General features: G+C 51.5%; 15 protein-coding genes across 21 annotated transcripts; 9 read left to right on the plus strand and 6 right to left on the minus strand.

Moving 5' to 3' along the window:
• The first annotated feature begins 6,211 nt into the window (after positions 1-6,211).
• CENPM (centromere protein M) lies at positions 6,212-13,480 on the plus strand. 2 transcript variants are annotated; one of them, XM_076336825.1, is made up of 6 exons: positions 6,212-6,291; positions 6,639-6,718; positions 9,312-9,410; positions 10,442-10,521; positions 11,593-11,684; positions 12,436-13,480. In XM_076336825.1, exons 1-6 carry the CDS (start codon positions 6,235-6,237, stop codon positions 12,559-12,561), a joined length of 534 nt encoding a protein of 177 aa, XP_076192940.1. In that variant the 5' UTR covers positions 6,212-6,234; the 3' UTR covers positions 12,562-13,480. The 2 variants fall into 2 exon arrangements, with proteins under 2 accessions (XP_076192940.1, XP_076192949.1); XM_076336834.1 differs by lacking the exon at positions 9,312-9,410.
• A 13,742-nt stretch (positions 13,481-27,222) lies between these two features.
• On the plus strand, positions 27,223-30,016 carry TNFRSF13C (TNF receptor superfamily member 13C). Its single transcript, XM_076328699.1, has 3 exons — positions 27,223-27,367; positions 27,829-28,065; positions 29,694-30,016. Exons 1-3 carry the CDS (start codon positions 27,223-27,225, stop codon positions 30,014-30,016), a joined length of 705 nt encoding a protein of 234 aa, XP_076184814.1.
• A 23,775-nt stretch (positions 30,017-53,791) lies between these two features.
• SHISA8 (shisa family member 8) lies at positions 53,792-63,344 on the plus strand. The gene is made up of 4 exons (XM_076328700.1): positions 53,792-54,383; positions 61,625-61,749; positions 61,859-61,999; positions 62,520-63,344. Exons 1-4 carry the CDS (start codon positions 53,836-53,838, stop codon positions 62,840-62,842), a joined length of 1,137 nt encoding a protein of 378 aa, XP_076184815.1. The 5' UTR covers positions 53,792-53,835; the 3' UTR covers positions 62,843-63,344.
• Positions 63,345-63,939: 595 nt separating this feature from the next.
• On the minus strand, positions 63,940-90,396 carry SREBF2 (sterol regulatory element binding transcription factor 2). Its single transcript, XM_076336843.1, has 19 exons — positions 90,225-90,396; positions 85,246-85,632; positions 84,081-84,262; positions 82,740-82,880; positions 80,730-80,951; positions 79,535-79,649; positions 79,145-79,326; positions 78,162-78,354; positions 76,985-77,166; positions 76,027-76,300; positions 74,872-75,041; positions 74,487-74,655; positions 73,764-73,884; positions 72,106-72,215; positions 70,644-70,776; positions 69,925-70,093; positions 68,498-68,683; positions 67,481-67,592; positions 63,940-66,808 (listed from the first exon to the last, which is right to left on the minus strand). Exons 1-19 carry the CDS (start codon positions 90,304-90,306, stop codon positions 66,588-66,590), a joined length of 3,351 nt encoding a protein of 1,116 aa, XP_076192958.1. The 5' UTR covers positions 90,307-90,396; the 3' UTR covers positions 63,940-66,587.
• Positions 90,397-90,982: 586 nt separating this feature from the next.
• On the minus strand, positions 90,983-99,333 carry CCDC134 (coiled-coil domain containing 134). Of its 4 annotated transcripts, XM_076336883.1 has the most exons (8): positions 99,273-99,333; positions 95,747-95,871; positions 94,847-94,964; positions 93,863-93,984; positions 93,553-93,637; positions 93,083-93,264; positions 92,765-92,836; positions 90,983-92,376 (listed from the first exon to the last, which is right to left on the minus strand). In XM_076336883.1, exons 3-8 carry the CDS (start codon positions 94,947-94,949, stop codon positions 92,251-92,253), a joined length of 690 nt encoding a protein of 229 aa, XP_076192998.1. In that variant the 5' UTR covers positions 94,950-94,964; positions 95,747-95,871; positions 99,273-99,333; the 3' UTR covers positions 90,983-92,250. The 4 variants fall into 4 exon arrangements, with proteins under 4 accessions (XP_076192998.1, XP_076192972.1, XP_076192989.1 ...); XM_076336857.1 differs by lacking the exon at positions 95,747-95,871 and having other exon boundaries at positions 99,273-99,324; XM_076336874.1 differs by lacking the exon at positions 95,747-95,871 and having other exon boundaries at positions 99,277-99,298.
• A 1,624-nt stretch (positions 99,334-100,957) lies between these two features.
• Positions 100,958-139,167, minus strand: MEI1 (meiotic double-stranded break formation protein 1). The gene is made up of 31 exons (XM_076336896.1): positions 139,051-139,167; positions 138,607-138,730; positions 136,071-136,121; positions 134,096-134,169; positions 133,315-133,420; positions 132,550-132,753; positions 131,161-131,291; positions 130,552-130,666; positions 129,642-129,758; positions 128,997-129,096; positions 126,360-126,494; positions 125,700-125,814; positions 124,003-124,121; positions 122,794-122,935; positions 121,276-121,387; positions 120,565-120,625; positions 119,225-119,322; positions 118,266-118,440; positions 118,008-118,155; positions 117,166-117,438; positions 113,874-114,039; positions 111,601-111,705; positions 109,797-109,907; positions 109,020-109,201; positions 106,493-106,574; positions 105,826-106,031; positions 105,017-105,098; positions 102,882-102,988; positions 101,922-102,053; positions 101,461-101,570; positions 100,958-101,079 (listed from the first exon to the last, which is right to left on the minus strand). Exons 1-31 carry the CDS (start codon positions 139,165-139,167, stop codon positions 100,998-101,000), a joined length of 3,882 nt encoding a protein of 1,293 aa, XP_076193011.1. The 3' UTR covers positions 100,958-100,997.
• Positions 139,168-139,814: 647 nt separating this feature from the next.
• SNU13 (small nuclear ribonucleoprotein 13) lies at positions 139,815-143,878 on the plus strand. Its single transcript, XM_076336922.1, has 3 exons — positions 139,815-139,911; positions 140,821-140,941; positions 141,965-143,878. Exons 1-3 carry the CDS (start codon positions 139,909-139,911, stop codon positions 142,225-142,227), a joined length of 387 nt encoding a protein of 128 aa, XP_076193037.1. The 5' UTR covers positions 139,815-139,908; the 3' UTR covers positions 142,228-143,878.
• A 237-nt stretch (positions 143,879-144,115) lies between these two features.
• On the minus strand, positions 144,116-158,038 carry XRCC6 (X-ray repair cross complementing 6). The gene is made up of 12 exons (XM_076336909.1): positions 157,905-158,038; positions 157,689-157,798; positions 157,019-157,157; positions 154,864-155,118; positions 153,816-153,999; positions 152,271-152,457; positions 150,851-151,019; positions 149,541-149,702; positions 148,495-148,624; positions 147,688-147,788; positions 146,624-146,737; positions 144,116-145,795 (listed from the first exon to the last, which is right to left on the minus strand). The coding sequence occupies exons 1-12, from the start codon at positions 157,987-157,989 to the stop codon at positions 145,599-145,601; spliced, it is 1,833 nt and encodes a 610-aa protein (XP_076193024.1). The 5' UTR covers positions 157,990-158,038; the 3' UTR covers positions 144,116-145,598.
• A 494-nt stretch (positions 158,039-158,532) lies between these two features.
• DESI1 (desumoylating isopeptidase 1) lies at positions 158,533-176,059 on the plus strand. 2 transcript variants are annotated; one of them, XM_076336943.1, is made up of 7 exons: positions 158,687-158,751; positions 162,616-162,672; positions 169,039-169,060; positions 169,976-170,045; positions 170,714-170,823; positions 171,625-171,747; positions 172,929-176,059. In XM_076336943.1, exons 2-7 carry the CDS (start codon positions 162,648-162,650, stop codon positions 173,020-173,022), a joined length of 444 nt encoding a protein of 147 aa, XP_076193058.1. In that variant the 5' UTR covers positions 158,687-158,751; positions 162,616-162,647; the 3' UTR covers positions 173,023-176,059. The 2 variants fall into 2 exon arrangements, with proteins under 2 accessions (XP_076193050.1, XP_076193058.1); XM_076336935.1 differs by lacking the exon at positions 162,616-162,672 and having other exon boundaries at positions 158,533-158,751.
• Positions 176,060-179,460: 3,401 nt separating this feature from the next.
• On the plus strand, positions 179,461-191,304 carry PMM1 (phosphomannomutase 1). 2 transcript variants are annotated; one of them, XM_076336967.1, is made up of 10 exons: positions 179,461-179,554; positions 179,681-179,798; positions 180,681-180,757; positions 180,965-181,056; positions 183,369-183,468; positions 184,256-184,331; positions 187,316-187,431; positions 188,245-188,496; positions 188,620-190,175; positions 190,266-191,304. In XM_076336967.1, the coding sequence occupies exons 1-8, from the start codon at positions 179,477-179,479 to the stop codon at positions 188,365-188,367; spliced, it is 780 nt and encodes a 259-aa protein (XP_076193082.1). In that variant the 5' UTR covers positions 179,461-179,476; the 3' UTR covers positions 188,368-188,496; positions 188,620-190,175; positions 190,266-191,304. The 2 variants fall into 2 exon arrangements, with proteins under 2 accessions (XP_076193082.1, XP_076193072.1); XM_076336957.1 differs by having other exon boundaries at positions 188,245-190,175.
• A 344-nt stretch (positions 191,305-191,648) lies between these two features.
• Positions 191,649-201,197, minus strand: CSDC2 (cold shock domain containing C2). The gene is made up of 4 exons (XM_076336979.1): positions 200,988-201,197; positions 194,233-194,498; positions 193,836-193,958; positions 191,649-193,572 (listed from the first exon to the last, which is right to left on the minus strand). Exons 2-4 carry the CDS (start codon positions 194,406-194,408, stop codon positions 193,410-193,412), a joined length of 462 nt encoding a protein of 153 aa, XP_076193094.1. The 5' UTR covers positions 194,409-194,498; positions 200,988-201,197; the 3' UTR covers positions 191,649-193,409.
• A 5,238-nt stretch (positions 201,198-206,435) lies between these two features.
• POLR3H (RNA polymerase III subunit H) lies at positions 206,436-213,526 on the plus strand. The gene is made up of 7 exons (XM_076328701.1): positions 206,436-206,484; positions 206,892-207,019; positions 208,249-208,345; positions 209,988-210,074; positions 211,047-211,110; positions 211,751-211,958; positions 212,637-213,526. The coding sequence occupies exons 2-7, from the start codon at positions 206,909-206,911 to the stop codon at positions 212,688-212,690; spliced, it is 621 nt and encodes a 206-aa protein (XP_076184816.1). The 5' UTR covers positions 206,436-206,484; positions 206,892-206,908; the 3' UTR covers positions 212,691-213,526.
• A 1,185-nt stretch (positions 213,527-214,711) lies between these two features.
• Positions 214,712-236,785, minus strand: ACO2 (aconitase 2). Its single transcript, XM_076336993.1, has 18 exons — positions 236,723-236,785; positions 230,765-230,907; positions 229,408-229,666; positions 227,044-227,136; positions 224,920-225,078; positions 224,362-224,512; positions 222,974-223,078; positions 222,621-222,712; positions 222,236-222,341; positions 220,977-221,134; positions 219,793-219,866; positions 218,970-219,081; positions 218,663-218,785; positions 218,310-218,465; positions 216,953-217,144; positions 216,080-216,212; positions 215,634-215,755; positions 214,712-215,210 (listed from the first exon to the last, which is right to left on the minus strand). Exons 1-18 carry the CDS (start codon positions 236,756-236,758, stop codon positions 215,073-215,075), a joined length of 2,352 nt encoding a protein of 783 aa, XP_076193108.1. The 5' UTR covers positions 236,759-236,785; the 3' UTR covers positions 214,712-215,072.
• Positions 236,786-237,086: 301 nt separating this feature from the next.
• On the plus strand, positions 237,087-244,038 carry PHF5A (PHD finger protein 5A). Its single transcript, XM_076337008.1, has 4 exons — positions 237,087-237,181; positions 238,584-238,607; positions 240,011-240,177; positions 243,336-244,038. The coding sequence occupies exons 1-4, from the start codon at positions 237,130-237,132 to the stop codon at positions 243,423-243,425; spliced, it is 333 nt and encodes a 110-aa protein (XP_076193123.1). The 5' UTR covers positions 237,087-237,129; the 3' UTR covers positions 243,426-244,038.
• Positions 244,039-250,023: 5,985 nt separating this feature from the next.
• TOB2 (transducer of ERBB2, 2) lies at positions 250,024-258,308 on the plus strand. Its single transcript, XM_076337022.1, has 2 exons — positions 250,024-250,275; positions 254,774-258,308. The coding sequence occupies exon 2, from the start codon at positions 254,860-254,862 to the stop codon at positions 255,880-255,882; it is 1,023 nt and encodes a 340-aa protein (XP_076193137.1). The 5' UTR covers positions 250,024-250,275; positions 254,774-254,859; the 3' UTR covers positions 255,883-258,308.
• Positions 258,309-276,146: the final 17,838 nt, after the last annotated feature.

The raw sequence follows: 276,146 nt of genomic DNA on the forward strand, positions 1-276,146 counted from the left end.
TGGGAGAGACGTGTGTGAGCTCAGGCTGATGGAGATTTACAGGATTTTAAGGCTCCACAGGTTTACCGGTGTGCCCACCCCAGGCTCTGGGGGCTGGTGGCTTGTCAGTAGCAGGATGGAGGCAGAGGGAGGGAGGGGTGGAAGGGGGAGGGAGGTTAGTACTTCCTTTAGGGGTTTTATGCAAAAATAAAATAATCAACACTTTGACCAAGAGTATCTTACAGCAGAAAACAGAAAAATATTGCTGCCTGAAATAATATTTTTGCTTTCAGTCAAATACCTTGTTTCCTGAATCCATACCTGGCTCTGTCATTGCTGCTGCTGACGGAAGAGGTTTTGTTAAAACATTTTCAGCTTTTCAGCAGCACAGAAATAGGAACAACCAAACTGGTTTGGTTTTTTGGTTGGTTTTTTTTTTTGTACACAGGGAAATTTTCACCGTGACCCAGAAGTCGTTTAACGCAAAAATGTTCTAACAAAATCAATCAAACAACTGGCTCCAGCCCCGAGAGCTGCCTGCTCTCCTGCCTGCGCTCTCCAGCCCTGCCTGCTTAGTCTCTGACACCCACAGCCCTGCAGGTGCGCCGCGGGGGGGTGGTTGTAAAGGCTTGCGGGGCTAATAATATGCACCAAACTGTCTGAGCCCCGAATTTGTGCCCACTACACACCTACGCCCCAGGAGCCACGAGGTGCGAGGTTTGGCTTCCCAGTAGATTGCGTTTCAGGCACAAATGGGTTCGTCCCCTCCCCAAGCCAACCTGTGGATGGTGACAGAGCCCACGTGCGCTTGCTGGCTCCAAAGGTCATGCACCCAAGGGGTCTGTTGCCTGGTCTGCACCGGGGTTTCAGCCATCAGTGCAGAGCCAGGGCTGTGCTGGGAGCCGTTGGAGCTGGCTGGCGTGCTCCGTGATTTCCTCCTCATTCTCCTTTTGTCCTCCCGAGCCCCACTTCTGGTTGATGTAACTTCGTAATAGCTTAGAAGCATTGAGTATAGGCTTGCGATCCCCCCTATACTAGCAGGATATCTGTATGGAGGATCAGATCCGTTAGGATTAGCTAGCTGCTTCTTGGTTTGCTCCAGCAAGGTGGGCACTCCAGATGATTGCCATGTGCCTCCAGAGAGGAGCCTGCAATCATGACTTAATTTTAACCTCACTGAAGTTCAGCCATGATACCCACCTCAACCCTCAGCGCAGTAACTGCTTCACTAATCCCACCGCAGAGGGAGGAAAACATAAGTCTCATGGTTTTGACTGTACTGGGAGAGAAACGTGTGGTTTGGACAAACCAAAAGCCAAAAAGATTTAAAAAAAATAACATTGAACAGATGTTGTTTATTGTGTTCCCAGAGCAAACCCTAAGGGCAGGTGAAGATGCAGTATATTTGAGAGGGCAGAAGGCAAACCACTTGCCAGGTATGCAAAGAAAATGAGAGTGAGATCAGTGGTGGCTGGCACAAGGCAGGAGGCTATTCATTTCTCCAGGAGACCAGTCAGTGCCGGAGCCACAGGCCACCCTGGGAGGGCCTGCCGGGTCAGGGCGTCCTCAAGGACATCAGGCCAAAACATGTAAGATCCCCCCCCATCCCCAGCCAACCGTCCCAGCTCTCTATTGTAGGTCACCCCGGGGGGACACCAGAGCCAGTGTGTGTCCATCGGGCCGCAACTTCGGGGAGAAGGGTTTAAGCTCAGGCTTAATGCTAGCATGCTGCTCATGCAGCCAAACCCCCAGAACAGCAATAGTTTTTTTCTCACAGGGTCATTTTTTCCCCTGGCTCACTTCCCTGCCATGCAAGCACTGGGAGGGCATGGCGAGGAGCAGGGATCACCTCTTTCCGCAGCCACTGCCACACTGGTGGGCTTGTGCAAGTCATGACATGGCAGTCTCGCTTGCTTCAAGCAGAAACCCCCCCAGCTGAGTTTGAAGCAGCCTTGGAGGCAGCAGGAAATGAGCACCGGGCTTCGTGCTGCCGGAGCTGGGACACACTTGCAGACCCTCTGCCTCCAATACCACGGCAGCTGCTTGCTGCCTGTGACAGGGCTCTCAGGTGCTGTCACATCCTTTGGTTTCCAACAAGAGCTGCAGCATCAAGACAGCTCCAGGCATCGATGTGCTGCGTACAGCTTGAACCGCATGGAAACACTTCAGCTGCAGTTCAGTTTTCACTATGAATAAGGCTGCTGTGTGCCACTCAGCATCTTCCAGGCATATGCGCATGCATATCATCCTGCCTGGTGCCTGGGGGGCTTCCAGTCCCTTCCACCTGGCTCAGAGGAAGCCTCTGAGTGGCTGTGCACACATGAGCCCCCCCGAAACCGTTCACCCCAGGATACCTGCCCACCACCAAGCCTCCAACTCCCTCCATATCTCTGGGCAGCCACAAATTCACCTGTGCAATGAAGGCAAGTGTGAGGTCAGGTTTGACGTGAGAGGGCCACCCAGCCAGAGCAGAAATCATGAAACCCTTCTCAGACAAAAGCCCTGGCTGGAGACAGAGGAGATAGTTGGGCAACCTCAGGCACACGCTTCCTGCTTGTAACGTGGCCATAAATCACAGCATGAACGACATACTGAGCTCGGCTTAATCCCAAGCCTGATTATTATTCCAGGTTTTCCTAACAAGTTTCCTTGCTGTTCTTTAGTGTCCTTTAGGCTTTTATCAGCATCTTCTGAGATGATCAGACACAAGTCTCTGCCTGTCTTTAAGGCGACACCAATCCCCCAAATACTACTCTCCCAAGGTAGGTAGAGGCATGGGAGAAGATGGACTTTATCAAAGTAGGCTCCCCCAAGGTCCGCAGTAGAGGACAAAACTTCAGCAAGTCACAGAAATACTTCCCTGCTCAGCTGCTGGAGGCAAGGGACTTGCTGCAGGATGCAGAAGGCACCCTGGATGCATGTCAGGACATCAGTCGGATACTCTGGTGGGAAAGCAGAGTAACCTGCCTTCTGGGTGATACTGCAGCTTCAAATAAGGAAACCCATTTGAGAAGCTTTGCTGAGTTGATTAAAAAGCTAAGAAAATGCATACGGTGAGTTAAATTAAAGAGCAGAATGGAAAAAGCTGACTTACTTTGGGTCTAACAATAGCTGGAGAGAGCCTTTCCCAAAGGAAGCTGAAGTTGCCAGCAACATATGTGGAAATGTCATTAGTTTCCCTAATAATTTGCACTTGCTGCAAATGATACAATATTTGTCTATTAGTGAGTGAACAAGTGCAATCAAATACACACAAGTTTGTATTCTGCGCGCTTCCCGGGCAGCACTGCAAGAGGTCAGCCCGGAGCCAGCAACGCATGGCCAGGCAACGTCTCACAAAACTCGTGCTGAACAGGGCTGGGATTAAGCCACCACTGCCAGGAGGTCTGGGAGCAGGTACTGAGACAACTGGGACCATGCTGGGGTCAGCGCTGCTCCCAAGACCACCTCCAAAGCCTGTCTCCATTGGTTCTCTGGCTGCTCGGGGAGAACCGAGGGAGAAATCAGAGAGAAAATATCCTGAGATTCAGTCTCCAACCCGCTGGATGAAGCACACAGCAAATTGGCCAAGGATATCCGAGGGCAATGTGTGTTGTACAATATTTTTTGTAGCAGCCGGTGCTGTCCTGCTGCAGAAGCGACCGCACCATTCCCAGGGAGCACTGGTGATGGCCAGGCCAAGTCTCACTGACGCTAATTGCCTTCATTGGCAGCACCAGAGCATCTTCACAGGGGCTACATTACACTTCTACTCATTTTTGGAATGGTTTATGCTACCAGAGCAATGTACAATGGCCCACAGAGTAAAATCAGGAGCTCTCCCTTTCCCTATCATGCCCTGCTCTTGCCCCTGCTGCCTGTGCTGGGGGCCAGTGCACTGACACCCCTGCTTCAGCTCTTCTGCACTGCTCGGAAGCGGAGATCGACTCATTATTCCCGCTTTGCAAACTGGAAACGGGGCAGAGAGAGGTGAAACAGCTTGACGTAGTCACGCAGTGATACGTAAAATACACCCCAGCCCGAACATCAACCGTGTCTCATCCCTCTCCCCTTCTCTCCTTGCCAAGCTACAGATCTAGACGAGAGCTGCAGGCACATTGCCAGCCTGAGTCTCCACCTCCTTATGCCATCCTCTACCATGAAAAGCAGTTTTTAAATGCTACCCTTTGACATTAGATCTGGTTTACACCCCTTAGCCCATGGGTAAATAGCCAACAAGGGTGCAGGATGATGACTCCTGTTCTCCCCCCTGGTTCTCCACAGACCTGAGCTTGCTCTGCAGGCTTTGCACCCCCCCACGGAGCATCCCTGCCTGCGTTTCAAAGAGGAAGGAAAGCAAAATGAATCTGCCTGGCACAGCTCGCCGTGCCAGCTGTCGGGCAATGGCTTTGCATCCCAGGAGGAAATTGGCTGTGCCAAAGCCTGGACTTTCAGGCAGGGACCATCAGCACTACCACTGTCCCCTTCCAAGTCACCCTCAGGTGGGCTGTGCACCCAAGGGTCCTTCATTAGTAAGTGGCAAAGGGGGAGGTGTTCCCCTGGTGAAATGGCGCAGTGAAGGTAGGGCACGCGGAGGAGGGAGCGGGGTGAATCTCTGTGTCCCCACACAGAGGGTGGGGGTCAGCCCTGCAGGGGGAAGTCTGCCAAGGGACGGCCAAGAAACCTGCTGGGGACAAGTAAAAATAACTGTGGGATTGGTGGTAGCTCATCTGGACATGCTGAACCTCAGCAGGCACCGGTGTCACCAGAACCCTGCAGCGACAGAGGGGACAGCGAGCATGTCCCCGACCGGACACTGAAGCCACCCAGGTCCTTCTGCAGGGCCGGAGAGCAGGCAAGGGGGAGTACCAGGGGGATGAAAGAGGAGAAACACCTTTTAGGTGGGTGCTGCAGCTTTTAGCGTATTTCTACACCCTCAGCAGCCCAAAAGCAGTGTTGTCCAAATTGCTCTCTATGCTCCCCCGGCCCGGGAGCTGGCTCTTGTTATTTATCCCATCTGCCTGCCTCCCATCTTTAGGACACGTCTGCACTGGATTCGTCCTCCCTTCCCCCCACCAAACTCAATAACAACCAGAAATATCCTGTAATCTCTTCTGCTTCACCTGTAATTTGTCTCATGCTGGCAACGAGCGGAACTGTCTGCCTTTGTCAAGATCAAAAAAGCCACGGCAGCCATGTGATGTCAGCTTACATTAAACCCCCCCCCTCTCCCCTCCGCCTCCTCTCTCCAGCTCGCCACATCCGAGACATGTCTTTGTCCTCCTGCGGCCTTCTTCCTCCCCCTGGCACATCTCTTGCCATTTGGAGGTGCCCTGGTTGAAGGGGCAGGGAGCCCCAGCCCCAGCAGGCAGCTGAGGGGGTCCTGGACCCTCTTCCACACCGAGCTGGAGCCGAACCCGGGGACGAGGCAAAGAACGAGAGATGCAGCAAGGTGGACCACAGGTCACCAAGGGACATTGGGCCTCCGAGGGCTTTACATCACTGCACGTCATCCTCCCGCTCTGACCTTGGCATGAGAAAAGCTCAGCCTACATCCGTAACTGCAGTGCTTCTGCATGGGCCCCTTCCTGCCGGTATCAGGGGCAGGGGAGCGCCAGGCTGGGCAGAGGCCAGCCAGCCAGGGGGGCGAGGGGGAAGCTGCCCAGGAAGGGGTAAGATGGAGGTCGGGGCTGCTGGAGCTGCTGCAAAACCCTGCACAGAACAATTTAGCGTGCAAAGGACCAGGGGGACAGCCCAGCCCTGCAAATAAGGACTTTGCTTCTTGGAAGCTTAGGGCTGCCCATGATACCCCTGGAGAGCCAAGGTGAGGCCAGCGTGAGACCCCTCTGACGCGGCTTTGAAACCCTCGAGCATCGTCTGGCGCCACCGATGAGTGCCTCGGGCACGATCGACCCGCGGGGCGCCTGGGTGCTGCAGGAACGCAGTTGCTTTGCAGAGTTCTACCGGGATTAGCAGTCGGTACCGCGGTTGTCAGTGATTACTCAGGCCGTGAGGCACCTGAACGCCCGGAGGGTACCAGAGCCCCGCGCAAACCCCACCCGAGGTGCCCCACTGCGGCCGGGACACCCCCCCGCGCCTGACTAGAAGCCCCGGAGCGCCCCCGCCCGCCCGCTCCCTGACGGGCCCAACGCGCACGCGCGCCGGCAGCCCCGCCCCCTCCCCTCAGGCCCCGCCCCCGACGCCCTACGTCGGCGCGACGCGTGGGTTGGAGGCGGTTTGAATCCCGGCGGGCGAGCGGCACTGCCTCCTGCGGGGATGGCGGTGGTGCGGCCCTTCGACAAGCTCCCGGCACTCAACTCCGCCGCCTTCCTGGTAGGTCCGGCGGCGCCTCGCCGCCCCTCGCCCCCGCCATCCCTTCCCGGGGCCCGGCCCTGTGGTCGGCGCCCGCCTGTCCCGCACCCTCCGCCGCCGCGGGCCGCGCTTCAGGGGTAACGGCCCTGCCTCAGCGGCGACGGCCGTGCCGGCCCCGCCCCCCCCGCGGGGATAGGCCGCCTGGCTGCGATATGCAAATGTAGCCATTGGGGCTGGCCCCGCCCCCCCGGCGCCGGTTCGCGCGGGGCCCCCGGCGCCGTGGCGGGGGGCGAGCCGCGGGGCCGCCCCCGGCTGGGCGCCGGCTCCGGGGCGGCCTCTGACCGTGCTTTTCCCTCCTGTCCGCGCAGCTGGTGGGTTCGGACGAAGGCCTCCAGCAGAAGCTGGCGGAGGCGATCCTCCGAGAGAAGAAGGACTTCAAGATCAGTATGTGAGTGGCGGGGAGGGGGATGCGCCGCCTGCGGCCCCGGCCGCAGGACCGTAGCGGGGTCTACAGGGGCCCTCCCCCACCCGGTCCAAGAGATGGAGCCAAAGCAGCGGCCGTGATGCGAATTCACGAAAAGTTTCTGCTTCAGAAACGCACGCACCGAAATTGCTTATAAATGCAGGTTCTACCCAAGTGGCGGTAGCCGGAACTGCAGGGCGTTCGTTTCGAAGAAAGAACTTGGTGTTGTGAACGCTAGAGTGCACTACTGCACAGATGTGGCTGGCATCTGCCGAAGGCAAACCGCTCTTGTCTTCAGGGCAAGCAGTTTGAGCATGTTTAGAAATGGGGGTGGAAATAATTCTCACATTCACCGTGTTCACTGTGCACATACCGCTGCCCTTTGCATGTTGCACAGGTGTTTGATTAATAAATTGCAAGGGTATGAGAGGAGCACAGATTTTTTTTTTTCTCCTGGGAGACAGACATATGCAGGAATTAAACAACCTGGGACAAATTGGGACAAGTACAATGCTTGCAGCTACTTGAAAGCAAACAAGTTTTCCTGAAAGATGTCCATAACTTTTGGTGCTCTTCAGAGCCGTTTTCTGGTTTGTATGCATGTACGTGCTTTTCCTCCTCAAGCTATTAAGACGCATTTGGAATTTTAACATGACAAGTCCTGTCTTAAAAGCCTGATTAACTAACTTTTTACGATATAATGTCCTTGACAGCTCTCTTGCCAAGACCAAATGAGTTTAGTCAGCTCTTCTGAAGGTGTTTGTGTTATTTCACTGCTGTAATCCAAGGCTATGCAGTAAAGGCAAACCCGAGCTAATGTTCTACTGGCCAGTTAGAGCAACTGTACTGCTCTGATCATGGCATCTTGGATGTTTGTGCTAGCTAATAGTAAATCAATTACCCAATTTTCTATGCAAATCCTGCAGCCTCTGCTGAGCTGTGGAGTGCCATAACTAGATGACTACTGGTACTACAGCTGGGTAACTACCCAAAGGCATGGAAACTTATGCTCTACAGAGCAAGATAAGTCCCTGTGCTAGTATCACTAGGGAAGCAGAATTCCATGAAGAAGCAGAAGTCTGTGACAGTTTTTTTCCCACTGTGTTGCTTTGGGATTATACACATTACAAAGCAATATGGTATCTTGTCTGGCAAGTCTACCTGCCAGATACAGCTGTTGGGAGAAGAATTGCAGGGCTGGGGTTTTTGTGTCTCTTGCCACTAGGAAAAAAAAAAGGCTCCTGTAGCGCATATCTGGAGGCTGCTGACATCATCTAGTGATGTTGGTTTAAATATAGTAGAATTCCAAATCATGGAGGTTTTTTGGGTTGTTGGTTTTGGTTTGTTCCCCCCCCCCCGACAATGAGATCTGATACTTTCCTTTCTCCGCAGCTTCTCCCTAAAATCCACCTTAAATTTATAAGCTTGTTTGTGTTGCAATGTGTCTTTCAAGCACACTTTGCTCATATCCTGTGTTAGTTTCAGGATGTTTTTGTTAAGTCATACCTTCCTTATTTATAGGAAACAAAACACCTTTATCTGGAGACTGGCAGACAAAACTACAAACTGCGTATGATTAATAGAAGGGAGTGTGTACCATGGTCTGTGGCTGCTGGGGAAAACTGTTAAGTCCTTAAGACTTAATTGGTAGAAGTAATATTCCCCAAGGAGACCAAAATCAGTGTTTCTCTCTTGGCTTCCAGAGAGGAAGTGGATTGTGAGAGAGACTGAGATTCTGGGATTTTTGTTTGTCCGATCTATCTTTTAGGTGACCTTCCAAAAACATGGTGCTGATAATATTCTTCCCTGTGGAAGGCCCAGATATGCACTATCGAAGCCTTTTTTTTTTTTTTTTTTTTTTGTAGTGGGAAGAGACACAAAAAATCCCCACCCTGTAATTCTTCTGCCAACAGCTGTATCAACAGTGGTGGTATTGTGTAGAAGGACACCTAAACTAACCTAGTAACTCCTGACAGTGAAAGGGATAAAAAGGGGGGTAGTGGTATAATAGAAGCTCTTTCTGAGTTATAACTTCATCTATAAAGCTATACTAGTGATAAATTTCTGGTTTAAGGTTTTGTGAGTACAACACACCTTTCTGTAACATGGACACCTGAGAAGGCAGCCTCTCCTGTGTGAGCATATGAGCAGTATCTCTGGAATGTGACAGGAAAGCACTGATGCATTTTAACTGAAACTTGGCAGCAAAATATACCAGCGAAGCATTGGGATTCACTTTGTTAGAAAGGACTCTTCTTAACAATTAAATAAAATGACTGCCATACAGATCTGTGCAGAGAAAATGTTTGTGAGTCTTGTTATGCTCTAATAAGCTTCCCATTATAAACAACCTTGTCTAGCGAGTATCATTGTGGCTGGCAGCAACTATGAGTAGGCCTAAGAGATGAGAATACCACTTAAAGAATCACAGCGTCTCTTCAGTGCCTATGTATTTAGTAATTAGTGGGCTTCCTGGTAACTTGCTACGTGGTGAACTGCAATGGTTATGTGGTTATGGTTAAGTGGATACTGCCTTGCCAAGCTATTTGGTTAAACTGGCAAATTTATTATCTTTCAGTCACCTTGCTACATCCCTCCCCTTACCTTCAGAGAGGGATCACCTTCGGCCCAGGATAGATCTGATTGCCTTTATGATTGACATCAAGAGCAAATACAGGTAAAAGAAGGGCAAAAATATGAGAGGAGAAACTGATGTTCTTTCTTGGATTGATGGCTCAATCTACATTTTTACTGCGTCAGAATCGCCGAATAGTGGATTTCAAACCCAAGACTTGCTGTGTTGGGAGAGCTCAGTAACACATACAGTGGTTTTCTGGCCTCCAGCAATGGATTAGGACTGAACCGCTCTGTCCAATAACACACCTGTTGTGCACTAAGTTACCATAGCAGAGAAGGCAGAATTTATTCCTGGATCCAGACACGGGATGATATGAACTGAGCTTTGGAAAGACACTGTCTGTAAAATTAGATGGAAATGATGGTGGTGCTGTTAAGTTCTGTAATATACAGATGGCTGATGTGTGCTGGGCAGTGCTACCTAATAACCAGCCAGTCGCTGCGTCTGTCTCCCCAGTTCACTGATACTGCTGATCAAGTGGGATTAGCACTACAGATGTCTCTAGGCAAAAGAGAAAGGTCTGCAGCGGTTGATCCCTTTTCTTTCATCTTGTGCTCATCTTTGTAGAAATGATATTTGTGCCCCCAGGCCATAAGTAAAGACTTGCTAAGGCACAAAAGTCAGCATTTTATTACTTACTTAACTTGTGACTGATGATCCTGGGCTCTCATTTACCAAAAATTACAGGCCCAGCTGCATACTTACAGCACAGATGGGGCTGCAGAAATGTGTGGGCTAGCTCTTCTGAAAGAGCCAAAGTAGTGCTGAAGTCTCGTTGGATGTTAATGAATTCAGATGCTTAGTGTCCACAAATCATGGAGGACACCATTCAAATGAAGTCTGAGTTTTGGGTGGAAAGGATATGTTATGGATTATTAAACAGCTGTGGGTATTACAGAGGTCTCTGCTGCCATGCTTTTAGCATAGAGCATAACTCTGCCAGCTCACAGATCAGCAGATGTTAACATCATTGAGTTTCTAATCGTGCTTCTGAAAGTTATTCCCTTTGTCCTTACGTTGCACTGGTTTTACCTCCCTGTCCAACTGGATTGTCTGTGCTTTTCTGACAGCTTGAAGAATGTCGAAGCTTCCCTAGCTCACGTGGATGCCAGCTTCTTCCTGGGGAAAGTGTGCTTTCTTGTCACTGGGGGTACGTATGGCATCTGCTCTCTTCCTCCTCTCCAAGCAGCACAGCTCACTGTTGCTTTCCTTAAAACAGGGCAGTGACTTAACTTGAAACAAAACAAAGAAAACCAGCGGCTTTGTCAAAAGTTTTGTTTAAATTGTATCTGAAATCATCTGGCTTTTTTTATTGTTTTCTTGGATAAAACACGGTTCTCTTCTCTCGTGCTTACTTGCTCTCTCCTTTTTGTTTTTGCCAGTCAGATCTCTGTTCTCTGTCCGTAATCCCTGAATAGGATTTGTGTTATTGATTTTTATTTTTTTCCTGTGGCACTGCAGAAGTCTGTTCTGTCTGCTCTTGCAGATACCTCTTAATGGTAATCTTAATGAGCAGTGAGGAGCAGATGATGCTGTGGTAATAAAATGAATCTAAATGGATGAGCTACGAAACTATTAAGTATAGTTTTAATACAAGACTGGTATCCCTGCTGTGTGCTGTCTGGCTCCATTGTGCCTTTAATCTCCCTCCCTGCTCCCCCCCCACCCCAAAAGCAGAGAGGGCATTTCCCCTCCCTACTTCAGCTCTGAAGAGCTGGAGGGGCCACACTATACTGCTCAGTGTTGGAACAGAGGTGCTCTGTCCCTGGAATTTGGAGGTCAAGAGGCCTAATTCTGGGGTGGAAAAGAGTCTTGGCATTGTCTTGTGCTATGGCTCTCCTGATGGAGTGAAGTCCATGGAGACATCACCCTGTGATACCACATGAACCACGAGGGCTTCTGATTAATGAGTAGAAGATTCTGCCCCTGCTGATAGTGTACTGATCCCTTATCCAAAATGTTAATGTTACAGTACTCAGCAATGTGGCGATACTATTCCTGCTGTCAGTATTATGAACGACTTAGATGCTAATTCCATTGCGCATCTTGTACCGTTCTGTTTGTACTCTTGTTGTACTGTACTGTTGTACACTATTGCCTTACCTTCTATGGTGCTCTCAAAATTAGCTCTGGATCGTTTTGTGGATGTGGAATTTCCTGGTACTTTTCTTCACTGAATGTTGATTACGGGGCTTGTAATGTGGGAAAACTTTTTCTGTAGTTGGCAGGGTGAATTATTGCAGCGTAGAGATGAACGCCATCTGGAAACTGGGAGAAGTCTACTGCAGTCCTGTGCTATTCTGTGAGCTGGAGGTAAGGTGCTTATTTGGTGTCTGAAGGGATTTGTGAATTCCACTGCTCTCTGATCCTTAGGAACATCATTACATCAGCAATAAATATATGTACATACACTACTGTGTTGTGTAAGTGTCAGAGACCAGACTCTTTCTACAGAACAGTAGAGGTACAGGAGTCTGACTGTCCTTGAAATGAGTCTTCTAGATTACCTGCTCCTTCCTGTGCTACTTAAAGCCTCAGGAAGCCAAGCCTAAATTAACAAAGACTTCTCTGATATGCAAAGCCTTGGTACACTTGTTCCTTGAGGCATTTTCTCTTCCTGGGAGCCCCTGAGCTGTTATTTGCCATGTGACTCTCTTGCCCACGTAATGCTTCCTGTTAGCCAGGCTTTGTTGCTTCACAGACTGTTTTGCCATCTGATATGCCACTCTTTCCAATTACCTGCTTGGTCTGAAGAGCTGGAGGGAGAGTTTGGCATTCAGCGGTAGCACACTTCACTTTTTCCGTGTACTCATCATTACACCCTCAGAGGCTGCTTCCCTACCAGCAGGTAATATCTGTGCCTTTGGCAAGCCCTTCAGGGTTTTCAGCTGACAGCACTGTACCTTCCTTAACATTAGAGGAGTAAATGGGCCTGTTTGGGGTTTTCTGTAGCTAGCCGCTCTGAACCATACTTAATGCCTGCTCCGATTCTTTCTTTTATCACAGCTTAGCACTGCTTTTCTTCATTTCTGTTGATTAAATAATTTCTCCATTTTGTTTCCAGTTGGAAGGGATACGAGTTGCCACTGCTCAGCGACTTCTCCGGATGTTACAGATCTGTGCTGGTCACATACCAGGAGTTTCTGCCTTGTCCTTTGGCTCACTGATGAGGAACTCTGCTGACGACTAGCCTCTCATTGTGAGAATTCAGGCACATTCATCAAGTTTTTTTCACTTCAGGCGTTCAAGCTGCTGCAGTTGGAATCACGTTGGGAAGCTTTTTTGCCTGACTTGTCACGACCACTCATCCAGAGCTGTTCCTAGTTGCTAATCTCTCACGAAAAGCTTGATTCCTGTTCAGTGGATAACATATAGGTGCTGGGGGGAGGGCAGTTTGAATTGGGGATTCCTATCCATTATTACATCTGAATCCCACTTCATGATCAAGTTTGAGTTTCACCCACTTTGCCAGTGGCCAGGAGCTACCTGTTTTACTGAGAGACTACTGGAAGAACAGGCCACTATCCCAAATGCCGCATGTCATGGTTGAGTATCTGTTTCAGTGTCCCCAAAGTACTAGAGAAGAGGCAGCAGGCTCCTGCTTCCTTTCAGTTGAAATATAGCACCTTGGACTAATGTGCAACGTCACTGCCAGGTTTTGTTTTCCCCCCAAGAGAATAATGGGGAAGGAAGGCTGTCCTGCAGCTTCTAGATAGTCTGCAATTGGCAGTTAATGATCCATCTGTGTGAGCGTCTGCCCAGTGAAGGGCTGAGTATTTCCGTGCCTGATACCTAACTGCGGAGGAAGGGTCTAAAGAAGATAATCTAGCACTTTAGCTTTCTTTTAGATCTTTAAAGAGCAAGGCTCTATCTATCAAGCCCAGGATAACCCTAGCAACCCAGACTCTGGGGCTGGCCAGAGATGAAATACAGCAGACGGGACTACAGCAACATACAGAAAACATGTTATCTCTTGCAAGTTGGGCATATGCTGTGTATAATCCCTTAACTAGCAGGTTCTTATCAGCAGTAATTCATGCCTTATTCTTACTGCAAGTCAGTAGTGTGTTTTGGAGTTCTAAGTTAATAAAATGTATAATATTTAATAATTAGTTGTATGCTTTTTGTTTGGGTATGTGGCACAGGCTCTAAAACCTACAAACACTTGTCCCAGTTTGCCCTGGCAGCGAGGCTGGTCCTTGCTGGTAGTTTGAACTTCCAGTTAGTTGGTGGGCTGCAGTCACGGTTTCAGCCACGTGGTGGTGGCAAAAGCTTTCCAAATACAATCGTTTCTGTATACTGCGTTGAGCCACCTTCCAGAATAGTGTTTCTTGAAACGCTGGGATGTTTCTTACCCAGAATTGCATGCCAGGTAGAAATGAAGCCTAGAGAGAATGTGTTAAGCTCCCCTCTGGTTTAATTTATTTAATCCCTAATAGTCTGCTTTAATGTTCCTAGGTACAGAGCTCTAGCTGCGTGTGCTGTTTCGCTTAGCTTGTTTCTGCATCTGTCTGCGAGCAGGAAAAAGCAAAAAGCAGCACTGCAGGCTTAATCAGCTGTGAGTGTTGGCAGTCCTTGCAAAGACAGCTCAGCAAGGCACAAAGCCTGTATCCTTGCTCAGAGGACACACAAATCCTAGCTCCAGTTGTATTGTTGCTGGCAGGGGAGGGCTAGGTTGTTTGTCAGATGGAACAAAAGGAGCTAAACCATTCAGCTGTGTTATCGTGCCCAAAAGGGCTGGACTCTGGCTAAAACCCAAAGGAGAAAGATAAGTGCAAACTCCCATGGCCGTGTAAGAAGGATTGGAAGCTTAATGGGCATGCCCTACTTTCAGCTAGCTTTGTGATCCTGAAGGTACTAGCCAGGACTCTGCCACCAGAAAGGGGCAATCATGCTGAGAAACAAGTTTCTCTGTTGGTTATGCTGTCTCAGCCTCGCTCTCGCTTTGGGTCCCTCAAAATAAATGAGACCATGGTTTAGAATAGACTGGTTTCGATTTGCTCTTCATGTGCAGGTGCAGTCTGGGGGAGGGAAGGAAGGGCTGCGGCATGAAATGAGCTACTCTTTCGTGTCCTCCGTAACTGCTGTAAGGTAAGGAGACTCTTCCGTCTCCTAGGTCGCTCTCCAGTTGCCTCTAATAACTGTTGGACTCGGGTAAAATCCCTTCAGCCTCAAGAGTAATTTCGCTGTGCTTTCTTAACTGGTGAAAACGAAACTTTCTTTGGTTCACCCAGAATGCTTTGTAGCAACCCACACGTGCTACTGTCCATTTCTGCACCTTCAAACATAGGGTTTTTTTCCACTGCTATGTTTCAGATGCAGTATTTCTTTCCTTCTACTACTTTCAAAGAAGAAAGGTGCTGTTTGTACTTTCTACAGGTGGCCAAATCCCAGCTGGTACAAAATAAAATCTAGTTCCTTAAGAGCAGCCTCTCACTTCACCTTGGGGCAAATATTTTTCTTACTCTTAGGAAAAAGTCTTTTCTAGAACTGGCAGGGGAAGTGGAGCGTATCTAAGAATATGACACTGTGTCTCAGGTCCATCATGTCTTACAACCAAAAATAGTTGGGACACATCTAAAGCTACAGCTTCAACTATGTAAATACCTCTAGGAGGACTGTCAGCTATTAGTTTAGACAGGCCATAACGCTGCCCCCACCAGAGAAGACAAGGCAGCTGAGGATATCTTTCATCTGCATGGAGTAGCCAGGGCTAATGTTTGATAAAGGTCTTGTGAAAGTAGTACTTGGATTGGGATCAGAGGCATGGAAGGCCTGAAGCTGAATTAAGGCTAGTGACTCAGGTTCTGTTGTGTTTAAACATCGCGAAAGAGCTTGCCAAACTGGCTGAAATCTAAACTAACAGACATATTTTGGAGTTACTTGTTTTTCCTTCCTCTCTCTGTTTCCTCAGTTCCCTATCCCTGTGGAGATTTACAAAAAGAAATCCCCCTCTCTGTGGCAAAAGTACCCATGAGCATTGCTGGTTTGACTGTTTCAGTTTGTGGACGTGTTTTTGTCAACTACGTCAGCAAAATTAGTGTAAAAGCAGTTTAATTAGTATAGAAGACCTTGGACCAGTTGCACTGGTGTAAGCCTCGGTCATGCAGTGCTTTTTTTGGGGTGGAACTGAATGAGGCTGTAATAGGGTCTCTTCTGCTACAGCAGGTTGACCCACAGGATTTTGCCTTCAGTCCAGTCACTTGAAGATTTTGTATCCTCAGCCTACTAGCTGAGCTGCTCACAGAGGTGCTCTGTGAGAGATTTCAGCACAAATCAGCTTGGTTGGCATTACCTCTTGGGATTATAGCTCTCTGCTAGCCCAGGTTTTCCAAGGGAAGGGGTTCTATTGCTGGCTTTGCCACACAAGCAGTTAAATCAGACCAACTTTTAAGCGTGGTAAGGCGTGATATGCTTAGTCTATACTAATGGGAGAGAAAGTCTGTGTACTAACACGGCACCTATAGTAAAAGATCTCTCTGTCCTGGAACAAAGATCAGAGATAAATCCAGCCCTGGGGATTTATCTGTCCCTCCAAACCTTGAAACTGGTGGTAGAGGTTTAGATTCAAGGCCACTAATATTTGCTTTGGGGACTGGTTAAAACTGGATATCTCTGCTTGCCAAGACCTGTAGTTCGAAGGGGCTGGCTGGGTTAGGTCAGCGGTGGCACTCAGCAGCTGTGGTCATGCTGTAAGAGCTGCTTGGTAGCTCTCATCATGACCAGTGTCTACAGCAGCAGTGGACAAGAAGGGACTCCTGCTCTGCTGCCTGGAGCTGACCTGGTGAGCTGTGGCAGAGGTACCTGCTCTGCTGGCAAAAGCAAGGGAGACGCTTTCTCCTGTGGGGTTTTAACGTGTCTTGATTTTGCAGGAGCACTGGGCTTTGCTCTGGCCAGGTTCTAGCTGCTCTGTCTTCATTCAGCTGGCCCAGATCCCTTGGCAGTCTCCTCTGCACACTGAGTGTTCTCCACTTCCCACCCTAAGCTGGTGTGCGGTGTTGCTGTGGGCTGCTGAACAACTGCCGCTTTCCAGTCAGCGACCAGCTGTCCTTCACTGGTGGGGAAAAGTGATTTAGATGCAAGAGAAAGCAATAGCTGGCACAGCCCAGAGCTGGGAGCGAGAAACACTGGGCTCGTTTCGCCTCTGTGGCCAATTCCTTGCATGACCCTGGGCACATGTGTTAAAATTCAGTGGCTCACTTGCTCTACCTCTACAGCAGGAGCTGCCTCCACTGGAGGGGTGTGATGAGGGCAAATTGACATTGCTTTGGGGTCGCAAATCTGGAATTGGGTGGAAACATTCAGAAGAAACCATTTTTTCCTAATTAGCAGAGTTTGATTTTTACCTAAGTTCTGGGGGAGGAGGGTTTGGTGGGACCTGCCCTCCAGGCACCTCCTGAAATCGGCTGCGTTTTGTACTGTTTACCTGCCTGACTCTGCTGCAGGCAGGGAGGCTGCCTGAAACTGGGCTGTGATCCTTCTCATAAGGCGTTGCGGCATGGTTGGGTTTTGCTGTGAACTGGAACAAAACCACCCTCTGAAATGCTGAAATTCCCCGTACAGTTCAATTATCCTTGAATTGGCCAGTGGGAGAAATCAGTCTCTGGATCTCTTCCTCACTGTTAAATATTAATACAGCACGGCGATGCTAAGCAGGATGGCATCCCCTCGGGTCGGCTCTGTGCAGGAGGAGCCGTCTTGGCTGTGAAGAACCTGTGCGCGAGAGAGGTTGGGCACAGAGGTCTCAGGAGTGAAGTGACTTGCTCAGACTTCTTGGCAGCTGAGTAGCGTGGGCTCCCAGCCTGTGCTGGGCCACGTTTCCCTTGCCATGGGCTCCTTCTGCAGGAGCTGACACATGCCACGATGCTGACATCCCTTGTCCCCCTCGAGCTTGCCGTGTGGTGGGGCATTTCACGAGAAGCCAGGAAAGGTGCTGTGCCCGTCCCCCAGCCCCGCCGCCTCCTTTGCTGAGGGAAGTCAGCGGTGTGTGAAAGAAAGCCCGTGTTTTACATACGCACAGGCTGCCTCCTCGCCGCCGGCCCAGGTGCAGCTGCGGGCTGGGCGCGAGAGCCCTGTGGGCTCTGCGCGTCACGGGAAGGAGCACTGAGGTGGGGCGAGGACAAAAACAAAGAAGCCATCTCCCCTTGGGAAACCTGGCCCCGGTGCACAGAGGCAGCTCTGTCCTTCGGATCCTGCCACCCTCTTCGCACTACAACAAGCTGTGCCAGGGCCAGCTGAAGCACCCGTGCTCTAGAGCAGTCCGCATGCAGGAGCGAGGCAGAGGCACACTGGTGAGCGCTTGGAAAGACCTAAAAAGCCTAGCTAGCATTAAACACACTAAGGAGGCTTCCCCCGTTTTCTGGCAGCATGAAGTATTTTCCTTTCCTGTCTTCCCATGGAAGCTCTCTGGTCCCACCATGCGCCCACCCTGCGGTGACGGGGTGATGGTGCTGTGCTGCAGCTGGGCCTGCCTTGCTCCTGCCCTGCTGGCTATGTTGTCACAGTGCTTGGGTTAGCAAAACACCTTGGGCATTTGCTGAGGGTCGGCAGTTCTTCAGGCACTATTGCTGTCTGCACTGGTCAGCTCAAAGCTCTCCTGAACCTTTGTGCTGGCTGCTCTCCTAGGTTTGACAGCAGCGTTGGCATCACCCCAGTGCGAACATTCTTTTTTTTCTCCCCACTGCTATGTTTCCTTTTCTTGCTCTTCCAGAGGGGACAGATGTGAAGCCAGGGCTGCTTTTGACTCAGCTCAGTATGTAACAACCTGTGGCTCGTGCTGCAGTGGAGCACCTCTCTTCAAAGCAATGTGCCAGCATCAACTAATTAATCCTCATTCCCCTGGGGGACTGAGGGGTGACTCAGTGCCTCGTGCTGTTATGCCAAGCAGCAGCGGATCAAAGGCTTTGGAGCTGGGGAAGCCCTGGGATAGCTCAGTGTCGCTCTGTGCTGGCACACCGGGCACCTGTAGTCTGGGTCTCATGCTTGTCTCCAGGGCTCTGCCCAGGCTCCTTTTAAGCCATGCAGAGAAGGGCTGAAAGCTCTGCTACCTTAGAGGCATGGCTGGAGCTGCCTTCACCTCACTTTGCAGGAAATGTTTTTACTACCTGGTGTTCCCTTTTGATCTTTTCTGTCCTGTTGCTCCTTCATAATAACCTGACTTGGCCATCCTGAGCAATTCTCCCTCCTGTTCTCACCTACGGGTCCTTCACGCCTCCCCGGCATCCCTGCTTGGATGTGCTGAGCGACAGTCATGGGCGTCCGGGTGAAAGGCAGGGGCAGGGAGGCTTAGGCACCATGGAGATAGAGCTGTGGCGGTGGTGCACATCCCCCTTGGGCTTCGTGACCCTCAGCGAGCTGCACGCCAGGCCATGCTGGCGTGGCATGGTGGCCCTGAAGAAGTGCAAACAAACCCCAACACCTGGCCTTGGGCTGCCCTGGCATCCATCGTGCCACCGTGTGTGAGCTGCTCCTGGGGAAGGGAAGGGGAGTTGCTTGCGTGCAGATGTTGCATAATACTGACCTAGTTCAAACACAAGTTTGTGGGCTGGGAAGTGGTTGCCCGGCCTACGAGGAAGAGAAAACCCCTCCGGGGCAAGGGCTGCTGTACTGTGTCCTCTGCTCTGTGTTATGAAGGAGGTGTAACGTGAAGCATGTGCTTTCTCCAGAACCTGGCTCTTCCCTCTTGCCCAGGTTGCCTGTGGAGTATCACCTGCGTGAGTCCCCTCTGCGTGTGCATGATCCATGGTTTGGCTGAGCTCAGCCACTGCATGGGACTAATACGTAGTGATGGTGTCCTATAAATTATATAGTCGGTATGTTCGCCATCTGCTGTGCGCGGAAAGCTGAGTGTGATTGAGACCTTCCCCCCTTCCCAAAGCTTGACTCTCTTGCCAAGCTTGAAATGTGTGCGGATCTCCCGTAAGTGGTTCTGATTGAATCAGGTAAAGAGGGAATTTTTTAAGCAGGCTGCAATGTTCCTTGCACCCGAAGTGAGAGCTGAAGCATAGGCCAGCATCCTATTACCAATGAGACTATGAGTAAAAAGCGAGTCTGATTTAATGCTAATTAGGTTCTAAAGGGAGTGAATCTTGATTGCAGTGGTCATATCAAAGAATCAAAACAGTAATGCAAAAAGCAAAGGAAACCCCAGAGTGATTCATATGAGAAGGGGAAATAAAGACAGTCATTGAGGAAGAAGGAGTTTGAGGGGGACTGAATTGCTCTGCTGCCCAAAAGCAGGGGGGATTTGAATCAGATTATCCTCATTAGATGTCTCTTTAATGCATCATCAAGCCAAATGAATGGTCCGGGGGAGAGCTTGCAGGCACGGTGTCTGTGATTATCACCAGGGATTTACAGTCCTAGTTATCTAGCTTAGAGACAAGATTATTAGGGGGTATAAAGCTGTATCTGCCCTCAGCCTCTAATGTGTGTTTTTCGGCTGGGTGATGGGAGATGCTATGTTGCCGCACGGTCCCTTGGAAGCCTGCCTGCATCCTCTGGTGGTCCAGCCCTCCACGGTGCTGTGGGTGCAGCATGGAGGGGGAAGGCAAGTGTGAGCCAGGGAGCTGTGCTGGCCAGATGTTCCCTGATGGGCAGCCTCCTGGGTGGACTGTGGTAGAGGGCAGGACCTCCCCTATGGGTGCTCTCACTGAGATGGGAAATGGGGAAAGGGATTTTGGAGGGGAGATTATGTCCGCCTGCCTCAGCAGTACTGCTCACCCCCCCCAGCATCTCCCTTCCTGTGGCAGCCTGTGCCGGTGCAACTCATCCTTCTTCCAGCCAGAGCCTTTGAGGCCCCAAAGGCTCAGAAGTCAGTGGGGCTGTTACAGGGGGAGCCCCTGCGAGCTGTGGGGAGGACCCTGCCTTTGAAAGGGAATTGATGGACTTTGCCCACAGGTCCCTTGGAGGCTGGGGGTGAGCATGGCACAGGGCTGCTGGCAGTCCCTCTCCACCTCCCCAGCTCTGCATCCGCAGCAGCCCATCACCCTTCCCTTCCTCTCCTTCCCCACCCAATGCATCGCTCCCCTGTTGCTTCTCTGGGCTTTGGCAGGATGGCTGAGGCATCGCGCCCAGATGCCAGCCAGGAGAGGAGGGGCACGGGCCAAATCCTCCTGACAGCTCTCTCCTACATCACATCCTTAACGCAGCCATTGAAATTCATAATGTTATTCTGCATTTAAGCCGGCCTTTTTACACCAGGCCAGTACCCAAAGGTCCATGAGAAGCCAGAGAACGGTGTGGAGGTACTGGCAAGTGCGGTGATGCTACTGCAGACTAATGAAACGCTGTCAGCACAGAGGTGCTTTGGCTGGGGAAGGAGGAGACGGGAGGCTGTCAGCGGGAGCCTTGCAGCCAACAGCGTGGCAGTGACGAGCTCGCTGCCGGAGGCAGCCGGCCGGCCGTGGAGCCCGCTTCGGCTCAGCAGAAACACACTTCCTCGCTTCTCATTCCGGACTGGGGCTGCACTCATGTCCAAACACGTGCCACTCATTCCTCCTGCAGCACTGCAGTCCCTCTCAATGCTCCGGGGCTGAAACCAGCTTGAGTTTGGCATCTGACCAGCCAAGCAGCCTACAGTCAAAATCCCTGTACTCCCGTGGCTCAGCCGCTCGCGGGGCATCATCCTGTGGTGACAAACAGAAAAGTCAGAGCTCCCCAGCGGTGGGGGTGAGGGAGGTTGGCCTTATACCTACCGCCACTACCCAGGCCCAGGGTGGTGGGAGGCTGCAGGACAGCCACAAAAGCCAGCTCAGGCACCCACAAAAGCCAGCTCAGGCACTCGTTTCTGGAGCAGTGGTTAGTACTGGAAACCACATAGGCTCTTGTACCCTTACTCCTGCTTAGACTGCTGCAATCTGCAGGTGCCACAGGAGTTTTGGGGTTTTTTTTGGTGCATTCTGTTCCCCATTTAAGCTGTGCTTTAAGTTATCCAGGCACGCTGATGGTTTTTAGCATCTCCATTAGGATGGCTCCTGTGGGCAGTACTGAGGAGCAAGACTGCAGAGCAAGACTGCAGAGCAGCCGTGCTGGGGCTGGGCTGCAGTCATGGGGGGCGGTGGGGTGTTATTTGTGTACGGGGAAGAAGGGTGATTGGATGGCAGGCAGCAGAGTAAATTGCAACAGATGAGCGCAATCAGGACAAACATAATTTCTTCTGTGTTGGAATCGCTTGCAAGCACCTTCCTATTTTCTCAAGTTGCCTTCTTGTTCAAATGTACTCACCAAACCATTCCCACGTGAGCCAGAGCTGCAGCTCTCATGTGAGCAGTTCATTTAACAAAGTGCTATGCAAAATGCAATCGGGGCTGCTTAGTTTAGTTTTGACTTCCAAGCTGACCCAACTGGTTTCCTGTCCCCTTGCTGCTGGAGCAAGCTGCAAAGGGTGGTGGCTCAAAAGGAGACAGCCCCTCGCCTTCAGCGGGCTTTGATTTTTGGCTCTGGAGTTGTCTGCTGGAGAACTCCGTGCCCTGAGAGTGCAGTGGTGGGGCTCCCTGCTGCAAGTGCTGGGGAGGTTTCTGCGCTCAGCCTGGTGTGCTAGGAAGGTTTCTGCCCCGGCATACGCATGCCTGAACCAGCTGAACACACCTGCTTGGAGGTTTGTAGCGCAGCAGTGCATTGCCCTCAGCCATTTGTTTCTGTTTCGCTGCTGGAGGTGCTGCCCAGCCCTGCTAGGGCATGTGAACGCTCCCTAACCAGCCGCAGGCGAAGCTTGGCCTCCACCCACCCACCAGGGGGTCAGCATGAGCTCCCACCCATCCTTAGGGTGGGGATGGGGGCAGCATCCCTGCTGCAGGCAGAGCGGGCAGGGGGATTTCCTTGCAGGGATGTCCAGGCAGAAGAGCCGGGCTCAGCTAATGGTGTGTCGTTCATGACATGAGGGGGCTTGTGAGAGCCCAGGCAGCGTCCGGAGACCCAAGCCTCGCTACGAGAGTCCCACCGCACTCTGCAGAGCAGCAAGAGCAGCCAGCACACTGGCTGGAAACACCCCTTGCTCTCCCCCACCACCTGCTCTTGACAGGGGAGGTCAAGGGCTCAGCTCCCCTAGGGCAGGATAGGGGAAGGGGGGGTCCCCCATGTCCTCAGTGCTGCTGTGTCCCTCTTGGGCTCTCTGGAGCAGGGAGGGGGAATGGGCAGACAGAGATTGAGCCCAGGCAGTGCTGACCCAACCGCCCACCCTTTGCAAACCTGGAGGGGTCTTCAAAGGGCAGCCCACCATAGAAGCCTAATTTGGGTGCTCAGCATCACCCCTGGAGGGGTCCCAGTCCCCTTGCAGAGGGACCCAAGGACACCTGCTCGTTTTTCCTCAACCTCATGGACAAGCACAGCTCGAGGGGCTTTTAAACAAGAAGGGGAGGAGACAAACGATGTTCAGCAGAGCCGGTGCCACCGGGGCACTGCCCCATGCCAAACTCCCCGTGCAGGTGGCTGAGCAGTGCCACAAAAATCCTTGGTAAGAAGCAGAGCGCCTGTGGAGGGGTCTGGGTTTAGGGTGTTGGTGAATCTCTTGAAGCCTTCATTTTCGCCCGTTGTTCCTAAAATCTTCCCAGATTTTGTCCCTAAGCCCAGCTGGCTTTGAGAAGGCAGAGCAAAGCGGGGGGCTGTGCTGTGCTGGGGCATGCCGGCAGATCCCAAGGAGGAGGTTTGTGCTGGAGCCTTGAGAAACTGGCTCCCGAGAGCCGTAGTGGGACCTTTCAGGAGGGGGTGCTTCCCACCACGGGCGCAGAGGTGCTGGGAAGGGGCGCAGGGATGAGGTGCCGAATGTGCTTTGGGGGCTGGCTCCAACCAAAGCCTTCCAGCGGCACCATCTGGATGCGGGGCAGACGTCAAGCTGTGCCGAGGCGTTCCCCCGGGGCGTTGGGTGCATTCTGTCAGAGGTTTGTCCCAAGGTAACTGGGTCTGCTTGATAAACACCTCATGGCTTCTCTGATCGACAAGCCTTTGGGTTTCCGGTGCACACGAGCACAAGGTGAACTTTCGGTGGATATTTTCTGCTACAGGCGGTTCTGCAAGCGCGTGCGTGAGTCACTTCACCCACCCCTGACACCAGAGGAACTGCTCACACGAGTCCGGTTGCTCATGTGTGCACAAGCACTCGCAGGACGCCACCGTCCCTCCCCACTCTCGGGATCACTGGCGCTGCCCTGTCCCTTGCTGGGCTCTCCATGGGGATCCCAGCAGCCGACCTCAGCCGAAACTGGCCCTCCCAGTGCACGGTTGGAGTAAACAGTACTGGAAAGTGAGCTCTCCGACTCCAGGATTAAGACATAATTTTTAAATAGCTCATTTGATCTCTTTGCTGGTTTATTTGTTTAATAAAAGCACTTAGTTAGCTGGAGTCCCAGGCTCCTGGGGCTTTCGTTTCTCTGCAGAGGAGATAAGAAAAGCGCATTTCCTTATCCAGTGAGTCATTTTTTCTGCTCTTTAATTATGCATTTGTGCTATTATCAAGCATATTCAGCTCTTAGATGCAAACAGTTCAAACTACTCACCCAGCTTTAACTTTTGCTGCTCCAAAAACAATCAACAGCCATTACGAAGGGCAGGGGAGGCAAAGATGGGGGAGATGAAGAGGCGGACGGCTGATGCTCGGAGCTGGCTGAGCAGCCTGGGCCATGCTGGTGAGCAGGCACACGTGTGAGCGCCACTGGGGAAGTCAGCGGTGATTTTCTCCATGAGTAAGTGTTATCATGTGTGAATTCAAACATCGTTTTCTTGGCCCAGGAGGAAGCAGACGGGCTGGGAAGGGAGCATGAAAGAGCTGTAGAGGGGAATAAAGAGGGCTTAGAAAATGGGAGGGAATAGGGTAAGATCAATCACGGCAATGAAGCTGCAACATGCTTCCACGTAACAGGACCTGAAAGCACTTTATTTGCGGGGGGACATCACGGCTGCCATCCCCAGGCTCCCCACTATGCATCCGCAGCTTCAGGTTTTCACTCCAGGTACAGAAATGGGAGCCATCAGCTCCTGAGCTCTATTGTAAACCTCACCCTCTGTGTCGAAAGCAACATGTAGGTACCTCGGTTTGGGCTTTCCCTGGTGCCTATATTTGACTAGAGGGGTCACAGAGTTAATCTGTAAGCATGGTACAGCAGATGCCAGGACGCATTTTGTTGCCCCTGCATTAAGCCAAGCAGGGAAGGGAGAGGGGAGGGAGAGGGGCAGCGGGACCCACGGGAATAGGGGCTGGGGGTTGCCGAGAGACAACCGATGTGGGTGGAAGCACAGCGGGGGGGTTTTCAGGGGGGCAGGGCAAGAAGGCCATGATGCAGGAGCATCCCCCTTTGGGAAAAGGAGACCAGCAGGTGGAAACACCCCAGGGCAAGAGGAACAGCAAAGTCTTCGGAGCAGGGAGCTGTTTCAGGGGCAGATGTTCTGATAGAGCACTGGCTGTTTTGTGGGTGTCCTCTGCCTCTGTGCCTGGCTCCAGCTCCACCAGCCCACAAGGCAAGAGGTTTTCTGTTCCCTAGTCCCTACCCTTACGCTTCTGCAAACTGCCTGCCAGGGACAGTGAGTGCTCCGGGTGCCCTCTCCTCCCCAGGGCTCTCCGCTGTGCAGCTCAGATGTGGCCTGGAGCGAGCCTGAGCTTTTCTTCTGACCCCTCAGCCCTCCCTGCTGTGGCTTTCTGACACCCCGGAGATGCTCCTGGTGCACCCTGCCACTGGACACATGCCCCTCCTGCTCCTGTGCTTGCACCACAGCCCTGCTCCTCGCCTGGGGCACACGAGAGACAGGGAGCCAGGTGAGGTGGGATACAGAGAGATGTCCTTCCCCAGCAGGTACCTGCGCAGGGGTGAGAACAGCCTGTTCAGCAGAAGGATCGAGGTGGAGGGTGCTGAGCTGGCTGTGCCGCTCGTGGCTTCGGAGCTCGGGGCCGCGCCGAGAGAGGGAAGTGCTTGGCATGCCCCCGATCGCTTGGGGAGTTTTACTTTGACTAAGATGGAGGGGGAATAACTGAGTCACAGGTACAGGAACGGCAGCCGGGCTTTTGCAGCTCCTCGGAGGAGCCCCGCAGGCCCCTGGGCTTGGCACGGCCATCCCCGCCGGGACAGAGCAGCCCGGCAGGGCGCTCCCCGGCAACCAGGCACGTGTGCACGTGTGCACGTGTGCAAGGGGCGAGGGAGCGAGCGGCTGGGCACGCCGGCTGGAAAGGGAAGTGAAATCGCGGCAGGCGTGGAACTGGCAGGCAGCGACCGGTTTTGGTCGGGACTTTCACTCACCCAGAGCCCCACGGCACCCAGCAGGGAGGGCTGAGACAGTGCTGGGGCCGCTTCGGCACTGTCCTGGTGCTAGCCACCCTCCGGGGATGCTGCCAGCAGGGAGGGAGATGCGGCTGGGGGGCTGGGAGGTCCCTGCCATAGGGCAGCTCCTGCCCTGTGGGGCACAGGGTGCTGGAGAGCCGTGCTTGGGCTGTGACCCAGTGCGGGGAGCTGGTGCTCCCACCCGGGGCTTCAGGGGGTGGGGTGCAGAGGCTGTGGGCTGAGTTTGCCCAAAAGCCATTGGAGAGTGGCAGGCACATCCAGGGACCAAGTCCTCTGGCCTGTCTCAGAGGAGCTCAGTTGCCCAGTGGGGATGCCTGATACTCTGTCACCTCGAGCCAGAGCGTCCTTTGGCTTTTCTCCTCCTCCCCTCCCAGCCTCAGTCCAGGACAGCGAGGGGCAGAGACCTCACTAGAAAGAGCCCAGAGGCCATAGCTGCTGCAAGGATGGGACTGCAGTAGTAAAAACCCATTAGGGCTTTCCTGGCCAGGGCAGGTCTCCTGTGCTGCTTCCTTCAGCTGAGAGCAAGCCAGCAACTGTAGCTGGTCCCTTTCTTTCCTATGGGGTGAAGAAAAAGGGGACGTAACTTTTTTTTAGTAAGGATGGAGAAGAGCCACCTACAGCACTGAAATCCATCACTTATCCACTTCAGAGCTCAAGCATCAGGCTTTGATGTGCGGGTGTCAGTGGCAAGACGTTTCTCCTGCTCCTGATCAGGAACACCTAAGACCATTAAGGGTTTATTTAGTCCCTTCCAAGGGTATGGGGACCAGACTTGCTTGGTGTGACCTGCTTTGCCCATGCCCTGGGCAGTTACTGAGCAGAGCCAGATCTGAATCCCGGAGAATGAGACACAGTGCCGAAAGGCTGGGAGGGTCCTTGCCACGGGTCTAGGTCTGGGATGGAGAGGATGGCAACAGCAAGGTGATGGAGAGCACCATCATTAGTAGGGATGGAGAACACACACCAGTTGGCTTGCCCACACAGCAATCACTAACAGGCCATGTCCTGGGGGCAGTGGGAGCTTTGAGAAGGGGAAACCTCAGTGCCCCTGCACTCTTTTCTCCTCTGGTCCTTTTCTGCATTTTCCATCCGAGCCAGATCCATAGCCCTGGGATGGGGTCTTGTAAAGATCTGGGCACAGGAAAGTCTCCTGGAGGCACTAGAGGATGCTGAGGGGGCTTTTCGCCAGCCAGCAAGGGAGGGTGCGGGCTGGGGGATATGCCTGGGCTTGAGGGCAACATACAGGTGGGCTGGGGAAGGGTGAGGGCCGAGGAGGTGACACCGTCGGGCTGAGGCACCATGCCGCTGGGCACGGGGCGCTGCATGGCTGGGGTATGCCAGGGGCTGCAGGATTTCAGAATCATATTTTGGAGAAGAGAGGTAGTTCGAGGGCGCATTGCATGGGCAGGCGGGGGTAGGGCTTGGGCGCTTGCTCTCCTCCTCCCCGGTGAAGATCCGCCCCAGGGCAAGCGCAGCGATCTCGAGCCCCAGGGGAGACGACGCAGCTTGACAGACTGTATCTCCCTCTGCCACGGGCCCCGGGGCGCTGCGATTTCACACTCAAGCAGCCCCTTCGCCGCCGTGCCATGCGGGAGCCAGGCTCTCACTCCCACTCCACCATGTCCTCATCAGGAAAAGCTGCTGCTGCCTTCTCCTGCCTCTCCTCACAGTGCTTCGACCTCCTAACCAGGTCCTGCGTCAAGTGCTCCGACTTGTTCAAGGACAACACAAGTAAGGGGACGAGGGCAGCCAGGGACCGAGCTCCCCAGGGCTGGGCGGTGGTGGGCCAAGGGGGCTGGTGGCACCCCGCGGGTGGGCAGGTGGAGGGGACCTTCTCCTGCGGATGGTGATGGAGGATGGAGCGTTGCCTTCACCTGGAGGAGGAGGAGGAGAGAGGAAGAGGGCAGCCAGTTCCAGTGAGGGGAATGCAGTGCGGGGAGAAGAGAGATGATCCAGCTCAGTGTGGGGGTCACAGCCTGCCCCAGGGGTGACCATGGGAAGAGCAGGACACCCTCATCTCCCACCAGCCAGAAACAGCAGCAGGTAGGACAAGGGTCCCGTCAGGCAGGGGGACGGTTCATTGTGGGTGGTGGGTGGGTAGCGGTGAAGAGCCACTCTCCTTCCCTGCCACCGCAGCCCTGAGGCTGGACAGATGGGTGGGTAACACTGCTGCCCTCCTTCCCTCGCCCCAGCTCTCCCCCTCCTGACACTGCCGGCATCTCGCCCCACAGCAGAGCCCGCCCGCTCAGCGCCCACCTCCGCCCTGGCACCCACCCTCCCCTCAGTGGACCTGCCCAGCACCCTCCTGATCTTCGGGGTCCCGGCGGTGGTGGGGCTCATCCTGGCTCTGGCCGCCCTCTGGGGCTTCCTGGCCTGCAAAGTGGGGAAGCGGAGGAGGAAGAGGAAGGCGGCAGATGAGGAGACTGAAGGTAGGGGACCTCTTGCTCTCCCTGTCACAGCACCCTGAGGACCCCAGGGCAGATGGGATCACCTGCCACCAGCTCCCCTGAGGTGCATCCCTGTCGAGGCTGGCTCCTCCACCTCGACACAGGCTCCAGGGGCACCCCAGGGCATTTCGAGGCAGCTGAGCTGCCCCCTGAGTGACGGTGTCCCGCGTCCCCTGGGAACACATGCCTACACCTGACTGCCAGTGCGACCCTGCTGAACCATCCCTCCCTTTGCCAGGTCTCCCTGTGCCTTCACTTGCTTAAAGCACCTGCTGGCACCATCCCCTCTCCATGGGGGACACATACAGGGCACTGGTGAGGAGCCTCTCCCTCTCCCCCAGTAGCCGGAGGGCCATGGACGGAATGGGGGCAGCAGCGGACATCTGGGGATGGCTGCAGAGGGAGTGTCTCCCCATGGCACTGCAAATGGGGGTCCCGTGTTGACGGCCCAGCTTGCCATTCTTGCTTGGGATGCCCGGTACACTCCAACGCGCACCCCAAAGACCCTGACCGTGTCAGGGCCAGCCCCATCAGCAGGACGCAAGAGCACCGCATGGGGTCATCCCCAAAGTCATCAAAAATAGGGCTGGGAGGTGAGGGACGGGGCTGAGCCTTTTCTGGCAGGGTAGTTCCAGTGGGGTGAGGCCATGGTACCCCATGATGGCCCATCTTGTTGGGGCATCAGCCAGGGGCTGGGCAGCCATTTTCTCCCCTGGGGACCCCCGCCCTGGCGCTGACTCAACCCTGGCCACTCTTCTCGGAAATGGTCTCGCCTGGCTTCACCCCTCCCCAACCCCGGGCAGGGGGTATGGCTCCCCGGGACCCCCATGAGGGGCCACCCCGGGGGATGCTGGCACCCACCACCGCCCCACTGCCCAGGTGGGCACCCTTGGGGAGTGGCAGGGCCAGGGGCAGCCAGTCCTCATGCCCCAGTTTGCCCACGTGCCGCCGGCAGTGCTGGATGGGTGACTCAGACTGGGGGGACATTACCTGGGGCCTTTCCGTTAAACCAAGTGTGGCTGCGACAGCCTGTGACGCACATGCCTGGGAAAAATACCAAGAATGAAAGAGGAGGGAGAAATCCAGTGGCAAGAGAGGTCCGGCCATGATGGAGAGCATTGGAGGCACCCCTCAGCTACTCCCCTGCCGCATGCCCTGGTCCCTGTCCCCCCCCTGTCCCCCCCCAGGCTGCACCCCGGCAAGCCCACTGCTGTGGCACTGGATGCGTGGAAAGTCGCAGGAGGCTTGGGGCCGGCGGCACGCGCCTGTGTTCGAAGCATGTAAACAAGTCTATTTTTAAGCGGGAGGCGGTCGGGGAGGGCGAACCGCCAAGGGCCGGGCTGCTCTGTCACTGGCAGGGTTTAGCGAGAGGGCTCGAAGTGCAAGTGCAAGTTTCTGCCTTTCCCTATTGTTTTTTAGGGGGGAGAAAACCCATCAGTTGTAAGCAGGAGGAGGTCTGCAGCAGGAGGGGTGCGGTGGGGACCTTGCAGACTCTTCCTGCTCCAGCTCCATCTTCCCCTCCATGTGTCCTCAGGGACAGGACCCTCTCCCTGGGACCTGCCTGGCCCCAGTTTGTGAGCCCCGTAACCCCTTTTCTTGCCCCCTCCCAGCAAACATGGATGCTGCCAGTCCCCTGCCCAGCCCGGGCTGCCAAGACCCTGCCGTGCCAAAGGGAGATGCCGCCGCGGCCCCAGCCCCATGCCCGCATCTTAATGGAGGCCTGAAGATGCTGGGGCCACCTGAGAAAGCTGGGGCAAAGCGGAGGCCGTGCTGCCGGGGTGATACCGACGGCGACATTGTCCTGCTCTCCACCGTGTACCCCCAGCACAAGGAGTGCAACCATGGCTTCCCGCTACCCGCCACCGAGCTGGGGGCTACAGCCCTGGTCACCACCAAAACCACCCAGAACTGTGCCGGCGACGATAGAGCCTGAGGGTGGAGGGAACGGGGCTGGAGCGCTCCACCTGCTCCCTGTGGATGCCCAGAGCCTGTCACCTGGGTGGGCAAAGCCTTGCATGGATGTGAGCTGTCTGAGGACCAGGTTTTGCCTTGAGCAAGATCAGCCTTCTAAGATGACTGCCCTTTCCCACTTTCCCGTTTGTGCTGAGTCCCAAGTTACACCTGTAAGCGCTTGGAGGAAGCCGAAGCGGATCACGCTGAGTTACGCCGACTTGCTGACAGCTGCTGCAGCCGTGCTGTCAGGAGCAGGCAGAGGAGACACGGCCAGCAAGGACAGACTGTGGCAGGGGCTGCTGTGCCGTTTGTGAGGCTGCCATTGCGCCAGGACAGGTTTGCTGCTGGATGGGCGATTCCTGGGGACACAGGGCTGGAATGGCAGAAAGGGCGGGGGGGGGAGGAAGATGGACAGGGAAGCAGGGAGTTAGATTAGGATCAAGTCCCACACCGCTGCCATTAGCTCATTTTTTGCTGCTGACCTCAATAAAAGGAGGCTTGGGGCCATATGGAGCAAGGCACATCCAGCATCTGCTCCATTCACAGTCTTGCCCCCGCCTCTTCTCATATCTTCTTATATCCATGTCTCTCCTGCCTCTGGGTGCTCTCACATGATGGCAGGTGCCCACTGGCAGTCGTGGGAACCCCCTCCACAGCCGGGTACCCAGGGGATGAGAAACAAGTCCGTCTTCCCAAGTAGGGAGCAAGGGAGGGTAGAGGGAGGGAATAAAAGCTGTCTTTGCTCTGACCTACAATCACTGAAGTCAGGGAGGACCAGGGGCAGGCAACGGAGACTGCTGGTCTAGAGATGCTCCATGAGCTTGTCATTGCAGCCCCAGACAACCGTCACTTCAGCTCACTGTGGCTGCAGAAATACCGTGTGTCACTTGGGATGACAGGGCTCCTGGTGATGGATGTTTCCACGCCACGCAAAACCAGGCAGGGAGTGATGTGAGCATAGGCGGGATGACTTAATTCATGTGAGTGTCTTCAAGGCTTTGCCTGTGTGCCAGAGCTGGCCAGTGTTGCTGGTCCAAGGCATTTCTCTGTAGATGGTCTTGTTCACCTGCCCGCAAGTGGCTTTACTGTGCAGGAAGGGCTCTGCTTCGGAAACAAACTTGTTAGTGTGGGATTGCTGTTCCCAAGTAATTACAGCAGCCGATCCCCTGGCTGAACAGAGCCGGCCAATGGCTTGGGTGAGAAATCCTGCTGGCCCCAGAGGGGGTGATCAGGCAATTAGAAGTGCCTTGGTAGGGGTTATTTGCATGAAGTGCCATCTCGGTGGCAGCCCAGGTGAGCTTTTCCTTTGGCGAAGTGGCTTTCTCACCTGGGAGGCTTCAGGGACCGAGCAGAGGTGGCCAAGAAAAGTGTGGGAGCACTGCTGCCAAGCGCCAATGGGACACTGAGGGCCACAGCTCACAGTAGGGTCACCCAGTGGCACTGTGCGGAGGGGATGTCCCTCTGATGAGAGGAAGGTGACCCTCCACCCAAGCCTGAGCTCTCTTCTGGGGCTGCAGGACCAGACGCTGCTGTTGAAGGGTGAACCTCCCTCTTCTCCCCTGCCATGGCACTGGAGCCGGACTCACGGCATCCGTCCCATAAGAGGAACCACAGGAGCTGCCACAGGTGCCAAGGCCCAAATTCCTCACCACGACTCCTCTCCCAGACCTAAACACGCTGGCAGAGGTGATCCTTCATCCAGCTGAGGCTCCACATGGCCCAGGATGGGATGGATCCCCATCTCAGCTTCGGAGCTGGGGATGGCAGAGGGGCTGGTCCATGTGCCCAGCAACTGTCCCTTGGGGCTCCAGGCACCTGTGGCTCGCCGGCAGGAGCTGTGGAGGCTCCAGAGCTGGGCTCCCAGTTATCCACAGCAGTTGTGCTGCCCATCGCAGGAGGGGCATCCCCGCAGCATGAATCAAGCGTCTCCTCATCCCCATGCTCCACATGCGGGCCTGTGAAGTGACTTCGAGCAACCTTTGTGCATCTGGAGTGGGGAAAAGAGCCAAAGCCAGGCCAGGGGACGTTTTGGTGCTGGAAGAAGGACTGTTCGTGGGAGGCAGAGCAACCTGCTTCACGGGAGATGGGGGCGAGAGGGAAACGGAGCAGGACTGTTGGGCTCCTCTCCCGATTCCCACCCGGTGACTGCCGTGGCTCAGCCCTGTGGATGCTCCACCCATCCTGAGAGACGTGGCAATTTGAAAAAGAAACTCCCGTACAAATCCTGTTGAAAAAGCCCCTCTTTCTTACCCTGAAAAAGCTCAGGTAAGGGCTTCTGCTCTCATTTCTGCTAGAGCTTCAACCAGGCGTCTCCTCTACGGGACGCCGCCAGCATCTGCAGCTCACAAAAGCGGCATTTTGATCCACATTGGATTCCTCAGCTGGTGAGTGCCCCTCGGATCCCCTCTTTGTTATGTCGTGCAGGGCATCTTCCCTGTGTCCTGCCTGCCTGACTGCCAGCGTGGTGGGGCAGTGCTCCCCCCCCGCCCAGCCTTCCTGCCTGGACCTGGGGGAGATTTGCAAATCCCTCTGTGTGCGCTTCTCTGTCCTTTGTACAGGGCAGGGGGCTGTCCGTCTTGTCTGCATGGAGAGCAGAGGGAACGGAGATGAAAAATATGGTTGTAAAAATTAAAGAATAAAGTAAACCTGTTGCCAATGCATGCTCAGAGGTCTGTATGGAGAGACATCTTCTTGATCCCCATTCCCCTGGCTTCAGGGGTCTCCAGCACGGTGGTCCCGGGGGTACAGCAGGGCCTTGAGCTGGAGAGGCTCCCTCTGCACTGGCTTCACTGGCACGTCCCCTGCACCCAGCCGTCTGCTTGGCTGGGGACCAGCTGAGCCCAGCCACCTCCATCCCTGCACGGCCTCCCTGGGAGCTGGCTGATGGGATGGGGAGTGGGGCAAGTGGTTTTCGGGGGGGGGGGTGGGGGGGGTGGGGGGTGTTGCCCGTCTTTGACTTTCCACAGCAGTTTCTCACTTCCCCCTGCGAGGCAGGAGCTGTGCTTCCTCCCTGGCCTGGCGCCCGCCCCACTGCCTGCACAACTGCCTAGAAAGGCTGGCGAGGCCGGGCTTCACCTGGCCACAGGGGCACAGGGTTTCGGAGAGAGCCAGGGGAAAGTCTGAGGAAACCCCGGGGAAAGAGGAAGGAGCCATGGCTAAAACCCTCCTCGCTGCAAAACCACCTCAGGCGTATCACTAGCCATTTCAAGCCCACCAACCCCCCTGTGACAGAGGTCACGTGGGTGTTCGAGCTCCTGCAAGTCCCACCAATGATGCTGGTGGTAAAGGACGGAAGCCTTGGTGTCCCTAGGGATGGGGGGGTGGTTTTCATCCCTGCTCCTAAAGGCAGGAGCCAGCTGGCCAACAGAGCGTGGTGGCACAGGGAAGGGAGGCACTGGGGGTACCCTGACCAAGGGTCTTCTTCTGCAGCCGCTGGTCATGTCTGCCAAACCCTCCTCAATCCCACAGGCTCCCCAGTCTCCAAAGTGCTCGGCTTTCCTCCACCAGCCTCCCTGCCTGGGTCCTTCATCCTCACTGTCTCCTTTCTCCTCCCATTGCTGGTTCACCCACCAGTTTAGTCTCCTGATAATTCACCCACAGGCCCAGCTACTCCAGCCCAAAGCACCCCCCCACAGACCCCCACAGACCCAGCTTGCCCCTCCACGGGCTTTCTGTGGGTGCTGGACCTTGACAGCAGGCAGGGCAGGCAGGGTAAGGTGGGCACCATTTTATCCCATGCACGAAGCAATACGCCGATGGCCAACGTGCAACAGGGACCGCCCGTCTCTGGGTACAGCCTCCGATTCCCCCACTTGCTGCAAGAAGACTGGGGCTGTGTGGCCACCCCATCACCCACTCGTGGGGCGTGGACCTTGTCCCGCCCCACAGGAGCCTTCCCCACCACTCGCTTCCCAGTGCCAGCCATGGCAGAGGGACATGTGGGTGCCCCTGCAATCCCTGGGGAACACCCATGGGAGGCTGTGGGTGACGATGAGAGGCCAGCAGGCCCGGGGCCCCTGCCACGAGGTGGCACTGACACTGCATGCTGTCCTGCATGGCTGCAGCACTGCTGGGGAGCTGCATGGGAGGGTGAATGCCCAAATGCAGCAAGGGGAGCCGGGGAGGGCCAGGCAGGCTGGTGGCCAGCCCCACTTCGGCCAGACAGAAGGGTGACAGGACCTGACTCCGTTCAGCCACGCAGCCCATCATCATGGCCTCTGGGCTGCCTGGGAAAAACTACTGCTGGTGGATCTGGCTGCGGGCCCATCACCATGGCCTCTGGACTGCCCAGGAGGAAAGGTCATTGGTGGCTGGACACCTGTGGGCAGAGAAGGCATGGAGTGGCAGGACAACCAGAGGCAGAGCGGGATGCACTGAGCTGCTGCTTCTTCCCCTGGCAGCACTGAGTACCTCTACCATCGCCCTGCTCCCCAGAGCAGCCCATTCCCAGCGATGTCAGGCCTCCCCGAGGATGCCCCGGGACTTGGACCTGCCAGCCAGCACCTCCCTTCTCCAGCCCCTCCCCATCAGCCTCTACCAAAAAAGAAACTACCGTGCTACCTGCCAAGCTCCCCAGCTGGAAAAGGCCCCGGGCTGGGGAGAAGACGCCGCCTGGCCCCCTGCATGAGGCTGTTGGGGGACCACGGCCTTCCTGATGCTGCTCATCAGCATCCCTCCCTAATCACTACCCACTGCCTAATGACAGTAATTAAGAAGAGTGAAGCTGCCTGGGGACTGGAAGCGCTGACAGAGTTGGGGGAGCCAGATGGTGTTCACACTTAAGGAAAGATTAAAAAAAAAAAAAGGGAAAAAAATACCACTTGGCTTTGATCAGCCTCCCTTTCCTTCGCTTAGTGTCGGGATGGCTTTGGTCCAGGGGGAGACGCTGAGACGTGGCACTGGCCACCTTCTCCCCCCACCCCACCATCTCCAGGTGTTTTAGGGTGCCGGGGGAGCGGTGGCAAGGGGCACGGTGCCCGCCCGGGTGCCCTGTGTGGAGGGGGTTTCCTCGCTGCCTTCGTGGGCTGATGCTCTCCCCCGGGGCCGCCCCCGCTGCTCCCCGCTTTGCTGGCTGTGCTCGGCGAGCAGTTTCCCAGGGGGATAAGTGGGGGGAACAGCCAAAAACTGCCCTGAGGGGTTGTGGTGAGTGGGCAGCAGCTCCCCTGGCAGAAAGGGCTGCCCTGTTTTTGGGAGGTGAAGGGACAACCCCATGCTTTCCCCGGCACCATGGAGCAAGGCCACCGCCCCAGAGTTTGCAGGGGAGCACCCAAAACCCGACCTCAGGGACCAAAGCGGTCGGGCAGGGACCACAATGCCCTCAGCTTCTCCTCCCTGGCGAAACCCCACCTGCAGCCAAACCCCTCCAAACCTTTCACCCTGTTCCTTCCCCGAGCCCCAGTGCAATGCCACCTGCCTCCAGAGCCACCTGCCAGGCTGCGGGTGCACCAGGGGCCAGGGTGGGGCATGGGGGGTGTGAGGGAAACCCCCCTACTGCCCCCGGCGGCTGCCCCGAATGCTCTCAGGGTGCCCAGGCCTTTGTCCCCTGTTGCACCCCAGGGATGCGGGGACAGGGACATGCCGGGTGGGAAGGATGCTCAGCCTCATGGATGAGGATGCTCAGCCCTGTGCCATGGCGTCAGCCTGGCCCCACTCAGGGGATGCTCCAAGAGGAGGCCCCAAGGCAGGCGTAGAGCAAACCTGCACATCCCCTGGGCTTCAGGAGGTGACTTCCCCACCTCCCACAGCAAGTGGGATCATTTTAAACCCGCTCTTTGTCCCAGTCCCAGCTAGCAAGCGGGGGGAGAGCCCTGCCGAGTGACACAAACCCCATCTGACACCTGAAGTGATCGGTGGCAACAAGCAGATTGCGCAGGGAGAGCCTCTGTGCTCCTGTCAAGGCGCTGCCATGACAGGGACCGACTCACCCACCACCGGGGACACCTCCGAGGGATGCAGGGCTCTCCTCCTGCCAGGAGGTTGGCTGCCCCATCGTGCCGTTCCCAAAGGGCTGTGGAAGTGGACATGGGATGTGGAAGACCCCCAAAAGTGAGGGTCCACTTTTGGACCCCCCCCAAAGGGATCAGCCAGGCAGTGAGGTGGCTGGTGCCAGAGCTGGAGCACATGGCGCAGCCCGCCCTGCTACAAGCCCGCGTTGCATCCTCCTCTCTTCCACCCGCTTTATGTTATTACCCCTTTTTTCCCCCTTTTTCCAAGCGTGGGGCTGTGCTGGGAGCCCAGGGTGCAGCCAGAGGGGTGCAGGGGGAGGGGGGTCACTGGCAGCGGGGTGCTGTGGGGGCGACGTCCCATGTCCTTCATCCAGTGGCTCCGGTGTCAGCCGGCCGCGGCTCGCCGGCTGCTGGCGGGAGCTATTCTGAGCCCGGATCGATGGGCAAGCGTGGGGGTTTGGGTGACAGCCACGGGAGGCATGTTGGGAGGAGAGCTGCGGGCAGGGAAGAGCACGTGGGATTTTTTTCAGGAGATTCCCCCATCCTTTCCCCCCCAGCCCATCTTGAAAGGTTTCAATGATGCAGATGTCTTTCTCGTTTCCTTCCCTTTGAGGGTTGCAGTCTGACTGGGTCCCGCTACCCAGATGCCGCTTCCTGATTTGAGAAGCACCGGCATTTTGCGGAGCGGTGAAACTCCAGGATGAAGGCACCTGCAGCCAAAAGCTGTGGCCGAGACCAAGCTCAGGATGGCAATTTAAATAGGCGTTTACGGTGGGGGTGACATGCAAAAGAGCATCTTCTTCTTCCTCCAGAAAAACCTGCAATTCTTACTCTTTGATAATAATAATATTTTTGGTAAGAATTTACAAGGCTGTTAATTCCTTCATGAAGTTAGGGTAGTTTTAAAGCAGGTGCTTTAAACGCAGCACTGGTAAATTTGGGTATCAGGTAAATTCAAGTGTTTGAATAATTTTTCTTTTTTTTTTAATGCTGTTTTCCTAGCTAAGAGGTTTGCCTTCTCCGTGAGCATCCCCAGGCGTGAGATGCAGTGAGCAACCCCAGGGGTGTCCGCCAAGGACCACAGCCCTCGTGGAGGGGGCCCAGTCCCCTTCCCTGGACCAGCGCAGGGGCAAAGGATGGACATAAGAGGGACAGCCATGGCCGGTCACCCTCACTGGCCCTTCGTGGCCATCATCGCCCCCCCCCGAGGGTGGCCCTGGCTTATTTGCAGTGGGAGATGCTGAAGGCATTCCAAATGAGAGGGAGCATCGTTTTGACACTGGGCAATCCTATTGCAGGGGGGCAGAAAGGGCTGGAGCAGTGGATTGGGATGAGGGGGAAGAAGAGACCGTCGCCCCCCCTCCCAAGCCCCCCACAGAGCCCCCCCACAGCCCCAGCCCCCCAGGCCTGCTCCTCTCAATCCCCTCCTGCCAAATTCCCTCGTCTCTGCTCCCCCCCCACCCCGCTAATATAAAAATGAAATCTCTAAATGCTGCTGGGGTGTCACGTTTCCCAACGTATTCCCGGTAACTGTCTCTCTGGGTTTCTGGTTTGCTATTCAGCTCCTCAATTATTTATCTCCACAAGGAAACGGGGAAACAAACTCGGCGAAGCAAACTTCATGCCCTGTAGTGACACCATGAGTTATTAAAAAAACAATAAAAATTCCCCAGTGAGTCATTTAAGATGTATTTAATCAGCTCTAACCACAGAGACAATAGTCATGACTAGCTGCTTACTGCCGGCATTGGCCGGCGAGGTCCAGTGGCAGGGCTGAATCTGGATCCCTCCTCAGCATTTCCCAACAGGGATATTTGTGGGGAGTCCTGCCGGTAAAGGGTAAACCCTGAATGTCCTCATTTACAGTTTAGGGTGGTTGGGGGTAATTGTAAGCTCCCCGTAACCCGCATACATGTCTGGGGTGGGGGAATGTGGGGATGCAGGGGATGCGGTGGATGTGGGAGGTTATAGAGACTGGTGGGATGTGGGGGATGGAAGGATGCAGGGGATTCGGGGGATGCAGGGGGATGCAGAGGGATGTAGGGGGATGCAGGGGGATGTGAGGGATGTGGTAGGAGGTGGGGGATGCAGGGCACGCAGGGGGATGCAGTGGATGCAGGGGTGCAGGAGATGGAGGGGATTGGGGGGATGCAGGGGGTGCAGGGGTGTGGGAGGATGCCCATGTGCATGGGCACATTGTGCCAGGGGGATGCTGAGAGCCCTTTCCAGGGACTTGGAGAGCAGCGGGGTGCATGCCAGGCCTCGGGAGCCCTGCTGAGCTGTCCCCAGCACTCCCCTGCCCACCTGAGCCCCATCCCAGCTCCAATGCTGAATGGCCGTGGGGGCAGCAGCGAAAGGGCCCCCTAAACACCACCTCCCTGTGACGGTGGGTGTCCACCACAACCAACTGGGCACTGACGCGATGCTCAGGAGATACCCCCTTGCCCCTGGGGGTCACTTTCTGTGGGACCCCTCTGCTCTCCGCCTCTCACACCACAGCCAGGCCTCTCTGCTCCCTCAGCCACAGGGACCCGCTGGGGCACGTCCCGTGTCCCTGCTCCCGGCCCGGAGAGTGGCAGTGGCAATGCAGGAGATGGCTAAAGGCTGTGCTGGGAGTGTGTACAGCCCAGTATGGGTGGGCTCCAGTAGAGAGAAACTGGGAGGGAAACCGCTGGCCTGGGAAGTGTTAAGAGCAGCTTATCTTTAGCTCACCCCTTGCTTTCAGCCCAAATCCAGAACCACACACAGCTAAAATGCTCGTGCCTAAATTGTGATGTACTTTGAACTCGGGTTTATGTGCGCTGCAGAAGGAAAGTGCTGAAGCCTGTCTTGCTTCAAGGGATGCTCTGATCCACGCTTCTCTCCCCACTGAGGGCATCCATGAAGTCCAGCACAGACCCCTGCTGTCACCCCACAGCTCTCCGACTTTGCACTTCCCAGCCCTCCCACCTCTCCAGTCCTCCACCCCAGGAGAGAATGCTCACTTGGGCAGTGCTTAACCTCTCACTCCGGCGCCCCCGGAGCTGGGCGCAGCCATCAAGCTGCTCTCCCCACATGCCGCCAGCACTCCGGGCTCCGCTTCAGCTTGAACGCCAGGAAAAGCAAAGGGCATAATTTTAGGAGAAGCGTGTGAAATGTGTTCTGGCAGATCAGCCAAAGAGCTCTCCAGCGAAAGGAAAGCATTAACATTTGCAAAAGGTCCTCGCAACAAAGCAAAACATTCCCAGCAGGCAAATCCAGATGTAGGGATGTACAAGCCCCGGGATGCAGATGGGGATGGGACAGGTCCACTGGTTTGGGGAACGGTCTGGGAGTGTCCTGGGAAGGAAACATCCCCGGGCAGGAGTGTTACACTGGCAGGCTGAAATGGTGGAGGCAGTCAGAGCGGGAGGGACCACTGGCTCCTGGCTGGGATTGACAGCGCGCAGAGGTGCAAGGGGATGGGTTTAGACTTGCTTGGGACAGGATCTCCCCCGGGTCTGAGCTCCTTTTCTGTGCCAGCCCCTCTCCCCCACGTGATGGATTCGCAGAGAAAGGAGGGGAAAAAAAACCCTGAAGCCTGCAGCCTGTGATTCATCCTTACTATATTTGCACTTATTATTAGAAAGATGAAAATATAGCCAGAGCTGGAATTACAGATTTAGTAAGCAGGACTGCCTATTTCAGCGTATACTGCTCTCCCAATAACTCTGACGCTCCAGGAGACCGACTTACACCCTCACTAGCATTAAGGCATTGCCCCACACAGTCTGGTGATACATCTCGGTGGATATATTAAGCGAGCAAGTCCTTCAGCGACAGCAATATTTGGGTTCCTGGTATTGCCCACTCAGCATGCTGTGCCACCAGCCAGCGCCCACAAACCTCTGCCTCAACATTCAGCCTCCTGCTAACGCTCACCCAGATTTTGGAGATATATCGGTCCATGAAAGCCATAGGCAGGAGAGACTTGTTTGTTCTCTGCTTTACAAACCTTCTCCATTCCTGGCAGGGAGCCTGTGCCAAGGGGGAAGGGGGGGAGACACTGAGCTTACCAGCTCCTTGCTGTAACTTGCCCCTTTGCCCCGAGTCCCCTGCGTTTTATGGACAAATTATTAACAAACACTGCAAGGGCTGAGTGCCGCCTTCTTGAACCCAGGGGTCTCGGCAACCATGCCCGGCCCCACGCCAGCCCTCGTCCCTGTGCCCAGCTGGTGGGCTCTGCACCTGCCAGGGAGGGAAAGTGGCTGATGTCTCCCCGTGACACCTCTCTGCGCTACCCCATGTGAGGAGACCTGCTGCCGTCCGTGAGCCTGGGCAGCCTGCCCAAAGGCCACAGCATCCTCCTGCAGGGTTTTTTCCTTCCCCCTGAACTGCTAGCTGCGGTCAAGCGACCGGAGTATCTCCTGCAGTCTGCTTGCTTGGTTTAAGACCTTTTGGTTTGCTAAGAAACCAGGTTCTTTCAATATTGTGGCTGCCTGTGAAAGATGTTTTCCAAGGTTTAATAAAGCAGCAGGCAGCTACATGACCTGAAGAAGAGCAAATAAGCTACCAGGTACCAGATGCGGTTGCTGGTTTCCACCATCTTGCTTGCAAAGCATTGGTGTGCTGCGCCTACTCCAAGTGCAAAAGCCAACACGGAGGGGCCAGGAAGGCAGCACCAGATCCCCACCGCCAACTCAGACCTTGCCCTGCCTCCAGCCTAGGGCTGCCCCTCCTTGCCAGGCACGGTGGGACAGGGAGGAAGGTAGCAGGCTCCCATCTGGGAACGGTGGGCACTGTGCCCTGCTCATAACCATGTTGTTTGGAAGGGTCTTATTTGTCCAGGCAGGTCTCCTCAGCAGCCTGGCATTGGGAAGACCCCCTTGATCCCCGGACCCAACCTGGTGGTCAGTTGAGGGCTGTGGAGCAATCCAGCAGCAAGCCTTGCAAAGTGTATCGAGCCGCCCCACTGTACAGCCAGCAACCACCTTTTCCACGGCAGCTCTTGGCCGAGGCGTGGGACCTGTGCTCATCACTCCGAGGCAAATCCCACCGCCATCACCTCCCACGCTGACAGCCAGCTTGCCCACCCACTCGCTGCTAGCAGTGGGTGCTGGGAGAATGGAGAGGACAAGTCCCAGGCCGCCGGGTCTCACCCTGCACCCGAGCACCTGGGCTGGCCCGGCTCGCCTCCCCGAGTGGACCAGGTCACCATGCAGAGCACAGGGTGTCTTGCTGAAAGGCACTGGTGGGCTGATTACAGCTCTGCCCAGAGGCGCAGGAAATTCGGGCATGTTTCCCCATGAGATGGCAATGCGGCCCCTGGAGAAGCTCAGGCCAGGGAGGCGAGCAGGGCCCCGGGATCTGTCCCTCTGGCCACCACAGCCCACACAGGGATGCAACCCCAACGGGGCAAGCAGTGTGGTGAGAGGCATTTTGGCAGCAGCATGGTGACCCACGTGGCCAGGGTCTGCAGGGAACACATCTTTGCAAGATGCTTTCCTCCTTTTGCTGTCCATAAGGGAGAGCCACCACTTTTGGGGGGCAGTTTACAATTGCTCTGGCCCCAGGGAGGGAAAGGGAGGGCACAAGGGAGACAGCTTTTGGGACCGCACGTGGCAGGAGGCTCTGAGCCCCCAGTGTGGTCGCGTTTGCTGTGAGAAGCACTGGGGGATTGCACGACCTTTGGAATTGCAAAATACTGGGTGACCCCAACCACCCTCCGGAGAGGTGATGGCACCCCTATTTCTGTCCCTGGCCTCCTAAGGAACATGTGGGAAGTATTTTTATCCTCCTGCCGGTTCCCTTAGTCACCAGCACTTGCTTTAAATGGGTCAAGAGGGAATAAAGATGCCGCAGCCCTTGCTACCTCGCTGCCTGTCTTGAAGTACATTTACTGGCAGCACCGACACTCCCTCCTCTTGTTCTCCATCCTGGCCAAGTGCTGCCGTGGACCCAGGGACCCAGGAGAGACCTTCCCCACTTGGGCAGTGTCGTCTGCAATTAATTCCTCATTAAAAGCCCGGTGGTGAGGCAGCCCCACTGCAGAGGTGCCACACATCAGGACAGCATGGGCTCTGTCCTGGGACAGTGGGGAGAAATGTGGCCACCCTGATGGTGGCAGCGGCAGCGTGCAGGGGCAGATGGATGTGCAGGGGAAAGGGGTAGCAGGAAAACTGCATCCGTCCAGAGTGCCCAGGCATGTGGCTGGCCCCGGGGTATTGGGGGCAAGTATGGACCCACTGAGTCATTTCAAGAAGGGGATGAAGTGCACTGGGAAAGCCCACAAGATTTGCATCTGTTGCCAGCAAGGCTATAACAGCATTTGACATCAATGACCCCAAAACGACAGTGATCTTCCTGGGACATGGTGCCACTCGCTGCTGCAAGTCCCAGTGCACTCTTCCACATGCTCTTGCATGCCTCGTGGTCATTGTGCCGGCACGGCTTGAGCGAGCCTGCCTGGGCACGACATTTCATGGGCTAGCATCTGGCTACACCTCCCACTTCCACCCGGGAACTGCAGGAAACCTCAGAGGGTTTGGAGCCAGGCTTCTGCCTGAGCATCTCCCCCTGCCCTGGCACAGCCTGGCTGGCTCTGTGAGCGGTGCATCCCTCTTTCAGCAGCAGTGCTAGCTGGTCACCAGGCCAGGGCATTTTAAAGGGTTTGCTCATGAAGGGTGACAACGGAGCTCCACATCTGCCCGCACCCAGCGTTTTGAGGGTGAGATTTCCACTGAGGTTGCCTTTGCAGCTGACACCTGGTTTGGAGGGGACAGAGCTAGCCTCCAAGGTGACCTCAAGAGATGATCAGGGGGCAAGCTGCAGCACCCAGGGGAGATTTGGGCCTAATCCTTGTGACATCTTATACCCAGAGAGAGAGAAAAACAGCAGGAGACAAGCCGGGTGCAGAGGGGGCGATGGCTGACAGAACCAGGCAGTCGCCTTCATCACGTTTAAGGGAGTTTGTTTTCCTCCTGTCTCTTCAGATCTGTCCTCCCGCTGCACTTGCATGGAGCCACGCAGCACGGTCGCCCTGGGGAAGAGGCAAGGGGAGAGGGACCGACTCGTTGGGAGATGTCCCGGAGAGGAGCTGCAGCTCCAGGCATGTTGTGCGGATGGGGATGCATCCCCCAGTGTGAGCCGGATGGAGAGTGGGGGGCCGCAGCCTGCCCGGGACCCCCACCATATGCAGGGGGAGTGGGATGGGTGCCAGCAGCCTGGCTCTCCCACTCCGGTGGGAAAGCATCTTTGCTGCAGGAGGAGACTGCAAAGTCCTCCCAGGCCACCAGCAGTTGTCCCAGGGGGCCCCGGCACAGTGCTACCCTCAGGCACCTCGAGGCGGGAGCCAGGCCTGCAGAAAGCAAAAGCTGGCATAAAGATGGCAAGATTAAAAGAAAAAAAAAAAGGAAAAATGTGAAGGCTCCTGACCCTCCAGGCTACACCCATTTTACCTTTGCAAGGCTTTTCTCTGTGAGCAGGAGGACTAGAAACCCACATCTTACTAATGAAGGCAGAGCCCCACGGGCACTTGCGTGGGTGGGGAACCTGGCAGGGCTTTTGGGGCTCCAGCCCCTTCAATTTCTAAAGCCACTGAGCCCCACATCACACGACTGGGGAGAGGTGAGAGGCACGAGAGCGGCAGCAAGGGCAGTGTGGCTTGCGGAGGCATCCGTCCCCCTGAGGTAAAGCTGGCGCGATGGGGAAATGTCTCTGGCGATGGTGTGGAAGACGGTAGAAGGGCCGCTCAGGTGTTGCTAATTTTTAAGACCGAGCTTCTTTCGTCTTTGCAATTTGGCTGCTTGGCAAGGCATGACATTTCCCCGCTGCCACCATCCCGGCCACCCCTTCTCCCACCGGTCCTGCCACCTACTGAGGGCAGGTTCATGGTTGTCGCCGTCACCATGCAGCCAGCAAACTCCTGTTCAGGGCTGAAGGACAACCTGGAAATGTGAGCTAAACACCTAAATGTGAGCTCGACGCTAAAACATCCCCTGCCCCTCCAAAGAGCCCTTTGGTATGAGGCATCTCTGATGCACATACCACTTTCACGCTGCAGGATGGCGCAAGTGTCTGGGGTTTTCCCCTTCACCTAAAGCGTTGGAAATACTTTAGGTAGAGCAGCCCCGAGCTGTCAGCCCTCCCCAAGAAATGGGGGCTCCAGCCTTCACTCAAGCAGAGCAAACTGGGGCGAAAGAGCTCCCATATTTTCAGAAGCTTAGCGCTCCGCGTCCTCCACGCCTCCCAAAATCAGGGGCCCAAGGTCTCGTCTCAGGCTCCTAAACGCCAAGGGAGCAGAAATCAGGAGATGCTTCTGGCCGTGCTGTGCTCAGCGACGTGCCTGGTATGATGCGGCAGCTCTGGGGCACGGCAGGGAGCTGTTTTCTGAGCCAGCTTTCCTCTGCGCAGGGTCCAGTTCCCCCTTCCCACCACCCAGGCAGGACCCCGGCAAAGGGACCCTCTGGCCAAGCTCCTCTCCCAGAGCCCGGCTCGGCACGTGGCAGTCTCCCCTTCCCCAGCAGTGCCGGGGCCAGCTGCTCCATCCGTGCTGGCTGCTCCACCCTTAAAAAGGATGGTGGCCTGGAGTTTTTACACCTATTTCGGACCTGGCCCAAGAATGCGAGGCTCTCCGTGCTGCTGGCGGTAGAGGGGAAACTCATTGCTGTTGGATGCCAAGTGCTTGTTTTTCTCCTCACATTTGCAATTACCTCCGTTGGTTGTGACAAATATTGGCAAGCTTTAAAAATCAGCAGGGCAGCCGCAACCCTGCATTTATGTCCCTTGCTCCGGCAGCCACAACCCTGCATTTAAGCATGAGCATCATCAACCTCTGCCCGTGAAAGGCCAACAGCACATCCTGAAACACAGCACGGGGGGCAGAAAGCAAAGGGTGAGACCAATGGCAGCACCAGCGGGCAACCGCACGGGGTGTCCATGGGCTCTCATCACAAGATGAATGTCCATCAGTGAGAGCCCCGTTTGGGGGGACATCAGGGACATCGGGGACATCAGGGGCATCTCTCTGCAGCAACTATTAGACTGTGAACTAGTCCTCCAAGAGGAGCGATGGGCGAGGATTAACACCTGTCCTGCAGAAGGCCTGGGAGGCTCAAACGCAGCTCTCCCGGCCGGGTCGCAGGCCTTCCCTGCCCGCAGTACGTGAGCCGGCACAGGCGAGGCTTCACCGTCCCCTCTGCCTGCACCCCCCCGGCAAGATCCCACGTGTGCGGGCGCGGGCCCCAGCTGCCTCGGCCGCCACGCTCGGGCAGTTGCAGAAGTGAGAGCAGACCTGTCACATCCTCCGCCCTGAGCCCGCTCTGCCGCTTTGGCACGTTTTTAACGATGCTTGGCTTGCTCCTGCCTGAGACGCTCCTATAGCCATATACGTCTCGCTGTCTGGATTTTCAGGTTGTGTCCTGTTCTTAATTTAGTCCTATTCCTCTCATTACACATTTTCCGTCTTACCCTGTCCTTCATGGAGCTGCAAGTGGTTACTGAGCCCCTCATCTGGTCTCAGCACTTTGTAAATCTCACATAGATCTTCAGAAATAATTTGTTGGGAGTCAGTATCTCGCCTTCTTTTCCTTCCCTTCTTTTCCCCAAGATTTTCCACTGATTCTCCTGCATCCCTGGTCACAGGATTTTCCACTGACACTCGTCCCCCAGTGCCTTGCCTCCTTGGGGTGGAGATGATGCCCTTTGGCTCAAAACTGCTCACTTAATTGCTCTCCTCTCACCTCTAGGCTGCACTGAGCAATGCCAGCCTTCCCCCTTCCTTGCTTTATATGGGATTTTTTATCCCCAGAAATATGTGCTCAAGCTGAATCTCACTCTGCGAGCTTGCAATTGCCATATGCTCTGGCAGCACGGGAGCAGGTGAGCTCCTGGCACACTGGGCGGGCGATGTGCTCACACGTGTCGAGGGATGGTCCCTTGCTGCCTGATGAGACGGGGGGGCAGAAGGGGTGCAGCATCTCCAAGGTGCGGGGCAACCCGGCCCCAATGCCAAGGCTCTTCTGCTGTTGTTAGAAATGGTGGCAAGCAGGCAGCAGGCAAATTGCATTTTAAAACGAGTTTCAGGAAGGTATAGTGAATATTTTGCATTTATCCAGTGCACAGCAAGAAGGAGTGGGATGGAGGGTGTGGCTGAGGCTCGGCAGCGGGGACTTTACACCCCTGGCTATTGCAGGTGATGAGCACTTACATGGGTTCAAGGGAAGCCCAGACAAGCTCAGGAAGGAGAAACCCTCTGAGGTGTACCAAACCCCAGAAACAACCCCTGGGTCAGGAGCCCTCCAGCCCCAGGCTGCTGGAGGCCAGGAGATGGCCTGGGAAAGTCTCATTAAATGCTTGCCCTCCTACTATCTCCTCAGCATCTCCCTTTGGTCACTGTCAGAGGCGATTCCTGGGGCTGGACAGCCCCGTGGTCTGACCCTGCCTGCTCTTACCCTTCCTTCCGAGGGGCTCAAAGCCACGATGGCTTCGTCTGGCGTCCCTGGGTGACAAACATAGGACTTGTTTTGCCCAGAGCCCTACAGCTGGTGGCATCTGTCCTGTCCCTGGGCTGGGATGTGGGAGGTGGAAGGAAAATGCCATATCCAATGGGAGCACCAAGGTGACTCCCAATTGCCACAGCGAGGCTCCTGCTGGCATGATGCAGGGATGGTTCCTATGGAGGGAAAGCGACACACTTGATTTTTAGTCTCCCGAAAGGCAGGGGCTTATTGCACAGCGAAATGTCATCGGGTTAATGACAGGAGACCTGAAGCAAATCCCTGATGCTAATAGGATTGGGCCATTTTCAGCAGGTCTCACTCGCAAAGGCGGATCAGGCCAAAACAAAGCTGGCTTGAGAGCCTGCAGGCTCCCAGTGGGCAAGGGAGCTCTGCCCGCAGCCAGCCCTCTGATAGCAAAGCCCTCTCTCTCCTCCCTAATCTGGGGAAAGGAGACATCAAAGGGCGAGCGCATCCACCCCGGGACCGCTCTCAGGAAGCCAAGGGCAAGCAGAGCCCGTGGTCTGCCACCGGAGAGGGGAAGAGGCAGCTTGTCACGCATCAGCGCCCAGGGAAGGGCGGCTGGAGGAAGGTGATGGTCCCAAAGGCAGCACGCCGCTCTGTGTGGAGGCGATGCATGGGACAGCACATCCACACCTCCGCATTTTCTTTACTTTCTTGCTCACGCTTGTCCTCTGCCATGTGAAAAGCAAACCTGATCTGCTGCCCCCCCTCCCCTTCCCTGGTATTAGTTAAGGACCTTTCCCGCCCAGTTCTGCTCATGATCCTTACCCGACGCCTGCCCGAAGCCTCTCTTTCTCTGGACACATCCCTGATTGCTTTTTCACCCTTTGCACCTCAAGCAAGGGCAGGAGTGGGAAGTCTGGGGCCAGCCTTTGCTGGAAAAGGGTTATTGTGAGAGGAGGGAGGTGCTGAGTCCCTCCACATCCCCACTAGAGAATCCTGTCCCCCTGCACAGGGCAGAGCAGGCGGAGGAGGAGGTGGATGTGCTCCTGCTGCCAATGTCCCGCTAGCCATCCTCTGTTTCCATGTTGAAATGTTGTCCTTGTAGAAGAAAAGGAGATTTCATCTGCTTGCTGGGAGGTTTGCAGGCACCAGCCAGCCCTGTTTGGATGCCAGCTGGCTGCCCTGGCCAGCCTGCCCGGCGCGCGGGCTCTAGCAGTAGGTTGGCTGCTCCGGCTGCTCCGGCTAGCTCACTCCCTGGGGCTCCTCAGGCACAGCATGTCCACCCAACCTCTCCCTGAGATGGCCGCCAACACAGGGCCGCACAGCACACGTCTGCACCCCTCCACCATGCATTGACACATGCACGCACCGCTCTGCCAGGTGCTTATATGTATGCACGTGCCCACGCACATGCAGCCCCCCACCATGCATTTACACGCATACACGTGCACATACGTGCACCCCCCATGTGCACCCCCATCTCCCACCACACACTCAGACACGCACATTCCCCCCCCCCCCCCATTTACATGGCTGCATCCCCTTCCACAGCCCGTATTCCCCATGCCCACCCCGGCTCGTCAGCACCTACACCCTGCTACAACCACACACATGGTTACACCTGCCTGGCCCAGACCCGTGCTGGGCAGGGGTGACGAGCCCCCACACGTCCCTTGCTGCCCGGGGATGAGGAGGGGCAGCTGGTTTGCACGGAGGTGTCCCGCCGTGCCGGCCATGCCGTGCCGCTCCGTGGGCTCCGAGCCTCCCGCAGCACCTGAGCGTACCTGGCAGCCAGCCGGCGCCTGTGCCGGAGCCCGCTCTTGGCACAGCCACCCTTCCCGAGGAGAGGCTCTGCCCGCTGCTGCCAGTCTGCCACCGGGACGGCACGCTGCACGCTGCTCCCGGCCATATGGCCTTCTCCCACCGACTCTGCCTCGGCCACCGGAACAGGCGCCCTAAATCCACCCCACCCCCAGCAAACGCCAGTAGCTCACTCTGCCACCACTGCCATCTCGGGTCCTGAAGTGCGGGCAGAAAGCGTTGGGTCCCTTTTGCTGCCACAGCCTGGTTTTTATTGCTCCGCAGTTGGCAAAAGCAGCCCAGGGCTGGCCCCGCTGCTTCCCGCCTACTCTGCCACGGACCCCCCCTTTACACACAGCAGTGTCCCCCCGCCCCAGGGACGCCCCACATGGGGACGGCTGCTCTCATCCCTTCTCCGTTTGCGTGTGTTTTGCCCTAAATGATTGAGGTTTGAATCAGCACCTTGCATAAGGGGTGGCCATGGCCGAGAGCGGCTGGGGGGGTGGAGGAGGTGGGGGGGAGCACAGTCAGGGATGCCGCAGCACCACCAGGTAAGCTGGGCTGTGCACCATCACCTCCAGGTGTGCTTATATTGCCTTTTACCACTTGAAAAAGCCAGTGGAAATTTGCTTTAAGCAGGAACGCAGAGGATGCTCGGGCTTCCCTCAGGATAGCGGCAGGGACCGGCCGCACAAGCCCAGCTTGGGAGGGAGGTTTGGGGTTGGGCTGTTCCAGCTCTGCTTGCAGGCACCAGTGAGGGGACGGTTTTGAGTCCAACATCCCGCCGGCTGCCCTGAAGCTCGGGTGAGTGTAAAGGTGGCTGCAAAGACCCCGCACCCATCCAGGCTGCTCTCCAGGCAGCGCCAGCAAAGCCCCTGGCGCCAGCAAGCTGCTGGGTACCTAGTGCCTGCGCGGGAGGAGCGTTTGCCACCGTGGCCCCTGCCACCAGCAAAGTCACCAGGATTAATCCTATACGCAGAGTCCATATGCAGCCAGCACCCCGGGCATCGCAGCCGATGCTCGGGGGTCTCCATGGCTGTATCTGGGGGCATGGCTGCCCTGTAACAGTGGCAGCTGGGGGAACTCAGGCTGCCAACCCGGATCCTGCTGGCTAATACCGCAGCGTAAATGAAAAATAAGCCCTTGTTTTGAGCAGATTTTCTCCTGATTCCTCTGGATGTCATTTGTGTTCGAATTCAGCCACCTATGGGAAACTGGGAGCTTGCAAATCTCGACTTTTGAATGTTTGCAATTATGATCATAATGGTAAAGGCACATATGCTTCTGTGTTTTCTATAAGCCATTATGAGGCACAGTTGCTCTTTTACAGCCATTTTACAGCCAGAGCCTCAAGCACAGGCAGGGGAATAAAACCCTTGTGCATGTTGGGCTGGAAATAGGGTGGCTGGGGCTATGCCACCACATCCCTGTGCCCTCAAAATTCATTTAACTTTCCCCTGCTTTAGCTCTCCATCACCAACACCAGAAGCCCAAGCTCTCCTTTGAGTTCCCTCATCTGTTGAGCCCATGAGGACGTGCAGAGGGGAGCAGCATCTTACTGTGTGTTAGTCCAGCACCCGACCCCGGGGATCCCTTATCCCGGTCCCAGACAGCAGGTCCGGGAAAACTCAGGCCTTCCCAGCGGGATGCTGATGTCCAAAGAAATTTCCCCCATAGTGAATGGGAAATGCAAGGAGATCCTCTTCCCCAGCTCTACCCCTGGCTGGAACGGCACCAGCTTCAGTAGCCAAAGTTTTGGAGGGGAACAGGTTTCTCTGCGGTGTCCTGGGGGATGGCAGGAGGTGCGGGGGACACCAGCGCCCCATGTACCTCCAGGGACGGTGGCAGGAGCTCTGCCTCTGCTCTGCCTCCAGGCAGGGGACAGCACTGCAGAGCATGCTGGAAGCTCTTCCTGACAGCCTTTCTTCGCCTTCAGCTCTTCCCAGCTGATGATGTCAGGCATTAGCTGCTGATTTGCAAGCGGCAAAACCCACACCAGCAGCACGGTACACGGGCAGAAGGTGCTGACTGGCAGGAGCCCTCCTGCCCCAGCACAGCCCTTCGGTGTGGGGCACCCACCCCACAGCGTCATCCTGTCCTCCGTTCACCCCTCGGCCCAGGGCCAGCTTGGTCCTGCATGGCAAAAATCACTTTTTTGGGCAAATGGCTCTGATTCCCCAGCTCTAGGAGGGGCTCCCTGGGTAGCTTTGGGGCTCCGACCACCCACACCAGCTTTTCCTGGGAGCTGATTGCGCCCCAAAGCCTCCCGTGCTCAGGGAGGCTCCTGTGGCTGTTCTTCCCGTTGGTGATGGCTCCCTCCTCCTCCTCTTCCTCAGGCAGGGGCCTGGCAGCTCTGCCTGGCTTGCACCCCCACGGCCGGCAGGGATCTGGGTCTGTCAGGCCCTCTGGCCGTGACAGAGAGGATCTCCTGCAGATTGCCATGCCCTGCCAGAAACAACGTTTATAGTGTCAGCGCTCAGCATATCCCTCCCCACTCGGTGTTGAACTGCCCATATCCTATTTCTGCAGGCACAGAGACACCCTTCTGTAGTGCAGGTGGCATTGCCACCACAGGGGATATTTCTGTGACACCCTCCAAGGCTCATGTCCAAAGCCTACCAGAGCTCCTCTCCCAAATCCTCATCCCCAGAAGTGCCCACGGATGTTGCAAGCACATCCTTTGCTTTTTCTCTGGAGGTACCTGCTGACCTGAGTTTTCCTACGGGTCCTGCCGCTGATTCCCAGCGATGTGAGAGGTGTGGATGCCGGGCTATATGATTTCCCTCCTGCAGCCCCCTCCCTTCTGGGATGCAGCTAGTGGCCGGGTTGCTTATTTGACGAAGACGAGCTGATGGCTCAGCGGGGCTGCGGGCTGCAACCCCCGGTACCAGCACCACTTGGAGCCAGCCCCTGCGGGGTCTTGCCCTGCATGCCAGGGACGTGCCGGGGGTGTGCTCCTCCATGCCGTGCCCTTGGGTTTGGTTTTCTCCTGGGTTGATGCATGCAGCTAACGCCTGTGAGCGGCTGTCCCTCCTTCCCTCCCTCTCACTCCCAGAGACCCTTTAAATCGGCTGCTTCACACTCAGTGAACATACTCTCCCCCTTAAAACCATTCCCTTTCTCCCAGGTCACACCAGGCAACCATTTTCCAGCAAACTCCCCGATTTTGGCCAGTTTTTCCCTTTGCCTGCTAAGAGTCTGCTAAAGCCTCTGGGCCCCTGGGGCGGCTCTGCTCACACACACGTTGGGAGCGATCGCCCAGCGCCTGGGAAATGATTGCTGGCATTACCTGGGCAGCCAGCAAACTTCGCTTGCGCAGCTTCTCTCAAGGCCAATGCTGCTTGCTGTCGGCTATTAGTGCTAACGACCCCCATGTCTGCAACTTCCAGCCGATGGGGCCTTTCATCAGAGAGCCTCCGAGATTTGGGGAAAGCATGGCTTTTGGAGACACGCAGTTTTCTTCTGCCTCACTGGCTTTTTATCTCTTTCAGGAAGCTCTGGAGGCTGCAAGCTACCTTACCTAATGGATCTCTATTAGGTTGCGGCACTGGGGGCCGATTGGATGTGTCCCGGGCTCCAGCTGCTCTCCTTATCCATGTTTTCAGCATCTTTGGATTTTGCCAGCCTCCAGATGGGAAGCGGACAGGGGCCTGCAGGGCCCAGGCTTGGTGACCGGGGAGCGGATATTTTATCCCCTAAATCACTCCCGCAGTGAAACACGGCAGCGTTTCACCCTCACTGAGGGGGAAGCTGTTTGTGCAAAGCTCTGGCCTGAAACATCATGTCGCCATGATGCACGGGGAGGATGATGACGGCACGTTTCATCCCCCTGTGTGGCATGTGGCGCGGCGTTCTCCCACCCGAGCAGCTCGCGACAGCCAGCTCCAGGCCCACATGCCCGCAAGAGGCTGCCCAAGCCCCCAGCTGGGGCAGTTGTCTCTGCAGGAGCTCCACATCAGCCTGCCTCCCGTGGTGGGGCAGGTAAGGGATGGGTCCTGGGGACAGGCTGGTCCACGGGGCTTCAGCATTGGCCCGAAAGAGGCACCCATTGGAGGGAGCTGAGCCTCCCCAACGCATTTAATCCCACCTCCATCACTACACATTGTCTATTTGTATCACCGCTTGCCTGGGGGCTGGGGTCTCCCACGCTGGCACTGTGCAGCCCAGAGGCAGCCCTATCCCCCAGGTTAGGGTACCGAAAGGGCAAGGCGGGATGAGGCAGTATCCAGCCTCTCTCTCCTGGAGCGTAGAGGGAATGATTTGCCCAAGGAGACGGTGGTGATGCTGGATTTGCTGCCTTTCCCTGGCAGGATGTAGGACTGTCCGAAGAGGACGAGGCTCCAGCTACAGCTCCCATGTGTCGCTGCCCCTCACCCCAGCCACCCTTGTCCCAGGCTGCACAATGTGCCAGTGCTGGGCGAGGGGCGCGATGGTGCCTCAGTTTCCCCCACCCTGCTCTTGCCGCAACAGACCAGGGAAACAGAGCAGGGAAAGCAAATCCTGCCCTTCTGGGGAGAGGGCCTGGCAGTGAGGATTAATACCATCTTTACGGGTGGCATTGGCCAGAGAGCAGAGCAGTGGGTGCACATCTCCCAGAGAGGTCCAGTCTTTGAAGCCTGAACAAGGGGCCAGCCAGTGGCTTCCTAAAAATCGTCGTGGCTCTGGGGAGGATGCGTTTCTGGGGGTGTCCCGGTAGCCCCCCACTTCACCCATCCTGCAGCCCCCCTGTGCACAGCTCCCTTTGGGGGATGCTCTGATGCTCATGAAGGACTGGGGCTGCTGCTCTCCCCCCTTCCCCACGTGGCCCCCAGTTGTGGGGCTGCGGGAGGACACCCCACCGCCCCGGGAGCTGTGACACCCCCAACACAAACCCGTCCTGCACCCCAAGGTGACCTCCTGCCGCCCCGCAGCTCCCGCCCAGGGGGCTGGGGGTCTCGCTGCCGGGGGGTGTGTGTGCTTAGGGGGCAGGCGGGCAGCGTGGGGCGGGTGCCACGCGTGCCCGGCCGCCCGCGGCGGCAACCCGACGGGGAGGGCGGGCGTCCTGCCGCCCGGTGGCGGCGAGGAGCTCGGCAGAGGACTCGGTGAAGGACCTTCTCCGGTTTCCTCGGAAGGCTGTCAGGCGGCGGGGGAGCAGAGCCCCCCGCGCCTCGCTGGCCGCGCCGGCTCCCTCCCCCCGCCCTCCTCCTCCTCCTCCTCCTCCTCCTCCTCCTCCTCCGGCTCCTCCCGCCCGGGTGCGAAGGGCTTTCGCTGCTTTTCCCTTTTCTTTCCTCCCCTCTCTCCTCCGCGGAGCGCGGTGCCGGGAGGCGCGGGCAGAGGCGCGGGGATGGGGCGGCCGCCGGCCCCCAGCCCGCCCGCCGTCTCCCGCCGCCCGCCGCCGCGTCCCCTCCCCGGCCGGCGGGAGGCGGCGGCTCTCCCCCGCCGCCCGCCTCCCCTCCTGCTCTGAATCTCTGCCCGTCGGCCGATCTGGGGAGAGGCGGGGAAGGGGGTACGTCCCCTCGCACTTCGCCCCCCCCTTTTTTTGCCTCCCCCATCACCCTCCCCCCCCCCCCAAGCCCGTTTCTCCGCCGTGGGGGCTCTTCGGCGGCCATGCAGCTGGTCCCGGGCGAGCGGCTCTAACTCGCCCTCTCGCCCGGATGGCCCCCCGGAGCCGCGGGCGGATGGAGCCGAGCTACGTCGTGGGTATCTGCTGCCTGGTGCTGCTGGAGCCGGGCCGGGTGTGGAGCGGCGAGCCCAGCACCGGGGGGCCCGGCGAGAGCGGGAACGGCAGCCAGGCACCGCCGGCGGAGTCCACGGCCCCCGCGCCCACCGGGGCGGCACCACCGCGGGGAGACCGCTGCCGCGGTTACTACGACGTGATGGGGCAGTGGGACCCGCCGTTCAACTGCAACGCCGGCATCTACCAGTACTGCTGCGGGACCTGCGGGTACCGCTTCTGCTGCCAGTTCAAGCCCGGGCGGCTGGACCAGAGCGGCTGCTCCAACTATGACACCCCCAATTGGGTCAACACGGGCCAGCCGCCCGCCCGGGTGGACGAGACCCCCGAGGACCCCACTCGCGACAAGACCAACATGATCGTCTATATCATCTGCGGCGTGGTGGCCATCATGGTGCTGGTGGGCATCTTCACGAAGCTGGGCCTGGAGAAGTCACAGGGTCCCCAGACGGAGATGACCGTCTCCAGGTAAAGGGGTCCGATCCCCCCACCAGCCCCGCTCGATCCCCCCATGGGTGGCACCCCACGTCCCCATGCCCTTGCATACGGTGAACCCCAGCTTCACCCTGGGGCTGCAAAGAGGGTGAGGTGATCCCCAAAAGCCCTGTCCCATCATGCTGAGACACCAGAGGGTGGGTTGGCTGCAGCCCCCCAACCTGTCCCGGCAGGGAGGGCTGCAGCCAGGACAGCCTCCACGAGAAGGGGTGATCGTACACCCGTCCCCTCTCAAAATGACCTGCTCCATCTCTTGAGGAGGCCTGTCCCTGGCTCAGGACAGCCATCCCCACCGGCCAGTGGGGTGGGTGGCATGTGAGCTATAGGATGTGGCTTCCCCCCCCCCCAAAACAAAGCCATGGTTCCCAATGTGTGGGGTAGGCAAGACCGGGTCCAATTGTGTGTCGGGTGACTCGGGACTGCAGTCCCCTTGGGCTTAGCCTCACTGGCAGTGCAGGGGGAGAGGAGACAGCAAAGACAGCTCCGCCGTGGCTGCTGCGCCTCCTCGGTGTGCGTGTGCACACGCGCGCGTGTGTGTGTGTGTGCATGGGTGTGCACAGGTGCCTGCCTCTGTGTACCCGGGTGGGACATTGCCCTTGCAGGGGGGGACCTGCCTGCACACCCCCTGGGGCTCAGCCTCCGGTGAAAAGTTGGGCAGCCTCCCCCCGGCCCCCGTGCCCTGCGACTCCAGCCCCTGGCTTTTCATCCCACTCCTGGAGCTGAGCACAGGGCTGGCGGGGGGAAGGTCAGGGTGTCAGGCACACTTTGGCATTGGGGACCCCCTGCGCCTCCCCCCGCTCCCACCCAGCTCCCATGGCCATCAGTGCGTCTTCCGCTCTCCCTCCTGCACCAGTCCTGGCTCCAGATACACGCTTCTCGCCCCGTTTCGTCTCACCCCCCCCACCCCTTGCAGCACGGCCTCCCCCCGGCTCCCAGCACTGAGGTGTCACGAGCAGCCCGGCCTCAGCCCCGCAGGGTGCACCACCAGCTTCCCTGGGGGCAGTGGGGTCGTGTGCCTGACACTAGGGCACGTGGGGACAGGCAGGAGGGGCAGGTGATCCCCCGGGCCTGGGGTGGGGAGGGGCAGGGCCAGGCAGGGTGGGGCAGGGCGTGGCAGGGCAAGGCAGGACGTGCAGGCAAGGCCAGGCAAGAGAAGGCAGGGCTGGTGGCCCCAGCCCCAGCCATGGCTCCACTGCCTTGCTTTCCTCTCCATGTCATGTGGTACAGTTCCTCCGCTTAGGTAGGTTTTTCTTCTCCCTCCTTTTTTTCTAATTTATTTCTTTTTTTTTTTTTTTTAACCGATCACATTCAATGAGTTTAACACTTCAGAGCAGCTGCCGGCAGCTCCAGCCTCCCCGGCGCAGCTCTGCCCCTGCGGCTCTGACTCAGAGCTGTCCCTTCTCAGCCTCCCCCTGGCACACACGCGATGCACACGTGTGCACACGTGTGCGCACGCGCACACACACACGCACACAGAGGAGCGGAGCCAGGGCAGGTTCACCGAGGTGGTCATTCTGTGGTCGTGCCATGGGTGCCCCGAATTGAAGCAGGAGGGATGGAGGGGGGACCCAGCAAGGGCTGCAGGGGCAGAGAGAGGGGTCAGGGGCTGAGCCAAATCCAGCACCTCGCCAAGCAGTGGGGTGCACACTCTATTTCACGTCTTCCCAGTGAGGACATTGAGCCTGGTGATAAACTCATTTTTATGCCATTTTGTTCAGGGATTTTAGCTTTAAAAAAAAAAAAAAAAAGCAGAGCTGGAGGCAGTTATTTCACCGGGATGATCATGGAGCCGTCCTGATTGCACCCCCAAAGCATGGACACTCTCTCTCCTTTCCCTGGGGCACCCACCTCCCCCTGCCCACCTGGGGCTTGGGCAGCCCAACTCTGGACCCACTGCACCCCATCCCCAGACCCACCCCACTCCTTGCACCCACCCGGGGGAGCAGAGGCTGATCCCCCTGCTTGGAAGGTCGTATCCGGGCATGGATGGGGGTCGCAGGGCCCTCCTGAGCCGCGCGAGGCAGTTTTGGGGGGATACATGCTGTGCCCCCCCCTTGGCGGGGAGCCTGGCTGGGTGCCGCTGCGAGCCTGCGCCTCCCCCCTCGCGTCGTCTGAGGAAGCGCTGGCACCTTGACAGGATCAATATGGCCTCCGCCAGCCTCTCTGCCTCCCGACTCCCCTTCCACTCGCCCGCTGTGTGATTTTTTGGTCCCCCCTCCCGCCTCCTGGGAAGGAGATACTGTGCTTGGGGAGGGGTCAGCCCCCGGGATGCCTGGACCTGGGTCCTCATCCCCTGCCAGCGGGTCTTGCCTTCTCCCATCACCAGCTGCTGGCGGGACTGCTGCCACTCACCGGGGGGTGTTTTCTGCGGGTAGCCTCAATTCTGTGCCGCCGGAGCCATGTGTTTCCCCATGTCCCGCCTCCCTCTCGGTCGTGCAAGTCCGAACTTTCCCGATGAGTTCGGAGAGATCAGTGCCTTTTCTCCCCAAAGCCACAGATCTTTTGGGCACTGGCGTATGGGCCGGGAGAAGGCGAGTTTCCCTCGCCCACCTTTGTGGAACAAAATCAGAAGGGCACCTCCATCACTGCAGAAGTCAGGAGAGGTCTTGCCATCTGCCGTGCCCTGTGTCCTCCTGCGTAAGCCACAAGCGGCTCCGGTTCCACGGGGACGGTGACCGGCAAGCCACGGCAGAGCAGGAGCAGTGCATCGGGTACAGAGCCCCAGGCACCAGGCAAGGCACCAGGCCGGCATGGCCTCCTGGGTGCTGGGCTGATGGAGACGGTGCCAGGGCCTGGGTACATGGCACGGGCGTCTGAAAAGGGACGTTGTTGCCTCCATCCTGCTGTGTGCCCAGTCGGCCTGGGCAATACGAAACGTATTGGGGCCTCCGAGAGAGTGGGGCTATTTCTAGCTGCCTCACCCCCATACCCACGCGGGGCCCAAGGCATGGGCAGTGCCACTTCGCCTCCCTCCTGGCGCCTCAGGTAGGAGCTTCTCATTTGCTCCTCGGGCACCGCATCGTGGCCTTGGGCCAGCTCCCTGTTGCACAGCCGGCTTTGTTTCCATGCCCATCCCTTCCTCCCGCCAGGGTTTTTCCGTTCCTGGGGAGCGCTGCCTGCTGCCCCGGGACAGCTCCCACTGCCGCAGCTTGCAGGCTTCCCACCTCGGGGGGGGGGAAGGTCAACCACTTCTGCACCTCCAGATGTCGTTCGTCATGGTCCTGGTCCTGGTCTGAGCCCAGGAAGAGCAACCAGGTGCAGAAACCCCACTAGGTCCTCCCAGATGGAGACACCTGAGCCCTCGTCCAGCTTGTCCTGAGACCCCCACGCCTCAGCCGCCTCCAACATGGCTTCTCCTCCCGGCTTTGGCTGCTGGTCCACCCAGGGGAGGGAGTGCCCGAGCAGCTGCAGCTACCTGGTGTGTCCTCCCTTCCCCATCCACCTTCCTCCCGCAGGGCCTTATGGCGGCTCCCGCAAACCCCTCTCCTTCCTGCTCGGCTCATGCTTGGCACCCGTCCCCGGCACTCACTCAGCCTGGCCAAACCCCGCGTTGAGTCAGGAACACCTGCCCGTGTTTTTCTTCAGGCCCCGGATCTCCGGGGACGTCGGGTCCTTGGGGGCCGCCGGGATCTGGCTGTGCCCATCGCATGAGAGCAGGCACGCGCCCTGGACCTCTCCCTGAAAGCTGAGGGGGGGTTTGCAGGTTATGGCTGGGGTGAACATCCCTATGGGAAGAGTTGGGTGAGGAGCAGCCTCCTGGGGAGCAGCGGGGATGCTGGAGAGGGGCAAAACAGCTGGTGGGAGCAGGTGCCCTGGCACCCGCAGTAGCCAAGCCCCTGATGCTGGCTTTTCACTCTCTGGGTCCTCCCGTGCTATTTGGTGTCCCAAAACCTGGCCCCACTGTGCATCTGACCATACCGGGTGTTTCTCTGGCAACGCTCCAGTCCGTGGCCATGCCTGCAGTCAATGCCCACGGTAGCAGGTGGCGGCAAAGACCTAGAAAAGGTGTTTGCAAACAGCATGGCGAGTCATCACGAGCCTCCCCGGCTCTCCAGGGGACGAGAGAGGGGACCCAGCTCCAGCAGGGAGGGAGACCCAGACCCCTGTCACCAGACTGGACATGATGTCCAGCCAGGCGGGCTCACTCCCACCGCCCAATGCTTTGCCCAAGCTCCGTTAGCCTGCACTGCAACTCCAGTTTTGCAAAGGTGCCTTGCTACCCCCAAGCCTTCCTGAGCATCCCTGAGTGTCCCAGCCCCGCCGGGCGGGTGTCCCACGGTGCCCATGCTGCTCGGTTGCACGGATGGGCACCCCCTGCCCTGAGCAGATGCACCATAAGCCATGGGAAATGTCCCCCCCCGGGAAGTGAAGGTGACCGTCTCGCTGGGCACAGAGGCCATGTGGCCGGCCGGGGTACCAGCCCACCCGCAGCCGTGGTGTGCCATGTTTCCTCCACCACCACACCTCTGCTCCAAACCTCACCACCCCACTCAGCCAGTGGCTGCCACCTTCTGCGTCCCCACCAAGGGTTCACTCCACCTTGAGGCAATGTCACTTCACCCATCACTCTGTCATCTCTCCTCTCCTCCGGCAGCTGCGCTCCTGTCTCCTCCCATCGCTCCCTGTCTCCTTGCCCAGGACTTGCAGCTGCTCTCCTGTTGGGCTTGCCGGGTGTGGGGCTTGGGCTTCCCAAAAGCGGGTCAGCCCCTGGGCTGGTGTGCCCTGCCACGCCCTGGGTCCAGCTCCCACACAGACACCTCCATTTCATGCGCCGGCTGCTCCCCCAGGGATGGCTCAGGAGCACTGAGCACTGCATGCCAGCTCCTGCCGTGGAGCTGTCTTTGCCGCTGTTGTCACTGCTCCTGGATCTGCCTCTTCACTTGGTCTCGGGGATCACGCCAGGCTGGTTTGGGGGACCTTGGTTGCACCCGTTGGCACAACCAGGCTTGCCGTGGAGGTGGCTGCACACCAGCGCAGGCAAGATTGTGCTCAGGCAAGCTGGGTGGCAAGCGACCTTCACACGTGGCCTCATGCGTTCAGTATCCGTGACCACGGTGGTGGATGGAGGCTTCAGTGGTGCCGCTCGTTAGTGTTTTGTTGCAGACGAGCAGTGCAGGTTTAAAGCCACATCTGCCTTGTGTTCCCCACCTCCATCTGCACCCTGGAGCCGTCTGGGTGCCACAGACCACTGGGTGACCTAGGGAGATGTGACCTGACCTTCCTCAAGCCCCCCAGCCACGGGACCAGGCTGGGGCTCATAAAACCCCCAAAACATGTATGGTGAGACAGCAGCTCCTCAGCATGGTGTCACCCTCCAGGTCCACCTCCCCTGCACCGCACCGCCTGGAGACGAGGATGGGGAGGGGGGTGCAGCCCCTGGGGGCCCTGCTGGCAGCCCTGGCCGGTGGCATAGCTCATGGTGCAAGGCAGGGGGTGAGTCTGGGTGTTGCCAGCGCTGAGGGCTCGTGCATGCTTCTCACCTTAGCAAAATAGCTCATTAAGAGCTGCTCATGCCATTATTGTTGTTATCATCCACACACTCCGGGCGGTCGGCGCGGAGGGCAGGCTTATGAGAAAGAGCACTGATGGATTTATCTGGAGAGGAAGTCACACATAAAGGATTGCTCAAGCTTCATAAATAGACCCGAGGAAAAAAAAAAAATTAAAAAAAAAATAGGTCAAATAGCATTGAACTTCCCGGTGAAACAAGCCTGTTTGAGCACTGGGCCCCGGGGACAGGCAAGAGTGGGCAGCGGCCAGTGGGGAGGGGGCCGGCGAGCAGTGCACCCCAGGGAAGGTGGGAGCTGACAGGGCATCAGCTCCCTGGGTTGACAGTCTGTGCCCACAGCCTCGAGGGACCTGCCTCCCCCCAGCCCTGCCTGGGCACAACCTGCCGCCTGCCCAGGCTTGTGCCTAGAGCTTCTCTGGTTGCAGCACCCATGGCCAAAGAGGCCTGGCTGAGCCCAGAGCTGGGGTCAGTCGGCTGCAGGAGGGCTTCTGGGGAGGTGTGGGGTTTGAATAGCTGCAGGATGGAGGTGCCACAGCCTCCCCAGGCAGCCTGGTCCAGCATTTGACCACCCTCACAGGAAAAAAATCCACACCCCCCCAGGCATAACGCATTGCTTTCCCTGTTGTTCTCGTTGCCTTCCCTGGCAATTCCCCGCACCAGGTTTGCTGGGCTTTTGAGCGCTCCGGGGCCATAAGCTGACACATCCACCAAGTCAGGATTATTCCCTCCTTCCTCTCCAATTTGTGTTTATGCACGTTGAGTTTAATCTGCTTTTTTAGCATCCAGCCACTTGCAAACCTTAAGCTCCTGCCGCAGCTCCCGGTGTGCATCTATGAGCCAGCCAGAGCCTTCAAGGCACGAGGCATGCTGACAGGGATTAGGGAGCCAAAAAAATCCCCAAGTGGACACCCCTGCACCCTTGCAGTCATGCAGGGCCGGTCTCTGCAGGGGGAATGGCGGTTCTCCTCATCGCGAAGCCCCGTGTCAGTAGGAGCATTCCGTCCTGCCCCAGGACTTGCTGCCGAAGGCTGCAATGCTGCGTGGGTATGCCCTGCTCCGGCACCGCCGGTGCGCCGTGGTGGGACTGCAGCATCTCCGTCCATGAATGTTAAAACGAAATAGGGCTTTATCTTATGTAATGGTGTTTAATGTTTAATGCTGTTACTTATAAGGAGGGTGTTACGCACAGACAGCGCGTGTGCTGGAGGCTGCCGCTAGTTCATCCTCCTCCCCGAAGAGGTGCAAGCGGCGTCTCTAATCCCTTCCTCGGGGTCTTCTCCGCTTTGAAGGGACTCGAGTGGAGGTGTTGCCTCCTCTCCCCGCCTCCACCAGGCTGTTGCTCTGGGGGAGCATCCCCAGGGTGTTGCTCCAGCGTCCTTCAGTTCAGGTTCCTCCAGCTCGGTTCATCATACCCTTGCAGCCCACGCCGAGCCATGCGTCTTCCTCGCCGCCCTCACCCACTGACGCTCCCGGCCTCGGGAGGGCTCAGCCCCAGCCAGACCCCAATTCACTGTTGGAGGGGGGCTCGCCAGCCCCCATGCAAAAGCTGGGTTGGGAGCCTAGGTGTGCTCCTTGCTCCCAGCAGCCATTTCCTAGCCCCAGGCTGCCCACCTCTGCCTCCAAAGAGGGTGGTTCAGGGCTGGGACGCATTGGTGGGGCCAGGGGAGTGGGGTATCACCCTAATGGCTCTTCGCCCCCTCCCCAGGACGCTGACAGACCTGCTGAAACAGCCAGGCCATGGTCCCTCCGAGCACATGGACAGCCTCATGGGGGGCGTGCAGGTCCCACTGGGCGAGGGGCTGGCCCGGGGGCCCCCCAGGAATGGCACAGGTAAGGCGCTCACACGGTGGGGAAAAATAAGTTCCCTTGGGTGAATAAAGGCAGCGGGAGGGCGCTGCCCGTGGCTGAGCCCCCTGCCTGCCTGACTCTGCCCCCCCAGACAAGCCGCTCTTGAACAACGCGGTGGCCATTGCCCCCCAGCTGGGGCGGCCCCACGGACATGGCAAGCGCCTGCCGCTGGCCAGCAGCCTGGCCTTGCCGGTCCCCACCTACGCTGCCTATGCCACCCTCAAGGCTGGAGGTGAGTGCCGTTGCCGTGTGGGCCGGGATGGTGGCCGGGGGGGGGGGGGATGTGCCCCGTGGACCCCACAGATGGGGGGGGGGAGGGGGGGACTCACAGAGGGGCATGGGCAGGACAAGCACCCCAGTCCCCCAGGGCTCCCGGAGCAGCTGCGCACAGCAGAAGCTCTGCAGCTCCCACACTGCCCCACTGACCTGCTGTGCTGCCCAGCCAATCAGTGCCCAGGATCCCACATGGACCCACTGCACTCCTCAGCCAATCAGAGCTCAGGATCCCCCATTGACACACTGCACTGCCCAGCCAATCGGTGCCCAGGATCTCCCAAAACCCTACAGCACTCTCCAGCCAATCTGTGGCCGAGATCACCCCACTCCCCAGTCAATCAGCACCCAGGATCCCTCCCACAGCCCCCTCCCCCCCCCCCCCCCGCAGCCTCGCCAGCCACTGCCCCTGCCGTTCCCCCTGTGCCGGCGGAGGGGGGTGTCCCTGTGGGGGTGACGCCACACCCCTGTCCCCACAGAGAGCGCCCCCGAGGACTTCTACAGGCGGTTCGGAGGGCCAGAGGTGCCCCCTGCCAGCACCCTGCCCTTCCCGCCCACCGAGGCCCCGGCGCTACCCGAGGGCTGCCCCCTGCCCACAGCCAAGGCCAAGGGCCCCAAGCTGCTGGGGGGCCCGGCCTTCCCGGGGGGCTGGGAAGGGGGCCCCCCCCGTGGCCCCCGCCGGCCCGGCCTGGCCGCCCTGTGCCCCGAGGGGCCGCCCGAGGCCTTTGGCCCCGCCACCCCGCTGTACGGCCAGGCCCCCCGGCACCTCGCCACCAACAGCAAGACCGAGGTCACCGTCTGACGGCTGGCACCATCGGGGTCCGGGGCTGGGGCTGCCCCCTCGCCTGAGCATCGCTGATGGCCTCCCCCGGGGGTGGCCCGCTGGAGCAAAGCATCGTAGGTCCTACGTAAACCATGACAGCTGGCCATGGCGGGAGACGCACTGTCCTTCCTCTCTCGGGGATGGGGGCTGCCAGCTGCACTTCACCATCGAGGAGGCACCGTGGGCCAGGCTGTCCCTCTCATCCGGGCAACAAGTTTCAGCCATTCTCAGCCCGCCCCGTGAAGAGGCTGAGCCGGGGGCACACTGGCAGAGCAGTGCGCTGCTCAGGGGACGGGGGCCAATGACAGACAGACCACAGTCCCCAGGGATGGGGGGAACACATCCTGCTGGGGCCAGGCACCCCCACCTAGCCCCCATGACCAGGCGGGGGAAGAGCAAGAGAGCCCAAGCAGCCTCTTTCCCTCCCCAGCCTCCCTTCCCCACTGCCCTGGCCTCCACCTTGCCAATAAATACTACATTAAACTGTATGGCCTCAGTATGGATTGGCTGGGGGACCCCGCGCTGCTCCCAAAACCCCAGCCCCTTCCCCATGGGCAGCAGAGCACAAAGCCCACTCCCACAGGGCCCGGGGAACTCCCCCAGTGGGGGACATGGTGGGAACACAGCTTCCAGGGCCAACTGCAAAACCCTTCGAGCAGCTACATGAAAACCAAACAGATCTCTGTCTGAAGTTTAATGGTTCTGACAGAGTTTTACCAGGGGGAAGCAGAGAAATGAAGAGGTGGAGTGAAAGGACATTGTTCCAAGCAAGGTCAGGTAAAAGCTTTCCTCCCATACAGATGCTCCTAAAATTGCAGGCTTCTGGCCCAGCTCTGCTCAAGACATCAGCTTCTTGGGTTGCTTCCAAACGAGCGCAGAGACACCACACTTGCTCCGCCAAGGGACCATCTTTCATTGCAAGCCGTACCGCTCCATGTTCCAGGTTATCTGGACAAAGGAGTGACAGCTTCCCGAGGCACTCGTGTGGTTGGATGTCTCTGAAGGACATTTCAGGCTCACCTATGCAGCTGCCGGGTGGGATGAAGAGGGCTGAGAGAAAGAGGGCAGGCGCAAGGTGGTGGTAATGTTCGCCTTTATTAGGTAACGTGCTCATGAGCCCTGGAACAGGGTTTTCGGACAGCAGATATGTTCCCTGGGGAACCTCCCCACCACCAGCTGCACCTCATTTCACAAAGCATCCCTACTCTGAACTCCGTGTGGATAAATAGACTTTCTTCACATAATCCATAAAACAATTTCTTCCCACCCACAAACAAAAAAAAGTTACAGTATATACACACACATATAAAAAAAGTTGTAGGGACAGATGGGCAGCAAATTTACGAACCGTGTAGAAAAAACAGGGCAAAGAGCCCTTGCCCTGGAGAGGAGAGAAGTACCAGCAGTGCTAGGACCCTCCGTGGATCATGCCATTAGCTACCAGGGTTTCAGCCCGGCAGCCTCCCACCCCCAGCCCAGCCGGTACTCCCTGCAGCCCATCCCCCAGGACTCGGTCCACTGTTAGTGACACAAAGTGAAGCCTCAGCATCCCCGTTTTCCAAAAGTCTTGCTTCCTCTTGTACTAAAGCACAAAACTTCCCACGTGTTGGATGCAGATCTGGGAAAATGCGAAATAACTCGGAGGTTGCCACAGGTAAGGAGTTTCTGTATTTTAGGGAAAACCCACAACGGGGAAGACAGCGCAAGAGCCACTTAAGAGGAGAAAAAGTAGGAGGATGTGATCCCCCCCCCGAAATAGGATCACTGGTAAGCTAGGAAACTTGGGATGGGCAATCAAAACCCACCCAAACCCAAGAGCTGTTCTGCACGCTGAGGATACCTGCTCAAAGCAGGAGTGTCTGCCACCAGAGCATCCCCTACACTAATCGAAGACATGCAAGAGCAAACTTTCCCCCTCAGAGAATGAGCTCCCCTCCAACTGCTGACCCTGGGAAGCAAGGGACGCCCCTGCCAGTAGGGTGAGAAGCACAGGCTGCCGGCCATTGTAGCTGGGTGTCCACCAGCTATTCCCCAAATAAGGTGGGGGAGGGAGGAAAGCGTCTTCTGGTCCCCACATTTTTGTTTGCAGCTATAGCCCAGGGTCACTGGGAACAGGCTTCGCTGGAAGACAGGTTTCTCCTGGCCCCGGTTTCCATCTTGTTGAAGCCAGGCAAGTCTAGGACTAGCATTACTTGCGGTCAATTCCTGCAGCCCATGAAATCCCCCTCCCAGATGCCAAAAGATCCCGTGCAAAGTGAGACAAGCCCCCATCTTTTTCCCCTCATTTTGGAAGGGGCTCAAGCTCTCATGCCCCTCTGCAAAAGCTGGATACACATAGAAGCTTCTTGCAAAACAGCCCGAGTTCTGATTTTGCAGGAGTCGTCAGGCTGTACGGGCCTCACAGGATCGGGCTGCTGCCTGCATCTAAGTGCTTCTAGCTGCCAACACGGAGCACACACCGGCTACGCACAGGGAGAAACAGCGATGTCCCCCTGCCAAAGGCCGGTTTCCACATTTGCACATGCGAAAGGGCAACCACTTTGCACTTCTTCGGAGAGATGCAACAGGAAAAGCAGAGAGAGAGAGGGCAAACCGTTCCCTCCCTGTCCCCAATCCGCCTCCCCCAGGCGGTTTATCACCTGCAAGTCAAACTGCTCTGAATAGCGATGGTAACAGAGCTGGGAGACTCGCACCCTGAACCAGCACCTCCCAATCCCTGCCAGAGCTCAGGAGCTGTTGAGCAGTTGGAGAAGGGAAGGAGAAACACCTGAAGACAAGTTCTGGGACTGGGAGTTGAGTAAAATAAAAAACACCCTGTTTCTAAAAATTTTTTCTGCATCAACAAAAAGGCACCAGAGAAGCATTCACCCTTCACGCCGCGTGCAGGGCGCTGCATGTCCACCTCTGCTGCCACCCAGCACCAGATGACTGGGGACACCCCGGCCTTCTACGAGGCTGTTTGTTGTAGGCTGGCACAAACTCAGCCCTCTGCCAAAAACCGGAGGCAGCTACACAGGAAGGAGATGCATGAAGTGGAGAGGAAGGGAAATCTGCTGCATCGTTCCCTACATTTTTGTAAAGCCACAAACACTCCTATAAAAAAACCTGTATAAAAACTGTAGAGAAATGCGCCAGGCAGTACTGGCCCCAAGCGATACTCCCAGAGCACCTCTGTAAGTTGGGTCTAGGGGGCTTCAGTTTCCTGACACACAGCTCAAGGAAAGCTGGTGCCTTCCCCCTCTCTCTCGGTAACAGCCCCAGACCCCAGCAGACCCGTGGGGCAAGGCTTGAGCAGATCCTCTGCCCTCCTCAAAGGTTTCTTTCTCACAGAGGTGTTTGGGAAGGGAACAAGATGTCCCTGAGGACAGACACAGGATGTGCCACTTCTCTATGCCTTGGGCTTGCGGGCTTCTCCCCCCAGCAGAGATGGGGGCTCTGAGTCGGGGCAGTGCTTCCCAACAGCCCCAGGCACAGCTGCAAAAACCACAACTAGACAGATTTCTGCTGCAGCGCCTGAGAATAAGCAAGGGGGCTAATAAAGCTAAACCTGGTGCAAGTTAAAAAAAACAAAACTAAAACCCTCCCTCCCTCTCCCACCCCATCGCGATCCCACCAGCACAGCCCTAACCTAGCAATTTTTTTTTTTTTTTCCCAAGCTCCAGAAGGGAAGTCCAGGCTGACAGTCGACCAGGCTGTCTTTGCACGAGGTGGCCCCACGCTGGCGTTAGGAGGCAGCAATGGCCGTGCCCCCACTCAGCTTGACGATCATCTGCTGGCAGTCATTGCAGGAGCGCTTGTCCCCCACCTTCTCCAGGGTGCGGGCGGCCTCAGCCAGCAGGACTGCTCGCTGGCCCGGGGAGGAGAGGAAGGAGAGGGGGAGATGGCGGCAGGCCAACAGGATGGCTGTGGCTCGCTCCCTCTGGCCTGGCAGGGTGTCCAATTCACCTAGGCGCAAAGAGGAGAGAGAAAGCTCACGATGAAGCTACCCCCTGCATGATGAAACCCCGCCATGCAGGCCCTCAACTGGCACCACTTAGCACAGGCATCCCTGGCTGGCGACCCCAGCTGTGCCAAGAGTGAGTGGCACCCTGCGGATCCCCAAGCAGCTGCTTTAGGTGGGCAGGGGAGAACAGTCTGAGCTGGAGTCAGGCAGGGACTGGCAATCCTGTCTTCTACAAATGCAGTCCCTTTCACTTCACTTCCTAGGGCTCATCCCAGCACCGGCACAGGCATCTGCCCATTTCCTTAAACCCCCGAGGGATTTTATAACCAGCACCACGTCTCTTGGCTCTCCCCTTTAGGACTCCTGGCTTCTGCCTTTGCATTGACCGCCCCGAACTCCAGCCTGCTGTTTGGTGCATGTGTGGCCGCACGAAGGCAAATATTTTCCAGCCTGTTCACGGACACCTCCAGCCCAGGGCTGGCAGCTCACGTTAGCCAGCTTGTAGAGAGTGTGGCAGAAGCATCACTGTGAGCCATAGGCTGACAGGAGCTCGTTATCCTGAGCCTCAGACACGGGGAAGATGCTGCAGGCTGCAGCTATGCCCCCCCCAACCCTGCCCGAGCGCTGCCCCTCCCAGCTCCACAGTGGGTCGCTGCCCCGGCCCTGGGGCTGACCTTGCTTGCTGCTCTGGGGTGTCCGTCGCCTCAAGCTGTGCTCCAGCAGCTGGTGGGTGCGGGTAGGGCTGGCACCCGCCATCAGGCGCACGGTGGCCTCGTGGAGGAAGACCTGGAAGGGAAGGCAGGACGGGGAGTGAGAAGTGGGCTGGCACGGGGGTGATGCTGCAGCTGAACTCGCGTCATCCCTCAGCCACTGCATTTCAAAAGCAGAACACCGATGCCTTGACAACAACAGAGACCCACTTCCACACTCCTCCCTCATCTTCCCACCTGTCTCTGGGGAATTTGCAGGTCAGGGCAACCGTGAGGAAGAAAAAAAGCTTTTGACACATTAACTATGAGTGGCCTGGAAAGGGGGAGGAACAAGAACAGGGAACATGGCAGAAAATGTGAGAGCAAACCCTGGCACTGTGGCCTCGGTGGGCATCTCACCCCAGGCTGCTAGTGCAGCGCTCCAGTAACAGCATCAAACTTCAAAAGCCAGAGTTTGAACAATACCAGGACAACTCTCGTCCAAGTATTAGACTACACTTCCTCTACAGAGGCTTAAAACTAGATAGACTAAACAGAACAGAAGGGGGGGGAAAACCCCCAGAGAAGCAACTGGTGCTCTACAGGTGCAGAAGGCATCAGACCCCCCAGCTACCCGCAGAGCCAACATGGCCGAGGAAGCCTCCTTCCACACTCCCTGGAGGGACTGACCCAGCCTGAAGCCACGTTAAAGGACAGGATGCCATGGTATTTGCTTGGCAATACAGACATGCTGATGGTTTTCTAGGTCGAAACTAAGGCAGACACCTCCCCACATGCACCGGACTCACATGGGAACCTCCATCATCACCCACCAAGAGAAAGTATGGAGGCTGCTGGTGGCAGACCATCTCACCCCAAGTGTCCGAACCGCTCAAGCCCACATACACCCTACGTTTCCAAGGGCCGCAGCTTCCCCATCACACCCCGGGAAGGGCTATAGCTAAGCTGGAGGCAGAGCGGGCAGGGGAGGCAAGCTGTCACCTTGCGATAGGCGGGCCTGAAGCCGTGGGCCAGCTTGCGCAGGCTGCCGAGGTCACGCTGGAAGCCCGTCAGCTCGGGGGCCGAGGCATGGTAGGTCTCACCCAGGGCCTGGCTGGCGTTTGCCTGCTTCTGCCACAGGCTGGTGCGGAGAGAGAGCAGCAAGTCACAGGCCAGCAGCTGGATCATCTGCAAGAGCCAGGGGGCCCGGGCACACATGCTTATTAACACAACCCATCAGGTGAGTAACAGGCCATTTGCTACACAGCTGCTGACACAGCCCACGGGAGGCAGCCACAGCACCTCCTGCCCACCCAGGGGGGCTCCCCAGCCCTCCCAGGCAAGTCGCCCCAACACAATGCACCAAAAGGAGCAGGACTTTGCCTTTTGTCCAAGTGGCATCTCTGGGGCCCGGCACCGAGAGGTCCAGCCTAAGGAACAAGTGCCAGGCTGTGCCTAAGGAGCAGCTGTCCCCTCCAGGAGAGCCAACATCTCCGCAAGGCTGACCTCGACCCCACTCCAGACAAGACATGCCAAGGCGGTATTGCACCAGCAATGCTCCAGCCTCCTGCAAAGGCTTTCCTGCCCCAAACGGAGATACTAATTAGTGGGAAACAGCAAAGACAGCCTTGCTACCTGCAGAGAAAAAAAAAAAAGGCAGTCTTGACACAGCCTACAGTGGCTGCCCAAACCCCTTTTCCCCATCTGCTGCTGCCCCCTAGCATCACTCGCTGTCCTAGTTGCTCTTGGGGACTCCACCCGCGCTGCCGAAGCCGAGAGTGCCTCTGTACTGCACTGCAGAAACATTGCACAGTTACTGCCACAACATGCAATGCAACTACAATGCACTACAGCTGCCACCCAGGAGCGACAGAAGGGACCAGAACTGTGTCCCATATGCCGTGCAGGGAAGCTCCAGCTTTAGGTAATCCTGGAAACAAGAGAAACAAGCCCCACACAAACTCAGGAATAGCACGGCACAGTCCCACTTTTGCAGTAGAGAGTTCAAACACTCGTAAGCGCTGCCTAAAACAGAGCAGACTTGACTTAATGAGGTCCTGCTTTACAGGTGTCAGCAACTTCATTTGGAGGACGGAAGGGGATGCTTCCCATGGACCAAGTTCAAAGTGGTCAAAGCACTAGAAAGGGGTGACAGTACTGGCAGGAGAGGAGTGGGAGCTCAGCTATTTGAGATCACGCCTGGGGAAATGGCGGTGTACTTGCAGCTCTGCTCCTCCATACAGCAGGGGCAGAAAGATGTCAATGCCCTTTGGAAGGAAAGGGAGGAAGTTTCCCTTCTACTCCCATCACACACAGGATGGATGGATGGAGGCTGTAGATACACACAATGGGAAAGTAATACACCTGCACCAAGACCAACCTCACAACTAAAACAGACCACATGTTATTCTGGGGCTTATAGCTCTTACGTTGTTGAGGACAGTGCTGGAGACACCACTGCTCATGTTGAGGCTGTTCCATAACTGACTGCTGGCCCTCTCGCAGTGACCCAGGGAGCTCTGCTGCCCATCTGCCTTCCCAGACAGCGAGGCCTGCATGGCTTTACACACGTAGAAGGTGGCTTTCACCAGGGCATTCCTGAAAGAGAAAGAGAGCGCTGCTTTCAAGCAGTACCATGTCATGCTGCCATAGGGCAGCCCCAGCAGCTGAGCTCAAGCAGCAACCAGCATCAGCTTTCACCCTCTCATCCTCAAGAGCAGAGATATCATTTCTTAGAGAGAAAAAAAGATGGAAATTGTTCCTCACCTACATAGACTACTCAGAAGACATGGAAGGAAACTGGCTAAGAAGCTTTAATGCAAAAGAACCAAAATGGTGACACTAGCCTTTCCATCAGTGCATGAGTTCTCTTTGATTTTGGAAGACGGGAGGGTGTGCAATTAGAACAAAGCCAAAAGACATCCCTAAAGAAGCAATTCTGACACTTCCAGTCCACAGTTCTAATATCAGCCTTCAAGCCTTGATCTACACATCAATTTCTGAGCACGGTGCATTATTGCATCCCAGAGCACAAGAGGTGTGCGACTCCAGAGCACAGGCAGGGGTAGCCCACAGCACAGGGGTTGGGGGAAGAGCTGCTCCTGTTTAGAAGGAGCAGGGGTTTGAAAGTCTTATGAGGCGTACGCACTCTGACATCTCCAGGGATTTCGGCATGCGCTCCACTTCTGCGAAATGTGACCTCACAGCTGCATCATCCCCTCTGAGCCAACCGATTGCCATAGCCACCGCTGCTGACCACCATCTGCACACCACATCGGGACCTGTGAAACAGAATCACAAGCTGCAACCCAGGAGAGGACACCCAGCTCCTTCCCGCTCAGAGAAGCGGGCAGGCATCACGTGCCCTTGCCAGTGCCTTCTGCCAAGATCGATGCTAATGAGCCCAAACTGATCCCATGGGAATGCAGCTGTATGGGTAAATGCTGAAACGTGCTGCAGGAACACAAAGGGACTTGCAAACACCCTACATCTGACCACAGAGTTTTGGGTGCCGAGTTTGTGTCTTGTCAACAAGAACTCACCCCATCGACTTGTCTAGAAATCTGTTGATTTTCTTCCTGACAAGTATCTCCACTCACCACCCCGAAGTAACAACTCTACTTGTATATACCGTGCCTTGGCACTAATCACCATCAAGCTAGTAAATAATACATAAGGTTCCCTGTAGCACTTCCTCCACTATTTAACATCCCCTCAAAAACTTCCCAATGCCTATCTGGGGCCAAAGGACATAGGCTCTGCTGCTCTGAGCTGCTTTTAAATTTCATGACAATATTGACCCAAATATAGACTTCCCTTTATACAAAAAAAAAAAAATCCCTTAAAAAAAGAAGTATCTAGTTTTCTTTCTATGTTTGCTCTACACATTTTAGGTACAGCACAGTAAATCTGTGTCTAAAGCTCCAGCAGCATCCCAGTGAGCTGCCAGGTGCTGTCTGTACCAACACCAAGCAAGATGAATACTCCAGCAGCCTGCTACCAGCCAAGCCCAGATGAGCGCATGGCTCAGAGGGAGTCTACAGCTCTCGTTGTCCCACTAAATATACACCAAAGGACCAAACCAAGCGCCTCCCAATAGATGCCCAGAGCTTGTCTACAGCAGGGGCTGCAGGTCTCTGGAGATTGAGGAATATACATGACGGCTGCTGTGAAAGTGAGGTCAACTTGTATTTGGTCCAATAGGCAATTAAATGGAAAAAAAAAAAAAAACCAAACTTTCCTGTACCTCAACTGCAACACTGCTATGCTGGTTTATATGCTACACCCTTCCTCTCGCTTTGCATTGCCAGGAGCAAGCTCTCAGGTGAGGGCACGGGGTTCAGCTTGGAACATGCCCAGCAATACAAATAACTGCAGTCCCACCTGGGCACCCAACATTACGAGACAGCCAAATTTACGAGCCTTCCCAACCACCCTCTTCCAGTCTGAGCTGCCGTACCACATTGTGGTGTGCTGCTGCTCAGCAATCAAGTCTCACTCTAAGGACTGTATTTGTCCTTGCCTGGAGTTTGAGAGGTGGTGGGGAGAGAGGGAACACGTACCAGCAGTAGTTCCTGCAGCTGGGAGAGCTTTGGTTCTGCCAGACTTACCCAGGGCAGACTTGAGTACAGAATTGCTGGCAAAGGGTGGGGCTCCACTTCCCATAGAGTCCAAGAAAGAGTTGAGCAATTTCAGGTACTCCATGGCACTGGAGAACTCGCTGAAACAAGAAGCAAGGCAGACCTTCACTATGCTGTCAAACAGGAGATACCAAAGCGTGAAGGCATTTCTCATCAGTCACAAGGCATTTTTAAACAATGTTGACCCATTAAGCCAGCGGAAAGTTCAAGCTCTACAAGTAACACGACACCGCCAGACTGAAGAGACTGCCCTGAGAGTGGAAGTGCACAGACAGATGCTCAGGGAGGAGTAGCCTCACATCTCCCCATGCAAGGAGACCAGCACAGAACTAGAGTCAACCCCGGGAGTCTCACCTCAACTACAGAGATGCTGGACATGACATATGTTACAAGTTGATTACGGGCTCCTTTTCAATCACTGCCTCCAAAAGAGGCTGAACTACACTTCTGTGAGTGACTATTTGCATATATGCAAATATATATGAATGCAAGTGACAACACGCTCATAGCATTGGTCGAAGTAGCACATGTGGCAATGATCTAATTTCCTGGGGCATGCTACAGAGGAAGATCTTGAGCTCCTACACCTGGCAGGGGCAAGGAGGCTTGCTGTATTACTAAAGCTAGTCCTTCCCATGAGACAGGACTCCCACAGGTATATTGACAATCCACCTCACTTATACAAATCCTGCTGCTGTTGATGATGAGAGAAGGCAGCATCTGATCACAACCATTTGTACTGTGCAAGCAATTAGACTGAACTGCTGCTCATTCTCTGCAATGATGCTAGAAAACAGATGTGAGATTGGGGGGAAAAAAAAGCTAAATGTGCAATATTTTCCCTACACAGGGAGGGAAAACGGGTGATCTTCCCATTTGATGCTTTTACCCACACTTTTTGGGGACAGGATCCTTACAGAGCTTCCCGTATATTTACATAGCGTTTGCCTAGCACCAGCAAATCTGGAGATCAGCTAGAAACAGTGCGGAATTGCTGGAAAAGGCTGGGGCTCCACTTCCCACCGAGTCCAGGAAAGAGCTGCTCTGATTCCCACCTATCAGCCCCTTTCATTCGGTCACAGAGCTTGCAGAGGCCAAGGACAATTTCAGCCAACATCTTCTCTCCCCCTCTTGCCATGCATCAGTTTGATTTTTCACTGCTGGTAAGCGTGGCACTTTGTTGAGTTAGGAGAACACCTTCATGCATAACGTAGTGAGCTGGTGGGGTCACTCTCTGACATGCCAGACCTTCATGCTCTTAGAGGCCTGGACATATGTTCTGGTCTACAGAAGTGGTAGGTGCACACTAATTTTAGTGTTCTGAACATTAAACTTTGTCAGCAGAGAAAGCGCCATCCATCCAGTTCAGGAATCAACCAGCACTATGCCAGCTGACACCAAAAACCCTTACCACACCCGGGTTCACCTTTGACTTCAGAGGTTTTAATATGAAGAGGTAGAGCTCACCCATCTAATAAGCTGTGGTGGTCAGACTTACATTGTCGTTTCAAGTCTTTAATAAGGACTAACCACTCAGTTTGCCCCAGAGCACTCGATCAATGGTTATGAGTTCTGCATCAGAGCCTGCAGCTGCGGCCAGCAGTCCCTAGCGCAGCACACAAACTTACCATGGCTCCTCCTCCTCTTGTCCCGCTATCTCTTTCCTAGTCTGAGGCTTCACGAGTGAATCCACCGCTCGCTCTAGCAGGTTCTCACAAAATGCCTGATGAACTTGTGCTATAGGATCCGCTAGAGAGGAATTAAAAAACCAAACCATTTCACTTGCATGCAATGATAGCCACCTCCCAACACAACCAAAAAGAAGAATCAAAATGTAGGAGCAAGAGGAAGACCAGTAGAGGGAAGTTCTTGAGGAATTAATGCAAAGATTTCTAAAGACTAAGTTTCAGGGCCTTTTTAACTACCATTCTTACTCATTAGCCATTACTCTTACTTATTAGCCATTAAAAGCTGCAGGCCTTGGCCAAACATCCCTGTGGCACTTCAGCCACTCAGCAAAATGGTCATGACACTGCTCTGCAGAGGATAAACCTTGGTCACCCCAGAGTCACCCCCCTGACATTCGGGGCCACATTCAGGTTGTGTTCCAGCATATAAAGACACAAGTGGGATGACACAGAACAGTATACAAAAGGGAAGAGAGCCATCTCCTGCAGGCTGAGGAGACACCTCTCAGCTCCACAGCCCCTCTCACCCATTAAGACCACAAGGAGGGCAGACATACAAGAGCATGCTCTCAAACAAGACACCCGCTTTTGTCCCAGAGGCAGAGAGACTGCCAGGCTTGCAGTGCTAGGAGGCCACACACTTGGGACACAAGCAGCTCTCACCAGGGTTCCTTTGGGTGCAGTACAGGCTCTCCTTTGCAGCAGCCTTCACCGTCCAGCTTCGCTCCACAAAAAACTTCTGTCCCAGGGGATGGCACAGCCAACGCAACGAGTCAGGAATGGCACTCCGCTCCGAGCTGCACAGGCTTTGAGCTTGGCTTAGAAAGTAGCTCTGGGGAAAGGAGAGGGTAAGATTGAGAACAGTACCCAGGGAGACAGACCACCAAGGACAAAGGTCATATCATAATTACAGCTCATATCATAATTGCAGGCCATATTGTAATTGTAGTGCTAGCAGATGCCCTGAGCTACGGCAATGCCAGCTTGCAGGCCTTCCTAGAGCTCTGCTTGGAGGCATGATGGGAGAGGAGAGGAGATGACAACTCACCGCTAGGAAGCCAAGCTTGCCTCCACAGCGGGTTTTCAAGCCAACCGCAGCCGTCAGGTGGATTTCTGCCATTGTGCTGGGTGGGATCTTTTCTTCCGCACACTCAGCCAGATTCACAGCACACAGGGCCATGTGCAAGCCCGAGTAAGCTGAGCTGGAGGGAAGTTTACCTGCACCAGGAGAGAAAGGAAAAGTGTTAGCTTTTAATGCAGTAGTACCAGCTACTAAATACTACTGTGATTTGCAGGGCTACTATCCTAAAGAGACAACAAGAACTTGCTGACATGAGAAGTTTACAACATCGTATGCCTACTTTGTATTCAGGCAACAGAACAACCGTAACTGAGTCTTCCCTCCACAGATACCAAGGTTGGCATCCACAGCTTCACTTCTGCGAGAAAGCCCTGTATAGCTAAGCCGGTTAGGATAAATCATCAGCAAATTCTGTCTCGCTATTATATTCATTGTTATCTTAAAACTGAACTCCTTTGCAGTCCACACCTGTACCTACACAGATAACATTAAGGACAAGTACTTCTCCCTGGTGGCATGGCTACAATTCACACAGCATGATTAGGCAGAAGGAAGTTTAGCTTGGATTTCTGATGTGCTCAGAGACTATTAACATTGCAAATCGATTTGCCAAGGAAACGGCAAAAACAACCGTTCACAAGGAACATTCAAGCACTTCCTTAGTACATGTGCACACACCCAGGTTTTCTAAGCGTATCAACACCAACTGGCAGTCTGCGCTCTACACAGCTTCGGAAATTTAAATTCTTCCAGCAATTAACCCCAGCCCCTGCTTCCACATCACATTCCCAAGTGATAGGGATGAAACAAGCCCTTAACAGCAGCAAAAAGTGACTGGACTCAATCAACTGCTGCTTGGGAAAGACTCTCAGCCACCTCTGCAGACTCAGGAACACGTAACTCAAGACACTGCTGTTGCTTCAGCTGTTCTTACACAGCTCTCTTATTGCATGAACCTGTCGTGTTTTAGTAAGCGTCTCCTGAAATTTGTCAGGCTAATTTCCAACAGCAGCCCTCCCAGAGGAGGGAGGCCGTAGTGCTCTCCCTGTATCGCCCAGGATCAGCTCTGAGCCTCCTCATTTGGCAAAACGAGGACAGCAGATCTGCTACCTCTGCTCCTACCTGTTATGTGGAGCTGATGGAGCTTGTGATATGCTAGAGCGGCATCCCGAGCGCTGGTCTTGGCCTCGTCCTCGAAGCCTGCAGTGGCCTCCCTTGCCCGCCACTGATGAGAAGTCCTCTTCAGCAGCCACCGCACCAGCGCCAGCTTCTGCAGGCTATAGCGGATCACGTTCCAGGACAGGCTGCAGGCCAAGTCCAGGCGGGAAGCTGGCAGCGCTCGGCCGAGTACTGACAGGCAAGTCTGCAGGTTTGACGCAGCTGCAGCAAAATCCCCCTGCCAATAACATGACAAAAGTTTCAACAACATAAAGCACCATCACAGAGAGACTTTGGGACCTCCGTGGCACTGGGAGCAAGACAAACTGATGTGCAAGCTAGGACAAGATCTTTAGCTGAGGGAAGTCAACATAGACCCGGTAAACATGAAGGCAGTTTACACCAGCTTCAAATCTGGCCCTACACATATCTTTCCACACATGGCTCTGATCCTGCACTGCCTGTGAGACACATCGGCACTAGGTGAAAGGAGCTTCCTGCCTTCTCAAACAACATGGACATTTCAGAGTCCCCATATCAAAAGCCAAATGTTGCCTCAATGATGGAGAAGACTTCCAAGAGACTGGAGGATAGCAGATAAACAGACACAGCAGAGGCCAGATTCTGGACAAAAACCAAGACCTTGCTACCAAAGATTGCTACCAGATGCAGCAGCAAGGAACAAGGACAGAAGTTGGGAGCCTCTTCCAATACCAACGTCCATGCCTCGCTAATTTAGGCTGAGGGAGGATGGCAATCCGCTCAAGACAACCTAGCACCAGCTTCTCTGAAATCAGACAGGAAAATCCACTCGAGGAATACCATGCTCTTGCAAGTGCCGAGCCACTGCCTCGCTAGGCCACATTTACCCACACCCCCTCCTAGAAGACGCGTTTGACGCAAAACAACAAGTCAACTTTACCCGTGCCAAATCCAGGTCTGCTTGCTTGCGATGCCTCCAGAACGTGACCGATGACCTTGAGTGCAGCCGGGTCACCGGCTCTCCATGCACAAGGAGCTTTATGAACACGCTCAGTACAATCACTCCATTCACGAGCCACAGGATCAGCGTGGGCATCATCCAGCCGAACCAGCCACCCGCATCTGCAATGGACATCCCAAAAGGAAAGTTAAAAATTAATCTGGACACTGAAAGCCTAGCAACAGGATGAGCACAGACCCAGAAGGATGTCTTGCTACGCTTGCCACATGTGGTATCAACTTTTGCAAAGACTGCATTTTAATCAGGAAACACCTGTATCAACAGCTCTTCATCCAAACTCCAAGCCACAACATTCCCAACTAAATAAAAGTAGTTATTTTTACAAGACTGATTTATAAAAAACTGAGTCAGCACTTAGTTTTCCTAGAGTACCTTGTACTCTGATTTTTCTATCAGATACCCATGGGCACTCAATACTTCGGCGTCATTTTCTGGTCTTAAATAAGTTTACAAAATGACGCCAAGGAAGCATATTTACCAGTCAGGGAAATGACAGCATGCCTACAGAATCCCCTGCCCTCTCCTAAGCTGCTGTACTCTAAACTATGAATATTGCATTATGGAATACGTGTATTGAACAAGCCAGTTGCAAGATAGCAACAATGTTTCTGAAGTAATTCTTCACCTATTACTTTATTATTAAGTTACAAAAATCAGTCCATTACCTTAAAAACAAATATAAAGTGAACATGCCTCAAAGACTGGTAGAACAGGAGGACGCCCCTTACCCTGAACTACTTTTTCAAGGGTCTATCCTGAGAGTCCAGACTGCCGGGCTACAAATGGGTGCCCCTTCTACCTCACCACGCTGAGCAATGGCTGGTTTTGTGCAAGAACAACGCTGGATGTGGATGTGAACTGGAACCGTGTCCAACCACTCTCGGCTGGCTCTCCTCCCACGCCCAGCCCTGCAGTTACGACCCCTCCCCAACCATTAAACAAAGGTCGTACAACTCCCTAAACAAACAAAACCATCCTGCTGAATCACACCGACAGTCCACCTCCTGACCTGCAGCCGTCACAGCTGGAGATGGTCTTTAGGGAGACCATGTAAGCCTGGCCACTTTCTGTGGTCCAAACTATTCTAGTTCATTACCTGACTCAATGGTCAGCACGTTCCTGCCAGAGCCATGGCGCACCAGGCTGTCAGACTCTGGGGTTCCTCGGGCGTCCAGGAGGGATGTCAGAGGATTGAAGGAAAGGCAAAGGAATGTGAGAGCACAGAGGAGTATTCGAGAGCGATCCACCATACCAAGAGCCACAGGAGGAGAGTCAGGCTCATCTTTAACCTTCAAAGGAATAGGATTGGAGAGAAAAGTAAGAGGAGAAAAAAACCTGCTTACCATTCTGTAGAACAAAAAATACTTATGCCAAGGGAGGGGTAGGGAAGAAGGAGAAGCAGAACACATTTTAAAATTTGATTTTAAGATCAAGATCAGCAAGAACTCCAGTGAAGCTTTCCCTAGCTTAGTAAGATAAGGCTGAAGTATTTGAGTGCCTTCACCTTCCTTCTGCTCCCACTCATTTCAGTTATCATTAACTGGATCCCTGGTTTAGGCTAGGATTAACCTTTGCTGCCCTTACTCTTTTGAGGATCTCCCAGAAGACCCACTTCTTCTGCGATATCCACAAAACAAACCTGTCAGCCGAAGACAGCTAACAGCTTTCTATTACTGTGTTACTTACGGTCTCATTAACCACAGCTGATGTCATCATCCATTTCCAAGTTCTGCCTTACTCACTGGACATATATATCCCTGGAAAGCCATGGGGTCTTTGGGCCATGAACATGCACTGTAAGTCACGGACACTCTACAGGGGCTGAAGGCTAAGTACAGTTCTTCTAGCAGCTAAGGTATGGCTCAGATAATACAGCTCAGGAAGTAGTCTCAATCATTTAAGAAAAGATAAAACACACCCATGCACCTTCCTCATCCTTACAAAGGATCTCTGACCCCTACAGATCTGCTTGCCGGATGTCTGCTGGTTCCACTCTTGAGAATTAGGAGAATTTAAATTCTGGCCCTTGTGTATCCCTGAAGTAGATGCCTTGACTTTGACAACTGAAATCACAAATACCTTTGCATCATCAAGGAGTGGGCTTCCTGGCTCTGAATCAATGGAATAGGGAGAGAAGCCAGCCTGGGATCCCGAGTCAGAGGCTGGAGGAGACATCAGCAGCACGTTCTGGTTGAAGTCATCTATCTTCAGATCCACATCGTTGTCAACCAGACTGCTTAGGTCAATGCCCTTCAACAGCTCTACAAAAATCAGAGTGCATTATGTACATGTTTCTCGATCCTGCATCCTGCCAGTGTTGCTCAGATTGTCTCTGTCATCTGGAGTAACACTGGCCACTATGGATGCAACATGCATGTTATCTACCTCTGTCAAGGATAACAAACTGCAAGAGGCATCCTACGTTCATGCCGACTGCCTCCCCCCTGCTGCACAGCCTCCACAACTTACTGTTTTTTTGGTTAGCCAGCTTCAGAACCATGTTCTCCTGCCTCAGCTTATGGTTGGCCTGCTGTAGGTATTTAATGTAATCAATGGCTTTTCTCAGGACTCCAGACTTGTGCATCTGCAAGGAATTAAGACGTACAGAAAGCAGTTTATATGAAGAGTGTCAAAGGGTCCCTCCCGCTTGTAGGGATACCATAACCCTTTGTATTGTGTGGTGATAGAAGGAAAAGGGTGTAAAGGACCACTCAGCAGCTGCAAAGAAACGAATAGCAGGGCACACTCTGTGGGCAAGGTATCAGACTTCGAAAGACACACAAGGACTGGGGTCTCTCAAAGATCTTATGAAAATAGTACAATGGAAACAGATTAATATCCGAATTACAATAGAGTTTGCATCTAGGTTTCAGCCAGAAATAGTCCTTTGAAAGTATCAGTTCTGAAATGAAGTGGCTCTCTCCTGGGATGGAACAAGCTGCTGTCTGTTAACCATCATTCACTGTTTAATTCTGAGATAAGCGGTTCTCTCCTTGCCTCACTCCCTTGGCCATCTCCATGAAAACAGTTGCTTCCAGCAGCAGTGGACAAGCTTAGCTTATAAACACAAGCCCAAAGTACTATGAAGCCACTGCACGTTACCAATGTTTTTAAAATGTAAGCTTCCAATTCCACCCAGCAATAGGAGGTGACTTCACTAGTGCACGTATTTGTATAGAGACCATGCAAGGTATCAAGAATACTACTCCCTGCTCTGCCAGCATGAGGTAAAGTGAATATGACAACCCTGAATACATGGTGTGAGAAAGTTCTGTAAACCCTCATCCCTACTGCAGTCACACAGAAAAGGAAACTTAATTTAAGCAAGCTCTGGTTTGGCAGAGTTATCAAAACATCCACTTGGATATTCTACCTAGAGAGCCTATTTAAGTTACACCTAACATAAGAACAAACATATAAGGTATAGCTTATTTTCAGGAAACAGTACCACTAGCATAGTAAAATAAACATTTTACAGGTAACCCTTCCTGAATACAACTCTCAAGCTTTCCATCGCACAAGTGTTTCTCACCAGTCTTATCCCACTACATGTGCGTGTACTACTAACAGTCACATGTACCCAACTGCTTCATTTGGTAGAGCAACGAGCACCTGAAGACAAAGTATTTATGACACTAGATTTGCTCTTATTCCACATCTTTACCTTGGCATCTGTCCCCATGACAAGGTCCTTCAGCTCAATGATCTTGTCATTTATGGATGACCGGTAACGCTTTTCAATGATGTTGTGAGTTGTTCTCCTCTCTCCTTCTTTAGGTGGTTCTGGTTGCTTGACACCCCCAGGAACTTGTTTGATAGGCACCTTTTCTTGTCCCACCATCACCGGCATTGTGGTCAAAATGGTCCCATTGCTCCCAACGAGGGTCTACAAAGACCACGTGTAACAAGCGTCACGAGCAATCAGCCAATTTAGATAAGGTTTATGATGGTAACAGAAAAAGGAGTAAACAAAAGAAGAATCAGGAAAAGCTTGTACAGCTCAGAAAAAGAGAGATATGCCAATTTCCTCCCATCTTCCTTAGCTGGCATGAGCATTGGCACAGCAGCACAGGAAAAATCTGCCACTCTGCCTCCCATACTGGTCACTGTGAAGTAAGAACATCTCTTGTTCTCCAAGAGCATCAACACTCTTCTGGCAATACCATGCTCTGTTCATCCACTAAATAGAGAAATGGACCAAGGCTCCTCCTTGCTCCTACCATCCTTACACCCCAAGTATCCAAATCCACCTTTTCTGTGGACAAACAGTCATCAAATCCACAACAGGCAACACTACTTCCAAAATGGTAATGGCAATTTAGAAAGGACCCGACTATGGAAAAACCAACCTTGGCTTGAGCAATGCAGTTGATTTGAATTCGATTAAATGAGAAAAAAAAAAAATCCATAAGCTATAAAAATGTCTTAAGATAAGGAACTAAGGCAATGAGTGATATACACTGGCGTGAAAAGCTCAAACTTGGACATCTAGATGTAGGATAGACCATCTACACCAAACTAAAGCAGTATGTACTCTGCGATAAAAGATGATGAATCCCACCAGAACAGTTGCACAGAGGGGCTTCTAGGACAGCTGGAGTAAAGAAAGTTTAGACTGCTTAACCCAGCAAAACAAGACTGAGAAGGGTACACGTGTTCTCTGAAGTACACCAAGGATCAAGGAAGTGATTATGGAGAGGAAGAGTTATTTCTGTCAAAAGACAGACTAACATAAATGAGAATAAACTAGCCATGAGCAACTTCAGGAACAATTTTGACTCTGAAATAGTCTTCTAATTGGGATATTAGAAATGAATTTAGTTTCATTTCAAGCTGGAACTTGACAAATAAGTGAATTTAAGTCCTACACCTTTCCTTAGCTAATTTCCACCAAATTTCAATGTGTTCAAAATGCTTTACAGATTGTGTCTCAGGCAGACACAATCGCATAAGCCTCACCTCTGTATGAAAATGTCACCTAAAAGCAAGGAGGTTAACTGAAGATTTTAGCCTGGCTGCTAACAAGTACATAAGAAGCCTACCATGCTATGCAAAAGAAGTCAAAACTTAAGTCCAGACTTGCAAGTTTATCTCCCCCTGTAAATATTTGGACAGAGATATCTGTTCAGAATGTACAAGATCGTAATAAATGCGTCTTTAGGGGCACAAGTTTCTCCGAGTTGATAAGAAGTGGAGGCCATGAAGCACAGCTGCCATCTCCAATGATTATACTGAATCCTCACTGCAAAAGCCCTTTGAAAAGAAGCTTAATTAGTTTTCACATTCAACATACTGCTATTAGATGCTACTGAGGGGGAAAAAGAAGTTCCACAGGTATTCTGAGTTAGCTTTCAGTTTCAAGTATCTTCCAGAGGTTAAAAACTGGATGGAATTTTTAGGTCATACTCCTCTCCTTGTAAAACCAGAAAAAGGTAAACAGAAACATGCCCTTGGCCTTTGCTTACTGGCCATGGGAGGCTGCCAAAAAAGTACAATCCGTGTGTTTAGCCTTGGCAGAAACAGGGTATTACTCACTCTGAACGTGTCTAGAGCAGCCCTCAAAACCCCTCCCATTTGCACCACTACAGAATGCTAAAGCCCACACCTCTTCCTTGCATTAAGAGGAAAGGACGTCAGTGAGGAGAGGGAAGGAAGAAGAACATCCGTACGGTACCTGCAGAGCTGTCGTCTGAATGGGAGCAGTGAGAGCTGTCAGTGCTGGGTTCTGTACCGCAGCCATAACAGGATTACCGTCCGCTTTCAGGGTTGTCAAGACAAGGGAGTCCGTTTTTATGATCTGAGGTTGGACCAGAACCTAGGTTGAAAAAAGTTACAGGTGAAGGGGACAGTAGGCACATATTTCTCTGCTGATCTCAGTAGCCAGAGGTAAGCGATGACAGACTTGTAACTTTACATCTCGGTGGATGGCAGAAGAGCAGGGTGAGTATTTCTTTCACCTTGCGTCTTGCATCACCTGGATGGTTTTTGTCAGCCCCTGATGCAAACTCTGACCATGAGACAGTCTAAACAGCACTGGTGGGAGAGGAGCAGAGAAGCCACCAGGACATAGGTTTTCAAATCAGTCACCAGAAGTAAACGAGTATGTAAAAACACAAAAGAGATGATGGAAAAGTTCCCTTCCCCTCTCCAATTACACCTATAATTACCTCTCTACAGTAACTGGTTGAGTACTCGGAATCTAACAGCCTGCTTTGGCTACAGCACTTTCCAGATACCTATAGTAGCTTTTCCCCCCCTCTGATTTCACTGAAAGGATCTGTACCATGAATGTCAAGCAGATCAAAACCAACAGTAAGTTATTTTGCCATAACACAGCTTGCTCTTACTTGTTCAAATACCTCATTGACTCTCAAATACAGAGAACACTACAGATGGCACAGTACAATTGAACCAGAGCAACTTTGTCATATTGAGAGTATCCCCTAGCCATGTTTTTATCCAATACAAAGACACACAAGACTTTTCACTTTCATGTGTATGTTTTAAAACAAAAATCACATGACACTGTAGCAGCAAAAAGATCTAAGAAACTGTGGCAGAAGAATTGGAAGAAAACATTCCCGTATCAGCCAGCCCTTATAAGACATGGTAGAGGTGGTGGACTTGTGAAGAAGGAGGAAAAAGCAAAGAAAGCTTGTTCAAGTAAAGTTTCCAATCCGGTTTGGCAGCACCAAGTTACAAAAATATTATAGACCAAGTTTAGTTATGCAGGTGTTTCAGTGGAAACAGTTTCTAGGCATTGCCCACTACTTGAAGTCACATCACGGCTCACAACAGGGACTCTCACACAACTTGCATGAAGTAAAATGCTTCTGGAACACAGGCTGGCTAGAAATCTCTCTCACACGTAAAAACATTTGTGCAAAAGCAATCCTAGCCAGGACCGCCAGCCCACAAGCTTCACCACCTTTTCCCTGGCAAGCCAGGAGACCAGACCCACAAAAGCAACTTCTTCGTCTGCTGGATCCCTGTGTCACTCCTCATTTTTACTTACTGGAACTTGCTGGACCTGTGGTGCAGCGACTGTCTGGACTGTGGCCGGTGTTAATGTCTGGATGGTGCCGTTGGCAGCCTGTGTTAGCACTCGCTGGGCCTGCACAGTCTGCACTTGCTGCTGGATGGTAACCGGCTGAACCTGGGAGGATGTCACCAGGCTCTGGACTTGAGGCTGGAGAACTGAAAAGCAGAAGAGCTGTCAGGAATAGTCCAGAGACATAGGTCTCCATTCTGGAACCCATAACTGCTCCTAGCTTTACTCCTCCTCTTCCCAGAGCTTCTTGGTAGGCAGCCTTCAGCTAACAGATCCCACACCTTGGGAAGCTTCCAGCTCCTCTGGTGCCTCCTGCAAGAGGACACTGCATCTAGAATAGCAGCTTTCCAGGAGGCACCGAGGATCAGCTAAGAGAAAATAAAGTCAAAAGCCATTGGTCTGATAGCACAGGACTCATTACTTCAGTGACATTACATAGTACATCCAACCAGCACTTGTCCACTCCTGCTGACCTTGGTGGACCCTAGGATCCTATTTATCACGTAAAGAATCAACACCTGCTGAAGAGGATCAAGACGACTGGCATTCACAAAGGAAGATCCGGTCATCATTAAACATCCTTACGAGTGTCTTTGTTCAATGCAAGTACTGTACTTGAGACTTTGGTAATTAAAATGTCCCTTCATTCCAGACTGCCACATGGGACAGACCAGAGCTTCAGGACTGGATCTGCCTACTGCACCCATCAGCTGGAGGACAGGGTTGCCGACAACCATTTTTTAGACATACTTTTCTCAGGCCTCCGAAGAGGCATAGGAGAGAAGACCAGAACAGAGGAGAGCAGCAAGATGACAACAATCGTGAGAGTCACATGAAGACTTCAGATCTCATTTATGACAGTTTCTCACGCTCCCCCAACTCCAAAGCCACGTAAGCAGGAGAAAGGACACCCCACAGACAGCACCGCAAAAGAAGGATTGTCAGGCTTGTGGTGGATGAGGATGCTTTTGGAGTTTGAACACCAACACCATCTATCGTGAGTGCGCCATGCACACCCATAGCCTGAGCACCCCAAAATCACAGGTGCACCATGCACACCCGTAGCCTGAGCACCCCAAAATCACAGGTGCACCATGCACACCCGTAGCCTGAGCACCCTGACCGCTACCTTGGAAACTCGTGGCCGCGTTCTGGTAGATCACCGGCTGCTGGATAATCCTGGTCTGGGGAGCAGAGCTGAACGTCGGCGTGATCATCACGGCCTGCTGCTGGAGCTGAGCCTGGAGCGGGGGCCGGGGCTGAAGGAGAGGGGCTGACCGCGGAGGGGCTGGAGGTGTTGCCTGCGCTGCTTTGACTGGCAGGCTCTGGAGCTGGGGGGAGGCAGCGGGCGGCGGGAAGGGCTGGAGCTGCACCTGGCTGTACGGCCGCTGCAGCTGCGGCTCCAGGGTCCCACCACTGCTGCCACCACTGCCGCTGCCCTGGAAGGTGCCACACAAGTGATCCGAAAACAGATCTGGAAAGTCCCCTGCCTGGTTACTGACAAACTGCAGCATCTCTGTAAAACAGAAGAAAAAACATTCAATGCCACTTCATTGCCCATCCACTTTGTCACCCGCCATTAGGTCAGGACTCGAACACTGGTGTGCATGCACAGAAGGGAGGTCTGGGTCCTTCAAAACCTCTGGAGAACATATCATGCCAATCTAACATCTCCAGAGAGAAACCAAGAGGTGGCCAGCAGCGGGGCACTGCTGCCACTGTTCAGGGGGAAAGGCAGGACTCTCCTACAACACTTTCCCAGACTACAGGCTCCAAGCAAAGACTAGAACTTAAAGCCATCTCCAATACATTTAAAACATTAAAGTCTCATTTCATCACTGCTCCAGTCTAATCCTTGCAGAAGGAAGAAACCAAGCACCTCCACGATTCCAGCACCAACCAGTCTCCCACCCAACTTTTAGGGTGGCTTCAAGTCCCCTATCCCTCCTGCCCCGCTGAGTACCTGGAAAATGAAGAAATGGCATAAGAATTCATCTTAACTTTGTTTTACTTTCAAATGTACTGGAAATTGGGGAAAAAACACTAAAGGAAACAACACTTTACAGAATTGTAGCAGGAGAAATCCATGCACATGTTTAAACCACCAGAATAACTTTTTTTGTTGTTTTTTTGCCTATTTATCCCCTGCCTGCAATCACTGCACAGCAGTTTCTCTCCATCCCACTTTCTCCAGGATTTTATCAGCCCACATCAAGAGGCTCCTACTGCAACACTATAGCTCCCCCGCCAAGAGGAAAAAATTTCACAACCAAGAGATCATTGTTAATAAGCAAAGCTTCCTCTTCCCTCCATCTAATCCAATTTAATCCAATTATGCACCTTAAGCCACCTGAACACTTCCCCTTATCTGTGTGTGAGCGGTGGCGTGAGGAGTCAGACATTCTTCCCCACACCAGGACTTGCTCATGCTACACTGGCTCTTCCACAGTTTTCTGAAAGTCCTTTTTTTTTTTTTCCTGGAAGCAGGAAAAAAAAAAAAGGGAGTGGACCCACAAACATAATGGAGGGTTTATAATTAAATAATAAATTTGGGGTTACAAAGTAGAAAATAGATTTCTGATTTATAAGAAAAAATATAGCAAAGGGCTCCTTACACCAAGAGCTTTCTCATCCACAAACCCGAAGGACATTGCTGCTGTGGTTTATGACGGGGGTTCAAAGAAGCAAACTTTTCACTAAATGTTTCCATGGAAATTGTCCCAGCAATAAAAGGGCTATTAATTTGCTTCTCCAAAATGCCACCCACACGTTATCCAATTAATTTGTCTGCCACTCCTGAGACAGAGCAAAGGGATCGTCCTCCAAGCTTCTTGCTCCCTCAACAAGTATTTCACTGTATTTCCATATTTCTATGATACTACTCTTCTCCCCTTCCGACAGCAATCTCTCCACACCCTTACACACATTTAAGCATTGACCGTGACCATTGCTCTTAAGAACTCGAGTCTGTTGGATGGAGGAGCTTGGGAGGAGACGTGTCCTCCTGACCTATTTATAACCTGACAGTAAGTGGGGACACGCGGTTCCCCCTGCACAGAGCGGCAGCCGCCCTTGGGGACCAGCCGTACCAAACCTTTGTCTCCACTTTTAACCAGATGAATGAAAGGTTCGGGTTTTTTGTTGGTTTTTTGTTGGTTTTTTTTTTTAATGCAATGCCTCAGTAAACTTTCACAAAACATTACCGGAGCAAGGAGGGCTGTTTAAAGATTAACACTTCTGCATAACATCTAGATGGGTATTAAGCAGCTTTTCACCCTCCAACTGACTGCAGCTAAGACCAAATAACCCCCAACATGATAAACTTGGTAATCCCAACTACGTACTTCTCAAGCTCTTCATTTGATGGCACTGCTATTTCACTATCAGACAGGACTACTGCAAGTGGGGAATAAACATAAATCAGACGAGATTCACTCTAGAAGAGCAAATTCCAGTGTAAGAGCCAAATTTCAAGCACTGTATTTTAAAGAACATTGTGTTCAACACAGCAGATTTAATATCTTACTAAATAAACTACTCTTGCTCTCACAAGTTAAATCACATCTTTATCATAGACTTAACTTTGACTAAATGCAAAAAGTCTAAAGATTAATTCTTAAAAATTAGGACTGCCAGGGGATCAAACCCACTTCTTTTAAAGCGCCCAAGAGCTTTCCTAGCAGCAACACAAGGAAAATAAGAAGCAGGAGGAACAGCAACATCCAAAATCCAAATCTCTTCCTTTTAAAACACCTTTGCCTACACAGAGAACAGAGCGAGTGTCTACATTAACTGTTAGAAAGCTTGGGTGCTTTTGGAGGACAGCTATCAGTGATAAACCCATCATCACCAGATCACCTGCGCCCTCGGTGCCAAAGAGTTCTCAGTCCCCAACACTGAGTGAGATGCTACTGCAGAAAACCAGCCCAGCCCAGCCCAAGGCTAAAAAACGTCAACAAGGTATTATGAAACCAAGCCCACTGAGGACTTCTGCTTCTATTAGCCCAGCACCCGAATACCTGGTAGAAAGGCAAGGGCTGGGCTTTAGCTGCCTCTCCCAGGTGGTAGCTCAGAGCCTGCACCTGGGCTGCTCTTCCTCACACTGCTGGAGACTCTGTGCTTTGAGAAACACAAAGCAGCGGAGATCCCAACCTGGACAGAAACAACCTCTCCGCCCCGAACGCAGACGTGCTTTGCACCCATGACCTACTCAGACCTTGCTCTCTGGTGTTACCCCTACGGTAAGACGGCACCCAGCAGTGCCCTTCCAGCAAGGAGGTGCCTGCAGCCACGCAGGACAGCCCACGGCCGGCGGAGGAGCTTGTGCCGGGGCAGGAGGCAGAGCGAGACACCTTCAGCGCAGTGCTGGGACCCCCCAACCAGCCTCACAGCCTGTCCTGGAGGGTGACCCCGGCGAGCACCGGCATCCCAGAGCAGTCGGCGCATCCGCTGGACCGGCGTCATTCCTCCTCCACCGCAGGAAATCAAAAGCCGTGCAGCAGGCGGTGAGGGTCCCTCAGCCTGAACGGGAGAGGAACGCTGAAACTCACCAACAAGAAGACTTAAAAAACAAATCAAAACCCTTGCAGAATTTCAAACTCTGAGATGAATCCATGTTGGAGCACAAAAAAAATCAGGATTGCCATATACCTCCCCCGCCCCAGGAAAATCCACCCCAGGAGCCGGGGAAGAAGGCGAAGCTCTTTCTCCTAAGTTAGTCATCGCTCTGAATCACACCTCCCCGGGCACACCACGGTTCAGAGCTGGCTCCGGGTTCATCGGAATTCATCTGTTTCCATACGGATCCCAAGAAGTCATTACATGGTGCTTAAACAAGAGCAACCACCACCTTCAATTTGCACCATCAACTTTATGAGTGATAACTAAGCCCCTCACATTCTCATAAGGTATATTCTTCTTTTATGTATGATGAAGAAAAAAAAAAGAGATATAAACTTTGCCCCTAGCTACACTGCAAATCAATCGCAACTAGAAACTTAAAAGCACTAGTTTAACTTATCTCCTAACTGCTAAACAAGGATGCTTCAGACATCACCTCCCCAAAGCCGAGCTCTGTTTGGGATTACAGCTGAGCAGAGCAGAGGAGCTGAGCCACGTCCCCGTCTCCAGCCTACAGCAGAGCTCATCGAGAAGTTACGTTTTTAACAGGTTTTCAGGAGCAGTTTGGGAAACACTAAATAAGGCGTCGCACACAGGCACTTTGTTTTGCTGCACTTTGGTGGAAAACGGGGATTTTCTCGTGGGTCTGAGCTCTGGCGTCGAAGCAGTGAAGTTTTAGGATGACACGGGGGGAGAAAAAGGGAAATTTAAGCAGTTATACCTGTTTCGGTGGAGGAGGAGGCGGAGGCACGGCCTCCTCCCACGGGCACTAGTGGCAGCACAGCCCCAGCGATCATTTAGCACCGACTTTAAGAGAGCCGCGAGGAAACACGAGGGGAACCCCGGGCAGCACCGTTTGCCCCACGGGTCTGAGGCAGGAGAGAGGCAAAGTAATTACTTTCTCCAACCCTCTCCCATGCCGGCAGAGGCCACGGGTGGGAGGAAGGGCTCGGCGGCAGCAGGGGCTCGGACCCCCGCACGGCTTCTTGCGGTTACTGCCTCGACGCCCCCCGGCGCGGGTCAGCCCCATGAAAGTCGCTCAAAAGCGCTCCCCAGGCGGAGCTGGCCATCGGCTGCCCGCGCCACGCGGGGAGACACGCGTGGCCGCTCGCCAGGCGAGCGCTGCCCGGCGGGACGCGCCCCGCACCCCCGCCTTTACCCACCCGGGACGGGGGATTCCCCGCTCACCCCCCCACGCGCGCTGGGAGCCCGTACCGCGTGGGACGCGCACCCCACGCAGCGGGGCCAAGCCGGTGCGACCACCCTGCGCTCCCACTCCCCATTCGGGGGGGAACACCCCACGCAGCGAGATGCAAGAATCACCCCACCCACGCACCCTACCCTCCGGGCGGCACCAGCAGCCCCGGACCCGCGCGGACACGAGGGGAGGCAGGAGAGCTCCCCCCACCCCGCGTGGGGGAGCCCACGCGCGCCGCCTACCCCAACCCCCACCACCCCCCCCCCGCCCTCCCTTTCCGCGGCGCCCACCGTCGATGTCGCCCAGGGTGAGCTCGTCGCCCAGCTCGGTCAGGGTCTCCATGTTCTCCGCGCCCAGCTCGCCGCCCTCCATCGCGCAGGGGCCCGCCGCGGCCGGGCGCACCGGCGCATGAACCCCCGCCGCCGCCCCGGGCGCTCAAGCGGAGGCTGCCGGCGAGCGCCGCCGACCCCGCGCCATCTTGGGCCGCCCCGGCCGGCCGGCGGCCCCGCCCCCACCTGCCCGCCGCCACGGCAGCGGCGCGCGCGCCCCCCGCGGTTTGTTGTCAATGAGACCAGGTCGCCGCCGGCCAATCGCCGGCCGCGGCGGCGCGTGGTGTGATGGCGCGTCAGCGATCAGCAGCTGCGATTAGCATAGGCCGCCCCGCCCCGCGCTCCCCCGCCCTCCTGATTAGAATATTCAGGAGGGGGCGGTGCCGGCGGGGAGCGCCGCGCTGCGCAGCGCCGAGCACGGCAGCCGGCGGACACGCGTGGGAGCGGGACGAGCGCTGCCGGCTCCCCCTCTGCCCACAGAAAACCCGGCAGGGGCAGAGCTGGCACCCCCGGGCCCCCAGCCCGGCTGAAGAGGGGAAAGGCCAGGTGGAAGGCGGTGGTGGAGGTTAGAGGAAGGGGTTTGTCCTCCCCCCCCCGTTCGCATCTCCATCTCTCCGCAGCTCCCCACGGACCCTCACCTCCTGAGGGGCCAGACCCGATGCCCGCTCCCACCAGGAACAGGAGCAAGAGCCTGGCTTCTTTTACTTAAAAAAAAAAAAAAAAAAAAAAGTCAATTTTATTCAAGAAAAACAGAACACGCACCCACTGCCACCCCCCCACCGGATGGACCCGGCTCCGCAGTTACAAATTCAGGACATTTCCCTTTTCCTGAAGGCCGCGGTGCCTCCAGCTCGGCACAGAGCACCCACCCGCTTCTCGGGGACAGTCCCTCCACAAGAGCCTCCTCTGGGGTGAGTTCATCAGCAACCATTGTGCTGGGTCCTGGGGCCAGCCCCTCGCCTCTGCTCCCGCTGCAGCCCAAACGCCCCACAGAGGGTCGCAGCCCATCGGCTGGCTCCCTCCCTGCTTCAGCCCTGCTGTCCCCACATGCCTGTAGCTGGCTGTGCCCCGGAGAAGGGGGGGTTGGGGGACTAAATTAGGATCAGCCCCACACCAGAGGGACGGGGGCAGGAGGGCGTGGGGTGCAGGACAGGCTCACAGGGGTTCAGGGCTGGTACCCCAGCACCTTCAGCATCAGCGGTGCTTGCACTACGGGCACACATCAGCTGCAAAGAGGGCCAAGAGCTGAAATCCCTCCTTCCCAAAAATTTACTGCACGTTTGCCTCCCTGTGGGGTTGTGCTGCGGTAGCCGCCCAGGAGAGTGGGATGCCATCAGGCCGGGAACCGGCGCCGTCGGCCTTTTCAACTACGGCTGACCGATGAAATGCATGCTGCTTGGTAAAACAGCTGCTGGGAAGAGGGGAGGGCTGATCCGGCAGAGGTAGCAGCTGGGTGGAGGGGTGCCAATGAGATCACTGGCTTAAAAAAACCCCCACAAAACAAAAAAACAACAAAAAACCCCCCAAAACTGAGAGAAGCAGCATTGCTCATGGGGCTGTTTGGCGTGATGCGCTCCCCAGCCCACCCATGACAGAGGAGGCACGTTCAGCGTGGGGCACCCAGTGCTGTGGAGGGGAGTGGTCCCTGGGCTCCCTGCGGGGCTCAGCCGCAGCGTGTCCCCCTTGCCCTACCCCACCACGGGTGGCAGCACCCCGACCAGCCCAGGGGATGGCCCCGCTGCCTTCCCGTCTGTGCTTTGGCTCTGGGGAAGGGGTACCCCACTTCAGCTCCCTCCAGCCCTGTTGGGGCAACCCACCGGCACCGCCATCCGGCCCCCACTGAACGAAAGGGAAAGGCAACAAAACAAAACCCACGGCACAAACGGAAAGGGGGCCGCCGGGCACCAGCCCAAGGCCGCCGAGAGGGAGCGAGCCGCTCCACGTCCCGGCGTCATCGCCCCCACTGCGAGGCGCGAGCCCCCGCGTGCTACAGCTCTGACTGCGAGCGAGAGATGCGCGGGCCCTTGCGTATCTCCTTCCGCTTCTCCTCCTTCTTCCTCCGCTTCTCCTCCTCCCGCAGCGCCTTCTGGAAGGTGTCGGCACTGGGGAAAAACTGCGGTGTGACAGCGGTGGGTCAGCATGGGTGAGCTCCCGCAGCCTCCCAGAGGCACCCCCCACCCCACCCCCCAAACCTACTGAAGCCATCGTGCAAGCCCCACGATGCCAGAGGGCTCGAGGCTGGACGTGGCACGAGGCGAATGGGGTCCCGATGCTCCCATGGGGCAGATGGCCACAAGAGGGGGGAGATGGCACCGGGCACCCAAAACCAACTGCATCCCGGCTGGGGAATTTGATGCACACATTTTGGGCAAGCTTCCTCCGTGCTGGGGATTTTTGGCCATTCCCCACCAAGCCACCCGTTCCCTTCCCTAGCCAGCTGCCTGGAGCCACAACGGGGATGGGGAAGCCCACGGAGCGAGCCGGCGGCATTGCCATCTTACCTCGGAGTGGTCCGTTTTAAAGGGATTGCGGTAATCAGGTGATTTCTCGCTGATTCCCAGCTCCTGAGCCATCTGCGGAGCAAAGCGGAGACCGCGTCGGGGAGCAGTGCCTCCCACACCACACCCCCTGTGACTAGGGTCCCCTCCTCCCCATCAGCCCCCTCTGTGCTCTTCCCCCATCCCTCAGCCCAAGAACATCCCTCAGATGTGGCGTACACTCCCCCTGCCCTCTGCCTGCCCTCCTTTTACCCCCAAAACCTCACCCCCCAGCCCCAGCAGCAGAGAGGGGACGCGGCGGGGGGAGACCAGGAGCCGTACCAGCCCCAGGACCTGGGAGTGGGGTCCCTGCTCGAACACGCCCGTCAGGTTGCAGAAGCCGATGCCCCAGCGGATGAGGCTGTTCCAGTTGGAGTTGCGGTCGAAGTAGTGGTGCACGATCTTGGGGAAGCGCAGGACGACGTCCCCGAAGAAGGCGGTGTTCTCCACCACGTGGGAGTATGCTGAGGGGACAGCCACCCACCCCATCGGCACACCGGTACGCACGCCCTGTCCCGCCAGCACCTACGGCCCCGCCAGGAGTTGGGGAGGCTGAGGGCAAACGGGTAGGCTCCCCAGTACGAACTGGTCAGACAGGAAGCAATAGGGTCCCCGACAGACGGGGACCAGCCCAGGTCTGGTCTGGGTACATGGGGGTTTCCTTCCTACCCCAGTGCCAGCCCCAGAAGGAATGTCGGCGATGCACCAGAGCACTGGAAAAGGGAGCAGGGTAAGGACCGGAGAGGACCTACCATCCTTTATCTTCTCGTCCTGAGGGAAAGGTCCGTCGGGAGGCACGTCGGCAGCGATGAGCACAGCCCGGGAGTCCTCCAGCACCTGCCAGAGCCCTCAGTTACTGCCCCATCCTGCCAGCCCTTCCCTGTACCCCGGGGGTGCTGCCCCAGCCGCCCTGCTTTGAAGACCCACAGTGTCCTCCCTTCAGGTCCTAAAGCCCACCCAGCTCTTCTCTTTGACCCCACAGAGGCCCCCTGGCCCTCCCCGCTTCTCCTGCCCACCCTCCCCAGCCCCACGGCATGCCGAGCCCAGAGGGCTGTAGCTCACTTTGAAGAGTCCCTTGAGCATGATGTCAATGATTTTGTACTGCTGGTTGACATCATTGAGCTCGATCAGGTTCTTCAACGCGTTCATCTGGTCCTTGCGCTTCACTTCAAACAGCTTCTTATCTGCACTGCTGTCAAGGGCGCTGTCGGCACGCTCCCACCATGTTCCCACCATGCTCCCACCCTCCCTCTCCGCCAGGCACCCGGCACCATCCCAGCCCCCCAGTTCTCCACGGGGTGCCTGAAGGCTGGGGGGCAGCACCTGAGCCAGGATGAAACACGGGTTTCCAGTGAGCCCCTTTGCCCGGACACCCCAGCGGGGGAGCTTAACAACGCTGGGCGCTCATGGGGAGCTTTGTACTTGCCAGCCCCCGCTCTGGCTGATGGGCTGGAGGAGAACATGAACTTCCACCTTCCCCATACATGTCTCCACGAGCACACGTATTAAATACCTTTTCATACTTTGCCTGTTCACCAGGGGATGCTGCTGTGTGCTAAGGAGGGCTTGCATTATCTCACCTCCTTGTGGGCAATAAATGCCCGTGGCACAGAGCAGACCGAGTGCCACAAGCCCAGGAGCCCGCTTCCATCATCCCAGCCAGTGACCCCAAAGCACTGAGACCCTCAGGCGTGCTCTGTCACCCAGCTGGCCACGCTACTCCCAAGAGCGGACTGGGAAACGTGCTCAGCACCCAGCATGCTGGAGCAGAAAGGAAAAGCGCTGCGCTCGGGAGAACACCAGGCACCACTGAAAAAGCCGTCTCTGCTCTTGCACCGACCCAGGCACTTGCTTAGCAAACCCAGGAGCTCGGCTAACGCCCTTCTACAGAAGAGCAGAGGCAACTGCCTAGCAGTTCTGGGTCCTCTCTCTTCCACCCCCCTGTGCCCCTTTCCGTGGTCTCTGACCTTTTCCCTGCGCACGAGCTCCCTCCTACTCAGTGAGCGCGTACGCGGGACACGAGGGGCAGGCTGCAGAGAAGGATACAGATTTCCAAGCCAGAGTCCATCCTCTGTTTTTCCAGGTCTGCGAAGCTGCCCTGGGACAGCAGCAGCGCCAGCAGAAAGGGGCAGATGAAGAGAAAATCCATGTCAGCCGCTGCAGCCTGGAACAAAATGGACCAACAAAACCAATGACCAGCGAGGAGACTTAACCAAAGGGAGAAGTCACACGAGCCTCTCAGGACCGATGGCACATCGCCCTCGGCACCAGGGTCCTTGCCCGCCTCTCCCTTGTCCCTGCAAAGGGTTTGAGGGAGACAGTGGCCAGAGCAGGGCCACGGGGTGATGCTGCAGCCGGCCTGCTCTCCCCTGCAAGGGAAGCCCTGGTCTCCCCCTCCTCTCTACCTGCCTCCACTGCCAGCTGCGCACTGGCTGGGCCCCCAGGGATCTGACCGAGCACCAGCCCAGCGGAAAAATTAAGTCCTACCCCTTCTCCCCAAAATAACAGCTAGCTTTTTGCTGGGTTTGCGAATTAGAGCAGCCGAGCAACCGAAGCAGCAGGGCTGAAGGGAGGAGGAGGATCGCCAAGGGGCTGAAGTCCACCTCTCCTTCAAGCACCAAGCTTGACCAGCTCAGCTGTCTCATTTCACCTCTTGGGGTGCTGGACCCTTCCCCTCGCTACAAGCCGGGTGCCAGCTGTGTGCCCCACACTGAAAAGCACTAGTTGGGTGACCTGGTGGTAACTCCCCCCTCGCCCCAAGCATGTCCCTCCCCAGGCAGCACCTGAGGCTCTGCAGGGATGCGGTCGGGCAGAGCTGCTCCTGGCCACGAGGGTCCCTCAGACAGAGCCAACGTGCAGAAGAGAGGCTAGAGGAGAATGTCCTTGAGAACAAGGACCCTGGTCCCTGGGACAGCCTAGACCTCGAAAAGGAGAGCAGTACCTCACCCTCCAGGCAGCGGGACTTGAGGCGGCCTGTCCGCAGGGATGAGGTTTCCGCAGAGCTGAGCAGCAGCCACCAGCAATTACAGAAGCAGCAGCAGCTCCTTCAGAGGCACCCCCTGAGCCGCCTCCTGCTCCCAAGGGAAAGGCAGGTGTGTAAGGCCACCAGAGCTGCCCTCACCCTGCCGTCCCGCTCCCCTCCTGAGCCCAAGCTCCCCTGCCCAGCTGAGCCTCCCTCTGCGATGCCCTAACGCTGGAACAGAAACAAATCCCTTCTTCACACCAAATCTAGGGGGTTTTTTTCTTGTTGTTTTTCTTTTTTAAACAAATATAATTTGTTCAACCTCAGGCCCATGAGTGAAGCAAAGCAGGCAGCACCGGCAGCTCTCCCAGCCCTGCAAGGAGCAGCAGCAGCTCCCGCTCCTGCCAGGCGCCTCCTGCCGAGGCTGAGCCAAGCGCCCTCGCACCCCTGGCACGGGCAAGGAAACGGCATCAGGCAAACACGAGAAACCCTCTGCATTATTTTACTGTTGTGCTTTGCAAAAGGCAGCACCCCTGGAAGGGAACAGATCAGAGTAACTACAACCAGCATTACAGAGGAAGACACAGCTGCCCCCGGTGTGGGCTCAGCATCATGCCCTGCATTTCGGACACAATGCAGAGCCGAGATGGCAGCACAAGCCTCCCATGCCAGGCCCTGCGTCTGTCCCCTCTGCCCACTGTGGCGTGAGGCTTAAGGCATATTCCAGCCACTCTGAAGGCCTCAAGGCGTGCCGACAAGCCAAGGCTGTAAGGAGAAATTCTCCAGCCCAAGCAAGCAGATGCTCTGCTGGACCCACCAGCCTGGTTGGTTTCCAAGAGACTGCTTCACCCTACCAAAAACCACGACCCAAGGGCCCAAGGCCTGGCTCAGCGAGGAGGTGCGGGTCCCCCTTCTGCAGAGCCCCCTACAGCTGCTCGCTCCCTCTCAGGGTCTCAGGGAGGAGGAAGAGCAGCAACTCAAAAACACAAACTGTGACTGCCCTGGGACCTGGCCCCCTGTTTGCCCCTCGGATGGGGCACACGGCCGTAAGGACCAGGCTGGCTATTTGCTGTGCTCGTGGAGAATCGAAGAGAGAACTTGGAGGCAGCCGGTGGCCTCCAGACCAGACTGAAAGGCAAACAGCAGAAATGCTGCCCACAACAGCTCTGCCACGCTGCCCACAGCAGTCCCAGCACGCCTGGTCAGGGCAGGGGCCCCTGCGTCCCCGCTTCCGACATGGGAGCCAGGTGGCCGGAGGATGCCCCGCGGCCGCTCCAAGGAGGAAGACGTTGAGTTGCAAAAAAACCCACTCAGGCAGCAGCAGAGCGAAACATGGCTCTCGGCCGAAGCGGTTGCCGGCCAGCTGGTTGCTGCAGCAGAAAGGCCACCAGCCTGTCTGGCTGCCCCCGAGTCTTGGAACGGAGACAGGATTTTCCAGAGACACAACAGCAGATGCTGCGGTATAGATGGTTTCATTTTTCAGTGAAAATGTTTTTAATGACTTTACAAATCCTCCTGAAGCAGCCCTACAGATTGTGCCATGGGACGAGGTCCGAAGAGGACCGGAGAACCACACCATATCGGAAGCCCATCACCTTTTTGTCTGACCCCTTCCCCTGCTGACACTCATTCTCACACCAAAGCTACTGACCACCGTCGTCCATCAGGGCTGAAACACCCCAGTGAAAATGAAGCAGGAGCCAGTTGTTGCCCTCACCTGTAGGGAAAGTGAGGCTGCTGGTGCCACGTGAGACCAGCCTGAGCTTATTTCCCTTCGCTGCCCTGCCTATTTCACCCTGTTTCAATAGCAGAGGACATTCCCTCCTCTCCAGGCCGGACTGTGTAAGCCCAAGGATGCCAAAGCTTCTTGCAGATATTCCTCCATGCTTTCCCCATGAACCCTCCCTCGTGTCTTCACACCCGCTGAGGGACGAGATGAGACAGAAACACCGCAGAGCTGCTCCTCTCTTCCCTCCCCGCTCCTCCCTGAACCGATCCCTGCCAAAGCCAGCTCTGCCCGGCACTCCCAGAGCAGTCCAGGGAGCCAGGGCCTGGCCTGATGCTACAGATGGGAAGGAGTTTCCACCAATATTCCCTTGCAGCCCCAGCCAGCTGGTTGCTTCAGCAGAAAGCCCACCAGTCTGTCTCGCTGTCTCCCATTCTCTTAATTTAGATGTGTTTTTCCAAAGACACGACAACAGATGCTGCGTTATAGATGGTTAGTACTTTCCATTAAAATGTTTTTAATGACTTTATAAATTCTCCTGCAGGAGCCCCATCTGAACCGAGCATCCCTGGGATTTATTCACTTAATGAGCTTGCAAGGCAGAACCATGCTGCCACACTTCGGTTCCCGGGAGGGACTTTCACAGGACCCCCCTTCCCCTCTGCAGGGCACTGAAATGCAGGGGGAAAAGCATCATCAGCCAGCTTGCCCCGGGAGCACATCATGACAAAACAAGGAATGAAAACTCCCCACCCCACGAATCCATCCCCGAGCCGCTCCTCCATCAACCAGATAAGGATTAATATCTTGTCACAGCCAAACCAAAAGCTTCGGAAGTGAAACGCAGACTGCTCAGACTTCTTCTGCTAGGGCATTTCTATACAGAGCTTACAGGATCAGGTGCTTCAGTGAAACAACGGCCGTTTACATCTGCTTACCTCAAAAGTCATTTAACCACCAAAATCAGATCTTGCATATCATAGGGACGGCTGCCAGCCGGGGTTAGGCAGCCCCGACCGAAGCCAGCGAGCTGCTGTGATTTCCACCAGGGACGGATCCGTCCTAGCCCACCTCCGTGCCTCCCATCCCGCTGGAGGGGGTCAGCAGCACCCCGCGGGGCTCGGGGGACTGCGGGCACAGGGAGATGGGGATCCTCTTTCAAGCACTGCTGAAACTAATGGCAATCGCACGGAGACGGAGGCATGGAAATCGGATTAGCCGAGACTACCCCGCTGGGAAACCCACCCAGCGCCGTGTCAAGTGGACGCGGCAGGCAGCGCACGAGGGGATGCCAACCCACGGGGCGCGACGGCTGCCTCCCCGGTGCCGCCGGCAGTCTGCTCCTCGCACCCGCTCCGACACGGGGCTCCGGCAGGAGCGAGGGGCGAGCAGGAGGGAGAGAAGGCGGTGATGGCAGAGCCCTTCGGGTAAGGGCAAAGCCGTTTAACCAAAGGTCCAGGCACCTCCGGGGCCGCCCCGCCCGCCCCGCTCATCGGCCAGCCGGGCTTCCCTCCCTCCCGGGTCTCCCTCCGGCAGCGGCCGGCGGTAGAGGGGGGCAGCGCCGCAGCGGCCACCCCCTACCCGCCGTCCTGCCCGCCCGTGCCTTCGGAGCGGCCCCCGGGCTGCCCCCGCCTCCGCCCTTCCCTCCTGCCTCGCCACGGCGGGGCAGCCGCCGCCGGCCCCGCTGAGACCCCCCGGGGAGAGGAGAGCGCCCGGCTCCCCCGGCCCTCTCCCGCGGGCTGCCTCGCCGGGCGGCGCGGCGCGGAGCAGCCGGCCCCCCTCACCTACGGGCCGGGTACCGGTACCGGGAACGGCGCTCACGCCCGCCGCGCTGCCATGCCGCCGCTGCCGCCGCCGCCGCTTCCCCGCCCCGCCCCGCCGTGTCACTTCCTGAGCTCCCGCCCCGCCCCGGGCCGGGCCGGGCCCGCCGGGCCTCCCGCCGGCGCTGCGGGGTCGGGGAACCGGCGGCCGGGGCTGGAGGGAGCCGGGCCCCGCGCCCCCCGGGGCTGCTCCCGTTGCGGGAGGGTTTCCCCCGGCTCTGCAAGGGAAGGAACCTCGTTAATTAAAGCCACAACGAGAAAGGGGCGCTTACAGGGCTTGGAGGCAACAGGCAACCGGGGGTCTGGGGCTGTAGCCTAGGGGATCATCCGTGAACTGGTTGAAGTCTCCTCTTCCCAGTGGGACAAGCAGCATATCTGCTTCCCCAGGGGTCCTGGCCGGAGCCCCCCAAACACCCCTGCCAGCCCAGAGGAAAGGGGCCATCCCGCAGCACCACCAGCTAAGGCAATGAGCAGAGCGCCTCTTCCATAGCACCTGCCACCCGTGTATGACATCGTTTGCACCAGGCAGTTCTGCATTTTGATAACTGAAGAGCATCACCCAAGCTTCATCCCACACAGAAAAGGAAACGAGGAGCCATTTCAGTAACTGGGCTTTATAAATTATTTTCAACACACCTTTTTCTGAAAATGAGCTACAAATGACTTCCTTCGTCCATCTTCTCTCCACTACTCACTGGGAATAAAAGGCAGGATGGGGTCTCCTGTTCCAGTCTTGCCTTGCTCCTCTGCTGCGTTGCACCGTATCGTCTCTTTTCAGTCTCCAATGTGTGAGAGGGACACTGCCACACTTCCCAGACATCTGTCATTGACGGCATGAGCGGAAACCGAAGGGAAGGCATGGCTGAAACTCCAGCGTGCTACAGGAATTCCCACAGTTGACACATTGCTGACAGGAGGTTTTCATTACTACACCAACCCTCCCCCAAGCCATGGAAACCCCCCCAACACGTGTGAGAAACATCAGTATGGGTGAACCTCAAGAAAGCCCTTTCTTGACAAAACCAATGTCAAAGCTTGTTTCTGACCAGAGGATTTTGCCTTCCATGTTCACGACTATCCTATTCAGGTAGCCACCACTGCTGCTCTTTGACCGTATCCAAAACCCCTCCTAACAACCAAGATTCGAAGGCTTCTTCATATGTGGAAAACCCAGAAATGAGGAGCCACTTTAGCAATGTAACAAGACCTCCTCTCTACCTTCCCTCACCCCCGTACAGACAAGCAAAGGCAGTGGAGAGGAACTTCATGGGGCTGGATGGTCTCCACCTGAACAACTTGCGCTCTGAGCATCCCACCACAGAGCAGCAGCATCACATTGGGGGTAAGCACGAGGACAAGCTACTCCTCGCAGATAACAAACACCTCACCCAGGACATACCCTGCACATGGTTGATGACAGTGTCCCACAATGGAGGAAGTCCCCACCCCAACAGGAAATCACTGCCGGGGCCACTTCCATCACTGCTACCTGTCTGAGGCAATGCAGCGTGATGAAAACAGGAAGGCAAAAGCAGACAGTTTGAGAAATAAACAAATACTGCATCAGGCTCCCTCTTTCTCCACAAGTAATCTGGGAGCAGGCCCTGCCTCCCATCCACGGAGAAGAGGAGGACTCAGTTCTCAGCAGAGGACTCTAAGGCCAAGCAGAACGCAATTCGGTAACTCCACTCAGCAGTTTCCAAATGCTCGCTGTACTTTGAAAGTGCTTAAGTCATCTTTGGGTTTCCACGACTTCACAGGCACACTGGCGCTGGTTAGCACACAGACAGAGGTTAAGTGATTGTTCATCCCCCGGGGAAATCAATACAGGGATCGTTACTGCTTTGAAGTCACAGGCTCCCTGGCCTGCTCCCCTTTCATCAGACCACCTCTGCCATAAAGATGAATGCAATCCCAGCAGAGACACCCATCTTTCATCCCAAATGTCTCCTCATTTCCCAAATGTCTTCTCAAATTTGGGGATGATGAAGTCTTTCATCCCAAAGTTAGCCAAGTGTAACAACCGCTTGGACTTTTTCCACTTCTGTTTGCCTTCAGCTGGAACAAGGGAAGGATTAAGTGTCCCTTCTACCTCTGTTACACCTACCACCCTCACATCACCTATCAAAGGCATCTGCCCAGCAAAGGATACACAATGTCCTGATGTTTCACACGGGTGCTCCTCTGTCCCAGGAGGCGCTCCAGCAAGGTCTGAATGGTCCCTGACTGCACTGGCTCCACCTGGCAATGACTGCTCTGAATCTGAGCAGTCAGAAGAACGAACGACTTCCAGACCAACAGGAAACTGTTGGGCTTGTTCCTTCATACCTCCCTCCCTCATCTCCACACAGAACAATTAGACCTTCAGACTTTGATCTGGGGGGAATCAAGGGGCCACCCAATATGATGACACAGTTTTGGCAGCTGCTGGCATCACTCTCTTTCCGATTTCCCTGTACATCCCTCAAGGCAGTAGGCCAAGCTAGCAGCTGCAGGAGTCGTCTTCATCTTACTATAACCTCCTCAAAGGAAGTTTATGGCTCCTCATCAAAGGCTAAAGCAATCCTCCAGGGATGCCCTTCTCATTTTCCAAGGCAGTCACCGCTCTCTTACCTGGCAAAGGAAGAGGTGAAGAGCACGAGACGTGGCCTCAGGCAGCTCTGCTAAGTTGGCTTCTGCTGCCTCCTGGAGAATCTGGCTGATTTCTTTTTGAGAAATAATATTGCTGCTCTGATATTTCAGAAACTTGAACAAAGGAAAAAATAGAGGCATTAAATAGTGAAAGACCCACAGACTCTAACAGTGACTCATCTTGGAATGGGATGCTGCAGCACCTTAACCACAGGCCTGATTTTTATATCACTTCTAATAGAACCAGTGCAAATATCCGTGTTGACGGTGATCTGATTTATAACCAGACTTATTTTGGTTTATGTCAGGAAGGAACTGAAATGAACCAGGTAACCTTTAAAAAGTGAAATAAGAATAACAAAGATTCACAGGCCCATCATGTATTTGGAGGGAGAAGGTTCACATTAATAACCCCTTCCTCTCATCCACTGCCATGAGGGCTTTATCTTCAGTATTTCTGCTGGGTAGGACCACATTCCCTCTCTTGCTTGCAGGCCTCAGGTACAGCAGGGTAGTAGGTTGTGGTTAACTCCCTGCCCTGAAAAGTCAGGTCTGTAAGGTCAAAGACGGAGAGGCGAGCTGTGATGCCAAGCAGAGCTCTGCCCTCCAGAGAGCCACAGCATGCTCCCTGACTGGCAACAGCAGTTGCATGTTCTCTGCAGGTTTCCCCTCTTCTCCCCAGGGGTCCTAAATGATATAAATAAATGCTACAAACACCAGAAGAACAAGACGGGCTCACTAACAGCAGTTGGTTTCTGCAGGGTGCGGAAGGGAAGTTCACTTGAAAGAATCATTATTACAGGGCACGAACATAGTGACAGACAAAGCCACAGCAGTATCTAAGATTGTGTGTGCCTAGGGGGCAAGTTCCAATAACCGACCCACATGCACTGCACCAACATACTGGAAAAATGGAGAACACCCTGCCCTTCCCCTGCTCACCAAAGTCATCAGCCTGAGAACTTCTGGCTGCAGAAAGGACTTCTGGCCCCCATTGAGTAGCGTGAAGAGCAGGAATCGGTGCCAGGGCTGTGAAGCAACATGCAGAGCTGGGAGAGAAGGAGAAGCCAATCAAAGACAGCTTTAAAATCGGCCAAGTGACAGGCTGGACTCGGATAAGGACAGTCTTCAATACTGATCCCAAGTTTTCTCTTCTAGACCCCACGCTGTGAAACACTAAAGGGATATTTTGCTCTGTTCTTACTTGCTTTTTAATCTGTCACTCTTTGGGCAAGAGTTTAGTCATGAGGACAAAAGCTTAATAGCTTTTTAAAGCAGAAAATACATTTTGTCCATCTTTTGTGCTGGTACAGGAAGAGAAACCTTCTCCTGGGGTGCACGTCATAAAATAGTAAGGGGATATCTTTAGCCCAGGGTTTCAAAAATAATACCCTCTGGTTTCAATATGAGGACAAGTTTCCTGACCACGGGTTTTATTTAGCTGCAGAATACCCTTTGGGGAATGAAGAAAGACCTATAACATTAGCTGCACAAACCGAACCTGGATCTGCATCAGAGAGCATACTACAGGGACCAGCCAGGCTGATGGCAGCAATGCAAACAATCAGCAGAGCAAGTGTTCTTAATAAGGAGCATATATGATAAACAGAGATAAGGCTCAAGGTCACTGTCTGTGACAGCGTGAAGTCTCTCACTGAACGCTGAAGTGTTACCACCTTGTATTTACTGCAGGTTAGGGTGGATTTCTTGCATGGGATGGACAATTACAACAGGTCACTGATATAACTTGTTACACCACGGCAACTCACGAGAGTTTCAGAAAGGTCCCTCTTCCACTGGCAGTCACGTAACCTCCCTATTTCCACTACAAGAATCTTTTCTATGGGAAAACAACACTAAAAAATAATGTAAAATGTTTGGGGGTATCTTTTAGCTGGTGGAAATGAGAAGGTGCCAGCACTGTGCACTGAGCCTGCTCTGCACATCCAGAAAAATCTCTGAACCAAGAGAAGGTTTTAGAAGGCCTCAAATGAGGCAACTCCTAGAGGCAGGGTCCAGGCCGCGCTCTTTGCAGCGTTCTCCATCTTTCAGTCAAACATAGCTATGACCTTCATTCTGCTTGGAATAAGGAGACTCCTGTTATCGCTGTTGTGAACTTCTGCACCACAGCAAGAATTTAGGCAGTCAAAGTGACAGGTTCATCTGCTGCTGAAGCAGCACTTCATTAGCTTAATCCCAAATCAGCGGAACCTCCCCATAACACGCCAACTTTTTCTTTCTTCACCCAGCCTTTTAATAGCCTCCCTTCAGCTACCGGCTGTCATTCATCTGCAGTATTACATTTTCATTCAACCACTTCCTCTCTCCCACCAATGTCCCTTTTTGTGTTCATTCACTCCATCCCCTTCTCTCTCAGTGTTTAAATGACTGAATTGAACAGGACAGGGTACAGAGAACTTGCTGTCCGTTTTAAGATCAGAGCCAGCACCTGGACTTTGTGGCAGGAGGCTGACAGTAAGCAGAAGGGTCTATTCTTTCCCCTGACTGTCATATTATCTGATGTTGCTAACATGGTATATGTTAGGTCTGACATGGACTCTGGAAACCAAGGTCTGCATTTGCCCCTGGAAATCTAGAATTTCCAGCTTCCATTCCCTAACGTTGTCTAGTACCCCGTTCTCCCTTCCCCTCCCTCAGGGCCAAACTGTGACCAACACTGTCCATGTGGAAGACACATCGTATTCAGATCCTCTCTCCCCTGTATTTACGGTCTAAAGATTTGCTATAATTGGCCTGGAAGTGAAAGATTGTTCCCATACTCCCTCCATTCCTAAACCTTTCACTCTTACCATATGGGGGGATAGGGGATGACTTTTTTCTTGCTGGAAAGCGTTTTGGTGTCCAGAGCCAAAGTGAGGGCTCATGCCTGCAGGGGAGCCAGGCACTGTGATTTCATCCCACAAAGCACATGATTAACTTTAGGCATATGAATAATTTTTCTTATTGGGCATAAACTCATTAAGCATCTGCTCCAGGGCGCTACTGGATGGAGATCAAAGAGCTCAAAATCACTGCAGGAGGGAATCCCAGGAGAAGAAAGAGCAGGAAGACTTTACCAACGTCCTGGTTCTTCATATATAGGTATTCCACTAAGGTTTCCAGGCAGGCAACTACGGCTTGAGAGAGCAGCAAGTCTTTCTGGAATACCAAGAGGGGGAAAAAAAGAAGAAAAATAACAGTCAACAGCTATTGCAAAAGGAAAATTCATAAAGTGGCAGGATCTGAAGAGCATGCAGCACAGGAAAATAACACCCTTCATCTCCTTCATGGGATGCAACACGCTGCAAATTATCTGTCACGTCAAGGAGCCAGACAAAGGCACAACTACTTATTCTGAGACTAAAAAAAAAATATTAAGTAACAGCATCCAAAGAATAAAGATGGGAGCCCAACATAGCTCAAGAGAGTTAAATGTAAGCTGATGTATCCCCTGGAGCCCAACATCACTTGAGCAAGTTAAATGTACACTGATGTACTACCCTCCAAAGCACCTTGCCAGGGGCGTGGCGGTGGGACTGGGATTTGTTACACTTTTCCCACCTCTGTCCCTATGGGTGTGGCATCCCTGCAGAGCAGGAGATGGGAAAACAGAGATCGTCATTAGTACAGAGAATTTCAGCTATCTGATTCAGCAGCAGGGAGTACCACACAGCTTGATTTACCTTCTTTCTCACTGCGCCATGCTGCAGCAAGAGCATTTTCCCTCCTCCTCATCACATGTCTGTAAGGGGTGGAAAATGCAGGCAGAAGAAAAAAAAAAGGCAGCCCCCTTACATTCTGCAACAGGGTGGTTTCTCCTCAGGTTATTGTACCTGCTTGAAGCCCAACAACATTGGTATTGTTCCAAAAGTCATATTTTATATACCTGCAACTGGACATGCACCAAAAGGTTCTGCAGACTGACAACAAGTGAGAAGACCTGCCGCATGGCAAGGGGGTGCAAGGCAGCATCCTGCAGTGATGACGGCTGTGGTTGTGTAGCACCTTGGGCTGTGTTTTGGCCAACGATCACCAGCAGAGGGGAGGAGAAGTTCTGTCGCAGCACAGCTCTCAGGAACTGGATGATGCTCACTAGACAGGGAGCCGCTTATTAGTGTGTGTCAGTGTTTTCCTCTCCCTTGCCCTGTGTGTTGGTGCCTGTGCAATAACATGGGAGAGGATGAGGAGAGAAAATTTAGGCTTAAGGGCCCACTGGAGTTGCCCAGCAGCTCCTGACAGCTGCAGGCAGGAATGGCAACATGAGTTCCCTTGTTTGTCTCCTCCCTGTGACGCTATCCCAGTTCATGCTCAGTTCCAGATGTCACTACCAACCTCCAAGGAAGATTTGTCCAAACACAGCAGAACTCCAGACATTTCCCTTTTGCCCTTTCTCACTACCAGTTACGTACTCCCAAAGCCAAATGGACCAAAGCTTCCAGATTCCCACCAGCACCTACACCATTCCATCCCATAGTCACCAGTTCTCCCTCGTTGCCTGTAGCATGGTACTAGCAGCTGCTTCCAGTCAAATCCCTGTAACAAATGCAAAATACCTAACAGCAGGATTGGCTTCTTCTTCCTGAAGATGACTGCATTCAGGACTTCTGCAAGGTCTAGAGAGAGTGTCTGGTGAACCTAGAGGAGAATGAAATATAAGAGAATAAATGGTGCTGGTTTGGACCAGGTAAAAAGCTCCCTTACATACTTTCAGTCCTTAGACACTACCCCACGATGACCATTGAAAAACAAGGGAACAGAACAGGGTTTCAGGAGTTTGATCCAGAAGGGAGAGTCACACCAACAGGCCCTCAAGTTTTGCTCGCCACCAGTTGCCAGTCCCGCACACCTTCCAAACCACAGTGCAACTCATTTGCCTGTCTCACACTTACTACTCCCTGCAGGCCCTCTGGCACACGGCTGTCAGACTGCCGAGCACATGGAGTAGCAGAACAGCCATCACCAAACACAGCTGTACCTAAGCCCCACACAGAGTCAGCAAGACTGAGAAGCCAGGCAGCCAAAAGCCAGCAGTGACGACAAGAATCTGGCCTTGTGTGCTGGAGCTGGGAAGCCTGCAGAGAGGCCAGGACCAGGAACTATGGCATGGGTGAAGGAGGCAGAGCAGATTAGGGACTTGGAAACTAGGGGAAACAGGAAAGGTGGGCTTGAGAGGGCAGTCTGCAACACACTGTCTCCCTCACAGAGCAGCCATTCAGCAGCGATGGCATAAAGCCTCACAGAGCCCCAGAAGGGTTCAAGCTCTTCAGTAAGGCAGAGAGTTGGCAAGGGGGGCAGGCATAAGTACCACAGGGCTGATTCCTTCAAACCACCATCTGAAGAGAGAAATGTTCAATAGGAGAGCTAGGAGTACCTCCTGCAACAGGGTGGCAGTGGTTACTTGTCTAAGAACGGACAAGCCAAAGCCTTTCATAGCCTACCATCCATGACCCATGTTTATCCACAGGCTTCTGCTAAAGCCAGTTGCAGTAACACAGTTAACATGCAAGCTTGCTATGGCCAGACAAGTCCTCACTATTAACACCAGCCTGAGATGAATGTGGCCTCTTCTCAGAGCCATTGTTCCCCTCTAAAAAACTGCAAGCTCAGGGAGACAGCCTGGCATCAGCTCACATTCACAGCCACAAAGACCAAAGGCTCTCTTACAAGGGCCCCCAGGATGCTTTGTGCAGCTTCAGCTATACTGAGCAGCAGAAAGCAGCAAGAGAAGTGACTCTTCCTTTCATCCCCTCTCCTTCCCCCTCAGCAGAAGATTAGAAACACTGAAGCTTAGAAATGCTGAAGATCAGAAATGCTGAAGCATCCTTGAACCACTTCCATTTGCCACCTGCATCTGTAGTTTCTTTCCCCATCTCTGGTGTAAGAAGGATTCTGGATTGCAGGTCATAACACATCAAGCCAGTAAGGTACTGATGAAGCCAAACAACAGGCTTATAAGCCATTAAATGATTGCACTTCGAGGATCAATACGAGTTGAGAGAGTCGCTCCCAGAAGATGAAGCTCAACACTAGCCACTAGAATTTAATCCCTTTTGGGACTGGCACAACACTGACCACCCAGACACAGCCCTGACTTGGAAACTGAGAAGGTAAATTGTGCTCAGCAGTTAATAGAGCAGGGACAGGCAGGACTTGCTATGCATTCACACAGCTGACAGTCCATACAAGTCCCAGGCTGTAAGACCTAAGCAGAGGCAGCACACCCGTGAAGCAACAGGTGCAGACTTGGTCTGGGTTGGCCTTTTGGAAAATGTCTTCCCTCAGCATTAGAAAACCAACCCTTGCCTCTCTGTGCAAATGCACGCATGTCCTTAATATGATTTTATCATCTGTGAATAGGTGCACTGACTCCCAAAGCACATATTCTGCTGGGCATAACTGCAAGAGCAGAGCTCACAACTCATGACATGCTGTTTAACTCTGTATCAAGAGAGGGAGAGAGGCCTGGGTAGATACTTCAAAAGGAAACATTATCCCCTTGTGTTGGCATTAGAAAGTGCTTCCCTCAAAGTTGTAATTCCAACATCAGCTGACAACTCCAGCTTAGCTCTCTTGTCGGACTACAGAGCATCAAATACAATGACAGCTGCCCACATTCATATGAGCTTGCTAATATTGAACACTTACTTGCCAATAATAGGTTTGGATTGTGACTGTTCCACTATTGATCATTTTAGTACCAAAAAAGCAGTTTACAACATGGGAGCTGTGTCTCCCACCCCCAGTCTTCCCTTGAGAAAGGCCTTAAAATGTATTTCGCTCTGTCCTGAAGAGGAAAATTATTTGGATCAGGAGGGCTGGGTATGCACTTTTTTCCCCAGGATTTCTGCCCCTCTCTAACTCTACAGTGATTTGGGTCTCAGCCTTCAGCAACATGCTAGTTACCAGTCCTGCTGGAGAAGTGCAGCAGGAAATAACTTGTGGGCAATAACAAGAGAGCAACCAAGGCAAGCAGATTCCAGGCAAAGCAAACCACTTTGCTCTGCTAATCAAGTTTGGGTTTTGGGGGTTTTTTTTAAGGTTTAGCCATTCCCTGGATCTGAACACTAGAGTGGTTCTAACCTCAGTATTGTAGCGATGCTGATAAAGTAAGAGGGACGCAGCCAACAGCCATCCAGAGCACAGCAAGGCATCCTCAGATGATAGGTAAGCAGGTTCAGAGGGAGGAGACCGCAGCCAGGTGCACTCCAAAACCTTCTGCAGGAGCTCTAGTAAGGACACATTGGAGAGCAGCACAGCCACTGCTGCATGGGAGAAACATAATCAGAGAGGCTGACGGGATGGCACAGGTTAAACCAGCTTGACAAGCAGAAGAGAAGTGCAGAGCACACCCCTGCTGCAGTGAGGCAGCCCCAGCTGCCACGGCTCATCAGAGTAAGGCTGTCCAGCTACGCTGGTATTCATCTTCCACAGCACAAGCGACTGCTTGGCCAGCTAATAAAATGACCAGCCTTCAGCAAACACAGCTGGAAGGTTGGTTAGAGCTATTCTCTAGTATTGTTTAATTTTTTGAACCATGGCAATAGCAGGATATTTCAAACAAGGCACCAAAGCCCCACTGCTGTGTTTTACAAACAAGAAAAATACAATGGTTCTGTCTCTCAGCAGCCAATTCCTGAATCATCAGAAGGCAGCAAAACGAAATGAAACCAAACCAAACCAAAACCCCCAACCTAAAAAACCTCATCCCAAATACAAAATGGTCTTTGTTAACTGTAATGCTGCGACTGGAAGGGGAAAAATCCACCTTACCTGCTGAGACAGTTAGAATACAGTCTCTGATGGCCAAGCTACAACCTCACCAAGATTAACTTAGCAATCAATACAATCTTGCCTCACCTCTCTGTTGACTACAAGGTGTTGTCTGATGAAGGCTCCAATACAGAAAATTCAAGGATGGCTGCAGGAGGTCAGCGTCCCTCGGCCTGCATTTCCCACAGAGATTACTGACTGGAAACAAAAGAATGTGCATAACACAGCCACCAACATAACAGAGCACGTCAGCACAAGAAAGAAGTCAGTCAGTGGGGAGAGAATTTGGACAAGAGTGACACAACCTGAAGTGAAAATAAACAGAGTGTGGTACAGACAAAGCAATAAGCATCTGCCCTAGAGTGTTTGCTTTAGACCGGACGGTGCAGTGGAGGATGACAACGGGGAGGGGGGAATAGAAAAGGGTATATTAAAGGGCATATATCACATTGGGCAGTAAAGAATCCAAGAGCAACAGACTGTAACTTATCTGTTTCCACAGAGTGAGTTTGATCCTAATACTATGTCAAACATAAACAGCCATGTGCCTGTCTTACATGGTGACCAAACTGGGGAACAGCACGGAGAGCTGTGCTCCTCCACTCTCACCAACTCTGCTCACATTAGGAATAAACACGCCATGTTTGTTGTAAGCACCCAACACTTAAGAACAATGTTTAGCAAGAGTTTGGGAGTGAAATCCAGGACTGCAGGGCTCAGCAAAACTGTCATAGGAGATCTTTTGAAGAGCTTAAAGTCTGAGTAAACAATTCTCAAAAAACACACATCAACACGCCTCCCCACACCCCCTTCCATCTACAAGCTGGTTTCACGTAAGCCTCATCAGAGGAGTCTGCCCTGCACACCCACCCCTGAAGAACATAGCCTGGGGAGCCAAGCAGGGAATGAAGGGGGTGGCTGGGGCAGGGAGAGAGTTGTGTTGAAAAATACAGAGCAGAAAGCAAGAGCAGAAGGAGCTTGTGACTCCTGGGAGCAGCTGAGCTGTGCTCTGAAATCACAGCAGCTAAAAAGGGCTGGTATAAAGAGGACATGCTTCTTCCACAGCCCCAGTTCCCTTGGCTAATGAATGTCTGAGAAACACTGCTTCTTTACAAGGGCAACACAGGCAGCCCTGAGACATGGAACATTTCAAATTGAAGGGGATAGTCCTTCAAAGTCTGCTGGAGAGATCAATTTGTCAGAGCAGAGAAGAGATGAGAGGATGGATCAGCTGAACTTCCCTCTAGTATTCTTTTTTCACAGCCTGCATGAACCTCCAATAGCCAAGTAAGAAGGGAGAAGTCACCGAGTAAGGATCACCAGACAAGAGAGCACATCACAGTATGGTGAGTAAACACAGCCTGCTCTTCCATGCCTCTGGGGTGGAGTGAGCAAGTCCTGAAGCTGGTTGGGACCCATATACTCTGGACTCACACTCCAGGGAAAGCCCAGGTTCACTAGGCTGCTGGTTCCTGATGGCTGGTTCACAGGACACCACTGTGGCCTGAACCCCACAGGAGTGTGTTAGCAAGTGTGGACGGGGAAGGATGTTTCAGGAAGCACATCAACAATACTGTCACTGCCAAGTCAACAACAGTCACAGACCCTGAAATCATGTCACAGCCAGGAGAATACTTTGGCCACCTTGTGAGGTTTCAGACAACAAATGTATTGTAAAAGCAAGAAGCAGAGAACCTGGGTTTTGTTGACTGAACTGGTAACCAGGGCTCTTTACAATGCTCTGGCTATGAAAGTATCTCAAAGCAACCATAACTGTAACACAAGGTACACCTTCTCTCAAAGGACAAAGAGCCAGCCCCTAATCATCTTATGGAACAATTAACAAACACAGACCAAAGCCCCCTGGGAGAAGATGGACACACAGACTTACCCTGGTGAAGCAGCTTGAAGTCTGTGCTATCCAGCTCCCTCACACCCTTGCTCCGCAGCTGCACCAGGAAAAGGAGGCTCAGCAAAACAGGCAGGTTCCTGTTAGCTAAGAAGGGCACAAGCTTAGCTTGTCAGTGAACTCTAAACTGTTGTACCTTAAAGTGTGCCAAGAATTGTTAATTTTGCAGCTCAGGAATGAGGATGGGTTAGGGGAGGAAGTATTCCCCCTTTACACATACACACGCACACGCTCCCAACTTAATTCTCATCTTGACAGTCCCCTCTGGATCAGGCCCCCTTTCTGCCACTGTGGGTTGGCCCGAGTTACACACTGGATCCCACCAACACCGTTCTAGAAACAACGTGAAAAGAGGGGGGAAAAGGAGGCTAGTGTCTTTTAGACCCTTAGTGAACCATGTAAGGGGCATGGTCACTGCACATTCAATTTGACCTCTAATAAGCTAGAAGTCACCAGCCCTTTGCAGACTGCCCTCTTCCCATCTACTTGACAATCACTGGCAGCCCATGCTTTGACAGCAGCCCAGCACCCAGAGCGCTCTGCTGCACAGCATTTGTTCTCCAGCATCTTGTGAGGCCAGAAAATACTGTCCATCATGCCCCGCAGGGCAGAGCAGAGACCAGAGCAGAGGCGAGAGCCCCAAACGGCAGGTCTGTACGCAAGTAGAGTGGAGCTGCTCAGACCACCAACTCCCCAGGGCAACACCCCCCCCCAGTATATTCACTCTTCTGCTGCACTGTAAACAGGTAAAGATTTTGCATTGTATATAGCCAGACCTACAGCAAGCAACTATCACCTCCAGAAAACATCTTCACATGTGTTCACGTGCCTTTACTCAGGAGTTTTCAGTTTTGAGGAGGAAACATTTACGGGTGTCTTTAATGTTAACATACTCTTGATAGAGTCCCACTGTTGGGCCTTCTTGTTGTCTAAGAGCAGGATACTGTTTGAACAGGGATGCAGATCCCCTGGACTTATCTGCCCCAGACCTCACAGAGAGCTGCCTGTGTGCTGGGAGACAAGCAAGTCGCGTCTCCAGAGTACATCTGGTGTTTGACTTTCTGGATGGGGCTGCCAGTAACTCAGCTAACGAGTTCAAAGATGCAGTATGAAGAGGAGCTGGGGATATTAGACACAGCAGAAGGGCTCTAATCTTGCAAAAGCCCCTCAAGCCCAGCCTCCTGTCTCCATCACCAGCGGTTTGGAGGAATAGGTCTGATACCCGCAACAGAAAATGGACACTCTCCCTCCCCACAGCCCCTGGCACCCCTAGATCAGTGACAGAGGGACACCACAACTCCAAATGTGCACAATTCCAAACAAGATCAGATCTGGCAGATGCCAACATTGCCTTCTTTATCCATAACCTTGTAGCCTCATGCTCTACCATGCTCCCGCTTTCAACCCCTCTCTTCTCCAGCCTACTGACTTTGCCGGAGGCAAGTCAAAAACACTTTCCCTCTTGTTGCTTCTATCCCAGCTGCCACACAGCAAAACACCCCAAACAGAGCAAGGCTGTTACAAGTGTCAGCGGCCCCCTCAGGAACAAGCAAAAGCTGTGCTGGGCCCCTATCCCAGGGGAGCCAAGGACATCCTAGCATTGCTCCCTTTTTCCAGTTCAAGCTCACAGACTGCTTTGCACAGTACTGTTCATGATGGGACAACAGTCCCAACAGTCCCAACTCCACAGCCAGGGCTAGTAGGAAAACAGAGGGATTTGACTCAGCCACAACCCTGCTAAATCTTTGAGAGATTTAATAGAATTATGAGATCTGGTAATACCACAGTTGCTGTTTGGAGATCAATATCATGAATGATTCAAACAATCTCTGCTCCTGGTCCCTGTGCCCTGGGAACCAAGTGTACTCAGGCACATCAAGCTGTTTTGCACACAGAAGAGGCAAAAAGGAGGATGTCTTTCAGTCACCAGTTGAGCCCCTGTTCAAGCTGGGAGATTTACCAGCACAGCTCTCCACTTGAACACTTACAACAGTATAAGAAAACCTTGCCTCGGTTTAACAATCACAGTTTGAAGCCAGAACAACCTAAATCAGAAAAAGACTCTCTCACTTCAAAACAAGAATCTCTGGAGAAGGAAACTAAACCAGCACAGTTCTGTCCATAAATTTCCTCAAGCAGATAAGTACTGAAGCTACATCAGCAGTTCAAAAACACTTTATCCCAGACTGCATCCCTTCAGCCATCAACCCTGCTAGTTGATCTTAAAGCAAGACCAAGTCACAGAGGGGAGTCACCTTGTAAGGAGGCTGAGCTGCTCTCTACCAGCAGCTGCTGCAGAATCTGTAGGAACTGACTCCGGAGGAGGTCACAGACAAGGACATCCTCATTTCTTTCCAGGAAGGTCCTTAGAGTCATCAACACCTTCCAAGCCACCTCCACGGAGCTTGAGCAGACCAGGTCCTGCAAGGGAAGAAGCACACACATTATCTTTCTGCCCTGATTAGGCAGAAGTCACCACTATTTAATACCATTATGCTAATCTGGTGCCTTGGGAAACAGCCTAATAAAGCACCGTTCAGGTTAAGTATGTCCTGATTAAATAGAGAACTGAATAAAGCAGACGGACTCTCATCTGATAGGCACCTCTGAGTAATATCCTGTTTAAAGAATGCATTTGGCTGCGTAACTCCCATCCAGCACACAAGTGTAGGGGTAACGTACATTTAAGGTCAAAGTTTTAGACAAGTGAGATCCTAAAGCCAGGGCCCCATTTCCAAGAGGACAGAGCCTCTGGCACTTCTGCTCTCCTTGTTGTTTTGAAAAATCAGGTTGCATATTGAAGATGCTTACCTAAAATCAAGTTTATGAGTCAGTCCATAGTTACTCATTTTCAAAAGGCTGGCGGCCTTGTATCTGCAGTAGCAACATAACAGCTAAACTGCATGAAATGTACATAAACCAGACAAGCAATCACTCAGTCATGGAAAATGGAAGAGTCGTGTACACAGCATTCAGCCCACAAGCCTGCTTCTTGACTACAGAGCTCTGTCTGGAGTCTCTGAGCTGAATCCCACAGCCAATAGCCTTAATTTGAGCATACTTCGAATGTTAAGGTGTTTAACTTTAAATTCACCTGCACGGCACGTACAGATGCAGTTCCATAAAGATCAGGCAGAAAACGCCTGGTAGTGCTGACATAATATGATCATCTCAACATGTATTATGTCAGCACTACCTTTCCTCTCCTCCCCCAGTAGTCCTGGCTACTGCATTGCAAATGGTACAGCTGCAAGAGGTAAACAGAAAACTGGTCTCAGCAACCAAGCCTACAACCTGCCAGGACAGGCTACTGCCTTTTCCAGCTGCCTTCCCCTATCACACAGCAGCCATGCATCCAGACTGGGGTGATGGAGAGGAAATGGCTGTGGGACCCCATACCCAAGGAAAGCAGTTAAGGTAAGAACAGGCTGCCTGTGCCATAAAAACCTCTCTAGTTCCGAGCCTGATTCCTGCCCATATCTGAGACCTTCAGGAATAAGGGGCAGGAATAAGAGGCAGGGAGCTGTCTGCACAATCGGCTCTGCTGACATAGATCTGCTCCATATGACGTTCAGGAATGTAATCTGTCAGTCAGCCTATCTCCATTCTCTGAGAGAGCAGCTCAGATCTGGAGCATGGAGAAGACAAGTGGGACAGTGCGTGATCACGACTATATTCACCCCCAGATGAACACACACAGCACAAAATGGCACTAACCAAGGGCCACAGCCTTCCTGGTCCTGGTAAATGCATCACTGTGTTAACATCTTCCTTCCTACTCAGGAGCTCAAGGTCTCAGATGAAGCCACTAACCATCTGTTCTATCTAATCCAGACAATTATTAAAAGCAGATAAGCAAATAAATTATCCTTGGAAGGACATTCATTTTTGTTTCACTGTACCATGCAGAGGCCTTTCCATTTTACTAGTGCATTCTCAGGCTGAGGTTATTCACCTCATAAGTTTTGTTTACATCTGACAGTATATTTATCCCAGAATATTGCACTGTTTTATTAGCCCATCTAAATTCGGATTGATTATGCCTTTCCCCAACTGAAAGGTGAATTGTCAAAGCCTGTGATTTATTACAACTGACTTTAAAGACCGGGACAGAGCTAAATTAATTTATTACTGCAAGAGCACATGGCAAGACAGAAAAGGAAAAGCAGGAATGCTGTACCATTCAGGGAAGGAGCCACTGTTTCTCTTTTGCTTATTGATAGACCTGTGATGTATACATCTGCTTTAGTTTATGAAGGTTGCAGAACTACTGCCAAAGGTAACAGCGTAGGCAAGCCTCATGGGACACTTCTCCTCCTTAATTTGTACTGGTATGTCAACTCACTGATCACTTTTACTAATCCTCTGCAATGGTGTCAAATGCCTGGATGTTGCTAGCTACTCTGCAATATCACCCTAACTGTGAAAGAACTGCCCTATGCGACAGCCCTCCTGTCAGTCATTTCAGTAACCTGGGATACTAAAATTTACTTCACAGCCTCTTAGATCAGAACAAATACATGCCAGTCTGTAATGCCCAATAGGTGTCCACTCAGAACCAAACCTTGCTTCTTCACTGCCTGATGACATGGGTTTCTATTCTCAGTGATACATAGCTTTAATTTCTCTAACAGGCTGGAGAAGAAACATCACAGCTCTTAGCTTTTGCCCTTACAGGCAAATCTCATGTTCTTGTGTGGAAATGTTAGCAAGTATTTACTATGTGACTGGCTAAACAGTCATGGGACAAGTGGCCACTGATGGGGAGGGGTGACAGGGCAGGTGGGAGACGTGGAAGTGAGAGAAGGTCTCTGAGCAGCCATCAGGACCTGGATTCTGTCATGATTACGTAGGTTAAGAGAGCTCATTACACCAGCTAAAGGCAAACACACTAGTCCTGCTACTTCAAGGTCCCTTTCTGCCCTGCACTGATTAATTTTCCCTGCTCCAAGATTTTTATTGTATCTTTTAAGAGCAATAAAACATGCTATTTGCAGTCTTGAAAACTCAAGAGTACTGCAAAAATCTCTGACAAGACTCTCCAGTTAAAAAACAAACAAAATTAAAACCCCAAGCAAACAGAAAGCCATGCCCTCAAGACCTGTTTTCTGCATGCTGCTTTTTCAAAGTTCTTTGCTCCTCATACCCTTCTCATCTATCAGTAGTAAACCATTGCTCCCAAATTAGCAAAACAGCTTCCTGAAAGGCTGCCACAGAAGAATCTGGAGTACCCAGTTGTATACCTGGATAGAGAAAGGAATGGGGTTTTTCATGGCATACATCAGCAGCACCCTTCAGATCCCTTCCTAGCCAACTCTCAAAAGATCCCTTTCTATCACAGTGGATGGATGACAGAGAAAGAGCTAACACACATACACAGTCCCATTTTCCATATCAGGCTTCCCTGGGAGGTAGAAGTCTGCGTATACACACATGGGCCCTTCTAGCAGAATCCTTGGCCTCATAACAGCACTAAGAGCTTTAAGAACCAAAAAGCCCCCTAAATCAGGGCCAGGATAGCAGCCTGTCCTTGTGAAAGTCACATACCAGTAAAATAAGTAAAATGCTGGAATTGCTCTTCAGAATGGGAAGTAATGGGTTAGCACTGTTCAGCTGATCAGACATGCCAAAACCAGCTTCTTCAGTCTCAGTTTGCTTGCAGTCTCCCCAGGAAAACCAGAGTTGGAGGACCTGATGTCCAAATCTCCCCATAAGTTCAGGGTAGCGCAGGAAGAATTTCAGCAGGAGAGGACAATGGACGTAGACCAAGCTCAGATCTGGAAGATTATCCAGGATCCTCCTTAGGGTACACAACGACCTCTGGTAAGTGTGTGGGAGGGAAAGGGGGAGGGGGAGAGAGAACAAAATAATCACTAGATACTGAATATCGAAAAGCTGAAGTGATGAGAGTTTACTGTGAGAAACAGTCACACTGTCTTTTAAGTAGACAATCAATTATATCAGTTAAACATCATTTTGTGAAGCCCATTTGCATCACAAAAGCTAAGAAACTTGTAGGCTTTATACAGTGCTCAAAGCTGTGCAGCAGCAAAGAGCCATATGGGAACACTAGAAAGCCTGCTGCAGAGGCTGTAGATGTGTTCAGGAGACTGAAGCTATGAAATTTATTATATTCCGTATGTGAATTCACAGCCTATCCAACGCATTTACACTTCCCACACATACACAAGTTTATTCAGTCAAATCTATATTCCCTAGTGGCTTTTCACAGTTAACTTTCCAGAGTGTAGATGCACTGCACTCTCTTCACTCATTCACCGCTCACCACCTGTGTCAAAATACTTTCTGCAAGAGGGTTGATGGGAGTGGGGAGAAACCTTAGTTTCAACAAAAATGGTCCAAGAGGTAGGAATGAAATCTTCTTTTACCAAGTCCAGGACTTCGCCTTTGTCCTGACAGACAGCAAGGAGGTAAAGTGCAGCTCTGAGTATGTATGGAGGGGGACAGACTCCATGGTCTTGTGCTGATAGGAGGAAATTTCTTATGGCTAAAAATAAGTCTGCTTCTGGGACAAACCTGCATTCAAGGAGATTGGAGTGGAAACAAGAACATTAGACATGCCTTACCCACCCATACATGGTATGTAATGGCCACAAAACCACTTGCCTTGTATACTCTTGGCTCACCTGTCCCCAAGGGTGTAGGCAAAGTGTAAGAGTAGTATGAAGCAATGCTGGTGGCTGCAAAGAGACTGATCCAAAGAGAAAGGCTCAGGGGTTTCAGCCAGGAGGAGAAGGCTTTCAGCAACGGTATAGTTTAATTGAGGCAGACCCTTCTGCAGGAGCTCAGACATCTCTTGCTCTAGAAATAAAACTAGTATGAGCAGGCAGGCAGTGATAAGGAATGTCTACAACAAAGCAGAGTGGAACAGGGAAATGGAAGCATCTGCCTGCCCTAACTCAAGCACGTTAAATTAGGGAAGCTCCTGATGTAAGAAATATCAAAGCCAACCTACTACCCCACAGCCTGCATACAGCAAGTGCACCTCTATGATTTGGAATGAATAGAGGTGTGAGACATGATTTAATGGAGTTGGCTTTGAGGATGAAAAGACACTTCTGTTTGAGGTTCCCAGCTCTTTGCTGATGCTGCCTGTACGGTGACTACTGCCAGTGGGAAAAGTGGCTTTTGTGATGTGGAAACTTTAATCTCATTTATTTGGGACTTACCTATTGTGGAAAGTTACAGTACAGACAGGAAAGCTTTATAGAGTATGCCAGAGGAAAAAATGACCTTAATCTGCAGATAAGGGTGACTATGTGGCAAGTAATAGTGTTTCAATTAAGCCATGCACAGTTGTGCTAATAAATGTCACCATGTAAACAAAACCATAGGTGGATGAAACATATCCTTTCAGGTAGGGTTCCAAACTCTTCAAAAGGCATTCTCTGAGTGTTATCTCCTTGCTGGAACATCTTAAAAAAAAGCTGGGGGAAAAAAAAAAAATCTTTAAATAGGGCTTATGTGTGTCCTCCTTTCCCTCCTCCTTTGTCTTTTTTTTTATTATTTTTGCACCTATTGCCTAAATAGAGGGTGGCAGGGCCTCAAACTAAATAAAGCAATTTGTCTCTTTCCCCAGACTTGCCCTCCTGAGAAGAAGTTCTCTCCTTCTCTGTGGCAGAGTAAAGGCTCAGGCACAAGCTGCAGAGGAAGCTGGAACAGGCCTGATTCAACGCAGGATTACTGTGAAGAAGAGCAGAAAGATACAGTGAAGAAGGCTAGAAACATCCTCTTCATACTTCTAATATCACACACTGTCTGCCAGAGCCTCAGTTTAATGATCACATATAAGCACCTGCCCCATCACAACAAGACTCCAGGAGCCAACCCGGGCTTCTAGGAAAATGAGAAGTTCCCAAAGGAACTTCACAAAGTCAGCTCACAGATGTGGCAGGTGTGCGCGGTGACGACAGTGAATGTGTTCACATACCTTGGGACAATATGAATACAGTGGGGTACTCTCACAATCATCATACCTGGTACACACGGGGAGTCCTGTAAGGGCAGGACCCCTAACACTGCAGAGAATGGGAGGTGTTTGAGGGTGGCTCGCGATACCTGATTCCACTGCAAACACCAGTAACGAGATTTTGTAGCAATGGTGTTTCCAGGGATAAACAAAGAAGAATGCCAAAATGTTAACTAAAAGGGTGAGAAGAGCTCTATTTCTCTCTCTCCAGTGATTTCCTTGCAGAATAGGACATAACCAAACATCTTTGCACTGTAACATGCCATCCTTGGTGCCCCACACTACTGTATTCAGAGGCCTAGATCCCCCCACACACACACCATTGACAGGCACAAACATCCTCACTCTAAGTTCCACAGTGGTAACCTGGACTAGGGGTGCTGTGTATTTTATTTACTCTTTTAATGAGATGCAGTCACAGGAAAGAGGAGGTAAAACATCTCTGCAGACCCACAGAAAGTCTCCCCAGGTGCTTCTCAACCTAGAAATCATAGCCTCTGCTACTGAAGACCCTTTGCAATGTCTGCTGTTGAAGTCTTCCTCCTCCCTCTCATTTCTTATACATTATCACACCATGAGCAACAAAGATAGTGGTAATACGGGCCTAGGAAGCCAGAGCTCAGATGGAACTGATGCTACTGCTACTTCTTTTCAAAACACCCACTGATTTGACTACTCCAAAGTCAAGCTGCTTTATCTCTATCTGCACAGCTCATGACAGAGCACAGAATTCTCACAACGCTGTATAAATCCACCCGCCCCCTACCCAACTGCTTCTCCCTTCTCCCACATCCAGCTCTTCCATTGTCAGTTACCATTTACATTTTGTAATAAGATACAACCACTCTTGAGTCTTTCAGCCTCCCATCTTGCCTAATCAGGTGCATTAGATAAGGCATGATCTGCTTTCCCATCTGGAAATTTTTGACTCGCTCACAATACACACATCACAATACCTTTGTACAGAGCAAAATCTGGCCTTCAGCTCCAGTGTCAGCCGGATGAAGGAGCAGGATGCTAAACAGAAAGCAAGACAAAAATGTCAAAGGAGCACAGAACGTGTACAATAAGGGAAAAGAGTAGGCAGGTCCCATAACCATCCCCACACATCTCCACGCAAACCTGGTGAACAGGGCAGGCCGTCTCAGTAAGAATACGTTTGTTAGGCTTTCTCTCCCAAAGCAAACTACTACGAGTTTGGTTTGGAGGGGAGTATCTGAGATTGATTTGTTTTCTCAGGAGGAGAAGGGAAGATTTGCCAGCTTCACGTGTTTAGAATAGAGGAATTCTCTACATCACCTCTCTGATGTGCAAAGAGTAAGGAATACATAGAGTAAATAGGATTCCTACATAGTAAAATCCCACCAACAATTCCAGCATAATCCTGTCTACAGGAACAGCCAATTCTGAATATTCCAGAGGAAAGGGTAAAGCTGACACAACTTACTTATCTAAAATAAAATCTGTCCCATCATCATTGCTAGACCAAATAACTTTTTCATCCTGCTGAACATGACTGCGCACTCTATTCTTACTCATATAAACATGTAATACAATCCTCCACATAAAGTCTCGTTAAGCTCATTGCCTCAGTAATATGCAGTAGCAGCAAGTTCCATCAGTTAAGTTAAGAGCACAGAGAACATGATCCCACACTACCCCCATACCCAGCTTTTTGGAGAACTTATTCCGCATGTTTGGCACCACTGTAAAGAGGGTATTAAGTGTTGAGATGAAAACCTCCATCACTGATGGGCTGACAGCCCTTTCCAGGTAGTTCTGTGGAAAGAAGAAAAGATCAGGTGCATGATATGCAATAAACACTGAAAGCAGCAGCTTTCTTCCGGCCTCCTGCCCACCCAGAAAGTTTGATTTCTAAATCCAAACATATGGAGTAACAGTTCTTCTACCAAAGTGCCTGGCAGCAAGTACACAGGCTTACAGAGCACTTTGAAAGCAACTAACACTCTGCTCTGCCAACGTTATGAGCGGTGCTGCTAACTCTGCAAGACGTTACATCAAACAAGAAACTTCTTCCTGATTCCAGCTGGCAACCAGTTAGGCCTTAATGCACAGCGACTGACATTGCTGCCCATATTGCCCTGGAAGTAACTGCTCTTACAGGTCAGATGGCTAATTCTCCAGCATGGCATACAAGATAGAACATATGCTTAAGTGCAGCTGACTTCAGTAACACTTAACACCTGTGCTTCAGCATTTTATTGAGTGGTGGCAAACACAGGCTCTCTACAGAGTCCAGCCCTAAACTGTTTAGAACAGAATGACTCAGTTCACTCTTGTAGAAGGTCACTGGACAATTCTCTCACAGTCCATTGATTTTTACCCAGGTTCAATGAGCAAGAAACAGCACACTGACTCCAGCTTTGCCAAACTGGACATGCACCACACCCTCCCTTCAGGGAGGAGAACAGCAATGCCACTGCAGCTGCCTACCAAGAGACTGGTTAAGAAAACACAAAACAAAACATCTCCAAGCTCCCAACAACTGCAAGAATCCATACACCTGAACCTGTGGCAAAGCACAAGCAAAATTTACTCAACATTTGGAACCACAACCAGAGTCCCACTGTTTTGACAATTCTGCTCGAAGTATCTTAGTGACAGGTCTGTATGGAGTACTAAAGCACAAGCGACTCTCCACAGCTCCTTTTTAACCCATGTCCCTGGCCTTACCGAGGCACAATGCTTAGTACTGCCCTTGCTGTGTAGACTGGGCAGCCTCATCAATACCTTCTGGAAAGAAGCATGAAAACAAAATTGCAGGCGCAAAATGCCACTGCTTTCTGGGACACAGGCAAGTTTTGAAAAAGTGGCAGAAGGGGAAACAACAGTTCAGGCACTCTTCATTTTCTGCAACATCCAGAGCTGCCATGGATTAGATAGCATGGCAGGTAGGCTATGGGGATTGCAGAGTCTGAAGAAAGACACTGCCATCTACATGGAAGCTTTATGAATTTCTCCACCCTCTGAGACCATACACGCCCATTTTGCATGAACTGTATAATGCCACATTTGGCTCTGGAGAGGTAGCAAATGCCACAGCTGTTCTTGGTTTACTCTACATGCTCTCTTCCCAAAAAAACCACTTGTGCAACCCACTCTTGGTGCTTGAAAGCACCTTTCCAGGTACCCAAGGAATAGACCAAGTTCAAAAGAAACCCTACCATGACCATGGGGATGCAGAGACTGTCACAAATCCTCAAGAGGAACTCAGAGAAGTTGCTCAGTGTGTCCTTGCTCTCAGAGTTGGGGGCAGTGAAAGCGTTCTCCTGGGCCATGGAGTCACTCTGGAATTCCACTGCTAACCTACAAACACACAGCAGATATAAGAGGAGAGAGGAATCCTCCTCACTCTGTAAAGGAAGTCAGGAGATACTACATTTCCATCACAACTTTCACCATTAAGGACCCCACAAACACTTGATGGGTTGGAAGCACAGGAATCTGGCAATCACGCAGAGTTACCTCTTGAGTGAAGCTATTAAAAGTCAGCAATGTTGCACAACAGTACAAGTTGGGAAAGGAAGACTTAGCTTCTGTGAAGAAAGTATCTGCTGTGGGAAGCCCTAGTGTGGCAAGACTAAAGGTTCTCAGCCAGGCCAGAGTGCCTGGAGCACAATACAGCAAACCTCATGAAAGTCAGCCAGGGGACCATTCAGCTGATCTAAAAACCATGACAGAACCCGAGTGCCCTCTAACACCACCCCAAGACACTGGGTCAGTGCAGACAGGGACACCTGCTTCTGACTGAATTATCTCAGCCAAGCCAAATGCAAGTGATGCAAGGCAAAATAACTAAGTTGGCCAGACTTTCCTAACAACAGATCCAGATTCATACACAAACTCATCTACCACCGTCTGCTGTGCAGCTAAGGGTGACAGATAGCTCTCATCCAGCAAAACAGGAAAAGTTGGTGCCTATAAACCCGCCTGCAGTAACAGGTCACAGACATGAGGAAATCCAAGGCCAGCATCTGGAGCAGATACACATTTGTTAAATGGTTAATCCCCTCCAGCAGTGAGACCACATACCCCAGGGCACAGGAATATGGTTTCACACATACCTTCCAACAGTTCTTACATTGTCAGTAGTTTTGGCTAATTTTCAAGCAGTTCCTCAAACACCAAAGACATAAAATAAACTGATAGGTCCCAGGCAAATTTCTTCGGAGACACATACAGGTGTCACAAAATTTTCACTATCACTATATATCCCTCCTTCTGTTGTTTCACTGACAAGTACCATGCGTTGAACTCACCCGTGATATTTCAGTGGTGGGGTTGGGTAGAGGAACTCAGTTACAAGGACAGAAGGATGGATGGACATGGACACACACACCACCCACCTGCCCACCCCCCTGACTTGTCCTCACCTGCAAGCATTTCTGAAACTTTCCAGGGTGTTGAGCAAGAACTGGCCCTGTCTCTGAGGAACTCTGCTGAGAGTTCTGTTTGCTGGCTGACTCTGAGACACTGAGAATAGGAGATCACCCTGTTAAAGGAGAGAAGTCTTTAAAAATCTTATGTTCACTGTTGGAAAAAATAGCTTTCTTCTCTGATACCAGCAGCAGGAGGAACAACAGATTTCACTTCACTGACTTCTTTCACATAACTGTTTTTTTACTGTTATGCTTTCCCCAGGGAGGACAGTGTTAGAGAGCTTTTGTGCTCTTCCTAGGGAGGACAGTTACAGAGCTACTAGTTCTGCACCGCCCTGCCTTTACGGTCTGTATTACCATGGTTTGGTCTAATCTGAGTTTTAAAGAGCTCAGCTAACGGAGCTTCAAACCATTCTGGGAAAACCTGGTATTTCTTTCAATTTTGTTTCTTCCAATTACTCTTCAGACAATGCTGAACAGTTCCTCTCCTTGCTCAGCACTGAAATCTTACAAGTTCTCTACTTTGGCTCAGATTTGTAAGCAGCTACCCATGTACTAGCTCTTGCTCCCACACAGCATCCTACTGAGTTCAGCCAGAAGCCAACTGCAGCATCAGAGTTAATCATTTGCCCAAACTGGGAACCACTTGGAACTCAAAATCTGCCTTTAAGCCTTAACCTGTTGTGGTGGTCTTCTCCGAATACTACCACAGGAGGGCACGGCGACACATTGGTGCCTGGCAGTTCAGAACTCCTTCTCCTTCTCCATTTAATGCTGAGATACCTTAGTACAGGTACAATCATTTCCCCTTTTCTCCCTTTAAAGACAGCCTGAATGTCCTTACTATCTGCCTAATTTCCTTCCTGCAAAGCTCCTTATTCTGAATGGGACACCAAGCAAACTTGTGTGCAAACAGATTGACCCACATCTGCCTGTGGGGCAGAAAGCAGTTCTGCCTTCTCCAGGCAGAGAAGACAGACATCTGGTACCACAGAACTTGGGCCTAAAGATAGTTCATCAGGCACTTGGAGCTCTGGTACTCCAGCAAGATGCTCTTGCCACTACAGACGTGTGATCTAAACCTACATGGCTCTAAGCCTACAGCAAGAAGGCTCAGCCCTTCACTGAGCCACTGTAATGGGGGGCTAGCCTTTCACTAGCCACCTGTAATGGGGGCTCTCCTCAGAAGTGCATAGGTCCCAGCAGCACATCACACTACCTACGTATTCCAGGAACAGGAAAGGATTTGCAGTTCAAAGAGTGGCTAACAGCTCCCTTGCTGAGGTATCACAGTGCATATATGATGACCCTCTCAGTCTGAAGGCACAGCAAGAGATGTTCATTGCCAAAACAATAGATTGACTGATGCAGTCTACAAGGTGGGGGCCTGAAGAAGGGGAAGTTGAAATTACTTTGGAGTACTGGACACATAAAGAGAGCAGCGTGCTCAAGCGGTGCCCCACAAATCTTCATTGATTTAGAAAGACAACATTCACCAGGATCCATCTTCAGCTACTTCAAAGACAAAGATTCGTACCATCTCAAGGCATGAGGATCAAAAGAAACACCAGAGAACCCAACAGCCGTAGGGTAAGGGGATGGAACATATATACAACATCACATAGTGTGCTAGGAGGATCATCCCTGTCCTGCTTGGTCCTACCAACAAGCAACAACAACTTTTGACTTACTGCATGCCTCTTGCTACTTTGTGGTGGGGAAAGGTCAGCACATCGCTTCAGCACTGCCTCCAGCAGCTTCTGCAGCTCTTCATATGGGACTGGAGGGGAGCTCAGATGGTCCTTCCTGAACAAGCGGAGACAAAGACAGCATGCACATTCCCTGCTGGGGACATTTCACCTGGGAAGGCAACACCAGCAGAAATAACTGCTCTTCTGACAGCAATATGCCATTGCCACTTCTCTCCAGCACAGCATACTAAGGTCACAATATCTGAACAGTGCCTTCATCCACACATGCACCCAAACACACCCTCACTGCTTTCACTGTCCACTCCCACTACATTTAGGAAGCATATGACTGTACAGAGTCTTATGCTTGCTCTCATCTATCCAGTTGGGGCAGAGAGTGACAAAGCCACAGCAGCCACAGTACAAGCCTGGCTGGGACGCTAGGTCCTTGCTGCAGCAGCTTGCTGCCTACCACAGCTTCATTGCCCTGGCAGCCTTTTGAGGCGGGTGGGAAGCTAGCTCTGCTGTACCCACGCCTGTCTCAGCCAGAAGTCCCACTGCAGAGCGCACTCACCCACACAGCCACAGGGGAGCCGCAGAGACCAGCATGGTATCAACAGATCTATATGAAGAAAAGCCTGCAAATACTTTCCTGCCTACCTCAGGAAAGCTGCCACAGCTCTCACAGCCTCCACTACCACCTCCAGCACTGGGCAGTTCACTGTCTCTATCAAAACATCAATGACTTCTATACACACACCTCGGTTTGTGAATAATTTGATTTCCACTGGTTGCCTGCGAAGAGGAAACAGAGTAAGCAAGGAGAATATTGTTAGAGTTAAGTAACTGTAGTGCCCTCTCCTCATTTCACCAAATGGACTGCTGAGCTGTGTGGTTCCAGCCATGCTTTTCAGTATTGAGAGCCAGCTGCTCTCAAGGAGGTAGTCTCAACCTTGAGCAGGTGGAGGGTTTGCTACAAAGAGTGAACTTCAGCAGGTCTGGAGCCCTGCTATGATGAAAAAAACCCACAGCCTGGATAACTGTGTGACCGCACCAGCGAACACTCACATGAAAAGCACAAGAAAAACAGGCTTTGCAAAATACAGTGATCTCTCTGCCTAGGACTTTATGCTGAGGCCATCTGCTCTGGCATTTGTGGGTTCATCTGGCAATTCATATTTCTGAGTAAACAAGCAAACACCACCATCCTAGAAAAAGGACGATGCCACAAGAATAGTTTCTTTCACAGTCCTATAGCACTTCTAATGCCAGATGCTGCCAGAAGGACAGGGACTTTCATGAACTTGTAAAGTAATCAGGAAAATAAACACAATCCAACTGTTTTGACAATTCTTCTTGATAGTGAGCATTTTGGTCATCTGATCACCTTGTGGCCCAACACCTTTGAGCAGTCAGCACAAGAGCACGGAGGGATGACAAGCCATTAATCCCATTATTGGACAGAGCTGTGTAAATGGCAGACTGTGCTCATTTGGCTCCTGGCACATCACGTACAGTCGGGAAGGTGGGGGGAAGACAGGCAGCTACATGCAGACAACAGGTACTAACAGCCTGCCAGCGGGCCTCTCTGAAGTAAAGCAAGAAAAGCAGCATGGCATGACAGGAGCCAGACTTGGGAGTCAAATGTATTCCCTGTTACTCAGTTTTCACAGACGTGCCTGACTAAAGCAAGCCAGGAGCACATGCTCCCATGCACAAATGGGAGAGGAAAGTGAACTTCAGTAGAAATTACACTGGTAGCCCAGCTACAGGGCAAAAAGAGAACAGAGGCAGAACCACTCTTTTTAGTCACTCAGTGGGATGAAACCCAGCTTGGCAGTCACCTCATGTTCTGCTGTGAGAAAAAGCTGTGAGGTGGGCAAGGCAAGGAAAAGGCCTTGTGGAACTCGGGCACCAGGAGCACCCTCTGGCCCAAGCCGTAAGTGTTGTGCTGAACTTCCAAATTGTTTCTACTTACACTGTAATTCTATTAGTCCTCTGTATTTCCCTTCTTTAATCGCTGACCTTCTGAAGTAAAACACATCAGGGAAAAAAAAAAGTCTTCACTGACTCATGCAGGGAGGAAGGGATGGAGGAGTATTGCTGACTCATTCAAGAGGCACAAACCCACTTGCAATATGGTGCACTATGATGCCTTTGGGGCCTGGGAGAAAAGCGTGACGGACAGCACTCTTGCAGCTTCCTGCAGCCTCTCATCTTTGGGCCCCAAACTGTGCCTGCCACTCTGTTTGTGCTGGGAGAGACAAGGGGCACTCCAGGGAGAGCCACCCACCATTCCTGACATACTGCCAAGGGGAGCAGTACGTTCTGCTTGGAGAACACCAGTGTGTGGGGCTCGCTTACACGAGAGAATCCAGCTGCAAGGAAAAACCAAGAGGATGAGACCCTTTTTCCCCACTATGAAACAGTTTCTAAGGCAAAGCTCAGAGAAACAGAATGGGTGTGCTAGAAAATGAGAGTAATTGCACAGAGCGTTCTCTTTATTTTACAAGCATAAACGCTGTAATTAGTGTTTCCCACATCCTGGTTTCTCTTTTTGACAGATCCCACACTGGCATCATCACACTGTTCTAGCACTGCTGCTTTTCCTTCTCCTTTTTACCCTGCCACTTGCTACAAAATTGAATATGACATTTCCAAAATTCAGCTCAAGGGCTCTCTTGGGGGAACTAAGTGGCAAAAACAAGACTCTGTCACTACCATGACAGGATGGGAACAAGATCATAGAGGCAAGAACAGGAAGCACAGAAGAAAAACAAGCCAGGGTATGTTATTCCTTAGCAGAAAACGAGGAAAAAAGTGACAGAAGACATTAATATTTCAGCCTAGAATTTGTTTTTGCTGTTTGAATTTAGCTCAGATGATGATACAAGACTAGAAGCCATGGAATTTGCATCCTCTGTCTTGTCACAGAGGCGCACTTAGCAGGAGCTGGCCTGCTGACATAAGCCTGGACCTTCCTAGCCTTCCCTCCTACTCTATCTACAGCTGAAAGGAGATTTCACCTCCCAGATTAGCAAGGAAGCAGGAAGAGGCAGATATACTGATGGATGCGTGCGCAAAGAGGACAAGCTGGGAGGTTCAGAAACAACCATCAGGCCCTTCTTCACAAGAATAAGGGAGATGCACTTGTTCAGCAACGTCTTTCAAACACAAAGGCTCTGGGGCTGTAGATACTTGGTCTCGGACAAAAACCTTAAAAAGCAAAAGCACCACAGCCTCCATTTTAGAGTACCAAACTCTGTCTGTGCAAGCCTGATGGGGGTACTCCCTTACCGTTTCAGTATTTCAGTGAAGAGCAGGAGCCCTTGTTTGTGCAACTCCACATTGTTCAGCTGCAAGACATCTTGGAGACTCCTCACCAGAGATTCAATGCCTGCACATGTTCAAGAGAAGTCACAGAGAGGGCTTTTAACACCCCAAATTCCAGGATGGAAGCAAAATTAATTTATAAAAGGAAGGATGATTTGAACAATTATTTTTCTCAGCCACTGACAGAAACAACTGCCCAAAACTGCTGAGTGTTCACTCAGCTCCCTGATAATAGGCCCCAACTGATAATAGGCCCCAACCTCCACTGCTGGAGGTAAGTCCAGAAGAACGTAAGGAATTTAGCCTTTCTTCCTAAATCCATTCTTGGCATGTCCACAGAAACACCTAATAGTAACTTAGGTAGTGTCAGTCCTGATAATTGGCTATTATAACGAATGCATGCTCATCAGGAACTCGTTAGAACAGTGACACTGTAAATTCAAGCTATGTTGGACATCACAAACATGTCTGATAGGTACTCATTTTCAGTCCTTTATCCCTCCTGACTGGAAATTGTTATTGTGTGTAAAGTGTTGAAATTCAGCTAGAGGCACAACAAATGCCCACACTATTACTGCAGTCACTCAGTCAGAAAGGTTCATGACTCACCATAGACTGTGTGACACTTTGAGAAGAAAAGGCGCTCTTCAGTTAGGAGGAGCAGGCAGCAATACACTGACCAGATGAGAATTTCACTGTTGCACAGGAGACACTCAAACAGGAATTCTGCAAACACACACACAAATAAGGTCACCCTGGTAAGAGGCAGTCTGCTCACAGCATGGCACAGCTGCTCCTAGAACAGAGCAGAGGAAGGAGGAGGAAACAAGGAAGCATAGCAACAGCCACAGGGAGAACGGTTATATTATGAAATGGCAGGAATGGAGAACGGAGTAGATGCTTGGGGGCATGCTAGTCTTCAAAACAAGGTGACTGGAGAGCAGAGTCCCACAGGCAGGCATCTTCCTAGCACAAACTCAGCAGGCAGGAGCTGAACTGCGGCTCTAGCCTTTGGCACAAATGAAAAGCCACAAAGCAAACTTTACCAGAGATGCAGCAATCTCTTTCTTCCTCAGAACTTTTCCATCTCCCAAAGAATTCATAAAATTAAAGCATTCCTGTCTTTTGGGATTACAGAGAAATAATAAACCATCTCCCACAACCGCATTCTAAAGCTAAATCCTAGACCAAATTCTGTGCAAACTTACAATATTTAGTGGGATAAGATGGAATCCCAGTCTGTTTAGGCTTGTATCTAAGGTCTTGCAAGAAGGACCTTGACCTCAAGGACTTGTCCAAATTCTTGCTGTGGAAACACCATTCTGCCTGTTGACAGCTGCTTTGATACTTTCAGTTGAAAACTTACTCTCCCCTTCTATTCCTAAAATCACATTAGCCATTTTTATTGGTATAAAATGGTCACCACACACATTATGCCATTGGTGGATTCCTAAAACAAACAGCCAGGGAGTGCTTTGATATTGGGAGATGAACAGTAAGATGCTATTCATTTCTTCACCTGGGACATCCGCATGGATAAAAGCAGGAGCATATCTGCTGGGAGAGTGAACCAGCACTGCAGCCACGCAGTGAGAACTTGCTGCCTGTAACATCTCATCTCTGGTCAACAAAAGCTGTTGGGAAACAAAAGTTGAAATGAGAAAGTCAACTATGCAGATATGAGTAGGAAATAGTTTCCTCTACATTTTTAAATTTAAAACATAAATGAAGATCTCTCTTTTGGCATATATTTCATGGATTAAACTTGCTAAGGCAAGCTAAAACACTGGACCAAATAAGCTCAAAAAAATGCAAAATGAGAACCACAACAGAGAAGATTATGAGTAAGAATAGCTCTGCCCCCATGCTTAGTCATGTTGGCACTACAAGTGCTGTATCAGACCTCAAGTGTGAGTGAGTAAAATCAGCTGAGGCCAGGACTAAAATTTCCTCCCTCCAGGATGCAGGAATGAACAATGACGTGATCTATGGGGGTGTCCCCATTTTCCACTGCAGCCTCTATTGCTGGTGTTGGCAACAGCATACTCGAGTGCCTCAGATAAAGATTCAACACAGGCCAGCAAACTCTTTATGTCTACTGACAATTCACTATTACTTCAGCAATCACCCTTTTGAGGACAAGTGGCAGTGGATTTTCCCCTTCTAAAAAGTCAGGATTCTCAGACTCCTCCGCTGTCTTTGAATTATTCATAAGAATGGATACAAAATGGTCAGATTTCAGCAGCTCCTTCAGCAAACCTGCAAAAGGAGGAGCAAGAGTGAGCACCATACTGGGCATAGCAAGGATTATATTAACACAGGAGTATTTACAGCCTAAGACTTGTTGCCAACTTCCTCCCCTTTCCTGCACTAACAAAGGCCCTCACGTCCCACTTAGGGAGCTGCTTCTCATTTGTGTCCCCAGATACTGCCATGAGCCCCATGTCTTGCAAGCCCTTGTTGCTGATGCTTTTTGCTGGGTCTGATCTGTTCCCTGTTCCTTCTCAGAGACGTGCAGGTGCAGTGGTACATGATCTCAGGAGCACTCTACTCGCACTGTCTTCTGTGCTCCAGTACCCACCCCTTAAACTCTTTCTTGGGAGAGCTCTTGACTTGCATTTTTCTCCAAGCTACAGTCAGTGACCCAAAAATAACTAGACATTTTCCCTGGAATGCTTCCTAGAGAACTGGCATTTATCCTCCCCTTCTACTTTCACAGGCTCTTACTGAAGCAGCAGTGTTTAGCTAAAGGATATCCATACACACAAAAAAGCCCTCAGTATAAAAGTATAGAGCACTGCTACAGGTATTGATGCAAATCATCAGTACTTGTCAGTACAAATTCACAAGGGGTATTGTCTGAGCTATAGAGTTCTACTTTCAAAGGAATCATCATCCATTTCTAGTAGCTGAGTAGATGATCTGAGGAGCAATCCAGTTTCTGCTTACCTCCTACAAGAAAAAGGAATTCCCTGGATGGTTTACAAACAAGCAATGTCAGAAAGGCTGAAATTGTGCTCCCCAGCAACAGTTGATACGTGCAGTTGGAAGCATAAATGCAAGAAAGTGCCACTTCCACATTAGCTTTCTAACCTAAATAACATGATGTCCCACATCTGAAGATGATGTTTGTTAGACTCCATCCCACTGCTCTACAAAACCCACCTGTCCGTGCATAGTGTTTGCATTCGGACACTTTGAGGGGTGGTCTGTTCTGAGGATGAAACATCAAATTGAGACAGGCCAGGCCACAGCGCAAGCTCTGAAGAGACTCTGAAGATTAGTCAGTGCTAGGCAAATGTGGGGCTTGAGGGACAATGGAGGGCTGGGGGAGCTCAGCAGCAGGTCTGGGCCATTTGATTGCTATGGAGTAACAGAAAGGATCGACTGCTTCAGACAAGCAGCAAAAAGCTCCTCTAGGGAACAACCCGCATTAGAGCGTCTAAACCAGCCCAGGATTTCTTCCTCATTCTAAGCCTTCCCTTGCACCTTGCAGTTTCTCTCAGCAATGCCTTACCCAAACAATTAACCTGCAGCTCCTTTGTCTGCGCACGCCCCAAGGTATTCAAGAAGAGACCACACAGCCTTTCTTCGAAGTGTGCTGAGAGCCGTTCTGTGCCAACAGGAGAGGAGTACAGCTTGCCATACAAGTAGCAGACAGCAGCCTTTATACCTTCATTTGGGTACGTCAAGCCCATCAGCAGATGATCCACTAAACTACCTAGCGTGAGGAACAGGAAAGGCAAACATTCACACCGATGAACTGACTTTTTAAAAGCACCAACCTATTTCCCTTGAAAACTTGCAAAAGCCCACTGGACAGACTGGTGTGTGCAGATTAATGAATGCCACAATTAGGTGATGTGCTCACCACCATCTGTCCCTCTGAGCAGAGGTACAGTAATAAATGGCTAGAGGAGCTCGCTGTTCACCATATGAAGATCCATCATCCCAGCTACTTCCACAAACAGCTAAGCTTGCTCACCAGATCCCCAGGGGCTGGACCAAGGAAAGAAAAACTAAATGTATGTTGCCTGTGAGGCAGACCCACAAACCCCAGTTCAGAGAGGCTGGTTCTGCCAGGCTGGCTAAGAGCACAATGACAAGCCTGCTATGAAGGTACTGACCTGCAACCCAGGAGGCCTGAATGCCACTCTGACTTCTGGACAGGCTTCTTGTGTGACCTTCATGAATTCACATGGGTGACAGGGGAGTGCATGCATGTGTATGTGTATTAGGGCTGTGAATACTACCCTTCAGCGGGGCATGACACATTACTCACTGTGCTCTATCACCAGTATATCAGCAAAGCCTGGGATGGCATCTGCCAGCTTGCCCAAGAGAGTGAATGTGGGCAGGCTGCCTCTCATGGTAGTTGCTTTGCACAGCTGTAGAGGAGACAGAGAAGAAAATGTTTCACTGGTGAGGACGTGGTCCAAAGGCAGAAATGCACCCAAACCAGCAAGCTCTCGGTGATGCATAATCCTCCAGAATAGGATCTTTTCCTAAGCTGGGCCCTCTTCACCACTCAGGATAAACCACAGGAAAGCCCTGAACACACCACTAAGTCTCCAAAATGTCTTTTAATTAATCCAAGAAATCTCTTGCTTGTTGCTCCTTTGCCTCTCTCTCCCCTCCAGCTCTTACATGAGCAGATGAACCCACTGAACTTCTCCCCACTTTCGCTACTTCCCAATTTTTTGTACCCCATGGGATCATCACAAACTTAGGAATGAAGAGAGCAAGAGCCCACGGCACAGGTTGGGAAAGCTCCTCATATCACTGAAACAGTAAGGTAGGAAAAGAAGAATCTGAGGAAGCCATACAGCTTCACAAGAGCATCATGAAGCCATATGGCTGCAAGGCATCATGGGAACAATAGGAAAACTCCAGGGTAGACATCAACACCGCCAAAATCACAGCAGGGGAGCTGGCCCTAGGACATCCCACTGCTGAGAGGTTGCATCCCAGCGCAGCAGCTGCAGTCTTGCAGGGCCACTCATTCCCATCTCTTCAACCTCTGAAGGATTGAAAGGAAGGGCAGGGAATTCATCTTCACTGACCTCATTTTGGCTTTCATCCAAAATGCAGCGTAAGTACTGTTCTGACTTCAGCTCCACTACAAGCCGCACCAGAACTAGGCAGAAGAAACAGGATCAGCAATTCACACCCAAGAGCACTCACAATCCATCTTCCACAGGGCTTTAGCAGACCAGTGAGTAAAGAGCTTAGAAACTAAATGAGCACGGAGGTGCTGAGAGAGCAGGGTAACATTGGCATTCCTGGCACTATTACTTCTGATAGCCCAGCCCGAGCTCTCTGCAGCAACATTACAGCAGTCCTGTTCTAGCTGTGCTACAAACCATGCATGGAAATGAATGGCAAGGGACAAACTGAGCATCAGGACACCAAGTAAACATAAGGAACCAGGAAGGGAAGGAAACAAAGCCCTGGCTTAAAAGCGTAAAAATTTCTGGTAATTGAATACAGCAGGCTTCCTACAGTACGAAAATCGGCCTTTAAAACATATCTTTCCAGAGAAGATAATCAGAACTGAAACTGCTGAGTATCCTTAGATGTAGACTGAGAGCTCCTCCTCCAGCTGCTACTGTCCCTGAGGTAACAGTGCAGTCTAGCAGCCATTCCTCCCCACTGCAGTTATCCCATATACCTTGCCAGAAAGCAAGGCCCCAGTCACCTTTGTGGTACTGTTCACCTCCTCAGCCCCAAGTAAGGGCAGTTACTCTTGGTTCACTGCAACTTTAAGAACTCTGTCAGCTCTGTCCTAATAAGAGGAATCAACAAGAAACTATGTTTACCAGGCACTGGCTGCACATCACCTTGGGTTTCCCTAACAAAATCACAAGGGAATTGCCTGACGCTGGCAGGCTGCCCCTGCCTCCACACATATACCAGTGGACCAGTTACAGGAAGCAAAGTTCCTCTTCTGGCATTTTTAGAACCTGGGCACCTGAATGTTCAGCAGATAAAGTTTTGACAATAGCCCCCTTACTGAGACACTGTGCAGAACAGTGTTCCATAGGATTTGGTAAGGCTGTCTTGGATGTATCTTGCTGTCATGGCATGACTCATTTGAAAAACAAACTCTTTTGATTTGTATTCTAGGAAAGCATCATAAAAAAAAAATACCAGAGACTTCTAGGTTCACCATCTCTTGGTATATCCAGGGCAATACTGGCGGTTTATCTAGGAGACCTACTTTAGCTAAAGAGCTACGCATCTCAGCGGAGGCATATCTTGAGACAGGTGATTTATAGATGGTTTAATGGCCCTTTCTTGCCCTGAACTCTCAGAATCTCTAAAAACTTTCAAGAGCTAGGTAACACTAAGTTAAAATTCCTCTGTTTGAGAGCATCCACCTCTCAACAGACTGGTAACATGACAGAAAGACTTCTCACCTTTTCAACACCATTTCAAGCAAGCGCCTGAAAACTGAAACCCCTCTGGAAGGAGCTGGTCACACCTCCTTTCATCTTTCATGGCTGGACAGGAGGAAATGATTGCATTGCTAATATCACTAGACTCAGCAGAGATGCCCAAGGTTAACTGGACTGCAGAGATTCCTTTGTCAGCCCTGCAGGCGTTTCAAATGAAGGACTGCTCACAAAGAGGAATCTGCAGCCTGTACAGCTAAATCCCAAATACTCTCTGTCCTGAGGAGAAAGCAGTAGATCCCAAAGCTCACTGAAGCCTACAGAAGATTTCCGTTTGCTTTGAGACTTCGGTCAGGTCCAAAGATGCTAAAGATGAGGCATTGTTTACCACTGTTGCCCATCTGACACTAAATTCATGGCACGCACAGAACCTGTGAAAGAAATGCTAAATATTTAAATCTGCACGCACTCCCCTGCCCCCAAATATTGGAACAGTCTGCTTGTCACTCTTGCATTGATAGAAAATAGATGCTCTTCCCAATTCAAGCTGTGTAAAAGCTGAGCATCTCACTATAGTTATCAGACAAGACAGAGCCTTCCTTCACAAACTGTCAGTAATTGAGACGTGGCACCTGCCTCTCACCTTCTACAAATAGGTCCAGGGCACTGCTGTCTTCCACAGTATGCAACATCCCTAAAAGATAAACCACAATCAGTCATGGAACTCATTCCTGCTTGTGATCATCAGCGCTGTAATGCCTTCTTGTAAAAAGAGCTGCAAATTTTTTTCAGAATTGTTTTGTTTTCCCCACTTCACATGACACCAGCCTGACTTTGTCAGAGGAAGGTGGATACTCTCAGGGAGTATCGCAAAAGGTCCCTCCATAAGCAGGACACAGGGACACGAAGGCATTCGGTTCTCTTGCAAATTTTTAATGTACTTTATAGTTGAAGTCAATGGCTCCACCTATGTAAGTAAATATGTAACTGCTACCATCGCCACATCTCGCTGCATGTATCCAACATTCTACATCTGAAACAACACTCAGAATGACAGAAGTTAGAGCCCAGCTGTGAGTTGTCCCTTCTGTCTTCCATTCATACCAATTACCACGAACAGTCTTCTCCCTCCGCAGTACTGAAAATCCCAAGACCAAATTTGAACACCAGGTTTAAAGCATACGGAAACTATTCAAACGTTAAATTGAACCTGAAGGCACCACTTCAGAAGTCATTTGTACAGCGAGAGCGTAAGATTGGATATATTAAAATAAGCCACTGCCTCACTCTACTGCACCACAACAGACGAGAAACTCTACCTCCCACCTCCTTCCAACTTCAGGTACCTACAGCATCAGGCATCTGGTTCAGACCCCCACTTCTGCCACACCAAACCGCTTGTTTCAACATATCCAATCAAATTACCTCCCCTCCGGAGACTCCATGACCTCTCAGAAATTTGACCAACTAAAGCAATGTTATGACATTGCAGGTGAACAAATTACTTATTTCCTGCCTCATCTGCCCAATCCTCAGTAACTTCCTCACACTTTGGAAAAGACTTGCATACAGCATTAGCGAACATTGCAATATTAGCTGCATGAAATTCAGGCTTACCTGAAATTCACCATCTCCTCATACGTAACACTCCACACTACACCTCTGTTCTCTTAACCCTCTGTCTTCTGCCTGTGCTTGTCCCAGTATTCTCTCTCCAAAAATGAACGTATTTTCCTGAATTTACTATTAATATTTCCTCCGCAGCATTGCTCAAACCTTTGGGGGTCCCTCTTACACTCTTGCACCAAATGATCCTTGGTTCATTCAAGCTCTATCCAAAATGTACACGTCATTGTTTGTAGCCCCAAGCTTGGACTGGGATTCCAACTGCTCTAGGAGTTACACTAAGTACAGTAAAATCCCAAAGCTGTCCCCAAACCATCCAATTGCAAAGCTTCTTAAAGAGAGAGAGAATAATTATTTAAAAACAGACAAAAGCATTGAAATGCAAGCACAGCTCCCCTGTCTTCTGGGGTATTTTGTGTCAGGGTCGTACAGCGTAGGACTGAATTGGCCATAAGCACCACTCCCTCCACATCTGTATAGGACTATGTGTGCAGACAGCACTCAACAAAAATTTGTGCAACGGAGAGAATTAAGCCTGCACAAAGTTCTATTTCTAACAAAGCTGCTCCCAAAACATGCACAACACAGTTTGTGCTGGAAAATCAACTGGGAAAACACTGCTTGAATTATTCAGTGCGTCAAAGCAGGGGAAAGGGCTTCTATGTCACTTTCCCCCAAAGAACAAGAATTATCTGTGATGTGCAAATGAGATCATGGAATTAAAGGAATCCAGTATACTTGCTCTTTGAAGGCACTTGCATTCATACCCTCCACCGTTCTCTTCCTGCCTTACTATTCCCTCATTTAGACCATTATTTCTTCTCTGTCAAGATTTCAGACATTTCAAAGACCTTTCCCACAGCACTGCTGTGCAAACGCAAACCAGTAAGAGATGTTCAAGATCATAGAGACTGTTACTGGAAGGGCACCTTCTGACATCCCACTGAACAGTGTATTCTGCTGTGAGGCTGACCCACCAGAAAGAAGGAGGTATTACAGTCCTAAGGCTACAAGGATTTCTAGAAGCGTAATGCGATGGTGTGAAAAAACCACCATGCAGATTCCTATTTTGCACATTTGTTATTAAATCCTGCAACACCTTTTTAAGCTCACATTTTCATTTCTGCATGAATCTTTATATAATGCCACAGTTCAGCAAGATGAGAAAGCACTAAGGCATGAGACCAGAACGGAGGGCATTCAGGGAAGAATCATACACCAGGCACTCCCTGTTCTCCAGAAAGACTTTAAAGGTACGTCAAGATACTTTGGAAAATCGCAAGAGCTTTATGGACATTACAATCCTCCTCCTTGGTGAATAAGGAAATTAATTAACCTATTCTAAATCAAACGACAGGCAGTTTTCCACAGGGAGTAATAACACACCTAACGCAGAACGGTGGAAGCATGGAATTAGGTACCTCAAGATTCCTTTGCCTTTTTTTTTTTTGTTGTTGTTTCAAATGTGGAGAAGCTTCACATTTATACCTCTATTCAAAAAAAGGTACCTGCCTTCTCCCTGCTGCTGTACTAGGCCACAGCAGAGCTCTTACCAAAGAGAGTTCCTATCAAATGAACGCAGACCCTCTCGTCTGGTGCCAGCAGCTGGACGACTGGCAGCGCCTGCCAGGCCAGGGCATCCTGGAGACGGGAGAGGACGTGCTTCTTGCGCACCAGCTACGGATCAGAGACAACAACCCGTTAGCTCTGAGGTCCGAGCCACCCCGCCGCTCCCATCACCCCGGGGGGGGGAAGACTGCCACCAGGGCCCGAGAGCCGAGTGCCAAGGTGATACACCTGGCCAGCCCCCAGCCCCTAATTCAGCGCAGGGGAGGGGGCAGGCAGGACGGCGGGGTGGGGACCGCTGAGGGGTGCCGCAGCGACAGCCGCGAGGGGCCAACGCTCCGCGGCCGGCGGCGGAGGCCAGCTCTGCCCGCCCCCGGCCCCGACCCGAGGCGGGGAAGGGAAGGGGCGGCGGCCGGGCAGGCGCTGCCCACCGAGGCGCTGCCGTCGCCCAGGGTCTCCACAGCGCAGGCGAGGCAGAGCGGCGGGCGGAGCGGCAGGGCCCAGCGCGCCCCGTGCCCGCCGCAGGGCCGCGCGCACGCCGCCGCCATCGCCCGCCCGGCCCCAGGCCCTGCGCATGCGCGAGGCCCCTACCCGTGGCGGGCGGGGGGAGGCGGCGGCTCCCGGCGGGTCCCCGCTCCTCCGTCCGTGCCCTCCCCGCGGCTCCGGGGGCGGGAGCCTGAGGAGGCTGCCCCCCGCCTATCCTCTCCCGCAGGGCTTTTACAGGGCCTTTTACAGGTCACCCCCCCCTGCACAGCCCGGTCCTGTCGGAACGATGCTCCCCGCGAGGTGCTGCTGCGCAGCGCGAGCTCCCTGGGGGGCGGTAAGCGGCCCTGAGGTGCCGAGCTCGGCTCGGCGGAGGGGAAATAAACACCGGGGCGGGGCTTCTCCGTGCCCCTCCGGTTACGTTCTGTGTCACAGCGTGCGCCGCTGCGGTGTCCGTGCTCATCTAACGCTTTACGCCTCCCCGCCGCGCCCTGGGGAAACGGGTCCCTGCTGCCACCCTCACCGCTGCTACAGGTGAAGAGCCGAGGCACAGGGAGGCCCTGACCGCCCGCCCCGCCTCGGGCTCAGCCGGGCGGCGGCGCCGCCGCCGGCCCCGCCATGCCGCCCCGCACCACGCGGGGGCGGAGCCTCCGCCCCTGGCCCCGCCCCCCCCCGGGCTCGCGGCAGCCTGACTTCTTCCGGCGGCGACGCAGCGCGCAGGAGCGCTCCCGCCTTCTCCCCCTCAACGCGCTCGGGCCGAGAGGAGCGACCGGGCCGCGCCGCCCAGCCCAGCCCAGGCCGCGGCCATGGTGAGTGGGGCCGGGCGCCGGCCTCCTCCTCCTCAGGGGACGCCGCGCCGGGGAGCGCTGGGGCGGAGGGACGCTGCCTCCCCGGCGGCTGCGGGGCAGGGAGCACGTGGCGGCCGGGCGCCGCGGGCGGGGCTGCGGGTCTCCTGCTCGGCGCGTTGCCCCGGAGGGAGGATACGCGGGGGGCTGGCGGTCCTGGGGGCGCCTAGCGACGGGGGACCCGCACTCCCGGCCCGGCACCGCGTCTCCGGTCCCGCTGTGCCCCCGCGGGGAGCGGGAGCGCGTGCTGGGCTGGCGGGAGAGCGGCCGGGGCAGGGCTGTAGCTGCGTGTGAGGGCAGGCGGCAGAGCATCAGGGCGTGGGGTCGCCCCCGCCAGGCGCTGGGAGCGCCTGCCTTGGCTGCAGCGACGGGGGCTGAAGAGGTTGCCGCTCCGCCAGTGCCGGTCGTTAATGCCGCTTGTGACGCCGTTGATGTCAGCATTTAGAACCTACTTGTAATTTGCAGAAATAAAATGGATACGTGCTCTTCTCGGGATTTCTTCAAAATTCATGCCTGAACTTGTTAATTTGCTGCTGGCAGGGGCTTGTTCCTTGTGCGCTGAAACACTTTTATTTTGTATAGTATGCGTGGTAGCAAATGCCTGAAGACTGCCCTGTGAGCTCACTGCTGCTGGTTGGTAGGATCTGAATTGGCTGTCTGTGTGAGCAGATACTGCCTACTTTGAATATGAGAAGAATCCCTCTTTGTAAATGAAATGCAGTGGGATTTTTAGTGTACGTGCAGAGCAACTGAGAATGGTGAGGTGACTCCAGTAGTCACTATATGCGGTGGACATGATGCCTATGTAGTGTTGTTCGGAACAAAGCCCCCTTTTCTCCTCTTGCAATACTCTTCACCTTTTCCTTTCTCTAGAGTGAGGCAGAAGTGAATCCCAAAGCTTACCCCCTGGCTGATGCACAGCTCACCAAAACGCTACTGGATCTTGTGCAGCAGTCCTGCAACTATAAGCAGCTACGCAAGGGAGCCAATGAAGGTGAGACCTGTGTGTTTTGAAGTGTGCTAGAAATCATAGCAAGGATTTTGTGAGAAGCTGTGGCTAGAGATTGTCTCTTCTCTCTAGCGGTGGGCCACTAACATCACATAGATCTGAGAGTGTCCCTCTCCTTCCTCCTCCTTCTAGCCTGCTTAAGCAATATTCAGGGACAGAACTAAGCTATAATCTCTTCAGTATTTATATACAGTTCTGGTAGATGCCTAAATTGTGTTCCTGGTTTAGTGGTGTGGCACTGAGATTACCAGATGCCTAGCCAGTTTAGAATCATAAAAAGATTTGGGTTTGAGGGGACCTCTGGAGGTCCCTAGCGCAACCTGCTCAGAGAGTGGCTCCCTTCACAGTTGGATCAGGTTGCTCAGGGCTTTGCCTAGTCAAACTTTAACAAAAAAAAACCAACCCAAAAACCCCGAAAAACCAAAACCAATCCCTAAGGATAGAAACTCCACAGTCTCTTAGGACCCATGTTCCATGGCTTAAACACCTCTCATCGGGGGGAAGGGATGTTAAATTCCGGCATGTCCCCAGAACCTCCCTGAGGCAACAGTCACAGTCTGCAACTCGTCCTTTTTCCTGTGCACTCAGGAGGACAGTCTGGCTCCATCTTCTCTGCAATCCCCTTGAAGTAGTAAAAGACAGCAGCCGCATCCCCCCCACTCCCACCTCAGCCTTCTCTTCCCCAGCCTAAACAAACCCAGCTCCCTCAGTCTCCCCTCATCCGTGGTGCGCCCCAGCCCCCTACCCGTCAGCAGCCCTGGGCTGGTCTTGCTCCTTTGTGAAGGGAGCTCTGCTGTGCCCGAGGGCAACGCTGGGCACAGTACCCCAGCTGCGACCCTGTGAATAACCCCCTCCCTGGCCCTATGGCTGCCACTTTCCTTCGGCCTGTCCTTGTGCTACCACTAGATCCCCCTCTTGCTCATGCCAATTTCAACATCTCCTAATGTTGTTTTTCATTAGATGTGCTTTCCAGAAGGACCTAGACTTACTCTTCAGCTTCTTTTACAGCCACCAAAACACTGAACCGAGGGATAGCGGAGTTCATTGTGATGGCGGCAGATGCGGAGCCCTTGGAGATCATCCTGCACCTCCCTCTTCTCTGCGAGGACAAGAATGTACCTTACGTGTTTGTGCGCTCCAAGCAAGCCCTGGGCCGGGCATGTGGTGTTTCCCGGCCTGTCATCGCCTGCTCCATCACCATCAAGGAGGGATCACAGCTAAAGCCTCAGATCCAGTCTGTCCAGCAAGCTATAGAAAGACTGTTGGTCTAAATGCCCATGAGTTTTAAGTGTGTGTGGAATCGGAAAGTTGAAGTCAGGGGGCATTAATGTTGAGCTTCAGTTGAGGTTATAGTTTTTATATCAGTGTTTCATTTCAAAACACCATATTTTTGTTTAATAATGGTTTAATTCTTAGTGTTTCTGCCTCTCCTCCCCCATCTTCTCTATTATTCCACTCCACATTTAATTCTCATTGTATTACTTCTTGAAAAGTGATTGTACAACTGCATTTCCTGTTTGATGTTTAAAAGAAAGGAGGAAAAAAAAAAAATCCCCCCCTTATCTCCATGTCTGCCTGCTCAGGGCTTTTTTAACCCACCCAGTAGCTTACTCTGCATTGCAGTATTTCTGCTAAGCTTCAGCCTCTAACAGGTGTGAGTAACTGTGTTTCTGAACGGCTTAGTCTACTGAGGATAAGGCAAGCTGGTTCCCCGCACAGCGTGTGCATGCAGACTGCGGGAGTTCTTGCTTGAAGTGATGGAGCAGCGTAGACCATGTGTAAGGCAGGCAGCGGCTACTGCGTAGCAGCGGACGGAGCCAAGATCAGTACACATAGCACAACCCTTTTTCTTCTTGAAACCAGACAAGAGACTTCTCTAAGAGGTGTATGGGGAGCAGAAATCTTATGGCAGTGCACAAGGGGAAATCTCTTATTTCGCTTGTTTTTAAATACTGACTTTTTAAGAAAAATAAAATTGCTGACAAAGCTAAATATAATTGTCATTCCCTTGGGGAAGCATTTGCAACTGAAGTGTTCCTACTTGTAAAGCTAAACTGCTCAGAGACTGCCTAAAGGCTATTGCAGTGTAGTCGTTCATACTCCTTCCGTTTTCTTTGCGTGGACTGTATCAATGAGCTTGGGCTTCCTAGGGTATTTAAGTACAAAACACGCAGTAGAGAGCAGCCTGCTGTGGCTGACGAGTACCCTACGTATCCCATGCTTTTAGGGAAGCTGCTGTACTGTAGTCACCTGACTAAAGATAAACCCTTTAAGTAATGGCCAACGCAACAGAGAGCAAGTAATTTTCCAGATAAAACAGTTTGTGTCTCAAGAAGAGAATCTCATGTTCTGGAAAAGCGTGAAGCACCACCAGCATTCTGGATTAATGGTGGTTTTATGGAGCTAGCTTTAGTTGCATTTGTTACACAATGCATATTGTGTAACAAATCCACTTACTGCTCCAAGCAGAAGAGTCTAAACCTTGATGGGTCATATCAAACCTGTCCTTTATTGCAGGATGCCAAAGCAAAGCTAGCGTGGAAAGACCAATAGGTGCAACAGCAGAAGGGAAAATTAAGTTCTCCTGTAATGTTTCCACAGAGGCACTAACTTCATTCCTTTCGTAAGTACATCCCAAGCAGATGAAAGCAGCTCACGAAAGACTGAAGACAAATCATACTATATTTTTGTAAATGGCTGGTAACTAATATCCTTGCTGAGGTGAACTTAATACAAAGATTTTAGAGTCCTTCCATTTGTATGAAGTTTAGAAATGTTGCTGTTCCCTTCTACTGATGCTGACTGTTGAGCTAGTTGTGTTTAAAACCACAGCCAAAGGACTTGGCCTATTGTACCATGCCAAGACAGCTGATGTAAGACCAAGCACATAAGGAGCAGAAATAAAGGATTCTTGAGCACACAGACCTGTCTTAATTTTCTGCTCCGAAGCCTTCCATCACCATCCCTGTTGAACTTCTGCTTAATGCAATAGCCTGCTTTAAAAAAAAAAAAAAAGCCAGGAGGAATATCTAATAACCTAGACAAAACATGCCATAATCATCCAAAGCCTGGAACATACTGTGCCTGGGGGTTAGCAAGCCAAGAGAGATGTTAACAAGGGCATTTGGGGAATGAAAATTCACAGAATTCAGGACAGGATAGTCTCACTATTTTATTGTGTTCAATTCAAGCGTCGCTAAGACAAGCATTGACAGTAACTTCTTTGCCAAAGGGCAAAATAAATTGATTGCTTAGACAAATCTTTACTAAAAATAACAACTATAATGCTGGCTGATTGAAAGTGTAATAGACTACGTAGCTTCAATCCTGCAGAGCTCAACATGGGCTAGCTGCTCTTCTGAGAGGGGCTGTGGAGGTGGAAGTGAGCAGCTTGCTGGCACAGCTAGGGTGGTCACGGTGCCAAGAGCGTTCACAGCTGGCTCCAATATGTGTGCCACACTACAGCATGGGCACAACCGACCTTAATATATGACTTAATTCTTCGATAAGTTGCCCAATAGTTTGTGTGCCAAACACAAGAATCCCAAAAAACACCACACAGACCAAAATGGATACCTCATGTGTCCCATGTTTACATCCCATAGAAAGTTACAGTTTAGCTAAACAATTAGTACTGTTTTCTACGGCAAGGGCAATGACTGTTGGGTTTAATCATCTTGCACTGCAAGACAAGCGCAGCATGCCACGTGTGAAAGTTTAAAAACCAAAACATAGACAGGCCCAGATGCAGCCTCCATTAAGTATGATTAAAAAAATAAAAATACTGGAAGTAACAAGGGCTACTCTCCACAACTTGCTCTTTTTTTATTTTTAAAGCACAGATTTGAGTACAGAAGCCTGCACAATAGTCTGACTCATACTTGCTACAGAGGTGGAAAAGCTCTATACCATCTCAGTAATTTAATTGGGTAAGTGCTTGCAGCCTTCCAGGGAACATGGCTTTTTTTTTTTCCCCCCTTTTTTAAACCAGCTTTTGCTATTACCATTTAAAAATGGAAGACCTGGCTGTGCAGCTTTGTGAAGTGCTGGCTTTTTGCCCAAAGGACTGGCTACTGCTTCCCAGTAATGATTTTCTCCTTTATGATCTGCTGGCAATCTTTGTAACGTCAATGATGGAAAAGAACCCAATTTGATTACAAGTACTGATACAGACTGGCTGTTTTGGAGATTAGGAGAGTAATATACCACGTTTATACCCTGTTAGCATACAGACTTGACCTGCTGCTTGAACTCATGCAGTGCCATTAACACAGATCATTCTGTTTTCTTACTCACATTGAAGTGAGTTTTGCTGTCTTTATGATGCAAAGATGGTATAACCAGTGTTGCAAATTAAGAAGTCCAAAATAACTTTTATTAAGAAACCAGGAAGGCACAACTGTGTTTACTTGCAGTGGGTGACCTGAGTTAGCAGGGAATTTAATTCTGCCTTTGGCTACTGTGAAGAGAATCCAACTTTGCAGAGATGTTTCACAACTAAAAGTAAAAAGTTTCTCCGCTGCTAGGTTCAGCAACACTTAGTTGCCTTCTCCTCCACAGCAAGATTAAACAGACGCAGCATCCACATAAGACAACCAAAACTTTAAGCAGACGGAAGTCAACCAGGGCCTTCTGCTCCTGCTTAGTGCTCACCGAAGTATTCAGTTAGCGCGTCCATGAGCTCCTGCTTCTTCCCCCCACCCTTCAGCCCATAAAGCCTGCATGCGTCCTTCAGAACAGGTACAGTGAGCTTGCCTAGAGTGCCCTTCTGCACATGACTCCACAGCTCATCTTTTGAGACTTCTACCTTGGGCCTCTTCTCGGTTTGACCATCAGAAGCTAGAAAGATAAATTTTAGATCACCAAGATTTAAAAAAGTTTCTTAATAGAAAGACATCAATGTTTCTTATACATACCACAGTTAATGGCCATTAGCACATGGTACTTTAACACCTACCTACACACTCACAGACCTAGTTTCCGTATTTTGTTTTCTGAAGGAGGTGTCACTCACTATATAGTGAGTCATACAGTATATTTCATTGATATGAGTGATCTCAAACTCAAGTATGAAACTTTGTGTTCTGATGGAAAGATCACCCCCAAATGAAACTTTTAAGGTATTCTCATCTAGACAGGAGAATGCAACTATTCCACAGGGAGTTCAGCTAACTGATACTCCCACTTCATGCAGAGTTTCATAGACTCCCAAACTATACATGTACTTCAGCATTACTTAGACATTTAGCCCTAAAGATGCCTATCTTGGACTTGCTAAACAGCCCATGCATAAAAGTCTGCTTCCTCACCCAGAACACAAACTGAAAGCGTGAACGATTTCACTACTCTGTTGTAAAAAAACCAAAGTTATTAATAATGATAATGATAAAAATAATAATAAACAAATAAGTATTTTACACATTGCTTCCTATACTTCCCTGTTTTTTCACTATGCAGTTTCTCATTCCAGCAGGTCTCTAGCTGGGTACCACAATATCCTCTACTGTCTAAGAATCACCACTGGATATAAGTCCACTTTGTTATGGAAATGAGTAAAGAGTTATTGCACAAGCAGCTTCTTTAAACTGTGAGACAAACTGAAAACGCAGAAGCCTGTCAACAAAGAACACAGACACCATGTTGCATGTCTGCACCGTCATTACTTACCTTGTTTTCGCTTTACAGCCTTCGCATCAGGACTGTAGTCAGGGGGATAAACCAGCTGCTTAAACTCCTCCACCAGGTTGCCCAGCCTGCGGTTCATCTCTTCAGCCTTTGGCACTGGCAAAAGAGAAAGATTTGCCCTCTCAGAAACAGAGTGATCACAGGAAAGTCTAAACGAGGCCATGACCAGATACAGTTGTGCTTCTGTAATAACTAGCATGCAAGTGTTTTGCAAGCATGCAAAATGCAAAGACCTATGTTATGATATTCACAAATGAGAAATTTACAGCTCTTGGTAATATCAAGAGTTTGTATTATACATATGTAATGGACTCCCACGTATCCCTGAACAGGAAATATATACGCAGAACAAAACTGACACGGTGGAAGCGATACAGAAGATCTCCGGCCTGACTGAACTGTTACCCTGGTCTAATCTCAGACATTTAAAATACAACAGGTTACTATCTAAGGTTGCGAGTAGTTTGAGGCAGAACAGCTTGTTTCTGTCATGTATTTGTATGGTATCTAGCACAAGGGACCTAGATTATTTCTTAGGTATCACTTCAGAAGAGACAAATAGTTACTCTAATGCTATTCCTGGAATACAACATAATTTTAAAAAAGGAACTTCCCCTTCAGGAGTAGGTTTCTACCGTCTGACAAGATATTCTTATATAGAAACTCACAGCCACAAGGTGGCATCATTGCCTCCTAACAGAGCAATTCTCTAAGCGATTCTGCCCATTTATCAGACTGAAATATTAATTAGATTCTTGAAGAGAGGAATTTCAGAGAAAACATTTGTCACCATAGAAAAAAAGGTGATTCAATTTTAATTATGGAAGGTAAAGTGATCGTTTTTTCCTCTATCTTAAAAGTGACACCGTTAGAAAGTAAGGTTTCCATATTTCAGAATGGACACATCCAGAATTCTGCATCTTGGAACTGCACACAACTAAAATACTTTTTAAAAGACATTTGGTTTTGTCATAGCACATCTCTGACTTGAACAAAGTCAAGAGCCCTCTACCCTACCTCCCTTCGCACCCACCAATAATTCTCACTTGTAAGATCCTCAGCTTGTTCTGGTTCCGTCATAGCCAGTGCCAAAGCCTCCAGATTCCTGAAGTGCTGCTGCAAAACTGGGTTCTCAAAGCTGTCAGTCCTGCCAAGAATCCCCCAAAATGTCAATGCATGCTGCCAAGAAGACAGACAAGACACATAAGATCTGCCACCAATCTATTTCAAAGTAAAACTTCCCTCTTTCCCACATAACAATCCATCTCATCGGAAGAACTGCTTTTCCTCTTTTCAGTTTATCTGCTGAATCACTATCCTGCCATGCATCAACCACATTAGAAAGCTGTGTGAGACTTAGAAAGCTGTGCGAGGCAAATGGAGACAGGGGCATTCTACTTTAATACCAGTTATGCTACTTTCCACACACCTAGGAAAAAATCTCTCATAAAAGCACTTCATAAAATTTATCCTATCTATAACGAAAAAGGCCTAACTATTCTCTCTAAAATGCTCTAATTTAAACAATCCAGGTCTGATCTGCAATAGATTGGCAGAACCACAATAAAATGTGATACCTCTGCAACAAATGACAACAGCCCAGAGAACAAGAGCAATTCTATAAAGAACTCCAGAACATGCTACATATTGCATGTGGTGCCTGGGTATTCAGAATAATTAAGAATAAAGTTTGGACAAAGCTACTGCAAAGGGAAGCAATTTGCGTCATAATGCATCAAAATCCTATCTTGTGGTCACCACAGCTGAACAATGTATGCAACAGAGCAAGCAATAGCGTTGTGTTTTCTTCCCCATGCCGCCCCCCGCCACACACACTATTTATCTCCATGTACCTGTATTTGAATCGGAGTTTTTGAATTATTTCCTTCATTTTGTCCACCTGTTCTCGACTGGCTGGCACCTTTTCTGTAAAATCAACATTCCGTTTGTCATCTGCGTATGGTAGAAAAATGATGTGGAAACCTACACAGAAGAGAGAGAGCAGAGAACAGTTATACAGAACCATCGCCTCAAAACAATAGTTTATGGGAAAGGCCAAGATGCTTATTAGCCAGGTCTGATGACTCCCCAAACTAGCTACTATTTTGCTGTAAACAACAGCAATCCATAATACCCCCTAGTACCTACAGCATGACACTCAATCCCAATCTCAATGTATATAACCAGCATCACTAATGGCTTTCTGAAAGAGAGTCAAACTAAATGCATAGCTAAGAGCTGGAAACTTGTCGCCTGCTTTTTATACAGGAGATCAACTTGTGCACCTTCCCCATCTCTCACTGGATATGAACTTGAAAAAGGCTTGTTTGAAAATTAAGTTAATGCCCACATTTTATTTCTGAAATGCTTTACATTGTACACAAGCAGCGTTATTCCCCTACTTTACATCCCTCCCAGAAGAGGATTTTCCAGTTAAAGAGTTGAGAAAATGGAAAAGAGCAAGAGTCTGCCTTTGCTCCCTGATCATTCCCCACTCAGCTGCTATGGTGTGAGGCTCAGTATGTGAGATTATTTATTTAAGGCTTTAACATTGTATCCAAGGATACATAAAATTCAGGGAAAGACATTCCGCCCAGTCAGCAAACAGAAAAAAAGGCTTTTAATTTTTAGGTCAGTTACTTGAATCTGCTAAAAAAAGGCAGGAGGCAGGAAAATACTGTAGCCATGTTACACCCGAGCAAGCACTGATGCAACTGGAGTTTTAAAAATAGATTCAAGACCAGATGCTTAGAATGACAAAGCTGAAGAAAAGGGATGTTGGAAAGCACTCTCCACAGTTTTAAGGGGAGCAGCACCAAGAATATTTTTACGCAATACAGGAGGCTATTATGCTGACTGCATCCCATTGCGCAGGGAAAGGCAGCATCTCTTCCCATACCTGGAGGGGCTATCTGCACTTTCTGCTCATCCACCTCTTCCTCCTGGGGAACCAGGGCCACGAAGCGAGGGGGAGTGTTCCGGCGGGCGGTGTATCTGCACAGTGCCATCACCTCCCTCTCCAAGCATTTCATCAATAAGGCATTAAATAGCGTTGTACTCCCTGCAAAGTAAAGACTGCATTGGTCAGATTAACAGCTTTGCTCCTTTGTTCAAGAATGCAACCCTAGATATTAGTTTCAATACCTGTGACTTCTTTGAGATGGTTGCAACATTACAGAGGTAAAAAGCAACTTTTGGAAGGGGAAGCCCTCGAAAATGACAATGTTAGTGTCTCTCCTGACCAGAGCAGTGAGAGTTCTGGTGAAAGAAATGAAATCACTAGCCTCTGAGCAATGAAATACAGTTGAAAATTGGAAACGGGTATCTACAAAGCCTCTTTCTGGTCTGGTGAGACATCATAGTAGCAGCACATCATAGGACCTTTTGCAGAAGTAACACACCAAGAATTCAGATTGCAATATTCCTCTCTTGAGGCACATGTTTGCTTTGTATTTTACCAGATATGGTGGTTGGGAAAAGACTGACATATAAGTAAGGTGTTTGATTCAGGAAACTGCTAAGCTGGAGAAGCTAGCATACAAATTCTTCTTTAGTCAGACACGGCAAAGCGTCTGGTCATAACTCAGCCCTCTTTACCCACCCTTAGATTGAGGAGCTGGAGGTTTTTTTCTTTACTATTGCAGCTTGGGATGGATTAATACTGTATTTCTAGATAAGCAGATTTACATATACACATTAAAAAGGGGAGAAAAAGCAGTACTAAGCATCCTCTCCTCTCTTTACGAGCCCATAAAGCGCTGTTAATTCAACTGTACTTCCCGAGTATTGTGTTTCCACTCCTAGCTGATATGGACTTAAAAACAGCAATTATCTTCACCAGTTTGGGGTTTGTTTTTTGTTTGTTTGTTTGTTTGTTTTTAACCACCTTTGCCTTCTTGTCAGGTACTAGGATCCTTCACTTTCATGAATGACAAAACCAAATATTTTGGGACTACATCTGCATAGTTTGATTAGCTGCTTATCATGACGGATGAAACATGAAGCCCAATCAGCTCTTCTGCTATTGAAGGAAACAAGAATTAACTGCAGCTGAGGGGGCAGTAACAGTTAATTCTGTACTTTTTAACATTAGCAAGTTTTTAAGTTAGACAAAGATTTTACACTCGATGATCCCCACTCAAACACACTATGAATCAGCTGGTTACCCTAATGCAAGGTGGTGAATCTTCTCTCGCCATCTTTACTTACCACTTACTAGGGACTCCTCAGGATAGATGAACTGGGCAGGCTTGATATGGTGGTGCTGTTTTAGCATTGAAAGTGGTTTGAAGCCAATCAGAAACAAGCCCGGAGAATCAAACCGTTTTAATTCTTCTGTTTCCTCTTTCTCCAGCACAATCTGGCGGTTTCCATATGTCTAAACCAGGGAAGAGCAGATAGTAGTGCTGCCAGCATTAAAAAAAATTGCAGGGGTGAGGGGGCAGGAAGAGGATCCAATTGCTGTCTTCCACTACTGAAAAGAGGGTTATAGACAAGACAGAGCAAACTCTCATCATTAGTGCACGCTGAAATGGCAAGTCAGTGTCTGTGACCATCATCCCAAGGGAAATTCCACCTGGACATTAGCAAAATGCACTTTCCTAAGACAATGGTTAAGCCCTGGTGGCACAGAAAGGCTGTCACATCTCATCCTTGGAGTTCTTCAGAGCTGTCCCAAACAAACCCTGAGCCACCTGATCTGCTTTTGTGAGTCTTGCTCTGGGGTCGGTTGGAGCAGACATTTTCAGAGGTCCTGTCTGTTTCTAAACTTGCTTCAGCAGATGCACATCAGCTACCTACTCCTGGCAGAAACAGTGACCGAGAAACAATGCTTTTGAAGCATCACTCATATGTCACAAAAACAAAAACTTATTATACATATGTTTACATATTTAACATATTATAGTCCAGCTGCTGAAGTTAGACATCAGGACTTAATGCTCAGCTTTCTGTTCATCTCCTGTACTTTATTTCGAGAAACTAATGTCCAGTATAAATAAACTTAATATTTAATCTTAAGACAGCATCTTTAAGAGCCTTTGGCATGGAAGGACACACGAAGTGCGTTTGTGACAATATACCTAGCAACTGTATATCCTGCTTTGAAATAAGGCTGTGCCCGAACAGAATGTGACATTTAATCTACATCAGCCAGACTATCAAGCAGGAAGGCAAAGCAAAGAACAAAATAACAAAAAACAAAGGTAATATGCCCTTTTCTTTGTGTGGAAAATAGCTCCAACCCCCCCCGTGATTCACACTTGTATGTTTAATAAAATGGACAAAATCTGTTCCTCATGAATCAAGGTAAGACTAGCAGTGATAGCACAGGGCCACATAAGGTCAGGCTCTGACAACCTGGTTCTGCCTTACAGAAAGAAATGGCCTGTGTTCCTGAGTGCACTTCCACCAGTGGCTGTGCTTTCCCTTGACAGTCATGCCAGAGAAACAACCCACTCTCACTCTGCATAGCTTACAAAGTGACCAGGCTATCCCCAGGGGCATACAGATGTAAATATTTCTGCATCTGATCTTGAAAGTGAAATACAAACAAAAGCAGCAAGAGAATCAGCATCTCCCCCCCACATCACAGAGACAGGAAAAAGCAGGCACATAATCAATACGTTACCTGAGCCCTTTTTGTGTCACTAGGCAGGAGCAAGCTGCCTGTTTTTCCATTAAACATCCTTGTTTTTGTTTTAACTGGTTCATTAGTTTCCCGATAAAGCTTCACCGGATACGGCTTATAAGCTTTTTGAACAAGGTTGTAAACACCAACAGAAAGCGACAGATCTTTGCTCAGATACAGATTTAACCTGTGTAAAAAAGCAGATACAGACTTGAGACTTCCGAAAGATGACTTCTGCAAAAGAAAGTCATCTCCTCAGATAACTTACTTTCTCTGACCTCCTCCTATTCTCCTCCCCGGAAATCACATGTATCTCTGGAAACGTACTATTACTTGAGTAATAATCTCACTTGTATAAAAACCATTCTTGCAATGCTGTCACTTCTGGTCATAAAAATGATTTAAACACAAATAATTTACCATATTTCTTCCACCTTTTTTCACTCTGAAGGGCAGCTATGCTCAAGCAGAGCACAGGACAAGTTCACATTTGGGCACCCCACTTGTGCTTAATGCAATGTGACCTCTGAATTCACACAGAAGGCAAAATTCCACAAAAGAACCCCATCAAGATAAACAAGACCACGATTTAAGAAAAAAATTAATCGGAAGCTAGAGAAAAATTCAGAAGTAAAGGTTTACAATTGGGGGTAACCTTCAAGTTCTGAGAGCAGAACAGTGAATTACTGTGAATGTTACTTCCTCTCCTCTAAAAGGTATCACTGGTACGGGATTCTTCCTCCTCAATTATTAGAAAACTTGAGGAACATTCCCAGAAGAGGAAAATAAAGCCGTGAGCAGGAGCAAGAATGCCAGGGACAACAGCTCAGGTTGGGATATTTTTTTTTTTTAATATATATTAAAAAAACACTAGGCTGTGAAGTTCATTCCCTTACTGTGCTTCCACATCATTCTGCTATGAACTCACTCACTAAAAAACCCAACTGTTACAGAGTATGTGGTCCCAAAAATATTTTCTATTCTGCTTTGCCAAGATCCCTTTAATCTCTCTGTAAGTATCTCTAATCTTTCAGCAGGAGATCAGAAGTATCAAGGCTCTGTGAATCCACACCAAGTGCCTAGACAGACTGGCCACATATAACTATTTAATAATAGGCCAAAATACCTACCAGTCACATCGAGATGGAATTTTTCTAAGTTAACACTAGTAAGAAAAGCCTAATTTCAATCAGATTTCACTATAAACTAACCATTTTACATGTTGCAGATTTTTGGTAAGTATTTTACTTGGCAATGATGTCATTTTTTGAAAAACGATAATTTCTGGCCAAGCTCAATACAGGAGATGTAACACAGAGAAAAAAAAGGAAGCCTAGCTTCACTCTCATCTCTTCTCATCCACCAAGGACAAATATCCTTGGAAGCTATGGAAGAAACAGCAATCTTGGACTAAGGAATTAAGATTGAGGAATGTATGCATTGATGCCTTTATAGACCAATCACTCCAGAAAAGGAAGGTGAGATGCAGTCTAAAGATAACGTCACGTGCCTCCACTGAATGAAATATCATAACCAGGCACAAACCTGACTAAAGTCCGTTTCTTTGTCTCCTTTGCTCGTACTTTCTTCATGAGATCTTCCAGTTTCCTTGACTCCTCAGGTTGGATCCCAAGGTCCTCATCCTCTGCTATGTTTATGATATCCCTGTAGAACAAAGAGATATCGAACCCTCCAGGCTTCTTCAAGTGCATCAAGTCCAGGATGATACCTAGAAACAGAGTAAGAGATAGGAGGAGGATCACAGAAACTGCTTTTTTCTTACATCGGCATGTTTCTCAGCACTCTCAGATTTCTCTATCTGAACAAAGAATTTAAGCAAGAATAAGCTCCAAATTGTCATCTGCAGCAGATGTGGAAGTTTCTAGGGAAAGAGGCAAAAGAAGACATTCTTCAACTTCAGTCAAAACAACATAGCATAGGAAATGTTTCCTCCCTAATTAAGAATCTGGACAACGTTGTGTATGAAACAGCTCTGACAAGCTCCTATAAAACATAATCTTACCTCAGGCATAGAGGGAAGTAATGAGTTCGGAAATTCCCCTTTCCCGGTTATAAGGGCTAATGGATTAAGGAAGCCTCACAGCTTCTTGATCCAGCACATCTGCTGAACTCCAGAAACACCGGTTATCTCAGCTACATAATTGAAATAATGAAGCGTTTGCTCTCTAGTCTCTGAGCTCAGGTTGCTGTTCTTCAGCTAATTCAAAATGGAGCCATTAAAGTAATTTTCCTTTTATGTTAACTCAGCGTTATTATTCCCTTCCTGGAAAATGGTGGAACGATGAAATAAAGTAGAGTTTCTTTTCCACAGCCCTCTCAAGTCCTGATTTATGCTATCAGAGTAGAAAAAGAGATCCTAGAAAATAAGTGTTAGTTGTTGGATACCAGACTGGATAACAGATTTTCTAATTTAGATTAGATACCAAATTTCTAATTTAGAAAGCTTCAGAAAGATTCCCCAGTTCTGGTGATTTTACATTCTTTTTCCATCACAAACTTGCAATGCAGTTAATATCTGCTGCAAGGATACATCACTTTTATTCCGCCTGAAATTAAAGGGGAAAATAATGACCTGTGTCTCTCAGATCACCAGCTCTGGTCCTGGCCAGCTTGGCTTTAGCACTGTCATTGGCATGAGGGTCATCCTCGTTGGTGAAGAGCATGATCCTTTTGTGGCTCAGTCTGACTCGGACATCACTGAAGAGATTAGAGCAGGCCCAGAGTGCTTCGCCCAGTGAATAGTCAGCATTGTGGCCAAAGGTCTTACGGAAAAGTACTCGTCCTTCGTCTCCCCTGTATTGGTCCAGCTCTAGAACACGCCTTGCACCTAGGGGCGAGAACAGCATTCACATGCATTAGAAATACTAAAAGAAGTACTGCAAACTCTTCTAAACATGCACCGAGGGTCCCTTGCAGCTGATGTCTGAGTAATGTCCCCTAGCACCTCTGTGGCGGTGCCCTTCCAACACCTAGCTGAGAAAATTGTTCTGGACAGCCTAACATTTGCAATCTTGCAAGCCAGTTACCACTTGAAAGCACCTACTAGGGCCAAGAGGACACAAGGTGCCCTGGCACCCTCCTGCTGGGAGAGGGAAACAGGCAGGGATCAAAGTATCACAAACCCTCTACGCTGAAAGGACAAGTTCTTAGCAGGAAAGGCAGCAATTGCACCCACTGCAGAGGCACAGCAGACTGCCGCGCCACCAGAGAAAGCAGAAGAGGCTAAAATACATCCTGCATCTCCACGGCACGTTGGGAAGGTGGAGAATTCCTCCTGCTCCCTTGCCCCACATGCCAGATAGCATCAACCTAGAGGTCAGATTCAGCCCATAGATCACCACACGGAGCACAGCAACATTCAGGGCAGGTATCAATGACCTTTTTAAAGCTCTGCAGATTACTCCAGCCCCCACTTGTCTAATAGCAGATTCTTTGTCTTCTCCCACAACTCTACAAAAGGAGACAAGCTTTCATTTTTCAGCTACTGCATTCTGCAGAGCTAATTCCTTTGTCCTTCACTCAAATTCTATAGCACTTTTGAAATCTCATCTGAAAATGTCTTCCCCCCCCGTTTACTATTTTACTTTCATCTCGGCTGTCATTTAATTAACAGCATAAGTGGTCATAATTTATGTACTACATAATAACTGACTACAGTCTTTCTTCCTTCTCCAAAACACACTGCTCTCCAGGGGCAGCAAATATACAATCCTCTTCCTTTTTAACAACACCCACCTTTCACCTCCACTGTCTTTATCAGCATGGCAAAGCTACTTCCTCTAACGCAGGGAAAAGGGCAAGCAGGAAAGGAGGAGGAAAAAGGATGAGCAAGAAGCCTAAGGCACTTGCTACCAGAAAAGATAGAAAAACCTAGGGCAGTCTTGTCAGGTCCCCATTGTAATTAATTCTGAAACTAGGACAAGGCACATTTCTTTCAGGACAACCTCATGTGTTATTAAACCTGCACCTCCTGGTTAAGAAAATTAAATCAAACCTCCTCAGAGATAAAGGCTGCTATTAAAAGCTAGTAGACAAAATCCCCCCACAAGACTCTCCGCTGTCAGAGAATTTGTCACCACTAGCATGCATTCTTTGCACTCCTCCTCCTACCTTTTCCAATTCAGCAACTGGCACTCGTTATCAAGCAGATGCTAGGATTCTAAGAAATTCTAAGAAAATGGAAGCACTAAATTCAAGAACTGCAAAACTTATTATGATAGTAAGAGATGTAACACCCCAAACAGGTTAACAATATTGGACAACCTGTTCTAGCTGACCCTGCTCGAGCAGGAGGGTTGGACAAGATGACCTTCAGAAATCCCATCCAACCTCAGCCATTCTGTGATATTCTCCATCAGCTGGAATCTGTGGTGCCTTGGCATGTACACGCACTCTTCTAAAGTGCGGCAGACACATGATGGGCTTTCAAGAGTTCTGCTGAGATCCTCTTAGGCTTAGCAGACAGCAAGTGAACCACAACGTTAAAATAGAAGAATAGGAAAGGGATCTGCACCAGCTGTAACAGAAAAAGCTAAGCGCCCACTAAGTTTCTAAGCTTTCAATAAATTTCTAAATCTATCCCCCCCCAATGCATCTCAGTAACAGGATTTTTTTTGTTTCTCTGACAGCTCTCTGTTTTCAGAGAGACCAGTTACTGACAATGCTACTACACAGACTTCCTTACTCCATCTTTCTACATAACCTTCATGTCACTTTACTGCCTTTACCTGGATTGTCCAGCTCCTGAAGAACATAGATGTGCTTGAAATCTGCCGAGTTCTTGTTCTTTTCTGTACCATAGAACACAACGCTTAACTGGTCCCTGTCACTACTAATAATTTTGCTGGTATACACATTCCGGATGCACTGAAAAAAATACACACAGGTCAAAATGTGAAGAAGATCAGCTGCAGTAATGAGGCAAAAGTTTTGTCTTTGGCAATTAGCAGTTTATACAAGTAGACTCTAGCAAACAGAAGAACCGCAACAAATGCTTTAGGGTAAATTTCAACAGGAGAAAGAATTCGGGACCTTGTTTTTCGAGAGGCTTTTTTTCAGTACACAGCCTTATGTATTTTTCATTACCATTCCCCTTCTACACGCAAGATCAATGAAATAAACATCTCTTAAATACACCACCCTGAACGCGGATTGATTGCTCATTCTATAAACATTTCCCCCACTGAACTCTGGACACGGCCCATCAGGCAACAGAGCTTTCCAAACCCACAGCCATTCAGCAATCCGAGTTGCTCGAGTTTCACAGCGACCTTACACTAACAGATCAGGCGGAGCGACAACACGGTAGCCATCCCCATGGCGGTGCCGAAGGCGATCCCTGGGGGGGGGAGGCGGGGGGAGTTGTGAAGCACACCCAGGCTCCCTGAGCCGCCTTACCTGCACGGTCATGTCAAAGGGAGTCACTCCGTCTCCGTCGGACTCAAACATGGCCTCGGAGGCATCGACTAAGAAAATGAGGCTGTCCCGACCTGAGAACCTGTAGTCCGCTACGGAATGGGGGGAAACAGTTTTAGCAGCGGCCCCCTCCGCCCGCTGGCCCCCGAGGGCAGCGGGCTCCGGGCTGCCCTCCGTGAGGGGGTGGTGGGCCCTTACCGACCGCCTGAGCCTCCTGCTGCTCCTCCTCCTCCTCCTCCTCCTCCGGCCCCTCGCTCCGGTAGTAGGACACCCAGTCCGACATGGCTCCCAGCGCGGCGCGAGGCCCAGCGGCCGCGGAACCGTCGGCGGAAGGGGAGGGGCGGCCCGTGCCCGCACCGGCCGCGCGAGCCGGCCCCGCCCACCCCTACCGCGCTCAACGCTCCACCAACCGCCGCGGCCACACGCCGCTGCCTGCCACTCATCAGGGAACCCGCCTCCCATAGTAACTCTGACCAATGTCGAGAGAGGAAGGGCGCCGTGCCCTGCCCCTCCCGCGGGAAGCCGCGCCTCCCCTCTGCGTGGATTGGTTGCGAGGGGGGGGAAGGGGGGAAAGGAGGCGGGAGCTCTGCCCGCCCTGCGCCCGGCTCCGGCTCGCAAGCCGGAAGAGGCGCCAAGCCTCAGCCAATGACAGGGGGAATTCCCCATCTCCGCCCACCGCCTCTAGCTCCGCCCCCGCGACGACCCCCCGCGCTGCATAACGGCGCAGTGACGGGGCAGCCCGGCCGGTCGCCGGCTGCCGCGCATGCGCAGAGGCAGCGTCGCCCCTTCCGTTCCGTCTGTCACCTCACGGTTGGTGCTGCCGCACCCGGGAGCGGCGGCGGGACCGGCACCGGGGCCGCCCTTTCCCCTTCCCCTCCGCTTCCCGGCGCTCGGCCGGGCGGCGGGTGTCTGCCAGGGCTCCGGGTGCCGTCCGGCGGCCGTGCCCGCACCCCCATGGAGGAGCCGCTGGCCCTGCACCCCGTGAAGCTCTATGTGTACGACCTGTCCAAGGGCATGGCCCGGCGCCTCAGCCCCCTCATGCTGGGTAAGAGCACGGCGGGGGGCCCGCACCGGCACCGCCCCGCCTCCGCGCGGGGCCCGGCCCGGCCCACCCCTCCCGCCGCCGCCGCCTCCCGGGGGGGGCTGGTGTCTCCCCACCGACCTCCGCGGCCCGGCCTCGCCGTGCCGGGGAACGGGGCCGAAATCATCCCCTTCAGCCCCGGGAGTGGCTTCCCCGCTCGCCCGGTATTGCTCTCCCGAGGGAGCGGCCCGCCGGGGAAGGGCTCCCTGAGGGCACGGGCAGCGCTCAGCGGCTGCGGGCACCGGGCCGCGGCGGTCTCCGGTGGCTGAAGCACGACTTGGGAGTGTGCAGGCCTGGCTTGGGGGCCCGATGCGTGGGAACGAAGTGGGTTTTAGCTGCAGCATCCCTGTCTCCGTGGTCAGCGGGACGAGCTTTGTCAGTACGGCAGCTCCAGGTGAACAGGGTCCAGCCTCTTTTCCCCCACCCGTCCTTTGCCGCTTCGTTCATTTTATTTACTAAAGGCTAATTAAAAGTATTACTTAGCCCCTGAGGTGAGGGAAAGCTCGGTTCCCGACTGCTATGGTGCCTTGGCAGGAAGGCTGATCTGGAAGAAAGCCTTCTGCTGTTTACAAGGTTATTGAGTTCAAACGGCTCCATGCTGTGGTGAGGCTGGACTGGGCTAGGTGTTGCATGGCTTGTGATGTGCAACTAGCTACCTTTTCTTTCCAGAGAGTTTGTAAAAGTTTGTTGTATATTAAGAATGTGTGTGTTTCCAACTGAACCTTGGACTGAGGATGCGAAGGAAACTTAGGTTTTTCTTGAAGTTTTGGAAGTGTGAATTAGGAACGCAATGAGAGAGTAGTTTATATCTGTTATGTGTAGACTCTGGCCCGTGTCGGATCAGCAGTCTGTGTGAGATGAGACTTCTCAACAGGCTCAGTGTCCAAACAGATGGCTCCGTGTAATCTTGTTTTACAGTTTGTTGGCATTCACTTCGCTCATCTGTCCTATGAGGAGATTCTGTGCTTTCCTGCAAGCTTAAAATGAAAGTCCAAATAATTCTTAGCATGAGGTTTCATACACATCAACGATAGGCTTGTAAAGTTGAGAAGAAAATATTATAGCGATCGTATGTGATATGCTCTGTTAGCCAGACAGCAACAACAACTTTGGAAGATGTGTGTTTCCCGCACTGGATAATCTCAAAACTTTGTGTGTGATCAGAGTCGCTTCTGTTGTAGCCCTCAGGGAAGTAACTTTTCACCTGTTAGTTCATAATAGCCATGTTTTATCTTGTGCTAAGAGTTATAAATCTTAAGATACAGATTACATGTGTGCATGATTTATCCGTGGTTGAGGTGAGCAGATTTTAACCAATCTTATTTCAAAGTGTTGGTCCAAGCAAAGACTTGTACAGAAATAGGTTGTCACTGTATATATGTCCATGCTAGTCTTCATATAGATCAAGCGAAGGCTTTTTAGCTGCCTTACCCACAGAGTCAATCCTGGAATCTTGTAGCTTTCTTAATTTCCACATAAAAACACTTAGTGCATGACTTCATTTTTGGTGTTTTTTATGCTATCCAAACAACAACTTAAAAACTTTGTGCTTGCGATACAGTTTGGTGCTAAATTTCTAGGAGTCTGAGTAATGAAAAGGAAAACTTAAAAATCCGAACACATCTCTTGGTAGCGTGGGAAGTGTTGCTCACTAGTACTGCCTGGTAACTAGCTGAGTTCAGATGTGTTTGTGGAACAAGGCCAACTAGGCCTGCGTGGTCACAGTGACAACGCAGACTGCAGAATATTTGGGATTATGTGGATCCAGCGACTGGATTGTCCATAAAACAAATCATTGTTTGTTCCTTTTTTCCTTCAAGTTAAGTATCTTCTGTGCATTTACATTCAGCTCTGTCATACCTCCAGATTATTAGAAACCTCCCCAAGAGCAAAGTGATGGAGAGAATACTCCTCTTGCCTCATGTACACACCTTTTTTTTTTTTCCCTTGAAGAACAACAAAAACTGTTGCTACTTCTCTGTACATCGACTTTCAGATGGTCAATAGCTGTTTTTCCTTTTTTTTTGTTAGTGATGTTCATAAACTGTACATCGTCAGGGAAAGTCATAGAAATTGGAGAGGAAAGGATTTCTTAGATGATTTAGCGCTAAACATTTGTCATCTCTATTTATGGTATTCTTTCCATAGATGCCATCATCCATTGACTGAAACAATGCTTTTGCTTTGAGTGATAATTCTGTAACATCACCTATGTTGAAATACGTGTGTGTTAGAGAGAAGAAACAAATACGATCAGTGATTGTACTAAAATCAATTCCTAGCATGCTCGAAAACAGAAGCTCAGATCCCCCTGCCAGAAGGGGATGAATCCCTTCTTGTGGGGCTGACCACTGCGAGAGCATCACCACATGGTGTCTTCAGTTGTGCTAATAGGATCCACAGGTATTATGGATTATGTCAGTACAGTATTCAAGGATCAGCTCTCACTACTAAACGTTATCCTAACTTCTTCAGTATCAGTTCTCTCCACTGTCATTGAATGATGAACCTGGAAGGCAGAGCTATACAGCACTGTTCATCGCAGGCTTTAGAGTGACTTAGTTGTGCCCCTTGGGCACGTCTTCACTTTTCTTGGCAAGTTTACTCTTTTTCTACCCAGACTACTTTTGTTCTTCTTACTTTTCTGTGAGTTTCCTGTAATTTTTCGGTGAATATTTCTATTCTAAAGTATACATGACCAAATATTGTAGTTCAATTGCCTTTGATATCAGAAGCGGAGCGTTTAATTTTTGTGTGCCGTTGCTCTACATGCATCTTCTCTACAGGTACTGTTCCCCTGCTCTCCCCCATTCTCAGTCTGTGAGACTACATTTGTCTGTCCAGCTAAATTATCTAACAATAATAAATGTTAATCTGAATGCAATGAGATTTCTGTTTTCAAGACAGAAAATATAATCCACCCAATTCTGTGGAGGGTAGAGAGGAAAACAGAATAGTTCAGCTTGCAGTGCTGATTTTGAAGTAGATGTCCAAAGGCAGAGAAATCTTTAAGGAAGATTAAAATCCTGTTGCATCATGGGCTTAAGGAAAAAATGTCTTGCAGCTCTCAAAGTTCTCCTGTCCTGTAACTGAGGTTATTGCTCATGTGACAGAGTGGGCAGGAGCTTAGTTTACCACAGCAGTTTTGGCTCAGTGTAGTATAAATTAACGGGGAGTTGACTGGGAGTATGTATTGGTTGAAATTTAAGTGGTGCATTCAGCTGTAGGGACTTAACAGCCCAGAAGGAATTGGAGCAAAAGGTAACTGCTAAAAGGAGGTACCTTCTGCTTTGTTCCTCTCTTCCAGACCCAGCACGTTAGTCTGCCTCTCCTCTACCTGTTCTGAAGAGTTTTGAATTGGTCCAGTGTGAGATTCCATAATCTTTGCTCCAGAGCATTTGCTAGGGATTTCATGAAAATCAAGTGTATTACCCTCCCCCAATCTAGCCTACTTCTTGGTCTCTCTAGGCACCTCAAGAAGAAGGGAACTGAAGCAGGCTCCTCCCTCTCTGTTAGTTTTTTTTGCTTCAGTTGAGCACCCTGGGTAGCACATAGGAGAAAGTGCTTGACTAATTAGAATAATTTTCAATTCAAAAAGGGCAGGAATCTTAATGGATTGGCCTAAGGAAGCTGCAACAATATGCAAAGCAATGCACTGCTAGAAATACCCACGCTGGTTGACCAAATGATATTGCTTCCAGTTCCACAGAAGACCAGTTCACTACTTTTTTGGGGTCTTTTAGGGTTTTCTGGGGCTTGCATATCCATTGCAGAGCATAGATATGTTGTTAAAAATACTAAGCTTCCTATTATTTCTTTACTTTACAGCTCAGGAACAGGTGATGTTCTTGCACTGAGGGATGGATGGCCTAAGCTCTGAATGGGGTAAACTGAGTGCCCATCTCCTTATATAATTCCTTCATGTCTCAGAACTCTTCTGCCCTTCAGTCTAATAATTTGGATTAATATACAAATGCCACTTTGATTTGATATTTAAAATGTACAGGAATAAACTACATTGCGTGGCCCTTGAGATTAACAAATTAACTGTGCCAGTAAAATAGATTGGTGAGCATCTAATCTCCCTTCTGCTTGGGTTTCCAGATAAATCCAAGCATGGAAGTAATCCCATTTGATTGTATTCTAAAATTATACGGGCTTGCTATTTCTTTCAAAATACCCTCATATCCTAACAATAACAGTCTCCCGAATCAGTTGTACAACAAACAAATCTAACTACTTCATTCTCCACGTTCCTGTGACTAAGCTGAGGGTCCTGGAATTGTTTAATGCATTTGAATGTTGTATTTTTCTCATAGGTTTCTGGCTCATGTAAGCACCATGAAAGTATTTGAGCTATGATTGTTATAAAGAAAAATAACAACAAATACAAAAAACTTGTTTACTTGCCAGATGATACTTTGCCTCATTCAAACAATTTGAATCTTTGAGATGCTTAAGCACACAGATTTATGCCGAATTGGCATCCCCTCCTGAGTTCTAGTGAGTATTTTCAGGAAAGATCCATATAAGCACCTCGGCAAGTAACAAAAAAACCCAGCCCAGACTTAAAGATCAGGTATGTGATCACGTTTCCAAAGACTGACAAGCTATCACCTTAAACTCTTGCAGATACAACACAGTAACTTTCATGTCCATGTTCATGGTCTGTGACAAACACAAGGTAGCTTGACTTGCATTAGCTTGTAATGGAAGCAGATCAAATTAAGCTGAATTGCTTCACATTTACTTCAGGCGGAGCTTGCACACAGGCAATTACTGTGGGACAGCTGATACCTGGTAACTTGACCATGTGTACTAATTGTTGTATGATTAAGTATGTACATCTAAATTTGCAACACCCTTTCCTGCTCAACAGCCCTCTGTCCCTTGATATTTAAACTCTTCAGGCATCTTGCTGTTTCTCTGTTTTACCTGGATGAACATAGATGCCCAAAAGAGTATCATTCCATCAGGACAGTCCTGTTCTGCATTATATGTGTGTGCGTTATTTGGATTAGCTTTGCTGTAGGTATTGAGTGAAGGGTAATGCCTGCAATTTAAAGGCTTTTGCAGCTCAAATGGAAATTACTGGGGAATCAGACTTTTCTATATAGTTATAGACAGCCTCAGCTTATGAGTAAATGTGTTGGTTTGGGTGGCAGTACCAGCATATAGTTCTGCCCACATTGCAGCGTGCCACGGGAGTTTGGAGTGTTGTGGCAAGGAGTGGAAGAGCATGAAACGCGATGATGTCTGCCAGTATCCCAGATGGTATTTGCAATCCCTTCTTCTAGACCACTCAATTGACTATGAGATGTAAGCTCTATTGCACTGTAGGATTATTTGGGGAGGCTCCCTGGCAAGCTTGACCTTCTATTTTTTTAAGCTGGACAGGGCTGCCAGAAGCAGCTTTATTGGAAGGTGTCACTGCAAGGCCTGGATACAACTTGTGCCTTAGCACTGCTACAGCAATACTGTATTCATGCTCTCACTTAGGCAGCTGGCTGTGGAAACAGAGCTGTGCCGATCATTGCTTGGGGCTGGTGTGTGTATCAAGCCTTCAGAGGCTGTGAGCAATGTATTTTGTATATAGTGGACAATGTCCAGCAGAAGGTAAGACATAACTCCTTAGTGCAGGCTGCCCTGATTGCTTTATGTGAGCTTGTCAGGAGTGGCAGTGGTTGTGAGCTGTCACCTGTTCTGTGCAATGTCTGAGTTTGAGAGAAGGGCAAGAAGAGTCATATAGGAGGATCACCAACAGAGGCAAAACTTCAGGAGGAGTATGATGGCGGCCATGAAGGTCTGTACAGAACCTCTTACAGACAAACAACACTGAGATTCTTGCTGAGCAGCAGGAAAGGGAGCTGCCCAAGTTCCTCAGAAGCTGGTGGCCATTGACTTATTCCCCTATCAGTCAGTTTGGAGTTGAGATGACAACAGCCAGCTGTGGAGCATAAGAAACTGCAGCAGCATACCAAAAGTTCTTAATCTTGGATGTCTCTGGGTGATGCATATGTGGCCAATAATGGCAGGTTCCTTAGGCATAGGATTCCCCAACGGTGGTGTCATTGGAGAGACTTGCACTGCCTCCGACCAAGCACAGTTCACCAGTGGCAGAAAGGGATTTTATTTTGTCTGCAGCAGGCTGGAGAGCTACCATGGATGCCTTAGTCATCAGTGCTGCAGATCTGGCATGTGTTTTCCACAATGCCAGCCTGGTTAATGTCTTACAGGAGCCAAGCGAAAATAGCAGGTCAGCAGCTCCATTAAGATCATCAAACCAGTGCTTGGCACAAACTGACCTAGCTGAGCAGCCTCAGACAGACCTGCCTTGTGAAGATAGGCAGCTTCACTTGCCAAGAGCTGTTCTGTTATTGCCCTGGCAGTTGCTGCCTGTTGTTGGCTACGGATTTTGTGAAGAGTCCCCCCAGGGGACTGCAGTCTAATGCGAAGTCCCTTTCCTGAATTCTGTTTGGGTTTTGTTCATACAATCGGAGAATTGCACTGGTGGAAAGGGACCTCTGGAGGTCCTGCTCAAGGTAGATCCGGCAAGAGCAGATTCTTCAGGGCCCTGGGCAGCTGAGTTCTGAGTATCTCCAAGGGTGGAAATCCCACATGCTTTCTGGACTCCTGCCCCAGTGTTTGACCACCTTCATGGTAATTTTTTTTTTTCTCCTCTTACTGAGTTGGGAATTTCCCATTTTCTGACTAGCACCTGTTGCCTTTCACTGTGCACCTCTGAGTAGAACAAGGCTCCCTTTCCTCCATACCCATTAGGTAGTTGTAGACAGCAATAAGGACTCTCGGCCTTCTCTTCTTGAAGCTGAACAGACCAGTTCTCTCAGCCGCTCTTCAATACAGCAAGTGCTCCAGCCCAGTATGTTCAGCGTCCTTTGTACTGGGGGGATCCAAAAGTGGACACAGCACTCCAGATGTGGTCTCACAAGTGTCAAACAGGGGGAAAGGGTCACCTCCCTTGAGCTGCTGGCTGCAGTCTTGCTAGAGCAGCCCAATGTGTGGTAGCCTTTGCTGCAATGATCTTTTCAAGTAGGTGTTGTAATTGCATGAGCAGGTTCCTGGCAGCACCTGTGACATTGTCAGCATCTGCTATAACTCTTTCATCTGCACACAGAATATAGGTGCAAAGTGGCAACTTTGTGGAAAGCCTTTCATTGTTGTTTGCTGGCAATGTGTGTGAAAGTAAATACTAAGATGTTCTTTTTCCATTTAGCATGCAAAAGGGCAGATACAATTCTAGTATGTGCTGCCTTTGAAACGGTTTGTTTCTCTGCCCTGAAGGATAAAGTTCAAGTTTCTAGTGCAAAACAGTGATTTATTGTGAACAAATGTGTAATAATTTATTACAGATATGCAGAACACTAACTATGCAAAGCCAAGCGGTAGAGCCTATCGCAGGCCAGCTGCTAAAGTTAGGGCAGTGCACTATGCCCTACCTCACATGTTGCTGATGAGCCTGCAGTGTCACTGGTTTCTGGCAGCTCTAGAGTGCAAGGCGAAAGCTCTGATGGGGAAGGTGTGGAACAGGGGCTAGAGGATCAAGGAGCACAACAGCATGAGACACGCTAAAGGGGCAGCAAATGCTCCTGAGATGTTGCAACACACTGCTCTGCTTCTCGCATCATTGCTACTATCTTTTGGCCTTCATCCTACTCCATGCCTACGTTTCTGTGCAATGGGTTGACAGTGAATATGCTTGCTGCCTGGCTGTGATCCATGGTAGTGACAGATCAGTCCACCTACTTCAAAACTGTGTGTGCTTGCTTTGACTGATGTCTCTATTGTCACAACAGCCTTTTTCCCTGCCTCCACTCTTATACGACCCTCATCTGAAGCAGGTATCTATCTCTGTGCCTATTTTGCTTCAGACTTGAGAGGAAAAAATATGGTAGTGATTGTTTATTCCTTACTTGGACACATAAACATCCTTTTCTCAGAACTCTTGAAGGATTATCCTCCTCAGTTTTGTTCCTCTGTTTTACCCAGTCCTGATGATGACAGAAAGTTGGTTTTGCCCAAGAGAAAGAACTCAAACTACTGCTGCTTTCAAGTAGCATATTCACTCCTGGTACTCACAGACCAAAGCAGCCCTGACAGAGGAGTAGGAGGGGATAAATACCCCAAGACCCTCTGCCTATAGAAAGGGAAAGGTAATGCCTCTGCCTCCCTGTAGGCCATTGATGCCGTGGCACTGATCTAAGTAAGGATAATCGGAGAATGTCTTTCCACAGGACAAGTGGAACTGGGACAGTGTACCCCATCACTGCTACCGCACCGGGTATCTTAGAAGAAGCTAGACACCAACAGAAGAAGAGTGACCCCTAAAGTTTCAGCAGAGAAGCCAGCATCCTGGAGGCTGAGGGATGAAATATTGCTCTGTCAAACTACCATTTAGCTTTAGGCCCCTGATACACTAACTGGGGCCCAGTGTGTAACATTCTGCCTCCTCTTTGGGAATCGTGGGGGAAAAGCAGGGGAATGCAATTGAGCCAAGCTTCATTTTTACCAAACTTTCTTTTTTTTGAGTGGAATAATTTATTGTTATTCTGAGCATCTGATTCCAGCCTTTGAAGAGCAGTCACAGTGCACTTTCAGCATCATAAGCTGTGGGAATACAAGCAGGGTGGCTGGTGGAATAGTTGCTATGGAGAGGCAAGGCTGACAGCGTGATGAGGGATGCAGCCAAATCCTGAGTTAAGGTCAGTTAAGGCAGTGGCCCTCAAGATAGCTAAGAAAAGTCTGAATGTCACAAGCATTTGAATAAAACATTTAAAAAAAGACCACAGCTCTGAGGCAACATTTAAAGGAGGAGGATAATATCTAGACATAATGGCCCAGAATTCAGGAAGCAAGAAGGTCTGTGGCTAGCTTTGGGAGGCCTGAGGCTTGTGTGATGCAAACAGATGGTGTCCAAACCAGAGCAAAGCCTGCTGGCCAAAAGTTAACCCATCAGTGCTTTCTGAATAAATTCTCACTAGAACAGTGCTTCTCATGTTCAGGTGGCTTTTTTTTTTTATGTATACAGTGTTTGTTATCTAGCTCTGGAAAACCTGCAGATTACTTTAGCAGATCATCACATCACATTCTGGTATCTAAAAGCTGAACAGTAACAACAAAACATCTTGGAAGAGGTGCTGCTTGGATATAAAGGATAGTGGTGTGGGAAGTGGTCTGCTAGAGGAGAGCGCTTATACATGGGGGCTGACTAAAAGGATTGGGAGCCTGCTGCAAGCAAGCAGAAGCTATGACAGAGGAGCACTCAGTCTACTGTTTGGGTTCAGGAGAATACCAAATGTTGGTATGCATACAGTTTTTCTGTTCTAAATCCACTTTTCTGGGTGTTGTGCACCCTGTTTGGCAAAATAAAGTTACAGCGCCTCTGTCATAGCATGCTGTTGCTGGCTGCAAGTTTACAAAGGGTACGATACCAGGGACCAAGCCTTTAGGTTATGGTAGATAAAATAATTGAGCCTAGAGCAGTAACAGCTGGTGACCCTTTGAAGAGAGGTTTGATCCCAAGATGAACACAGAGAGGTTTAGGTTTCCCACTTCTAGGGAACTGGAAAAGCATTTCAGACGGGACTTTTTCTCTAAGACACAACGATATTACCAGTTTAGTGGTGCCTGAAGCCAGTATTTGCTGCTGTGTTCTACAAAACACACAAGTTTATAACTTGTATAAATTTCAACCCTGCACTTTTCCCCCCTGCCCCAACTCCCACTTAAACTGTTAATTTTTAAGGACGGAGAGGGAGGGAAAGGAGGAAACCATGGAATAGATCATCGAGACTATCACCACAGATCTTATGTTCCAAGTCAGAGCTCTCATCAGTTACTGAAAAAGAAAACTGAATACTCTGTGCTGGCTAACTGCCTGCAATTATGAAATCAGTGTAAAATTCAACTCTTCTGGTCCTGACTGAAGACTCTAATTTTAGGAAAAGGCTTCTTTTCTTGGTCTGTAGACAAAAGCCCAAGGAAGGTAAGCACTGGCAGGATAGGATGGCATTGCCACCTCTGCATGCAGGAGGAAAAAAGTACAGCAGTAGTGTGGACTGAGTAGTTCATTTGAAAGAAGGGCATTCTGTTTCTTTAGAAGCAACTCTGGGATGAAATCCTTGGTATTACTGTCATGGTGAAATAATAAGCACGGTTCCTAAGTGATTGAGAGAAAGTAGGCTGAAATCTGGAAAATATGTTGCTAATAACTCTTCTTTTCTCTGCATACAGGGAAACAGCTGGATGGCATCTGGTAAGTGACTAGATTTAAATTGCATAATGTGTCTTAAACACTGTGTGGTGTAGGAAGTATTTTCAATATGAGATTATATATGCTTCAGATCTTAAGAACATTTTGGTGCTGAAGAGAGACCAAGGCACTTTTTGTTCCTGAATACAGATTGACAGTAAGATGATGTAGTCAGGTGCTGGTTAAACTTCTCCATTCAAAGCTCAGTGGACCCCATGAAAAAAGTGTTGGTAGTAGTTGTTGCATTTTAGTGCACTTGTACGCTTTTTCAAGGGTAGGATGTTGTCCTTGTCCCAAGCACTTTGTCTTATGATTGCAGGCATGGTTAAACATGAGAGTAAGAGAGTAGGTGGGAAGAAGGTATTACAGAATCAGGCCTTCTGGCACATAAGAGCGGTGGCTACATTCAGTTACGAAACACCCCAATTTGCTATAATTCATATCAAGAGTTTTTAAAAAAAAAAAGGCAAAAAAACTCCAAACCCTTGTCCATCCATTTTCTTCTCTATTGATCCATCTCCAGTGACTGCCTGACCTTCTTCTCAGTCAGTGCCTATCAGACATGCACTTCTGTCAATGTGGTAGCAGGGCTAGCTCTGTCTCTATATCTGTGACTTCACCCTCAACCCTTTAGCTGAAAAAGGCTGCTGGAGATCTCATGCTGGTGTGGAAGTCCCTCTCTTCCTATGTTCCTTCATGCTTGGGCACCTAGCTAAGCCTGTTCTTTCCCAGCTGCTTACAGACTTACAGTAGGCTTGATAATCATTGCTTCCATATCCGTTCATGTCCCAGCAGATCCTGTTTCTAAATTCTTTCAGTTACTCACTTCGTGATGTCCTTGAGCATATAAATTTACCGGTGATTTATGTGCTAGGTTAAATATTTCCTTTTTTACCTGTTTTTTGTTCTCTGTGGCAGGCACACCTCCATAATAGTCCATAAGGATGAGTTCTTCTATGGCAGTGGAGGAATATCCAGCTGTGCACCTGTAAGTTAAACTTATTTTTCTGATAAGATGATTTTGTGATAGGGTTACCTGATCAGAATTCCTTGTGTCACTGTCTTTTAGAAAAGCAGCAAGAGGCTTCTGAATTCAGCCAGATGTGGCTGCTTGCCATGGTTGCCCAGGGCATCTGAGGAAAAGGGAGCATGGGCAGTGGGTTTAAGCCCAACTAAATACAGGTTGGGGGTTGCTTCTGCTGGTAGAGTCTGTCTATCCAAGACACCTTCTGCAGCTGCATTGCCAGAGTGACAACTTGTCTAATTCTGTATCGATAAGTTTTACATACAGACTTGGCAACTCAAGGCATACTTTTTAAGATTTAAAAAAAAAAAAAAAAATAATAATGTTTTGTCAGACCTTTCTGTTCTTGGAAAGGCAAAACTGATGGGCCATTCTTCTAAAGCAGAATTTTGCCATAGCTTAGAGCTTTCAGCACAAAGACCCAAGTATGCAAGCTGAAATGTAAGTTGCGTGTTATTTCTCATTCTCTGAGTGCAGAACAGGGGAGGCCAGTAGGGCTTTTTGCTTGACAAACATACTAAAAGTTCCTCCTTTTGTGCCTAGACAAGCCACGATAGCTCTATTCAGTAGAGTCCTCCAAAAGAATTCAGTCTGTCCATTTAACACTGTCTTCTGGCTGTTAATTTTTACAGGGAGGGACACTTCTTGGCCCCCCTGACTCAGTTGTTGACCTGGGGAACACTGAAGTCACAGAAGAAATTTTTCTGGAATATCTTTCCTCTTTGGGGGAATCTATGTTCCGGTAAGTAGCAGCTTGTACGATAAAATCTGTATAACAAAAAAAGCCTTTAGGGGAAGGGGTGCAGAATGGAGGAAGGTATTATGAAACCAATCCTGCTCACAAAGCTTTGTCTGCTTAGTGTATTATTTGGTACTCTCCAAATATGAGACGGGAACTGATGCACCAATACACAAGGAGCTACCAGCTAGGCAACCCTCTGGTGTGCCAGTTGAGCTAGTCTGGGAAAGCATTCTGCCAGGAAGTCTTTCACACTGTTTTTCGTAAAATGGAGTAATGCCTGAAATGCCTTTGAGAGAATCACCAGGGAAAATGAAGGTGCTATATGAAGTATTTCAGTAAATAGTGCTTTGCCCCATGAGTCATAGGTGAAGTGTTGTAGTAAAACTGCCAACTTTCAGAGGAGTAAAAGCAAGGTCTTGACTGTTAAAGAGTCTAGTCTACTTCTCACAAGAATAGGAAACTAGCATTTAGTGTTCTGGCTATATTTCAATGTCAATAATTCCTGTGATTTCTTGTTATTCCTTCTGTGTTTTTAATTGAAGAAACCTGACTTCGCTTATCCTCCAAAAAAACATTGTATAAAGTCAGTGATGCAGAGAGATGTCATTTTTCCACCCTGATTCAATTGAATTTGAAGGTGAATTGATGTCTGTATGTTACCTATTTGCCTTAGAATTCTTTGTGGGGGAAAAAAATGCTAACGTTAGGAGATGTTCCTCATTAGGGGTCTAAGTTTTTCTGCTTGTTAGATTTATTGTTGAGTCTGTCTTTTTGTGTTTCAATTCCTTTCCTGTGGCACAGAGGAGAGTCTTATAACCTCTTTGAACATAACTGCAACACCTTCAGTAATGAAGTGGCACAGTTCCTGACAGGAAGAAAAATCCCTTCCTACATCACTGACCTTCCAGCTGAAGTTCTTGCCACGTGAGTATGCATGCCGCTCCTCTCTGTAATGTATTGCTCCATGCTAATGCTTAAACATTTGACAGAGTCAGCAGTACCAGTTTCTGCTGGCTTTCTCTGAGAACCAGCGTAAGATTAAGGAGAGGATGCTATTTGCTTTACTTCAACATTTACAACACTGTATGACAAGTGCTGACTGGCACTGGCATTACTAAGAAGATAGGGGAAGGTTGTTCTGCCTTTGACTTAAACTAGTTATTTTGTGATGGTCTCTTATATGTGACCAGACAAGCATAGAAAGTTTCAGAAAATGGTGCAAGTTTTTTTTGACTTAGGAAACCAGTATCTGTTAAAGGTCATTTCTCTTACTCTAAGCGCCACAATTGCAGTGGAAGTGTCAGCTTTGCTTGTGAAGAGGCAGGGGAGATGTAATTTTAAAATTAACGCTGCAGCTTTAAAGCTAGGACTAGATGGAAAAAGAGGATATGAAAAAGAGGAGATGAAGAATTCCTGCCTGGTAGTTCAGCTCAACCTCCCCCCCCCCCCCCCCCCCCCCCCCCAACTTTCAGCTAGTGAGGATCCCAGTGCGATGATTTGAGCTCCATCATTTAGGTCTTATTTCTTGTAACAATGGTATACCACGTTATTTGGGAGACACATGTCTTCTACCCTGGTCTCTTATCACTTCAGATCTCTCACAATCAGATAAAGTCTATAACAGAGTGAGTCATATTGAAAGATACACCAGGTGCTACAGATTGCAACAGAAATTATTCTGTGAGTGTTGAACCATTGTCTTGCAAGGGAGCTAGAGGCTATTCTTCTCACAGTCTTTAATATTGATGTGATATTTAGTGGAGCACTGCAGTTGCATAACAGGGATTTCGTTCGCACGCTTAAGTAGAATGAATTACTAAAAGCCAGTTTCAGACACGGTATTACCACATTAGCAGTCTGGGCATGTTAGGACTCAGAACTAGCTTATATAAAATCATGTTCAAGATTCTTAGTTATTGAACAGTAAATTCTCTTTAATAGGTTAAATTAGTTTGCTTTAGTTTCTAGTGGAAGTCTGTTCTTCAAATTTGCTTCTACAATGTTGGTTTGAGTGCACTCTAGGAAGTGAATGCACTTCAGTAGTAAATGGGAAAAGTTGTTCACCAAGTAAGCTATTTGAGATGTTTATTTCTTTACCTTCTCAGACCTTTTGGACAAGCTTTAAGGCCCCTCCTGGACTCCATCCAGATCCAGCCACCCGGAGGAAATACCTTCAGCAGACATAATGGACAGAGCTAACAGGAGTGACCCAGTGTGCCCAGCCTCACCAGGCCTCTTCCTTTTTAAACATGAATCTACCAGATTTCTATTTTATAATTTCCCATCAGAATTAACTCTACAGCAGTTACAAGACAAGTTTTAAAATTTCCTAGGGAGAGGATTTATCAGGGTGCATGTAAGACAGTGCTACCAAAAAGATTGCCATAATTTCTAATAGTATTATACTAATTTATAAAGGCTGTCTTGTCTGAGTAGGCTGACACTTTCTAAGTAACTCCCGTGCTGGTAAGTGGGAATTCATTCCGTGAGCATTCAAGGGCCCGTTACACAATTTGGAGTAAATAAGGGGATGTCCTAGCCGTCCCTTGCAGGCTTGCATCTCTTTCTCCTGTCACTGTCTATATTACGGGGGTATTTGCTGAAGTCTGTAGCAAAAAGACAAAGAAAGTATTGGTAGCCTAGGAGGTGAAGGTGTCCCAGGATTAGTCTTCTGCATATTTCATTGACATTATGTTGTTTGCTCAGGGGAAAAGCGGAACTCGTCTGATTAGAATATTTGCAGTGGCACAGCTGTGTGGGAACTGAACTGTGTGTCGGTGTCACACTCAAAAGTTGAAACTTTCAATGGGACTAGCTGCGTGTGGGAGGGAGGCTGGAACTGAAGGTTACCAAGAGCCTCGTAATGCTAGATCCAAGAGTTATGGGGAAAGAACCAGCCGAAGGAACAGAATCTCATGAGCGGAAGATGTGGAAACAAATTTCAGGTGAAAGTAAAATGAAGTGAATGTTTCCTTTTCTCGTATGTAAGCTTATCAGCAGATAGACAGAACCTTGTTAACTATTTACCTTTGCGTAAGAGCTGTGTTTTTTTTCTTACCAAACCAGAGTTACAGTACAGTAAGGCAGGAATAGCATGGCAACTGCACGATAATATAAGGTGGACCAATTCTGCCTTCAATACCTAGTTGCAGACACAGTAGGAGTTCCAACTTTCTTTGATATTGCTATCCTTTCCAAAGCAGTCAAGCACATCAGAGAGGGCTCTGCTTATAGGTGGTAGGTCTCCCCAAATGTAAAGAAAACGAGGAAGAGTAAAATTAAGCTTTTCTGTGGAACAATTGAGTTTATTGGGATACATGCAGAAGCAGTCCTGTCCTTAGATTGACATTACATTGTATCAATACTGCATCTTCTAGTTTAAGATTCTTATAGCTTTGCAATTATTTGCAGTGGAAAAAGATCAGGGGAATGAAAGAATAGGCACACTGATTTCTTTTCATGCATGTATATACACTATTTTCCTGAACAATTTGTAGCAGTTACATTTAGGAAGGAACAAAAGAAAGACATCGGACAAACCTGAAAATATTGCTGACGCTCCATAAATGGGCATTGCACATCCCAGATGCTGCTGAAAAAGCATCTATGAAAATGTATAGCCCTTTGTCCAGTGCTTTGTTGTGAAAAGTATTGCTGCAAGTTCAGTCCTGCATCTCAAACTTCCTGCACTGGAAACTTCCTGCATACCTAAAGGAGATGTCTCTCCTCTGCTGGGCTCTTTCTCCTAGAATAATACAGTTTGATAAGTTTCTCATGCTGTTACTCAGTGTGGACTATAATGGTTCATATTTTTGAGGGGATGGAATGGAGGAAAACTGCGGTTTAGTCACTCTGTCAAACACCCTCTTGCCCTGCACCTTGCACTACACAGTGGAAATAGGGTACTGTCGGTCCATTCTGCAGTTCTGTGTGTACCTGCTCTCAGTGCACAGCAGTGGCCCTTGCAGCCCAGATTTTTTTGCCTTGGCATTATCTGCTTGTGCCATCAGCTTCTCCTTAAGCATTTCATTTGATGGACTGGACTTGGAGACAACTGTAGCAGTTAGTACAGATTGGTTTATACAAAAGCTTTCAATCTTTCCCCATCAAAATGTCCTGTTTGCAGAAAGCATTCTATAATAAATCGTTTATGAATGCTTTTTGGTGCTTCTGAAGGAAGGATTGGTAAGTGTTTGTTTTCTGCTAAGCCGTAGCTTAGTTTTCCTGTTTAGTATGTATAGCCTCTCCAGGCTTTTCCCGTACCTATTCTGTGAAGTGTAACCAGCCTCTCATCTTAATACACGTGACTGTGCCACAAAATGCTGTAGCATGTTAGAGATCTTGGAGCTTTCTCAGTTGAACAGGTATACTCGAGCTGATACAGTCCAGCCCAGCATCTAGGTATGCTAGTTTGGTACCTGCAAGCAGCACAGCTGTGGTTGCTTGTCTTTCAGCAAACTATCACTTCAGGCGCAGCTGCCTGCGGTGGAAGCACTGGTGCCACGGTTTCTGCCCCACACTCTTGCACAATGAGGATATCCCTTGTATGTCCACCACTTTGGAGGTCCTGAGCCTGGTTTCTGCTTGGCTGCCTACTTCAGGACTTTTTACATCCTCTGAGGAGGCAGGAAAGAAAAGGAAGATGTTCATCCCATATGTTTTGCAGTCTGCCTTTTCCCCTCCTGAGCAGCCCCTTTGCAGAGATAGTGCTGCTACTTTAAGGTCACCGGGTAAAATTTCACTTGGCCATGTACTGTTTGCAATAGCCAAGGAGCTCCTGGAGGGTCTCCTGGGCTCGGGACCTACTCTGTGTTTCGTGGCAAAAGAACTGTAGGAGGGAATCCTGTTTGCTTGGTCTTACTGGGTAACGAGACCCCTGTACCCTGTAGGCCTCTTAGGAAACCCATTTTCTCCGAAGACGGTTATGTGTAAATTGCAGGACTGTGCCCCCAACATTCCACCCAGCCATACCTACTCATAGGAATACAAACTAGACTGAGAAGTGTATGTAAGTGTATATAGGTGACGAACTTCAGCCAGCTGATTGACAAAGGGGCGGGGAAACTGAACTCCTGACAGGGAACAGAACCCTTTTGCCCACACTTACTATTCTGTCTTGTATTGCTGGGGTTCCCCCGTGCCATTTTAAAAATGTTAATAATGTCTTTAGGCAGAAAGTGACGTTTTGATTTATTTGTGGGGTTTTTTTCTATCACAATAAAAAGAAATCCAGCAAGTTTTCCTGTTTGAATGTATGTGTCCACGCAGCTGCCCAGCGAACGCAGCTGACCAGAAGTCATCTTCTTCACCCTGGTCCCGGCTGGAAAGTGCAAGATGAGAAACTGTCCCAGGAGTTTGTGCCAGGTACTGCTACTGGAAGTAGCGGTGGCTACTGCCCTTTGCTAGAACTGGTCACAGGCAATATTCTTATTTAAGTTTGGGAAAATTTTCCTTCTGTAAGCACCGTGGTATCTTACCAAGACCACACTCCTGAGGCTTGATGCAGCTTGGATGAGGTGAATGAAGGCTGGGCAGTAGGTGCTCTGTCAGCACAGGTGTTGTGCAGCCCTTGCTCTCCTAAGCGTGCAAGAATGAAACATCTAATGTCTGCTGTTGAAGAAGAGGTCCAACAGAGCTTAAACGTAGCAGAAGGCTCTAAGCTTTTCCTGATTGTCTTGATGCTACTACTTTCAAAAGGAAAAAAGCAGCTTTAAGAAGTAGACTTCATGCATGGGTTCCTTGGGAGCTGCAGAGGGGATATTGGCGAGGATTATGTAGCACTGCACATCATGCCTCTGCCGGTGGACTGTTAAGGAGCAGGGGAAATACCTGGCTCTGGGGAAGAAATGAATTCTGCTTGGTTTGGCCTTCTGAATGCTTATCGATGGCATCCAAATGATAAACCACACAGTTGCTGTTTGTATAACGGTCTGTATCAGTGTAATACAGAAGAGGGCTTGTAATAGAAGGGGGCTTTGTTAAAGATTCATGACTGTGGTTATTTTGGGCTGTGTTATTCAGATGTGGTGCTGGTTTGCTATCAAGTACCAGTACTAGCCCTACATAAAATACCTGGGAACACGTATAAAAGGAAAACCTTGACCTTAACGGCAGCCCTAGACAGAGCGTAAGCCAGTGCTCGCGGCCACTTAACTTCTAAACTTCAAACAAAGCATTTGCCCTTGCTGCTAGTAACAGAGATTTTATTCATGACGGCAGCTGCTGCCTATCCGAGCAGCAATCCAGGGAACATATCAGGAGTGGTTTAAGTGCAAAGTATTAAATGACCGAAACAGCCGCAGCAGCCCTGTTTCTCAGAGCTAATCCAGAAGAAGGAACAAGCACAGCTGTATGGAGCTGTGCACTTCACCAAAAGGCAGACTCGTACTCTTGGGGAAACCAAGATGGCACAAGTCCTCACCGGCTGATACCAAATGGCAGTCGGGGTGCTGGGAGAGGTGTTTTGACTTGAACAGAGTTTCTAAAGCAGCGTGACAAATAAGCTGAGAAAGCACAGCAGGTAGTTCAAGTTTTGGAAAGCTCTCCTGCTAGCATAAACCTGATGGCACTGTAGGAGCGCAAAAATGTGAACGCTGACCCGTATTTTAGCAGACTTCCCAATTCTGGGAAGTGCCCCGAGGTGGCACTGCTGCCTTGCAGCGCAGGGATGCACCTGAGCCCGGGGAGAGCAGCTCCTGCTTTTGGGATGTCCAGAGTAATGTCAATGCAAGAGGCAAGGAGGAAGGTCTCTCCCAGACAAGAAAGCTGCAGGTAGGAGCAGCCAGGAGATAAGACCGTAGGGCAGCTTGGGCTACAGCAAGAACCGAGGGCCGCTACAGTGCCCGGGCTGCGACAGGAGCGAGCTGGCAGGTTTTCCTAACACCACGCCTCTTCTACCCAGACATGGGAAGTCTCGTCCTTGCACCATGTCATGGCTTATGAAAAATAAAGGCTTGCATTCCTGAACTCCCGGGAGTTCACCGTGTATCTGACCCCGTGGCTGTCTTTTGAGCGTCCTGGGCATTAGCTCACGGCTCTGCCGCATGGAAGAGCAGCTCTTTCTTTGGCTTCTGGTAGTCAAGCAACCTGAATCCACGAAGGCCTCTCTACTCGCTCTTCAGCATGCCATGGTAGACACGCTTTGAAGTATTCATATTCTGGAGTAAGCGTCCACACATTAACTGATGAGGGGTATATGTAATCACACGTAGACAAGACCTATAAATGAGCATAACCCTAAACTGAACTAAAAATTCAGCACCCAATTACATACTAAGCAGCTGGTTGCTGAGAAACCATTCTGGGAGCTTCAGTGCACCTGAGAAAAGAGTCCAGCTTTCCAGAGGTGGGAGCTCATAACAGGGTCTGATCCAGAAGGCCCCAGAGGCCGTGATTTTGCAGGAACGTCAGTACCAGGGCAAATAGCACTTGCAATACCCATCCAAAACTGCCTGACTCACTATCTTATGGAGGCAACTCACAGAGACAGTGTAGAAATAGCTATCCTGGTGACATTAACTGGTGGACACAATGAATGCCTCTCCCAGCAAGTAGCTGAGGATGTTTGGTAAACTTTGTCCAAGGCAATGGCACAGAGGTAAATTATTAACACTGTTTCTGTACATCCCCCTTTCATTGAGCGTGAGCAGGAAAATCAAAATGGTGAGCAAAAACCAGACTCTCTGAATCCACCTGAATGGTTCATTTTGAGAGGAATCTGGTGGAGAACTGGGAGGAGTGGTTGCACAGTGTCCTGGAAGCAAATAATACTGAGAAAAAGCAATCAGACTGTAAAAAAAAAATCTCCCCCCAGTTCCAACCTAGCTCAGTACACTGAGCACCATCCAGGGAGAGGAGGCAAGCTAACTGCTGAGCAAAAAGCATTGAATGTTCCACGTAGGTTGTTTTTGATGTTGGAAAATAATTCAGGAATTATTGTAGGAGACGGCAGCCGGGCAGGCTGTCCACCATTACGTATCAGGCCAGCATAATACGGAGCCGTATGAATATGATCTGGCCAGATGGTCTGATTAAATCCTAAATGACTCGTGGGGTAACTGTTAAGGGGTCAAAGCAAAAGTTACTGCAAGAAATTGGCTTGGCTTTGTGCAGAGGGGTGGGGGCTGAAAACTGCACTTCTCCAGTGAAAATATTAGCTATTAACATCATCCTGTTAGAAATGCAAGGTGAGGCCCCGGGGAATGACCGGGTGAATGCACACCGCTCCTGTCCCCTTCCTTAGGACGCAGAAACCCCCAGAGGAGCTGAGCTTACCAGGTAGCTCAATCCACACCCCCCAGACCCTAAATGCAGGGGGGCCACTGCAGTAATAACAGCAAATGCGAAGACGCGCACACCCACCCACCCACCCCAAACTCCCGTGTCCTTCGTTAGGGCTCTAAAGCGAAAGATTTAATGAAAGGAGGGAAGCCGTTCGAGACCTGCACCTTAAGGCATCGTTTGGAGGGGCCTTCGGAGGCACGGGGGTAGGGATGATGGGTCGGTGGAGGGGTCCTTCGCGGCCGCGCCGCCCTCCCCCGGGCAGCCGCCGCACGTTCGTGCGGCGGCTGCCCGGGGGAGGGCGGCGCGGCCGCCATCGCCTCCTACGGCGCAGTCCCGCCTCCCGCTCGCAGAGGCCGAGTCGGCGGCAGGGATGGCGGCGGCGGCGGCGGTACGGGGTCGGGTGCTGTGCCTCTTCGACGTGGACGGGACCCTGACGCCGGCCCGGCAGGTAGCAAGGCACTGGGGCATTGAGTTTTGGGGAGGGGACACGGACACACACACACGCACGACACCGAGGTCAGCATGGTGGAGCTTGTCCCGCTGGCTGCGGCCTCACCCCCTGCTTCCCCTCCAGAAAATCGAGCCGGAGGTGGACGCGTTCCTGCGGGAGCTGCGGGAGAGGGTGCACATCGGCGTGGTGGGAGGCTCCGACTACGCCAAGATAGCCGAGCAGCTGGGGGACGGGGACGAAGGTGAGATGCGGCCGGCGAGGTCCCCCGGGGGTCACCTGTGTCCTAAATCTGACCCCAAGCCTGCCCTTGGGGCGGCTGGCCGTGCCCAGGCGGGAGCCGCCGCTCGGCTCCTTCTCCCTCTGCGGGGAGCAGGCAGGGATGCTCCAACCCACGCTGCCGGCTCCGGCGTCCGGTTTGTACGAGCTTCATCTGGGCTCTGACAGCTTCCCCCCCGCCCCCCCCGCAGCGGGCAGGCGCCCCTTGCAAATTTTGCCTCCCTGCTGCTCCATGGTGGGTCTCCGGGGGGTTCTTCATCGTGTTCAAACAGGGACATGGGGTAGAGGAGGGAGTGGGAGGGCGAGGGGGCAGCCCCCCGCTCCCTCCATCCTCCACCTTCTTTTCCTTCTCTGGCATGGATGCCAAGCGCGGCTGGGCTCCGAGCTCTGCCTCCTGCCTCGTTAGCGGAGGGAGGCTGAGAAATTCCCGGCTGATTGCTGAGTCGGCAGTGCTGCGTGTCCTGCTTGCAGGAGGGGCTGGAGTTAGATAACCAGTAACTGCATCATCCCAGCACCCTGGCAGTGGGAAGGAGAGAGAGCAGAGTAACACGCATCTGGTTGAAAGCCTGACATTTTTGAGCCCTTATCTTCGTCCTGCCACTGATTCAGCCCGTGACCTCGGTCAGGTCGTTTCCCCCTGCGTGTGTCAGCTGTGAGCAGAAGATAATCTCCTCGCCCACTTTGCGGAGAGCCAGGAGGGTCAGGGGCCCTTTGCGGAGCACGGGAGATGTGGAAAGCGTGGTACTAAGGAACCGGGAGGTTGGCTCACTCGGTCCTGAGCCCAGTCCTTTTGGCCCCTTTTCCCAGGCAGTACTCATGTTTCCTCTTTTGTTTCCTCCCCCCTCAGTCATCGATAAGTTTGACTACGTCTTCGCAGAGAACGGCACAGTGCAATACAAGAATGGGCAGCTGGTCTCCAAGCAGGTACGTCCAGCTGCCCTTGCAGCCCTGGCTCTCCCTCCCTGTGCCCCGCGCACCGTGGGGAGCAGCGCCTGGCCCCAGGGCAGATGGGCAGCCTCTTCTGTCCTCCCCAAATGCCAGACCTGAATGTCCCACTCCTCCAGGTCGTGTTCTTGGGTGGGCTTCACGGAGGGTCAAGCATCTTCCTCACTCCCCCTTCTCCTCCCGCAGGCCATTCAGGACCACTTGGGGGAAGAGCTGCTGCAGGATCTAATCAACTTCTGTCTCAACTACATGGCGCTGCTGAAGCTGCCCAAGAAACGGTAACGGCCCAAGCCCATGCAAATGGCTGTCATATCACTGATTTCTAGGGAGCTCTGGGCTCCAGAGCTCTCCTAAGAACAGCTGAGCTACTGAGCTTGTCCCGCTCCAGGCTTTATCTTAGCACCTAGAGGCCCTGTGTAGGATCACTGTCCCACCGAGCTGGGCACTGTGGGGAAATAATGGAGGAGGGTCTTTGTTCTGGAGAGTCTGCACTATTTTTCAGCATAATGCCTGCTCTTTTGCCCCTTGGATTTTCTTCCCTGGGAAGCAGGGTACAGCCACTGCGTGCATCTCATTTAGGACAATGGTACCAGCTCGTTACTGGTCAGGGCATCAGGCATCATTGGTTGTATGAGTTTCCAAGGAGATGAACAATGGATCTTAAGATGGGACGTCCAGCGCCTGAGCACACAGTTTCACACTGTTTCTAGCCTAGTGTCGCTTGGCGCCACTGGCAATAGGGCTGGCCCTGCTCTGCCCCCGACCGTGTGTTCCTGTCTGCTTCCCCTGTGAGATCCAGCAGCCACAGGGTGAGTTGGGTTGGTACACCTCCTCTGAAGGATGACTAGGCCACTGCCAGGAAAGAAGAGGGTAGTTTTCCATTGGGTCGGCACACCCTGTTATCACAGAAAGGAGAGAGAGGGAACAGATGGCATGAAGGTGGAAGGGGAGAGCAGGAGGACCTCTTTCAGAGGCAGCCTGCAGTTAAACCAGTCTGGGTGCAGTGTCAAACCACCCCTCAGACTATGGTTTCGCAAACGCTTGAAGCCGGTGTGAGCTAGCAGGGCTGTTGAAAACAGCGGCTCTGCCCTCCCCTCAGCCCGGCTGGTTTGTTCCTGCTCTCCCCTTGTGTTTGTACGGTGAACCCGAGTTGGCAAGCTGTCTGGTCGAAATTAAGCTGGTAAAGTTGCTAATCTGTGATCCAGATTAGTTGCCTGGTGTGAGTCACCATGTGGCAATACAAGGACCAGTGAGAGGGTGGCTCCTTGTGACAGGACTGCCGGCTGAACATGCCCCCGAAAGTGTGGGCTGGGACCCAGAACCCTCAAGGCTGTTTGGTTGCCTCATTGCTGTCTGGTTGCCCAACAGCCCGGCAAAATTTCAGCTCCCAAGTGCCTCTGTGGATTTAGGCTTATGGGATTTCTAGCAAAGCAAGGACTTTAACCCACATCTCCCGAGCCTTAGCCTGGGGCTTGAGCCACCAAACCCTTGGTGCTGCAGAAATGCTGCTCCCAGGCTGCAGGTATGGCTGCCCATGTGTCCATTCCCCTTGATGTTCTTCACTGTGTTACGAGACAGGAGGTGGAGAGTTTTTCCCCCAGACTCAGAGTGGTAAGCACTTTATCACAGAGAAACAGCGGGCAGGGCTGGGAGGGACATTGGAGGGAATGAGCTCAGGGCTCCTCAGATGGACAGGGAAGGGGATCTCCCTGCTCCAGCTAGGTTTCCACAAGAGTTTCAGTCTATTTTCAAATTGGTAGTGCTGCCATCCCCTGTTGTTTCTGACCCACCAGTGCTGGTACCTGTCTGACCCCTCGGTGAGCTATTCCAAGGTGATGAGCAAACAGAACTGGCTGAGTTTATGGCAAAGAGAAAAGAAGGGAACAGTTTTCTGCTGGCTTAGTGCTTTGAACCAGCCTACCGAGGAAGCAGCAGAGTAGTGATCCCAGTGCAAGGTGAGGGTGACAAGCAGGAACTGGGTCCTCTCCGTGCAAGCGTAGATAAGAGTTGCAGTCAAAGGTGCAGGGGACAAATGGGAGATATAAAGGCCCTGCGGGTCCTTCCTGATTTGTGTCCCTTGAGGAGGTCCTGATTGCTCATCAGCCTGCCGCTGGACATCAGCAGCGGGTTACGCTGACCTGTTCCATCCCACTGCCCCAAGGTACCGCCAGCTTCACCCAACCCACCCAATGTTTCTTAAAAGTCTCCAGGGGTGGAGATGCCACAGTCTCATCAGACAGTTGGTCCAGTCCAGGCAATAGCTGTCCTTGCAGTTATTACAACATTAGAAAATGTCTCCTATCATCTCACCTAAGCTCGTCGCTTCCAGCCTGTCCCCAGGGCACACAGGAACTGCTTATTCCTCTTCTCTTAGTGTCTCTTTTTATAAAACTATGAGCCCCTTGGAGACCTTAAGCAGAGTTGTTGGTGCCTGGTCTCTGCCTGGCGTGAAGCACCCATGAGTGGGCATGGCTTCTCTCCTTCTGTGTGTCCCTGCAGAGACTGCATGCCTCACCAAGCAGCCATTCCCCTGGAAAGGTCTGTTTTTCTCTCCCTGCCCCAGTAACCTTGTGCCCTTGTCCACCCACAGAGGAACCTTCATTGAGTTTCGCAACGGGATGCTGAACATCTCCCCCATCGGACGGAGCTGCACACCAGAGGAGCGAATCGAGTTCTCCGAGCTGGACAAGGTAGATGAGCCAGACTTGGGCTCGCCCTTTCCTTTGCTGGTTTTGCACCACCGCAGATCTCGGGTCTTACCTGCTTCCCCCCACCCCGAGGAGAAAGGAGCCCAGCTCCAAGCTGTGCACAAGGCCAACACATGCAGTGAGGTGGAGACAGGACTGGGGGTCGGAAAACCCAAGGAGAGACACAGATGAATGGAAGAATTGTACTTCATTGGGGACCAGCAATACAATGGGGTGGCCAGCAGGATTCCTTGTGCTGTGGGAGAGCCCCAGGGAATAAGGCACTTACTTAACAGGGTGTTCCATTACAGTAACCGAAGATGGCCCAGCAGCTGGAACTAATGGGCTTTCCAGATTGGGAGGGCCATGGCGGATCTTCTGGGCAGACCTCTGGAGCGCGTGGCCCATGCTCACAGCAGTTTCTGCCAGGGGGAGTTTTCTTGGGGTTGAGGGATCAGTTGGACTTTGCAAGACTTTTTAAGCAAAGCTGGAGACTTTGGGCTTCTGGGAAACTGAAGCAGTTGCATTTCATTGCCAAGGAAGGGCTGGGATCCGCTCTTCCCAGGAGCCTGCTGGAGCTGCCCTGAGCTGGTGGCCTTTTACGCGGACACTGAGCAGGACTGGTGAAAGCTGGCTAAATGGCATTACACTGCGGCTCGGGGCAGGTGGGAAGGGAGCGGAGCAGTAAGCCAGAGTTGCCCAGCAGACAGCTTACAGTGGATTCCGGTAGACTGCCAACATCTAACTGTTCAAACCCTCTTTCCTTCCCTTTCCTCCTTCTCCTCCGCAGAAAGAGCGGATCCGGGAGAAGTTTGTGGCAGCCTTGCAGAGGGAGTTTGCTGGCAAAGGCCTGCGTTTCTCTCGAGGTGAGCGGAGGGGGCTTCCCTGGCTTTGCCTTGGCCTCTTTATCGTGTTTCCCATAAAACACTGGGAAGGGGAGCGGGAATTCCAGCTGTTCCCTCTGGGGGCCTGGAGACCCCAGGAAGAGCACAAGAAGCTTCTAGTCCTGGAGAGCCCCCACAGGGGCATCACGTTCACATCCGTGGCAGGGTGACAGCAGAGAATAAACCGTACTGCAGATTTGCCTCCCTGGGAATCAGCCAGACAGGTGGATTTCTGTCCCGTGACGTTATCCCTGCCTTAATTTCAGTTAGCTCTGCGGAGCCCACTCCTGCCCAGAAGGTCTGTTCTGGCTCAAGCATCAGCAGCACGGTGGCCAGCAGAGCTCCAGGCACATGCACTCCTCTCTAGGAATGAGACGGGAGCCTCATGCGTGTCTCGGCTCTGGGGTTTTCTTGGGAGGGCTGGCTACAAGGGAAACGTCTTTCTTCCTGGAGGAAGAGCTGCCGAGAGGCAAGGAGTTTGCAGCTCCGTGCCATGGGCTTTTGCAGGGCCACTTCTTGGGGTGACTCTTATAGCCAGCTTACCAAAGACGAGGAACCAAAGGAGGGGCTTGAGCAATCCTGGGGGTCTGGCCAGGACAGGGAGAAAAATGAGGGTGTGTAAGTGGTGGGGCTGACGCTGGAAGAAGACCCTCCGCAGAGCAGATGGGTATGTGTGAGATAAGAAGGTGCTGTGTGGCAGCCTAGCCAAAGGGCAAGGGGGTGAGGAGGCTGGGAGGCAGCAGGTGGCACCCCACTCTTGCACCCAGCATGGTGGGTGCAAGTACAAAGGGTCTGGCCCTCTGGTTCTCCAAGGGCTTTCCTCCTGAGAGCCTCCCCTTGCCTTCAGCGTTCTGCCAGGGGCATCCTGTGCTGCCCACAGCACTGACACACACCATTTGTCACAACAGAGAAAGGCAAGGTCCCCACCACCGTGTCCCCGCCGGCACAGGGGATGAGAGCAGAGCAATGGGCCTTTCTCCTCTGACTTTGGGAAGCCACCATGAAGAGCCCGTTGTGTAAAAGCATAAAGACAAGGGGAGCTGCGGGCCCCTCGCTCCTCCACAAAGAAAACATGGGGTGTCTTATGTCAGGCATCCAAAAACAGGGACACAGAAATGGGGCTCTTGCGCCAAGCTGCCTCCATGTGCCTTGTCCCAGGCTGTGGAGGACGCAAGCCCCAGAGGTGGTAGGAGGTCTCCCTGCAGCCCCCCAGACCCATGCTCTGCCTAGGTGAGGGACAGTGCTGGCTGTCCTCCACACCACCTCTTCTCCCTTTGATTTCCTACCCTCTCCAGCTGGCTTCAGGAGCCCCTTCTTGCTGCCCAGCGCTGTTTAAAAGGCCAGAACGCAGCGAAATGCAGCGTTTTTCACAGGTAAATGGCTTTAGATACAAAACCAGGAAGGATTTTAATGAAGGCAACCAAGTTTAGCTCCTGCTCTGATGCTGGCTCCTGCTGCAAGCCTGGGGGCATCCCCGTCCCTGAGCTCATAGGACACTTGTTCCTGTCCGTATCCCATTGCCCTGCCCGGGGCATCCTGTCTGGTAGTGAATCCTCTGCCCTGAGCTGGACACACAGGCTCCATCCCTGGCTCCTCAGGCTCTGAGGAGGCTTGGTTTGGGGATCCCAAACAGGGACACCTCAACCAGCCAGGGAAGAGAGGAGCATGGCATCAGGACGTACGTGTTTGAACAGCCTGGGGGATCGGTGCCCCTCCTGCAGCAGGGACCATCCCCTGAGGGTACCTGTCTACTCACCCCCTTCCTAAGAGAGGTGGGGTTATGATTTATGAAGAAGGAGAGTATGAAACTCCAGGATTGCTGGTGGCCCAGTAGATTGCCTGGAGAAGCAGGGGGGCCCCCTTGAAATCAAGGGGAGCAGAGACATGATCTGGCAGGGAGAGGCACATCCCAGCTCAAATCCCTGTTCCTCCGGGCTCCGAGCGAGACCCAAACACAGGCGTGCCCTAAGTTGCTGGCTTTGTTTTGGGAGGAGCGTGTCACCTGTGTCAGTGATGGGACAAGGGATTGGCTCTGCAGCCTGTGCACGCAGCAGGGCAGCTCGAAAGGACGGGGAAGGTGCTGCCTCCGTACACCCCCAAAAGGCAGCGCAGTGCTGGGGTAAACTCTACCTGGTCTAAGAGCAAGGGCTAGGAAGTTCGTTAACCCTTGGTGGCTGTGGGTGTCCATGTGCACGCGTATGCATGCTCCCTGGTAAAGCTCCCTTACCTCTGTACGTTTGCCCCATCTGCCTTGGTGCCCCTCCAGATGTTGGCAACCCGCACTCGACTCGTGGTGAGAGGTGACAGGCCAGGGTCATGCCCCCATTATGTCAACAGGTTCGTGGTACTTCCGTGGCAAGGTCCTTGGTCCTTGATCAGCGCGCAGAGCCTGCTTGGGGCCTGCAGCGCAGCCAGCTGGGACCCCTGAGCTGTGTGGTGCATGGGGTTTGCTTTGTGCGTGCAGGGTGCTGGGAGCCCCCAGTCCCTGTAGGGTTAAGGAGCGTCGGAGCAGTGGTTGTAGAAGGGCCAGTGATGTCCACGCAGGAGCCTAGGAGAGAGAGTGGTGGCAGTTTCTGAGGGCATTGTCTCCCATTGGGACACAACATGCTGATGCTATCTGCAAGGTGTGACCCCAAATCTCCCCCAACAGATGCATCTCTTGGGACCTCCCACCCTAGCATCCCTCCCTGCAGCCCACTGTTTCTTGCTTGCCTGCCTGCCTGCAGTCAGGGGAGCTGTGCTAATGTCACCCCAGCCGTGCTGATGTCACTCCAGCCTGTTGTCACAGGAATGGCATCTGCCACTGTCCTAGCCACATGCCGGAGAGGCACACCAAGGCAGAGCCGGTGCCTGGCTGCTCCACACACACGTCCAGCCCTCTCCCCTCCTCCTGCCTGTCCAGTGCCGGGGGGGACACCCTGCCGGCTCCCACCAGCATTGCCTGATGCCCTTCCTTCTGCTGACAGGTGGCATGATCAGCTTTGACGTCTTCCCAGAGGGCTGGGACAAGCGCTACTGCCTCAACGTGCTAGACGACGAGAGATTTGACACCATCCACTTCTTTGGGAATGAGACGACCCCTGTGAGTATGCCCCGCTCGCCCCACACATGGCTGCTTTCCCTCCTTTGGCCTGGCAAGCCTGTGTGGAGCTGCTCCATCACGGGTCCCACAGCCTGGGTCCTGCCGGCAGCCGACACAGACCTCTAGCAACGTGAGGGGGAGAGATGCTCTTGTGCGGCACGTGTTTGCGGCAGGCTCGTGATGGCGGCAGGCCCGCTGGGTCATGGGGAAATGGCCCTGGATTCACTGTGCTGGGGAGCAGGTCCACCTCAGCATTGCTTTCCTCCCCCCAGCACCCTCAAGACGGGGCAGCCACTCCTGCAGTCCGCAGGACCCAAAACATGAGCGCCCAGCATTTAGGAGAGGGCTTTTCAACAGCAGGAACAGTTTCGCCTTCCCTTTAGAGTGGTGGAGGATGATGCTTCCTTGCTGCTGTAGACCAGCTTGGCCATCCACTAGGCTCTTTCCAGATGATGGCAACCTCTGCCCCCCAAAATGTGCTGCCTTCTGCTAGCTCCTCCACAGGTAGGGCAGGGGTTAACCCCAGGCTCCTGGACAAGCTTTGCTGGTCTAGGACCTTCCCCATCCTTTCTTCACTCCTCCCCTGGCACTGAAGAGGGGAGGCAAGAAGGAGGGAGCAGGGCTCCCAGCCCAGCCTCTTCTGCCTCCCTGGGCCAGCAAAGCCCTGGCAGCCCCTTCCCAGCAGGTCCCTGCCTGCTCAGCCGCTGGCTCCCACCCCAGCTTCTCACAGGACAGAGCAAGATGCAGATTCAGGGATGAGGATGCTCTGTTGAGACCCTAGTAACATTTTCCCTATTTTCTATTCCCCCGCAGGGAGGGAATGATTATGAAATCTATGACGATCCCCGCACAGTGGGACACAGCGTCCAGTCCCCCCAGGACACAGTCCAGCGATGCCGCGAAATCTTCTTTCCAGAGAGAGCAAACGAGTGCTGACTGCCGGGTCCCCGCAGCCCTGCCCCGGCCCCACCCTCTCCCCCTGCCAGGAAAAGCACCTTCATTTGAGGAATCTGCTCAGGGTAGACCGAAAAAAACTACTTTCCAGAGCTGGTCAGGATGTAACACGTGAGTGCGGGTGTGTGTGCAGGAGGGGGCCTTCGCTGAGCAGCCCTTCAGCACTCGCCTTTGATGGCTGGGGCTCGTGGGACCAGACCCTCCTCACCTCCGGCAAAACTTCTCTCTTGACAGTTCGGGCCGTGGTGGGCGGCGATGCCGGTGCTTTCATGGTCGGAAAGCATTTGAAAGAGCCAGTCACGAGAGCGTGTGTGTGTCCATCCCATGCTCCCTCCCCTCTTCTCTGCTTTTTCGCTCTGTTTCTCTTAACACTTCTGCATGAGGGAACACGCGTCTCACCTTTCTCTCGCCCTTGCGCCTTGGCTGGGGAGGATGGGGCTGCTGAGGCCCCAGGCACTCTCACCAGAGCTGCTCTGAAGTGAGAGGCCAGGAAGGCTGTTTGCTCCAAACCCGTGGTAGGAAGGGGTAGCTGCGACCCCTGCTCGTTGCAGCGTTGTGCATCCTAATGGAGAGGATCACCATGTCCTTCACCTCGGTGCCACACCGTGCCAGTCCCTACAGGTGACCTGGAAATGACAGTTTTAAAATGACTCTGCTCCTGCTCTGAGCTTTGCTCAGGTGCATGAAGAAACTAATTCTCTCTTTAGCTTACAAAAAAAAATGGCTACTGTGGGTTTATTTTCCATGTTCTGCAGAAGTTGTCTAGTCAGACCTTGCCTGGCACAGCTGGAGGACGCCGGGTGCCCTGCGTGTGCAAAGCACCCTGCAGAGCTGTTGGGGGCAGAAGGCTTCCCAACAGTCTTCCCACCCGCGTGTCCATTAGGCGTCACAGAGGTGTCAGTGCAAAACCTTATCCCGAGGCGTTCATAACAGACCGAGACTCCTTCCTTCCCAGTGCTCAGCTTTCCATCATGCTGCCAGAGACTTTTCAGAGAGGGCCAACACAGGCCAGACCTGGTTTCTAGTACCAACAAAGGTACACACTCAACAGTGCCCTCCAAGCTTGCTTTTCCACCCCATCTTGTCCCACACGCTTGGTTTACGTGGTCACCTTTAGGGACGCAAGTTCTCCAGTGCAGCTGTCATGTGTCCTCCTGTTCCTCTCTTCTCCTGGGTCTTCGTGGGTTGCAAAACCACATCTCTCCTTTGGTCCTTGACCTCCTCCCTCACGTTGCCCATTTATTCCTGGCTGTTATGCCGGGGTGTGTGACCGCACCAGTGATGTTAGTCACAACTTGGTGCTCAAGAGGAGCTCAGGGATCACCTCCAGGGAGATGTCCTGCTTATAGCTCCACAGGACACACGTGTCTAGTGTTTGTGGACCTGGAGGGTGCTGGTTGTTCCTGCAAAAGCTCCCCACATTGCTCCCTCGGAGCCTTTCTCAGCACATCCCTGCTGGTATGGCACCGCCCCATCTCTTGGTCTTGTTTTCTCCCCTCTTTTTCTCCTACTCCTGCTTTCCTCGCTGTTGCTCTTCATCTAGCAGCTGGACTGCAGAGAGAAGTTTCTCAGCTGGCTACTGCCACTTAACCAAGGGGCGAAGTTCCTCAGGCAAGATACGTTGGTGCTTTTAGACCCACATTGCTCCCACATTGCCACGGGCAGAATCTGAGTGGACCTTGGCACTGCTGCCTGGCTGCAGGCGCAGGAGCAGGGGTGCTGCGTGACCAGTGCTGGCGGGGTGCTCTCTCCTCCACCTGACTGCACCTCTTAAGTCTACAACACATCAGGTCTGTAATGCATCACATTTGCATGAGCGCAGCGGTCTGCCCAGCATCTGGAAATCCCCAACAAATGCACAAATTCCTCTTTCTACCCAGAGAAAATTTCTGCGTGGGAGAAGAGGACCTGTTGGGGAAGCCTGGATGCAGGGTGCTCTTTTCACAGGCCACTGGTTTTGGCCCTCCACTGCAACCTTCATTGAGGAATCGTGTGTTTTGTGGATCCTCCTTCTCTGTTTCACTGTGGATCAGGTTATGTGTGGGTTTTGGGGATTTATTTTTCCTGTAAGTCTATTCAAAGTCAGCAGGATCTCTAGAGAGCTTGGTGGTGGGTGAAGAGCAGGGCCTGGCCCCGAAGGCATGAGGCACTGTGGTGGCCTTGGGGGCTGAGATGCCTTGCATATTTGAAGGGAAGGGCAGGCTCTGTCCAAGGCTACTACTCCTGATGGCAGGCAGCACGTCCCTTGCTCAGGGTGGGGGAGTTGCAGGGCAGAGGCAGGGATGACCTCCGAGGCACCAGCCATCGCTGTCTCTCCTCAGGAGCTCATGTGTGCATGGGTGAGATCAAGTTCAGGAACGTTCCCCATTCCTGTCTCTGTCTTACACCAAGCTTGGGCTAGTTGAGGGCACCTCCCGCCAGGAGACCCTGTCCTGCTGGAAGGCTGATAGGGAGGATGGCATCAGAAGTAGCTGGGGCAGCCCCAGCGTCTCAGAGTCACAGAACAGCTGAGGTTGAAGGGACCTCTGGAGGTCATCTGGTCCCACCCCCCTGCTCAAGCAGGGCCATCGAGAGCCCTGGCTGCCTGCCCTGTGTTTTTGTGGGCAGGGATGAGGCACAGCGCTGGGGTGGGAGCCCTACACCTAGGGGACGGTGCACGCCTGTCCCCGAGACCCCTTTGCCATGATGCTCCTCTCCCGGTGGGTGCCCACAGCGTGAGTGGGGGTTTCTCCCCGCGTGTGCGTGAGCCAGCGGATGTGGCGGGCCCCGCGTTGGGGACCGTTGTGCCATATGGCTCCATGTCTGTGCGAGACGGGTGGCTCCTGTCTGGCTGATACCAACTGTTAAATAAGAAATATATTTAAATATATATATATAGGTATATTAAAAAAAACCAATCATATTAAAGCTACAACAGCAGCTGTTGGAGACAGCGTGTGCTTTGTGCCAGGCTCTGCTGGGGTGAAACGCAGCCAGATGGCAGGCAGCCGCACTTCGAAATGCCTGCAGCAGCGGGGGACCAGCCCCGGTCCTGGTCACTGGACCAGGGTGGGCAGCAGCCTCCCGTCCCAGGCTGAGAGTCTGCTCCCCCCGAGCAAGGCTGGAGCACCCCAGGATCCACTGGGACATGCTGTGTGGAGGTGGGTGAGTCCGTCCTGCCGTCTGGATAAATCCCTGGGTGCTCCAGGTCCTTACCTGGGAGAGCCACCAGTGTCCCCCCTCCGACACACGCACACAGGACAAAGAGCCAGGATGGGCAGGGCTCATGGGAAAGTCACTTTTAATGGTTTATTGCCAATGTTACAAAGGTCGACACACAGTCAGACAGGCAGGAACCACACTGGAGTTGTAAAAACACCAACAAGTCTAGGGTTTTAGTTTATTCCCAAAAAAAAGAGAGAGAGAAAAAAAAAAGAATCAAAGTTTGCCTTGGCCAAGCTGACTGCGTGTCCCGGGGACGCCTGGGGCCTGAGCTGGCATGGCCGCAGCCCCTGGGTGAGCTGGGCTTTGGGTTGGCAGTGAGGTGGGCTGTGGGGTCCTGGGGCAGTCCCTATGCCAGCCCGGGCTGGGGCAGCGCGTGGTGGTCCTCCCGAATCCACAGAGCCCCAGCTGTCCCACATGGCACCAGCCTTGCCCCCCTCCTCTCCTTGCTTACGGCAGACCCCTGTCCCCACCACAACAGCGGTGGCAAGAAAGGTGGAAAACGCCCCTTTCCATCAGTGCTGAGGGCCGTCAGCTCCCACTGAGTGGGTGCCTGGGGAGCTGGTTGTCATCACCAACCCCACTTGGGGGGCCTGCTTGCCCTGCTTTGAAATAAACCCCTTAAGATGCTGATAACCTCCGGAGTGTCGGTGCAGGCACCGTTTCCCTGGGGTCAGTACAGGCCCAGCTGGGTGCATGCCACCCCCGTCCTGCCGCCCTCTGCCCTGTCCCTCCCCGAGGCCACAGGAGCCTGCCTGGCCAGGATATGGTGGAGAAGACCAAAAATGAAGTTTGTGCTTTGTATACGAGACCCTGCCTACACCGAGGGGCTGGGGAAGAAGTGGCTGCACTCACCCCATGGCCGAGGCTACTCAAACTCCTCAGCCCCTTGCCCCCCCGGCAAGCTACAGACGTGCACACACACGCACACACACACACACACACAAGCGTGCGTGGGAAGGGGGGTCCCCAGGGGGCTGGGAGGACAAGGGAGGAAGAGGAGAAGGCGGCCATCTCCCCAAAACTATGTCAGCACCGAGCCAAGAAAAGTGCGTTACCAGCCCAGTGGCGGTGGGGAGCGCAGAGGTGCCAAGTGCGCCCCTGCCCCACGCCCAGGCGCAGCCCCCTGGGCACAACGCTGAGCACCCCCGGCGCCCTGCCAGCAGCCGTTTGTCCCTTAAAACTAAATTTTTTCTTTCTGTAAGCCACTCGCCTCCCCGTGGCACCGCTGACCTGAGATCTTTTGATGGAGGGACGTGGCTCAGGAGGGTGCCATGAGCTGCCAGTGATGGGGATGGGTCTCAGCCACCCAGTCCCCGCACAGTGATACACCGCCCCACGCTGCTCTGTTTCCCTCCAGCCCCACGGCATGCCCTGCTGCTGTCGTGCTGCGGGCAGTGGGACCAAGCGGGGTGGCTGTCTTGCTGGGGCAGGGTTCAGGAGAATGAGCCGAGCCTCCCCAGCCGAGCCCCGGCCCCCTCCTGCTCTCAGCACCTGCTTCAGCCGGGGGGCCGGGGGGTAGGACTGGTTCCCCTGCTCCCCATGGCCTCAGGGGCAAGGAAGAGGACATGGGGCTGAGCACTGCCCCTGGAGCTGGGGGGCAGCAGGGGAGGGCTCTGCTTCCCCTGTCCCCCTCAACAGACACTTACAAACACACACAGAGAAAGGAAACCATAACCTTATAAAAGACACCGAACGCAAACGCCTGCGTGTTTGGGGGCAGCCCCAGCCCCGTCACCGCCTTGGCTCCCCCCGCGCCCCCCTGCTAGCGGCCGGGCAGGCTTGCTCTGTGGGGCCGAGCAGCCAGCGGCCCCCCCGGGCGCCTAGGAGCCGATGATCTGGCCAGACCATGTCTCGTGCTTCGTGTGGGGCGCCAGGTTGGTGAGGACCACCTCTACCGCCTGGAACTTCTGGTTCTTGGGAGGGATGGGGCAGACCTTGTACGTCACCTCGTCCCCCTCCACTGGGACGTACTCCCCCTCGATGCTGCGAGAGAGGAGAGGGAGAGGTGGTGGGGCCGGGGCCAAGAGCCAGACCCCCACCCCAGACCATCCAGCACCAAGGAAAGCACCCGACCCACCAGCTGCGCCTTGGGAAAGAAAACCCACCAGCAATGGGGGGTAGAGGACAGGCAGAGCCCCATCCCCACCCCCTGGAGACATCCCCACCCTAGCCCACAGGTCTCCAGCCCCATGCTGATGGCACGGCTCCCCCAGGATGTCCCGGCACCACACGACCCCCGGACTTACTCAGACACATGGACGAAAATGTCCTCTGTGCCGTTCTCGGGGGTGATGAACCCATGGCCCTGGGAGCGAGAGAACTGCTTGCAGACGCCCTTGAAGATGGGGCCAGCAGAGGCACGCGCCGTCCTGTGGGAGGAAAGGGACGGAGATGTCTCACCAGCAGCACTCGCCCGGGGGGGGCAGCACGGGAGAAGGTCTGCTATGAAAACATGGCGTTCCCTGGGAGAGCACATGGCACCCACCCACAGCACCCCAGGCAGGTGGGTGCGGTGATGCCGGGCGCCACAATGGTGACGTGCACCAGGCGTAAAAGGGTTCTGCAGGCACTGCTGGTGATCGCAGTCTCTGCTCAGCTCAGCCGGACAGTCCCAAGCCCGCTCACCGCATGCCGGGTACTTACGCCGAGTAGGTCCTGGTCCTCTTGGTGGGGAGGGGGCTGGGCAGGTCCCGCAGCAGGAGGTTGCCCCGCTCCCAGATGCGGCTGCCCTCCCGCTGGAAGGGGAAGGTGGGCCACACCGGCGACTTGGGGGAGTGCAGTGGCGGCACTGCTGGCGGGGCGCTGGGGTCTGATGACATGGTGGGGCCGGCGGGCTCCTCCGTTTTGGGGACGGGCAGGCGGGCAGCAGGAGAAAGGGCGCCCGGGCGCGCAGGTCTGCTGCCTGTGACCTGGGGAGCAAAGGGGGGGGGCGGTTACAGGCCCCCCGGGGGGGCTTTTGGTGAGGGCAGTTTGCTGTCAGGATTTGCCCCCTCTGCTCCTGGCCCCACATCTGTGGGGGCAGGCAGCATGCCACCGGCCTTCGGTACTGGACACCAACCCCTGGCGCTGGGAATCGCCCCGGTAAGCCCGTCCTGGCTTGGAGCAACCTGGGATGTTCCAGCAAATCAAGCCCGAGGGAAGGAACGAGCCTGGTCTGTGGCTTTGTCTTTCATTTTCCAGGATAATCCCACATATTAGAGATTAAGTCGCTAAAAAGCACGCCCTGGGAGAAGGAGCAGCTGAGCACGGGCTGCCACGGGCAGGGACCATTTTGGGAAGGATGCCCATGCAGTGCCAGCACGCCCAGGCCCCCAGCCCTGGCCTCCAAGATCTCCCCCCAGCCCAAGATTTCTGCTAAAAGGGTGAAGGAAAAAGGCTGAGACAACAGGCAGGTCAAGGTCAGGGGTCTGAGGTCTCCCCACCACTGGAGGTTGCCTCAGTGCTATGGGATTTAGGACCCAACCCCAGCCCGAGCCAGCGGCTCACTGCCCGCCTGGGCACATCCCTACGGGGAAGGGACACCGGGAGGCTATTGCGGGGCCGCGGGCAGCACACACACCCCTTGGGCACCTCAGACAAGCCACAACATAAGCACAACCTCCTGCCACTGCGGTCATCGGGCTCCAGTTTTGGGCTGGCATCATGCAGTTTGCAAGGAGTTAAAGCCCCAAGGGGCAGAAACCCCGCAACCTTCGGCTGCTGGAGGATGTGCAAGACGTGGCCTGACGGCCAGGTTGCCTACCAAAGAGCAGGAGTCAGAGCAAGCTTGGGCACGGCTGTCCTCGCCGAACCACCCGGAGCATGAAATTGGGGGGGGGAGTGTGTGTGTGTGTGTGTGTGTGCATTTTTAAGCCTCCCAGTGAGATGGTCTAGTGTGTGATCAGCACTGCGGCCGCTTGCTCAGAAAGCCTTTGCTCTGCTGATTTCTCTTCCCATCAGTAGCTTGCATCTGATGCCGGGTGCCTCTGTCTCGTGGTGCCCCACGCCAGTGGCTGCTTGGGGGCACTGCTTTCTGGGGGTGCTGGGTGGGGGCTCACCTGTCTCCATCACCCCTCAGGCTCAGGGGGCTCACCCGTCTCCATCACCCCTCAGGCTCAGGGCTTTCCCCATCACCCGGAGCTGAGGAGCCCAACATCCCATGGAGTTACCATCCCCTTCCCCGCCACCCCCTCCAGCTCTTCCCACCCCACTGGGGCATGTGGCATCTTTTGGGACGACACCTGCACACACTGGGAAATCCAGAGAATATTTAATTTGGTTTCTGACTCATCTGTGGCCCCTTGAGATGCGGAGGCCCTGGGGGGACGTGCGAAAGGGGGTCACCTCCGCTCTGAAATTAGCAGGCACCAAGGACATGGGAAAAGGTTTCTAGAGCAGCTGAAATTTCGGGGAGGAATGAGGCAACTCCTGTTCCCCTCGTCCACCTCCGCTTGCTTCCCCTGCCTGGGGGTCTGCCTGCCACTGGGTCCCGACGGCTGCCAGTCCAGCTTTGGTGCCCATCCACGCCTCAGCTAGTGTCCCAACAGCTGCCCCCTCTCAGCCCTGCCGAGCTTCACCCCAACGTCCAGGCGGCAGAGGCCACATTAGAGTCCCACCCCAAGGCAGAAGCCACCACTTTCCTCCTGCCCTCCGAGAAGACTTCCAGCCATGGCCGCAAACCCCTCCGAAACGTCTCTCCCCTTGCTGGCTTCCCATCCACCTCTGCACCAAACCCTTCATGCGCTTCAGCTGCTCCTCTCTGCCATGAAGCAACTGGAGCACATGCGCCTGCCTTCTGCTCCACGGCCCACCCCACACCGGGGCTGCTCAGCTCCTGGCCTGCCAGGCTCAGCATCTCCTGCCTCCATGCCCAGGTTCAGCACCTCCTGCCCCCGTGGCCAGGCTCAGCATCTCCTGTCCCTGTGCCCAGGCTCAGCATCTCCTGCCTCCATGTCCAGGCTCAGCATCTCCTGTCCCTGTGCCCAGGCTCAGCATCTCTTTCCCCCATGCCCTGGCTCAGCATCTCCTTCTCCCATTTCCAGGCTCAGGCTCACCATCTCCTTGCCCCATACCTGAGGAGCTCAGAGAGGCTCAGGGAGCACCCAAGCGAGACACCCAAAAGCCAGGGCAGCCACCAAGTGGCTTCTCTGCCTTCTCTGTGGCCCCCACCCGACCACCCTGCCTGCACTGGCAAGCAGCCTGGCCGCTTTTGGGCAGCAAAAAGGGATGTGGTCCCCAGGCGTCGCTGCAGGATCTGGCACCTTCCCAGCAGGTGTCAGGGCTGGACAAGCAGGACAATTTGAGGGAAGCAGCCCTCAGTTCTCTGCCACATCATGGAGCCGCCACTATGAAAATGGCTTCACCACGGCATGCCTCCTCTGTGTGCACTTTTGCTGAGGAGGCCTTTCGGTTCCCCCACCAGATTAGGGACAATGGAGGGTATTTAACCTGAATAATGATGCTTGGAGCAAACTATTAGTATGCTGAGGGGGTTGGTTGGCGCCAGGAGAAAGAGTTTCCTCTGGCGGGTCCACAAGGGGCTGGAAAAATGGAAGTTTCCCAAAGGCAAAAGAAAAATGGGTGAAGGGGAAGAGGCGTGCAAGAGGGGGAGCCTTGCATGGACAAAATGGCATGGGCAGATGAAATGGCAACTGAGAGTGGGTTTGCCCCAGGTTCACCTGTGGGACCAGCCCAGGCTAGGGTGCTCTGGAACGCTCCCTGGTTTGGGGGATGAGCAGTGGTGGGGAGCAGGAGCATGCTGGGCATTACTGGGGGAGAGGAGGCAGACAGCCCGCTCCTGAGGCCCAAGAGCAGCAGCGGAGGGTGCCCTCCTAGGGCTGCCATTTGCCCCCACAAGCTGAGCTTGCCCCACATGGGAGAACAAGCTGGGCGCGATTGCCTGCAGGCACTTTGGGGGGCTTCAGCTGGCCCATGGGGATGTGGAGGAGAGCCCTGGTGCGGGGCAGCAGCTCACCAGGATGAGCATGGGGACAGTGCACAGCGAGGCCGTGGGATCCCCGTCCTCAGGGGTATGCAAACCCTCCCGGACACGTCCCTGAGCAGCCTGTTCTAACTGAGGCATTGCACCTAAGTCCTGCTTGGAGCAGGGGCTAGAGCAGAGACCCCCGTCCTATGGCCATGCCAAGGCTGGCTCCCACGGCCAGCAGCGCTCTGCCCCTCACCAGTGCCTGGCTCGAGCACCCCAAATTTGTGGGTCAGCCTTGGGGCCTGGCAGCTGAACTCCCGGCTTTGCCGGCGCCAGTGAAGCTGAGGCTGAGCGGGAGCCTTGGCACCACGGGGGCTCCGAGGCGGTATCCTGCCTCCCAACTCATTTAAATCCCTGCAGCAAACAAAGGGACCGAGGAAATTAAACTCACGGCAAAAGCGGGCTGAGAGAAGACGGGAGACACAAGTATGTCCTCACCGATGTCTCCTCCCCTCCCAGCCCAGCCGGGGAGCAGGGAAAGCCTCTCCCGTCCATCTCCTTCCCTCCCTGTGCTCCACCCCACCATCCTCTCCCCAGCCCTTTCTCCAAGCTGCAGCCCCAGCAGGCGACAAGGAGGGGGCACCTGGGGCACGGGAGGCATTCTCCCCCCTCTCCTCCATTGCCAGCAATCATGCTAACCTCCGCCGGGGCAGAGAGCATCTCTCCCCACCCCGGGTCTCTCCCAGCCTGGCAGACCATCCACAACACCGTGTCCATCCCACACAGGTATATGGTGTCGGGACAAAATCCGTGTCACTTGAAGAGGCGAGCAGAGGCTGCAGCAGCCCGGCTCTGCCGAGGGGCACGGGAAGCCTTTCCAGCATAACCCTCCCCTCCACTGCTGCTGCCAGACCTCCACCTCGCTCCTCCCTGTCTCCCCTCTGTGGCTTTGCTCCAAGGGTCCCCTGGGGTGACAGTCCTCCGAGCCAAGGACGTGTGCAAGCCGCACCAAGCCCAGCACTCCCTGGAAGGATGCTCTTCGTAAAAAACACATCCCACCCTGTCCATCTTCCCCCCTCCCCAAAGAAACCATCTCAGAGCAAAACCCCAGAGCCCTCTGGTGACAGGGTTTCCTTCGGCAGCAGCAGCCAGCTTTGCTTTTATATTTTTCGGAGGGCAGGCTTCCGAGCCGAGCTGACAGTCGGGAGCGCTTGCAGGCGAACACAGGAAACCCAGGCCAATTAAGGCAGACAGGCAGTAGACACATCAGCTTTTATCTCGAGATCCAAGTACCCCATTCATCACCAGCGACTGAAAGGTCTGCGGTTTATCAAATAAAATCACTGTCACTCTCCCTCTCTTTAAAGCCAAACACATTGACTTGGGTGCTGGCTGTGACCTTGTTTAACTAAACAGCCTTTCAAGGTCCCCCAGAAGGGGGGAAGGAGCCTTTTGAAGAGGCACCAGCCTCTGTCTGCCACTCCCCGTTCATTAGCGGCAGCGAAGAAAAACCCCTCACACGTCCCTCGGCTGGGCGGGGGAATACATATTTAATTGGCTTAATTGCCCTTGGCGAGTCAGCCCTCCCGCGTGGCGCTTCTTTGTGCTCCTTCCCATCCGCCGGAACCCCCCCCGGCTGCCCAGGACAGATGAAGGGACGGGCGGCCGCTCTGCCGGTGGCTGTCACGCTCCGGCTCTGGACGTGACCCTTCAGCTGGCCTGCTGTCGCCTTTATGGGCCGTTCCCTTTCACGCCGCCATGTCCCTTTGCAAATCCCCGGCTTGGATGCTGTCTGCCACCACGCTCGGGTCTCCCGAGTGTCGCCGCTCCCTCTGCCCCAGCCAAGGAGCTGGAGGCTCTCTTCCCTCTGCTGCCTTTTCCAGCGAGCTCCCGCACTGGCTCTTCCCTGCCACTCACCATCACGTTTTCTCCATCCCTCGTGACTGCCAGTGGCCCCAGTTTAGGAGTCAGGTTTACCTCCCTGCTCCTTCCACCCCAGTAGCAAAAAGGTCTCTGTACGTCAAAGACAGCCCATCTCTGCATCCGGCTGCCGGCAGCCATCTCCTCACCCCACAGAGCAGGGAAAGCGATGTTCTGGCCCGCCGCCATCCTCAGGGAGGCTGATGCCCCCCCAGACCCAGCCTGTCTAGACACGGGCTGAAACAGAGAAGAGCTACACCCCTCCAGACGTGGGAGCGTGTCCCCAGAGGTTGATGCAAAAACAAAAATCCCATTTTTCAGCTGCTTGGCACACTCACACGCCGAGGGACCCACCAGCAATGTGGTGGCCAGCCGAGATCCCGAATCAGCATCTCCCGGGGTGCTGCCATGAAGGGCAGGAACCAGCTGGGGAACCAGGATAGCTCCAGGCAGGGGTTACCACAAGCAGGGCCACTGCAGCACTCGCCGGGCTACGTTTCTCCATCCTCCCTTCCTCAGAGGAGGCTCACAGCCTCGGCGTCTGGCAGGTTTTTATAAATGCTGTCTCTGTCCGATGCTAATGAAAGCCTCTCAGCCCCCCCCGCTCCCTTTTTTGGTTACCAGATCATGCCGTTAAGAGTTAAATACCAATCAAAGCAATTTCCTTGCCTACCCTGCATGTTAAAAACCCCTTTGCTGAGACAAATTACTATAGGAAAAATAAACTAGGCGCTTTTTGGGGAATACACACTGACAGCGTCCCCTCCCCAGCTAAGCCAATCACGCTCACAACTCCAGGGATCTTTGCTGAGATAGTCTCGCCTACGATACAGCCTGCTTAGCGCTAAAATATGAATGTCACCTTTATGGATCGATTATAAAAAGCTCCCTTAGTCAGTGCTGGGCTGCCCAATTCTCGGGGAGGCCATGGGGAAGAGCAAGCAGGCTGACAGATGCAAAGGGGAAGCAAAGGGAGAAGCCATCATGGAGGCTTGATTTACCTTTTAAGCATATATGCATAATCATCACTCCCAAATACCAAGTTTGTGGGATTTAGTTGTTTTGTTCTGTTGGGGTTTTTTTTAATTAGAATAGTGTCTATTCAAAGACCTGGCGCAAATGCCCTCATCCGCGTCCTTCCTTCCTCCTTTGTGGATCTAACTTGCTGTCTGCAGGAATGAATAGTGCAGCCAGACCCAAAGAAACCCCAATTCAAGCCCCCATCATTATCAGCCCACTTTAATAAGACAGATTTTTTTATAAATCACCTGCCCCCCACACGGCAGTCTGAGAGCTGGGTCCCAGCTGATCTCAGCCCTCCATGGCAAAGCCCCGGCTATTTGCCCCCCAGCCAAAGCAGATGTGCAACACCGCCACCGCACCCCCAGAGGAGTTATTGTTCCTGAGGCTGGTGGGGAATAACCAGACCGGAGGAGGGAAGTCACGCTTCACCCTTGCACCTCTCCGCCGTCAAAAGGAAAAAGCAGGTTTGAAAGAAAAAGGCGGTGCACGAAGTTTAACCTCCAGCTACAATAGCCCAGGCAAGCTGGATGGCCATTGTGCCTCCCCTTACCTCCTTAGCAGTGACGGGCTCCCTGGAGCTGCACTCTGCAAAGCATCGGTGCTCGGCGGGGCCGAACGCTTCTCCACTACCTCGCGAGGAGCAGCGGTCTTGCCTGCAGCCCGGCTCTGGGGGGCTTTCTCCGGCTGCCTGCCTGCCTGCCTGCCTGCCGGCTGCCTGCTGATAGATCTGTGGTATCTGATGTGTGTATGATGTGCGCCTCGCACACACACGCATCCACACGCCTTCCCCTGACGTCAGGGCCAGGCCAGGGAGAGCGGGCAGGTGGGAGGGATCAGCCTGGTCATTTCTGAGCTAGGCTTAAAGGAGCAAGTCTGTATGGGGGGCCGGAGGGGATGAGGGTCAGCCCTGGGGGGCTGCATCGCTCCGGTTATGCAAAGTGACGTGCATCGGTGGCACGGCCGGACGCAATGGGGCAGCCCCATGGGCTGCAGGGACAGCGGGATGAGGGGGTGGGAAGTCACCGGAGGGGGGGATGGGGCCAGGAGGACAGGTCTGGACTAGGAGGGTTCCCCGTGACGGGTCAAACCTCTCCCCTGTCACCCCGAGTCCCGCTGGTGCCGCTGCAGCCACTCTCCCCGCCTGCCCAAGTCTGCAGCCCCCCAGCACCCATGGGTGCTGCAGTCACCCCCGGCACAGCAGGGGAGCATGGGGGGCACATGCCACAAAGCCACCTTACGACCTCGCTTCCCCGCTCTGGGCTCGCAGCCATCACAAACCCAGGTGCTTTCTAAAGGTCTCATTTCTAGCAGTGCACTATGCCAACCCCCCAACCCCAAAAGATCTTTCCTTTCTGTTTTCCCCTGTGCCAGTGTGACCGTGCTCAGGAGAGCCATCTCCGCGGGCAGAGGCAATGTCACAAACTGGCCCGAGACTTTCTCTCTTGGGGGCACAGGGCAATGCAATGAGGACAGGAATCAATCGTTTGCTGCGTCTGCTGGGGAATAGGGTGAGGAGTAATGGGGTTTAAATTGCAAGGAGCAAGATTGATGCTAGACATTAGGAAATGCTTTCTAACAGAACAGACAGTTAATTACTCAAGTAGATTGCCTGGGGAAGCACCGGAGTCTCCATTACTGGAGGTTTTTAAGAACAGGCTGGGTAGGCATCCTTTGGGGGGAATTTAGGTGATACTGGGCTCATTTTGGAGCAGAAGGATGGACCACACCAGCACCTTACCCCTCAGGTCCCTGTGATCCTGGAATAAAATTTGCAGGAACCCTGAACAACCATGACACAGTGTCAGTGCTGCAGGGAGCTGTCACGGGTGTCTTGTGACGCAGGGTGGTTGTGGGTTGCTTTTGGTTTCTTAAACATGACTCTTTCCTTGAGTCATTCTAAGTAGCTGAACGCGATGGTGCCAACCGGACCTGTTCCACCAACGACCCCCGGGGCTGCAGGGTGGCGTACAAGTTGTGTGGGAAGCCGCGAGGCATGGGGCAGAGTCAGGAGGCAGGGTCACGACTGCTCCGCCTGGCTGTATCCATCCATCCAGGTAGTTGGCTGTTGATCCGTGGCTGTCCCAGGGGCTTCGGCAGAGGGACCGGATCATAAAGCAGTTGTGTCTCTCCTGTCAATGAACTATAGTGCAGAAAAAGGCTCCGTAGACAGAAGAGACCAGCCCATGGCAAGACCACCAAGAAGCACTGAAACCCTAAGTGCCAGTGGGTTCTGCCATTGCCCGTCGCACTCTGCTTGTGGCTTTTCAAGCAGTTTTCCATGACAAAACAGGAGCCACATTCACCCCCTACAGAGACCACAAGGCTCATCTCCCCAGTCTACCCTTCAAAACCTTGCAGAAGAAGGGGAGGAGAAACCCAGCCAGCTCTCAGTCTCCACTCCAAGTTTCTCCTGAGGTGGTCCATCCTCTCCTGGGGGACAGCTCTACACATCCAGACCAGGAGGGTCCTGAGCTGGAAACAGCTGGAGGCCAGAAGAGTGCTGGGGACATGCAGTACGGGCATGCCCTCTTCTTCCCCAGCCATTCGTTTAATATTTGTACATTGAATATCATAAATACCTGTACTTCCCCACCTGATTTGTGGTACACCAGGGTTAGCCGTGTGCCCAGCTGGACATGTTAAAAAATATAAACTGAACAGAGGAGATGAGTGTCACTAACGGGGAACTCAAAGTATGTTTGACTGGAAGGTGGGTCTGGGCATGTGCTGCAGCAGAGGAGGCAGAGACTCTAAAGCATGCAAAAATGATAAAAGGAGAAGAGCAGAAGCTTTGATCAAACGGAGAGTGGGAGTGGGGGTGCCGGAGATGCCTGCAGAGACGGAAGCAAAGGCAGGAGCATGGAGGACTTTGTATGTGAGAAGATACATAATTCCTTTGGAGTCAATCAAAGGAGGGCCAAAACAGTCTAGATGCAAATTACCACCCACCTCCTCCAACGTCCCTGAGCCAGTTTTCCCCAACAGCCATGGGGATGTGGGGGCAGAGGAGATCTTAAACAAAATAATTTGAGTGTTTCTTTCATTTTCCTCCAGGTTACTGAGCTTTCAGGTAACTTCAAATAGTATTTTCCAGCTCTCCTGTACAATCGTGAGAATGAGAAATGTCTGGGATTTTTCTCTGAGTGACAGAAAGATCCCTGTGCAATCCTTGGATTCCAGCAGCTGAAGCTTCAAAAAAACCAGCAACCGAGAACCATGCTCCCAAATGTCGGAAAAGCCCCAATACTGCCGAGAGAGACTCTAGAAACTTTATGGTTATGTATGAAAAGGTGTGTACAGGCGCTACGGATTTGTGGATATTCATTTTGTCAGTACTACTGGGACAAAAAGAGACCACTCAGCAAAATGAGGCTGTTCACACAACCTCCAACATCAAGATACCTTAGCTGCAGCGTTAAATATAGTGTAACTCTGAGCACTATCAATAGCTGAGTTGAGACAACACCCATGTTTTACGAGGCAAAGTTTGGCTTTCATTTATATTTTTACGTTGGAGATGGTGCTTATGAAATACGGAATTCCTCCAGGGAGAAAACCTAGGTGGTAACAGAGCAACATCCGTCACGTGTACAAAGGCCCAGGCACACACCACTTGGGACTGGGGGATTTACCTGCAGAAGGTGAGACTGGAAATCATTTCCCACAGCCTGTGATGTTACTGGTGGAGGCTGAGAAGTTGCCAGTTGCCAGTCAGCTCTGGTGGTGTTTGTAGCCTGGTATCTAAGGCAATGAAGCTCATCCGACACTGCCATTGCCAGCTTTCTCTCCATACATTTCAATTCAGTTTCCCCAGAGTAGTATCAAAGTACCTGCAAGTTTCACCAAAATACATAGCTGCGTAGAGAAGAGGAATCCTGTCATCCATACCGAGGAACAGCCTGCAGCACTCAGCCCTTGTTGGCGATGATAGAGCTGATGCAGGAGAGAGAGATTCTGCATGTCCCCACCCTAGAAGAGCTTGCTTGGTGCCTGCACTTTACGAGGCACCAAAGACCCAACCGTAAGACACAAGCCAGTATGAAGCGAGGCCTCGCAGACCCGCTGCTCACACAGCTGTTTTTTGGGGGCTGTGGATCAGGCTGAAGGGAGATGCATCTGCTTCATATTGGGCATCCAACAGCCCCCGATGGGGCATGGCTATCGGAAGCATGAAAAATGTTAGCTCAAGGATGGGCTAGAAATGGAAGTGTGATATGACTTTGTCCAAATCCACTTCTCTCCATCTCTCATGTTCTTCCAGGTATTCAGCCTACTATTCCCCTGAAACTCTGCCCCTATTTAACTTTACAGTTCTTGTATACAAAAGCATCCAGAGTGATCACCTTGACAATATCAACAGTGTCTAACTCCTACCTCCTTGTGTGATACCAAGGCTATTTCTTCCCCTGCCATCAGAAGAGGGACAGTGTCAGCAACTATTCTCTCTTCTGAAAAAGTAGCTACAGATACCTGCAAAACCTGCACTCCAGCTAAAGGTCAAGCCTTGCACTGCCAGACCTGCGTGAGGCCAGGACAGAACAGCAAGGGATGTGGCATGTGTGCCAGCAAAACTGTGCCGCGCCGAGATTAGCGCAGCCGCGACCGTAGTGCAGGAGAAAAGAGCCTTTGTAAGGCTCCCTGAAGTAGGACGAGAAGAGCAAGATACCCTGGGGATTTGGGTTGTGGTGTTCTGATAGAGCGGTGTCTGCTGTGTTGGCAGCAGAGCTCCTTGCTGAGACGGTAGATGCTGCTGCAAGAAAAATGCTGCTCTTCTCAGGTGACAGGGGAAAACTTGTTCCTGGGCCCCCCATTTAATACATACATGACAAACATGTGCAGACCAGCCATGTTCATTTAAAAAAAACCCAACAACCCAACAGATCCTGGTGAAACAGGAGTAATTGCGAAGAGATCAGAAACTCCTTGGCCAAGACAGGTATCTCGTTAATGAGGCCTAGCCACGGTATTTGCAACCTCATTTTCCCCTTCCCGCTCCAAGATAGCTCAACATTTAGTGATTTCTTATCTAAAACACTCATTACTGTCCCACTACGTGCTGCTGGGGGGTGTGTGGGATGACATACTTAGCCTTTGCCTCAAAGCCGTTGTGCCGACAGTGCAGTTTTGACTGTCAGCCAGAGATGTTTGGTTTTCCTGGCAAATCTTTTTTTAAACACACTTCAAACAACCTCCTTTCATTTTCCCCAACAAATTTCAGACATTAGCACAACCCCGTTTTCTACCATCCCTCACGCTGCTTACCTCACTGCACAATGCACCAAGGCCTGCAAAATCATACCATGGGGGGGTTTTTAAATTAACACTCAAGAATAAATTATTCCAGTTCTACATGATGCCAATTTGTACCTGATAATAACCTTGACCTAAGTATTGGGCAGTCGCCGCCGTGAAGAATACCTTCCAGGCACAAGGGGGCTATAAACCCACCCAGTTTTGCTGTGTAGGCAGGCAAATAGCTGAAGTATTGGCTCTCGGAGAGACGCAAACTTTGATCTCTGCTGCCCTGTCGGGATTGAAGCTTACGAAAACGGTAAGTGACATGACAGTAATTGCAACTGTGGGTTGTTTCAAGTGAAACAATAGCTGCGGCACGGAAACCGCTGCCCGGCGGGCGGCGGCGCGGGGGGACACCGAGGGGGGAGAAGGAGAGGTACAGAGCAGCCCGGCGCAGGGCGCACGGTCGCTGAGGGCCTTTCTACGTTTATATTGACCGAACCCACCCCCCTACACGGGGGCCACGAGGAACCACCGCAGCCCAGGCCCGCCGGGCCCGGCCCCGCTCCGGTAACGCAGGTAACGGGCCGGGGCCCCGCCCCGCACTGAGGAGGGACAAAATGGCCGCCGGGGGGCGGGGCGGGGCGCTTCGCTCAGCCCGGCGCGGCGCGACAGGGCTCCGCTTCCACGTCCCGTGATCGCTCCGCCCCGCGTCAATCAGGGCGCGGGCCCGCCCGTCGAGGGCGATTGGCTGAGACGCCGGAAGTGCCGTGAGGCTGGTGGAGCGCGCGGCGGGGCTCCGCGTGTGGCAGGTGGGTGAGGCAGCGGCTGCGGCCCCGCCGGGCCGGGCGGGCTCACCCGCTCCCGGCCTGCCCGCCGGCAGCCCCGCTCCTCCGAGCTCCCGGCTGCCGATGCGTTGCCCCCGCTCCCTACAACGGCGGCTGCCTGGCCGCCCACCCCCAACAGCGGTTGCGTGGCTGCCTTCAGTCCCCCCTCCCCCCCCAACGGCCGTTGTGCGGCCGCCTTCAACCCCCCCCCGACCCACGCACACACGGCCCCCCCCCCCCTTTTTGGGATAGCCAGGGTGCTGCCCCGCTAAGCTCCGTGCAAGACGTTGGGGTGGTTTCCCAGGGCCGCCCCGCATCAGTTGTTGGGAGTCTTAGTTGCCCCTGCAGTGCTCCGGTTCCTGAGGCTGTTGGTGTCTTCTCTCTCTCCTCAGAGGCGCTCCCCACCATCATGTTTGTCCTGGTAGAGATGACTGACACAGTAAGAATTCCTCCCTGGCAGTTTGAAAGGAAACTGAATGAATCCATTGCGGAAGAGCTAAACAAAAAATTGGCCAATAAGGTAAAGCGTGGGTCATGTATAAGTTGATGCAGGGGTCATAACATCCCTGAGCGTCTCTTCCTTTTATTTGTTCCTAAGGAGATGTGTGGGTGAGGTATCAGAATAGTTTAGATGTGAAGGCCATCCCCAGAGACTGAAATACCAGAGATTGTAAATAAAGAGATAGCCATGTATCATCTCAAAGGGGACTTTTTTCTGATGGCTAATGCTGTAATGGGAAGATACTGAGACGCCAGATGGGGCAGAGAAGCATGGAAGAGAAGTGAGAGTAACTGCTGGTTTGTGTGTAGAGTAGCAATCCGACACGCAGTCTGAAAAACAGATGCAAACTAATCCATCTAGTGGGGGAATTTTAAAAAAGAACACGTAAACAAATGTAGAACAGTAATACTGGAAGAGAAATGAAGGTGTTAATAGCTGACTTGGTCTGTGCTTAGTACTTGAAATACAGTGTGGCAGTAAGAAGTTGGTCTTTGGTGCAGGATGTAAAAAAAGTGTTATATCATAGGCCAGGAGGTCACAGTTCCCTGTGCAGGCCCTGGGACTGTGATTAGCGTACGGCTTTCAGCACGAGGCAGGTGCAAAACTCAAAATGCAGCTTGTGAACGGAGCTCAAAAGAGCAACCTGAAGTGATCGAGGGTTGCGAACAGCAGATTATACAGACAGGTTATGAAAAGCAAAACTTTTCCCTCACCCACTGATGACTAGTAGGTGCCCCAAATTTTGTAGGCTGTGAAACTGTCTCAGAAGTAGCAGAGAAACCAAGAGTTCTCCTCGTCTCTCCCCAGAGCTAATATAACTTAAGACAAAGGCAAGCCTAGAGGCTTCTGAGAGTGTAACTCTAGTGAAAAGTGTGTTTAGCCTTTGGACAAGCTGTGGGGCTGGTGAATGATGTCTGTGGGCAACTGTTTACTATCTTGGCAGGTCAAGTTCTCTCACTGCTGACAATTACCCCAAGGGTTTCTGTTTGTAGCGGTGCTCTTTGCAGCGCCAATGAAAACACATCCTCCCATAACGCTTGAGTAAGTTGGGGTTCCCCTGCAATGCAGTGTGCTTAGGGCTGGGGCTGTTGAAGGAGTGTACCAAAACAGCCTCCCTCCCATCTTGCCACCCTTCTGTTGTCTTCTTTTGAAAAGGTGTACACAGTGTATAAATTTGATGGTTTGCTTGATTTAACCCAGTGGGTTGCTTGATTTATTGCTTTTTAATTATTTTTTTCTTTGAGCAGGTTGTCTACAATGTCGGCCTCTGCATCTGTCTGTATGACATTACAAAGCTGGAAGATTCATACATATTCCCTGGAGATGGTGCATCACACACCAAAGGTATATTCTTGTCCTCAGTTATATAGTTTTGCAGAATGTTAGTGGTCTGGAAATGTGAACTAAGTTCAATTGTTAGGGAAAGTAAGTTTAAAGGAACTTACTGAAGTTCATAGCCGTAACTGTGTTCCTGTTAGGACGGCAAGAGGAACATGGCAAAAGTCTCTTCTTTGCATTTTTTTGTGTACAAATACAGCTTTAAATAGCCAGTCTTGTTTGCCTTCTCCAGCAGTCCATCACTGTTCTACAATTAGAGCCGTAAGTGTGGGCTAAGGAAGGGGTTAATTTAATTTAAAATTGATTGCATCTGCACATAGAAAATAAGTTGTATTAATTGTTCTGCGTTTCTCTAGTATTTTTTCTTTTTGAAGCTTATTTTCCCTAGCTAGAATGTTGAAACGTGTTTCTAAATATAACATTTGCACAGCATTTGATGCTGTTTTCCTAGCTGGAAGTTTTGCTACATTTTTCTTTGAGACTTAGACAGATCTGGTCCAGCATACATTTCTAGTGACTTGTTTTTTAATAAGAAATGACTAATTTCTTTACTTTGACTTTTGGCAACTCTGAGTAAAAATTGGAAGTAAATGCATAAAAGCAAATTTCATTTTTTTTTTTTTAAGTTAAAATAAGTTTCTTTAAACTGGAAAGAGTTGCATTTTTCTAGCTTCAATTTTCAGGGTGGAAGTGTAGCTTGAGCAAATGAAATGTTTCCTGTTAGAAGGGAACTGGACTGACTGTATGTGGCTCCCCTTGTCTAAATTTTAACTCCAAGAGAACTCCCTGCAAATAAAAGCTTCTCTAATACTGAAGGAGGATGGCAGGCTCTCCTGCTTGCTTTAATCTCCATTCAGCTTCTTAACTTTGAATTACTCCTTGAACTGAAACAAGAGAATATATTCTCTCTGAGCTTGGAAAAAAGTCTCCTGCTTTCAGAATCTGGGGTAGCACTTTAATAAATCCTGCTGTGTCTGGTAATAACTCTTTCTCTAATGTACTGCCTGATTTTATGTGAAAGAGGAGCACAGAGTGTGGACAGCTAAAATTATGTTAAATTGCTCATAAGCATTGTTTGGCTAAGATTGTCTTAGTATAGCATTCTTATAATTTATAAATTATGTTAGAAACATCGTTTTATTTAACCTGAGTGAAAAATGCAGTTATATTAGAGAATCTTATTTACTCTGATAATATTTGATAGCAAATATTTCATTTAAAGGAAATACAGCATTGCTGACAAAGATAGAAGGAGCAGAAGTATTACGAGAAAGTATAATTTCAACTGCTATTCTTGGCCTTGGAGCGTTGTGCAGGAATGCTCACATCGTAACTGAAGCAGAGGTTCTGCTCCATGTTCTTCATTTATAGTTTCATTCTGTGAACTTAAACTCTCGCAAGCTTGAAGAGCAGAGAACAGGAGGCTGCTGATCAACCACTGTCGTAATTCATACAAAACAGTTAGGAATCAGAACTCTTACTCCCATTTTTCTATCTAATCAGTTCCTGCAAGGAAATTGTAAAAGAAACTGGGTAAGCATTTTAGAGGCATATAGGATGTGGGATTTTATTTTAATGGCTGCCGCCCTGTAGAAAGAGTATAGTTGGCTAACATGTACATAACATTAATGATCTGTTTTCTTTTAAGTGCATTTCCGCTACGTGGTCTTCCATCCCTTCCTGGATGAGATTCTGATTGGACAGATTAAAAGCTGCAGTCAGGATGGCGTTCATGGTAAACCGCAACTTCTAACGTTAGGGACACGTGAGCTGCAGAGCTCTTGGGTCTTTTGAGATACTGTGATTTCAGGTTGTATAGTGCTGTCTGTAGGCTGGTTAAAGACTATTACCGGCCTCTAGCGCTGCTCTGACCTGAGGGTGGTTGGTAGTTTGAGCCTGGCAGCTTCCCCTGCCCTTGGTGGTTTTGTCTGCACTCCCCTTTCCTGCTGTCATTCACGTGCATGCCCAAGAAGAACAGGCAAGCCCATCTGGAGTGTAGACTGGATTCATTTTCTTGCTTCAGTTAACAGAACTGTTTTGTTTGGTTTTTTTTTAAAGTGGTAGTATCGGCTCGTGTTGGTCTGATATGTCTTCCCTATGGTTCTGTGCAAATTCATGATCATTTCCTGTACCTGAAAATACGGCGGGGAAATGTCTTTGTGAGCACAAAGTGCTGTCAGACGCATGGAATACGTAATTGATGAGTTGCTTTCCTTTCTTGTACGAGTCTTCCATGCAAGTTGAGCTCCCCTGCTCAGTTGTTAAGTTAGGACAATAAGGTTATTTTGGCTGCAAATTCAACATCATGCAATCTCAGGGGGGAGGTGAGGGCTGTTCTAACTTTATATTGGTCTTTATTTAACATGTTACTTCTGTGATTTCTAAGCTCTTTTCTGTCGCAGACCTCTATAGCATCTGACTCATTTCTTGGAACGCTTTCATTTCCAATCCTGCTCCAAACAGCCTTTTCCTTTCCCAGCGGGCGTAAAGACTGTGCCCTCTGTTGCTGTATGTACTTTCAGCTGGGTGGTTGCTTTGCTGCTAACTGAAATTGAGCGTTGTGGCTCAAAGAATAATTCCTGCATGATGTCAGATGTCCTTCCTGAAAAGGGAAGGAAAATGAGTCTAGAAATGCATTTTAGGAATCGCTGTGGTACATCATTTGCGAAGAATCATTTCAGTCTTAATCGAGTTATTTTCTCCACAGTTTCTATTGGATTCTTTGATGATATTGTCATCCCACCAGAATCCCTGCAGCAGCCAGCTAAGTTGTATCCTTTGGTCACCTTTGATAACTTTACTACTTCATTTCAAAAGATTGTGCAGTGCTGGCCCAACAGGCATTCACTACTGCAACAATGAAGGTGCTCTCAGTGGCAGAAGCTAAGCCGTTGTGTCGGGCAAGTCCCGCAGACTGTTATCACAGCTAGACAGGCCTCACGCTTATTAGGTTTTGCAGGATCATTGTCCCCACTGATAGAAAAGAATGGCAATGTCCCCCGAACAACCGCATTGTAATCCCTGCCTCTAGTCTTGGCTGCTGCCGAAGACAGAATGCTGGTTTTGCCACATCATGTAATGTCTAGATACATGGTGTGTCTAATATACTTACTTGTGGTGGGCGAGGTCGTCTTGGGTTTGAGGGGTTTTGTTTGGTTCGGGTGTTTTGGTGTTTTTTGGGGGGGCTGGGGGTAACCTCAACTCTGCCCAGCAGCATATGCTTTGAAGTAGGAAAATCAGAAACGAGACGGGGGTCCTGGACTGCGCAGATGATGACCTAGGACAGTGTATTGTGGTTTGAGGAAATAATTGTGAAAAGGCTTTGAATTGAGTCTATTCCCAAAACTGTCAGGAAGTGATCTGTCAGGTGGAATGCTGGTTGTTTCCATCCTTAACCCTTGGCGCGGCCAGCGATGAAGCGGAGCAGGTGTGGGTGTGGGAATATGAGACGGAAGAAGGGGCCCATGACCTTTACATGGACATTGGGGAGGAGATCCGCTTCCGAGTCGTGGATGAAACGTTTGTCGATACATCACCGACAGGTCCGAGCTCTGCAGAGGCTTCCACTTCAAATGCCACAGAAGAAGTCCAGAAGAAGGAGGCACCCTACACTCTTGTGGTAACTATGTGCATAATTCACACAGCGTTGTGACCGTTGTGGTTTATTCTATGTCTAAAGTAGCATCCCTTTCCCAAGGAACTGATTGCTTTAAGCTGACTGTGAGGCAAAGAGAGTCACAAAATGAAAGGAGTGGAAAAGGGGAGAAACGAGATTGTTCTTGTGCTCGCTCTGTGTTTGCTGTGTGTTTTCATTGGAACGCTTTGTGGTTGTTGGTGGAGCTCCCCCTGGGAGGCTGATTTAAAGCAGGCTGTGGATGCAGGATCTGCAGGTAGGAGTGAGCATACAAGGAGCACAGAGCTGGGAGAACCACACCAAGGTTTACACAGCAGCTAAACGGTCTTTCCCGTGCAGCGTTTTGGCGTAAGACCCACCTGAGTACCATGCAAGAGAAAGATGGATCTAAACCAGTGAAAGCTGTGTTTCTCACAGCTGGAGTGTGTTGGGACAGTCAGGAGGTGGAATGCGCAAGTGCTTGATTTTCAAGTGTTGAACGTTTGTTGTAGCATTGACAAGGTTTAAAGGAGTCTGGGCAAGTGCCGGGCAGGCTCTGATGGGAAAAAAAGTGAGTACCTCCTCCATAACTCAGGGGGGAGAGATTTTATATTTTTATGCATTTACTCTTGTATTCGCTATGCCGTTTACAATTGCACCCTCTCTTCTTCTCTCTGTGAACAGGGATCAATCAGTGAGCCAGGCCTGGGCCTCCTGTCGTGGTGGACAAACAGTTAGCTGCAATCAGAGCCTGCTCCGCAGAAAGTCTTTCCGGTGGATGTTTGGGGGATTATGGGGTCCTGCTGGTGCTCATTGCTCCTCTGAAGCTGAATGAGAAATTAGACCTGCCATTCTCTGTTTCCCCTTCAGCTTCCAATCTGCCAGATCGAGACAGTCGCTTTCAAGAAATGTCTTCACTGATCTGTAGAAGTGAATTTGCAGGCACAAAAAGCCTTGAGCACAGCAGCAACAAACTCAGCTGGAGCTTTGGTCTCCTGCCATGGAGGGAAAACTGGGGAGGTCTTTACTCGCCTGAATTAAGAAGGGAGTTGACTTCAGTGAGTGAAAGCAGGAGAGAATGCCTGTCAAGAAGTATTGCTTCCTTGGGCTGAGAGCTTGATCTCAGAGGGGTAGAAACCTGCCCTTCTTTTGGCAGGGAATGCAGAAGAAACAGCAAAAGACTAGAGTTAATAGAGGTGTGGTACTCTGGAGACCTGGAAAATGCTGCTGCTGGGAGGGCGGGGCGGGTGGTGGTAATGATGTTCTGCTAAGAATGGGCACTTAACCCGTGGATGAAGTCAGCCAAAGAGAACTGGAATGACAGCAGTTTACCCAGAAGTAGTTTAGGCTCTGTGAAGATGACCACTGTGGAAGGCTACAGGCTGCTTACTGTGCTGAATGGAAATACTTTATTGGGTGGGCCGTATTTATGTAGAATGAGCTAAACTTTGCGGGAGTTTGGCTGAAAATACATAATTATGAACTGAAACGGATCAAGGCTGCTTTGAGCAAGTTAAATACTTGTTTGTGGGGGTGTGTTAATACCAGAAATGGAATAAATAGTAAAAACCACACAGCCTGCCTTCCTGTACTGTTTGTGGGGAAACTATTAGCTTCCTGCCTAGCAGGAAGAAAAAAGTTGCCTCCTGCAGTTTAGCTACTTGGATTTCAAGGCAGACAGCGTTGAGACCAACGCTTTGCTCTGCTCTAACAGCCAATAACAAACAATTGCCACCACCCTCCCTGACAGCAGTGAAAGGAAAGGGGGGAACAAAACAGTGAGTAAAATCTATGCAGGGCCCATTGCCAAGAGAGTGATGTTGCGCATAATTACAAAGCCAGCCACGTTTGGCAGGAAGGGGCTATAATTCCCTGGGATAGTGGGTCTGCTTAACCTCCAACTGTGAAAACAAAGCCTGAGTCACCAGGGCCCTCCCTGCAGCGTCGTTAGAACCCCTTAATTCTGAACTGTTATTCCTGGTGCATTGCCCTAATTAAAAGGGAGCCTAGAATTCTTTAGGTTCACATAGTAACGGAGGTCCATCTGCTCAGACAATAAGCTTACTGAATGCCATCTACAGAGCAGTAGTGCTCAGACATGCAGTCATCTAGACATGGTAGAAACGAACTGTTTGCAGAACACCCCCAGCTGTTTGTATAGGTGGACATTCAGGTGAAGCGAGTTCCAGAGAGGCTTCCACACAGGCTGTTCTGGGGTAGCGTGTAAGGGGAGAGAACATCTCGGGTACCTTTAAGTAGCTGTTGTGCTCATCTCCCATTTCACAGGGTCAGAGCTCCCAGGAGTGTAGCAAGGTGGCAGCTGCCTTGCTTTATGCGCTGTTCCAAGGAGATACTCCTTAACATCAGTCTCCTGTTGTGGAGAAGGCAAGCTGTGCTTGAGGAAACTAGTTTACTGCACCACGATGCTGGGAAAGCGTATAAATCACTTGCTCCTTGCAAGTTTGTCATTGCTGCAGTAGTGGCACTGTTGCCCTGGACAGGAATGTAGTTGGGAAGGCGGTGATAGTCATGAGTGTAGCCTGCAGTAGCTTAACGTCAAGGGATAAACAGTGCAAGACAGCTGTGAGGGCTCTTTTTTTACCATGTGTTTTTGTGCACAGCAATGATTTACACAATAAGAACTGGGCAGGCACCATCTCGTATCTCCAAGAAGTTCTTTCCCACCCTCCCAGCAACAGTGACAGGGGAAGCAGGGGCTGAAGAGCAGGATTGTGAATATAACACCATGAGGCAGAAGAGACGGTCACATTCTTTATTTTCATTTTATTTCTTTAGGCATCAGTAAAGTGAATGGGCAGAAAACAACCAACTGAGCAGAAAAACTCACCTTAGCCGGTTATTTCCAAATATAAATAACTGTGGGATAACCGAAATTGAGCCAAAATAGAAAAAGGGAGCTGGGGAATTTAAAAGACAAAAGTAAGCCTAGCTGCACTCCCTTTTCATAGTGTCAGTGAAGAGGAAGTACCATAACAAAAAGGAAGCTATGGTTACATTTGATCAGACATTTATTCCAACAGTAGGCATGGAATTGCACTTTCATGAAAATGCCAAAGCTGAATCGAGTCCAGTGCACTGGGGCATTGTGCGCACTTAGCTTCATTTCTGCTGCAGCTCCTTCATTCTGTTCAGGGCACTGCCAGCTTGAAACCACTCTATCTGTGACTCGTTGAAGGTGTGGTTCAGCATGATTGTTTCTTGGCTCCCATTGGGATGCTTGATGATGCATTTCAGAGGCTAAAGGAAGAAGACAGTTATTTCCCCCCTTCTCTTTCAAGGGAGCAAGCTAACTGAAGCTTCTCACAGGAAAACTCCTATATGTTTTTAAAGGGTTGAAAATGAAAAATTATAGCTGAGGGGGATCTTAACATAGAAGCATGGATGCAGTTCCTTCTAGGGAGCACTCGTGCTTAGGGAAGTCCAGCAATTCAGAATATGGTACAAGGGTTTCTCGTAACCCTTCAGAATAATGCGATCTGATTCTGACTCGCTCTGTAGCCCCCCCGACCACTGGTGCAAAGCGTCTCATCTGGCCGGCAGGCTGCACTGCCCATGGGTGCCTGTGCTGCTTCAGGCCCCGCGCAGACAGCTCGACGCTGTTCCCGGACAGTGGCACATTCCTTACCCCCGACTGCAATGACAAGACACCCAGACAGTTACCTTTCCAGGTGCGAAGTCTGCCAGCCCCACAATGCTTAGCTTGTCCACAGGATGAATCTTGTTGTAGTCTGCCGGATCAGCGAAAGTGAGAGGCAGTAGACCTTGCTTCTTCAGATTGGTTTCTGTGGAGAACAAACCACCAAGCATGCTTGTAACAACACACTGCAGGGGATCAGGATCAGGATTACCTTCTGGCTGCCTGGTGCTCCTCAGAGTAGTATTCCAGCAACAATTACTATCTTTGAAGCAAAAGCAGCATATCCACTGTTTGTGGCATATCTAACTAGATATGTAACAGGATTCCTGACGAGGGACCATGCAATCTGTCAGCAGGTAGGGCTCGTAGGTGCCCATGGGTGTTGAGCCCTGGGGCAAGGTGAACACCACTTCCACCCAAACCAAATACATCCTCTGTTTACACACATCACAGGGCAAGCGCGACTCACCGTGGATCCTGGCAAAGCTCTTGGTGATGATGACCCTGCCCCCCAGGTGACGTGGCTCCAATGCTGCGTGCTCCCGGCTTGATCCCTCACCGTAGTTTTCATCCCCAATAACTGCCCATTTGACACCCATTTTCTGTGACAAAAGAAACAGATGACATTGCTGTGCTATGACACCTGCTCCCTTTGGTTCCGAGGAAAGACAGAAATAAAGGAATTAAGTGCTTCACAGCACTTCGGCACTGCACCCTTCGCTAACGAGGGCTGAGGCGGATTGCCCGTAGGACCCAGAGCAAATCCTTGCTGCCACCTTTCCTTCCGTGGTCCCGTGCCAGAGCAGCGTTCACACCAGCCATGATCCCTGCTCTACTTCTGGAAGCAATACAGAAAACTTTAACTTCTGTCTACTGGAAGAACCAATCCGAGACCACTACCAAGCTGTCCAGAGGGTGAAAGGACATTTCTTGAGGTTCTAAGCCAAGTTTTAAAGAATGAAGGGGACAAGATTAGAATTTATTTAAACATTAGACTAGTCACAGGTGAAACAACTCCAGGAGGCAAGACTTAGTTGCAGTCTGATGACACTCGTGCCTTGTAAGGTGTGCAGTGCCAAAGGGAGTTCTTCCCCTTTCATCTATGGTTTCTGGTCCCCTCTGGGTCACAGGATCTTCCCTCCCCCTTCCCCGTACCAGGTAGGGGGAGAATCTTCTACAGGAACTGCCATCATCAGAGTAAGTCCCAAGAAAAAGCCTCAACGCTGAGTGAATTCACAGCTGCTGTTACTTGAGAGCAGGAGGGTGAGATCCTCAGCCTTGGCACAGACTGCCCAAAGTGTAAACATCCTCTTAAAATAGATGCATCAGGGGAAAGTCTCACCTTGTAGTAACGGGCCGTGTCCGGGACTGGCCCAAACTCCTGGGTTAATGCATTCCTCACAGAGTTGGCTTTGCCATTTTCAGTGTTGATGGCGCCAATGAGCAGGTTGTTGGAGATGTTGTCTAGATGGCCACGGAATTTAAGCCACGGTCCGGCTGCAGAAATATGGTCAGTGGTGCATTTCCCTTTTACCTAAAGGGCAGTAGAAGAGAAGAATGTCTTAGGATGGATCAGTGACTCGACCCTTCCTCAACCCTTTTTATTCTGGAGGATCCTCACATCTCTTTTTAAGGGCACGGACCCAAGAGAACTGCATCTGTTACAGAATCAAGACATGCTAAGGCAGAACACAATGGCCATTCTGCATGCATTGGGTAGGAAGAACATCCCTGTTCCAAAGGGTAAATTACAAAAATGAGCTTAGCCATGACACCTCCTGCCATGTCCTCACTTTCCTCAGCAGCAGGTTCTTCAAGTACAAAAAGCAATTAAGCCCTTCCTGCTACAGCTCAGCCTCCCTGCTGGGGGAGTTCAGCAAGATGCCAAGTGTTTCCTCTAAGTTTCCAATCTGCACATAAGCCTTCTCAGCTTGTAAGAACAGAATTCCCAACCAGAGATAACGGCCTTCCAACTGGCAAGTCCCAAAGTGCTTGCAAAGGGATTGCCTGTGTCAAAAACTCAAGCACAGCTCAGTATGGCCCTTGGGAGTACCTGCAACTCTCTGCCACTGAGAATCGGCAACGTTCCTGAAGGTCAATTCCTAAGGGATTGCATTTCAGAACCCATCACTGTATTAACTGAAGTTTTTATCCTGTTAACTCACCACAGGCAGCGAGGAGAAACCCATGTCTTCATTAAAGAAACTGAAATGCAATGCTTAACTATTGTGAAGTAATTTCTCTTTCTAGAAAACGGGAAGAGAACACACATACTGATGGATGAGAAGTTCCTAACAACCTCATTTCAGACAAAATGCATCTTAGAACAGTCAGGTATTAGAGATGCTAATTAAAGAACCCATCCACCTTTCCGCTGCAGGTTATAACTGAGACAAATTCTGCAGACTGCATGGCATGGGTAGGATCGTACTACATGGTATAACAAGCTTCATTTTTCATGGTTTTAGCTAACCGCTAGCCCAAATGAGAAAAGTCTCTTAGTTATAATAGAAAGAAGTATCAGAAGGAAACACCTGGAAGGAAGGAAGACCTTTGCTTCACTTTCCATACCAATGTAGTTGTAGGGGAGGGAATCACAAGATAGCTCAAAGGCACATCCAAAGCTTCTAGCAATTGATGTGTAAACCCCTGTTCGAGCAGTCCTGTCATAGTCAGTGTTCCCCCACTTCGCTCCTGACCTTGATGAGGATCAGCATGTCTTCTAGATCCTTGCCGTCCCACTTATCGAAGGGCTCAAGAAGCTGGAGGCGCTGGCTGGTGGGGCTCACATCCACATGCTGCCCACTGCCATCCTTGGGAGGGTACTGATAGGTGTCCTGACCTGGGTCAAACTCCTTCCAAAGAAGAAAGGAAAATCGTCAGCCTTAGCCATCCCCAACAGGACTTGAAGAGAACAAGCCAATACAGGCAACTGCACCCATTCTAGCTTTAACACTAAGGAAGAGGTCAGTGCATGGAAGTTCCCTTACTACATATAGAACACTACTAGTGACAGGCCTTCCCTCCCTCCGTCTCCAGACCGAGCAGTTACCAGCTTGGGCAGCTCATCTGCGTCAGGTGCTTCTAGTTTAAACTTCTTCCCATCTGCTGCTGTCAGGTAATCTGTCTCAGGGTTAAATTTTAGAGTGCCAGCAATGGACAGGGCTGTGACAATCTGAAAGAAAAAATTACAAATTTAAAGGCATATTCTACCCCGAATCTCTTCATTTGAAAGTCCTACACCTAACAGTCTCAAAGCCAGCAGCCAAGCTACAAACCAAGCTACGCTGGGTCTCTTCTGCAGACAGAGGAATTGACACCCTGAATTATTCCACGGCCCCCCTCTGGCTGTTTCTTACCTCCGGAGAGGTCACAAATGCATGAGTCTCCGGATTGGCATCATTGCGACCTGTGAAATTCCGGTTGTAGGACGTAACTATTGTGTTTTTCTCTCCTTTCTTGATGTCCTTCCTGTGAAAGAAACAAACATGCTCATCAAATCCAAAGGGAATATTGCTTCTAGCTGTCTCGCTGCTAAAATCCCCCAGCTTGGTTTTGGTAGCAATCACTATCTTTTGGAAACATGAATCGGTGCCTGGACATGTTTTCCTCCCTTAAGCACAGGCTCAAAACCGAGGACAGTGCAAAACCAAGTCAGACACTGATTCCTAGAGCAGTTTTCATAGCCCATGTTGTGCACTGTTGAACCGCCTAAACAATAATCAACTAAGTACATTGCTTTTGGACATCCCACCATTAGCAATGACAAAGCCACGTGAGAATATGCCTTCCATCCCTTCTATTGGGAATTTTCCTCCCTGCCACTCCAATGACTGAAGTTGGACCAATTCACTTTTCCTATTTTACAAGGACCATGCGAACTCCAGTCCGCCCACTCACAGATAACAAATCTCTCTCCCCATTTTTTGCCTACTATAAGAAGCCTCCAGGTGTGGCCACACTTCTGGCCATTCTGCAGCTTCATTCGTCTAAAGGTTCAATATAAATCTGCAGTCTTTCGCTTCTCCTCCTCCAGTGCACATCAGACAGCTATGACCAATGGTGTTTTAAGCATTTATTTTTAATTCCCAGTGTGTTATATTTACAATCAAATTTGGCTTCAAAGAGCACTTTAGGAGCTAAAAGATACAAAGCTAGAGTGAGGTCCGTCTTTCACTTTACCTGTCCCACTGGCCAATGCACGGCCCACATGCGTTGGCAAGAACCAGTCCTCCAACATCTCGCAGGATTTGCGCCTGGGGGCAGAGAACAACTTTGTTACTAGTAGAAAGTCTGGACTAAGTTTCTGGGGTTGCTTTTTCAGGGGAAGAGGACACCTGTCTTCTAACAGAAAGCACCAAGCCTGAGAAAATTCCCCTCCTTGTTTCACTTGCAAGTTTTGAGTCACTTTTATAAATACATGGGGTTTGATCCCAGTAAAGCTGTAAGTTAACACTGGGGAAGAGCCCAGGATGATTTGCCATGGTGTTCCCATTCTCTACCTACTTCAAACTGAGCAATCCAGCTACTCGCAGGTATTTGACTGAAGGGCAGTGGCTGGACTGATTAATATCCTACACGCTTCCTGTCCATGTAAGGAGAGAATTGGTGAAAGTGCAGGCAAGCATGTGTGCCTGTTCAGTCCATTCAGCAAACGATTCAATTAGGAGGGCAGCTGTTAAGGAAAAGTATGACTGTGGACTTCTTGGAGGAGGCATTAAGCATTGGCTGGACATATCCACATGTAGACTTATATGGTTGGTCCCCAAGCTGTGACAGCATCTAGTATTTACCAAATATTAGAACTAATTAAAACATCATTTTCTGCTCCCCACAGAAAAGGGGAGAAAGTAGGTGGTGGTTCCTCTACAGAAACACTTCATTTTAATCAAACATGAGTTTTGCCATAAGTTTAGTCTAGAATGGGAACTTCCTTCCTACAGACAAAGGGCTTGCCCACATCCTAAACTGTTCTTAAAGGAGAAAACTGGATTGCAGGTGGGTGCTAGCCCTTTGTCAGCCATGGCCATCCACAGAATCCCAGAAGCAAAAGGCATCCCTTGCTATGCATACTGTTATCTCCTCAGGGCCCCAGTTACTGATAACTGCCTCAGCTCTATCCAGTTCCAAACCTGTTCTTATACACCCAGGTAGTAAAGATATCAGGTCAAAACACCGTCAAGGTGATGGCAGGACCCACAGGTGTAGTAACACAAGACTGGTTACTACATCAGTAATAGCACCTCTAGCAATAAGTGAAGACAAAGTTTAAGAGGTTTCCATTAGTTACCTCCGGACTCCTGAGTACTGCCTGGAGGAGAGTTTAACACTTACTGTTTGGAAGCGTAAAGAGCAGTCATACTCACATAACCGTCTCTTTCAATGGTGGCACGGATCTGCTCTGAGCCTGGTGTGATTGTGAACATAGATTTGCACTTCAATCCATGCGCTAGTGCCTGTTTTGCCACTGCTGCAGAGCGTCCCATGTCCTCATAGCTGGAGTTTGTGCAGCTGCCAATCAAGCCTGTGGTGTTTGACAGAAACAGGGAGGTGGTTACTGCAGCCCCCCATTCTAGGAATCTTCTCCCTGACTCCTCTCTCAGCAGAAAAAACAAGGGACAACCATGTTTTCTGCTGATGAGGAATCTGAAACGGTTTCAGGTACTGACACTGCCAAGCCTCCCAACAAGATACTGCAGTCACAAGCAATCCTTTTTCTGGCTTTGGAATTTGCACAGTCAGAACACACTACCTGGTCACTAGTCTGGTTATCATTTTACAAGATCAGAGTGTCGCCTACTTGCACTTTGGTTAAGCCAATTACCACAGAGAGGCATTGTTCCACAAAGACAGAAAAGGCTTCGAATCAAGATGGCCAGAAACGGAGGAAATGATGAAAAGAAAGCATCCTTTGTTACAGTACGAAGACCACATGAGGACATACTATACTGTCCTGACAGCATTCTGGTGCTAACCGGCAAAAAATAAATTCTCTTTCAGTTACAGCTGCTCTTGATCCTATTTGTAACACTACTGAATAACACATTTCCCACCTGGGATGTGGCCTTTACAACGTATTTGCATTCTTTTCATTCCCCCAGCAAGCAACACTTGAGAAGCCAGCTGACAGGTTACAGCCCCACAAGTGAGTATATAAGTATCCAAGCCTGCTCTTTAGGACAGCAAGTACTAACTTTACTATGTCCCGAGAGCTCAACAGCCAACTGCTGGGAGGACTGACAACCATGCTCCTGGCTCCTGACGGATCTTTGCAACAGACAAATCCATGCAACAGACTTTTAACAAAGGTGCTCTTCAACAGGTAACGTTCCTGTCAACCCAATCATTCAAAAGTTTCCAAGAAGGAAAAAAAAAATTGTCTGCCTCTTGAGATTAAAATCCCTCCAACTATCCCAGATTTCACCCCACACACCTGGCCCAGGTGGTCACTACTCTTCCCAGCAAATCCATATGGCCATGAAGAGATGACACTGCAGCAAAGTCAAAGGACATACAGCAGTAATTAAAGGATTGGATCCCAAGCTATGTGACCAACCGCTTATCCCAAGACAGCAACATTTATGCCACAAGGATGAAGGCAGAGGAAAGAGCAAATGCTACCCACCAACTCTGATATCAACAGGCCAGCCCTCCTTTTCTGCCACAGCACCAATATCTGACACAGGGTGCGCCAGGTCTGGTGTGAAAGGTCCATTGATATGCGGTTTCAGCTTTAAGAAACAGTGACAAAGTCAGAAATTACAGTAGCCAAGAAAAACCCCAAAACACAGCAGCAAATCAATTCCTTTCATAGCTCTATCTCAAAGCTGTTTAAATAGGATTCTCCTGCATGAAACCAGAGCAGGAGCTGTCAAGCGAAGCAGACCTGAGTGTTTTAAATGTTCTAGCACAGCGCCAGGGGTGTCGCATCAAACTCCCAGCTTGGTCCTCATTCACACAAAGCAGTCACATCACAACGTCCAAGATGGCAAGCAGGAAGGAAGCCTTACCTCACTGAGGTTGATTTCTATCACCTGGTCATATTGACAACCAGAATCCGGTACCAAGTGTTGCTGGAATTCGTCCGCTAGCGCAGCTATGTCTGGAATAAGAAAGAAGGGAGATCTGAAAAGTGCAGCAAATATGAGGGAAAAGAAAAAGCTTGGAATGGCTAAACACAGGGGGTCCACCGTATACTTCCCCAGCCACTTCATCTACAGACTCCCCGCTTGTATCGGATGACCTACGGGACCACGCAAGGTCAGAAGTCACATCAGACACCACTGCAGGAGGATGCTGCTCCCAGAATACACCTTCACTTGAACCCACACATCTACCCACTTCAACCCCCAAACCCTCTTACCAGCTCGCCCAGTCTTGCCCAAGTATTTCTTCATCCGTGCATTGTAGGGGAAGACCGATGTGGTAGCTCCGATTTCAGCCCCCATGTTACAGATTGTTGCCATTCCTAGAGAAGGAGTGGGAGAAGAGACCACAGGGTCAATGAGAAAGTCCAAGGCCACCCAGTTCTCCAAAAGTCAGTCCACGGAAAAGACAGCAAAGCCAAGACAAATCAGGGCATCAGCCACAGAAGCCCAATTACACAGCAGAGAGGACACACTGACTACATAATGGCTGGCTCAGCCCCTAACGTTTCTGATCGATACAGTGCCTGTGACCAGGCTTTTCTGCAAGGAAGGAGCTGAAAGCTACACTGATTCTTGCAGATACTGGAAGGGATGACAGGGAACCCCCTGTCTGCACCGAGCACCAAATATATTTACAGCAGTGAGCAGTGTCTCTGCTACCTGCAAGGAGTGTCCTGTCCCTCCCTACCACCTCATTTATCTTTACTGGAAGAGCCAGAAATCTGTGAGAAATTTAATGGGTTGAATAAAAAGCTTCCAGTGACAGAACACAATAAAAAAACCCCTCATTTGCTCACCAACACTGGGATCACCCATGCCTTTCAAGGACACAGCCATGAAGCTGTACAAGCTGCTGTTTTACATTTAACGAGCTAGAAGCAGATATCACCGGTCAAGTTCCTCTGATTTCACAGAAGAAAAATCCCAAATTGCTCTCAGTTTGTAAAACCAAATATTCCAAGTTGTAGCCAAGCCATGGAAATGGAGAGGAGAAGCCCAGCTTGAAGGCTGCACTTCAAGCCAAAGGAAGGGACACTTCTCATAATTTGGTCCTAACTAGCATCATTACAGACAACTGCAATTTTTGCTGGTTCAAATTCAGCACCCAAGACCCACAATTAGCTAGTGTAAGACTGCATGTTACAAACTGCTGCTTTCTGGTCTCTCCTCTGCCCTGCTTTTCTAAAAAGCTTTTTCTTTAGCAGCTGTCAACACGTGTACCCCCTTCAACTTGTTGCTTTCCTCTATCCACAGCCTATTTTAGGCTGAAATGAAAATGTCATCATTTATCTCTGGCATCTCCACCCTCTAAGCATACACCGGAATACCTCCACCCATACTCTTATCCTGACACACCATCTTACAGGATTCTTCACAATTAACAATTCAGTGTTCTCAAAGTCTCAAGAAGATTTAATGGCGAGAGGTCACTTTTTCACACTTTTTTTTCCACAACGCGAATCTCTCATGTACTAATCATCCGGCCAGGCTAAGGGAGAACATTTAGCACTTCTTGCCTGATTCCCTTCCCAGCTTCCACAGACAACTCAACACCCAGCTCCAACAACAGTCCACTCCAGATAAGAGGTTCGTTCTGTCTTACCAGTGCAAGAGATTGAATCCACACCAGGCCCGTGGTATTCAATGATGGCGCCTGTTCCACCCTTAACAGTGAGGATGCCAGCCACTTTCAGGATCACATCTTTAGGAGAACTCCAGCCTGAAAGCTTGCCAGTCAGTTTTACACCAATAACCTGAGCAACATTAATGGGGGAAAAAAAAAAAATACTGACACCATTTCCTTTCAGCAGCCAAAACAATTCCTCAGAATTTTTCCTAAGAATCTGGGTGGTCAAAATACCAAAAAGGAGAAAATCCTGAAGGATCAGAACACGTGCACAAGGGCTGAAACCACTGACAGGGCCAACTGAAGGGAGATCACTACTCACCTATCGCTCTCAGTCCCTGAATAAAAAGGCTGGAAATGGAAACTCAGAGCTGCCAATGAATCATAGACCAGCTGTTTAAGCGGGCGTGTGATTACAAACAAGACTGTAATGGTATATAGTGCCTTATATACATAGTGCCTGAAAATCAACGTTTCTCACATATCTTATATCTCACCCTTCACATCGAAGATTAGTATTCCTTTTGCTCCTACCTTTGGGCATTTGAGCTCCCAAGGGATTCCTGCCATGACATCTACAGCATCAGCTCCACCCACACCAATGCAGATTCCTCCCAAGCCACCTCCGTTGGGGGTGTGTGAATCTGTGCCGATCAGCATAACCCCAGGGTAGGAGTAGTTCTCCAGAATGATCTGAAAATAAAAATGGATAGTTTGCTTGCTTGATTGTTGGGAAAGGAGGGGGAAGACAGCAAGAAAGAAGACAAGAACAAGAATTTAGGTTAGTTTGTATTTGCAGATTTCAGTAGCAAGAAAGAAATTGAATTTCTTCTGGATTGTAAATTCGCTTGTGTTTCAAACTCCTTGTGGAGGATGTAATGACAGAACAAGGTACCAAGTCTCAGTCCAAGGATCCTTGCTCATCCCAGGATAGTAAGAAAACTTTAAAAATTATCTCCATTTTTTCACTGGAAGACTCTTTCCTTCCAGTTTAGGCTTTGCTAAGGTGCTACCTTTGTTAGGGCTCAAGAGTCTGTTCCTTAGTCTCCAAACCCTTGATCAACTGCTAAGCAAGCCAATTTACCTATCCAATGCTAGCGAGACCTTTCATAGACCTTACGCTCCCACAGCAGTAAATACCAACAGGCTCCTCCAATCCATGCTGCCAGCCAAAACCTAATCACATAGAACAATCCCTCACAAATACACCAAGAGGCTGCCCTTCCCTTATTGCTGCTATTGATTCCACGCAAGACTCTTCAACTAGTAGCAAAGCCACAAAACAGTTCTTTAATGAAAAATGATGAGTTTTCTATGGTAGCAAAAGAGTAGAGAACTCAAGCTAATGAACTTCTCACTGCGTATGTGCCATACCAGCGTTATGGACAGCCTTCCTGAGAAGCGCAGAACTCACAGCACGTGCATTACAGAACAGCTTGGACAGAACTAAGGTGGTCCTTTATTGAGAAGACCAAGGTTTTGCCTCTAGTACTTCCAGCTTTATTTGCTTGTAGCTCACATTAATACATCTGCGAGAAAGGTCACTTTCAAGGACTCACTTTGCCAGAGTTGGACTCTGAAGCTACACAACACGACCAATTTTCTCCAGCCAGAGAAAGTCAGCCACAAGAAAGCTGGTAACCACGGCATGGAGCTATGTTGCCACGTGACAGGTGCTACAAGTGGCTTCAGAGCACAAATGACCTGAAGTGTTCCCACAACCCCTTGGGGAGTTCACCTGTTCTATTTCCTTTCTCTGTTGTGTCACATCAAGTTAAAGTAACCTTAGTAACTCATTTTATAGCTAAGAAAACATAGCAGAGAGCTCTTGACTGCAGCTGGTCACAAGTTCCCTGCTGACAGGATATCATCCATTCTCCTCTCTACTCCTTTTGCTTCATGCTGCACTGCAATTTTTACTGCCTGCGAGTCAGAGGAACAATGAAAAAATGTCTACTGGACCCACAAAGCAAATCAGCCAAGAGCAAGTTAGGGAAATCCTGCTAGCTGTTGGTTTTAAAGAACAAAAAGCCTCATTAAGTGGTAAGTTATCTTGGGACAGTCATATTCTTTTAAGGTGCAAGTGCTATAACAAGAGAATCTCACACTTGGAAACTGTTTTGCATTTTATTCAGTTCACATAGCAACTCGTTATGTGTTGCCATTCTTGAGTACTTAAAGTAAGCTGCTCTGTTTGATGTCCTTATATACTCTCCTGTTTTTTATGGAACCAAATGCATACAAAATAACCCTAAAAAAGTATGTTCCCAAAGCTGCTTTCCTTACCACCAAAAGCAATTCACATTAGCCCCACGTAGCCAGCTTCATGGCATCACCTTACTGTCCCAATCGTACCAAGAGGAGCCAGCCCACAAGCAGTTAAGATATTTCAAGCTTCTGTGATTCACATGGCATGCTGTTGGCACTACCTAATCATGCATCAGGTTACAGTTTGACCAAAATAACCTTTAAGAAAAACCACTGTTGTCAAGATAACTGAGAGAGTGCAAGCAAGAAACCTCACCTGCCTCAAGGAAAGCAAGTTGTTTCCCTAAGCTGGTGAAATTCTCTAAGGGTTCGCACTTGAGCTCTCTCTTCACCATAAGGTAAAAGAGCCACTGCGTGTTCAAAGACTGCAAACACACACACACGCTTTACCTGGTGAATGATTCCCGACCCAGGTTTCCAGAATCCCACTCCATACTTGGCACCAGCCGTTGCTAGAAAGTTGTACACCTCCTGGTTTATGTCCTATTCACACAGGGAAACACACAGCATTAGTAACACATTTTGTTCTTCCATACATCAAGAGCTCATTCAAACACATTCACTTCCCTCCCATGCCTGTCTGTAGTTTGCTCCACAGTTTTGTAGCAGCTAGAGGGAGGTGCACATCACTCTTAAAACCAAAAGGGATCAAGACTGTTTGCCAGTCAGTTGTAATAGGCCATTTAATTTCATCCAACTTGTAGCTCTACTAAAGCATCTTTTTTAGTTTCCAATTCCAACTAGCACAAGGGAAATAGCACAATTAAAGGAAAACCCTGCCAATAAGGCATTTAAAAATGCTCTGTAATTTCTTGTATTCTCAGGGTTTGTTTTTTTTTTTAAACATGTTTCCCTCTCTTCTTCTAACCCCTCCTGCCTTCTCTACCAGCTGTTCCTTTTGCTTTACAGGTGCTTTGCAGACATTTCAAACCCTTTAGATAAGCCTTTCAGCTTTATTTTTACAGATTAAGAAATGGAACTGGAAGTTGCTTGCTGCCAGGGGAGTTGGTGGGTGTCATTTCTCATTCTACTAAGTCCCCTGTTTAAGACTCACACAATGCTGCCTTTCTTGCTGCACTATAACCATTACTGGTGGAGGTCACACTGTGAAAATTGCTTGTGAGAATAACCACGGTTGCCAAGGAAGTATGACACTATTATGTCCTGATAGTTCTTGGCAGAGGAGTGGCAGAGTAGATAAGATAAGCATTAGGAGGAAAGAGTTTCTTAAAGACTGTTCTCATGCAGCCACGGTTCAGAATAAAGAGAAAGGGGAAACTGGAGATAATGGAAGAATTGTCTCAGCACACATTTGCTGAAGTTTCCCATGAGGCAGCAGCAGTTCTTTAAGCCTTGTTTTCCACTGGGAGTCGGGTCACTTCACTCTGTGCATCCCTCCCCGAGTAAAGCATGCTGATGTGCCAGGAGCAGATCCAAACCACTCTCCAGCCTGCCAGCATTCATTGTGTGCCAACTGGCAGCAGCAGAAGCAGAACCCAGTCAGAAGGCGGCAGGACCTTTACTTGCTCTGCGCAGAGAGGATGGCAAGGGAGGGACTCGGCTCAGCTGAGGACTGCAGCGAATATAATTGCACTACAGAGAACAAATGCAGGAATAGAGGGATGGGGAAGACTGGAGGTGAAGGGAAGAGAAGAAACTGTCTTATTTAGTAAGTCCCAAATTCTTAATCACACAACATGGGCACAACTTAGACAAGCAGAGCAAGAACTCCCCAAACTCACTCCTGAGTGGTAGAAGTTGCTTTACTGTGGCCTGAAGGAGGAAGCCAGAAGCAGTTATTTCAACATCAGGAGTTTCTGAGAATAGATATGGACTAAAATCTTGAAATGCAGCTGAGCCCCCACAAACTGTTTACTGTTTGTAAATTTTGGTATCAACATCCAAGGCACAATTCCTCCTGGCTCTGACAGTGGACTTAGGCTAGGTCCACTTGGGAGTAACAAGATTTCCCCCACCTCCCTGCTATGCTAAGAGCATGTTCTTCCTTGGCAGATGCATTGTGGTATGCAGGACAGAGGTGAATATGTCTATATTTAACAGAAGCTCCTACAGAGGAATAAGCAGTAAAACAGTGAGCGGGAAATTTAAAAAAGGCAGTGAATCAGCAGTTGGACAAACACCACATTGAAATTCCCAAATAAAAAGCAACATCCTCCATGCTTCTATACACATTTAAAGGGCTACCCTCGCTAGCCCTGAAAGCTGCACATGCTTCAGTTAGTGTTCTTCAGCTAATCACTAGCAAATGGTTTGGGAAACGAAAGTAGTTATTTGCTCCACCCTCACAGGATACACCAGTGCAATGCAGACACACGTTCAGGAAGTTTTTCACACTGCCATGCTGCAGCATAGAGCATAACTCTCTAGAGTAATCTGTCTTCCTTTTTTCCCCTTTGGAATAGTTTTTTCCTCTTCCCTTAGCTGAAATATCTTCTCACTCTCCAGAACACACATACGACCTGGGCTTCCGTCATTAACAGATTAAAACTAGCTTTTCCTACATTCATGGTCCTTTAAACCATGTAATGGATGAATCTCAGCTGAAAAGCTCCCAAAGATCTGTTTACTCTGTCTCTTTGCTGCATCTGACCTATCTACAGAGCTGACCACCACAGGCAATCTGCTACCATATCTGATTCATGGCTGTCCTTCTGGGTAAAGAAAAAAACATCTCTTCCTTCGACTGGAAAGAGGCTTTCAAACAGACAGAATTTAAGTCTCTGCAATAGTGACCTTGGCTCTTCGAAGATCCTTTTCACCACCTGACTGGGCTTCGATGAGGTGATCACAGTGGATGGTGGAAGGCACAGCCACTTTTGGCAGCCCGCTGCTGATGAACTGAAGCATTGCCATCTGAGCAGTGGCATCCTGCATGGCCACACGGTCTGGCCGTAAGCGCAGATAGGTCTTGCCCCGCTCAATCTCCTGTTTTGCTGGGTCATCCAGGTGTCCATATACAATCTTCTCAGACAAGGTCAGGGGACGGTCAAGCCTGGGGAGAAGAATTTTAGTATCTGCATCTTGTGTAATTCAACATTTGCCCTTTTAAGCATGTAACAGAACGCTTCCCTATATCACTCAGACTGTTAAGACCTATTAACACACAGAAACCTGCATGGTCTTCTTACAGCACTAAAATACCTACTGGCAGCGGGCTAAAACAAGAGCTCAGTCCAGAAAGTTCAAAAGTATATGGATTGATGCTTTATGCTTTCTTTTATAATCTTCCTATACAGTAAAAGAAACATTGACTCTGCTCATTTCTTGAGTCATACCTCAGGACAGCAAATGTGGAGGTGAGACAGAGGTCAGACTCAATTCACAAATACCAGATCCCACAGCAAGTACAACTAAGCGGAGTTTCATGACCTCAGACCTTTCATCCTGCAGCTGTATCTGTTGAGGATCTCAGTGGTGAGATCTTCTGAGAAGTAACTAAGTAGATACAATGACTTGAAATGAGAGCTACTGCATTTAACAAAGGACGCAAAGACTGAAGGACATGTCATACTGTTAATACACTGTCATACATGTCATACACTGCTGAGGTAAGCGGAGCAGGAATGACATCTTAACAGGCACACAAGCCTCTGTCAGCAGATTAAGGTCAGAATGTTTACATATGCTATGAATTCCTAGCCCTCCTTTCCTTGCCCAACGCCTACAGTGGAACACAGGAGAACATTCACTGTCAAAACACAGTGCAAAGGAGCATTAGCCTATAATGACCACTGCCCACGTGCTGCTTCCCCAGAAAGGAGCAAAGGCCAATATGAAGGCTCCTCAAAGAGGACATTAAAAAAAGAGGACGGAGCCCTTTCTAGCACCTCCTCTGCACTGGCCTGGTTCTCTGCATGTCACAGTGCTTCATCGTAACCTTCAACCCTTCCCACAGTGCCCCACTACTACCTGGGGACACTCAACTCACTACTACTACTCACTACATTTGTGACTGCCACCGCTCAAAGCTGCTCTCCCTAGTAAATATTCCCTATGCCAGAGGCCCATGACATTTTTTTCCTCCTCTCCTGTCACTGCAGAGCTGAATTCTCCACATTGGCCCCTCCCCTCTTCCCTCCTCCACTCTTACCTCTTACGGACGATGTTGATGTTCTTCTCCAGCTTTTCATAATTTATGTGTTCATTAGGCTCAAAGTGGCTCATGGCCACCTTGGCCCGCTGGCACAGGACAGGAGCAACATGGTAGCGTCGTATCCCACTATTCAAGGCATGCTGGAAAAAGGAGAGTATTAGCACTGGAACCTTGCAGAGTGAACTCCTATAACATATCAATAAACTAATTGTTTTTCAGTTGTTATTCCTGGGATTTTACAGGCTGAGGAATAGAAAAATTACAAAAGTTTTTAAAGGCACCCAACGAACATTTGATCATACAATACTGCATATTATGTTAAACAGTGAGACACCAGGTTACCCAGAACGGGTAGCATTTACCAAATTATTTTACATTTCTATTTATAGCACCAGATGCCTTACGCTTTCAGTGAGAAATCTGCTTTCAGGCAATGCTGAAATAATTCTTAAGCAAACACCAGTTTGCTATACTCCTGACATTACAGCCATGGTGGAGAAAAACCTACACAGTTTCCAAAGCAAGCTAACCCTAGGTTTGTATTTGCTTACTGGTATTGAGTTTATATTGAAGGACTGGCAGGTGACACAGTATGGGACTGAGCAGATACCCGTCTGTTCCACCATCACATGCTAAGTTCCCTATGCAGGGTCCCTGCATACCGTTAACAAAGCTCATTATATTTTCACATAAGGTGAGCCGCATTTCAATGCTAGCTAGAGTGACTTCGATGTACGTGCCTGGTCTACGATGTAATGCAGAGCAGGAGAGAGGCCAGATGTGGAACAAACACATCAGCTTCACCAACCTGGCTGCACAGATCCATGCGCTACCTACCTTCACTCTCACGAAGGCATCCTCACCTTTCCCCTAAGAAAGGCCCTGCACTTGCCCTACAGGTGAGTTAACAGCAGGACAGATGAACTATACTGTTGGCTGAACACATCAGTAGAAAATGCCATAAAAAAAAAGCACCCAAATTTTGCTTGGCAGCCTCCACAGTGAAACAGTTCCCTGGAACATGGGAGAAGGGCAGGCTATGGCGAGACACCTTTACAGCACCTGACCTAGAAGAGACAGGTCAGTGCCCAGGGTTAAAAGGCTCTCACGCAGCTTTGAAAACTGAGTCAGAGGGCAGCCTCCATAAAAACTTCCAAGGATTTGGTACATGCATTTCTTACATCCTTTGAAAGTCTCAGTCATCGGCGCTAGAAGTCTGGAAACAGACTGAAGACAAGAGTTCAGAGTTCTTCCTCCTCCAGTATTACTCTTTAATCTTAATCTTTTTTTGCCATTCATCCTCTACTTTAGCGTTACAAGGTTTTGATAAGTACAGGTTAATAAACATAGCAGTATTGCACTAAATATCCCTTTTGTATGTATGACTGTAAATCAGCAAATATGCCTTGTGCAGACCACAATCACAGTACCTACCACTGCTTCTGTGTTATCAAAAATGCTAGTCAATTCTTTAGATCTGTTCAAGCATTTTTAATTTTTCCCTGTGAACATTTTTTCCAGTTTTCTTGTTACCAGCATTGAAAACATCACCTGAAGTAATCATGATCAATGAGACATCACCAATTTTTATCTAAATCTCTTGTTTTATTGTCCTTTTGATAACATTTGTTAGTATCTTACACAATAAAAAGTTCAGGAAATCTAGGCAAGATCATAATAGCCAGCACACTAGCAATAAGGGTGTAGTTTGGTTTTTTACCAAACAGTCCTAAGCTATTAGATATATAGCTTTCGGTAAGAGCAATATAGACCTACAGCAGCTGCACACCATTTTCATTAAAGAAAATCTGAAATAAGTGAACGTGGCAGTACAAAAGAGGGCACTGCTCTTCCAGAAGTGCAAATGAAACCTGGTCATCAAATTTCACTGTGCTGCACTTTAGTTTAGAACTTCCAGAATGTATCACAGGTATCAGAGGTAAGACTTTTCCTTCCTCCACCAGCAAACCAAACCAAACCAAACCAAAACAAACACCACCCAGCTTCTCAATGTTTAACATACATAAGCTGCTCTTTACCTAGTGGCCACATAACTTCTGTGTTTGTTTTGTTCTGCCTTCCCCCCCCTCCCATTTACCCAGCACAATTAATGCTGTGGACAACGTTGTCTTTACCTCACAAGACATCCATTATCTTGTGAAAGTCTTCAGCTGCCAGAGTGGCTGGAAAAACCACTAAGGGATTTCCTCAGTGTTCATGGAAAAATGATAATCTCTTCCCCAGACCAGGAAAGGTATTTTTTTTAATGCAGTAATTCCTTCTTTTTCCCCTCAAACTAACCCTGTAGCACAACTGATTAACAGAGTTCCACCATGTCACCCAGTAAACTGAAAGCTAAATTTCACCGTAATTCAGAGTACAGAAGGAGAACAGATTTACAAATTAAAGCAGAGGCTTCATAGCATTCTAGTCTTGCCTGGGACCAAAGCTGATTACGATAAAAAGTCGAAGCAGGGCTCTCCAAAAAGAGGTGCAAAGAAACATCAGATAAAATTCAGACAACATCTTTTCCTTTTGAACATACACATCTATGTACCTTTTTAATTCGCTAAATGGCTCTGTGAAATTTAGTATTTATTCAAATACCGTATAAATATTCAAATAGTAATTGCAGAAGTAGCAATACAAAGTAGCTGACTTCTGCTTGACCACAACTTCAGGCTACCAGAAGTGGGAAGGAAGAGAAATAAGCATGTTTGAGGTGAAGGATCCTGTCTGGACATGAAGAGTAGCAAGAAAAGTCTGGAAAACTGAAGGTCTGTTTCTGTGATGGCCAGTAAGACTGGGTAAAAATGATCACCTAGGCCAATCAGTTTCAGAAGACTAGAGAATCATTTTTGTCTACATAAGACTTTTAAAAGGCACCTATTAAAAAAGTGCTATCTTCATTTTACTGGGATCTAAATCTCATCCCACATCTCTACTCTGTTGGGAATTAATTTGATTCAATATGATTGTTCTCATGTTGGCACCCAGCAAGCCTAAGGATCCATCACCAACAATAAGCAACGGCATATACTGCCTGGTTCAAAAGTCTGATCTCTCCTCATAAAGAATCTACAATATATCACTCATCACACTTGCCGATTCTCCGTGCCTGTCCTTTTTCCACTGCATCCTCAGAAACGGGGTGGCAGAACTACAAGATTAAGGAAAAGCCACAAGCCTAACAGTTCCCAGCTTCATTCCCTCTCACTCTTCCCTGAAATAGTAGGTGGTTTGGGGGGCTTCTGTGGTGGTTTTTTACTGAGCAGTGAGAAGTGCCTTGAGACCAACAGCCAAGGGAAGTAGACAGCCAGCAATCTATACATTTTCCCTTATATCCAGGAACTGTTAATTTCCAGACTGACCAACCAGCAAACAGCTGCCAAGTGATCTCCTCTCATCTGGCATTGAATTTGTTATCCCAGCACCTGAATGTCCTTATTCAGATTTCAGTAAAAGAAACGGCAGTAATCATTACAGGGCTCCTAAGTCTAATGGTATTTTGGCAGGTAAAAAGCTTCCTTAAAAGACACAAAAAAGCCAGCCTATTAAATGGGTCATTATTTTTGAAATCTCTGTAAGGAAGCCAACACTTACCTTTATAGATTTTAAAAGCCCATCTTGAAAAGCTAGCTATCTTGCATTTAGCTCACTGCAGTGAATGGTCCAGATGCAAGGGGAGTCTGAATTCAGAAACTAACTTACATTTTGGCAGCAGATATGGCAGACAAGTCCAGTAAGCAAAAGCTCACGTTCAAAAGAGTAGCAACTGTGCTACATGCATTCCTATCTGGGAAATCCATCCTAGAAATCCTAGCTGAAATCCAAAATACCATCTTTCCTCATCCTCTCTGATCTAAGAACACTGGCCAAGTTTCCAATATTCACTGTGATTCAGCCTAAAAAAAGTAGTGTGGTATAATCAAATTGTAAATGCAGTCTAATTTTCTAGACCCACCTCCAAAGAGCAACCAAAATTAGGGTTCTGAAGATCAGTTTAGCTCCAGCCAGCACTGCTTTTTGCCAGCATACACAAAGCTTCCTATACACAATTTCAGTAGTTACCTACAAGGCCTCCATAAAACCCTGATACTTTAGATGGTTTAGAGTTGTACAGTACTACTCATTCAGTCAATCCTCAGCCAGTGTGGCTCAAGAAATGGAATGCTACTAAAAGCATCTCTCAGATAGGCAAGAAAAAGATCTTGAGGCTATTAGAATAATTTTACTTTAAATAGGACAGCCAGCCCGAACCAGGCTAATTCTAATTTATATCCCTCAGAGGTAAGTATGTAGTTCCAATTCCAAAACAGTTCTAGGACGGGAGATGAGTAGAACCGATGTTAATAACATGTGCCATGGTCAATGCTGGCACTATCACAGTGGTTGGCAAGGTGATTCTTATATTCATTAATCTCTAGGCTACTACATATGTGCAAAAAAAAAAATTGCCTCCTAAAGAGATCACCTAGAAGCATGTTTGATTACCATCACAGATTTAGTCCTTCACAGGGGAAAAAACCATGTACCCTGAGCCTGGTAATAGAAGACAGCCTCCCAAAATACTAAATTCCCCATATTCACTGTGCTAGCACAGCCTTTGTTTTACATTATACAATATTAATTTTAGCAAATGACTGCTTGTTCTCATGTGATGACACACCATAAAATGAGAACCAATTCATTATCCTCATAAAGGATTTGCCTTCATTTTATGAATGGTATTTTCTGTTCAAAGTACAAATTAAAAATTATTTAACAAGAGTTAATATACCAATTTAACTGAAATGGTGTTATTCTGTAACTTTTGCTTAAATTAAAAAAAAGCTATACTTTACTAAAACACCTACCTCTAAAGTAAGAAGGTAATATAAAACATGAATTAAGCTTCACAAAGTACTTTCAAAATACTAGAAGCCAAATTCTTACTTCGGCTCCCTAAAAAAAGGGAACACGTTGGCCAAGGTCACAAATGGCAAACTGAAAAGTTAAATTGCCTGACTTCATCACATGCTTTATCAAGGGGAACACAAGCTTCCTTGTCCCTGTTTGCAGCCCTAAAAAAAAGAAAATTGCATCCTAATATTTGCCTTCCAGGCTTTAAAAGATCATGAAATCTTTATTATTGAGTACACGTTAAACACAATAATGTCTCGAGTAAGAGAATCTCTATGGCGAGCTCATGTTACAGGCAAATGTGATTTTTAGAGGTCATGATAAACAAGACTATGAGAATCACTATCACTGCCTTGGAAAAAAAGGCAGTTTATGTGCCTGTCCAGGTTGCTTTTTCAGTCTTCCTAGGTCCCGTTTATATATAGACCCTGGCATCTTTTTCACCCAGGGGCCTCCGTTCATATTAAGAGTGGTATTTTTGAAGCAAAGTAGCCAAAAGATAGCCTTTGCACTCGCTCACACGAGGAGTCACCTTGTGCTGCTGCACGCTGATAAGGAGAAGAAATCGAAGACGAGAGGAAGAAAAAAGCACGCCCGCCGGGAAAGGCTTTTTATTTCGCCGTTAGGGCCCACGCCCTCAGGCTCACCGCCCCGCCGGGCCCAGGGTTTGACAGCGACCCCAGCCCACCGAGGCGGGGTCCGGCCGGGGCGGGGGAGGCGGCGGGGCCAGGCCGCCTCCCCGCCGCCCCGTTCACCTTGCGCTCACCTTGAAGGCCGGCCGGGCCCGGCGGCGGGAGGCGCCCTGCCCCGGGGCCCGGGAGGCTGCCGCGCTGCCACCGCGGCCTTCCCGCCATCGCCATGGAAACGGGGCGCTGGGCCGAGCCGGGGACACGCTGACCTACACGCGGAGGCGGGGACAGGCGGGGACAGCTGGGACCGGAGGCTGCGGCCGCCCGGTAACGGCCCTGGCCCAGCCTCGGCTCGCTCGCTCCCTCCCTTCCTCTCGCCCGCCCCGCCCGCCGCCGCACCGCCCGCCCCCGCCGCACCGCTCACCCGCAGCCGAGCCGCCAGGACGCAGTACGGCGCCATTTTGTTCACTGACAAAGATGAAGTCGCGCCCCGATGGCGTCACGCGGCCATTTAACACCTCCGGCGCGCGGGCGGGGGCGCGGCGGGGCGGGGCCGCGCAGGTCCTGGCAGGGAGGTACCTGCGCCAAGAAGAGGGCCACCGGCCGCGACGCGGGTCTCCCCTGCGCGGGGGAAGGCTAACGGTGGAGCGGCTCCGCGGGGAGGGTTTTGTCGGCAGCCCTCCACCCGATCGGGCTCCGGCGTTCCCGTTCGGAGCGGTGCTTTGGCAGGCGCTGTCCTCACCCCAGCCAGGACCGGGGGCGGCGGGGAGCGCGGGTCGGAGGTGAGCGCGCGGGGCGGCGGCGCCAGGGCCAGGCGGGTGTCGCGTCGCCATGGCCAAGCACCACCCGGACCTCATCTTCTGCCGCAAGCAGGCGGGCGTGGGTGAGTCCGGGAGGGGTCCCCCCTCACCCTCTCTCCGCCGCGGGGCGAGGGGGAGGCGCGCGCGCGCGTGTGTGTGGCGTGAGTAGCCGTTAGGCGCGCGCGTGGCCGTTAGGCCTGGCGGGGAGGGGCGCCCGCCTCGCTCCTCCCTCCCTGTTTTATTTCACTTTTATTTTGACGTTCTGCCGTGTTTTACGGGTTCTTCCCCTGCAGCGGGAGAGGAGGCTCTGTAAGGAAGGCGGCTCCTGGCGCTAACCCTGTCCTGGGTGCTTCCCCCGGGGGTCCGTCCTGACGTGCGGGTGCTCCTGGGCCTCTCCGAGTAGAGCGGAAAGGCTTTAACGCGTGCGTAACCGCAGCCTCTTGTTCCTCAGGTGGGGGGGGAGGCAGGTGAAGTCGATGGCTGTACACAGAAAAACGTGATTTTGATGCGCTTTGCTCCTGTTGCGTTGGCCATACCAGTGCCGCTAGGAGAAATGAGCTGAAGGCTTCAGCCAGCGCTGGGAGCATCTTTCAGGCTGCAAGAAAAAATTATCTTCCAGGTTATACCTGTATACAGATAATGAACTTTATTCTTGTCACTTGAGTCAGAACTTGCCCTGCTAAGTCTTAAAGGAGTCTTATACAAGATTAGAAGTCGAGATATCTCTTACAGATTTTTTTTCCACTCCTTGGAAAGGCAAGTTTAACATGCAGTTTTCTGAAAGAACTACGAACACAAAATATTCACCTGCACTGCCCATAGGAAACTTATTTTTAGAATACTTAATACAGTTAACAGTCTGTCTATGTTGAAAATTCATTTCCAGCCTGACGAATCCCTCAACCCACAAACTCCAACTGAATCACTATTTAGTCTTTGTGAATGTGGACATCTGATCTTTAGAACTTGATATTTATGGTGTTTATCCAAGTTACTAATGTAATTGTTGTGAGTTTCCTGGGCAAGTGACAAGACTTCTAAGATGCATTTAACTACCTTCATGTTCTGAAGTGAAGAAGGTATTTGGGCTGCCTTAAATCAAATAAAACACTGATTTTTTTTATTTTTTTGGTCTTATTAAAACCAGTGTAAAAGCTATGCCAAGACTCCCGTATAGGATTTCCTTCGGTCAGGTACATTAGCTGTGTTTGAAATGGAATAATGAATGTAGGTTTTCTTACTGTCAGTGGGTGTCATTGCACATTCACGGTGGATCTAAACTTTGATCTTGTAAATGTCTTCAGGAGGATATATATTGTTTATCATAAATATGTTTGTATTTATGCTCAAACTGTTTCTGTGGCTTACTTTTTTCTTTTTTTAAAAGACTGCTCACTGCAGAAAATTATTTGACATTCAAGCTCGTAGTTACTTATTTTTCTCCTGCTTCTGCCTCAAATAATTTTTTTGTCTTTCTTCTTACAGCAATAGGAAGACTTTGTGAAAAATGTAAGTATAGATTCTACGTATAGTTGCTTAAGAACATGGTGTTGTGGTTAGAGCATACAGTTTGGATTTGGGGATTGGATTCTGTTTTTGCTTTAACCACAAATTTGATGTCACTCTTTGAGATGGGAAGAGTTACTTGTGTATTGCAAGTGTAAATCAATGAATACTTACAAAGTCACGTGCTCAAATAGATTGTCACACAAATGCATGCTGTACTAGAGTATATGCTGCCAGTGACTTCTTGATCGATTCCTTGTAATCTGTAATACAATGATCAGCTTGATTATTTCAAAGCAGGAAAAAAAATGCATTTTTGGAATCTGACTTCTTCACACCTTCAGAAATGTTCTCTTCAGCATCTAGGAGAATATAAAATGGGGGGGGATGACACATCTAGAGTTAGAGCAGAAAAAACCCACAGAATCAAATGCCAGTGCTCAACTGTAGAAGGGAAGAAAGAGTATGATCTGTCATTAGATCCTTGTAGGGGAACAGAACAAATGAGATGACTAGTTCGTGACTCAAAAGTAGTATGAAAACAAGCGAAGTGGGGAGAAGCACGGTCTGAAGCAACAAGATTGTTTTCAAGAGCACTTAGCAGTGAAACAGATTCCCATTGGTAGTAGTTGAGGGCTGTCATGCTGGAGATTTAAGAGCAGGTTAGACGAGCTGTTTGTGGGAGTCAGGATTAGATGCCTTGGGAACTGGTAATAGGATATGAAGCCTTTCATCCCTAGGTCAGCGTTTTGGATAAGGTCCAGCACAACAGAGACTGTCAATGGCATCTGATGGCTGCTTGCCTGTATGATATGAGTACTTGAACTTCACTCAGTTCCTTGTGAGAAAGCAAGAACAACTTTTGTGAAATGGCTGTTGATGCCAGTTTGCCCTTTCTTTGGCTTTCTCACAGATGAAGGATTAAAGGGACCACAAGTACAGTCTCTTATCTCATCACTTTAAAGATAGTAACTCCAGACTTTTGTTGATGTGGCACTGTGGGAGAAGCTTACACTGCTGTTTCTGTGTAGGTAAGGACACTAGTCCTGTCAGTCCAGCATTTTTTTCACAAGTGAAAAATTCAGGAAAAGTTCTGGAGTAAAAGTAGTGGTATGATCTAAGCAGGTGTTGGCTAATCACAGAAGAAGTGACTTTGGGTTTCTTCTCTGATTGTGAATGCATGAATAAGTAAAAAAACTCAAATATTGCAAGCTACTGGCCCTTGTTCCTCTCAAGTCTGTTTGCAAATACAAAGTTGCACCCTGTGCCTGCAAGATAAATTTCTGCAGTTCAATTGTATTGTCTTTGAGTGTACAGGCAAGCTCTTTGACTAGGAAGCTTTTCCTCTTCGATGTGGGGATGCAGAAAAGGACGTTCTGTAACCAAAGGCTCTGCTGTACTTGCAGGTGATGGCAAATGCGTGATCTGTGACTCCTATGTGCGGCCCTGCACTCTCGTGCGCATATGTGATGAGTGTAACTACGGCTCGTACCAAGGACGCTGTGTGATCTGCGGGGGTCCAGGAGTGTCTGATGCCTACTACTGCAAGGAGTGTACCATCCAGGAAAAAGATGTAAGTTGTCATCCAGTCTCCGCTTGAATTGGTTATGTCTTTGTTTAGTAGCCATGCTTACCTTTAAGGGTCTTGGAGCTACTGAAATTAGTGTTAGAACGTGGGCCGCTTGGGTACCGCTACCAATATTGGCACTGGTTTTCATTACCTCTTAACCTTTCTTCCCCTGTTGGTAGTTCCCCGTGTTTGCAAAGCATTTTGATATATCGTAGCATTTTGAGGTATTGTAACTCTCTTCATCCCAAAGGATCTTTGACTACTTTGCACTGCACACTCATGGTTTGCTTCTTCCACACGCTGCAAGTTACCGCTTTAAGTTGTTACCTTACTAGATCTCTCAACCTAGGTTTTATCAGAGTCAGAGTTATTCCAGATGCTGCAAAGGCAGTGGTAGGAGCAGCTCCTCATTGGATGTCCATTATCAGCCACAGACCAAGGGCACGTACGGTACTGTAAGGCCTATGGAATCACCACCTGTGTTTTCCTTTGGGTTACAACATAAAGTTAGATTTCAGTGTCCAGTGTCTGCACTACTAATTGTGTTTTACAAGTTAAAGTTTCTTGTACAATTTCAGTGAGATACGATTTACTTTTTTTTATTCCTTTCTGGAATGCCCTATATTGTAGACATCTCTTTCTGCTAACACTTTCTGGTGTCACAATCCCTTATTTCTATAGTCAGTGCTATAATCTTTTTATAATCTTCTTGTGCTGAAAGATAGCCTCTGCGCATGTGAAATGAGGCAGCTGTTCACCCCCTGTAAGGAATTTGTTAATATCCAACACAATGAGTGCAGGACATGAAGAACTGCAAATGAAGTGGTAGAAAGACCTTAAGGAGAAGCAAGAACGTGATGCTTACAGTTGCAATATCCCCAGAATACAGACCTGATAGCTGTGAGAGTGTCTGTTAAAGGTTGGTTGTGTTTTGGTGCTTTGCAAATGCCATCTCCAGCACACCCTAATGACAGTGGAGAACATACTGAGAGAACGGTTCAGATTGATTTAGAGGAACATGCTCAGCTGAGTGAGTTGCTGGTTTAATTCTCTGCAGTGCCTACATTTTCTCTAGAGGCCTGCAGCTAAATTCAGGACAAGGGCAGGTCCTCATCTGAATTTAGTTATTAGATCTGACAGGACCATAATCTTTCTTAGTATCTAAATATGGATATAAGTGCTGTGATGGTGGTGGTGCCTCCTATTTTAGAAATGCTGTGAGAAACAGTAGTTTTGTTCACTTGCCTTTGGAACCAAGACACCTGGCTTGGTAAGTCATGAGTAAAACAGGCTTGGTTTTATTTTTACCGATTTATATTGATTTCCAACAGGTATTTTTCATAACCTAAGCTCACCTGTAGCTTATCATGTCTGGTTCAGGTGTGAAGTAGCCAGCTGCTCTGCAAGGGAGGATTGTAGAAAATGTAGAGCTGGAGGAGCAGGAGAATGACAAGTCAGAACTGAGGTATTTTGACAGCTGGGTGAAGGCTGCTGTGGGTGAAGACAGTTGTTCTGTACTAGCAAACTCACATGTTAGGGATTATTGCAGATGTGAAGTTGCAGATCTGAAACAGCAGATTTGACATGATTGACTTACAGGATTGAAAAGTGCTGGCACAGGTGTAAAGTGCCCAGAATGAGAAAAGTTAAGTGTGCTGCCTGTCGCAATTATGGTAGCTGGTGCTGATATGAATAAGAAAAGCAGATGGACAGAGCTCTATACCTGAAGCTCTAACACTCCAGGGTTTCAGTCACAGCACTTCCATCATCCTCAGAGAAAGACTGGAAATGATCGTGAAGCAAGAAAGCAAATACTAAAATGGAGGGAGGAGGTGGAATGCTGTTGGGCGCGAGGCAAATGGCCTGGTTACTCTTGGTTCATTTGTTCTGACGGAGGGAGGAATGAGGTATTTCACCCCACTTCGATCTGTGGGTAAGGGCCGAAATCCCACCTTGTCACCCAGGACAGCTCTGAGTTGCAAAAAGTAATCTTTTCTTGGGGACAGGAGCATGCTCATGTGCTGCCTCCCTAGGAGGAGGTGGAAGAATGAACAGAGCCCTGCAATAATGCTGTCAAGATTGTCACAGACTCCCTGGATCGTGGGAGGCAAGGCTTAGAAGAGTCGTACTACTGAGGTTCAAAATCAAATAAGGAGACAGTAGCTAGAGATGGGTTGTGGCAGGGGTATGGGGGAGGGATGATTTCTTTTTCCCCCCTCTCCTGTTAATTCTACCATGCAGACCCTCCCCACCGGGTTGCATCTCCTGCAAAGGAGCAGGTATCGGTGGGGCAGCTTGGGTGCAATTTCTACAGCGGCTGACATCTGCCCAGAGGCTTTCTAAATCTAATCCATTTGGGCTTACACAACAGCCAAGGACACGTGTTCCTCTGCCCGCTGGGCCCCTCACGGCTGCTGTTGCCAGCCACAACATTTTGTCCTCAAGAGTTACGCAGATGCTGGGCTCAGGTGGCCCATGGACAAATGTTCCCTGGTACACCAAGAGGTGCAGCTCTGATTTGTCTTTGCAACCACACCTCTGAGGGGGGTCTCCCCCGCTCCCCTTCTTGCTTTTCTTCTGGCTTTTTTCTCACCGTCTACTGGAATTCAGGTACAAGAACTTATCGTAGCTGCTGTGAATGGCTGTCCTCTCCCAAGATGAGCATACAGCCTCTGCATTAATCAATCCAGGATGCAGGAAATCTGAGATTCAGTTCTGCTGTCACAGCTGAGAGGGCTCCCTGAACACGAGAATGGCTTGGTGACATCTAAAGCAACAAGATTCTTTTTGGCTAAGGAGGGGAGAGGTTATTCCTCTGGGCCCTATAAATCCTGCGTATCCTAATTTAGAAAGAATCCAGTCTTGAGGCACTGAGCATCCTTTTCATTAAACCGCTGATGTTATACAAGCTGTTTTCCATCTTCACCCCGAGGAAGAGAATGTCCTAGAGCGATGTTAAAAAAGTGTCCATCCTCTTCTCTGTTCCACTCTCTTGCTGGTAGTAACCAGAATTGGAGGGCAGTTTAGACAAACAGGTGTTCAAAATGTGTGTTGAGGACCGGGTGAGGAGCGTGGGAACTGAGAACCTACTAGAATTATGTAGGTGATGATGTTGTTCTGTTTGCCCATTTCCTAACTTACATCCTCTTTTCTTCTTACAGAGAGATGGTTGCCCTAAGATCGTCAACCTGGGCAGTTCCAAGACAGATCTCTTCTACGAAAGGAAAAAGTATGGCTTCAAGAAGAGGTGATCCTATCCATACATGGCTACACCTCCTGTTGGGTTGGCAAGAGGGTCCTGGAACATCTCTGGACTTTACTATTATTGAAAACCGGTTGATTATTTTTTCCTGAAGCAGTACAAATTCAGTAGTATACTTGGGGTTGGAGAAGTAACAGACTGAGTGGGAACTGAAACCTGATCAGAACTGACTATCAGAAAGAGCAAATGAGGATTACTGTCTCTAGCCTTTTCAGAAGCTCTGCTAGGAGCTGCCCCAGCTCGCTATAGAAATTCTGGGGGGCAAGTATTTACACATGGAGGAGATCAGCTCAGTAACAAGCAAGTGCCATTTCTGGTGTGGGGAAACACCTTGTGGTTGTTCTTACCAGGCCTCCCTCTCAATTGTTTGAAATCGCCCCACGCATGAGTATTGAGGAACCGAGCGCCAATCCCACATGTCTGCTCCCCCCCTCCTTCCTCCAGTATGTTTCCATGCTGCCCTGTTTTGTAAGGAACCTGCTCATGGCTGGTGCCTTCCTAGGGAGAGCACAGCTGTTCCATGTTTTCTCTGACAGATTAATCCAAGGCCCTTTCTTGTAACCATTTCTGTAGGATGCATACCAATAAACGTTCTTCTTTTGTTTGGGTTTTTTTTTTTATAACAAAGATTTCTCTCTGGTTCATTCTGTGCCTAGCCTCTCTGGAGCTTTCTGGGGACATGCAGGATTAGCCCAGCTAGAACTGCACAATGGGTTATCTGGTTTCTGACAGTGTCTGCTTATGGCCATGTGACCTTGCTGCAAGGAGCTTCAGGGAATGGCTATCGCTTTTGTCTGCCTGTGATCCCAGCCACTGATCATTTTGTCCTGTAGCGTGAGGATCGCTGAGCTTGTAACCCTTATCCTAGCTAATATGGCTGTGGATGCTGTTTCACCATGCAAACATCCAATCCCTTTCTAAAACCTACTAAGCTATTTGACTCGCTATCTTGTTCTTGTGAATAAGTTAAAGCCTTCCCTGCTGTAACTGGAAACCAACTATTGTGTTCTAGGCTATTAGCTGTATGCATGCTGAAAACCAGAGGCTGCTTGTTTGTCAAATACCGGTACAAGCTAAAAGCAGTCTGTTGGCTCAGCAGAGATCTGGGAACGGGTGCCTTTATGCAGAGATGGAACTGAGTTCCCTACTAGTGCGTGCACTCCTCAGATGGTTAAATTAGGGTCCTAGTTTAGCGTGCCCTGTAGTCCTTAAAGTCTTCATAGTCTGAGCAGAGCGTGTGCTACAGTAACGGGATTCTCTTTGCGCGGTCTTGGGATGCAGAGCCTGTTTTGTGCCCCTTCCAGGATTTCAATTGTTCCCCTGAGGTTAGTACTGATTCCTCTAACTCCTCTTTGGCTTAAATGCCTCTTCTACCTGCTCAGCTGTTTAGGTGTTTTGGATAAGAGTGAAAACAAGCAGACGAGTTGTGATCATCCTTCCCTTAAAAGTCATCTCTTCCTGCTGCAGCTGGCTCTAGCTATGACTGGTCCTACAGCTATCTTGGCTGCTCCTCCCTCTTCCCCCCAGCTATTAATTCTGTCAGGTTTCTCTTCCAAGCTTTTTGCAGTCCCGAGAGTATCTGTATGTCTTCTTCCCTGCACCATGGTTCCCTTACACAGCTGCTGCTTAATTTTTTACTAATGTGGGTGCCATTTGCCAAGATGTTCAGAGTAAACTGGTTCTTTGGTTCCAGCCAACCCACTCTCTCAAAGGAATTCTACCTGAATAAGCAGCTGCCTCTTGTTCCTGACTGGGAAACCCATGCCAGAGCCATTATCAGCCGTGTTAAATTCCGTCTTTCTTTAAAAGCAGGGCATGACATGCGGATTTTTTTGTACCTGGAACTTGATCACTTCAACCAGAATTTATCACTTGCTCTCAGTCAGGCCGCCCAAATTATCGCACTACGAATGCAGAAGGTTTATACGTATTTTCTTCTTTCCTGGAAGTTTCTAAGATAACAAAAGTTGTTTGCTGAAGGTAGAGGGAAATGAAGTTTGAATTATTTCTTTTGTCTCGGAGTTACTGCCCCTGGTGCAGGGACCCCTAGAAGATCTAATTTTAGAGCAACCCTTGTTCCCGATCGTTTAGCAGGATCGGCCAGGCAGGGGTTGCTATAGAGATACGAGTGTCCCCGTCCCTTCCCCCACCCCCAAAAACGGCTGAGCATACTTACTTTCTTGGCACCCCCGGTGCCCTCACTCTGACTGCTGGGTATATTGGTCTGTGTTCTGGCAGCAATGAGAGTTAAGCTGCCATTTCTAGTTGTTCTGAGTCACTGGGCAGGTGGAGAGAGGCAGGGACAGGCTTTTTCCCCTTTGCCTTGTTTGCTCAGACAGCTCTGGGGAGAATGCCAAATGCTGCTGGTGCTCAGATCAGTTCAGCGCTGCTGCCTTTCTGGTACTTTCAGAGCACAGACGGGACATTGCCCTGAAGCTGCTAATTCAGACCAGGGTAATGGATACAGTTGGGTAGCCCAGAAGAACTCAGCCTTGCTTGCGTGGTGACGATTTCTGTTCACCAGCAAATGAAACCCAGGCAGAACCCCTAGAAAAGTGCAGTATTTCTTACCTAAATAGATTTTAAAGTACTTGTCCAGTAGAAGGAGATTGCCTGGCAGTACTGGAGACCAGAGCACGTGCTAAAAGGGCGAGCTTCCCTGCAGGGGGGAATGAGACGTGTCCTGCTACTGTGTGCCTGCCAAGCTCTGGACGGGCTTCATCAGACCTCGGCGTCTTAAGCAGCCTGATCCAGGGGCTCCCTGGCTGCCAGCTGTGAAGCACTTGCATGACAACTGCAAGGAAGGGTGGGAGGGAGGGAGGGCTGCGTCTCTGCGGCGGCTGAACCCCCGTGGTGCTGCCTGCAGATCCTAACTGCATGGAGCTAAACGTGTCTTCCTGCCATTACTTTTCTAGGTAGGGTTATCGCTTTTTTGTCTTCTTTAATCAAAAGGATGTTGTGTAATAAGTAAAAAAATCCCTTTATTTCAAATATTGACATTGGGGGGGGAACATGGGACCTCTTGGCCTATTAAGTAATTGGCCTCTTTGTTGCCAGTACTAACAAGGCATCGCTGCGTTCTGAAATGTGGATGTTCCCTGTTACATGACTCTTCAGGCCAACTACCAGCCACAGCTACAACCGAGCTCAGCAAATAGCTCCGTAACACGCCTCTGGTCCTTTGAATCATCTAGACCTTGTCTTGAGAAAGCCCTTGCGCCCGAAGCATTACCTTTCTTTAAAAAAAAAACCCTGAAGGTAGGCAAAGGCCTCGGGTCTGCCTGTGAGCTTTCCCTGCAGGAGCTGCACGGACAAAATCCTGCTCCTAAAACCTTACGTGCACAGGAGCTGTTATTTTCTCTTTACGGGGGTCAGCTGGAGATGCTGTTTGCTGTTTCAATAGCAGCAATGAATCTTTCATTTCCTTGAGGTTGTCATGTGACTTGAATGTAAAGAGGATTTGGGGTATGGGCGGTGTTAATTACCCTCGATTATAACCTGACTGCCCTTCCTTGGCATTAAATAACCCAGCAAAACGAGCTCTGGCGATTCCTTCCCTCCCCGCGCGCACGTGATTTGGTAGCTTTGCTTTGACGTAATAGCCAAATGGCTGAGAATGCGTGAGCGGATACTGTGACAGAATTCCTCTGCCTGCATGTGTACCAGGGCGACACGATAATTAAAGGAGCACGGTCAAGGCGCAAGTATTTTAAAGAGCCCTAACGTGTAACACCCTCTTAGTAACAGCTTATTAAAACAACAATAGAATTTTAGAAATGTAATTGCCTTTTTTTCTTAATGATGCTAAAAATAGCGCAGTCATTTTAATTTCCTGATCTCTGGCTGGCAGCGTGATTTTGTTTCCAGCAAAGCAAGGGAGTATTAGGAAAAAAATCCATTCTTTTGTAACTAAATTCCTTTTAAACTAGGAGTGATGAAAATAAAGCTGCTCATAATAGCTCTCATAAATCTTCCACTTCTCTTCCTCTCCCTTCCCCTGCAGGAAAAAAAAACCAACTTCAAAAGTTGCTGGGTTTTGGGTTTCTTTTAATCAGTGGGAAAATGAGCAAGGACGGCTGCTGTAGCACTGCGGCTAGGAAGGACAGCGTTAACGGATTTCTTGACGCGTGGTGTTGACTGGTTTCAAAAGAAGTCCTCCTCGGTGGCAAAGGCAGTACCTAAGGTGAAGGGTTCCTGCCTGAGGGAGGACAAACCGAGCCCAGAAAGATGCTGAGGATCTTTGTGGAAACGGGGCAAGAGAGGAACGTTGTATTTTTGCATGTGGGAGACGGTTGCTACGGAGAATTATTTAACCAGAGGGACACGGAGCTGCTCAGGAAGCGTCTGTGGTCTTTCTCCCTTTTGAAAATGGGCGATAAATTAAACATTCAAATGTAACTGTATTATTGAGAAGATCCGATTCCAAGATGGAATGCGACTCCACGATGGGATTTTTCCTGGGGAATTCTTCAGAACCAAGACAAACGGGACATTTCGCGGGCCAGGCAAGCTGCCCCTGCTGCAACAGGGACTGCGGTAGCGCTTCGGCCACCGGGACCGGTTCTCCCTCCCTGGTCTGCTTGTGTCAACTCCGAGAAAGATGCCTGAGACGCGTGGCTGGGAGAGCCTGGAAACGCCGTTCTTGGTGTCCCTTCCGCTCGTTTGGAGCTTTGCTGAGGTCAGGAGCTGCCTTACACGTGGACGGCGAGAGCCCTTTGCAAGTGGTGTCTGCCCGAGGTGATGGCCTTGGACCGTGGAATACGTGGCCTGCGGGTGCCTGTAGGGATTTTCTTCATTTTCCTCAGAACTAGGAATAGGTCTGGTTTAAAATACAGAGCGCGGAGCCGTGTGCGCTGGCAACTGGCACCCTTTAAACACATATGGTGATACCGTACGCGAGAAGAATACAGCCGCCCCTGCAGTGCTTCTCTGTGCGTGGCTGCTTTAGGGGACTATTTGTTACCGCGCCCGGGTATCCCCTCCTGCCCCGAAGCAAGCGCACTTGTTTTCTCTTAATTGTTGAGTTTTATTTGCGGAATAAAAAGCCATGTGGCGCTAGGTGAGCGCCTTCAGCCGGCTAGCAGGCGGCTGAGGCTCAGCCTTCGGGGGTGCAGGTGGCCGCCAGCCACCCGTGACCCAGACAGGCACCTGGGTGGCCCCGCGGACGGTCATCTCCACGGCTGTCCTTCCCCAGGGCAGCACGCAACCCCCGCCTTGCACCACTCGCGGCGCCGGCTCGCGTAACGGTTCTCCCGGCCGCTACGGCGGGCGAGCCCTGCCCGCCCGGCCCGGACGGACGGAGCCCTCGAACGCCCCGCGGTACGGGACGGGGGCGGCCGAGCCGGGAGAGGCCGCCGCCGCCGCCGCCGCGGCGACTACAACTCCCGGCAGCCCCCGCGCCGCGCCCGTCACCGCCCCTCCGCGCACACCCCCTTCGGCTCACTGGCTGAGGCAGCGCACCAATTCGAAGGCGCCGCCGGGCCCGGCCAGCCAATGGGAAGGCTGTTGCTAACACGCCGCAGTTATTTTTAGCACGGCCACCGCTCGCGCACCTTGCGGGTCTCTCGCCTCCGCCGGGCCGGCCCGGCCCTCCGCTGAAGGCGGAGGCGCACAGGCTTGCGGTAAAAAAATAGTCCCCGGGTTCTGCGCCGAGGGGCGGGGAGCGCGGCGCCGCCGGGGCTGAGGCGCCCTCCCCGCCTCGGGGTGCTGGGGCACGGGGCGGTAGGGGAGGTTGTGCCTGCTCCTGCCCTCCCTGGGGTGACACCGGCAGGCCTCGCTTGGCCTCGGGCCTGTTGTCCCCTGAGGAGACGGGCCTCCAGCCCCCCGGCCTACCCGCCCGTGCCTGGCCCCCTCGTGTCACGGGGCCGGGGGTCCCGAGGGGTTTGCAGTGAGGGAGGGAGCCGGGGTTGCCGGTTCTCCTCGCGCCCTTCTGGGCGCCTCGCACTCCAACTCTCCCGCCCGCGCCGTTAGCGGGGCTTGGGGGTTCCAGCACAGGAGTTCCTGAAGACTGGGGCTGTGCGGGGGCTCGTCCCCTCGGGAGCCCGGATTCCCCAGGGCCCCCCCCCCTCGCCCCGGGGCCGGTCCTGCCGCGGAGCCGGGGCCTGACGGCACCAGCCCCCCACCTGCCTGCTGTGGCGGCTGCTGCCAAGCACCCGTCGTGCGCGGAGGCGGGGAAAATGCCGTCCGGTTCCTTCCCTCCCCGCTCCCGTTGGATCCCCTCGCCGTGCCCCCCCCGCCTCAGGCTAAGCCGCTTGGGGAAATCCTCAGGTCAATCCTCATCCCCGCTAAAGCCCCTGGCGCCCAGAGTCGGGGCAATCTCCGGTGCCACGCGGCTGGCAGCGCCCCCCGCCGCGGCCGCTGCACCGGCAGCGGGGGGAGAAGAAGGGAATTAAACCGGCCCCCGGCCCCGGGGCGCTGCGGACGGCGGGGCCGAGCGGGCGGCGAGGGGAGGGGGAAGTAGTCCCGGCCCGCCCTCCGCGGCCGCATCACGCTGGGCGGGAGCGCGGATCCTTGCGCGGGGTTGCTAAGGGTGAAAGTTTGCCGTGAGTTGGCTCACTTGGGGCCAGGGCGCGGGCGGCTCCGGGCCGGCGGGGCGAGGAGAGGCGGCGGCGGCGACACAGGCACCGGCACCTGCACCCCCACCTCCGGGCGTCCTGCACCACCTCCGGCCCGCGCCGCAGCCCCCGGGCCCGCCCCGCGGAGGAACCGCACCACCGGGGATAAGGCGAGGGAGGGGACGGGACGGGGCAGAGACCCGCACGCACCGCCTGGGCTCCGCCGGCAGCGTCTACGGCCCCCGACAGCCGCCACCAGCCGCCGGCCCTGGAGCCGAGGACGAAGTAAGTGGGGCCGGGGCTGCTTCCCTCCTCCCCCCCCCCCGCCCCCCTTCTCGGGCCGCGTCCACCCAGCCCGCATCCCCTTTGTGGGCTCGGCCTGAGGGGCCTCATCGTCCCCCTCCCCGCCCGCGGGAGGTAATTTATCCGTCCGTGGAGCGACCGTGCGGCTGCCGGTCCCCGGGGGGGGGATTAATGGGGCTCGGTGTGTGTGTGTGTGAAAGTCATTGGGTCGGTGACGCTTTGCAATGCCCCAGTTCACCATTTTGTTCGGTCCCCCACCCCCACCCTGGTGGGGGGACGGGCGCGGGGTGCGGCTCAGCCCCAGCAGCCCCGAAAAGGGCAGGCTGGGCCCGGGGGCGGCGGGCACTCTGGGCTGCTGGGGGGGGGGGGGGGGGTCGCCGGGGTGTCTCCCTTCCCGCACGGTGGATCCAGCCCCCGCAGGCTCCGGGGGGGAGAAGCCCGGCGACAACAAAGGCGCTGCTGGGGCCGGGCTGGGCTGGGTGCCGCCGACCCCTCTCCCGGCGAAGGGGCCCTGCCTCACCCGTGAAGGCGGGGGGGGGGGGGTGGGGGGCGGGCCCGGCCGAGGTGTCCTTCGCGGTCGCGGCTGCCCCTGGGAAGGGGTCGTGTGTCTGCGGGGGAACGTCAGGCCTGGGTTTCCTTCGGGGAAAGGTGTCGGGGGGGGTGCTGCACCACCCCCCCACCCCACCCCGATCCTCCAGGCCTCGGGGGCCGCCGCGGTGCTCCGCCGGGTGTGTGGGGCCAGGAGCTCGCCCTTGGGAGGGGGAGGAGGAGGAGGGGCACCTTTCCCCCCCTCCGTCGAAGGGCTTTTTTGGGGACCTTGTTTGCGACCCCGCCTGCCCCACCGGGGGGACGGGAACGGGCAGCGGGGGGGGGGGGAGAACGACGGGGACGGACACGGGACTTGTGGCCTCCTGGGCTCCGTCCCGCAGCCGTGGGGCGGGCGGAGGCTGCTGTGGGGTGGGGACGCGCCTCCCCGTCCCTGCCGAGAGGGAGGGGAAGGGAAGAAGGGGGCGGCTGCCCGGCGGTCCCGAGCGCCGGGCCGCGGGGCGTGTTCCCCGCCGTGGGCAGCGCCGGGGCGGGCGGGCCGCCAGGGCGCATGTGCCGTGGAAAATTTTGTGCCCTGCCCCGCCGAGCAAAGCGCCGGGCCGGGCCGGCCGCGGGGCGCGATGGGAGGCGTAGTTCGGGGGCGAAGTAGGTCGCGGGGTGGGGGTGGGGGGTAGGGGGCGAGGACTACAACTCCCAGGGTGCCCCGCGGCAGCGGGGTGGGGGAGAGAGGGAGGCTGTCCGGCCGGGTCACCAGAAATGGCCGCTCTCCCGGGGAGGGGGCGGCCGGCCGCCTGCCTCGGGTGCGTCCCCGCAGGGCCGCTCGCCTCGAGTGAGGGGAGCCCCTCCGCCGCCCGTGGGTGGGATTGGGGGGAGGCTGGAAAGGGGGCCCTTGTTCCGGACGGGTGTGGGCTGCTGCGGGACCACAGGTCGTCGTGGCAGCCGTCTTTTAAAGTCACTGGAAATGCCGCTGGTGAAGGTGGGGCGGCAGCCAGCCGGTTCCCGGGGCCAGACCTCTCTCAGGAGCTTGGAGGGGTACTCGCAAGGTCACCCGCCGTGTTTGCGTAGCGAGGAGGAGAGGGCATCGTTCCCGTGTTTGCTCTCCTCTGATGCAAATGATTATTTGGCCTCTCTCCTTCAGCACGTCGGTGTGCTGACAAACGGCGGGCCCGAGGGGGCTCCTACATTCCCTCCGCAGAGCAGAGGAACAGCCCTTTGTTCCCTGCCGGCACCTCGATGTTCTGCCCATGGTACAGTAAGCCTTTACTTTGGAAATGCCGGCAATGTGGGCAAGCCTCTCTTTATGGAAGACCTGTCAGAATACCTTTTACAATTGATATTTAGTTGTCTCCTGTCTTGGAGCCATGCTGCTTCAGCTGGGTTTTTTTCTTTTATTTATTTTATTACTATGTTACCACATTTTGGTGCAGTAAGAAAGAGATTGAGGGTTTCCTACTGGAGCACATCTTACCATGTCAACAACCTGAGGAGTCAGTGGCATCTCTGACTTCTTGTGCCTTCTGCAAGTATCAGCAATAGGCAGCTACCTTGGCAGCTGTTGGTATTATTAGGCTAATTAACTCAATCTTTTTCATAGTCAAGGTACAGAATGTTCCTCTTTTAGGAAGGGGGAGTACTTCTTAAAAGAAAAAAAGTGGCAGTGATTTATAATTGTATCTCCTCGCTGTCTTCTGCAGAAGGTTGATGAGGATGTGGGCTCCTCAAAGTATATTGAGGCATTTGTGTTGCAAGTAGGGTGGTAACAAATTTCGGCCTTTGCTCCTTTCCCAATCTGTAATTTCTGATTTCTTAATAGATTTTGGATCTGGATTAGAATTTATCACACAAGATTAAAAGATTTACAAACTGGCTGTTCTCATCCTGCTTAATTTGCTGGGATCCCAAGCTCTCCTCTCTCCCTTGGATGCCTCAAAGCCAAAGGAGTGAGGGGGCTCCGTGTAATCCCCCCTTGAGGTAGTATGGGCTGTATAAGCTCTTGTTAACACTTAGGTGTACTCTTTCAGGGGTTTTGCTTCGTGCCGTTTTCTCTGGAAAAGGCTCCGTCTCCATGCTGAGACTCTTGCCTTCTGAAAATGGCTTCTCCTCGCTGTTCTCCGAAAAACTGGTTGCTTATTTCTTTGGTGTTCATCTGTTCTTATTTGAACTTGGTCAGGTCTCAGTGACCTACCAAAAGTTGTTACACTACAGTAATTCCATAAAGCAGGTTTTAAAGGCAAGACTTCTTTCCCTCTTTTCCATCCCCTCATTCCTGTGTTTTCTCTTGTTGCTGAGTCAAACCCAAAGGGGATTCCTTCCAGAACTGACCACCTTGTTGGTGGACTTGAGGTGTGGGACCTGCTTCTGGTTACCATCATCCTGAAGCCAAGCCTCTCTGAACTCAAGACTGGTACAGAAAAAGCATAGAATCTGTACTCCCTTTTCTTTGTAATAAAGCCTCAAAATACTTGAGGGTTTCTTTAAAATTTACTTAATCTTTCTTGTCCGCTAAACTAGACCAAGCAAACAAGTCTGGTCAGTTTTTTCTTCCTCCTGACCTAGGCCAGCATGGATACCTGGCTGTGCTGCTGGGACTCCCGGTTTTTCAGGGGAGTGCTGACACCGTATGTTTGTACTCCATCCCCACCCCCAAATAATTGGCACGCGTCGTAAACATTGGCTTGAGTGCTGCATGAGAGCATCCCCAAAGCCCATTTTAGGAAGGTGGTTGAACATGGTATGTCTGTTTGAGCAAGGTGAGGGCAGCTGAAGACAGAGCAGCCTCTGACTAAGCTGCCAATTAAAAACTGGATATTCTGCTTCCCCCTGGAGAGGCGTGGAGGCTACTGGAAGTGTGCTTCCTCTTAAAATATCTGTGGGATTCATTTTCTTTGGATGGGTGACAGTGCAGTGCTGACCTACCTGTTTTGTTTTTTTTTTTTTGTATCCAGATGAACATTGTTTGCAAATCTGTGAATAATGGGAGAGTTGAGTGTTGTGGTTTTGCATTGTGCTTTTGTGGGTTCTCTCCATTTCAGAGACTTCCTCATGAGGGAGTGAGGGAGGAAGGATTACTTCAGTCTTTGGCGAGCAATTTCAGTTTTTATTAAGTAGGTACCTGGTCCTGGCAGAGCTCATCTTCCGTCTGCACAGGGATAAGTGATGTGAACTGTATTGGACAGGCTGTTGGCACGTGTGTGTTTTGTGACCCCGTGCATGTTTCCTACACCCCTCTTCTCCCCCCAGCTGAATTAAACTGGGATTTTAGGCTTGTAGCTAGGCAGAGCCTCAACTGGGTGCACTTAATAAGGTATGCACCTGCCAGTCAAAGGGGATAGTAAACACGAGCTGGCAGCTGGTGCCTCAGCACCCTCCCTTGCTTCTTCTCGTCCCTTCTGCGCTTGTGCCAGCAGGACGTGGCACCCGGCACGACCACCCGGCCTCCCAGAGGAGAGGCTGGCTCTGCCGTCCTGAGTGCGAGCGGGTCTCTGCACAAGCTGCTGAGCGAGTCACGAGGTAGTGTGCTTATGTTCTGGAGAGGCTGGTGCAGGTGAGCCGTGTTGGAAGCAGCTGAGTTGCCAGGGTATAGAGAGGCATGTTAGATGTGCTGAAATAGCTCTGCCAGAGCAGACAGTTGGCCTGCCGGGTTTCAGCAGCGGTACTTGGCAGCGAGGTGAGTATAATGTACGTGCCTGTGTGCGGGTAGTAGCTACACCCTTACTTCTGTAGAGGAGCAGGGAGAATCCTCCCTACCAGCATTTCTCTGTTTTGAGGGCCAGTAGATTGGGGTGACTCTCCTAGAGAGCATCATTGCTTTGTTAGCATTTGTGCAAACTGCTCATTCTGCTTTTGTTAATGAAAAAGCATGGCTGTTCATCTCAACAGGTGGAGGGTTGTTGTGTTCTCTCATCTTCATCCATTCTTTTCTCTCTTTCCCTAGGTCTGTTTGGAGCCAAATCTTGTCTATGCGTGTGTCATTTTGTCTCTTTTAATACACTGCCCTGACTTGCTTGCTGCGAAGGGAGTATGCATCTGGAGATCAAAGTTGCTCTTAACTTCATTATCTCATACCTGTACAACAAGCTTCCTCGGAGGCGGGCAGACCTGTTCGGTGAGGAGCTAGAGCGCCTGCTGAAGAAGAAATATGAGGGTCACTGGTACCCGGAGAAGCCTCTGAAGGGATCTGGCTATCGCTGTGTTCATATAGGGGAGACGGTGGATCCGGTGGTGGAGCTGGCGGCCAAGCGGAGCGGGCTGGCCGTGGAGGATGTGCGTGCTAATGTGCCGGAAGAGCTGAGTGTCTGGATTGATCCTTTTGAGGTTTCCTACCAGATCGGCGAGAAGGGCTCTGTTAAGGTCCTCTACCTGGATGACAGCGAGGGCTGCAGTGCCGCGGAGCTGGACAAAGAAATCAAGAGCAGCTTCAACCCCGACGCCCAGGTATTTGTCCCCATCGGCAGCCAGGACAACTCGCTGTCCAACTCTCCGTCCCCCTCCTTCGGCCAGTCGCCTAGCCCCACCTTCATCCCTCGCTCTGCCCAGCCCATCACTTTCACCACTGCCACTTTTGCTGCCACAAAGTTTGGCTCTACCAAGATGAAGAAGGGCGGAGGAGCCGGAGGAGGGGGCGGTGGAGCAGGGGCTGGGCAGCAGCCGAGGATGGTCAGGTCTCCCACCACCAACCTGCTGAAGCACAAGGGCCTCTCCCTGTCTATGCACTCTCTGAACTTCGTCGGGAGCGCTGGGAGCCAAGCCCCGCAGTCACAGCTCTCCCCCAACGCCAAGGAGTTCGTTTACAGCGGCGGGTCGCCGGGAGCCAGCAGTCTCTTCTTTGATGGCGTTGCCAGTGAGAACCAGGCCAGCAGCATCCCGCCGACATCGCAGTTCAACACCGGCACGGGTGGTACCTTTGATATGGCTCAGGTCTTCGGTGGCAGCACCAACAGCCTCTTTTTGGAGAAGTCTCCTTTCGTGGAAGGACTCAGCTACAACCTGAATGCCATGCAGTATCCCAGCCAGTCGTTCCAGCCTGTCGTCCTGGCCAACTGAACACAAGGGAGGAGAGTATTTTGGGGTGGGGAGGGAGGGGGGGGAAACAAGAACAAAACAAACAACAAAGAGGGAGAGAAAAGAAAAATAGAAATATACAGAAAATACTCAAATCTTATAAATATAGCTTCTTGGGAAAAGAGAGAGCCCAGTGTTGTTGCGCTGTGCTGGCAACGCTCCTGAAGCACTGACTTGTTTTTTAACTCAGTCCCTGTGCTTTTTTCCTACTCACTTTTTTACTCCTTAAATGAGTCTTGGGATTTTTTCGGTTTGTGTTTCCCCTTCCCCCACCCCAGCCCAGGACTGGTGCAAACATAGGTCACAATGCTCCTGATTCCCTGCACACACACCCCCAGCGCTGGACACAGGGTCCTTCCACCTGGGGTGTAGGGACGTTGTCTTTGTACCACCTCGCTGGAGGAGGGACAGGGAGAGGATGAGTCAGTGTCGGTGGAGATACACACACTCTTGTTGCCTGCTAGCCAGAAATGGGTGGATGGGCTTGCTTTTCTGTTACAGCTCTGCGTGTAGACGGAGAGCATCTACTGTGCCCACGGGCGTAGGCCGTTGTGCTGCTGTTGCTCCAGGCTCTCCAGCCCGGGCTGGCGTCAGCTGTTCTGTCTGTGTGCTGAAAAGCACTAACTCTTCTCCTTGACCGCCTCCCAGCACGTAGCAGGGAGGGCAGAGCTTTACTGTGAAATGGCTTCTTCCTGCTCCCTTCCTCATCTGCACTTCCAGCCACGGCTGCAGGAGAACAGCGCTGTGAACTGAGTGACTCTGGTTATCGTCCCCCTCTGCACGTGAGCGAGGGGGCCTTTCCATGCCCTCCCCAGGGCCGGCCGGTCGGTCCGGGTGACAGCCCCATGGTGTAGAAACACCACCCGCCTGTCCCTGAGGCTGGGGGAGGTGGTGCTGAGCCAGGCGGCCCCACTTGGATCCTGCCCCCTCTTCCCGGATGTTCTCCTTGGTGACAGGGGCCAGCATCCACCTGCGGTCATCTGGGGCGGCTTCCTGGGTCTGAGTTCTCATTCCCTGCTGTGAATTCATCTTCTTGTCTCTGAGAGAGAATTCCTTCTTTTTTAGTTAGAGAGGCAGCACTACTTCTGAGGAAGAGAAAGGGCTATGTTGTTGAAGCTGCTCTCTTGAGTGGTAGTGTAAGGGTTTGTGCTTTCAGCCAGGTATACACCTGACTAAATCCCCTCCCCTGCCCTTCTGGAGGAGCGGGACGAGGTGGCTGATCTGGTGTAGAAGGGAAGCACCTAGTGTAAACTGATTGTTCCAGCCAGATCACGTCAGCGCGGATGGTGGCAGGCTTAGAGCAGAGCGTGGATGGGCGCTCTGAAGGCAAGTGGCTGTCCCAGCATGTGAATGTACGGTGCCTCCCTGCCGCCGGACGGCATCTGGGAACGCCCCTGCGGCTTTCCCTGGGACGATGTGCTGCAGTCGGGCTGTAGTGGCTTTTCAGCTAGGTCGCTTCTGTCAGGGACTCCAAAACCCACCTTGACAGGAAGCCGAAGGAGGGCTGCTTCTTGCCCAGGCAGGGCGGAGGCTCTCTAGGTGGGAAGATGATCTCCTTGGAGGCTGTTGTGGGAGTATGGAAGCGTGCAAAGAGGAGAGAGATGGAGATGATGAGACTCCAGTCTTTGAAGTTCTCAGTTTAAAAGAAAAATAAGCTTTTTGCTGCCTCCCAAACTTGAGGTTTGGTTTTCTTTTTAATGATGTCTCTGGAGCACCCTCTGAAACCCACTTCTGTATCTGTTGAACCAAGGTGCTCTTTCAAGACATCCCTGTTTCGGGGGAGATGGGCTTGAACTCATGCTTTTCCCGCTCCCTTCCCTCAAGCTGAGATGAAGGCACTCCAGCCCTCTTGTAGTTGTGTTGCCAATGAGCCTTTGGAGAGGTCACGGGCTGTCCCAGGGAGACTGCCGCTGCCCGGAGCTCTTTAAGGAGAGTTTCCAGCGCACCCTTCCCCTCGCTGGGTGACTGGGGGAGGCACGGTCCCGACCTCACGCCCAGCATGGGTTCCCAAGCAGGCTGCTTGCCATCGAGCGATGACCAACACGGCGGGTGGGCGAGGAGAGTGGAGCCCAGCTAGCCTTCCCCCAAACGGGCACCCGCAGCCTCAACCCTGCAGGTTTCCAGACTGGGACAAGTCGCTGAGGAACGGCCAAGCTGTTGGGTTTCCCTTTTTTCTTCTTTTTGAACCCCCCACTTACGGACATTACACTGCCACCCCGTCCTTCTCCCCGGGAGTGTGCTGCTGAGTGCCAGCCCACTTGCCGCACTGGACTGAGGGGTGCTCAGCCCGCGATCGCGGGACCCGATCCAGTTGCCCCTCACTGTCCCCCGCATCTGGCAAAGCCACCTGTGAGCTGCTGCTGCGGGACGGCGTGCTCTCCTCCGGCACGGGGAGGGAGGGAGGGAGGGAGGGGAGAGGTGGGGATGCCCCCCGGCCACCTGCTAATGTGTGTGAAGCTTTGATGCCGCTTTGCCCTGCCACACGTATTATACCTGCTTTAAAAATAGTGGTGTGAGTGGAAGGAGGAAAAGAGGAGGGACCAACCTCTTTGTATCTTAAAAGGAAAAAAGCGTGCTTCAGAAACGTTCCTCCAAGGTCAGGCAGCAATGGAAACTAACGGCCTTTTCGGGTCTTTTCTAGTCTTGGATGTAGGCGTTCAGCTTCAATTTTATTTTTTAAAAACCTGCACTAATTTACCTGGTTTCTTAGGAAGAGAAGAGAGAAATTTTTTTTTAACTTTTATTTTTTATGGGTTTGTGTTCTTTTTGTTGATGTCCGTTTGTATTGAATAATTTGCTACATTTGTAAAATGTAAGAGGTATATATAATATATGTATATTTCTAACGTAAAAAAAACTGTAATTTTTTTCTTTTCAAGATTTTTTCTTAAAAAGAGGAGAGAAAAAAATATTTTTTCAGGAAAAAAACTTTAAAAAAAAAAGAAGTGGTGAAGATTCCTTTCTCCCCACTCAGCCTCCCTCCTTTCCCTCCCGCCCCTCTCCGAGGAGTGAATCGACAGTTGCCTTGTGGGAGAGAATGTGTGGAAGAGGACAGAAGTCTGTATGTCTCCGAGCGGAGGGTTTCCGTGTGTGCTCTGCTTGGGTTTCTTTCTGAGAAGGGGGCTACTGAGAGGGGGAACCAGGGGGTTGCTGTCTTTTTTTTTTTCTTTTTTTTTTTTTTCTTTAGCGAAGGAGGAATACAATCAGAGTTTTGTATTCAGAATGTTGTGCAATATTTTGGAACAGGACATTGGTGTGTCTAGAGATTTAGTTAAAAACAAAAAAAACAAAAAGGTTGATCAAATCTGTACAGTTTCTATTGTTCCAGATTTTTTAAGTTTGTATTAAAAGCATGATATAATAACCGGTTGTCGTGTGGTGTGTGCTCAGTGGGGAGAGAACACGCCTGTTCCCGGGCAAGGAGGGACATGGCCGCCTTCCCTGCTGGCCTTCGGATGAAGTGGTGCTTGGCGTCTTCCTCTCGCAGGCAAGGTTGCTGGTTTGTGGTGCGCTCGGCGGAGGTTTTGTTGCGTTAGGAATAGCCCGGTGATGCCCAGGCTTGTGCAACACGGCGAGGGCAGCTGTCTCCCCGACCTCTCGCGCTGCCACGAATAGCAGCGGCATAGGAAAAAGTGGCAGTGTGCCTTCCCAGGTCCTGCTGTGATTCGGCTCCCTGGGGTGGGGGGGGGAGAGCTGGCTCTCCTCCCCAGGGGAGAGGAGGGAGCGGGGCGCTTTGCCTTTGGCGCGTGGTGCCTCGGGGGCCTTCAGTCAATCTGCGGCAGCTCGCCAGGGCTCTTGCCCGCAGCCATCACCTGCGGGACCGGGCTGGGATCCGTCTGGTGTCATTGCACGGGGTAGATGAAGCCTTCCCGGGCAGTGCTTTCTGCAGACGGGGTGCTGTTGGTGGGTTGATTTTCCCTCCCCTCTGCGCAAACCAGTTTGGGTTTATCCTGGGGCATCTGGGGTACTTGCTAAAGCAAAGGAAGCCTCAAGGTGTGCGGGCATGCCATGCCCTCCCTACTGTGAATGCTCATCCAAGGTGACTTCTCATAGCAGGGTGGGCTTGAGGCTGGATGTGAGAACAAGCAGTGATGATGAAGGTCTGATTTTGTTCCTCTTTCCTTTCTAACCTCTCATTGCTCAGCTTTAATCAGAATTTCTGTCGGAGGGAGCTGCTCCTTTTTAGCAAAACGAGATGAGATGGCCCCTCTATGCTGAGGAAGATGCTGAAATGCCTGTCCCACCCCAGGTGTGCCGCATGGCTGTGTGACCCAGCTTCCCCAGTCCCACTGTGCTCCTGCTGCCTCCTGCTCGAGAGGTGGCTCGCAGCTCCCCCCACCGCCTCCTTAAAAAGCTGTTGAAGGGAGTTGTTCTGAATGTACTTGAGGAAACCAAACGTGGAGCTGGTACTGGCTGCTGGCTCCCACTAGCATCCTTACCTGTGGCACCTCAGCCCCTCTAGCCTTTCTTCCTGGAAGAGCTCGCGCTGCTTTGCCCTTGGCTTTGCAAGCCCCGGGAGCTGGGCTGCTGCTCGTGCCTGCTGCGTGCCATGTGACTGTCACACTCTGCTAAGCAACTAAACTATTTTTTCCCCTTTGTGTCTCAAACCCCTTGTAATCATTTATCTAAAAGCATGCACAAATGCTTACCCTTAGACATGTTTCTGGAAATGGAAAATCGAGGGCGAGTATGTGCCTTCCTGATCCTTGCCCTGCATTTGCTCGGCCGTGACGCAGGGAGGCACGGAGCCTTTCCCTTTTTGGGCACAGGTACGCCGAGCAGTAGGGCCTGGAGTTAGTTTACAGCTGATAGCTGCGCAGCCTGGGCAGGGATTAGAGAAAAGGCTTAGCAGAGCCTCGTTCCTCGTGAGGTATTTGCCCCTGTGCTGCCCCAGGGAGCCTGAAGGGTGTGGGGAGGTGAAACGCCCACCTGGAAGCAGTGTGCAGGGATGGGGATCTGCCCTCTGACAGCTTTCAGAGAGGAAAGGAGGTGCCGGAGCCCGGTGCTCGGCCGGTGCAGGGTGGTGCCTGGGTGTGAGAATATTTGCTGGGTGTTTGGGCAGTGACTGGAGTTGGTCCCCAAATAGGGTGCTCCAGCAAGGCACGGCAACAAGATGGGACTTGTCTCCTGAAACCTCCAAAGCGAGGGGTGTGGGGGTGTTGTTTAGACACTCGTCACAGGGGACTCCCGTTATTAAGAAGGAAACTTGCAACTTGAGTCACTGAGCGGGCGGGCTCCCACCTGAAAGGAGGAGACAGCTTGGGTAGAAAATGCCACGCTTCAGCCTTGGGCTTGCAGCAGTTTCTGACACGAATCGGGCTGTTCTGGGAGAGGGAGGGGGCTGGCGCCCGGAGGAAAGCCTTATGCAAGCGTGAAAAGCCATCTGTAAGGCAGCTGTGCCCTGGACTGCGTTTTAAATACAGGACCAGCAAAACAGCCCAAGTTTGCTCCTGCAGGAAAGTGTCTCCCGCTGCCCCGGAGCCTCCCGGAGACTTGGGGTTATTGGGGTTGAATAACACATGGCGCAGGCACTGCCGACAGCGGGTGCCTCCCCATGCCCCGGTACTTGCCGACATGCCAGGACCGAGAGGTGGAAAAACACCGCTGGGGGGGGGCCAGGACCCGCCGAGTCCTTGGCGTCCCCGAGGAGCGCTCCTGCCAACACCACCTGCTCCCTGCTCACATGGCTGCAGCCCCAGGCGCTGCCCACGGCCCCGGCGGGTACAAGGGGCGAGGCTGACGCCACGGTTGCAGAGGGACAGCCAGGTCTTCCCACCCCTCGTGCATCCTCTGCCAGAACGCAGGCACCAGCCCAGAGGCAGGCTGTGGCCAAGGTTAGCCGCCTCCCAAACCTTCTGCTTTTTCCTTCGGTTTCTATGGCTGGGCTCCAATTCAAACACGGCCGGGAACACGCTCATCCCAGCCCTTGCAGAGCTGTTCTTCCACTGTCCCCCCTGCCGCCGCCGCCTGTGTCGTCACCTCCAGAAACCTGGTCTGCTTTTTATAAAGCTGCTAAAGAGCGAAGCTTTCACCCCCCGGCCTCGGTGAAGGCTAAGCCCCGGCCAGCACACATGGAGCTTTTGAGTCGTACCGGTGAAGGGCCAATTTGCGTGACGGCAAATTTGTGTGTGGCCATTGCCAGTGGCAAAAGTGACTCCGGCATGGTAAGTTCGAGTGCCACATGATTTTTTTTTTCCCCAAGAAGCCCTCAAAGGCACGGCAGCAGATTAGGAAAAGGAGATCTCTGCGAAGGAGGTTCAGGGTCAAATTTTGCTGCTTTGCCTTGAGGAGGGGCAGGGAATGGTGCAGGTGGAGGCGTGGGGGAACTCGCTCCCTCTTCACCGAACGCCGAGGAGGCAAGTGTGGTTCCCGTATTATTCTGCAGTTGTTGAGACCTAGTTGAGGGGTTTTTTTGCTTATTTTTGTTGGCCTCGCGCAGCCTGCCGCACTGCCGGCGCAGCCTGACTGCTGAAGGAAGCAGATCCCTGGGAGGGAGCGTGTTCCTCCCACTTGGCAGGGTGTTTCCACCAAGGACAAAGTTTTCCTTTGAGTGAATCAGCCAGAAATTGCTTGCAGAAGGTGCAGCTGGGGCCTTCATCAGAAAAAAAAACAAACCCAAAATAATCCACACAAGGTGATGTGTAGGGAGGGCAACGGGCAATGTTTCTGCAGCAGGACACGCTTCTTCCGTGGGCCTCACTTCACCCACAGAGCTCGGCGAATTCACACAAGGGCCAAGTCCAGCTTCCCTCAGCAACAGGTGCTTTTGCATTCCTGATCTTCCTGCGGTCAGGTTCTGCGTCAACACGTGCTGCTCCGGGCTCCTGCAGAGGCCTGAGCGACGTCACAGCAGGCCCTGGGCACCCTTCCAAAATCTACTGAGGTTGCCCTCCGTCCCTGCCTCTGCCCAGCATCGCTGTGCGGTGCCCGGCTGCAGCCAGGAGGACGCACCAGTGTCACCCATGGAGCCTGCCAAAGCGGCGGCGCTCACACAATGCATGGGGCAAGCATGGGGCCATGGACACGCAAGAAAACTGGGTGGAACTGAAGAAATTTCATCTGCTGGGGGAGTGCTGGGGTTTGCATCCTGGGGGGGACAGACTGGCAGCACAGCGGAGAATGCGCGAGAAAGGAGCAACAGAGATGTCTGAAAGACCACAAACATGAGCCAGGGAAGGACTGAGGAGCAGAGGGAAGGAGGACAGCACCCTGGGGACATCCGAGGTGTTTACACACAGGTGCAAACGTCGCAGGGAGGCGAGGGAGGCTGGAACTCCCCTCTTCTCTTCACCCCCCAGTGAAATGGTGCGTGTTCCTGGTGACCCAACATGGGCGGCAGCTGCATAGGCCTCCTTCCCGGCTGGCACAGCCCAGCGTAACCTCCCCATCCCTGCCTGGCTCCCTGCTTGTCACAGTCTCACGCACAATCGTCCTTCGACTCTCCCTCTGGGCTGGTCCTGACACTGTGGTTCCCCTCTCGGGACATGGCCAGCTCTTGCAGGGCACCTGTGAGTCACAGTGCTGTCATTGCCTCCAGCACAGACGTGGAGACGCCGAGGCTCGGGGAGGGGCCACGGCTTCACCACGCTTGCGGGGAGCACGAGCGCCGGGGCCGGCACCCATCAGTCTCTCCTGCCACCTCACGCTGACCCTGCCAGCGCTGGGAGCTACCCTGAGTGGGAAAAATGATGCAGAGGGACGGGATGGAGACACACCGGGGGAGGACAGCTTATCCCTTGCAGCCACGCCATTGCCAGCCATCCACCGAGGAAGGGAAAAGACCTGACAAACCCAGACAAAAACAGGATCCAACAAAATAAACCCAGAAAGGGCACAGGTGGGCTGTGATGCTCTGAGGCAGAGCCGAAGGTGCCCAGTGCTGACGAGGAAAGCAGTCTCGCTGCGTAAGCAGTCACCGTTGGATAGGGCATTGAATTCTATAATCTACAGCCTAAGTGCTAACACATCAGCACGGGGAACTGCAAATTGCTGATTTTTGGAAACATAAGCAAAGAAACTTTCCTATATTCCAGATTATAAATCACAGCACAGATCAAATGTATTAAAACCACACAAGAGAGACCTCACTTGGTCCTTCAAACTAGAAACTTGGCCATTGAGACTAACTGGTCAATACAAAGCCAGCTAAGAAAGATTATTTTATTCCGATGAGACTTTATTTTTAATCTTGGAGTTATTCTCTTCTCCAAAGGCACAGTGCTTTTTGAAAAATACTGTTTTCCTCCATGGAGATACTTGTTCTGGGAATTTTTTTGACCAACCAGTGCACATAAGTAGAAGCCTTCCCAAAGTCAATGGTTACAGAGTGGGGACTACAATAGCTCCATAGCAAGCAGAGAATAATACAGCATCTAACCAGCATGTACTCCATCAAAGTCATATTAGACCAGTATTTATTGCAGGAGAAAGCCACTGACCACATCTCTTTGTCGTACAGATATTCAGCACACAGACAACATCACAGCTGAGGAGATTTTGCTACTTTATATTTTTAAGAAAAAACTCCAGGCTTCCCAATGTGCACCTTAAAATGCTATGAAAGGACCTGTGTCCATCCAACCTTGGCCCCAGTGTTTTACATCGTGGGGTGCCTGAGACCGAAGTCCTGACTCCTCTGAGTGCACAGAGTAGCTGCTAAGAGCTGCTGCGGGGACCGGTGGGTCTTCCAGCAGCACCCGATTGATCTCTGCCCCCTGTCACTGAGCTTCCCTGGAAAGCAGGATGAACTGGTTGAACGAGGTCGTCTGAGGACCACAACACTAATCTGCAAAGCATTACTAGGAAGTGGAGGTCTGTGTTAGTAACTGTGTGCTGACCCTTCCCTTGCCTGGCCGGTAGAGCTTCATAGTCCAGAGTCGGTTGGGGCTGGACATCTTCCTTTAACATACCTGGAGTGTCACGCAAAATTGTGCAAGTGTCTTACCCGGAGCTGCTCTCCCCATGTAGGGGTGCAAGAGCTGGTGCTGCCCATTGCCATGAGGAAGCCACAAAAGCAAGACCACAGCACCCCACTGGAGAAGCCCATGTCACCTCAGTGGTGCAGCAAAGCTTCCCGCGAAAAGTTGAAGGTGCATTTCGGCTTCCACAGCCTGTGAGGTAAAAGGAGGGGGGTGTCTCTGTGCCTGGTTGAAAAACCCCACTGATTTTATCCAGTATGACCTCAACAGAATTGGGTACAGGAAGCTGGCTATGATCTCACAAAAAAAACCTCCCCAGGTATTTTTCTGTGATACAACTCTGTTGAGGAAGGTACGATTAGCAAGGGGACCCCCATTTACTTCACTGTCTTTAATTTTGCCCCCTCTCCCTGCAAGGTCTGCAGACAGAAAAGGGTCTCCATTGCAGGCTGTGCTGCTGCCCTGCCAGCTGAATACACAGAGAGCTCTTCCTCTCTTCCTGTGCCTGGTGAGGCTGTTGGCCACCCTCTTCTTCACCTGAAGATATTGGGGGGAGAATTAGTAACTGCTGCTCCTGGAGGGAGCCACGTTTCCTCCTGGAGGTAATTGTCACTTGTCAGGACCTTACTCATCTTGTGGTGGCAGTGGCTGGCTTTCCAGGCTCTGCCACCGGCAAAGCGGGCTGCAGGGCCACGGCTCTTCACCTCTCAGCCACTCAAAAGCCTCCTGCCCTGGGGCACAGCTGGCTTCACTCCTGCCTGGAGCCTGTCCTGCCAAAGCATTTGCTTGTGCTGGGTGAATGCTGGCCTCTTCACACCTTGCCAAGCAAAGCAGGTTGGTCCTCAGGGAGTTAAATGCTCACGCTGGCCCACAGCTGAGTCTGTCTGCTCTGCCTTGTGGATGCTCTTTACCAAGCAGACTAGAAAGGAAGGTGAACGGATGCAACTGCATCTCTATAATGTCTGCCATTACATGCACCTGCTGCAGAGGCTATGGGAAGACCCCAAGAGTGTGGAAGGGTTTCCCAGCTCTCTGACTATGAGACCAGCTAATGCCACCATAGGTGCTGGTATTCCCCAGGGTGGAACTCATCCACCTTGGGAACTTGGGAAGCATCCTTCTCTAGAGCCCTAGCCTTCTCCTCTCCCTTGCCTCGCTATCTTCCTTGCTCCAATGGATTTTTTTCCTGAAATGCTGTGGTCTGATCCTGGGAGCAAACAGCAGCCAGCAGCAGGGCGCAAGGGAGAGTTCTGCCACCAGTGAGCAGCCATATGTATCCCCGTAGTACCTTTGCCTCCTGCTGGACCCATCCCCCCCTTTGCCATTCACCTGTGATCAGCTGATTCCTTTTTTTCCCCCTCCACAGCTCCTCCTGGTCTTCTCCACTTCCCACACATGCCCTGCCTGGCTGCCCTCCATGCAGCAAAACAGCATTTGCAAAGATACCTGCGTGGCACGTAGCTGTGGGAGCTCGTCACTGCATTGTAGCACAGGAGGCTTCAAGCACAGCGAGAGTGCTGGCTGCACGCTGGCACATCTTGGAGCAGTTGGTTTGGCTTGCAGAGGCATCCCAGCTCTGTTAGCGCTGCTGCAATAGCCCAATTAGTAGTTCAGGTGTTGCCACAGTCTTTGGCTACAGCCCAAGAGCTAATGACAGAGCAGGTGGCAGATGCAAGGATTGCAGAAGCATGGCTGGAGATGAGGGGAGCTCATTCTGAAGAGCTTGTTGAGACCAGTCTCTGCTGGCCGGCTGGGACGATGGGTTTTGCAAGGTGGATTCTTGCTTTGTGGAAGTCTCCAAAACACCCTTCAGCCTTTGAAGGATGCTGCAGCTGCATTTGGCTCAGCCACCCCTCCCAGGATGTCCAAAATTATCCTGGGATTACTGGGGTGACAATACCCATGACCACTGGTTTACAGCAGGAGGAAAACTCATTAAACCCCAGAGGTGTTTAATCAGAAGCAAAGTGGCAATGGGGCATTGACACACCATGCATGTTGATGCAATATGATGACAGAGGGGCATAAATGTCATTGTCTGATGAAAGACAGCTTTGTCTTACCCAGTTCCTGCACTGTGTGTCTACCACAAATGGCCTGAGGCACTTGGGAACTACTGACCCCAAAGCAAACTTATAGAGGGAAGCTGGGAGGGAGGAGAGGAGAGGCGGAAGAGTGGCAGTGGAAACTATAGAAGTGTATGGGCAGTGCAGCGAAGAATGTGCAACCTGACACGCAGCAAGAGCTTGAGGAGATTTTTCCAAGCAGGTTGAAGAACTGGTTAAAAAGAGGCTTAGAGCTATGACCAAAGAAGCTGTTGATGCAGTTTGACTCCCGCTGTGCTTAGAGAAGCAGGAGTTTGTACATTCTTTGTAGGCAAACAGGATTATGTCAAACTACCTAATGCCATCATTCAGTTCGCTTACTAATGGAAACATTGAGTATGGGCTAATTGCTCAAGCCAAGAGGGAGGCAGTTTTTTGTGATCACCACACTGTGTTACCTACGAGTACAAACTGCTCCTGCAGAGCTCTGTATAAAGCAGGACTATAGATGCAGCTCTGCTTGCTTATGAACACAGAGGAGTCAGGGTACGTGGACCCTCTGAATCTTCTGTGTCCCAAGCTCTTGTCATTGCTGTCCTTCCCCAGGGCCTGCTTATGCTTCTGTCGCGCTCAATATCGGAGTTGACTTCAGTGGGAGCATTACGGTCCCTTGGGTGTCAGCCCCCAAGTGGGCTGCGAAGAAAAGGGGTCAAAAGGTCTGCATCCACTATGTTGATGCTTTTTTCCCCCAATGACTCCAAAACCACTTTCAAGACTACCCATTGCTGCTGAAATACAGCCCCATCTTGAAAAGAGCTGTGTGGCAGTGGGTGTCAGGGCAGCCATTTTCTACTAATAACAATAATTTTGTACTAATACAGTGTTGCGGTAGGGAAGACAGAAATGACTAATTAAAATGTTGGGGAGATAGTCAAGTCATGAGAGCATTACTCAAGTGCAATTTAGCTGGGAAGCTGTGGTTCACAGTTCTGCTATTACAAAAATACCACAGGACTTAATTCACCAGACATCGTCGTCAAGGTATCAGGTTATCATCCCACCTGAAAGCAGCTACAGGCTACCCACCACCCAGCCCAGGCATCGGTTCAGAGCCATCCACAGAGCATGGCCTTGGCTCCCAAGTGGTCGACGCCATTTCCAGCAACTGTAATTTTTTCTGGCCTAATACCAAGCAGTCCCAAGGTGTCTCAGCTTGCAAAGAGATTGTAGCTCAGTGTGGCCTTGCTCAAGATCAGGATAACACTATCATCAATGGAAGCAGAATCCCAAAGCCCTACTGTTCCTCACGTAAATACTTCTTCATGTCCTTTATCATTCTGCAACTGTTGCTCTCTGTCCTGATCCCTCTCCAGATCTTCTAATGAAGAAGATGATGAAGAAACTACTTCATAGTGAAGGGAGAGACCCGAGAGAACAGCTTGGTGCTTGTTAGCTGGGGGTCAGGCCAGGCTCAAAGCGGACTCTACATAGCCCCTGAGTGCATCCCATCACTACAGTGAAGGTCCCAAGGTGCGCAGGGGCCCATGGCACATGGACTTCAGGCAGTGGAGAGAAGACATGCAATAAACATCAGCCTCTATGAGCCTGATGTAGATTAACGGGAGAGCTGGTGTATGCAGCATGTGATTTTAGCAGCTACGATCCCTCCCCTGCTGTGTCAGTCCCTGCTTTTACAGCTATAGCAACAAGTAGAGAGGTCTAGTGTAGTGGAAGCTTAGTTGGGAGAGGTTTGAGCTGCAGATGGGCTTGGAGCCCACGGTCTCGGTTAGAAATGGTGTTTGGGGCTGTAATATGGTTTGTAGGAGTTACAGCTCTGGCACTGCTTTGGCTCGTGGCCACCACTGACTGGTGAATGAAGGGGGAGAGATGAGGCAGTGGGGGGAGAGGGAAAAGGACAAGGAAGAGGGCAGAGCAAAAGAAATGCAAAGATCAAAGCCTAGCCAAGAGAAAAATTAAGCGTAGAAAGCAAAGGAGATGGAAGGAGGGAAAATCAAGGAGTAACACAAAGGGAGAGATGGAAGAGAGACAGCAGCCCTCCAACAAGCCATAAAAGGGAGGCAGGAAGGAGCTGGACGTGGAGAGGACAACAGCTCTCATACCTGGCACATTTCTTTCCTGCTGTTGCTATCTTGGAAAGGATGAGCCTGGTTTTTTCCAGAAATGCTTAATAAGCAGTTAGCGCAAATGCCTTCCCTGATACCTTTTGTGACGCTCTGAAGCTAAATGACGTATGTTACAGGAGAGAAAAGTGATCCTGTGTGGGCTCGAGGAGGCATCGCACCCCTGTGAAAAGACCCTCCCTGAGAGGTTTATGCACAAGAGGGAGCAGAAGCAGCCAGGCTCTGGGGAAGGGCTGTTTCGGTCCCGGGAGGCCTGCTCCAAAGGAAGGAAAAGTTGTGGGCGCATCCTGGCAGCTCGGTGCCCTGCAACCAGTGAGAGCAGCCCTGCGCTTTCGCTGCCCCAGATCACAGGTGCTTCCCCTGCCCTGGGCCAGAGAAAATCACTTTCACGAGGAAACACAGCTGAGATCTTCCATCTAGCTGGCCTGCACGTGGTCACCCGCAAAACTCCTTTCTGCTCTTTCAGCTCCTCGCTGCTGACTACCAATGCGGACATCATGCTCACCAGTTGACACCTCCTTTTCCATACGCTAGAAATGCCTGGTCTTGCCTCAGCTTAGCCAGCAGCAATCCCTCAAACCTCCTGCCAGGGCACGAGGTGGAGGGCTGGTGGTTGTTACTACTACTCAGTGGGGCAGGACGGGGTGGCTGTGGCAAGGCTCAGCCTAAGCACGGTGTGTGCCCAGGACCTCAGTCGGTGCCAGCGGGATACAGGGGGAGAATGAGCTTCCCCGAGCCTGGACTCATTCATAGGCCGGTGGCCTCGCAGCGGGTCCGGCTGAGTGATGCAGAGCCAAGAAGGACATACACTGGGACTTACTCATTGCTCTGGGATGTCAATCCTAATGAAAAACAGCAGGGAGTAGTGAGAATATGCCATAAATATTTACTAGCTAAGACATCCATTTCCCCAACAGTTGTTAGAAGTCGGTAGCTGCCTGAAGTTTCAGGGTTGGACTCTGGCTCTTGCTCCAGCACCAGGAGAACCCAAGCATCATCCCAGCACCATCCCGGCAGCTCCAGGTCATGCCTCCCGTGCAGCAGGTGGCTGCGTGGCTGCCAAACCAGTCCCAGGCCTGCCGAGCCCCCAGGTGACAACACGGTCACCTCCTGTGAAGCACGGTTGGTTTGTGGTTATGGAAATAGCTTGGCATTGTTTGAGCCTGGACTGAGCTGCGTTGTTCTCCCCACTGAGGGGAGGGGACTGCTGAGAAATGCCGAGGTTTTCCTTTGCTTCAGGAGAAGCTAACCAGGGCTCAGCATTTCTTTCTGCATCCAGCCGTCCACGTGTAAGCTCTGGGGTCCAACTGCGCTTTCCTTCTCAGCCTGCACAGCACAGGCACGTGGCTAGCACTCAGAAGCCACACTTCTTTAAATAACTGCACCACAATGACTCATGCCTTACCCAAGGCAGTCTGGCTGCTGGCGTATAAAGCATGAAAGCCGGTGATCTTTGGAAGAAGAGAGGATCCTACGGTGAGCAGACATATGGCTCAGTTCCTGGCCAGAAGGTGGGAGGGGTGGAAGTGTTTCTAGATGAGGTAGGCTGGGAGGCTGGGGCTCGCAGGCGCAGAGCAGTGACCTCCCCACCGCTTGTCCAGCTCTGTCCTCCTGACCTGCTGCCACATGCACAGCCCCTTGTCTCTGGAATTTCCCTGAGTCAGCAGTTTTCGGAACTGGGGTGGATCGGGGAGGTAGGAAAAAGGTATGTGGGAGCAGTGCCCAAGCCCAAGCGTGGCCGACATGAGGGGAGGGGGACGTGGAGCGCTCTTTTGCCTTTTGCAGCATTTGATCTGTAGCACTGAAGAGGCAGACAAAGATAGCCAGTCCTGACAGCTCTGAGGGACCTTCACCTTCCCCTCAGGCACTCAAATCATCCTCCATTTCCCCAGCCCCCTCTGGTCCCAGCACTGCCCTTCTCACCCTGCCTCCCTCTCAAATGCTCCCCATCCACTCCCTCCCCACTCCCCCACCAGCTCACCTCAGCACTGTCCCTCCCTGCACCACCTACCCCACTCCTCCTTCCCCAGACCCGTCCTCCCACGCCTCCCGCTCTCCCCTTCCCAGTTTCTAAGCCTCCTGGGGAGCTGCTCTGCACCCCCTTTCCTCCCCTGCTTCCCGGTGCCATCTCTGCACCCCTCCTCCCCCACCGCCTGCAGCCACATCTTCCCCTCTGGCAAACAGTCACCCCTCGGGACCTACTGTGGCATTTCCCCCAGCCCTCTCCACAGCCCCCAACCCCTTCCCACAGCCGTTTGCCCCAGAAGAACCGCAGCAGCTCCTGCCTGCTTTCTGCCAGCAGCCCATACCAAGAGGCCAGCCTTCACCTTCGGGCTGCACCCCGTTCTCCCTCACCTCCTCCCCAGCCCGTGGCTGTGGCTGGGTTGCCCCTGCCAAGCCACACGAGCTGCTTTCCCCATCCCGGAGGCTGTTTCCAGGGCCCAGGCACCCAGGAGCTGCTCATCGGCTTTGGCAGGGCAGCGTAAATGTCACGTCCCTGCCTGTTCCCGGCCCGAAGCGATGCCTGCGTGTCTCCCATTATGTAAGGCGTAGTGTGTACGGGAGCTGGGAGGCCTCGGGCTCGCTTACGCACCGTGAATGACAGCTGCAAAAATGAGATGGGGACTATTTTTAAATCTCCCCCCTCCCTCCTTCTCCAGCTCTTCCCCGCAGCTCCAGCCAGGCTGTGCGGACATCCAGACCCGGCCCCATGGGGGCAACTAGTACTGCCGGGCTCTGCCCAGCCGGTCTGAGCAAGGCTTTGTACTGCCACAGAGGGACATGACACGCAGTGCCTCAGCACGGGGCTGGTGGTACCTGGAGGACATGTCCTCTTCCAGCCCTCCTTGCCCATCAACAGTCCCCTGACATCCTCTCCTTCACCTCTCACGGCCCTCCTTGCCGGCGGGACCCGTGTTGCCCTTTTTCTCCCCCCAGCCTCTCCCTGTAACTTTAGAAAGGTCATTCCCTCCTCCTCGAGCCACAGGGTTATCAAAATTCCTCAGAGCAGAGCGGAAAGGATCTCGAGGGGGGGAAAAAAACTACCTTCTCATGTGGAAACATAATATCCCAGCACCACCCTGTCCCTCAGAGCGAGGGCAAGAGACAGATGATTCGGAGCAGGGGACTGTGTAACAGCTCATCTCCCACTGAACGCTGCTGGCACGGGGACCGGCAAGGGAGAGGCAAGGTGGGTGAGGAGCTGGCTAAGAGAGAGAGGTGGTGTCAGTCACAGGGAAAGGAGAGTTTTCAAAACCAGCAGTGTTTTGCCCCAGAATGCCGTAAGAAAGGCGCCCCTCAAGCCGGAGCAATGGAAGAAGACAGGCAGTGGGTGGATGCTGCCCGTGTGCTGCCACTTTGGCTCTGAATAAAGACACTCAGTTCAAGGATATGCCCATCAAAGAATTGTCTGGAGAGACTAACAAGTATGAGGTATCACTTCACCTGGCATTGTAGATGCTGCTCTAGACATCCCTCCTCAGGAAGGATGGAGCTGACCTGCAGCAGGTACAGAGCAGGCTTGTGGGCAGCCATTGTGAGTGTGCAGCTTGTTTTATCTAAAACAGGAGAGGCTAAGGGGCACAGGATCCGTGCATCATAAATACACGCTAGGGCAAAAGTCTAATTTGTACTCCTAGAAGCTCATCTGGATCACAAATATATTTAGACTTAAAATTAGAAAGAAGGTCCTAGCCAGCCATGGTATAAACTTCTGTGACAGCCTGTGAGGCTGGAAGGTGGGCAGAAGCAGCCTAATTTGGTAAGAGATGCAGCCGGCTGGTAGTCACTGCATGGCAGGAGAGGAGGGAGCCAGAATGAGCCATACACACGTCTGAAATAAACCTTGCACTCATGTCCCCAAGCTAGTCCCCAGAGGGATTGGTACAGAGCTGAAACCTCAATGTGTTGCATCCTCTTTAGGTTACATGTTATTAATGTAATTCAGGGTCCTCCCGGATCCTTGAAGAATCAAGGAAGAGGTCACCTCTTTTCCTTCTGGGTTTTTATGAAATTGTTTCATTTCCTTCATCTCTGTAACCTCTCCAGCCAGGGCTAGTCACAGGGTTGGGATGAGGCAGGAGAGGAGGAACAGGGCCACTCCTGCTGCTCTTAGTCATGCTTTGGGTGTGTTGGTTTGCCTTGCTCACAGGCTCAAGACAAAGCCAGCTCTAGGGCCAGGAAAGCATTTCCCTTGGGCTTGGTGTGCTGGGGCAACCTGGGGAGCTGGAGCTGTTGTTCATTGCAAGAAGCATCACCCTTATGGGACTCCTTGGCTGCATTTTCCCTGTTGCAGGAGCTCAGGGACGCTAGAGACACCTTTGCTCTCTCCCACTTGCTCCCTCTGCTGTGTTCGTATCTTTAGGCTTCTGTGGAGCTTCACTATGGGAAGCGAGGGGGAGCCTTCAGGATGAGGTGGTCAGGACGTTCCCTGGATGGTCCCTATGTGTCTGGACTCCGGCACTACACTACAGTGTGTGTAGGTCAGAAGGACAGGAGTCAAAGTCCCAGGCCTACATTTCCATGTGGCGTGGAGCCCATGTTACCATGACAAGGTCCTCAGGCTTGTGACCAGCTGGTTTTGTCTGCTCTGAGTCCTCCTCAGCGCCAGGGGCAGCTGGGCTGAGCCCCAGGCAGAGCTGTTCTGAAGTGGGAGCTTTGATTAGGGCTATGGTGGGATCAGTTCAGGAGGCTGTGGAGAGCTGTCAGAGGACAGCAGGCCCCTCAGCGGGAGGGTTAAGGCTGCCTCCTCCAGCCTCTCATCTCTTAGAGGTTACTCCCAGGCCATGACTGTGTCCCACCCGAGCCCCTCAGCTGATCCTCGCTGTTCTGCCCCCACCGCAGAGGTCGCCTGGTTTGCCGTCGGGCTGCAGGGACCAGGAGGGAGCTGTGCCTAGCGCCGGGCCGGAGGAGGGGTGCCGGCTCCCGCGGCCATGGGATGAGGGAGAGCCTTCCCGCCCGGGCCGTGAGGCGGGCGGCAGAGGCCACGGGCGCTGCCGCCGGCTGCCCGCCCAGGCCCGGGCAGGTCGGTGCGGTGCAGTGCGGTGCGGTGCGGTGCGCGCTGCCGCAGCGCCACCTCGCGGCGGCCGTTGGAAGGGCGCGGCTCTACCGCCATTTGGGGCGCCGGGGCGGGAGCAGTGTTCGCTTCCCGGTGGCTGCTCGCCCGGCTGGCAAAAGCCCTGCCGGGGCTGCACAGACAGCGGCCGAGCTCGCCTGTGCCAGCCTTCCTGCTGCCTTTTTCCACAGTCAAGCTGAGCCACGCCGAGTGGGCACCGGCAGCACCCCACTTGCCCTGCTTGTGAGCCACCGCGCTTTTCTTCACAGCTGGGTTTAGGTATTGAGGTTAGGATTAACCGGGGAGGGAAACACAAAGGGTTTGAAAGGCCTCCCTTTCCCCATGAGCAGCCCTGCCTGTCGTGCACGCATACCCTGAAGCCTCAAGATGCCAGTGACTCCGGGCAGGGGGGAGCGATGTGCCCCTCTGTGAGCTGCAGCAAGCAAACACACAACCGTGCTGTGGCTGCACAGACAGGACAGCTGGTCCCATACGTGACAGCTCGTAGTTGCCGAGAAGGGATGTGCAGCAAGTCCCCAAACCTCATGTCCTGCAGTAGGCCTGCAGTCTTGTAGCTTGGTGAAGCCAGCCTTACCTTGAGGGTGAGAAGGATTTGGAAATGGCACCTTTTGCTGGGCTGCGGCAGTGTCCCGAGCAGGACACTGGAGCACCCATTGCTTGCTGGATTGAGGCAGTACGTCAATCTAGGAGAATGTGAGGAGGCTACTTCTCCTCAAATTATGTATTTTACATTTATAGATAGCATATAAAACCTTAGGAGCAAACAAGCAGCCAGCAGGATAAAATGAATGCATTGGCTGACTGATGACAAAGACTGAAGCTGGCTGAAGCAGCTGCCGTTTGGGAGCCACAGGCAACCTTCTCAAGCACGAGTAGGTTGAGAAGCACTGCGGCACGGGGTGCACCCGCAGCACAAAGTCTGAAGCAGGGCAGTGCAGGTGCGTGGCCTATTGCCGCCATGCTGACACCAGGGAACATGCACACGGATCTGGCTCAAAGGCTTGCTGCTCCGGGGCTCAACCAGGGCTGGGGTGCTGAGCCTGCTCTTGCAAGCTGGAAGCAAATTTCAGGATTAAAGCATTCAAGAGCCAGTTTTGACCATAAACTTGTGATCAAGCACAAGAGGGAAAAGGTACTTGAACTCATCTCTTGCCACGTCTGGAATACTGCCAGCACCTTTCCTCTCTACTCCGCCTAGCTACTTCCCAAGCCAGCCTCTTCTGCCACCTATCCTTTCCAGAGGGTAGGAAGGCTGGTACCATGTTGCGCTTTTGCAATTACCTAAACCGCCAACTTCTGGCTTGACTCCCTCACAGTCAGTTTGCTCCCAGTTTCCTTCCACTGCCCTCTCACCCCTCAGAAGCCTGCTCAGGTCTCATGTGCAGCACCAATCTCCCTTCCCACCTCCCCTCCCAGCATCAAGGCTGGACATCTGGGGCAGGGCAGAAGATGGACTTTTGCTCCAAGGCCTCTACACAACAGCATCTCTGGCCCCTCTGCTGCTTCCAGGGCAGGCAAGGGGCTCCAGCATCATACTGTAGGAAAAGGCTACGCTGGCTGGTGGGTCTGGTATATACACAGGGTCTCCAGCAAGGTTTCACCCACATCCATGAGCTGAGACTCCCACCCTATTGCAAGTCCTGCTACTTCCCCAGGCACCACAGTAGGCTGCCTCCCAGCTTTGCACGTCAGCAGAGAAGGTGTTAGCCTACTCTTCAGTCGCCTCCATTCCTTCTTGCTTGAACAGTCACACAGGGCTACAATGCCATGGGATGCCTGAAGGGGAATTCAGGGGCAAGCGGAAGTTTAAACCACTTTTGCAACCTGGTCACCCTACAGATTTAGCCTCTCAAAGCCAAACAGTCTTCCCAGCTGTAAGGGAATTGTATCACTTGAAAGACACGAGACACTTAAAATGCTTTCTCAATGGCCACGTCTAGCCAACAACCACAACCAACAGCAAGTAAAAACCCAGAAGAGCTTGGTGGATGCAGCTCTTGCACATTTCTCAACCAGGGCATTCCAGTTGCCACTACAGAGCACTACAAACCAAACAGGAGCCAGATCC

Source organism: Aptenodytes patagonicus, chromosome 1 (genome assembly GCF_965638725.1).
Source record: "Aptenodytes patagonicus chromosome 1, bAptPat1.pri.cur, whole genome shotgun sequence".
NCBI lineage: Eukaryota > Metazoa > Chordata > Aves > Sphenisciformes > Spheniscidae > Aptenodytes > Aptenodytes patagonicus.

Coding starts and splice junctions, on each gene's coding strand:
- CENPM (XM_076336825.1), top strand. CDS start 6,235: ATGGCGGTGGTGCGGCCCTTCGACAAGCTCCCGGCACTCAACTCCGCC. Junction 6,719..9,311: donor AAGGACTTCAAGATCAGTAT/GTGAGTGGCGGG, acceptor ATTATCTTTCAG/TCACCTTGCTACATCCCTCC. Junction 11,685..12,435: donor TGCTATTCTGTGAGCTGGAG/GTAAGGTGCTTA, acceptor TTTTGTTTCCAG/TTGGAAGGGATACGAGTTGC.
- TNFRSF13C (XM_076328699.1), top strand. CDS start 27,223: ATGCGGGAGCCAGGCTCTCACTCCCACTCCACCATGTCCTCATCAGGA. Junction 27,368..27,828: donor CTTGTTCAAGGACAACACAA/GTAAGGGGACGA, acceptor CCCTCGCCCCAG/CTCTCCCCCTCCTGACACTG. Junction 28,066..29,693: donor GGCAGATGAGGAGACTGAAG/GTAGGGGACCTC, acceptor GCCCCCTCCCAG/CAAACATGGATGCTGCCAGT.
- SHISA8 (XM_076328700.1), top strand. CDS start 53,836: ATGGCCCCCCGGAGCCGCGGGCGGATGGAGCCGAGCTACGTCGTGGGT. Junction 54,384..61,624: donor ACGGAGATGACCGTCTCCAG/GTAAAGGGGTCC, acceptor CCCCCTCCCCAG/GACGCTGACAGACCTGCTGA. Junction 62,000..62,519: donor TGCCACCCTCAAGGCTGGAG/GTGAGTGCCGTT, acceptor CTGTCCCCACAG/AGAGCGCCCCCGAGGACTTC.
- SREBF2 (XM_076336843.1), bottom strand. CDS start 90,306: ATGGAGGGCGGCGAGCTGGGCGCGGAGAACATGGAGACCCTGACCGAG. Junction 85,633..90,224: donor CACCCTGGGCGACATCGACG/GTGGGCGCCGCG, acceptor TCTGTTTTACAG/AGATGCTGCAGTTTGTCAGT. Junction 72,216..73,763: donor CAAGAGGAGGAGGAGCCATG/GTAAGTTTGTGT, acceptor TTCTTGTTTCAG/CGAGTTCTCCAGTGCCATGG.
- CCDC134 (XM_076336883.1), bottom strand. CDS start 94,949: ATGGATTTTCTCTTCATCTGCCCCTTTCTGCTGGCGCTGCTGCTGTCC. Junction 93,638..93,862: donor TGCTCAAGGGACTCTTCAAA/GTGAGCTACAGC, acceptor GGGCTCTGGCAG/GTGCTGGAGGACTCCCGGGC. Junction 92,837..93,082: donor ACTCCCAGGTCCTGGGGCTG/GTACGGCTCCTG, acceptor TTTGCTCCGCAG/ATGGCTCAGGAGCTGGGAAT.
- MEI1 (XM_076336896.1), bottom strand. CDS start 139,167: ATGGCGGCGGCGTGCGCGCGGCCCTGCGGCGGGCACGGGGCGCGCTGG. Junction 130,667..131,160: donor TGCCACTTGTCCTCAAAAGG/GTGATTGCTGAA, acceptor GTTTCCCAACAG/CTTTTGTTGACCAGAGATGA. Junction 111,706..113,873: donor CAGCTCAGCCTCCTTACAAG/GTGACTCCCCTC, acceptor TGCCCTTCTTAG/CTAACAGGAACCTGCCTGTT.
- SNU13 (XM_076336922.1), top strand. Junction 140,942..141,964: donor ACGCAAGGGAGCCAATGAAG/GTGAGACCTGTG, acceptor CTTCTTTTACAG/CCACCAAAACACTGAACCGA.
- XRCC6 (XM_076336909.1), bottom strand. CDS start 157,989: ATGTCGGACTGGGTGTCCTACTACCGGAGCGAGGGGCCGGAGGAGGAG. Junction 154,000..154,863: donor TGGTGATCTGAGAGACACAG/GTCATTATTTTC, acceptor CTCTGTTTCTAG/GTATCATCCTGGACTTGATG. Junction 152,458..153,815: donor AAGAAACGGACTTTAGTCAG/GTTTGTGCCTGG, acceptor TTTTTTACACAG/GTTAAATCTGTATCTGAGCA.
- DESI1 (XM_076336935.1), top strand. CDS start 158,661: ATGGAGGAGCCGCTGGCCCTGCACCCCGTGAAGCTCTATGTGTACGAC. Junction 158,752..169,038: donor CCTCAGCCCCCTCATGCTGG/GTAAGAGCACGG, acceptor CTCTGCATACAG/GGAAACAGCTGGATGGCATC. Junction 169,061..169,975: donor AAACAGCTGGATGGCATCTG/GTAAGTGACTAG, acceptor TCTCTGTGGCAG/GCACACCTCCATAATAGTCC.
- PMM1 (XM_076336957.1), top strand. CDS start 179,477: ATGGCGGCGGCGGCGGCGGTACGGGGTCGGGTGCTGTGCCTCTTCGAC. Junction 181,057..183,368: donor CTGAAGCTGCCCAAGAAACG/GTAACGGCCCAA, acceptor GTCCACCCACAG/AGGAACCTTCATTGAGTTTC. Junction 184,332..187,315: donor AGGCCTGCGTTTCTCTCGAG/GTGAGCGGAGGG, acceptor TTCTGCTGACAG/GTGGCATGATCAGCTTTGAC.
- CSDC2 (XM_076336979.1), bottom strand. CDS start 194,408: ATGTCATCAGACCCCAGCGCCCCGCCAGCAGTGCCGCCACTGCACTCC. Junction 193,959..194,232: donor AGGACCAGGACCTACTCGGC/GTAAGTACCCGG, acceptor TTCCTCCCACAG/GACGGCGCGTGCCTCTGCTG. Junction 193,573..193,835: donor ATTTTCGTCCATGTGTCTGA/GTAAGTCCGGGG, acceptor CCTCTCTCGCAG/CATCGAGGGGGAGTACGTCC.
- POLR3H (XM_076328701.1), top strand. CDS start 206,909: ATGTTTGTCCTGGTAGAGATGACTGACACAGTAAGAATTCCTCCCTGG. Junction 207,020..208,248: donor ACAAAAAATTGGCCAATAAG/GTAAAGCGTGGG, acceptor TTCTTTGAGCAG/GTTGTCTACAATGTCGGCCT. Junction 208,346..209,987: donor TGGTGCATCACACACCAAAG/GTATATTCTTGT, acceptor TTTTCTTTTAAG/TGCATTTCCGCTACGTGGTC.
- ACO2 (XM_076336993.1), bottom strand. CDS start 236,758: ATGGCGCCGTACTGCGTCCTGGCGGCTCGGCTGCGG. Junction 222,713..222,973: donor GGGCAAGACTGGGCGAGCTG/GTAAGAGGGTTT, acceptor TTCTTATTCCAG/ACATAGCTGCGCTAGCGGAC. Junction 222,342..222,620: donor TAGAAATCAACCTCAGTGAG/GTAAGGCTTCCT, acceptor TGTTTCTTAAAG/CTGAAACCGCATATCAATGG.
- PHF5A (XM_076337008.1), top strand. CDS start 237,130: ATGGCCAAGCACCACCCGGACCTCATCTTCTGCCGCAAGCAGGCGGGC. Junction 238,608..240,010: donor AGGAAGACTTTGTGAAAAAT/GTAAGTATAGAT, acceptor CTGTACTTGCAG/GTGATGGCAAATGCGTGATC. Junction 240,178..243,335: donor GTACCATCCAGGAAAAAGAT/GTAAGTTGTCAT, acceptor TTCTTCTTACAG/AGAGATGGTTGCCCTAAGAT.
- TOB2 (XM_076337022.1), top strand. CDS start 254,860: ATGCATCTGGAGATCAAAGTTGCTCTTAACTTCATTATCTCATACCTG.